This window comes from Melanostigma gelatinosum (genome assembly GCF_949748355.1).
Source record: "Melanostigma gelatinosum genome assembly, chromosome: 19".
Lineage (NCBI taxonomy): Eukaryota > Metazoa > Chordata > Actinopteri > Perciformes > Zoarcidae > Melanostigma > Melanostigma gelatinosum.
In genome coordinates this window covers 7115420-7403777 of record NC_136652.1, presented here as the reverse complement: position 1 = coordinate 7403777, position 288358 = coordinate 7115420, and the positions used below count along the sequence as shown (strand labels likewise).

The following is a 288358-nucleotide window of genomic DNA, read 5'->3' as shown; positions in this document are numbered from 1 at the left end:
AGGCCTCTTCCACTGAACTGCTCTCTCCTCACAGACTGCCCACGGTTTGTGCAGCATGTTGGGAGAATTTGGAGTGTTTACATCAGCTTTCTTGGCTTCAGCAGGCGAGCCATCTGGTCCTGCAGCGTGTCCGTCGCTGAGAAAAGTATTGGCCTTTTTGATCTCTCATCTTTCAAATGAAGAGCCCACTAATCCCAACGTTTGAGAAGCATGGAAACCATAAATCTTTGTGAAAAATGACTATGTGGTTCTCAGAATAGTTTCTTATTGAAAGAAGAATTTGTGGGAAATTGTAGCTGCCATTTTTGCAACACGTTCTAGTTTTTGTAACGAGCACCATCTCTTAAAATGACTAATGCGTGAAGGTAGTGTGAAGCTGAAATAACAGGAGGATTTTTACTTAATCGGATAAGAGACGGTAAAAGCGAAGCTGCTTTCTCCTGCAGCGCTCCAGATCTTTCTCATCAGAATCAGAAATGTGAGTGAGTTATGGTTATCAGCTGTCTGACCACCAGTGGATGTTGGTTTCTTCCAACAGGTGCCCTCAGGACGGGGATGTTAATAGTTTGGATGTGAGCAAAGTTAAGTACTTTTTGTGTGCGATTGCTGAGAACACAACGGATAATGTGAGAGTTGTTACTTCGCTTGCACGTAAACACACAAGATAGCCCATAACTCACTGAAACTAAAATCTGATAAACAGGATGCTCCAAGTTCATGCTGAAAGTGCTACTGTTGACCCCATTATGGGTACGGATGCTTCCCGTGGTTGCTGTGACCTTTCCTTCATCCTTGCTGTACGCCCTTAGACCCTAACCCCTTAAGTTAACGATATCACTATCTGGTCTCGCACCTTTATAACTGATGTTAGTGGCTTCATGAAACTGATAATGTTAGAAGTAGGTCTACGATTACTTTCATTGTCGATTCATCCGCCGATTATTTTCTAGATTAATCGTTTTGTCTTTATTGTCAGAAAAGTACACGTTGATGTCTTTAAATTTCTTGTTTTGTCCGTCTAAAAACCCAAAGATATTCAGTTTAATATGATATAAAGAGCAATATTAAAAAAAACAGTTCTGTGATTGACTGATTAGCCGACTAATCGTTGCAGCTCTATTAATAAGTGTAACGCATGCAACTGCTGAAAGTTGGTTAATTCATTTATAGACGGATAATACATTATTATTTTTTACAATTGATGAATAACTTATTATAAATGACTTATTCTAAAATGTGTAGATGTTTTTGTTGAATTAGAAATTTAATGTGTGTCCAAGAAAAGTCCAAAACACGCTATTTGAAGACGACGCAGGACCGCTCTTGGCTATTGGGACCGTTTTTCACATTTTTCTTGGCATTTTGGAGACTAATCGATTTTAAAATGTATCTAACAAACCAATTAATCTAATCCAACTTCATTCTCTTCCAATCCAACTGCAGTCTGCTCCGATGAACATGATCTAAATAAAGAGTAATCGTTGGGTATGTTTGGGAGAATATACCCAACGATTACCCCTTAAAGGTGAGCAAATTGAAATCAGGAAAACGGTAGCGGTGGATCGATTCTCTTATTCTACTGTTTCCTCTCTCTTAAAGGAATATTTAAGAGCGATGGGGGGGCATGTTTAACAACAGCAAAACACTCATGCTTGCGTAAACTTGCTACTTGATTGTTCAAGTCTGCACGAGGTTGAAATGTTTAAAATAGTACGATTTTATGGGTTCACAGCCGGATAAGTGAGATGTGGATTACGCTGTTTAATGCAAAGCCCCGTTCACTTCCATTCATCAAGTTTTTCAATCGTTTCAAGAATACACGGTAACACGCAATGAGTCATTGATATAGAAATGGTCGTTTTTGTGGGTGAAGTATTCCTTTAATAACCTAAATATCTGATTTCAGATCACAAAGAGAGCAGACGACTTCATAATGGTTCGCTGAAATAACAAAAGCCCTCAGTTCACACAGCTCTACCATTAGCTGGGGATTTGTAATAACTGCATAAGGTCATCTGGGTTTTTAATCCTCTGTTAATCTGCCAACTTTGTAATATCTAAAGTACAAAAAAAATCCAATGCAAATTGCCTTCCATATGCCAGAGATCATGTCTGGTACTACTAGTCCTGCGTGAACAGACGTCCTCATAGTCGTATTGTTTTAATCCCTATGGGTGTCTTTACTTTTACCTGGAAGTCTGATGGAGGCTGCAATGGAAATGCCTCATGACAAACGCAGTAATGTAAAGCGTACGTGCAGGGCCATGTGGCAGCCACAGGCTGACCGGATCATTAGCCTTCTCTGACATGTAATCTGTCAAATCAGCAAAATGTAATCTTCTTTAGTCAACAACCCTGACAGCATTATTTACATGGCTTAGTAAGAGTCGGTGTGTGTGTGTGTGTACAGTAGCCATACTTTGATAGTAGGCTCTTTTGTATATTGTCATTGTGAAACACCAATTCCAAGCTATTTAACATCACTGTCATTCTTTCACTCCAGTTACAGAACAATTAAATGATTGTTTAAGTGACACGTATTTGCTCATTTAAACTTCTGTTTCCTGCTTTCCTTTTCTTTTCTTAAACATGTTCAGTTTAAAATGATGAGGCATTTGAAAATGTTGAGCTTTCTGAACTTGCAATGAGCATTTTTCTTTTTTTACATTTCACAGATTAAATGATTAATAAATAAATAAATAAATGGGGAGTAAATGCTCCTCTGTAGAGTTGGACCCGAATATTTGACTATTTGACTATTCGCATATTTGTTTGTTTTATTATTATGTGTGTGTGTGTGTGTATATATGTATACATATGTATATATATTTTCTTTTTTTTTTTAAATATTTCCTAGTTATTTGTTTGCTAGATGTAGGCCATCAACATTTCCTCGTTCTATAATTAAACATTTTAATTACACAGTCACAGCAGTGAACGCCACGCTTCAGTTCACCTCGGCCGTTGAAGTGAAAACAAAGTGCCGAAGACCTCAGCTGTGTGCGAACACTTTAAACTGAGCGATGGAAACACAGGGGCCGTGTGCAAACCTTTGGGGAAATGTTTAATATTCAGTGTCAAAAAACAATACAAACAACACTGTAGAATAACACAATCCTTTAATTGAAACAAAAGATGTCTTTGCAACCCATTGTGGTTGTTCCTGTTTATTTTGAAAGCACCTCCACCGTGTGGGAAGAAGCGATAATTGTCATGTTGTAATTATAATTTTAGGACTCTTATTTAACTTTAGTAATAACAGTTGTATCTGGCCTAGTTTTGAGGGTCTGTTTGTATTCTAAACTGAGATCGGTAGCACATCTTGTAAATGTACTCCTCCAGGCAGAAAGGCACCAATAGTCTTCTGTCCTGACGTTGTGTACACTAGCTGCTCCCTCGGTAAACAGCAGTGCTGGGACGTTGAGACAAAGTGTTGAAGGGCCAACTGAGCTGAATCTTGCAACATGGCCGATTAAGCTGCGATGCTTTATCTTTTAATCCCTCGGCAACATTTACTAACATTTCATCATCTTCAAATGATTTCTGACTTCCTCTCTCGGTCTCTTTTTCCTAATAACAGAGGTGAGCCATGGCTGAACCGAACCCCTCCCGCCCCCAAAGGAAGATGTCCACCGCTGGGGAGAGTGTGTACAAGGTGCTAGGGCTGGAGAAAGGAGCGACGGCTGAGGACATCAAGAAAGCCTACAGGTAAGCCGTCTGAACGTGTAATAATCTGAATTGTTGCCGAGTTAAGATGTCTCGTCTGAAAGGCTTAGTTTCTCCAGAGTAGGCAGGCTAACCACGTTGTAATTATTCCTCAAGGCGTTTCCTCAACCCGTTGCCTAAATGAGTGTAATCCTGTCCCTGATTGTTTTGGCAAATGCTGCCTCATAGACATTCCTCCATCAGTTATTGCTGAAGAGCAATGATCTGTATTGTGACTTTGATGTGGGCGGAGGAGCCGCGTTACACGTGGCATCATTTGTTTTTTCACACAAAAAATGTCTTTTTTTGAATAGCCATTGAAATTACTTTGATAAACAATTAGTTAATAGCTCGTCATTGACAAACTGATGAAAATGTCCTAAAATAAATCTGAACCTGATCCCTCCTCCACTTAAACACATTTCCTCTGACTTCCTGTGTTCCCCGCTTCTCTCCCAACAGGAAACTAGCGTTGAAGTACCACCCGGATAAGAACCCGGAAAACCCGGAGGCAGCGGAGAAGTTTAAGGAGATCAACAACGCCAACTCTATTCTAAACGATGAGACCAAGAGGAAGATCTACAACGAGTATGGCTCCATGGGCCTTTACGTGTCCGAACAGTTCGGAGAGGAGAGCGTCAAATATTACTTCCTCATGTCCAAGTGGTGGTTTAAGGTTCGTTTACCAACTTTATGCATGAAGGGGACGGTGTTGTGCTGCATTTGACTATTTTAACTTGCTACAGTGAAGGGCTTTTTATATGCAACCAGTGTAGTATTGATCAATTCCACTTAGGGCTGCACGATTATGACCAGAAATGTTTAATTGTCTTCATGGTTGTTGTTCCTTACAGATAAATGTTGTTTTGTATGAAGCGTTTGTTTTGTACGTGGGGTACAGAACGCCGTTCAACAGTTGAACCAGACTGACGACAGAAAGAGACAAAGATCCCTCTGAGCAACAGTTGAATAACAATAGAATAAATCACGAGTCGCTAGGAAAAGAAACTGGAAGCTTAGCGTCAAAACATATGCAGATTTGAATATCAACGGGCTCCTGTTTCAGTGTCGAGTGCACAATGATGCAGCCGAGAACAAGCTGGAAGCTCTTCAAGCTTCACAATAGTAGGTTCGTATCGAAGGAACTAAGAAAAACATCAATGTAGAACAGCTGATTCCATATCTTTGAACGGTAATGGTTCCAATCGATGTTACCTTAGTATGAAGCCAGAGCTTCTAGTGTTACATATTTCATTATGGGATAGCTCTGTTCTTTCCCTCTAGTTCTGGTAAATTATGAAGTGAAACATTTCTTGTGTCAGAATCCGAACACAAACTTTCAAACTAGGATTGATCTTTTCTCTTCTCCTGGGTAACACACTTTTATGACTGTTAAGATTATAAAGTACCTTCTGCTTATTTCACTATAGCTCCCACACATGAGTCCTAAGTGTGCAGAAGTCAGTCCTGTCAGGTCCTCCCGTGTGCCTCCTCATTGATGGGTGTTTATATGTGGTTCTGTTTGTTGGTTCCTGCAGGGTCTGGTACTGTGCTGCACAATGTTCACCTGCTGCTGCTGTTGCTGCTGCTGCTGTTTCTGCTGCGGGAAGTGCAAACCACCCGACGACGATGACAACTACCAGTACGTGGACCCGGAAGACCTGGAGGCCCAAATCAAAGCAGAGCAGGATGGAGGTGAGAGGGCGCTACACATAGTTAGGGTTCAACGCTGATCTTGGAAATACTTTCTTTCTGGTATTTAAAAAGATTGATGCACGCCGTTGTGTGTCCTTTGGCTTTGTGATTAACTACCGTACATCTCGGAGACGGGACACGCTCCAACAAGGGTGTGAGGACCTTTAACCGATCAATTAAAAGATTACTTCACCCACAAAATGAGCATTTGTATATCAGTTGCTCAGGCCGTGCTACCTTGAATTGTTATTGTTTTTCTTTCATGCCTCCATGGCAAACAAATGAAAAAAACTGAGAAAGGTCTTGATGAATTGAAGTAAATGGGGGGCCGCGTTTAATAAACAGCAAACCTATACACACAAAGATCTGTTTATGAATTCTCACACAACCTGTTTAGTTGGGTCGTCTCATGTAGCCACTTGTTAGCAACTGTCTTTGATGTTGGAGAACAAAACACAGACCTCGTTTCAGCCATCGAACCAAAAACCCCGTTGACTTTGAGACGAGGGAACTGGAAGGGCAAAAATGCTGACTCATTGCTGAGTTTTAGGACTCGTTCCTGCAACGCTCCATCAGGGTTTAATGCACAGAACGTTAAACATGTCAGTCATGGAAATGTTTCCAAAGCTCAAGTCAAGAAAGGACAAAAGTTGTATTTTTGACTAAGAATTAAAACTACTATAATCGTGGTCTTTAATACCTTTTTGTTGAGTCTAGAGTGAAGTGTTGCATCGCTTTAGATTCCTGCGTTGTTGTTGGTCTTGTTTACCGGAGACGTTGGTGTTTCTAGCTGGAAAGTGCCGATGCTTTTCTCTGGATTAAAATGAGGTCACAGTTTGGTCGACGATGTTAAGTTCTGTCATCGTGCACATCTGTCGCAGAGAGATACTGAGGCAGCTTTTGCAGGAGGCGTTTATAGAGAAAGATATAAAAACCTTTTCATACAGTACACCGTGATGAGGACGATGTTCATCTCCTGTAACAAGACGCACAATGACAAACTGTTAAGGTGGAGCGAGCAGCATGAGAATCAGGGATCCTTCGGTTCCTGTGTCAACAGCTCCACATGCTTAACGGGGAGGCTGCTGTCCATCGTCTCAGATATTGTTAAGAAGATTATTTCCTCTTTTAAAACTCACATGATCGTGCTTTAAATCCAGTAACGTCACAGCAGCTCGACTCAGGCTGCATCCACACTCCTACTTTTTCGTTTTAAAAAGGAAGAATTAAGAAACGTCAGGGAAGCAGACGTCTGATGAGACCCAATCAGAAGGCAACGTGGGTGTCTACTAAAACCCAGACTCCTAAAATACGCAACCTCTGCGTTTTCAAACTAAAACAAGGTCACCGGCGTTTTCATGCACGTCCCCGAAAATGCCGGAGTTGTGGATCCAAGACGTAAACGCAGAAAAAGTTCTGCGTTTCTAAAACAGAATGGTGTTAGTATGGCTGTTGCCTAACCTCATGTCTGTCAGTGTTGAAACAGCGTCTGTAAGAATGATCTGTGTTGAAGGTAACCTCACCAGTGAATATAACATGCTCTCACGCTGCAGGATCCGTGTGTGTTCATGCTCCGATCAAACAGGTTACACAGTAATCATAGGCCAGCCCAAATCTAATCTGGGTCCAGAAAGCCCAGAAGGCCAGAGTCAGCCCATCCCCATGCCGCTGCCCATGCCTCCCCCCGAGCCCCAGTCGCCGGTCCCGGCCAGTCCAGCGGGGGAGGAAAACCCGGGAGAGACCCTGCCAGAGTCGAAATGACTCGTAAGAGCCGCCTCGTCTCATTTAACCGTCGCATATGTCGTCCTTGGTGTCGCTTGTACGTGGGTCATCGCTGCTGCTTCACTCATAACACAAGCGCTCGGGCTGTCCCATTACCACCGCACTGCTGCATTCGCCACGTCGTCTTGTACCTGCATGCTTCCATACGCTTGTTGTCACTGTTGCACTAAGTCACTGTACCGTTTGCTTGAATTGCTGCCTGAAGATAAGCGTAGATTGATTGCTGTAGTTTTTTCAGTGTACATATTAAGGCATCATCTTGTACATACTTCCTGTTTTTCACACTCGGATGGTAATCTTGCATCATCTAGCGATAGAACATGAAGATGCCCGTTATGTCCTTTTTTATATTAGTCAGATATCTAGTGCAAAAATGTAGATTCTTTGCACTGCATGTCCACTTCTAGTTTATTACAGACCAGTGTGTTGTCTGTCATCCATAACCACGTAACACAACAGGCTTTGTGTGCTTTAATAATGGAATTAATTCACTGTTTGCTACTTTTTTCTGCCAAATTACAGTTCATAACTTTAGCTGTGTTTATCATTTGTAGTCGGGTTATTAAACATGTATGATATAGACGGTAACATGGGTGTTTTCCTTTCCTATTGCAGGAAAGTGACAGTGCGGATGAGCCTCAACTAGCAGGTAGGTTTAATGCAGGGTGAAGCATCACACAGGTAGAAGAAGCTCTGGAGAGAACAGCTCTCGTTATATCTGTGTGTGGACGACGAGGGACACCGTTGTAAAGCTGTACGTCAGGAATCAGTGTCAGCCCGTTTGACTCCCCACTTGTCTCCCTCTTTCAGCCTTTCGAGCCCCTACTATGATCCAGCCACATTCGACTGCTGCCAGAGATCAACCAGCCCAAAGCCACCAGCCGGCCCAGGCCCACACCTCAACCCCGACCCCCTCATGCCCCCTGATCCACCCACTGGACCACACCTGTCAGGTGGGCGCCTAAAGCCTCTCGGCCCCCTAACCATTGAACTCAAGTTATGGCAGAGCATTCGTGCAATTTTAAACTACTTGCTGGGCTCTGAAAGTGCTAAGAGCCTCACTGTAAATGTTAGTCCCCTTGTTCCCTCCAGCTTGCTACATACCTTTAGCCGAGCCTGGGCTACATGTGATCTTGCCAACAGTTTCAGTCATCCAGGACGAGGCTTTGCTCGGACTTTTCACTAATCTCTTCTAGTCATCCCATAACTACCAGTGAGGACTGGGCTGCAAGAGGGCAAAACCAGTGATACAGATACAGGGGGCAACCATTACCATGGAAAGGAGGTCCTCATTATTAATCTGCTAACCAGACTAGGACTGGAACTGTCTCCCTCCCAACCTCCCTTGCGTCTCCCTACATTTTTGGACTTTCTCCGTGTCCAACAGGACCGCGTTTGTTTTTAACATTCCTCTCTTTTGCAACTTGTTTTGGAGTTGTCCTCCAAGTCAAAAAGAAGGATTTTCGGATGCCACTTGTGACTGCTGCACAGCAATGTGGGTGTGGAGGACCTTTTTCTTTTGTTTACTCGTCCTTCAGTCTCAGTTAAATATGTCATTAACACGTTCCAACGCTCGTCCTTTCAAACAAGCTCCCGATGCCGAGTGCGGTAGTTTCGGAATATTCTTCTTTCGTTCGGGACGAACGCAGCTACGTTTTTTTTTAAATTATTTTATTCGGGACCCTGCTACATTTGACATGAGCGCATGAACGTGAGGAAGAGGAACAGAAGAGATGTGACTCAGCAGAAGTGACTGACAGATGATGTCTCTGATGTTAAATGTCTGAGCCAAAACCCGGAACTCAAGATGTAGAGCCTGGATCAGGAGCAGGGTCGAGGCTTTCCTCCCCAATGTGCATGCATTGCTTTTCTTTTTCTATATTTCATTTTTTTAATGCATGCACCCCCCGTACCAGCCCGTATGTCATCGTGTGCAACCCGGGGCTAACAAAAAAAAATCCAACCCCCAGCTTAATCTATTGACTAAAGTGGACAATGACAGATGTCAAACCATGGAGGAGAAACACATTTCTACTGTTTGATTATGTTTAGTCGGGTCGTTGCGGTCCAAACTATTTGGTCGACCAAAGCCAACAGCTCCATGTAGCCCGCCAGCCCGATAACTCCGTAAAGCCACAGTTCACGTTGTCAAAGGTGTTTTTATGATATGCATTCGGGTCTATGCACCGCTACCATTTCAAACTGTTTTAACCTCGGCCCAGGGTTTTATTTTACCTCTTTGTTTCATAAACCGTCAACTCTTAAAGTCACTCGATAAACGGCAACCTCAGGTCCAGATTCACTAAGACCGCACTGCAAAGGGCAATCCTCTGATTTCAGTGCATTGTCATCCATTCCTTGAGTTCACACAACGGTCTGTAGATTAATGTGCGGCCCTTGAACACATCTTCTTATTGTCGTGGGACTCATTTATTCTGTGGTACATCTTTGCTCCAAACATTTCCTTCCCACAGTTCTTCCCGACTCAATGACAGCCATGTGCCTTGAACAACAACTGCAGCGGTGACTGAACGGACGACTGTTGATGCAACATTTTGATGACTGTTGGTGTCTTGTTTTAGCAGGAAATCGCGTGTAAATATAGCGAGTATACACACACAGGTACATGACCGTGAGAAGGAGCTTTAATCTTCAGGCATGGCGGTCTCATCTGCTTATTCATCCTGTCTGTGCAAACCTTTAGTGAATCTGGATCTGTGGTTCAGCTGCACGGTGACAATAGCCACCACAGTCTTCTACACGAACACTCTTTTGTTTACACTTGACACGTTGTGTTTTATCTCACTTTAATTTGACATGTTCCTCTTGGATTTAGGTCTAGTTAGAAAGGAGCGTCGGCCATCAGTCACGGGGACTTTTTCAGAGCGGTTTCATCTGCATGGTCACCGTTGGTGCTGCAGCTAAACGTGGGACGGTGTGGAGATTTAATGTCTAGATTATCCTTATCTAGAAAAATTCTGAGTCACAATATTATCCCGATAATCATCAAGATATGTTTAAAACTCTTAAACACGACACTAAAAACATACTGGAATCACTTTACCTTGGATCTTGTCAAGAAGCAAATATTTTTAGTGAAAGAAAAAAACCAACCTCAGATACGGTAATCATAAGGTACCGCTGCATGAATAACTGATAAATAAAAGATACAAATAATAGCAACATTGTGTGTCTGTTCTTTTCTTACCTAATAATAATTATATATATATATATTCATGAATGAATGAATGAATGATCAGGCTCATGTTTTCACTTCTACACTTGTGTTTTTTATTTTATTATTTTATTCCGATCTGCGATATAAATCTATATCCCATCCCTAGCTGCAGCCAACAATCATTTTTCATGATTCATCACTTTATGTGAACGTCGGAAAATTGGCCACCAAGGTTTCCCTGAGCCCCGAGGTGACGTCTTCATATCTTTACTTGACAAATGATTAATCTGACTGAAGTTGTTGCAGCCCGGTACTTGTATTGTTACTGATCTGTACATGGGGCTACTGAGAGAGGTGTTAAGAGTCTTAACAACCCAAAACCTGTTTATATTATTGAGTCTAATCAGTTCATCATGGCTGTGTTCCTCCGTACTGTTCATGTCTAACAGTCAATGTCACGTGAATGGTGTTGCGTAACGTTTACTCTCGTTAATACATGCATTAAGTGCAACTTTGAGCTCAAAGTTTCATATTTATTTACTCGCCACACGGGTGCTTTGATAAATTCAACGTACTTTACTTCTGGAACATGGGGAATATTATTTTTGATTCCTCATCGATGTCTTGCCGTCTGCAACCTTTCTAACTTTGTTTCATTGTCTGGAGCGCACCACGAGTCACACAGTCTCATGTAAACATCTAAAGTTAAAAATCTTCCTGTTTTAGGGTATTTTGAAAGGCGTTTGAGATTTTTGTCTTGATTAATAACATTCAGAAGTTTTGAGAGTGTTAACTTTGGTCGATAAGTTGATGTGCTGTTGAGAATTGTCTCGTGCGGAGTACTGTTTGCTTGTCGGTACATCTTTAAACTAAATGTTCTCTCTTTCCGGTGGCAGGGTGAAATTATGAGTATTTAGATTTTCTCCCACAATAAATCAAGGCCAGAGTGTGTCTGTGTGTCAAACTCAGCTGCTGAAACTCCTCAATATTAATATTGCCTGCTGAACTGCAATACAATAACGTAGACCTACATGTGGAACCAGCAACCGAGAACATTTTCATTTTGGTGACAAAATGTTCATAAACCAGCTCGGACTAATGCTGTACCTCCATCGCTTCCTTTTGGCTCCGTCTTGTGTCGCATGAAACTATCAAACCTGCAGCGCCAAGTGTTCAAGTTCTTCACATCTTCTCAAATCAATGAGGCCACGGAGCGCTGAAAGAAGGAGTTATTTATTATTTTTGTAATTGTTGTAAATAACTCGTAAAAACCGTAAACTTGCTGACAAAATTATTATTATCCTTATTGTGAATGAAGACCTTTAATGAATTAATGTCTGTTTTAACAGTGTACATGTTTAAGTTTTTATTTTTTATTTGTCACATAGTAATACCATAACTTAAATGTCATATTACTAAATGGGGTGGTGGTCGGGGCGGGGGGGGTCAACTCTAAAATGAATTGGTGTCTACTTTCAGTCCTGGGTTCAGTGCTTTGTGCTAACCTGATAGCGTACACTCTGTTTGGTGATGCAAGTGAATGCTACAAACAGTTAGCATGGAGCTAACGTCTTGTGTATATATAGTTTGGATCTGTGTCGTCATTACTCTACTGACAAGTGGGACAATCTACCAAAATTACTGTGTTTCTCTTAAGACTGACGAGAAAATATTAAATTGAACGCGAAGACATTTTATCAGTGACTGGTTGGGGTTTGTTTTGGGGGGGGGGGGCACTGACTGTTGTTCCGTTTGGACCATCTGTAAATGACTTAACATGAAATTCAACTCAATAAAAAAAGAGGGATTTTATAACTTGTCGCATAGTTTGTCATTTATTTTCATTTGCGTGTAAAATCTTGTCAAACTTTATTTATTTTTTTTAAAGCTCAGTCATTTCTTATCACAGCGGGTCAATGCAGTAAGGTGTATATGTTTGGGACTATTTATAGCGGCAAATTAATCCACAGTTTGTGTGTGTGTGTTCCTGGTAATGAAGGAACGTGTCACATAGTACAACAGTGGCTCATTGATGTGTTTTTAATAGTTTTTGGACAACAATGGAGCTCTATGACAAAGAGGGAGAAATACTTGTTAGAAGATTCATTGATGCTTTTGGTCTCTGTGGGATTTGTCGATAATTAGAAAAATATTGAACATAAAGTATTTGCACACTGATGCACAGGGATTACCTAAAACTGTGAAAATCATTTGAAAGAAGCTGGTCGTAGAGATGCATGAATAGCTGTGTGTTTGTATGTCTCGTTTACTCTGCAGCAGCCCTCCACCCCCGGGCCTATAAATAGTCTAGTAATCCCATTAATAGCTTAGTCTGTTTAGCAGACTCCATTCGGTGGATTGGGAAATACCTTGTGGATTTGGCTGCTGTGGAACTGACCTCGCTGCTATCTACTCACTCCTCAGGGAGCTGTCAGAGGGCAGAGACGGGAGGTGAAAGGGTCTCTGGGTCATATTGTGGAGGACGTTTTACTTCAATAATCTGGATGGGATGGATGTAATTCAAATGAATTACAAAATGATTGTGTTATTGACCTATTCGTCGAGGTTTAACTCCCACTTTTTGTTTTAATAATTTTTTAAATAATTTTTAATAATAATTCAATTTCATGACTTCTATTTTATTACTCCCTAAAAAAATGCATTATTTCATGAATCCATTCCTTCATTAAGCCATTCATTAGGTCTGTCATCGAGTATGTTTATTTTACTCTACACTTGAATGAAAAAAATTCAAATGGCAAATATATCCCTCGATTGTCTATAAGTATTTGAATAAGGACCCAGAACTGTTCTATTATTATTCAGCCTTAGAGTACTTTGTAGGTCATTTATTAATGTTATTTATTTCAATTTTAAATTCAAATCTAAAATATTTTTTATATTTTGTAAAGTTATCAACTGAACACTGTTTCCATGAGCTGTGTTTGTTCCCAGACCTCCAGCCTGGCATGCGTTTCCATTCAGCTTTAGATTGGGATCTCGTTACCAACAAGCTCACTTTCTCCGTTTTATTTTCACACTGCTGCTTCTGGCTTGATGACTCAATCAAACGCACGCCATGTTTTAAATATAGCGCGTCCCGCTGGGTCCTAAAGATTAAGGAAAGAGACGAATAGATTGCAATAATCAAGCCCCAATCTTTGATAAGTTGTTTATTTTGCTGGACTATTGTATTGTATTGTTTTGCTGGGATTACCAACATTAGAAATATTAAGTGGTGTAAGAAGTATTTACTTAGCTTACTTACTTTACTTGAGGAAATATTAAGTTACAAGTCGTTTTACTTCAGTAAGTATGTTTTACTCAAAGTAAAAAAATCAAAGCATCAAAAATTCTTAAAGTACAAAAGTACTGATTCATAGTGACCCATTTCAGAATAATATATAATAATAATAATATATATATACTCAGCTCTGTTAGCACTGCTGCCGTTGTTTGCGCTGTTCATGCCGTTCGCACCGTTAGCTGCTATCCGCCGGCTCAGCCGTCGCCATGTTGAGAGCCATGTGGAGGCAATTCCTCAATCACAATCACAACCATTTTGCATCTGAATGGCCTGTAGAGTGCTGCAGAGATGACCTTTTGCTCGTCCAGCCCCCTAAGTTAGCATGCCAATGGTCCCCTTTACAAAAAGCCAATGGGATTTTTTTTACACATTTTGTTCAGCTAACCTTGCATATGTTCAGTGTCCTATGTTCTTGATATAAACTAACATTGATAAGTAAGAACTATCTTTGCAGTTCAAATTGCAAATGAATGCAGGGACGTGGACTCTTCAAATGCAGTTTAAATAGTAAAAATCCATTCAGCCACAGTGGAGATGAACAGAAGTCTCAGTTGAGAAATGGAGCTAGCTGTTTATGCCAAAGTGCTAATGAGCATGGAAGCCGGAGGTTGCATGATGTCACAGGGATCCCCTCTTAAGTATCAGACTTCACACAGACACCATTTGAATCATGGTGGTTCCAACCACTGTCCTGATCTTCTGCCGCGCCCGGAATTTCCAAAGGTCGGGCTGGAACGCAGAACCCAAGCCAGAACAAACCGAGGATCTAACAATAGCTCCCAGTCCAGCTGCTGTGGGACGGAGACAGGGGGGCGTGGGAGGGTCTTTACGTGGGGGTTAGACAGGCTGGCAGGGGGGGGTAAAGGGAGAGACAACGGGGGAAAGAGCCGTTGTAAGAGCTAGAAAAGAAGACGGGGACAATATGACTAAAAACACCAACATCTAGGATATCCCCCTCACCTGTTGTTCCTCTGCTTGTTGCCTTCTTCTGTCTTTTTGTTACGTTTTACTCACCGCTCCGTGGAGGGGATGAACTTTGCTCTCAGGCCTCCATCAGCAGGCAGTTCTGGGTCCGGCGCCGGCAGAGGAGCCACCATGGAGAACCTGGAGAAGCAGCTGATCTGCCCGGTCTGCCTAGAGATCTTCTCCAAACCCGTGGTCATCCTGCCCTGCCAGCACAACCTCTGCCGCAAGTGTGCCAACGACATCTTCCAGGTGAGTGTGTCCTGAAAGGGTTGTTCCTTTTTTCATCCCAACAGAGTTCTTATTTCAAGCAACCATCGTTAAAAAAAAATACTACCACAACAAACAAACGACATGTCTGCTATATTTCTTTTGTGTATTCGCATGTTTCTCTTGTAAGACATTAACCTGCAGGAGAATCCCCTCATGGGACGATAAAGACGATATTGATATTGATATTGGTGTAGAATAATAATACATGCGTTCTGTTTTCTAGACATTGTTACTTCTACTCTTTCCCTTCTCTTGGTGCAGTCGGCTAACCCTCTGTGGCAGTCCCGCGGCTCCTCCAGCATGGCTTCCAGCGGCGCTCGCTTTCGCTGTCCATCGTGCCGCCACGAGGTGGTGCTGGACCGCCACGGGGTCCACGGTCTGCAGAGGAACCTGCTGGTGGAGAACATCCTCGACATCTACAGACAGCGGGAGTCCTCCAGGTGAGCGTGTGTGAGTTTTTAACATTCATAAGCACTATAGACATTTAATAAATGGGTTATAACACACTGTAATGTCGTTGCAAGCAGATCTAAGGACGCTTTATGAAGTTAAAGTATTTATCAACAATTAGCCGAACCATTTGAATCATTATTTACAATCTTTATCACTTTAAAATACCCTTAAATCAGCTGTTTTCTTCTGTCACATCTTCCAGACAGGTTTCACAGAGAAAAGTCTTTTTATAGAATCTGAAGTGAGACGGCATGTTATTGTAATCATGAGTGACCACCAACAGAGAGCAGTATTGTACTCTGTTGCTGCCAGGCCTCCCCTCTCTGACTGTTGCCTTTGTTTGCCGGCAGTGCAGAGTTGATCCATCCACACTGATGGACATTCGTGGTTTTCATTCCAGACTAAAGTTTGAGACTTTGAGATGGATAACAACAAACTGGTTCTTGCTTAAAGGATATATGCAGTCATTTTTAAGTGAGGAAACAACCTGCATTGATCATTTCTGAGACTTTGAATTCATGGTTGTTTGCTTTTAAATGTAAAACACTTGGGGGTTATTGTTATTCATAAAAAGTATAATAATGATAATACATGGTTACAAAGTGCTTCATGTGGTTGAAGAAGGATTTAAACAGTTCAGGACTGCAATGAGGAAAATAAAACCAGACTGTTGAAATAATACAAAAACATCATATAATAAATGACCCAACAATAATATAAGATGTGATAGAGCCAGATGTCAAAGCAGGCTTCAGTCACACAACACCGCAAATATTTTTTGCCAGTTTTGAAACATATGCACCCTCTTGATTACCCCTCAGGTGATGAATAGCATTTTTATTTTTTATGTGTTGTTGACGACAAGTTCAACATGTGATGTGTGTGTGTGTGCACGGGAAACATACTAGGATGGAAAAGACTGTCAAAGAAACTCAAGAAGAAGAAAGAAATGCATAAAATATGGAACAAATTAGTTTATATACACATCATTTGAAACGGTGACTATTCAAACTTTCCCTGTTCAGAGGCAGAGACACTCTTTGGAGTTGGAGATTTCAAAGTGCAGGGTAAAAACCAAAATAGACAACGACATGACAACTTCATGTAACATAATTGATCTCAGAACTTCTAAATGACGATGCTTACCGAACATATTTCACTGTCTGAAGTCTATTGCTACTTTACAACTTGGTGTTAAAAGTCAAACGTCCTCCTCTTCCGCCCATCGGCCCTTGTTTTGTCAGCGTGCACACTGACTACAACTCCACGCTGATATTTAAGTCGCCCTCGCTCCAAAATAGAAGCTGCAGCGTGAGTCACTCATTAGAGGCAGGAGGACAGGAGTCCCCTCGTTATCTGCGTGGGCTAAAATAGATGTTTTGTAACTTGTAGTTTCTCACGTGTGGACAGATTTATCACCTATTTAACACCTACGTCAGAGTACAAAGAACCCTTTATGGCGGGTTTTTTTTGTTGCTTTATGTAAGTATCGGCTTTGCTTTTTAGGATGCTCCAAAGTGCCGATGCTTCCCAACTGCCCACCTGCACCCCTGTGACCTCCATGAGAGGGCTTCAGAGGACAACTTGTGTGTTGTGCTGGTTGTTTGTTTTTGCTTGTGTGATAGTTAAATGTCTGGCATTGAGGGAATAATATAGATTGCACACTGGCAGCACTGACAAATCTTAGAGACAGACAATGACGTTAAAAACAACAACACACAGAACATAGAAGTTATTACATCCTTTGGATGTTTACTAGAGGAACACCATCTTGGTTCCCAGGTGGCAATCCTCCACTGATGTCTAAATACATCAGCAATAAAAGTGCTAAAAATCAAAGTGCTTCAAGGTTTATGTCTGGTCCTCATTGAAATCCAAAATAACAGTTTGAATTAAAAAGCATGTAATCTGATGTTTGTCCAGTGATGATGTGGCCCTGAAAATGCTCAGTCAGCTTCTTCCTATGAATGATGTGAGCCTACATTGGACACACAAAACCAGAACAGGTTTTGATTATTTCCACACGAGTTGAGAATATCAATAATAAATAAATAAAGCAGTGCGTGAAGGTTTGAGGATCCGTTTCTACTCTGTGTGTCCCCCTCCAGGCTTGTGAGCATAAAGCCGGAGCAGCAGCAGCAGCAGCTGCTGTGTGAAGAACACGAAGAGGAGAAGATCAACATCTACTGCCTGTCCTGTGAGACGCCGACCTGCTCCATGTGCAAAGTGTTCGGAAAACACAGAGACTGCGACGTGGCACCGCTCGGCAGCGTTTACATGCGGCAGAAGGTGAAGAATCAACTTTACATTCGTTGCAACGAGGTGCCATTTTCACTTTGCTACTACGACACTTCCCCTCCTCCTTCATTCAGACGGAGACATTGCTCTCCTGTGTTGGAAATGAGCAGCTTCTTAAGGTCTTTATTTCCAACTGAAGCCGAAGCTCGTTTAAAAGGTCAACGCACCAATAAAGAGGGTTTACAAAAGTGCCAACTCTTGGTGGCCTTTATCTTACACACTTCTTTCCGTTTCTATTTTTAAATCTTTCCAATACGGCAAACTAAGTTGCACACTGACCTGCCACCCAGTGCAAGTACACACTGTATGAAGCCACTGAAACCAGGACACGCCTGGTTATCTTCCCGACATCTAAAGGGCAGTTCCAGTGACACCAGATATTGTTTTACATCAAATATATCACACGGAAAAAGACTTCATTTGCTCATTTGTGGACACGCGAAGACGGAGTGCAGCAGTCCGGGCGCGTTAATGAGCAGTTGGCTTTGTTGACATTTCCGTGCCGGCCTCTCCATCTCTCCCTCTGTCGCTGATTCACTCATCTGAAATTCAGATGAGGTTTTGAGGAAAAAGCTGTTGATGCTCCGTCTTCACGCAAAAGGTCAATCGGACAAACAGAAAGTCTGTGATTTATCGTCGGCCTGCGTAGGGGAAACTGTACAAATGTGCACGATGTCACGTGATGCTCGAAACAGATGCAGGCTGGTGACTCATGTTGTTGTGCTTTGGTTGGTTGGCGACAGGCTTGTAGAGCGTTCTGCATTCCTCCGCCAACACTGCACACGATCCGATAAATGTGTGTTTTTTGACAACAGAAAATGTTCACGGATTTTAAAAGAGCGTCCTGATCTGCATAGAAGAACATATACTGACGTAGAGATGCTGATTGGTTGAAGGAGGTGTTCATTGGTGGATAAAAACAAAATCTTTTCTGTTGTTGTTGTTCGAGGAATGCTGCAAAGTTATTCAGACGTGTGATTGGAATAATTCCGATTGTATTTGTCACTTACTGTATACAGACAAGTACGTATTGTGAAATGATGTTTCGTCAAAATCCCAGGCAGTGCACAACGCAGATACAAGAAGTTATTACAGCTGAACCAGATTTAAATATAGCAAAATATACAAAACAGTAAACGTGTACAAGATAACACACATGGTTAAAAAGCGAGAGTAAAATATGACGTGAACATTATTGTTGTTGATGTGAATCCTTTAAATTTAACGTCAGTTCTGTTCCGGATGTTTGCAGACGGAGCTGAGCGACGGCATCGCGATCCTGGTCGCCGGTAACGACCACGTCCAGGCAGTCATCACTCAGATGGAAGAAATCTGCCGCACTGTAGAGGTTAGACACACACACACACACACACACACACACACACACACACACACAAGAAAACTCTTTTTTACCTTCTTCTTGAGTTGTTATGTTCCTATTGGCACTTTGTTACGTAATGGCCTGTTGTTCATGTGTCAGCCAATAACGAGTGCTGAGTAATATATTTCTCTCCATATTTGTATGATCCATACTGTAAACCTGATTTAGACATTGTACAGGCCGATATCGTATATTTTTATTTGTGTATTCGTATATTTGTATTGTTGTTGTTATCTTTTCACTCTTCCCACATTGTATTGAAGCTGCTGCACAGTAGTTTCCCTCTAGATAAATACAACTTCATCATATAATAGAAACATACAGTGCTGACTTAAAGTGGGCCTACGTTCAAACTAGTAAGTAAGCAGACAGAGCAGACAACAAAGTGTATTTATACTGTATTATAATTGTATCATAATCTTCTTTCTCTCCTCAGGAGAACAGTCAGCGACGGAGAGAACAGCTGGCCGACCGCCTGGACGGCCTGGTGGCCGTCTTGGACGAGCGGAAGCAGGAGCTGGTGGGGCTCATCACCAGAGAACAGGACGATAAACTGAAACACGTTCGATGTCTCATCGGCCGGCACAGCGATCAGCTGGAGGCCGCGGTGACGCTGGTGGAGTCGGCCATTCGGTCGATCGGAGAGCCGCACATGCCTTTGTTCATACAGGTTGGTGAGGCTTCGGATCAGCTGCAGGGTTGAGTTCGATGATCGGTCAGTCAGTGTCATTTGTTTTCCTTCTTTTTCCTGAGAATTATGGGGGGGGGGGGGGGGGGGGGTTAGTGACCCACTGATCCGGATCATCCAAGTGGGAGATATTTTAAAGGTTAATGTCAATGTTTTTTAAGACTCTTTATCCTTACATTATTTTTAGGCCAAGAACAATACACCAAAAAATAATTGAGTTTTATTACAATGCAGAAAGCTCGTATGAAAGAGCATTTTGACCATTAAGTGAAATCAGCTGAATTAATACATTTTACTGATGTACGGTGGGACATGTTGGATTCTAACCAATCAGGATTCAGGACATGACAGGAGGGAATAGAAAAAAAGTTATGAAAGCCAATATTTTTTTAACCAAATCATATTCATGAGAAGTGCTTGTCTTGAACATCACTAGATGAACTTGATGCATTCGATTGCAGTTTGCATATTCAGCTTTCAGGAAAAGATCACACATTGATTATGTCAAGTTCAAACTTTCCAAACTTTTGAATGAACTTTTTAGAAGCCTGAAGACATGAAATTATTCTTTAATTTATAAGATTAAAAGCAGAAAATAAACCCGATACATCTGTTTTCTTATGCATGTAACCAACCAGATTATTAATTGGGGTTCCCGTGTTATTGTCCGATGGACCAAATGCTGTTTCAAAAGCTGTTCTACGCTGATGAGAGGAGGCTTATCCAAAATCACCTCACTACAAGCTTTTGGTGTAATTTGAGGGTTGGGTGAAACAAAAGTTCAAAAGTGAGTTCATCTCGACAGCGGACTCACTCGTCTCTGAAGCAGATTGTTACTTTGCATCCTTATTTCTGATGCAACGTGACTGCTGTGTGAGAGAAGGTATGAGCCTCGGGTGTCACTGTTTTATGCCACATCCTCTGCCGGAGCAGCTGTTGAAGGAGACAGAGTTAGTGGCAGCAGGGCAGTAAAACACCATGAGGCCATTCTGGCAGCTGGCAGGATTTCTTAAAATCATGTTTTTTTTTATTTGAACACGGTGACGTGTCTGACAGATCTCTCTGACTGATGTCGTTGGCACAGACAACTGAAGCACAATGTGATTCATTCAGTCTCCGTCTCTTTGTTGTCTGTCTTCTTAACCCTCACAGAGCGCCAACGTCATACTGGAGAAGTAAGTCGAATATTGTTTGCGGTGAATCTGTGGTTCTGCATTTAGTGAATGCGGTCAGATTTGAATGTTGATACATTATACAAGGTCCTGAAGGTGACTGAGTGTAGTACGATTCTGTCCATTATTGCTACTTAGTAGTTCTACTCCAGCACATTTCAAAGGTAAATAGTGTAAGTTTGACAGTTGGAGGTACAATATATATAGAAAATGTCAAAATCTATAACAGTTTAAAATACAACGCATCATATAGTTCAGAATTTCTTCAGTAACATGTCTAAAAAATCACAATATATTATGTTCAAAATACTCTATTCTATAATAGTCTAGTCTTTCTCACCATTCACAATACCTCTATCAATAAAACATAACAATCATCATCAGTGAAGTTATTAAAAAGTTATATTATAGTAGGTCGAAAACAGTCAAAAAAAGGTCATGATACAGTATGTCGAAAGAAGTCATAAAACAGTCATGATTAATTCATAGTATTGCTAAATATAAAATAAAGACATACTGTTATTATTTGACTTTTTATAACATTAGAATGACAATACTATGAGTTATCACACCATTTATGACATACTATATGATGACATTTTTATGACATTTTATTTTTATGATATATTATGGATTTTTATGAAACTTTAAGGACGTGACGTTTTAATGAAATTGTTAATGGCAAACTATACTTGAAATTGTAATGACATTTTGATGGCGTAATATACTATGACTTATCTATGAAATATAGTAAAATGTTATGACTTTTAATGGCATTTTATTGGCAGACTATATCCTTAGAGTTATCCATGACATATTTGATGACATACTATAGTCTGACTTTTTAGTGAAACAATTTACTACAACGTTTTTATAACATTTCAGTCGCATACTGAACTATATGTTTTTATGAAATGTTATGACATAGTATGACTTTTTATATCACACTACTGTGACATTTTCATGACCTCATACTGTGACTTTTTATGACGTACGGTGCTGTGACTTAGTATTTTAATGGCATACTGTACACACATTTCACATTTCACATATCAAGCACACTTTATAACAGCGTTATTTTATTGAATACTATTTCATGACTTTTTAATGAAGGTTTTTAGGAATACTAAACTATGACTTTTCTGTGACATTTAATGACAAACTATACTCTGATTATTTTATGACATTATTCATGACAAACTATGCAATAACATTTTATGATAGTTTATGGCACAATATATTATGACATTGACAGGCAACCAACACCAAAACAATCTAGAATGGATAAATAGCAATACAGATAAGAGAAAGTAAATATTTCAGATTTTGAAGTGAACTTTCCCTTTTAGTTGATCACTTCAATGGATCGAAATCTGAACCCTACAATATCTGACCATGTATGAGTCTGACTTCATTCAAAATGTTCCAACATTACAGAGAATAAATGTGTTTTACCCAGGCATGTTCACAATACAGATGAACTCATGTTACAGCCACATCAATGTGATGTCTGAATGGGAGTTTTTTGTTATGAATAATAATTTGCATTATTGAAGTTGAATGTTTTCATTTGTACTTGAATTTGCACCTTTTTTGTTTTTATAAGCTTCAGTAAAATTCAAACTCCAGCTTCGATTCCAGTAAAAGGTGCACATAGTTTATTTATATAATATAATAATATGTTGCCACAAACTGGCAGCTGCCTGCAAGTGTTACTTAACATCAAGGTTTATGGTGAACATCATTTTCTAATTACATAGAACAGTCATGTTAACACATGAATCAATAAACCCAAATTACAATTTCCCAAATTCGAATACTGTGTAAATCACAGCATTCAACAGTACCTTAACTTAAAGCAGTAACGTAATGTTGTACTTTGAACAGCTTTGTGTGTTTGTGCTGGCAGGATGGCGGTGACAGCCAGGGCCTCTACCATGGAGCGTCCAGAGCTCGGTTATGAGGATATGAGCCACTTCGTCATCGATACCGACGAGCTCGCTGACATGCTGAGGAACATCGACTTCTCATCCGGCGCACACCGTGGTACAACATGCGTCACTGACATAAACATACTCGACACAGAAAAACTTTCCCCTGGGACTGTTATACGATTAAATATCATATTAGAGCATTCATCCACATGCGTCAATGTAAAAGCAGAATGTTACTGTCGAAGAGGTGGAGCTAGTTTTAAACTGTTTTATATGGAGTTGCAATGATGGTTATTTTCATTCTGGATTCATCGACTGATTGTTTTTCTGGATTAATAGATTGATTGTTGAAATTCTGCAGTCACAATTATGGAAAAGTCCAAAGTGACATATTCACAATGCTTTATTTGTCCAACAGTTCAAATTCCTCGATTAAGAATTAATTATTTAAAAAGAAGAAAATCCTCGCAGGAACCATGAAATGTTTTTTGCATTAAAAATGACTTCACGCTTCTAAAAGTACTTTCCAAATCATTTTTTTGTCAATTGATTAATCGTTTCAGTTTAGTAGTTTATACTTTCATAAGTTCTTCATATGTTTTGTAGAAATCTTAATTTATGAAGTAACTAAAGCCGTTTTTTGGTGAAGGATTAAATATAAGTCTATGACTTGACCTTGTAAGTGAGAAAACGTGTGTGTGTGTGTGTGTGTGTGTGTGTGTGTGTGTGTGTGTGTGTGTGTGTGTGTGTGTGTGTGTGTGTGTGTGTGTGTGTGTGTGTGTGTGTGTGTGTGTGTGTGTGTGTGTGTGTGTGTGTGTGTGTGTGTGTGTCTTTAGGTGTGGGAGATGATGGAGAGGCAGATCCTGAAGAAGGTGACGAGGAGTCCGAACTTGACTTCTGCCTCAGATTTTGAGACCAAAACAGAAGTATTTGTTGTTTTCGACAAGTCAAGGCCAGAGTTGAATTTTTCTAAAGGTCAGAAATCAGAGTAAGAATGATTCAATATTGTCTGAGAGACTAACAGAACTTACAGGGTGTTTGAATCTCCCTGTCAACCCTGGATTGATGGTTTGATCAGGGTTTGCTTTGTGGTGTGTCTGACTCCTCACATTAGTAATTCAGCTTCCTGCCATCAGCTGGACAGGATGCACCTGAAGCCCCTCTCGTCAAACGTTTGTATGTTTTATACACGTAAGCAACACACATTAGACAACACCGCCAAATTGATAACATGTAGTTTGACACACTTTTTATTATTTTATTTATATATTTAGTCCTAAATAGTAACTAATAATACTTTCCTGGAGATTTTGAATTCATCCCATGTTCTGCATCATCAGAGTGCTCATTTGTGATGGAGGCCTTTCACATTGCGCACCAAAGATCATAGACAGAGGTTTCACAACAAAATAAAATCTAACTTTTCATCATTTCTACTGTAGACGATGCTCCAGGAAACATGGAAATTCATTTCAAGGACCCCTTTATGTCATATAGTAATATATGTATATATATATATATATATATATATATATGAAATACAATACATAAAACAGATAAATGACAGCAGTCACTATAAATACAGAACACTCCTTTATTAGCGTTGATATAATCACAGAACAATACTTGTTCGTTTTTAACTTTGTTGCACTTTTGCCTCAAATAGTTATCCATAAGTGGACGTGTCATAAGATGCTACATACTATATATATATATATATACAATATAAATTCGTAGTACATGATAGCTTTACTTGTAGCGGCTCGTACGTCATACAATGCTACGTATTTAAAGTGTTTCAGTGAACGTGGTGCCGACAAAACACGTTTCTAAAACTGCAAAAGAAAGCGCTGCACTGACTCCCAAACTGAAATAGTGCCAGCGTGTCAGAGCCTGTTTATAGATGTTCTTGTTGCTCTGCTGATGAATTGTAATATTTGTAGCAGCAGCAGCTCACTGTGCGTCGTACAGAGGGGACGTGTGAAGTCCTCTCTAACAAGACCACTTACGTAAAAAGAGAGCTGCAGAGAGTGAAGGATTCCCCTCATCCACTCGGGAAGGCGACCGCATCATCCGTGCTTACTCAGTCAGAGGCGGCGACAACAGCATCATCCTCCTCCGTGCTTTGTGTGACACTAGGCCGTGCAGCTGGAGAGTCACTGGTGATTGTTTCGACGTGGGATGATGATGATGACACTGATGATATTCCTCTTTTGTTCTCCACTCGAGGTCCTCGCTGCAGTCCTGAGGAAACGTGAAACAGAGACGTGAAGTGGAGGTTTACCAATAATCCTCAACAGTGAATTTAGCCACAGGAAACGACAAAGAGAACATGGGAAAAAAAACAGCGAAGTGACGGATGAAAATACCTTTCTATACATTACCCATCTGTATTTCTTTCTGCAGCAGCCTAGATGCAAGAGCACCGACCAGATTTTATCCTCCCACATTGTTGCCTTTTGTTCAGTCAAGAAATCCAGTGTATTGTGTGTAAATATAGCTCATGTATAAGCTCAAAGGAATGTATACGGTGGATTTAGCACTGCATCCTGTGTTGTGGGAGGGAAAGTAAAAAGATTTTCCTTCAGGATTTAAAGCCCTTACATAGCTTTTTCCGTCACAATGTGACCGATAAGTAATCTCAGCCACAAGGGGCTGCGGTACCTGATTTTGCGGTCAGGTGACGTCTTCTGAAGTCAAAAGTTCTGAGTTCTGCAGAATAACAAAGTTAAAGTTATGATGACACAAGCGTTAGTCATTGCTTTGCATCTACAGAATGATATGTGATGGCATTTGCAAAGTGTAACGAGGGAGATGAACCAACACATGGTCACACACACACACACACAAACAGAGATTAGGCCAAATAATCACCAACACTCCCACGGTTTGGACTGAGTCAGAGAAACAAAGAACTCAGAGGCCATTTCAACTTCTGTGTTCAACTTGGACATTAACTTCCATCGTGTCATGGGCTCCTCAACATTAATGGATCTACAAAAATGCTTGGTAAAGTCCATTAACCCGATCACAAGCTGGGCGAAAATCTGTATATTTCCGATATTTCAATTTTCAGTGTCAGTTGTCTTTGGGAAAGCTCTTTTTACAAATCGATCCATAAGAACCATACAGCACTCACATAAAGTTGTATTTTTATTACCGATTAATACACATTTATAATCAGAACAATAACAGAATCAAACGATTTTTACTTTAAACTTTTTTATTAGAAATATAAATGGCAAAAAAAGCTTTTTCTTATTTTGCGAAAACAATATGATCAGTGTCGGACAGTTGTTTTTAGGAAAACAAGGCATTTTTTCTTCTTTTTTGTTGAAGATTAGCATGCTACAGGTGATACAGTACCAGTGATAGTGCTCCCACTCAACAGACAAGAGGATGTTGTCGATGGAAAACAAATCAACATAAAGCGTGTTTTGTCTTTCCTTCCAATCATGCCATTACATTAAGTTTGATCAATCAGAGTAGATTTAAAACAACAAAGAGACGGAGAAGGGTTCGATATCCTTTTCTTATCCTTTCCATTTAATATTGTATCGGACGCTAAAGAAAATAAATAAATAAGAATAGTTCAGCATCTTTGTTGTCTATATCATCCTCAAGAAGGTTCATAAGAAAAAGAGAAACCTTGTATTTTGGTGATTGTTCATCATAAACTGGAGATCAGTGATTACCCTCTTTTTTATTCACCACTATATGTTGTTGGAAAATGTGGAGAAAAGTCTCTCTGAACCACAATCATTACTGGATAGTGTATGAAGATGTTTCTAATATCTGAAATAAAAAGGTTCTACACATCAGCCATTCAGATATCTGGTGGTTAAAAGCCAAACACCAATCATACACTCTACAACAGACGTATTTAGCAGCAGAGGCAAATCATTCACAGCATCGCCTCCATTAACAGCGAGGTCACCCAATTTGCTGACGAGAAAGATCTTGAGAATGAATTAAATCAAACTGTCATTTGTAAATGTTTCGGTCAGCCCTGCAGTTCTGTCATTTTCATTTCAAGCATCAAAACATTTGATCACAAACACCAATGACAAAGACAAACGCTGCTCATTTCCCGATCAAATGTCCAATTGTGTCCAAATGTTGAATTGAGAAACGATACCCGACAGGTTCTCTTTCCAACGGTTGTTGTGTTGCGTGTGAGGGGTGGGGGTGAAGCCAGGGGGCGGTGGAGGGGTGAGAAGTTCATTTCCATATTTTCCAACAAAGTCTTAAAATAACACTTAACAATTTACATGTTTTACTCGCGGATGCGGCGATGCGTAAATTGGCACCATCTGTGCGTAAAATGATGTGGAGAGGAAAGCAGGCGCACAAAAAAAAAAAAACGAATGTCAGAGGTCTTGAATACTTAAACAGCGGTTTGGCTGTTTTAATTAGGCATTTAAAATAAAAGGAAATAGAGCTTTACTTCCCGACCTCGTCGAGGACTTTGCGGTTGAGCAGAGCCCGCTCCCTCTGGCTCTCCGTCTTGGCAATCTGGATCATATTCCTCAGCAGGTGGAAGGTGAGGTCGATGGACAGCGGCGGGTCTTCGCTCCTTTTCAACAGCTGCACCGCGGTCCTCACCGCCTCGTCCTCTTCTCGGGGGAGCAGGTGCAGAGGGTCCGGGTGTCTCTCGCGGAGAAACCGCAGGATGCTGTCGCCCAGCAGGTCGGAGGAGGCGCGGCCGCTGCCATCCAGCCAGCCGGGGAGGATGCGCGGTCTGCCGGCGGCGGGGCGGAGGTGCGAGGCGAGGAGGACCGAGGAGATGAGTAGGAGCAGTGGGACTGGCTTCATGTCCTGCAACCAGAGGTATTCATTAAGATGGCATGCGGGCAGTTCATCACACAGACTCACCAGGTAAAGGTAGCGGCCAATCTCACCACTATACGTTTGTCGCACACTTTTGCGGTTTTCCCGACTGATGTATCTTTGCGCAATTTTTTTCTATCATGCAAGAATGAATGGCTTTAAGCGAAGAATCGGATGCCTGTAAAAATAATCTGGTAAATTGAATAAAGGCCCTGGATTATGATGACCTGGCTATTTTTTTAAACTATATGATGTTATCGTTCCTGCAAGAAGATCAAATAAGCAAAGTGTTTGAACTTTTTAAAAGATTAAACTTGACCAAAAAAAGCTGAAAATGACAAAAAATGATTTTGTTGTATTCGCTTAATAGTTTAATAAGATGCACTTAAGCACGAGATAATACAAAAATAGCATCTCTAAAGATGCTCTGCCTGTACCGTTTGTCTTCTTTATTAACCTGCCAATTCAACAAAACTTAACTTAAAAAGAAAAGAGTAAATGAGAACCGCTCTACTCACTTTATTCTCTCCAGATGCTGCAGCTTAACTTCGTGATCGGCCGGTGCGATCTCAGGTCAGAGCCGAGTCTGATAAGTCCCTGTGAGCGAGGACTGGAGAGGACGGAGGGCTTTATACATCCAGCCCGCTCCTTTGACGTCAATGCAAGCACAGACACCGGTTTGGAAACTGGACAACTATCGAGACAAGGCAATATAATCCCGAGGGACAGCTGGATGCTGTGATGACAGGATATAAAGGGTGATTTTTAATACAGGTTTATTTCCTATCTATGACGGACCTCCCAGGGTACAAGGGGAGGGGGGGGGGGGTCTCTGATGTTGGGGATTCAGCTCGAGGGGATCATCAATAAATTATTGCTACTTGTCTAAATGCTCCTTTTTTTGTGTTGGATGTGCCAAACAAAACCTGAGATTTCAACTCTTTTCTAGCATTCACATATTTTATATCTGTTGTTTTCTTGATGAAAGTGCACGACTTGTTTGTGTCATTTGCAAATGTGCATCAAATTGCCCCAAATCAAACAGAGTCGAATCTCAACTTGGACGTGATGAAACTGGAGTCTGTGACACAAGTTTATCTAAAGACAACTTTTAGCAGTCAACTTCAGGCATGCTTTAGGTACAATCAAAGCACATTGAGGATTAGTGTCCTACTTCCTTTCAACCCGAAGTGATAAGATGAAAAGCACGACAAATCTGTGTCAATCAAATAACTATTTTAAACACTGAACAAAAAGATGAAAAATCCTTTTAAACTCAGTGTGAACTCATCTGAATGAGCTGTCCATGGTGCTGGTGATCAGTCACGTGCTTCCCTGCAACTGTGTTTAAATTTGGCGATCTTTTTTGGGGTAATTTCCTCCATTAAGCCACACTCTCTAATGCTGAAAAGTCGTAATCCATATCAGCAAAGTATTTTTCCAAATTTAAATCGTTTCATATTTAGTCATGGACGTTTAATGTTATAGAGAAATCCTGTATTTGAAACCAAGTTTCCAATGTTTTTAAATGTTTTGTTGTCGCCCTTAATGACCAGATACAGTTAGTGAACATTATTCTGTTCATTTCTTTTCAAATCAACCCAAAAAAAACACACCAGTGAAGGCCTCAATGCAGTTTTGTTGACCTTCTCATCCTGAAAATGTATAACTTTGTTTATGCTGATGCATATTTGGATGTACAAACAAAAAACAACTGTCTCAGATCAGAACAAATAACTGGTTAAAGGTAGTTTCCTCACCAAAAATATTGGCGTCCTCACCGGTGTAGATTCAGTCTTCAGCTGTAACGACTTTAACCTGAACATCAGCTCCATCATGCCTCATGTACATGTTAGACAACTGTATCTTCATTTAATTACCACAGTTTAAAATCTCAAAAATGGATTCCAGCTTTCTCTGGAGGGGGGCTCGTATCCCTCGGGGGGGCCGGGGGGGTATTTGGCAGACGTGCTTTCCCCTGATAGCCCAAGTGTGTTTGTGTGGAGAGAAAATAAATAAATGTGTGCAGTCAATTTGGTTGACAGCCCAGCTCAGCAGCCTCCAAACTGACTCCGGCCAGCCAACGCTGAGCCATGAAAGTTAGCGAGGTCTCTCTCTCACTCACACTCTCTCTCTCTCACACACACACACACACACACACACACACACACACACACACACACACACACACACACACACACACACACACACACACACACACACACACACACACAATTGACATGTAAAATAACAACCTTTATTAGCTTAGATGCCACAGACGGACTTGCTTATCGAAAATGTGCACATTATCGCAAAAAGACTACGATGAAGAATCTGAACTTCAACAGTGCTTGTCGATGAACCGATGGATTCACGAGTCTGTTTTGCAGTTCAATGCAGTTTAACACAAAATAATTCAATGACAATGACAAAAAATAGTTTGACATTTTGGAAAATGTTCTTGATTTCTTGCTGTCGTGTTCGACGACGGGGTCAATGAAACTCAAGTCCGTACGGTAAAAACAAAGCTAGACCCCGCAGCCGATTAGCTTAGCACGAAGACAGGAAACGGCTAGCCTGGCTTTGCAGAGGGCGAACAAAATCCAGCCAAACAGCAACTTGTTGTTCTACAATTTGGTTTTTATACAGAGCAAACACATAAGATATAATTAGTGGGTGCTGGTAGAGGGATTTTGTTATCCTTGGACGGAGCCTGGCTAGCGGTTCCGCCCTAGGTTCTAGTCATTGTGCTAAGCTAAGCGGCTTCCAGCCGTAGCTTCATATTTATCGTATACAGCGGTATCGTCTTACTCTGAGCAAGTGTATTTCCAAAAGAAGGTGTAAATGTGAAGTTAGTTGAAAGAGAATGGCAGTAGAGAAACATATCACTTTCTTAGTGCGTTTTGTTCTCAGTTCAATGCTCAATAAAAAAAATGGAAAGGATTTCCCTTAATGTTTTTGTAATTCAACAAGCACTTTGTTGTCTTCTAGCAGTATACTGAAAGCAGCAGAAAGGCAGAACTGAGTACACTTTAATGTCTGTTTATTTATTGCAAGAAATATTGTTATTGCATTATTAACAAAGTAATTGCAGATCACACACATATCCATGATGTTTTTCACCCTCAGAAGTCTCAAACAGGCCAGAATGCATTGCTACTTTTGCACAAACAACGTGTGCAGAGCAATCACTCACTTTGTGTACATTCTTCACAGAAACCTAAGAACAGCTTGCTTTATTGGGAAATGTAGGAACAACAGTTACTTAAGTACACAGATGAGGCAGGTGAAGACAAAAGGAGTAAACAAAGTATGTAAATAATAATAGATTAGTACAAATCATGGAACATCACTGATGAAAGAGACAAATGAGATGAAAATCAACAGAAGAAGAGAATCTGAGGTAAAAACGTGCTTCATTAGAATATATATATAGATATATATCTAATGTGTGGCTACACCACGGCAAATCCTATTTCCATAAATATCAAACTTTCACACACATTTATGCAAAATGCAAGTGTGACTTTGTCATTCAGAGTAGACGAGCACTTTCTCCCGACCTTTATAAGTGAGTCAGTCACAGTTTTACACATTGGACATACCAGAAGAAGTAAGTTACACCAGAACGGCCCGTATCTCACTGACAAACACACACACACACTATAAAATGAGTGTAAAATCATCATCATCAACAAGACAGGGCGGACTTGTGATGATTGCTCACATCTTATTGGCCTTCCAGGTCAGGTAGGAGTTCCAAGTAACAGCAACACTCTGGACGACAGCCAATCTGCAAGCAGGAGGAGGTTTCACGCGTTTGATTTGGAAGTAACTCAGCTGATCACTTCATCGAGAGGGATTTCGGGCTTTTACAGACAATTCAAAGTTATGATTTTAGCAATTAAAACACAAAAACAAACTGCAGTGTTTAACTACTGTCAGACAAATATGCAACATTTTAAGTAATCCTAAACTGCATACAAATGTAGATTCTCATTCTTCGCACAGACTTCACATGCGACTGTCTGTATGATAATGAAGCCGTATCTCACCGGTAGTGGAGTGGAATGAAGTAGAAATTGGCAATCTGGACTGCAGGCCAAAGCTGAAACATAAACAGACAATAAGATGCACAATATGAGGTCATGTGAAATGTTGATGAATATTTACTTCATATGCATGTCTATATATCTGTCTAAATAAAATGGTGACGCATACGGGGAAAAACAACAACTTACGTAGTAATTTGAGATCAGGGCATCTGGGTAGTCCTGTGAACGTTTTAAAAATAAGATCATAAAATAAGTTAATAAATCAGTATCATAGCGAGTCACTTTTAAATCAGTGACTCACTCATTGAAGAAGTAAAACACCTTTTGGAAGACATTGTTGCTCAGGAGTTGCTGGTACTTGTTTGTCTTGATGTTAAACATCTGTAAAGAAACTGTAAAAGCTGCAGTAGACTCATTCTCCATCACTGAACAGTTGAAACCGGCGGTGTGGGGCGAAGTGACAAATGGTGATGTGTTGGAACTCCGGTTGGTGAGGAGTTTCATTCCAAAACAAATGCTGCACGCAGCCAGAAATATCAGCAGATGGCCACGGTATTGTTGAGTAATTGGTAATGATCGAAATCTCTATTAACCCCTTGTGGACACAGTATATTCTAGTCAACTTGTGGTTTGGGAAATCTTTATTTTCCTTTAATGTTCACAAGTCGTGCAGAGGACACGTTACTGCATTTAAAAGAATGGAATCAGAAACAAAAGGCTTCTGGGCAGTGCCTGTTAGATAATGGAAGCAAGCTTATTTATTTCATTTCTCAACAAAGCTAGAAAGCATTAGCTAAACAAATAAAATACGTTTAATTCAAATAAGAAATCACTCCTGATTTACGAGAGTATACTGTCTGCCATTTTATTTCAGTGTGCAAATTCTGTAAAAAAATCGGATATATTGGGTCCTTTAAACTTATTGATTTGGCTTACTTTACTGTTAATATCGCTGTAGAATGAACTATAGAGTGTCTAATAAAGGGAAAAGTGAAAGAGTGAACTCGGGAGAGATTTCAGATACAGCTTCCGTCTCTGTCCATGGTCCTGAAATATTAAAACCATTAAAACCTGCAGTATTTACTTACAGACAAACACCTGTAGCTCTCCTCTCAGCTGGAGATCAAACACATGATCTTAACTTTATTACTTCTGCAAACCAATAAGCAGGTTTCTTACAGGATTTTAAATCCTGAATAGAAAAGACTCCGAACAAAAAAAAAAAAAGCATAAATGTGACTCAACCAGTGGCAGAAGAGGTACCGGTACTCACATCTTGTAAAAGTGTAAATAAGTAAAAGTAGAAATGTATAAGCATCAAAATGTACTTCAAGCACAGAAATTGAAAGTATGCAGAATAGCCCACACATAACAACACAAGTATTATAAGTATATAATAGTGTATAAGTATTTAGTAGCAGAAAATGGAAATACTCAAGTAAAGTACAAGTACCTCAAAATTGTACTGCTCAGCACTGGTACTCAGTAAGTTTCCACCAATGGGCCCAACAATTTTGGACTCCACAGTAAATACGAAAGGTGTGTGTGACACACACACACACACACACACACACACACACACACACACACACACACACACACACACACACACACACACACACACACACACACACACACACACACACACACACACACACACACACTAACCCATCTACCTAAAGGTCACCTCAACATGTCTCGACACATAAAAACAACGAGCCAATGTTCCAGTTCACGACCTTTTTTTTTCCGGTTGATTTTATTTTTCTTGCCGGCCAAACGGGCTACTTTGAGCCACCTGAGGTGAAACTGCCTCCGCTGATCGCCGCGTCAGGAGACACGTCAAAGTCTTTCCTCCCACTCTCTGGAGAAGACGGGAGTCTTCCTCAGCTCCTCCAGGGGTTGAAAACTGTTTTCAGTTACTTTACAGGAAATGAATGCACTTCAGTGTCTCAAATTAACAGAACGATACAAGACGTGTGACAGCATGTCAATCAAACTGTGCTTATGGAAGACTGCTGCCAATTAAAGGGAGGAAACAGCTTTTAATTCTTTAAAGGCAAAGTCTTGATTGGACGTTAACCATCAGAGCGGCTGCTTTAGTGAGCGGCTCCATTCATTTCTCCTCTCACATTTCCTCTTTGTCATGAGCACATTTGTCATTTATTTTCTGTCCTTTCTGACATTTACCAGGTTGGCCTTTCAGGTCCAACGCGCCTCCTTTTGTAAATAATTGATGGTGACCAGCAGCACGCTGGGTAAGCAAGAGGCGGCGACGGACGTTTGAGCAGCTGGCATCAGAAGGACAGTTAGCTCTGACCTGGCATACAAATACAAACACACACAAACATATATATATATATTTATATATATATGAAGGTATGAGTCACTCTCCAGCTATTTCCACATTCCCCTCATCGCTTCCTCCATCACAGGAAATAGTTTCTAATAATAATAATAATAATGAGAGGTGAGCGTTGGAGGTCGGATGCTGTGTACTCTCATTTACCTGGGCTCTGTTCACACAGAAGGGAGACTGATCTCCAGCCAGTTGGTGTCGAGTCTCAGGGAGGAATTGCGGAACACAAATCAAGTCAAATCAGAATGAAGACCAAGAGTCCAGTACCAACGTAAAGCTACCACAAGGAGTGTTAACCGGTTATGAAACAGTGCCTATTTAATACTGACTGCGCTTCCTCCTAGACTGGAGCCAATATGTCGATGATATTTATGAAATACATTGTGAGACTTGGTGTTAATTAGGGGTGGACGGTATAGAAGGTACGGAAAGTACACCGGTATGAATTTGCCGTATGAATGATATCAGTTTTAGGCCATACCAGCCCTGGATTCAAGATATGAATCAGCACCGCACAGCCATTACGAGCATGATGACCAACATGCACCAGGTTATCTACAGCAGGCTGTCTACAGCTGAGAGGCTAGACCACTAAACCTATTCATGACCAAGTCTCAACTCACCAAACTTATTTCCCACATCCCAACTACTCAACATTGGAATACTCGTGTCAGGATACGAATTTAAATTTTTTTTTTTTTAAAAAGCAGTTGGACTATTTTTGTATTCTGCACATTTGAGGCAAACACATGCTGCATCTAAGAGTTCAGGTCTGAGAGTTACTAAGAGTGATCAGTCCTTAGAGCCAGTTTCACTTGATGGCTGATGTTGAAAGTGGAAAACTTTAAATACCGTGGTCCAATTCCGGACTCCCAGGTGAGCTTTGTGACTTTATCTTCTCGGGAACGTAGCGGTCTTGTTGTCAGTTAGCAGATACAGGAGAGTGTTTCTACTTTTTAAACTTCCTGTCTTGGCAGACAACAAAAAACCCCTCGACTCAACTTTTGACAGAGAGGACGGAAAGCAAAGAGTACGCTGGCAGATGGCTCCCAATCTTCTCCCTCTGGCAACTCAAAATGTATTTAAGGAGTCCTTCGTCCCAAGAGCCAGCAATGTTCTCACCTCCGTCAACAAAGTGACCCGACCTTGTCTGTGTTTGTTTTACTAACCGCTTGTCTGCCTTTTATGTTGTCATGTCTTATTCCCCCCCGATGGCCAATAAAGATATATTCTATTTTATCTGCTGCAATAAACTCTCTCATACACACACACACACACACACTGTGGCTGTGAGGACCGGAAGCTGCGAGGCGGAGGGAGTTACGCTTCTGTGAAATGAAGGTACACTCACCCTCTTGAGCTTGGTGACGTTCTCCTCCACCGTCAGTCCGTTCAGAGCACCAGAGATTCCGAGGAAGGCTCCCAGGAAACACGGAGCGAAGCACAACTAGGACACAGGAAACGAGAAGAAGAGGAAGTCAACTTCAGGAAAGAAAGTGAAAAAAAACAATAAAACACATCACCTCGGTGATGGTTAAATAGGTGTTTGGACGCTTCTCTGCTCCTGAATTTCACACTGGTGTTTTTCCTACATTACAAAAATAGTTCATGGTGTTCTGGAAAGTAGTCGCTGAATCCGTCTTCATTTCAGAGAAAAATAATGTGGGGCAGATTTGTTTCACTCCCTCATAAACTGAGAGACTTGAAAGTGCTGAAACCACTTCTGTTCATTCGCCATGCTCCTGACCGGCACTCCCACACCTTAAACATCGAAGTCAAGGACCCAGCACGGCTCAGTTTAGACGCGGATCAAGGCTAATTACTGTTACCACAATGACAAGTTCTATCATTGGAACTAGCAGGCTTCACAGAAGCTCACAGACATTTAAAAAAAGGACAGAGAGAGAGAGAGGATCGATTGTGTGAGCATCAAAAGAACTCAATTAAATAAATAAGTTCAAGCACTTTCTCTATTTTATCTTAAGGCCTTCAAACTCAAACTTCAAGGACCCATGGGAACCATGAACAGCAAGTTAGTAGCAGTAGAAGAAGAGAGGGATGCTGTTCTCACCTGGTCAACCAGCATTTTCTTCATGGCGGCACTTTTCGTTCCTCCAACCACCAGCCGGTCCAGAACTTTGTACCAACTGCCGATTACTGGACCCTTAGTTGTAAAAAACAAAAAGAAATGATGAACTTATTCTCTCGCTCTAAACCTTCACACTAAAGAAACCTCAGGGGCTTTCTGTCCATCGCATCACTCCCTGAACTGCAGTGCCTGCATGCAGACTGCACATTGATTGGATTGAGCCACTAAATGTATATTATTCATGTGAGGAAGTCTGATCCATGACGTATGAGTTATGAGACAGTCGTTACCTTCCAGATGAAAGAGTGTTAATGCAACACAAGTCCTGTGCGTGATTGAAGAGCCGTCTATAGCAACAAACGTCTGTACGTCTCTTCTCCATAATTCATAAGGACGAGGCAGCCGATTGGCCGAACATAAGACGATCACGGACATAAAAATAAACTTGAATTCACAAACATACAAAAGGCACGAAGAAACACTGGGCAACATGGATGAGCACGTTAGTGCGTCACACGTCATCTATAAAATCAAATCCTCACAAAACCTGCCACACCAACACTTTTCTTATTGATTTATGTGTTTATACAAACGACGAGAGTCCAGGGGACGCTTACCACGAAGAAGAAACCAACGCTCATCATCTTGGCCGTGCGCCGCACGTTGTGATGAGCCAATCCTCTTCTCTCAATCAGCTGTTGGGCGATGACATCACCGACACCCACCAGCGATCCTGGAGGACAAACAGGGAGACAGATGCTGTGTCTGAGCACGGCGGCGACACAAATGTACAAATGGAGACGGTGTTTTATATATTTTTCACATATTTTCTCTGCAGCTACAAGAGAATCTGTTCATCTGTATTCAAGTCTTATTTAGACCATAAATACAAGCAGTCAGGTGACAAAAACTGTTATATATAAATATAAATTCACTTTAGGCACATTTATCCTTGCTAAAATAATTGCGATTCACACTGTTGTATTGACAGTCAGTTTTTTCTTTTATAATTCCTGTAAAAAAAGTACCTCAAAAATTGTACATGTACTTTGTTACATTCCACTACTACTAATAGTAGGTCTTACAGTTTTGACATATTTCATTTAAACTCTATCGCCTCTGGTTGATGACGTGCTTCAGACAGATGGGGAGCGCTGCCTCCATCTAGTGGTGATTAAACAGCACTGCGATGAAATACTAAAATCTATTTTCTTCAAACATGAACATTTAAACATCTGCTCAGATATTTGGAACACAGGAAGTGTTACATTTTGCAGCGATGTCATGTTCGACTGTGGTCAGATTAATAGATACACGACAGGTCTGACGTGCTTTTCTGCAATTTAACATGTGGCCCCTCGTGTCGCTGACTTTTAGAGGAAAGCCACTTTTGGAATTTCTGGGAATGTTTGGATAAAAAGGTCAAGAGATTTCTGAGAGTGTTCCCCTCAAGCTGTTTGGGAAACTGCTCACATCCTAAAAAGCTGTTGTTGCAGCTTCTACCGAAAAGCAGTTATTTTCATCATTAATGAATCTTTTTATTATTTGTGTGAAAACTTAAGTTATATGATTATCGTTATTCTGATTGCATACGTTTTGTTGTTAGGAAACACATCTTGTGTACAGTGACTCCATTGACAAAAGCTCACAAGTTAAGAGAGCCAAAATAGGCATTTTATAATTGCTTAACTTGTCTGATGAAGCTCTAAATACAGTTACGTTACAAGGAGAACACACACACAAAAAAAAAAAATGGTGGTCACTCAGTTCGAAGGCCTCTCTTTGTTGATTCTGAAACTGGAGCAAAGGTCCAGCAGTTAAAATGTTAAGCCCCATGTTTCACTCACCACACACACTTTACTGTACTTACAGTGAGCTCACGTGTGAGAGAGAACACGTCGGCACTTTGATTAGGAGTACTTAGTGTGGAATATATAACACATTCAATATATTTGTATACATTTATACAACAGTTAGGCTACTCAAGTACTGTCCTTAAGTACTATTTTGAGGTACTTGTAGCCTACTTGAGTGTTTTCTGTTTTACTTCTACTCCACTACAATTCAGAGGCAAATATAACTTTGCAGATTTAGATGATTAATACTAAATATAACGACAACAATGACTGTATCCATAATTATAATCCAGCATTATAATATCTAATAGTCTGAAATGAGCCATTGTGCATATTGAGTGCTTTACTTTTGGTACTTTACGTTATGCAGTAACGTTATATGTAGATGGAGTTGTTCCTACCAGCGGTCACTAACTGCACTGTCCAGGGGTATTTGGTCATCAACACTTGGTAGGATCTCCACAGGCCCGCCATTCTCCCTGCTAGGAAGAACAAGAAGAAAATCATGAAAAGGGATGCTGCAAAAACGTGATGTTGTCCAGTAACCCGCCCACCGTCAGGGAGGCAATGTGACTCAAAACAAAGCCACCCCACTGATAAGCTCCGTGATATGGTCAATTACGGCTGGTCGATTAGTTCAAGTAGTAAAAACTGCTACCTAACACCCTCCACTGGATGAAACGGAGACATTGTAATATCAAGTTAGTTTGTAATTAAGCGATGTAAACACCGAATTGAAGCGTGGCTTCAAATAATAAAGTTAAAACAGGTTGTGATAGATGGAAACAACAAAGACAACTTTAATGTCACTTATTTAAACTCGGTTCGTCGTAACGTCCGGTCTCGTTCTGGCTAGAGGTAAGGTTACGAGTACATATTAGCAGCATTTAGCAGTGTTGCGTCTTAATTAACGTTGACTGCGTTTATTCAGGTTGTTGCTAACTAGCTTAAAGTCTGTAACAGCGAGTGAATCAAAATAACTTCTAACGGTATTCATTTCTTTAAATGTGCAAGAGCTGCTACTGCTCATAAACACAACTATCACCGCACGAAACACAACTTCAACGTGTATTAGTACTCACTACATTACAGTCAATGTAAGTCAAATGTGCACGTGAGCACCGGCTCCACCGGGTGAGCTGCGGGTGATGCCTTCACGTGTCTGCATCGGGTCCGAATTGTGAGTTATAGGTTACACAAGTACTGCAGACAGGCACATTCACTTCGTTGTAAATTATATCAGGAATTACTTCAGTAAAGAGCTAAATTAGGAGGCTCTTAACTGATTTGTGTTGAAGCTAAATATAAATCCCTTTCTGCTAAGATACTTTAAAATCAATTAAAAACTGTTGCACAAATATGTTACTGCTTGGTCAGGTAATGTCAATATTTCAGTATTTGATTCAGTTGAAAGTGTAATCCTTGGCAAGTGCATACTAAGCAGATAATCTAGAATTGTCTTTTGGACGTTGAATTAACAGAAGATGGAGTAAGAACATAACGGTAGTTCTATTGCCACTTCGTCAGGCTTCAATGCAAAAAAATGTAGACCTTTTAACTCTGCTCTTGCTCCCAAAATATATTATTTCCTACAATCACAGAAGGCAGCATTAAGGCTGCAGTGTGTGTCACTTCCGCTGTAAACAAGAAATATTGAAATCTGCTGCCCTCCTTTGGTAAACCCCGGTACAGGGCCAAAACAACACGTGACCAATGGCTGATCGTTAAGATACTGTAGTGAGCTTAATGGCGATTGTCTGTCCTCCTGAAAAGTGTGCAATAACTCTTGTAGAAGACCTTGGATGGTTTGAAGAACAGAGTATTCTTTTTTTGCATGTGATTGAAGATGCATCATTAATGTGGTGGAAATGTTCTCCACATAGCTTACAACAACAAAAAATCTATTATTAGCCTGTTTTATTATGTTCAAGCTGGGATCACTGGTATCATCTCCATCCCCTCTTTCTGAAGAGAGGGGCTGCAAGAAATCTGACCCCAAACAAACAACAAAAAAATGGTTGCTGATGGAGGGTGAGGATGTAGTTGTCTCTCTTGATCAGCAGCAGCCTCAGTTACGCTTGCTGTAAGAGATGAGAATATAAAAAGGTTGTTAAAACGTACACGTTCATTGAGTAGCATGTGACACCCTTTTCCCTCAAAAGGTCACCCTTGGGTGCTATAAAAATGGTGTGTAAGTAAAGATAAGCTACAACACTAACTATTTAATTTCATTATAACTTTGACGAATAAAGTGGTCAACTTTGGAACCAGCGAGTTTTATAACTATCAACGTTTCCAGTGATCTACTATCACTGGTAGAACTGGGATCTTATGTACGTATGTCATGGAGGACTATATGAAGTAGAACTAGGATCTTATGTACATATGTCATGGAGGACTATATGATGTAGAACTAGGATCTTATGTACATTATGTCATGGAGGACTGTATGATGTAGAACCAGGCTTCAGACACTTTAAGGAAAGGTTTCTGTTCTTCAGTCTGTGTGCGTACCTGACGAGTTGAATCCTGATGGCCCGTTTTACAGCTGCGGCCGGCCTGGTGAGGACGGGAGGCAGGTCCGACAGCTCGACAGGGAGCGGATTCTGAGAGGGAACAGACGGTGAGGTAAGCCACTAAATATGAATATGTCTTCATATGTCAACGTCACAGGACACATTTGGAAGATAGTTTTAACATACCAGGTCAATTTTGACGCTCTTGCTTGTTGTCTCGGGCTCAGGAGCGCGGGGTCTCTTGGTGCTCGGCCGGCTGACACTTTGAGACGGACTCACACTGAGTGAGACACCTGAGGACTCAGAGCAGGGGCCTTTGGGTGTTGCAGCCGGTTGGATGGACATGGACGCTTGGGTGGCGGAGCAGTGAGCCACAGATGCCGATTCCTGTAGAGAACGAGGAAAATGTTTCTTTGTTTTGTCTTAACATGGGCCTGGTTGTTGCAATTCTTTTTGAATTACATTTTACCACAACTACTAGGCATGCCAAATAAATAGTCCAGCACATAAACAACTTGTCATTTTTACAAATGTAGTTTTTGTACAGATTTAGCAAATGAGATATAATGAGATAAGATAAGATCACCATATAGTTTGACATTTACCACACACATTCTTGTCATCTAACTCTTGGCAAGAATGCAAGAAAAACACATTTAAAAAAAAAATCCTTTAAAACTATAGACATGTTCACATCTGAAACTAGTCAATAAAGCCTGGGATAGTTTGTCGTACCGTGTCAGCTTTGAACTTCTTGGCTGACACCTCCGGTTGCCAGCAGCCTTTTCTCTTAGCGGCTGGTTGGCCTGCCGCTGTGGGACCAGCTGGTGGTGGCAGGGATTTGACGGCTCACTGTGGGCTTTGGTTTTGGAACAAAAACCCTTTTGTACTGTCCGCCGGGCATCTGCCACCAGAGGTTGTCCTTGGCCAGGTATGTGGCTGATACGGTCATCCCCTCTTTGTAAAGCTTGCAGCTCTCCGCCAGACTGTAGACTGCAACAGCAAATGATACAAATGTGATTTAGAATAACACAAAACGTTGCTTTATTTCTACTGAATTAAGATCAATTAAAAAAACCACACTGTGTCAGTGAAGCACATGAGGGGGATGGTCAGGTCTTTTTTTAGGTTTTCATACTCCTCCGTGTTAACGGCCAGTTCAATCAGCCACTTTGTGCTCTTTCCCTCTCTGAAACAGATAGAAATACAGTGAACACATCAAACGAACTGTTCTAATACTGCAAACTGAGAGCAAATATATAGCACGAAAACACAAAACAGTTATGAGTTAATACAAATTAGAAAGTAACATTATTCTCTTAAGGGCTACTACTCAAGAGAACTTCCCGCCATAATTAAAATACAACCTAAAGTCACTCGCCCTTACTTGGCATTGAGCTTGCTGGGTCCAGAGAAGGACTGGAGGTTAATGTGAGCCAGGTTGACATGGATGCTTCTTTCCAGATTTCCTACCAGGAGTCGGATGTTAGACTCAACCAGGCCAACCCTGACAAGAGTGAACAAAACATCATTTTCAGAAAGCACTGCAGCAGGTGGAAATAGAATATTAAAACCGTTGAGATTGCAGACAAAAATCCCAACGTCGCTCAAAGTTCTCCTTGAACTTGGCTTCTCATTTTCTTTGCTCCGCGTACTCACCATTCGAGATGCTGCTTCTCTGTGGCTGAAGAAGCATGCAACAGGACCAAATGCCTAGAAACAAAAGAGACGGAACGATAGCAACAGACGTCACAGCATTGAGCCTTTTTACACATCTTAATACATTCATCTTATTTCCTGTTTTACCAATAGTGGAATCTGTGATCAATGTTTAAAGCAGATCAAGCTGCAGCACAATGTCTAGATAAAGATCTTCATCATATTAAAAGATAAAACCTCTCCAGACTCTCTTAAAGGTACGTGGCTCCTGTACTGAATCTGCTTCGTGCATTTCATGTAGAAATTTAAACAACACAACTTCTTACTCATGGTTTCTACATCATCAGCCAAATTATGGACTGTATGAAGTAGAATTATGGTCTGTTCTGACCTTCCTACCGCTGAAGAATCGTGGAATACAAAGGATTATAAAGAGTTGAAAGTAAAAATGAAAAGAGAGATCAGAACACACAGCTGATTTATTAAAACAGGAGGATACAATAATGCAATACAAATAACAGAAACTCCTGCAACAACAAATTGAAGTCAGACAGAAGAGAGTAACAGCTTCTTAAATCCACTGAACAAGTTTCAGTCCATATTCTGAATTAATAACAGCAAACAGCCAAACCTGGTCTGTGCATCGGGAAAACAATCAGCATTCAACTCTTAAGTTTAAGTCCAGTACGGCTTACTGAGGGTTTAAAGGTCAAATTAAAATCCATAAATCCACACAGAGACAAACGTCTACTGGAACAAAACTCTGTCAACATTTTCAGTTTATAACAGAACACAACTAAAGTCCGCCGGCACCCTCATTAAGAAACTGGCATTCGACAACTAATACCAAGTAAGAAGAAGTAAGAACAGCGACAACAATAAAAGCAAATTGCAAACATCCGTTTTGTACATTCATTACACAACAGGCATTTAAAAGTTAAGTTACAACAACAAAAGCATATCAGTTACATTGTGTGATGTACAAAAAGTAATTTAAATACCAATTCCCGCATTATATACAAGAACTAATGGATTCAGGTCAGTAAGACATGGGGTACAGAACATAAATACTGCAATGTGTGAACTCAATCATTTGGTTTTTGAGGATACAAAACAGGGTGCGGGAGTGCAGGAGAATTTTCACAGGGTTATCTTTTTTTTACATACATATCTTCATTTAGAAAATAAACATAAAAACATCAGATATACAGCTCTTTAAGACATTGAGGTGGCTCAAAATATATGCATATATGTTAAAAAATATCAATTACAAACGTATTTTATAAAGCGCCACATATCTGAGTGTATTCTGTGTAGGACAATCCACATTTTCATCTTTGGGCAGCTTAATACATACTGGTACTTCTGTAAAAAGTCTAGCGTTTCAAACAGTTTGGACCAGTCAGCTTTCTTCTTCTGTACATCCTCAGTGATGGCGTAGCCTGTGAATGACGAAGGGAAACTTGGTAAAGTCGGAGTCAAACTAAATCACATCTTTTTGTGCACAGAATTGTCATAGTCTTTAAGTTCAATCGGTATTATAAGCATGAGAGCAAAGAGGAGAGGTCTGAGATGTTGTCGGTGCACTGAGAGGATTTGATGGATGTCGTCTGAGCGATCACATACCGCGTTGGATCTCCTCCATCATGACGGCAAAGGTGGAGCGAGACACGTTGAAGGCCGTGTTCTGCTGCGGGTACACTGGGGTGATGATGGGCATCAAGTGGCTGCGGTCACTTGGCTTAATCTGGAAATGCAGAAGAACACTTTTCTTACTCATGTGCTTTTGAGCAAATTCAATAACGTTTTGACTGACATGGTTCTATAATTACAGCATAAATCCTGCCGGGGCCTTACCCTTATCCCAAACAGGAAGGTTGAAGCAGCAGTTCTCCGGACTCTTCAACTCCATCGGGACTGGCCACACCCTGAAACAAAAAGACAAAAAGACAAGACATTTTCAGACTGGAGGGAAGTAAAAACATCTAAATATTTGCTCTAACGTGCATTTTAAGTTGTTCCAGTTAATATTAAACTGACTGCACATCCAAGGGTGTGCTCACAAACTGCATATAGTTTGACAAATAGGCAGTCTGCATTCACTAGATCCATTCATGGTCTCGTAAGGTGACCCTACAGTGGATCTCAGTGCCAAGTGACTTTTAGTCAACCCAATTCAATGTTTTGTTTTCATATTTAGAAACTGGAGAACTCACCACATGTTGTAAACTTTAAAAAATTTGATGACCAGGGTGGACGCTGTAGCGTTTGGGTAAACTTGGCAGATTCTGGCTACCAGTATGGCCCATGACACACCCTCAAGAAGCCCAGCGCATTGGAGTAAATGTTTCGACCTGAAGAGAAATAAAAGTTAAGACTCCCAGTGCACAATATTGCCTAATGTTAACAGCCTGCTCGAATTCGCACACCAATTGGGCTGTATTAACAGTCGCTCGAGCAGTGGCGGCTGGTCAATAGAGGGCCATGGGGCATGGCCCCACCATGAGCCACACAAAAAAGGAAAAAAATAATTATAATAATCATAAATTAGACAAATTGTCAATATTTGTGTTTTTGAACTATGGAATGTACCCAGTAATGTGTGTAAAGTATGATATCTGCGCAAAATATATGCTTTTCCTGCTCGTCCTCTCCGCCTGTGTGCTCTCTGCTCGTGCTCTCTGTCTGTGTGCACGACACTCTGAGAACGCGCAGCTTGGGGGGCCTGATCGTTTTGGCCCAAAAGAGGCCGGTCTATGAAGCAGTTTAGCCAATTGCTGATTCAAGATATAAATGAGTGACATACAATTTAGCCAATCAGCGCCCACAAATAGATTCAGCTTGGGGCCAGAACGATCAGGCCCCCCTCGCTGCGCGTTCTCGTCAGGAGAAGTCTCTACGCGCGAGCGCCAGCGCGAGCACTCCTCCTCCAAGACCCGTTTGAGAGGAGAACTTTGGCGGAGATTCTGCAGCCAAAGAGCTGATATCAGATCAGCCTGACCTCACAATCAGACAGCAGACTCGTGGGAAAGGGAAGCAGTACATGCGAAGCTTCTGTACTAGCTGTACACCAGACAGGTTTGGCTAGCTGGATGACGTCATGCTAATCATTTATTTAGCTTTTTAAAACAACGTTTCAACATTCCAACTATTGTTCTTCGAATCTTTGTTCAACTTCTTCTATTTCTTCCGTCCCACCTCTTCTTCTCCTTCATATTTTAAGCTACAGAAACCGTTCAACTATTAAAATGTTCAGCTCTTTCACCAGAGGTCTGCTATGACTTTTCATATTTCTAACCTTTAAACTTTTTGAATTATTAAGCTTTTTATTTTCAATGGGATCTCTATGGAGAATATTTTCAAATGGCTTCAGGCACACAGGTGTTCGCGATTGAGCCTCTCTGTGTGTCTCTCTCTCATACAGTCATTCAGGTCTTAGGGATCTTTAGAGGTCTTTCCACCCTCCTACACACACACACGCCATTTCAAAATAAAAGCCCCACAGAATGAATTCTAACTGAAATGCTTGTGATGAGCCTGTCATTTAATAACCGGTTTGTGTTTATCTAACATTATGATTCTGTCTCCTCTCCCCTTCTCCCCCACACCCCACACCCCATTTCAAAATAAAAGCCCCAGAGAGTGAATTCTAACTGAACTGCTTGTGATGAAGCCTGCCATTTAATAACCTCTGTTTATGTGTGTCAAAACATTATGATTATGTCTCCTCTCCCCCTCCCTCCCCCACCCAGCCCCACCCTTTCAAAATAAAAGCCCCATGGATTAACTGTATGTAAACATTAAGCTCAAAATTAGGCTTTTTTTTTTAAATAATTAATGCTCTTACTAATACTGCGACAACTACTACTGCTGCTGCTAATATAGTATTACTACTACTGCTACTACTACTTCTACTATAACTTTTGCTGTTGCTACTATTACTACTGCTGCTACTACTGCTACCATCAATATTATTACTACCACTACTGCTATTACTACCACTACTACTATTACTTATACGACAACTGCTACTACTGCTATTCATGCTCCTAAAAGTAGTAATACTACAGCTATTAGTACGACTGCTACTAGTACTACTACTACTGCTACATCTTCTACTGCCATTACTATTACTACTACTACTACTACTACTGTGATATTAAATACTATGACCAATACTACAGCTGTTACTATGACTATGACTGATACTACGTCTTCTACTACTTCTAATTACTAATACTTCCACGACTAATAATACTTCTACGACAACTACAACTTCTACTACTACTACAAATATCACTACTACTACTACTAGTACTTATTCTAATGCTACTAATACTTCTACTTATAATACTTCTACTACAACTTATACTACTACAAATATCACCACTGATGAATTTTTTTAAGCCACAGAAACTGTTCAAATATCAAAATGTTCAGCTCTTTCAGGAGAGGTGTGATATGACTTTTCATATTTGTAATCTTTAAACTATTTGAATTATAAAGGTTTTTGCAATTTGTTTTTGAATTGGATATCTATTTTCAGCAATGTTTTTGCCATTAATTTCAGTTTTCAGCATTCCAATGCATTTTCAGCAGGAAATGCGTTTTCTAGTTTTTATTGCTGTGACAATCCCCATTTATATTCAAAACCATTGTAAGATACAAAACACAAAATCACATTGATTTGAGAGAAAATAATGTCTTAAAGTCTGTTTCTTTACTAAAGTCTCTTTACCAAAGACAGACGGAAGCAATGCTTGGGAATATGGTGTAGATTTGGCCTTTCAGGGTTTTCGTCCACACTCTCAATCTTTGTCACAGATACAGTCAATGATTCGATATGTGAAAAAGTCCTGACTTCAGGATCAGGAAAAATAGGCTGCAGTCTCGAAAATGTGCATTGCACATCTTTAGTTGAGTTTAATTTCATCATTGCTCATTTTATGATTTTTTATTTGTACTATTTTTATTTGTGGTACATTTGTTTCTATAAGATTGATATATTTTGCATTGCAGGGCCACCAGTTCAAATGCCGTCACAATAATAATATTTGTCAAATGTTAAATGTGTGTCTGAATGTTACTATGGCTCTTGTACATTCATGGGAGCCTAGCCACTTGTATTTCCCCCGGGGCCTCGGAGCAGTTCCTTTTTTCCAGCCGTGCGTAATTTCATGCGCTTTTAAAATACATTTTGCGCACATACACCGTGCGTTACGGGTTCGCTCCACACCCGGAAGTGCTGCACACTCTCGCACTCGCCTCTCTACCGCCATCTTCTGGCGCACAGGAGTTGAACTTCTGTTTTTCATATGGGTAACTTATTGGCGTTAACCGTTCATCGGTAATCGATTCGCGTTTTCAGAAGACGGCTTCGGTTTCATTTCGTTTTTCGCGGTACCGCAAGCGACGGCTGAGCAGCGCGTGTACATAGCCGCAGTCAGCTAGTGACACGTTGGACACGTTAGTGGTGTTGTGGTGCTGTGGTCGTGCTGTGCACAAGTTGATGTGTGTGCGGTATCGTTCGGCTCCCGGAGCGCTTCTCCTGCGGTTCCCCCAACGTCTGCTACCATGAGCGAATACTTCAGCCTGTCGGACAGTGACGTTATCGGCTTCGACCTGGACCACACGCTCTGCCGCTACCATCTGAAGGAGACCTCCAGGGTGAGTGTGTGTGTATGTGTGTAGCGCGTGCAGCTAGCGCCGATACATAATCATACGGTGGCCGTGACGCTTCGGTCCGCAACACATCTGTATTAAAAATAGCACGCAGCCGTCAATACGCTCAACAGTCACTTGCCAATTCGGTTTCCCCCTGCACGAATGCATTGTGTTGAAAAAAAGAAGCCCTTTCGGTGTGGTTTTATTTGTGGTTTAATGGAGACGGATGAGGTGATTCAACGCTCCTGATGCTGCAGTCGCTCTGCGTGACTCACAGGTTGAACGTCGGCGGTGGTGATCATCATACATGTTTTTAAATCCTCATCGGTGCACGTTGGCAACAGCATCTTCATCACATTGCATGCACGCTGCTGTTAGAAGCTGCAGTCAAATCACCGCAAGACTCGCAGCTGGATTCCGAGTGACAACAAAACCTAAACGACTGTTGAGTTCCTAGCCCATCGTTATGGCCTGGTCCATCAGGCCTGCAGTTCATTTATGCTCTCGCTCTCTCTTGTCCCATGCATGTCACATGTATGTCACCCCCCTGTTAGTGCAGTGGCCCAGGATAACATAGCTAAAGGGGTTGCCCAATAAAGAAGTCCTCAATTGACTACCACTGATAGGATTTATATCTTTTCTAAATGGCTGATTTCATTTAAAAAACCTGTCCCGAAACAGACACAGCCATGCAAAATATTTCTCTTTAAATCCAGTGTGTATTATAGACCAATGCATATTGCATCATGAATATTACTACGCCAACTTTCCAGTAATTAATTACCTATGAACAACTTAAATAACTTGATTAAACTGCAATAATTCTGCCATACATTTTATTATCATTCATTTTGTTATTGGATTAAATTACTTATTGATGTCAAAGGTGCCCCTTGATAAGCACACAGCTAATTAACAGCCTACTGAGTAGTTACTCTCGGCCCTGTGGAGCTTTTTAGCTCATCGTTAGGGTTTCCAGGTTGTGCGTTTACATCTTGTACAACAAAAAAAAAATTTATAAACAAAAACTACTGAGTGTCAAGACATTATTAGTGAGCTGAAAGGAAAGTTTTCACCGACCGTCACGTCTTAAACCAGATAAATCACTCCGTGTTGTGTTTAATTGGAGGAAAACCCCGTTTATTCTTGACAATCAGTGGCAGATAGTTACATTCCATTGTTGTCATTCGCAATGTGAATGTGCTGCTCGTTCTTACCAGTGATGGTGTGATTTCCTCTTTGTTTTTTGCAGCTGATCTATGAGAGCTTTGCCAGGTATCTGGTGGAGCATAAAGGCTATGACAAGGACCTGCTGAACCTAACCCCTGCTACCTGGGATTTCTGGTGAGTCGGCAACAGTAGCAGTTCATCCTTCTTTACATGTAGCATAGTGACCTGCCTGTTCATGTTTTAGGAGTGATAAGACTGCATTCAGCTAATACGTATGGCCTCTCGTAGTTTCTACTCTACCCAAATCCAAGTAAAGCAGATTAGGTATTGTAAGCACACATAAAACAAAGCATACAGCATTTTAAAGCTACTACGAGGAACTTGGATTTTGTGTTGATTTTGGGCGGTCCCTGTGGACAAAGGTGTTGGTTAGTCCCTTTAGAAAATGTCTGATTGTATTGCAGCAGGGTCTGACAGTCTGCCCCCGCACAGACTGTGTTCTGGTTCCCCCGTGGTGTCGGCTCCCAGCGGAGCTCTGACTTCAGGTCTAAGGCGGCAGCAAAGCCGGATCTGGGGCAGTCCGTTGTGGGCTGGTTGCTGCCGGAGGCCTCGTAGAGTCTGACCAGTCTGAACAGTTGTTTGGTGACCCTGCGTGATTTCGTCTTTTTTTATTTTCCAACCCGATGGTACCAATGACAATCATTAAGAATGACGTCATAAAGAGGCATCAGTATTGTATTGAGACTGTTTTATAACCAGTTAAAAGTTCCTCACAGTAACTTAAAGACTCAATCTGACAAATACTGGATTTGTGAGGCCAGTACTGATCTAGATATTCGGGAGTTGATAATGATATATTAGCAGATTGTGCATTTTTGTTAACATAAGCACATAACATAAACAAACTATTTTACATATGACTCTTGTCATATGTAATAGAGTCACTGTTCCTAAAACAGACTTTGGCAGTTCTTTACCGCAATTTCTTGTTACTTATTGGGCAACATATACATCAATATTGATATATATGCAATGAGCTAATATTGGCCCATATATCAGCCTGACTGATTTATCGGCATAGCGCTCGTGATTATTATCATAAATCAATGATTATGTGTATATTAACAATTACATTAATTGGCATCTATTCAAGTCACACACGCCTTGTCTTGTCTGTGTATTTCTAGTAATATTCTGCTTGTCGTTAAGTGTCGATGTTCCGGTGTGCTTACTTCAGTCATACTCTTGTGCTAAGCTAGGCTGAACACATTCAGGACCTACTTTATGGTCCATCGGTTCCCAACCTTTTTGGCTCGTGACCCTTTGCAATGAAGCAATGCCATCTCGTGACCCTTCTCGGACCACAGGTTATGGTCTTTGTGAGGGAAAGGAGTTGTGAGAAGTTCAAACAAAGCAGGATTTTAAAGGCAAAGAGCTGTAGCTAGTATTTACAAAAAAAATAATCAAAATTGGATAATTCAGGGTCGCTAGAATTGTTGCAAGTACTTTGAGTCAAAATGTGTCAGTGATGATCTAGATTGCTGTCTTTATATACTGTATTTCTAACACGCATCGTTTTGTGTCCAGTTTTAAAGGACTGGTGGTGGATCTGGAGGATGGAAACCTCGTGAAGCTGGCTGAGGATGGAACTGTCTTGCGGTACGCTCTTTGGTGCATGAAGCGTATCAGATCTGCCTCCTTTGTCCTCGTCGTCGTTGCTTTTACTGATCTTTAAAGTGGGATAATAGAAACATTTTATCTCTTGGTTGATTAGAGCTACACATGGATCCAATGACCTCAGCACAGAAGACATCATCAAACATTATGGTCCAAAGAGGGAGTGGAAGCACTTCAACAGCCTCAATACCTCCTTCACAAGATCTGGTATGGTGTTTGTGTCGGTCTTTATTACCTAACAGCTGTATGCTGTCAGCTCTTAAGTAGGCTGAAGTGTCTGTCTGTTTGGGATTTCTTCACATCAGCTGTTGCTAGATTTCATTGACTTTTGTTTTGGTCTTTGCAGCAAAATACTATTTCTATGACAACTACTTTGATCTACCTGGGGCTCTCCTCTGTGGAAGAGTTGTGGACATGTTACGCAAGGTAATATTTTATGTGGTTTGTTTTCAAATTAATAGTGGAATTGGACAAATGTATTCAATTGTAACTTTTGTGTTTTTGCAAAACAGCGAGGAAATGAGGTGAATTCCGACTTTTGGAAAGACATGGTTGCTGCCATCGATCACAATTACAACACATCTGCATTCAAAGGTACACCTTTTACTTCAAAGCAGCACAGTGTATTGCTTATTTCTATGTCTTCTTGTCAAGGATCCATACTGTGAATAAGAACAACACACAACACACGGGATATTTTTCTTTTTCAAACTAGAAGTTTTATTCTGTGTTTTGGTCAGTAAGTGGTACATAACTTAACACATCCAATGGGACATAGCTGTTTTGAAAAAAAAAATGCAGTTTTAATTTCTCAATCTGTGTTTTGCTGATCACAGTGCTTGTGAGAATGTACTGATCTCAAATAACATATAATGCATGAGTATTAGAGATAACAGTTTAGTGTGTTTTGTGTTTGTATATTACAGAACAATTCTTAAACAACATACATTAATAAAATCAAACACAAATAAAAGACGTGCTGTAAATGTTACAGGCAGTTTTAAAGCACCACTTAAGATTTCTTCCAATATTGTTTCATGTTTCTAAGAACTACAAAGACACACGGTGAAGTGGGGAATTTGGACCATATATTTAAAAATGTTTACTTATTATTGTAAAGATTTGAATGGCAGTTAAACTTGTTAAACTTACAACCATATATTGTTTCAATCTACAATATAAATTTTGAATTTAGTAGTAGTTCAATGTTTCGTATGGTTTTGAGGTTTATTTGAATTTGTGAAATCACGTTGAGGCAATCAAGAACCCAGAGAATGCGCAGTGAACATTATCTGCTGCAAATATGCCATTACTCTCCTCATCGGGGACCTGGACATAGACTCTGTCACCGCCATCCAACATAAGAACAGTACTGCCTGACATCTGATCCAGGAAGCCTTTGTTGTACTCATCATAGGTGAACATAACTGGCTCCTCGTTTTTGTAGAGGGCCACCAGTGCATTGGCACCATTGACGTGCACGTGATAGCTGAAATAGTAGAGGCCTGGGATTTGGCAGGTAAACACACCACTGTGATCATCATAATGGTGCTCCCCATTGTACAGAACATGGTTGAACTGAATAGGGGTTGCAGCTGGTGGGTAGGCTCTGGTCAGCACAGCACTGAAGGCAGACATGGGGGCCTTCACCATCTCATGAGACATCATAACATCGTGGGACTTGATTGGCATGCTCTTCTCATCGTGGTAGACCATCTCTCCTGGTTGGCCAGGAGGACCAGGAGGACCGGCAGGCCCTGGGTGACCATCTTGACCTCTGGCACCAGGAGTTCCAGGTGGACCCTCAGGACCAGAAATTCCCTTAGCTGTCATGCCAGCTGGGCCAGGTGAGCCTGGAAGACCTGGATGGCCCTTAAGTCCAGAGGGGCCTGAAGGCCCGGGGGGCCCAACTGGTCCCAGAGATCCTGGCCTTCCGTTCTCACCACTTTTTCCTGGTCCTCCTGAGTGGCCTGTGTGTCCTTTGAGTCCTGGGGCACCATTTGCACCTGGGATTCCTGAGGGACCAGCATGGCCTTGTACACCCTTTTGACCTTGAGGACCATTATGCCCTGGAGCTCCTGGAGCACTCACTGCTCCTGGGGAACCTGGTTTTCCAGTGAAACCTTGAGCTCCCTGTTCACCCTTGGTTCCCCTTGGGCCTGGACCACCTACCATACCAGTGTCGCCTTTGGGTCCTTGTGGGCCTCCCTCACCCTGGAATCCTCTTGCACCCTGTGGACCAGCTGGGCCATTAGGACCAGGAGCACCTGTCTGACCAGTATAACCAGATGGGCCTGGCTCGCCTTTCTGACCAGTGGTTCCTGGAGTACCGGGGCCTCCTCTACTACCAGGTATTCCAGTTTCGCCTGATTTGCCAACACCTGGCATGCCAGGGGAGCCTGGCTGACCAGCTGGACCATGTGGACCTTTAGAACCCATAGGTCCAGGCATACCTGGGCTACCATTCTGGCCTGGTTTCCCTGATGCTCCTATACCTGGAGCCCCAGTGTGACCCTTTGGTCCTGTCATACCCATTGACCCAGGAGCGCCATCTCTTCCTGACACACCACCCTTGCCAGGTTCTCCGGGATAGCCAGTGGCACCAGGCATACCAACTCCAGATTTGCCAGGCATTCCAGATGGGCCCATTGGTCCAACTGCGCCTTGATGTCCTTGAACCCCAGCAACTCCAATGCCTCTTTCTCCTTTGGTCCCAGGAAGACCAGGAATACCAGGATGTCCCTTCAAACCAGACTCACCTCTTTGTCCCACTGACCCAGGGAAGCCAGATGGTCCAGGTTTTCCACCTGAAGAAATTCCAGCAGGTCCAGGTGATCCATACGGACCAGGTGCACCTCTGGCACCCATTGGTCCAGTTGCGCCAGGTTCGCCTTTATGACCAGGGATGCCAGAGTTACCTGGTTTTCCATGGCCACCTGGGGAACCGGGTTTACCAGCTTGAGAGTAGCCAGGGGGTCCGGGAGGACCTGCAGGGCCTTGTTGTCCAGTATGTCCCATACCACTCTTTCCAGGAGGTCCAGATGGCCCCATTGGTCCTTCCTCACCTGGAGGACCTGGGTGGCCTGTAACGGCTAGGGAATACATAAATACAGACACGTGATGTAATTACTCCGATTTTATATACAACACAAGTCGTAGCGTCTCATGTATTTCTCTTTGATCAATTTGGTTAAGTTTGATGTTTATAAATGGATTTAGTGAACTGTTACTTAAAATGGTACGATCCAGTATTCCCCATGTTGTAGGTGAAAATATAAAATAAAATACACATACAAGCACACAACAATTTCCCAAGGAAAATAAAAACTGAAATGGGGTGTATGTTATGATCAAGAAATGGCTATCTTGGGCCTTTTCAATGCATTACGTAAGATTCTTCTCCATATGACCGCAACCTGGTATAAAACACTACTCCCTATGATTGTAGGGCGGGTTGTGGGGACAGCCCTCCTTTTTCCCAGGATAGTCTTCACAGCACCACTGGTCTGAGGTGATGTTCTCACAAAGCTTACTTACGTCTGTTGGCATGAGAGCCAACACACCAGCTCCTGTGATTTTTTGTTTAATTTACCCACAATATACTCCACCCCTTAATTTTCTGCACTGCTCATGGCCTTGAATGTATAGTTAGTGGTCTGCAAGTTGTCAACATCACCTCGATGCATTTCCTGCCACATAGTGTAGAGTTTATGGGCAAGGCCAAATTGGTGTATAACGAGAGTTTGTTATTTTACTGGATTTTTCTCCCTAATCTATATTTATCACAAAAGTCAACAAAAGAATAACCCCACCCTATAAAACCAACATGTGGCTGTAGAGACATTGTTTTTTTCCTTCTGTTTATTTTTTTATTGTTTTATTTTGATGTTTGACGGTGGAGAGAAATGACACGCAATGAGGGGACAGAGAGATCAGGAATAGCTTGCAACAAAGTTGCCCGGCCAGCCTCCAGGAAACTCCTGGTGCCTTAGCCCATTTGGTTTCTCTCTTAAGTTTTATTTATTTTATTTATTTATTTTATTTATTTATTTTTGAAGGAAATCTCAAAAAGGAATCTCTGAGAATAATTTCTATCACACTGCATTCATTTTATAATAATTCTGGATGTGCTATTGCTAAAATGTACGACATGTCAAAGAATCAAAGCCAATAGTGTTGATCTCTCTTTTGAAATGTTTCGAGTACAAAATGCCGCGACAAGGCTGTAATTTTCAAGCCACATAAGGAGGTGCCTGAAACTCCACAGAGGACATTTGTGCCAGAAGTGGACTTTTTTGGCAGCCAGAAACACCACAAACAGGAGGTGATGATACTGGCCACAGTAGCTTAACACAGCAAAGCACTACTATGCTCAAACTATATCCATTCTTAATTGCGCTGCCTTCAATAAACATCCCCCTTTAGTAGGAGGCTCTGCTGTAAACTTGCTGTGGTTTGTTTGTTGGATTCACTGTTTGAACTGCGTTTCTCTGCAGTCTGTCGTGTTTTTTTTTTTCTTTCTAATTACGCGGTGCGAATTTAATACCACAAAGCAGTTTGTTAGGGCGTGCCCGCAACGTGGTAACAACATCTGCGTTGAAGATTTGTCTGATTTGATGCTCTTATTGTCGACTTTCTGTTCTATTTCAATGCTGAGCCATGCAGTCAAACCACATCAGAACCTCTTCAGAAACCAAACTGGAGAAATAAATCCTCAAGTGTCAAAAGCAGAATTTGAAGACAGTGTTATGCATCATCCTGGCAGCTACACCATGACCACTGCTTTGTTTTATTTTTTTTATGACACGTGCAGAACTGCTTCCTTCTTTAACCTTTTATTTATCCAGAGCACAAGTGCTCTTTTACAGCTACACTCCACATCACAGTTGTATGCAGTTATAGACGTTCACAGCAGTTCAGCCAGTTCAACCACAACCTCCTGCTGTAAGCCAATGAGACGCCGCACTGGACCTGCTGGGTGTGCACCCTGATGACAGTTAATGAAGGAGGGCGGCGATTGGGCCGCCTCATTTACTGATGTGTATGAGCCCACAGTTTGCATGAGAGACGATCTTACAGAAAGGTCAGGAGTAGTGCTGATGAGAGTGCTGACTAGGACAATCTTTTGAATCTGCAATTAAGAAATTCCCCTGCCATATTTTCAGGGTTCACACAGGTTATCGTGATTTTTCGATCAGTGGTATAAGTTATAACCATAACTGGATTTGACAGTGGGTTACAGTGACCTGTGACTTTATTGTATTTATTTATTTTTTCAAAAAGTGAACTGCAGTTATATGTGCAAGCGTAGGCTGGAACTCTATATTTCGTTTGTGGGTTTCTTTTAAACATGGTGGACGCCTGCTCCCTTGCTTTTCAGCATCACAAGTTTCAATTAGAAGTCTGTAAGTGCAGCTTGAAGTGTCACCTGGTGCTATTTTACAGGGTCATTTGTCTCGATTTGTTTTAATTGTTGATCAAAGACGGGTGGCTAATGGAGCGGATACAGCCTGTGAGCAGTTTAACTGTGCAGCCTGCAGTGATTTGAAATGAACAATGGTCTCGGGTGGAATTTAATTGTCATACTAAACACAAGTACATGCTACTCCTGCTTATATCCCCCAGTTTAATTTGAGCCTTCTGTATTTGTGCAGGTTTCAGCATATTGCCTTAACACTTGATTGCCATAAGTATTCTTACAGTAAAAAAACAAAACATTTTCACACGGACGGCCCTGGTGAGAAATGACATGCGTGACTCACCTTGACTCTTCACCGGGCCTTGACTCTTCACCGGGCCTTGACTCTTCACCGGGCCTTTACCCTTCACCGGGTAGGCAGACTTGCTCGCTTTTGCCACACGGTAGTACCTGTCAGGGGTCGCCTCAGCCAAAGCTAGGAGGACGAGGAGAAGGCTTGTTACCCTCAGGTCCATCTTGGGAAGCTAAACCTGCGAAGACAGAATCCATTTATTAGAAGAAGCATCACTGCGCAATTGCACTCGTTGACAATTTGCAACTACCGGTAAATAACCACGCGAGATAACCTCAGAGTGGCACGGCACCTGTGTTGCTGCACCAGTTAATCAACAAAATTGGTTGTTGCAAGTAAATATCAGAATGTTTCATTTCTAAATCGACCAGAGCATGCTTTTTTTCATCAGTTTTGCTCTCTTGAAGTGAGAAGCTGCTTTGAAAGGTACCCGCTTTAAACACTAATCAGAACAAAAGTTCATCACAGGCACCTATGGTCTCTCCCAGTGTAAACACAGCCACAGCACATGGCTCATTACACTTATAACGCCATCAGCGCTCTTACAGCGACCCTCCACTCAGTAAAAGCCAGGCTTGCAGTTGGGAATCCACCATGCACTAACCTGGAATCAGAAAATAAAACCAACAGCCACCTTACCAGTAAGGTCTACGCTCCAGAGAAACAGCGGGGGGGTGGGTCGGAAGGCTGCTGTTCCGGCACTGCGCTGATATATCCTTAGTAGTGGAGTCTGTCTGTCTGAGAGGCAGCTGCTTCTTCCCAGGGACACCGGGCTCCAGGTATTTATACCGAGCCGGTCTCCGGCATCCTGGAGGATCTACCTCGCGTGGAAGGCCCTCCCTGCGCTGATGTCATCTTTAATGACGGGTGCCATGTCCCGAGAGGTGGGACCGTCACTCTGAAGCGACAGGCCTGCCTCCCTCTCTCCCCCCGCCACCCCCGTCTCCCCTCTCTTCGTCTGGTTCTCTCTGTCTGTGCCGAGCAGTGGCGAGGGGGATTCCTGTGAAATTGGCTTTGGGTGACATTTTAACACAAGTTAGTTTTGTGATTTATCTCGGTTGACGTTAGATTTGTGGTACGTGGTTGTGCAGATCTTGAAGTTAACATCCTTTATTCAGTCACACATTATTCACTGTGTTTGCGCTTTTTGACAGATGAGTCAGCCTGGATTTGCATTTTAAACTGCACAAACACCGGTGTTCATGGCTAAAAACATCATGTTATTTACAAAGTGGCTCGTAACAGGGTGTTTTTCTGGAAAAGTAAATTATGACAAAATTTTCCTCCAGTCTGAAGACTCTATATTGGTGAGGCTGTGGTAGACAACACGTACCAGACAGCTGTTTTCTGTCAGTTTTGGTTCAAGCTGAAACTTTTTTTTTTTTGTTTATTGAAATTTTCATGGCATACATGGATCAGTAGTTCAGTTCTTAGGTTTCATTGCCCATTTCCAGACAGGCAAATATACAAAAATAAATACCTCTTTACATGGAGACATGTAGAAATATTAATAGTGATAATAAAACTGAAGTAAAAAACTTGACTCCCAGCTTTTAATGGATGGTGGAAAGTTGTGAAATTTATTTGTCATATGAAATTTCTAGGTTTGACAGAAAGCAGACGGTGTTTAAATTGATGTACAGCGAACTCGCCAACGACTTAATTTGTGTTCAATTTTAAATTTCACATTGTAAAGCCTTTCATGATGCTGGCAGGTTTATGTCTGTATATCCTCTCTGTGATTTTTGCAAACTGGTATGTGGTTTGCTGCAGGGATCCACAATGCAGCTTTACGACACCAGGAGGCAGAAGTGAGGTTTTTGTTCCAAGTTGGTTCCTGCTTCATCCTCTCAGTTGAATGTGTGCATACTTGTCACCCTCATGCGTGTTCTTTATTAGACACTGAGCTGTAATGTAAAATGTCATACAGTATGTGTTTACTGTGACATAGACATTGCTCTGTGGCTTTTAGAGATCAATATCAGAATGTACTGTCTATCAGTAGAATCATATCATAATCATACTGTTTCCAAACTATCTCAGAAGCATCTTTGGTAGGTATGTACTGCAAATGTATTGGGTACATGGCTGTAGCCAGCAGCTGGTTAGCTTAGCATAGCACAGAGGTTTTTACAGGAAAATCAGAGTGCCCTGCCTGTCTTCAGCTCCCCTACAGTGCCAACAGTGTGCAACACTAGCTGACAGTTAGCCTAGAAATGGAGTATGCTAACGTCATGACACGAACGGCAAGCTAGCAAATTTCAACCTACCAAATTTCAAGCTAGCAAATTTCAACCTACCAAATTTCAAGCAAGCAAATTTCAACCTACCAAATTCCAAGCTAGCCAAAATCAGCCCTAATAGTCTGGATGAATTGGCTGACGTTATCCACTCAAGACAGTATTTTTCTACATTAACTAGCTAGCAATTCATTCACGTTAGCAAGCAAGCTAACATTAGCTTACATTAGCCTGCCAAAACCTCAATATCACAATATATTTCACATGTGGACTCTTGTGTTGGATGCTGATCGTTCGTGGAGCCAATGGCCCAAATAAGATATCGGGAACATTCCAGATAGTAGCGTAATCTAAATTTGATAATTTATTTTTAAATTTATCAACAGGATGTCACGTCACTATTTTGGTCCATGCTCGCTCGCGCCTACGGAACGACATGCTGACTGCAGTCCACTTAATGACCACTGGTGTCATTAATAACAAGGATTTTCTGAAAGTTACACATACAACCTTTAAATGTTTTTATTTTACGATGAAAAAGATCTACAGCTAGAATTAGAATAGTGTAAATTTCCAATACAGATCGGCTTGTTTCAAAATAAAAGGAATTCACAAGAAAGAGATAAAGCAACAGTTGAAATGTTGTTTTTTTTGGGGTCGCAAAAATAAATTAACATGATGATCCTCATCAACCTTACAATATATTTATAATTGGTCCAGCCACTGTGTAATATATCTTTGGGTTTGGAAAAGCCTCTTTCTTTTGCCCGTATCATTTGAACTGTCAACGTCTCAGCGGCGCTCGGTGAGCCGTGGGCATCTTTGGTAAACACTTAGAATTAAATGACAGAGTGGTTTGGGGGGTGGAGTCAGCCTTTAACAACTTTCTAAACTGCAGAAATGCCACTGTAGCTCATCATGAAAGTGGCTGTGACCGCAGTGAGGCACGGCTGCCTTTTTATTTCATTTCGACCTTTTTTTTTCCATTTTGGTGTGTCAGAATTAATGCCTCCATATCTAAATCTGGCCATTGTGAGGTTTAATGTAAACGGCTACTTAGATTTCTTAGGTTTATGGGTAAGCTTGTGCTGCATAAACATGGAATTTGGATGGGAAATGTACTGTATGGAAAGCAGTGCAGACAGAGCATGATATGGAGTTCTCCTCCCGTGATTTCAGACACCTCCTGACAGCAGCGTGGGTGGTATTTCTGGGGAGGGTCTGCTCTAACCATTGTTTTGCCCCTCCAAACATCTTAACATGCTGCTGCTGCAGCACTCCAGACGTGACTTAATGCCCCTTCAGTGGCTTTAATTAACTCTGCTGATGACAGGGGTTGTCCCCTCACATGCACAGCCTCTGTTTTCCACATTATCCAGAAAACAATGCATACACCTAAGTCATATTTATGTCTAAATTCTGATTTAAAAAAACAAACATTTTTTGCACCATGGTCGTCCATGGAGAGAGGATCAAACGTGACCTTTCATTTTCTGGTTTACACTTCTTTTTTTCTGAACTTAAATGCATTCAAAAATATATGTTAAAGTTGTTGTTAGGAAGTAACATTGGTTATTTTGTTCTTCTTTGACTGGGACTGGTAGTTTGATCATTTGCTGAGTGGTTATTTGGTGCCTGAGTTTTGGTACCAAAACAATACTTTTTTCATACCTCCCCTCATCACCATGTAGCCTACCATATAGTAGCAAATGATTATTTGCTTCGTAAAGACATAGTGGAGTAATGTTTACCTGAGCAGAGAATGAAGTTGCGCTCGTCTGTGTGTCTTTTGACTGGAAACAGCTGCCTGCTGAGTCTGGAAACGAGATTGATGAGAATGCAGGGACGGAAGCAAAAACAAGTAGCTGAAAGATGCTAAAAAAAGCTCCATAGAGCTGAGGGGAACTAAAGAGTTTAACTTTAAATTTGGTCCTCATTATTGAAATTTGACCAAGGCTGAGCAGGACATAATACAGTTAGGACGATATGCTTAACTCTTGATTCAATACTATCGGGATACCTAGATGCTTATTCGATATGTATTGTGATTTTTAAGTATTGCCATTCGATCTCTAAATTGATACCGTAAACCAACTAATTTCAAAATCGCCGATTTGTTTCTGGCAGGGATATACAATATACATCTCCTTCTGTGTAGTCTATTTTTTTTATGCCTCGCTTTGTATTTTTTCAGTTGTTCGTGTCAGTGTTGTCTCCATTTGATCCCAGGGATTTGAGAAGGGAGGGAGAAAGTAATTGCAGGTTGATGTGCCCATGCCAGCAGGGAAGAGTGGAAAGAAGGAGCTAAAGATAGAGTGTTTTAGCGGGGAAGTGACGGTGGTTCAGATTTAACGTTTTAATATCCAAATGCCACTAAGAGGCACTTAGAGCTTTGTGAATGGAAGGACTGAAGCTGGACCTCCTGGCTGAGTGTTGGCTGCAATTACAGAGACCCAAAGACGAAAATCATGGTTGGAAGTTTGACCAACCTGAGGCTAGCTGTAAGTCAGAATAGCAAACCGAAAGCCCTCACTGCATCCTTCGTCTTTCCCATGTTGGCAAAATCTTGCCCGAGTCATTATGAAATTATGGAAAGGTCGGTCTCATGAGAAAGAGGAATTAAAGCCGGAGACACTGAATTTCTTGGTTACCAAATCAGATTTTGCTCTCATTTTAGGATTTATTTTTGGTGCAGGTAATGGCTTTCGTTCGAGCCAGTTATCTAAATCAAAGCTGAGTAAGTGCTATAATGACCAGTACTTTTCATTTTTACTGTACACCCGCAGCAGCTCATAGTCGGCAGTTTTTTTTACAGGGCTTGTGTTGCAATCTCTAAAAAGATCTCTCATGCTCTAACACAATCACACATCTCGGTCTTTGATACGTTGTGATATGTTGCACATAATGTGTATTTAATCTAGTCTGGGATGGATAGTGTGGAGGCCCAAAGGCAGTCAAATGACCAGATTAGTCAAAAATAGAATTAGTTAAATAATTCAAATGTTAATACAACTTTTTTCTTCCTCTAATCAGTTGGATCAAAAAAGAGTAAAGCTTCACACTAATTCAAATTTTGACTGAGTTAATGAAATTCTTTTAACAGTAGTGAAAGATAACACCAACTAGCTAACCAACACAAGTTCAAAGTTTTGAGTTGAATTCACCATAGAGTGCACAACATTTACTGTACGCCATTTTATTTGAGTATTTGTGTCAATGTATCTACTTTGTAGTGCCCTAAAAAAATCCCATGATGGAATACATGTACACTACAAAAGCACATTACAGCAGTATGCAATACATTATGTGGATAATTAACATCACTTGTTCATGTGTTTTTATTAATGCTGAATGAATTAACTATGAACTAGAAGGACATTGGAAGAGTGCAGACCAAGGCCGTTTCCATCTGTGAAAAAATGCTGCAACCCAAAGTGTACCGCTACGGTTCGAGTCCATCTTCTTTCGTCCTATGCCCATAGATACATTGATCCTGTGTTGACTGCAGCTGCTGCTGTGCTGCTTTCATTACACGGCTGCTATATAAATTAAAGTAATGAAAGTAATATTAGGAATATAGTCATAATTGAGGGTTTAGACCAGGGGTCTCTAACTGGCGGACCGCGGTCCGGATCCGGACCCAGGACCTAAAATCTGTATTTCGGAATCATATATATTAGGCAGCGAGGTTGTAATTTAACCGGCGCATCTTATTCAGCCGTTACGGTACTTGTTCAGCGGTGCAGGACACACTGACCAATGCGTTGTAAATCACATCACGTGCTAAAGCTCAGCCAATCAAATATGAGTATTCTGACTCGAGCGAGGTTTTCACACACCGTGACACACGGGGGAGAGACGAGGAAATAGAAAGAACAGCAGGAAAATAGCGCTAATCAGAGAAGTTATCTCACATGATGTTCTCCAAAAAGAGAAACGTGTTCAGAGAGAATATCTTTTATAAGCAAGAATGAACAGAATCTTATATGTTAATTCTTACCACAGGCAGTTAAATCCAGCATGTCTCATATGTCCAGAAACCGTAACTATTGATAAAAGCGGTAAATGAAGCGCACTACCAGACAAAGCACAACTCTTTTGAACAAACTTACCCACTCACATCTAAATGAAGACACAGTATGATCAGAGTCCTGACACATGAATTCACTGACCAACAATGATGTTAACAGAGAGAATAGAGCTGAAACAAGTGGTTTAATAGCCACAGATAAAGTCCATGCTCACTGATTTTTCTTTTTAGAAGACAAAATATAATATTGTGACTTTTTGATTGACATCACTTCACACCTGAATGAACTGAATTTAAAGCTGCAGGACAATTCAGTGAAATTAGTTTTTCTAAAATGAATTACTTTATTTTAAGATTTTTAACTATTTAGTGCCATATATATATATCTATATGGCACTAAATAGCACGGGTTAGACATTATCGTAATGTTCCGGACCTTTGCCCGAGGAGATTTTCTCAATCTGGACCTTTTGGAATTTTAGTTGAAGACCCCTAGTTTAGAGGTTACGGGTGTCATCTGTAGTCTGTGTTTTTGATAAATACAATTGACATAACATATATTTTTGCCAGCAATGAATCTTAAAAAAACAAAACAATAGACTGAATCTCCTCATAGCCCTAAATAGCCTCACCCGAACCCTCACCTGTTGGATGTTTAATTAATGTCCTACCAATGAACTCAGACCCTGGCGTTTAAGAATGTGTTTTAAGAGGTCTTGGGATGTGAACCTAGTGCTTATCAGCCCCGGTGGCCTGCGTCCTAAATATACTGGAATCTGTGTGGATTTTCCTCTGCCGGACTGCTTTCTCAGCTCAGGTCAATTGTTGTTTTTGTTGGTTACGATTTTATTTTAGGTGTTGGGCTGGGAACCATCACTGAGAACTGAGCACCATTCTTAGTACGGTGGGAAGAATGCGAAAGGAGGTTCAGGAGCCCTTGGCCCTCCAATCTAAAGAAACCATGCATCCCTCACTGGAAATGAATAAGGAGCAAGTCACGAATAGCATTTATCTCAGGGGCAGTATAAATATCTCTGGTTTGATTTTTACCACAGCTGATGAATAGATAGTACAAATGGACAATAATTTGGATGTAGTGCAAGTTTTTATACCCATTAGAGTGGCTTAAATAGATTTAATATGTACTCCCAGAGAAAATATACATCGTGCAGAATAGTGCACCAGAATGTTTATACCTGCACAAAATCATTTTTACTCTTCTTTTTTTTACTGGATCATTTGCTGTGCTTTCCCGCCATGGCTGTGGCCGGATCTGACCGAAATATTTTTTTAAATATGAGGAAATCGTCAATGTGTTTTAATTTTCCCCAAAACTGTGCTGTGAAATAACTTCAATTTTTACGTGGTCATAGTCAGGGTCATCCTGAACAGGATGGAAGGAAAACATTTATTGCTTTAATTTATGAAAATGAGAACATATGGCACACAGATTAACAAAAAAAATCGACAATTCATATCAGACAGCTTGCCGACCCCTAGACCAATCCATTAGACAAGAGTTGCCGTTGAAACTTTTTTTCAGTTTGTTGTGGAGGTCATTCAAGTGGCACCTATGAAAAATAGCTGGTCAATCCCATATCGTACAGGGGGCTGTCAGCAGAACTGTAATGACCACTGGTTAGGTGCCTTCAACCACCCCTCCTCTGCACTGTAATTACTGGGAGGACATTAAAGCCACATTCTCTTTTGAGAAAGCAAATCAAAACAATTCTTTGGTCCATTGGCTTTGCATATGCAGGCCAACACACATTTGATGCGATGCAGGCTTGTTGCTGCTGCTGGGAATGACAGGGAGTCTTTTATACTGGACATTTATTTTAAACCACTGGATTTGGTTTTTCTTGCAGCAAAAATGAAAAGCATAAAAGCGTTATTATTTGCTCATAAAATGCTTTTATCCATCCATCCATTTTCCTCCGCTTATCCGGGGTCGGGGTCGGGTCCGCGGTGCTTTTATACTTTTCATTTATTTATTTTTTCGCTATATGCACATGTGGGATTCAGCTGTTTGTTTGACGTCAGTGAATATCTCAGCATCGGTGGAGCAAGTGAAGAAAAGTCTAGCCTAATGTTCTCAGTAAACTAGAGGACACGTACATTGGCTTTTATGGTAATTCGTTAAATCCAAAATAAAACAGCTTTAAAGTCAGCAGTTTAATTTTAAAACATGGCATTAAACTGCAAAAATACCGAAATACTCTCATCAAATCCACCACGTCTCCGACCGCTCATTCACCTCAATGTCCACTGCTAAATTGACTGGTGAATTTGTTTAGCTCCACGTGGAGTAATTGTTGTGAGCTTCCTGTCTGATAGCACGGCTGCTGTCTGGATACAGTGAAGTCTCCTTTAACTACAGAGCTGTGGTTTGTTGTTTGATTCTCCTCCTGCACAGTGAAATCCCTTTGCAATTTTGCAACGTTCTCCCAAAAAAAAAACCCGTCTTGTAGGCAAACTGCTTCTACCAACCAGCAGTGTGCATAACCTTACAGTCCATTATTTTCAACTTCATATGATAACTCTTATGATAACTTCCGGGTTGGCCTAGAAAAATCTTTTGGGCCAACCCGGAAGTTATCGACAGATTCTCCCTCTCAACTTCACAGAACTTATTTCAGGTATCTAACCGAAACTGCATTCAAAAAACCCGTTGACTTCGAGAAGAGGGAACCGAAAGTGCAAAAATGCTTTCCAGGTTTTGGGACTCATTCCTGCAACATTTTTATTTTGACGGGAGCATTTCCATGGTGATTCTGGTGTTGTCACAGTCCATGTTTATCTCAAAATGAAGCACACGGTTGTCTTAAATTAACTTGTCAAGACGGGAGCATGCACATGTGCCACTTGTATGTTGACATAGCAACTGTATCCATGTTTTTACGGCTTCATAAAGATTTTAGTTAGACGGTGAAGTCATCCATGCCACAAGCCTTAGACCTAAAGTGGTCTGGAAAGTGGCAAGTTGAGTTAATTTGATGTCTTTGTTTGCATTTCTAATGCGCTCACGTCGATGGCTTTGAAATCAGAGGAACATTTCTCTTAATGAGGAACATGTATAGAACCGATCTCCGTATGTTAAGTATTTGGCCAACTTCCAGATCATTTTTCACATTCTCTTTCATTGCCATAGTTGTTATTTCAGTTGTTCTGACAGTGACTGAGTAAAAATGATCCAACCTCTTTTCATCAAATCTGTTTACCAGAGAAATTCACTGAAATGCTACCTTTTTCGTTTGTATTTGTCCATCTTTTGAAATGTCTGTCTCAGAAATTTGTGCCTCTACCCCAATGCAATGAAGGTGCCTGAATTTCATCTGGCAAATTAGTTGACGAAATAATCTAATTTTAAGGTCCGCCCAGGAACTCTTGTGGCGATTCCGATCACGTCACGCGATCCCGCGGTCAGCTGATTAGATAATCCACAGACCTCACTGTGAACAGTTCATAGGGACTATTTCTCCAGAAGACAGTAGTTACATGGTCCCATCTAGAGTAAAATAGCAGATAAAGCAGAGTATGATTTAGGGCGATTGACAGGTCGCTACCACGGCGTTGTCTGGTCTTTGTCTTCCAACTTCAACACTTTTCACACTGTGTTTTCAGTTCATGAAAGGTTATTGGAACATTTTAGATGCCTGCTAATGTCTCAGCTTTCAAGTTGCTTCCAACCGCTTGTCACTTTTTGTTGCAAAAAGATAAAATGGCGAAGCCAGAAACCAAGATGGCGACGGCCAAAATACCAAACTCTAGGCTTCAAAACCGTAGTACAACAACTAATGAGTGACGTTACGGTGAATACGTCCACTTCCCATTTACAGACTATAGTCTCGTTCAAGGACAAGTCTCCTTCTGAAATCTTGCATCACATCCACTTTGTCGCAACCAGCTAAATATTCAGCCATGACATTGGAAATCATTTAATAACACTAAGCTGCGGTTTCTGTACTCCGACACAACAAACTCAACGCCGGGACTCTTCTCTAAGACTCTCACTCAGGTTACCACTATTGTCTCCCGGTAACAAGACACCTCTGGCGAGATTTCAGAAAGAGACTTGGTTACACACAATAACAAACCGCTAAAGGTTATTTCTTTGTAGGGTCTTTTCCATAATGTTGTCAGACACTTCTAATAGAGTTCTGGAAAAAACAAGCACTTTTAGTGGACATACATCGACGTTGAGGATTTGCTCCGATGGATTACATTGCCGCCTGTTTCGTGGCTGCCGTTGCAGCGTTCTTGTTGAATACTGAATCAATTGCAAAAATGATTGTCCCCATTAGTCACTTAGACACAAAAATGTGGGTTGAAAATGACCAAAGATTATCTTTAACACCTAGAGTCCTAGACAAATTAGACTAAAGCTGTCTGCTTGACTAAATACTAGCAGGGGTAAGTGAGAAAATACATTTTTGTGTTTTTGCTTCGCACACCATCCATCTGTACGATGAATGGTGAGACATGATTGTGTTTATCCAGTTTATAATACGTGTGTTCAGGAAAGGCAACATTTACCTTCACCCCTCCCGTCTCTGCCTTCTGTCTCCGAGGACAGGGCTACACGTAAACACCACCAATCCACAAGTGAGATTTAAATGCCGGTTGTCCCCTTGTTAGGATCACAGTCAATCTATTTCCATGTATCAAATGATCTGTTTGCTATTCAAGTCCCCTTTTGCTGTTCCCTTACAGCTTTGCTTCAGATGTATTTGTTCCACAGCAAGACGTCGCACACCAGGGTGGGGATGTACACTGTTATGTCTGACTCGCTAAATTACTTCGTGGCAGCGCTTGCGCTTTGATCTGGCCTGGGTTTTCTCTCAGATAAGATACATTTCTGTTTTGCATGCAACAATAACAGTTCCAGCACTTTATTTTTTTATAGTAGCACATAAACAAACACACTCCACACTGATGAACTACATCGACTTTGCCCTGTGGAATATGGATGTTAGTGGTGCATCACACACAAGGATAGACTGATATGCAACCTAAATAATCATATGATTGGATGTTATGTATCCGTAGAGTTCAGTCTTCAGGACTAAAGTTCATTATACTCACTGCACTTGGAGGAAATGTAATTTGCCTTTTTTTTTGTGGTAACACAGGTATGTTGTAAGAAGAGCGAGACGTTGATCTGATGGGAGGACTGACTAAAACCTTAACTTTTCTTCAGATAACAACATAATCTCTCTGCCTGTTGAGTATTGTCATCATCATGTCGAAGACTGAAGTGTGCAATAACACTTGGGGCATGATGAAAGCACCAAAGACCGTATTTAATGTGCTTCAATCCTGAGACAACAATAGTTGCCGTCAGTTTAATAAGCCAGCAACAGTTTTGTTTGGTTGTGAAAAACACAATGAATTTGTGAGGTTGTTGCCACGTTGAACCAGATCCTGGCAACATGGGGGGAAAAAACTAACATTGCACTGTTAGGATGCACATGGATTCAGGCTTCAAGTTGAGGGCAAGTGAATCATCTCAAAGCACAAGGCGGTATTCTCCAAATCAATAAATCTTTGGGTCCAAGAGCCTGTTTAAAATTGATATCAAAAAAGTATTTGTTTCTCTCTGCTTTGACACGCTGTTGGTGTTTAGCCAGATGGTATCGTAGAGTTTGGTAAGACACTGAGTTTCTTTTTTTTTTTTTTTCATTTCGGCTCTGCTCTCCTGCAATCCTGCCTAACCGCACAAGTTATGGAGTTCAACCGGGGTGATTAAATCTGAGTCTTCTCCGGTAAAAACATCACGTCAATTAATTTTTGCGACCCCAAAAAAAAACAACATTTCAACCGTTGCTTTATCTCTTTCTTGTGAATTCCTTTTATTTTGAGCCGATCTGTATTGGAAATTTACACTATTCTAATTCTAGCTGTAGATCTTTTTCATCATAAAATAAAAACATTTAAAGGTTGTATGTGTAACTTTCAGAAAATCCGTGTTATTAATGACACCAGTGGCCATTAAGTGGACTGCAGTCAGCATGTCGTTCCGTAGGCGCGAGCGAGCATGGACCAAAATAGTGACGGAACATCCTGTTGATGAATTCAGTCTGTGATGGGTAATCAATTTGGTACAGGAAGAAAAAGACTGTTATAAGAAAGCTGTGACGATGCCTTTTGTATCGATACAGAGTTGTTTGATTATCAAATGTACAGTTTGAACTCAGCTGGAGTTTCTTGAAGTAAACTCCACGTGCAGCATGCGAGAGCACTCCCTCCACTTCATCACAAGTCCTGCCCAGTCTGCAGCGGTATGCTACGTCACACGAAGAGACGCACACGGCCGCTGTGACCACGAGACGACTATATATAAACTGCACATCTGCACTGGAAATGGATGTGTTTGTTGGGGTATTTCGTGCAGGAATTCAGAAAGCCATTTCTGCAAAAATTATGTTGGGACTCACACAGCTAAAAATTAGAAACTGAGAAATAGTAAAAAATAAATAAGGAAGGAAGGAAGATGTGGGGGAGATAACTGACATAACCTGAGTAAAAAGAACCAACCAGGACTGTCGAGATGCAGAAACGTTGTCTGCCAAGAGAGAGTGACTCCCAACATGCTGCTTTTGGCCCGGAGCTATTGCTTGTGGAGATTGCACCTTGAGATGGGAGGATCATTCATCACTAAAGTGCCACAAACCCCCTATGATTAAAAGGAACCTGGTCGGACTTGTTCAGGATGTTCCACATTTTGCTTTCTATGCTTTTTTAAATTGTTCTTCTGTGAGTCAGCACCATTCAGCCAATATAGACTTACTTAAATATACGTTAACGGGTAATTGAACTCCTTTAATTAACTTTAATTGGGACATTTTGGAATCATTTATTTCGATGTGTTTCAGATGCTTCGGCACATTTTCTAAGCTGCATAAGTGAATGCATAGTGTTTTGCGAGGGTTCATAATTCCTTGAGGGAGGAATCTTCACAGTTTTCTTTAGATAGCTCCGGCTAAACCTAGCTCTGGTTTGGTGTAATGACAGATTGCAGTGTCCGTCACATTTGCTCCGAGGGGAGAGTGACTGTGCGACTGGATTAATGTCCCCCACAGTGATCTGCACACGTATGTCCAGAAACCACCGTCCCTTTGTTTCTCAGCTGGCTTTTTCCTTTATTGTTGCCTCTCTGCTGTGCTTCGGCAGCATTTCTTTACGTGGAGGGAAATCTTTGGAATTAGAAATAAGTTTCACAAAAAAAAAACCACGACAAAGATGTTTTTGCTCTTCTCCCGACTGGCCTCTGCAACAGTTTGATTGACAGATGGTCCATCCAATGCCCTGCCAAGTACCAACAATTCAAAATGTTATCCTTTTACTTTGTTATTGTTTTCTATAGTGGTTATTGGCATAAAAATACAAAATTAAAATGATTCACACATGATTTATTTTATTGAAATATTTGCTTTGATTAAAAAATAAATCATCAGCAGGTTGAATGATGTATTATAGGCTGCTTAGAGCTGGTGTTAGGAAGTTAAACAGGTCAGAATTACATCTCTAATATCTATTTTATATTGCTGTGAAAACGTTATTCACGCTTCTCACCAAAAACTAAATTCTACAAGGTTACATTTGAACACATGATGGCATTATAATTTACATTCGCCCGATACTCGTTTTTTTCTGAGTAGAGCTAAAACGTATTCTATAATCAAATCATTGCAACCTCCGTTAACGTTGTTGAGGCAAAAGGACGAGAAGAGACGTGGAGTTGGAGTTGCAACCCAGCGGGAAGTGTTTTAATGAGCACAAGGCAACATACAACCGAAGTGTTAGTTCTTACATTCTGACTCTTATAGTCTAAATTCAGCTCCCTTATGTCACTTTCCACCAATCAAACCAGTCGGTTGAACCACAAACAAAGCACATCCTGCTTTCTCATTTTGGTATGTTCTCTTGTCGGCAGAACAAATGATACTTAAACGGGAAATGTTTACAACAATGAAATAAAATACACTCAGTGTCTGATCAAGTTAGTTGTTCCAAATGTTCTAATGTTCCTCCACAGCTTATTTATGACTTGCGGTTGAGAATAGCTCTATATCTTCTTTACTGACCGACCCATGTGGTGTGTGTTGCTGTAACGTTACTATCTGTGCGCCGACGTAAAGCAATGGCATGTGTGTAAATGTGAAATTAAGTAGCGATCCAAACACAGCTCCCAAACAGAAAACCTACCTTTACCATGATGTCAACATTTGTATGAATTTAGCTCTAAACATTTGATGTTGTACTTTAATATCACATTCTACCAATGTACTGTTACAGTGTACTGCATATTACACATCAACTTCATACTTTGTATATGAACGTTCCCTTTGTCCAGGCTTTTTGTTTTATTGTAATGCATTTTTGTTGTCATTTTAAGATTCTCCTTCTCTGTCACAGACCAAAGACATAAAAGAAAAAAACCTGTGCGCACCGAGAGGCACATAATGCAGCAATTTGCGGTCATTCTGCTAAAAACGGAAAGTCCACAGACGAAATGGCCCGGCCACTGTTTTCAACGTGGTTCCAACAGGTGCTGGAAAACACAGTTTGTGTGGATGCTTCAGGGAAAACACTTGAGATTATAGCTTCCCTTCAGAAATCATCCCCATTTGCTATATACACATATATAGATATATGTATATATAGATATACACAGAGCTTGACGCTCCTTACGTATAATGAGGAAATGGATGAATGTATCCATTTTTCCTATTTGTTTTGACAGCCTTCATCTCCCTTGCTCATTAAGTTGATAAAGAAAACTAACGTGCCTTTTAGATTCTGTCCCCTCAGCACGTTTTTGGTGTGGCTGTTTGTGATACGCTCCCGTGCTCGACCCTAATTTGCACTGGCAACTGTTGATTTGTGCATCCTGTCAAGGCCCCTTTGATGTGTGAGAGAGATTGAGCCACTGTCGGCTGCGGCTCTCCCTCTGACGTTGGGCAGCTCTCCAGGCGTCCGGGCCCGGTGTCCAACCGCAGGCCCTGCGGGCCCTTCAGGGGCACTTCAGTCCATTCACAGCCGGAGCCTGCAGACACACATTTTACTCAGGCAGCGCCCGCATGCTGCGTGTAGTGAGCTGGCACTGGTGATAGCCCAAGTAGTGTTTGAAATACACTCTTCTCTGCGGGACTTGTAGATTGATCACATGTCTTTGCTCGGTCCCAGAATGCACCACGGTATTAGCCTGGCCTCTCTGCTGTCGACCTAATGCCAGACAGACGTCGGACGTCATCTATGCAAACAGGAAGTTGTCGTTGTGAGGTTACACTGAGGCTGTGTCAGGGGTGGAGGCACCCCAACCAAACAAACTGAAGCAGTTTTACCAAGTTTAAGTTGGATTTCAACAGAAGTCAGACGTAGTTAACGTGTTCGTGAGACTCACTATCCATACACGTTTGGCATTAATGCAGGAAGTAATCGATCATAAAAGAGGCAGAGGTGCCGGCCTCTCGGGTCAACAGATCAGGGTTTAATCACATGCATCCACATAAGCAGTCGATGGATCCAGAAAATCACTTCCTGTCCTGCTGCTGTTCATTAGACTCTGCAGATCTCTCATTGAGAGTTTCATACATGGATCTTTGTTAGAAAGTGACGCTTATTCCTGGCGTTTGCTCTCTATATTCTAAAAAGAAGTATCCCCAATACTACGACAGTACTGCTAGAGCCATTTGAGCCAGCAGTACATTGCTTTGCTTATGCACACCTGCATCAAACATCACAGCATTGCAATTCGCAGTGTATGGTTTTACTTTTAAGATGGAAGCTTTATCTGTCCTTTGTTCCTTGGTTGGGTATTTTGGCAATTATACACAAAATCCACAGCCTAGTTTGATACGGTACAACATGGGCGGACCCTTTTTCCAGGGACCTCGTTTCAGCTGTGTACTTGGGTGGTCCATTTTAAGGTCCCCGTGGGCTAGAACAGCTTCTGCTCTGTATCTCTGCAGCGTGGCATCTGATCAAATGTAACACAAAAGAGGGTGGCGAGGTCAATTGTTTATTCTGTCACACACGTCAGTGCGACATGGGATTTTGCTGGCAGGGGGAGCTCTCTTAACCTCCATCAGCTGACCTCCCTGGCTGTGGGTAATGAGGCAGGACAGGCTTTCTACTGCCGGGTCCAAGAGGATGAAACGGCCCCACTGAGGGCCTAATGTTGATGTGGCAGCCTGCTTTTTCTCTTGAACTGAAGGTGTATTTGTGGATACAATGAAAAAGAAGAAAGAAAAACATTGCTGATGATTAGAACCAAATGTTTACGGACACAACTTTTTTAAAGGTGTGAATTTTGGGCTCCTGATTGGGATCTTAGATGTTGCTTGTTTGTGTTTGTCGTCATCTTCTGGTTAGACACCTCCACTGCCCTCTCAAAGCCTTAAAGAGCATTTTCCCTCCCTCAAGCAGATCCTGTGTTCCACCACAGGAGAGCAGCATGTCCAAGCTTTTCAAACGCTCACTGCAGGATGAGCTGCTGAAACCCATCATCCACATTTTAGGCTCACGCTCAAGAACCGAGTAGTTTTGTTATTTAGCAGTTTCTGATGTCAAAATATTTGGGATGATTGTACTCAACTCCAGGAAGGAGGAAACATACATGAACAGCCTCTATTCAGTTTCTCTGTGCAGGGTTACTTCACGATCAAGAGGTGACTACAAAGACCGAAAGCTTAGTAAGCAGAGGTGCCATAATATACAACCCCTCTAATGGACAATGCGGACAGAACTGTATTTGAAAAGGCTCAACCTCCCCCCTCCCCACAAGACCCAGTGTCTCGGTTCAAGTTCAGGTTTCCCCACATGAAGTCAGTGGTTAATCTCCTTTCTTCAAAGCAAACTTTTATCCTCTAAAGGCCCCATTAGGAATCTATAGGTGTTCAGAACCCACATCCTGTTCCAGTGCTTCCTAAACATTGTCACATCGAGGACTCCGAAACTGAGACGAATTAAACCAAGGACACCCATTTTATTTTGGTGACCCAATGACCTTTTTTGCCTTGCGACACCTTTAGAAAACTGTTTTTTTTACAATAGACTCTCAGAACACTGTAGTAATACTATCGGTGTGTTGTTCGGGTAAAAACATCAAAGCTTCATATCTGTACACTTGATTTGCCACAAAAATGTGACTCCATGGAGCTTTTCGATGTTCACACTGATAAGAAAACATCAGAGCTGTGTCATGTGTCAGGCAAAAAAAAACACAACTAGGGCAGTCCATCTGACTCCGAGAGGCCGGCGCTCTCTGCCAGGGTAAACACCTAAGCTCATGAATACACACCACTCATCCACAACCTGCCCCGTGTTCCTAAGCCCTCTTTTCTCCTGCTTGTGAAAGAAGCAACGCCGCTTCTCACTCATTGGTCGCCCTCTTCAGCTCGAGAGCAAATAGCATGTACATTTCGCCCCGTTTCTCTGTTTCGATAAGGTTGGATTGCCATTTCATGCCATTTAAAGGTAATCGCATAGCAGAGGAAAGGGTGGTGTTTTTCTATGCAACTCATCAGGATCACAAAAAACTGTCTCATTTCCTGTAATTACAAACTGGGATTGTGTAACACAGATCAGAGCGCTGCCATATTTAGCTCTGTACAGTATGCTGACAGGATGTACTGAAGGGCAGCTGGGGGGCTTCAAAGTGGGGAAGGCCCATTGACGACCCCAAGCTACCCCAAGCTGCCCTCTATCTCCGTGAAAATGAATGTGGAAAATTCAGCAGAATTCACCCTCGGCTTGATCTGTAAACATTTAGTTTGTATTTGTAAGAAATGGAAGCGTGTGTCCTTTGATGTCTGTCTCCTAAAAAGTTGTATTGGATTCTGTGAAGAGGCTAATCCATTCTGATTTATTTCACCCATTTGAAAACTCATCTTAAGGTCCTAAATGTGCACGTCTCTCTCTCTCTCTCTCTCTCTCTCTCTCTCTCTCTATATATATATATATATATATATATATATATATATATATATATATATATATATATATATGTGTATGTATGTATCTTAATGCTTTACAAAGCTTTGTGTAGCTTCATTATCTTATCTATCTGACTGTGTCTGTGTACAGAGGACGCAGGGACCTACTTCCCCAGTGTGAAGAGGGACCCGGGCCGGTACCTGCAGCCCTGCTCTGACTCTGTCAAGGCCTGGCTGCGCAGCATGAAGACCGCCGGGAAGGTCCTCCTCCTCATCACCAGCTCCCACAGTGACTACTGCAGGCTTATCTGCGAACACATCCTGGGGTAAGACTTCCCACACCTGGGAGCCACAGACTGGCCCCCTCTGTACCATAACTGCCCCCGCAGGATTTATAACCTGGAAAAGTCAACGCCGGCTCACCTGTCTTTACTTACCATCATCATCGCACACGTATGCAACACTCGCATATCTCCCAGCAGCCTTCAGCAGCCCCCTCTGAACATTGAGCTGTTCCTGTGCTTCTTACCTTCTGCTCTTTTTACTTTCCAGATGTGAAAAATGTGTCTGCATTCCTCATCTACAAGAATTGTTTATCACTCAATTGTTAATTCTTAAGAGGAAAAAGTCAGTCTGTTTGTTGCTCCGTTTACATTGAACTGAAAATCAAAAAAATGAGCACGCACTTATTATTTGCACTTACTCTGCCAAATTATTATTATTTCATTTTTTCAAGCTAGCATGCTTGAAAGCCCGGGAAGTAAGTAAATACCTGTAAAAGCTTAATACATATTTAAACGGCTTTTTCATTGGGTTTTTGATCATTGCAAAAGAATATGCTCTGTGGCAAACAAACGATTCTGATACTTGCAGGTTTGGCAAGAAGATCTTCAGAAATGAACAAAACTTTTATGATTTGAAGCATAAATACAAGTTTAAATACAAAGTAAAAAGCTAAAGTTAGGCAATAAACAAACTAAACCACCACTAAGCTAAAGGCTGATGATGTTCAGTAGTCTCATTTAACCACTTTGTTTAAGACGCGTAAAAGCTTCAAAATTGACAAGAGAGCATTTTACTGCAAATATAGTCGTACAAAAAGTGCTAATCTCTTCATAAGCTAAGTCAACTTTTAAGTTTGTACGCTTTAAAGTTCTATAAAAAGCTACTAAATGACTTGAAATTTAAAGGGTACAACCAACAACAATTGGTACTCCCAATTTGATAGTCAAAAAAACCTAATTTCCTTATTTAGCGAGGCTTATGATCACTGGACTCCGTATGCTCACAGTTAGCTATTTCTTACACTTAACACTTTATAATTATAGGTGTTCAGCACAAGGGATTCTTGTTCCAGCTGTTTGTAGTTTAACACTGGCTTGGTGCTTCACTGGCCTCCCTCTGTGTGCAGTGCACACTGTGCGGTTTTAGGCATATTTTTGTAGCCTAAGCCCTGTTATACACTCGATCTAGCATCAAGAGGGCCTTGAAACAAACACAATGTCCATGTTATTGCTGTGCTTTAAACAAACACAACCCCCCCCCCCCCCCTTGTTCTTTGTACGGTGTTATCTTACACTCGCCTGCTCGGCCGAGGCACAAAGCAGGTTTGAGGTGAAGCCGTTTTGCTTTTGCTCTGGATGTTTGTCTCCCCTCCTCCTCTTCCTCCTCCTCCTCCTCACACTCTTCCACCCCCCTCTCCCCATTTCCTATGAGGCAGCAAGCAAGCAGCCCGGTCATCCCGTTGTTCCTCACCCCTTTCCCTTGCTCCCTCGCTGTGTCTTTGACCTCCATGTGTCCATGTGTCGCCCTCCCAAGGAGAGCACCAGCTGTGAATGAGCGTGTGCTCGAAATCATGTTCAGGTCATCGCTTTATAGGGTCAGGGGGATGCAGATTTATGGTGCGATTTCACCGGAGGAGGAAGTCGGGCCGCCCCTCCATCTTGCCAGAGGTTGTTGGTGGTGGAGAAGTGTGCTTTGTTCGCGCGTTCGCTCGGCCTGCACAGCTTGTGTTTGTCGCCCCTAAATCAGAGGAACTCTGAAAATTCAGGGCAAGCAAACCACCAAAAACGTTTCTCCCTCTCTTGGATTCTCGTTCACTTTACCGTGTTGAGAGAGTGTCAGCGTCACTACACAGTACCTTCTTTTTCTAGAGACAAACCGCTACTGGCCTCCAGCCTCCAGCCGCTTCAGTGTAGTGAGCCGGCTGGATGCCAGTGACAGTGGGCTGTCAGAAGCAGCACAGCAAGGCCAGAGCTGTCTGACAGGAGGTCGGTACCCATCGAGCTGGCCAGAGATGCTGCTGCTTGGCATTTATTGCCGGAGTGCTGCACACTTTATTGATTTGTCAGCTGCTGTTTAAGTTGTCTGAAGTGTTGACCTTGTTTTCTGTCTTTAGTGAAATGACAACAGTCCAGAGAGAGCCACGTGTCTTCTTCTCCCACTGGGTGAAATTAGCGTCAACATGAACGCATTTACAATCTGATAAAGTACGAATGAAGACTCGCACACATTAGGGATGGGATTCTGTACTATCACCATACTTGGGTGCAGATTGGGGTGTGTATGAATATCGATCCACTTTAAGAAGTTATTGTTCTTCAATATTAAATACATTATTTAAATTTGACCATAAAGTGTGCTACATTCAATAAATACATCACGCTTGATACCATGTAGCTTCTCTTTTTAAAGAAGAATTAGAAAATATAATTGACATGAAACCAATAATCGTTGTTGTTTCACTGGTTAAAATACGTGTTACTCTATTGTATAATGATGTCACAGATATTGTAAGTTGTTTATACATACATATAGATCCAATCTCCTTTCAAGAGGAGCACAAAACTAACTCAAATTCAGCTGCTCAATACATAACTCTATTCACAACATTTGACAATTGTAATAATTATTGCTCTTTGTTTAAATACAAGCCACGGTCAAAGACAAGAAGAAAGTAACATATATATATATGTATATGTGATTAAAACCACTCCCCACACAGTATGCACATACATACTGTCATGCATCAAACTGATTGGTTTACATGTTTTCAAGTTCCCGAAGTACTTCCTGTTACATAAGGCTTTCTCTATAGGGATTCTCTTTACATGTACATGTCCTGAACATACACATACAGTACTGTATGTCTTCTTGGACAGACCGTCCAGCTCCCAACATGCACACTATCACTTCATGACTGTGTTTACTTTATCGAGTATTCCTCCCAGCAGCACTGTGAGTGTCCGCTGTTTATTCTTCCACGTTTTCCATCATCTGTACAGACTGTTTAGCTTCACCCGAGCTATTTGCGCTCGTGTAACTCAAGTGCATTTGGATGCCGTCCAGGCATTGTCTTTCACGCGGCGGCCAGGTGCCTTTTCACGGAGGTTAATGTTGTTTCTCTGGCTGTTGCAGGAAGGATTACGAAGAGCTATTTGACGTCATCATCACGAATGCCTTGAAGCCCGGTTTCTTCTCCTTGGTGCCCCAGCAGAGGCCCTTCAGGACCCTTGGTGAGTGCTGGCCTGCTGCTCTCATGCCCCGCTGCGCTTTATCAGCTTTTGGTCAATCATTTAGTCTCTGGATTCTTTTAACAAATAGTGTAGAAACAAAACAACCCATCACAAGTTCTCAGAGGCCATATATCTTCAACTCACTGTCCAACCGGCAGTCCAAAACCCAAAGATATTCAGTTTACAATGATATTGGAAAGAGAGAAACAGCAGATCTTGGTGCATTTGCTCTATAAATGGCTTAAACCATTCATCCATTATCCAAATCCAGCCAGTTAGTGTCAGCATAGTCTGACTCACTGGATGTAGACTGTGGGTGTAAGTCGGACAATGGCCGTGTATTTCTTGCCGCCCGCTGAATCTGTACACAAACAAAGGTTTGAAAATTACATTTTGTGGTTTTAGGGCGAGTTACGTGCCGCTTCACCCTCTGTGAGGTTGCCACGTTTGGTATGATTGAGCCTGTATCGAGACCAAAACTTGTTCTCCTCTACTGTATCTGGAGAACCACACAGTAGCCAAATACGCTACAAAGAAGTACTGGGCGGATGAATCTGTCAAGAGATAGTTTTAACACATCATCCCCACTAAAACTAAATGTATTGTTTGTGTACAGATTTAAAAAGGCGAGGTACGTGTTAATTCGTGAGCTTCAGAGGTGTCTTCATGCTAAGCTAAGCTAACCACATCCTGACTCCAGTTCTGTACTTCTGTACACTCACAGACATGAGATTAATATGGGTCTCCTTCTCAAAAAGTAAGAGAATAAGGATATTTTCCCAAATTTCTGTTCCTTTAAGCCAAAACATTTTAAGTTGGAGGTCGGTCGCTGTTTTTAAAGGCCTTTCAAACAAACAAAAGTCCATTCACCTCCATTTGTATTCAGATATCTTAAATATTGGGCACATGAAATCAAATCAGCTGGACACCACTTCAGGTAGGTAATGCAATACGTTTGTTTTTTTATAAGTTGGGTGAACCGACACTTAAATAAAAGCAGTGCTTTTTAGACACTTGCAATATCCTACATCCCTTGTGTTACATTAGTGCATCGGAGGGGGATCAGTCCAGCTGAGAAGATTTCAAACAGCTGTCAGTTGTGTTTGTGAGATGGATATCCGTTGCCAACATTTCATTGGCTCGGATCCTCGGATCGTCAGCGCTCCACATGACTCCTTCCTTCCTGGGCTGTCTTCCCTCTCTCATTAGCGCAGTCATCTGATCCTGGATGCTCATGTTGAAGGTGTGCACTGGCAGCCCTTTGGAATGCTACCCTCATCTGGATTGTGTCCCTGCCAGCAATAACACTGGGGACGCATTATGCGTGAAGGCAGGATGATCCACTCAGTGAAATATTCTCTTCTGTTTCTCTCTCTCTCGCTCTCTCCCTCTGAGTTTTGCCACGTTGGCAGAAAAAACCCATCAGCATCTGCTCTTCTTCTGGCCTCCACAAAAACCTGCTCCTCCTTTTTTTTGGGGGGGGGGGGGGGACGGGGGGGGGGGGGACATCCCTTGTTATTATGCAATCTTAAAATGTTCCTTTTTATTTATAGCTAATGAAGTCTGTTTGGAAGACTTTGACACAGAAATGTATTATTTTAAGACTCAACATTTTCCAAGTATTTGTAGCAATGACTCAACCTACATGCGGTTAATCATCGGCTGAAAAGTGATTTATTCCACTTCCACTTAGGCGGTATGCATCTGTGAGGAAGTGTCCTCAAACCAATGGGTCACTGACTATCTGGGGAAAAGTCATGAATGACAAGTTGAAAATGGCACCTTTCCTCATTAGAATGACTTTTAACATCACACGTGTGACACGGAAGGGAAGTGGCTTTCATTGCCAGACCTGCTTTAGGCTCCAGAAGCCCACCGTGTCACGGGAGTTCACAGGTAGGACCCAAACGCAAGACCACAGGAGACAGAAGTTAATGGAAACAGGTTTTTTTTAGAATGTGTGAAGGTGTGGAGCCCGTGGTCCGACACCAGAGTGGCAGATCGACGGTGTGAGGCCCGTGGCTCGACACCGGAGGGCTGGTAGCTTGACGGCGTGTGTAGTCCGTTTAACACAAGGAGGGCAGAGCGGCGGAGTGTAATCCGTAGAACACAAGGAGGGCAGAGGATGCCACGGGGTTGAAGCGGGTGAAAGACGGTACGACCTAACAACCCCAGACTGCAGGACCAGAGTTTATACAGAGACAGGAGACTCATTAGTGGGACCTGAGTCTGGTGTGTCAGGCTGCAGGAGGTGATCGGCTGGAGTGTCCTCAGCTGTGCACAATCACGGGTGTGGCCATGGGACGTGTCTGGAGGCAGAGGACAAACAGAGCACATGGCACACAATAACAAACAGGGGAATGACAGAACACATGAGGAGAGGAGATCAGGGGAAACACACACCGGGTCAGACAGGGATCCTGGATCCTGACACACCGTGAATGGTGAAAACAAGGCTTTTCACGATATATTGAACACAGGACTTGGTGTTAACGCTGGTTATTTTACAATTTTATTTTGCCATGCCCCGCACCCACAAGATGTCTGTTCCCACACAGCAGTTTACAGTGAGTTTGAGCCGGCTTAAAGTACTGCTGCGGCTATCAGCTGTAAGCTAGTATTTTTAAACACTATTTTGGATGGCATCTGGTTGAATTCTTGTTCAAACTAGACAAACTTTCACATAATCATAATAATCATAATAATAATCATAATAAGAATATGAACGAACTTGACAGTTAATGCCACAGTATGTCTTAAAAGCTGCTGCTCAGCTCCAGACCACATATCTCTCATTCCTCTTTCTCTTAAAGTCCAGAGTATTCACAGCTGTTACACGTGTGTGTGTGTGTGTGCACTCCCACATGTGCAGGTGCTCATCCCTGTTCTTTCACTCTCCTCTGTCACAATATTTATCGCATATTTAACCTCATTTTGAACCCGTGGTGGCCCGTACTCCCAAGAGCGCCATGGTTTTGTCAGTGAGGGTGAGGATCTGCCTTCAAACCGGCTGCTGTTGCTCTTAAACAGCAGTCGGAGCAGACCCAGAGGAGCAATTATCCCCTTCAAACAAAGATGCTCTATTGATCCCGAGGAAATTAAAGATGTTTCACAGCACTTGCTGCCATTACAAATACATCATAAATGGTTGTGTTTATGTAGGTACATTTTTTAAAATTTTGCCTTCACTTCACCGGGTTTGTCCCGTTGAGATTCCCAAGATATTGACAGTCATCATCTCATTAGTCTGACTCGCTGGATTTAGACGCGTTTCCATCAACTGGTGTGGAGCTTATGAACTCAGCAACAGCGTAGTTTAGTCAGAGCTTACAAAGAAGTAGGGGTTGCTAACCGGAGACAAATCAAGTCAGCTTGGTCGCCTAATGTACGATAAAAAAAAAAAAGGGGGAAAGGTCTTCAGGAATTTATTTCAATTGGGCAAGTTTATTTGTTCTTTCACATCAGCTCGTATTGACCAGGTGTCATGCTGTCCTGAGACGAAGACATGCATTCACTTGTTGTGGTTGATTCATATATTACCATTTATTTTCAATCCCGAGAGTTTACAGCTCAACTCTCTCTTTTCAGCAGTTGGAGGCCATATAGAGGAGCGGTTGTGTGAATACAGTCTGCACTGTATAACTCTGGATTAGAGCTGCGTTAATTCATTTTGAGTGCGATGCCAAGTCTGCTCACTGGAAGGGAAGACTGAACCATTGAACATCGCTCACATTTCTTCTTTTTGTTTTGTTTGTAAGGGCAAGTCAGCCTGCAGCGAAAAGCAGTGTCTGTAGTATGCAGTGTGAACTGTTTTTGCATTGGGTAATAATGAGTAAGAGTGTATGTAAGTGTTGAAAATAGGATTATTAATATTATTGTTATTGATGTTAATTTAATTTGGAGCGAAAACCGGGACAATTTAATATTTTACAGATATTTGTCGGGGCTCTGGACACCCAGCTTGAAATTCGGGACAATTGTGGACAAACCGGGACATCTGGTCACCGTACATCAGCCTCAGCTGTACGTTGTGTTTATCGCTTTGATTTGATTTGATTTCTTGGACACATCCAAAAATAAATGAATGTATAGACACGTAGACAAACACGTATGCATTATCGTTTACGTTTTCCCAGTAAGCATGCTGATATTAGCATGTAGCATAAAGCACTGCTGTGCCTCAATACAGCCTCACAGAACCGCTAGCATGCCTGTAGTCAACTTGAATAAGTCCATTTGGAAACAAGCTGCAACATGATAAAACATGAGTTTTATTATACTATGTCACTGTTGTGTAACCATACAATACAACAGTGCAGCTATTTAACTGCACAACAGTAACACGAGAAGGAACTGCACTTGTATCCTCAGCTGGACCTTTCTGGACTCTTCACTAAACCACGTTTTTCTTCTAAGCAAGCACAGAACCTGTGGCCATCGACTGGAAAACCCTCAGTCACTACTAGTGAGCTCAGAATGACGGGGCTTAACGCGCGGCTCCGACACTTTCAGAGGGTAATTATGAGGTTTTTTGGAAGTGTTTCCCGGCTGACACGTGGTGTGAAGTCGGGGCTGGACTGATGCGGACCAGTCTCCACTGCTCTGCCGAGCTGTGGTGATGGCTGCTGGAACACAGTACGCATCAACAACAGCTCGGATATCTTTGTGTGAAGTCTTCTGTTGAGAGTGTCCTTGCTATAAATGAGGACCTGCATGGTTTCAGGGTTTGTACAGCTCTTTTTTTGTCGGTGGAAGTTCGGATAAAAATCATATCAATCATCAAACCTGAAATCTGTTGCTTTTTTTCCTTGCTGTAACGTTAGCTAATATCACTGGCAGAGATACTGAAATGCAAGATGCTACTTAATTAGTGCAAAGGGTGCATACAATTTATATCACAGCCGCTTTCGGGCAGATTTATTGAAGTCGTTTTCATAGGCCTGAATGGGTTAAATTATCCTGTAATTCACAAGGAAAAGCAGAGTACAGAAAAAAACGATTATTGTCCTGCACCCCTATCCTGTTCATCATCACAACCCCTGAGATGTACCTTGTAGAGAGCAGACCGACACTTCACTGGGAGTATTGGGAGCATAATTCACACTCTGTCTCTGCTATTTCGTCTCCTTGTGGGCCGGCTGGTGAGTGCGGCGAGGTTTAGCTGTCGAGGTTTGGCGCTGGCGGACTCGAGGCCGTGCGGTCATGTAGCTGCCGGCTGTTCGGTCAAAAACTGTGGTGTGTCTGACTCCCTGTCCTCTCCCCGCAGTGAACGACATGGAGGAGAGCGAGGGGCTGCCGTCGCTGGACAAACCCGGCTGGTACTCCCAGGGCAACTGGCCGCACCTCCACGAGCTGGTCAAGACCATGACGGGCAAGCCGGAGCCCAAGGTAGGCCAGCCGCCTTGTTCCGTACAATAACAGGAGCGGAGCGGTCCGACCTTTGGTCCAGCAACGTCTCTGGCTCGCTTTGCGGTTGACTCCAACTTTGGTTTTTGGCAGAGGCTGAATAAGATGAGGGCCTCGCGATATATCAGGCAGATTCACACTAGTGTGAGGGAGAGGAGGAACGTGGCCCTTGGCATGACTGTCGACGGGGCTGCTGCGTGCCAGCACGCTGGGAGCCCACCGATGAAACACGCCACATAGTGCAGCCAACTCCCCTCATACCTCTTATGTACAATGCGGTTCATTCTTAGGGACGGTTTCCACACAGATCAAAGAGCTCTTTTTCTTTACCTCTCAGGTAAGGTAGAGAACATAGCTTAATGAAAGTCCTGTGTAACAGTCCTTATGTTTACATGACTGCAATATTCTGATACAGTACTGAAAACAACCCAGGTAAGCTTGAACTTATACAGGAACTGTGAGAAATGCATGATTGCATTAAAAAAAGTTTTACACGGATTCTATGCATTGTGGTGTGTTCTTTACACTACGACAGTATTCCTAACATTAAATTTAAAAAATCAAAAAAATATGTGGCAATATATTAAGTCATAACCCCTGTAATCACGATCACGATCGCCACTCCCTAAAAGCAACGCATCAGAGTTTGATGAAATTCCCTAAAAGTGGATGCCAGTTTATGCTGGGATGCCTTTGGGACGGGCCAAGGGAGCTGCAAGATTTGTTCAGCTCTACCTTCTGGCTCTTCTTCACATATAATAAAAAACTAAATGCGTTTTTTAATTTCACCTTTTGAGACACGCCAAAAACAGAAGGTCAAAGAAATACAAAACCAAAATCGTTAAAATGTGCCACAGCAGCTTTGTGAGATAATAGTTCCCATGTGCTTGTTGCTCATTGGTTGGTTGGTAATTGAAAGATTTCTAAGATAAACCCCCACACAAATATCTCCTACGACTGTGTTGTGCTTGTAGACACATTTAATAAACTACTCAGTCGAAGTCAGGGCACACAACACCACAGAGCACAAACAATGCAGTAGTGATTACACTTGGGGGAAAAAAAATGCTGAATCATCCGAGCCCTTTGGCAGTCTGAATATGAGCCGGCCGCAAGAGCTCACATTGGACAGTGTAGTGAAAGCTCCTTGGCCGATGGCTGTATGCAGGGAGGGGCAGCTCGCTGTCCCAGCACTGGAATGCCTCATCTGTAGGGAAAATCTATCAAAGGTCCAGAGTGAGCTGAAGAGGAGCACTGTACTGTATGCGTATGTGTGTGAAAAGAAAAAATTCACGATGAAGCGCTGTCACAGTTTCCAAAAGTTTAGGAGCCACTGATCCAAGCTACTCACTATGAAATGAAAATGAACATGCGTGTCTGTTGGATGGCACACATATTAGTGTCATGTGACAGCCGTAAAAAGAATACCCACAAAACTGAAGCATGGTAACCGCTAACTATCGGAAACCAGCAGAAGGTTTAGTTTAAAAACGGTGTACTTTGCTTTATCCTGCTGTCTGTTGGTTAACTGAAATATTATTATAAAAATCTATTCACTCCATTAATGTAATCGCAATTTACCTGAAAGCTTTTAGGCCTTCGGCTCAGACAGTGCAGCAGTGTCAGCATTAGTGTGGCTGCACATGTCATGGGAGAATGCACCGCGCATGCAGAGGGCTGTACTTTTACTGCTATTTGATACTGGCAGATGATCGGTACATGTGATGGACGAGGGTAATTCATCAGTCGCTTAATATACTTGACAGTAATTCCACCTTTTTGTCCCAAATTTCTCTGCTTTTCTCCCTCGAAGTACAAAATAATGGATGCTACAGAGTAAGAATTGAATGATAGCTTAATTTCTTTGTTCTTATCTTCCCGATAGCACTTTAGGGGCACTTTAACAAGCCATAGTCCGCTTGGCTCCGAATCAGAGTGAAATTGAAAATTTGTTTCTTTTGTATTTAGTCTGGTTTGAAATGAAATAAATTAGCCGAGGGGCGTGCAGAAGTAGTGAATGTATCTTTTTTGGCTCGAGAGCTGCCACGTCTTTGTGGGGAATGGAGGACTTATTAAATGCGTCTGTTGAAGTGTTTTTACTTTGACTCAGCGCTGACCTGCTGTTTTTATCTCAAATGACTTTATAAAGGACTGGGGTTTTTTTGCATATTCTGTATGTTCTATTCGGCCCAGATGTCACGCAAACACTGGACTTCTGCGGAAGTTCAACTCGGTCCTCTCGCACTCACGTTAGTACGATTAGAGTTTGATTAAAACAAACTAAAATGTTGTCTTGTGAAAGCGCCCTAAGTCAGAGCATATGGCTAAAATGGGTTTGAGTTTCTCCGATGTCCCACCAACATTTAGTAGTTCCTGAATATTTATTTTTCTGATGAAATAATGCATCTGATTTTTCCATGTGTATTCTCTCACATTCATTTCCCACCACTCTTCATCTGAAAGTCTCATTCAGTTCCATGCCAGGGGTTTGATGCGGGTAACATTCCTGGTCATGATGACATTTGAAAACAGTATGAAGCTTGTGGTAGTATGGCTCCCGCTGGACTAAATAATAAAAGAAGGAAAGCTGGGACAGATCAGGCGAAGGCAGAGCTGCTTCAGCCCAGCCCAGGTTCAGTCAGCGGTACTCGTCATCGTCCACATCCCGGGCTCCTCCCCCCCCCCCGGCCCTCTGCTCAATGCCCCCTCTGTTCCCCGGCCACGTGGAGAAAGCTCCTGTGGAATTCAGTGTCAACCTGCACTTATGGCTGCTTTAAACACTCCTCCGGGGTTGACCTGAGGCGCTCTGTGTTTTCGGTTCTCTCCGCTTTCACCTGACAGGACTTATTGCAGGTGGGCTGAAGAGAGCCTTTCAATCGTCTCTCGGCACGCCGCTCAAAGCCGGTGGGGTCGTGGTGGAGATTCAGGCCCGATATCATTCCGAGGTGTCTCTGCTGTTTTAGTAGTGACAGGGGAGTTCGGATTCAGTGCTGTCGCAGTTGAGGACCGAATGTGGAAAAAGTGGTTGATGCTCTGTTTGACGGGTTGATGATGTTTTTTGGATAATTAATTGCAGGATATTGCACTGTCCCAGTGAGTCATGGCTGTTTTGCTGTTGAAAAGGGGTTTGACAGTCAAGATAAATTAGTTATCCTCACATTGTAAAGTGGCACTTGATCTGTCAAGCCAAGAAAATGCCCTATCTCGTGTCTATTGGTCCTACTTGGTATACCGAGTCAAAGGATCTTAAAGTTATGACAAAATGTAAACTTTTTGGCCATTTTCTCAAAACTTGGCAGGTAGATCGGCCTTCTTCTGCCTGGTCTGAAATGCATTGAAAACATGTGTAATGATCTCATTCTGTTGGCAGAATGTTCCGCAGCTAAAGAGGAATACGACCTTTACGAATACGAAAATTAGGCTAAGTGACAAAATGGGGTTTTGCCCTGCTGTCTCGTTGCCCCCCCCCCCCCCCCCCCCTCTCCCTGTGCTCCAGGCCCCACACAGTGTGCAGCACAATGGGCTCATTAAGGCCCCTCTGCATGCCTGCAGCTCTGTTTACCTGGGCCTGGCTCTGGCTTTAACTGCTCCTCTGAGTGATGAGCTGATAAGGGCCCACACTGCATGCCATCTTAAAGCTGCAGTAGGCCGTTTCTGATAGCAGGAGGACGGAAAAATAGACTCAAAAACTCAGTCTGGGCAATGAGCCTTGATGAACTACACCACCACCGAGATGTCATCTGGAGGCCTTATCTGTGACCTGCTTCCTGGATAATAAACCAGATGTTGGTCTGTCCTCACCAGCCACTCGTTTACATCAGCTCGTCTTAAGCATCATGTTCGGACCGGCATTAGCACTGCGTAGCAAAATGCAAGTCCCTAATTTATTCCACAAGACCACCGCGTGGTCATCCGGCAACGCGCTAGGTTGGCAAAGCAAATATGTAAAGCGCGCATTTCTGCCAGATTAGTGCTGTTTACTTGGTGATTATTATGGGATTTTTGTCACAAAGCTAGTTTCCGACCTACGCAGTTGTCATTTTAGCGGCCAGTACCTAAGTTGCATCAGTAATAAATGCCATGCCTCTTAAAATGAGGTGTTTTCAGGCACATGGTTGGCGCATTGCTATCTTGAGGCCAAGGACCACATACCTGCCCCTCCCCTCCCTTCACAATATGCCACGGCAACATTAATTCAGCACCCTCTGTCAATGGACAGCGGCAACTGGTAAACGCCCTCCAATCCATTGGAGGCGGTGGCAGTAGTAGCGGTATAGGGCGGCTGCGGGAGGAGCGGATCGTCCTTTGACCACAAGATTAGGCCCACTGCATCCTGTTGCTTAGGATGATGTTTAACTTTTAAGTTTTTAATTGAGAGTGTGAAACTCATCAATATCAGACAATTCTAGGGCTGTGCCGAATAGTCGGGAGCCTCATTCATAACGTTGGCATTCAAACTCGAAAATATTTCAATGCTGCGTAGCTTCTTCTTTTTTGCATTTTTTGCATATTCATTGTGTTTAAACCCAGTATTTCTGTGCGGTTGCTGATAAAAGTTTAGGCTGCACTAATAATATTAGTGTTATAGAATTGAATAGAACTGCTTATTGCTTCCGACTTGTGTGATACAAACATTTCCAATAACTCCAGAGTAAAGTCCAAAAGTCAAAATTTGCTGGAAAATGAGGATAATTTCAAAAATGCAAGTGCAGCCACACCTTGTTTTCAGAACATTGCTTGCAGATTAATCCGTTCTCAGATATTTACCTGTGTTACCATAACCTGGCCTGCCTCTAATATAAACCTGCTTCAAATAAAAGCCTGTCATCTTCTGCAGTTCAGTTAAATAAAGTCCCCGGTGTTTATCTGAGGAAAAACGGTATATTGGAGTTGATTTGAATCCATCCAGTAAATGTCAACACCTTAGGAGCATGGGACTTTTAGGCTGCTCAGGGAAGTTTGAGAACAATGAAACTAGGGCCGTAGTTACAACTTTCCTCATCCGATCACGCCAGGATGCATTAACTGTCAAGTCCGTGAACTCCATGATCATTGGGATCCGATCAGCCGGACCACATGCCGAGGTGGCCTGGCTCGCATGGAGTTCAGATCCCAGTGAGGTGTGGACATCATGTGGTCACAATCAGGACAATTTATCAAACGTAGGTCTCCATCATCTTCCCTTCACACAGAGAAAAGGCTAAGAGAGGAAGACAACCGGAGCTGGAGCACAGCTGGGACCCGCTTTCTGATTCCTGTTGAGTTACTGCTGAGGAAAACCCAACATTTCCTGATTTTGCTGCTTAAAATACAAACTTTAAGTAAAGTATTTTGAAGATTGTATAGAAAAATGTGTTTATCACCGAATTAGCAGAGCTTTGTTAGCAGCTAAAACAGAGTCGTTCCTTTGACCACGGAATATATCCGATCACTATCCCATCAGGCAGGTTACATTGAAATGTAAACACACATATGCTGAGTTCAGACCTGGCGCATCGGATCAGCGTTAAGGATTAAAGACAACATCTCAAGGCTGCATATACAACCAACGAACAGAGTCATCTTGTGCGTAAGTGTTTGCAAGAGAAGCGTCTGACCGTCCTGCAGTCTGACTCACTGTAACTGTACCCATACACAATGAATCTCTTCTGTCACGCGTTGCCTCCGTGCTGGAATCCTTGGCCTCTGTAAATATTTATCGTAGTGATCCCATGACTCTGGCAAGCAGCACTGCTGAGCGACGAGACGTGCAGGGATTTTTTTTTTGGGGTGGCGGGGGGGATACGAAGACCAGCTGTGTGCCAGTTCTGTGATAGTCTGGTGGAAATGTGATTCTCCTGCGGCCCCCACCCCATCCCCACGGGCCCCCGGCCCGCAGCAGACCCGATTAGCCCGTCTGTTTGTTTACATGTGGAAGGGCCGGCCTCAGACGCAGCACAGCTCCGTGAGGGGGAGGGATGGGACGCAGCTGCTGGAATGCCTTACGTGCATCCTCTCCACAGGCATGTGTGTACTCCCTATTTGTGATGGCTGGTGATTCTGCGTTATCAAGTTCCTCCCAGAGATTTCAGGTGATGATGAAGAACATAATTTTCATTTGGATGTAATCCCACACCGCTAGGTTTTGCACGCATTAGGGAGCCTCAATGCAAGGTTCAGGTCTTCAGATTTCATTACGTATTCAGTACGATATTGGCTTTGTTTGGGGGGGGGAGATGGAACTATTACAACTTTTAGCCTCGAGCTACAACCGGAATATAACATTCAGGCATAAAGGCCTCATTTTAGAATGCGGTGTACTTTTGAACATGCACTATTTAATGTATTTGAACTGGAATTAATATTTGGTTGGTTTCCTAGCCCAGAAATCAATATATCACTGTGGTTGCATCACTATGAGCAGCAACTCTCAGCTTACACAGAGTCATTTGATCCGTTGTTAATACAAATATATTGATTCGTGCAGCTTTAAGGAGGTACAATTTGAGAAAACCACAGAATGATACTTTAATAGAACTTACAAATGGTTGTTGAAATGAGATTTTAAGCTTCGAGCGTTGTGTGTGCGCGCCTGCTCTTCAGTTTCCTAATTTGTCTCAGTAAAGCCTGCAGCTTGAGTACAGCTTGCCTTTCTTTCCAGATGCGCAAGACAAAAGAGATGTGATGGTCAAAGAGGTTGTGATGAGTTTTGCAGACTCATCGTGTCTGGTCTAGTTCATCCCGTGGGGGGGATAAGACATATGGCAGCTGACTTTGACTCCTGCTAGAAGAAGACCTCTTTACCGCAGCACTTAAAGCTGTTGTAAGTAAACAAGCTGTCCTCTTTGTCTTTTTTTACCCTGCAGGTAGTGTATTTTGGAGATAGCATGAGGTCGGACATGTTCCCTGCCAGCAGCTTTGGGAAGTGGGAGACGGTGATGATCGTGGAGGAAATGGAGGGGGAGGGTGTCCCGAAGAGTGACGCGGCAATGTCCAACGAGGCCCAAGTGGAGCCGCTGGAGAAGAAGGGAAAGTTTGAGGTGAGTTCACCGAAGCAGCTGTTTCCGTTTAGCAGTAGGTCTGCAGCTCGCTCCTCCTCTCTGCTGGAGGCTACATTAGCCGCTAACGCACCCCAGACGCCAGTTGAACTGTCCGCGCTCAAGTTGCATTGTGGGGTAACGTAGGTGCCACGCTTTGACCGGGAAGAGGAACGTGTGAAATAATAAAATAAAAAGAAGATAACTCTGTCTCTAGCACATAGACTTTTAACCTTTTTTTTTTAATGAAGATACAACATCAGTCAGCGCTGCCCTCTGTCTCACAGAGCAGATAAGGACTTTAACCAGCAGGATGTTGTCAAGAAGTGAGGAGTCAGCGCATCTTCAGTAGCGGACTGTCTTTTTTTGCTAAAATACAGAAAGCTGCTGAAATGTACCAAAACGACACCGGCACCAGATGAAATCTTGATGGTTGATGAGATATCAATGAAACAGATTTCCTCTTCCTGTCTTCGCCTCCTCATTCATCAGCACGATCTCTGATGGAGCGTGGCGATACCACCGGTGCTCCAATTCCTGTTATTTATTGCATGCACTTACCCGTAATGCTGCAGTGGAGCGCTTGAAGGAGGCGGTCACGTAAAGCAGTGCATTTTGTGACGAGCTTGATCCCCCTCATCTGGGTTGGATTACATGTAGGTCAGAGGTTTCTGCTTCAGCATGCTGAGAGAAATTCCCCATCCTCAGAAATGTCTTTGTTCTGCTTTCTGGTTCCTCCTCAAATGTCACATTCAGAAATATATATATATATATATATATATATATATATATATATATTTCTTACAAATCTCCCAACGATTCTCTTGAATATTAAGCAACAGTTCCTGATGACATTCGCTGACACGGATGTATAATTTTGGTTTGCGTGGTTTGCGTCTTAGCACATCCTATCTTTTAACACCATCAACTCTTTTTCTGTGTGTGAGACGGATTGATGTTGTATGAGTGATTGCGGGTAAGAGAGTGTGGGGGGGGCGGGATTTCTCAGAAATAATGATGCATGCAGTAGTCAGAATAACCCTCGAAGCTGCCGGGGTTAAAGTAGGTTTTGAAGTCTTAACGGTGGAATTCTCACCTCCTTTTTATCATGTCCGCACATGTCTGCAAATGTATCTCGGCACGGTTTACATAGTTTAGTCTGTGTGTGTGTGGACTGTCTCGACAGGAGCAGGGCATGAAGTCGCCCTCCGATGTGTCCAAGCAGTGGGGCTCCTACTTCGTCGACGTACATAGAAGCGGAGGAGCAGACGAGGAGAGCCAGAAACTGACCTGGTGCTGCCACAGCATTCACAAATACAGCACCATGGCCATCCCTAGTGTCGAGCACATAGCAGGTATGGTGGCAGCAGGAGACGACAAACGCCGGAGGAAATTACAGACAGTGTTGCAGATCTGAAGTGGTTTGATAGAGATGTGAAAAGCAAAAAAAATAAGCTCCAAATAATAATAACGGTTATAATTCGTTCTCGCATTCCTCGAAACACATGTTAGAAAGAGCTTTAGAATAAATAAAAAATAGAAAAAAAGACTAGAGTACATAATTAAAACAGGCCAGTGTAATGTTAAATAATTAAAAAAAGATATCAATTAAAATATAAGACAGTAGAATCAACTTAAATCAAGGTAAACTATATAACAGAAGTGGACACTGACTTAGCTGAGTATATCTTCTCAGGTAGGTCGTTCCTGAGTTTCAGGGGCCTGAGAGAAAAGGTTCGGGCCTCCTGGTCCTCAGCTTGACTCCTGGGTGGCAAAGAGGCCACTGCTTCAGGATCTAGAAATTGTGCGAAGGCTCAGATGGACTCAACAGTTCAGCAGTGTAGCCGTGTCCAGTGTAGCTGTGTCCGCTCATGAAATGCCTCGAAAGTGAAGAAAAGTCGCGATCTAATGTTTTAATGTTGCCAAATAACAACCCTGGAGGAGGTGGTACCTGTTCAGAAACGGGCCCAGGGTCAATAATCAGATGATCTGTCTTGTCTGAGTTTAAATGGCGAAAAATGATTTGCCTGATCATAAAAACATAAAGGTGTCTTATTATTATAAAATGGGGCAAATCTGGAATAAATATGTTGCTCTCACATAAGCCTGTGGTCTTTAATGCGGTTCAGTGAATAAAGGAGAATTTACTGCACACTGATGTTCCTCAGCCCCTAAACATCTGGACAGAAATCAAAACTCATGTTTTATTTTCTTCAACCAAGCAATGTGAATTTGTTTGCCAGTGTATTCCTGTAAATGGACCCACATGGGGCACAGAAACATGACTGAGAACTAAACTTGTGGTGTGGAAATCAGGGGGAAAAAACCAATCCGCTGTTAAGACAGCAGTTAAAAATCTCTATTCCCACATCAAACATTCTCCCCATCATTTCAACACAGACACACTCACAAGAATCAAAACGAGCACTTAACATGTGGAGCCAAAGTTAGAATTAACCACCTCGTCTGCAGAGCGGTTCTGGGAAAATGGCACCAGTCTCCCATTTAACGATGACCTTTGGGCTGTTTTCACACTGGGGTCATTTGTTTGAGTCTGAACTTGGAAAATAAAATAAAAAAACAACCCTGTTGGTCTGCTGTGGTTCACCTTTTTGTGCTGTTGTTGCAATCGTCTTGCAAAATGCAGGTGTTTACAGCGGTTGCCGGGAAACCCCCATTTTGATATCTTGAATTTTTTTGGTGGCAGTGACAAGAAGCCTGATCTTCTTCTGAATGGTGACACTCAGAAAAGGGCCGACAAGCCTGCCAATATGAAAATGATGGTTGGATTTAAAAAAAAAAGGTCAACAGAAATGTAACATATGCACAATTTTTTGTTAAGTACTATCAAGTCAATATGCCCATATCAGGTACTCTTAAACCCAAACCGCAATCTTTACCCGAACCTAACCAAGAGCTTTTTTGCCTCAACTTCAAACATACTTATTTGAACTCAAACCACAATCTTTTGTAGGATATGATGTAAACCGTGGTACGAGGATGCGTTGACTAGTTTGGACATAAGAAAAGTGAAAGAAGTGGAGGTGTGGATAAAAATGTGAGGTTTTCTAAAGGGATACATGGTGCTCTGAAACTCTACCGCTTTTGTCCACAGGTACCGCCAAAATCAACACAAAATAAAAGTTTGTTGTAGTAATTTACCGACATATTTTTCATTTTTAATCTCGGAGTGACCAGACTGCTTTATTTACATGTTCAAATTAGAAATATTACCCCTACAGATGTTCTGTTTTTACTGTGACGTTATCATCTCCCGAGTTTGCAGGTCTGGTATTTATGATTGTTTTATGCCAGAGTTGTCTCTTTTCGGAGAGAAAAGATCAAACACGAATGAGTCCAACATTCCCTGGCCTGGGTGATTACTCCCTGCTGTTTAGAACAAAGTGTGCTTTTCCATCGTTTGCTGATGCTTCTCAGCAGCAGATGTACATTAAACGTTCAGGCGGTCTGCATTTTGACTTTCCCTTATTTGATTTGACTCTTTCTAGATCTCCCTCTGGATTACAAGTTCCCCAGGTTTTCTCCCGACAAGCCCTGCACCACCGGCTACTACCCCAGGCCCCCGGATTCTTTGCTGAAGAGGTGTGAGAGTCTGTCGTAAAAAAGGGAGAAAAAATAAAGAGAAAAAAAAGGGAAAAAGTCAAAAAAGAAAAGAAAAAGTCCCCCCTTTGCCTCAGGAGAGGAATGTGCCTCCATTTTTTGCCTGTAGTTTCCCACCTGACCCCGCCGCCATCTGTGGAGCACAGGAAGCATACACTCCTCACCCATTCAGAGAAACCATGTGAATGTAAGCCACAGTATCTCTCTGTAATAACGCCTACATTTCAACGTTGTTTCGTGGTTTAGTGTACCGTACACGTGGAAATATGACAAAATAAGTGTGTGCGTGTATGTGTGTGTGCATACAGTAATAACAGGAAATGTAGTGTTTTTTTTATTGTTTCATGCGTGAGGCCCTTATTATTTTCTATGGTAGATTGTTTTAAAAATCTGAATTCTTTGAATTTTTCCAAAATAAAGTGAACATTTTACTGTCTGTTTATCCCTGAAGGGATTACCTCAAGAGCGTTCTCTACTGGAAGCAAGGCCCAGATGGTCACAGTGTGTTTGTCCCTGAAAATCCTTTGGAGTCATTGTCAGTATTTCTGTATATCACAGTTATTGTGAGGTCCTCCTTTTTTTTGTTTTGTTTAAATATTGTTTTGCTGTAATGCATTTTAGTAACCTTAACATTAGGTTTAAGGTGTACTGTTTCCCCTGTGTCAGTTTCGTAGAAGGTGTTAATCTTAATCAGGTCATTGTTGCCAAAGAACTGGCACAGTGCTGTCCTTTGTGTTGGCTGTCTCAAAAAACACAACTTTGGGAAACACTTACTAATAATTACAATAACAGTGGATGATGAAGACTATGCTAGCTGTTCTCTGTATTATTCTTGGGTGCAACGGTGACATGTGCTCTTTGAGTGATTGTGTAAAAAAACGTGGACTACTTTGTGCTTCATTCATATGCAGTACGAGACTGAGATATGCTTTACTGATTTCTGAATGGTTATTTTGTCGGTGTGCGTAGACAAGTTGTGCCATAATATTTAAGAAACACTCTGTGGAAGTTTGCTCGTTTCTCTCTCGTGTCACCCAAGATTGATTTTATTTTTTATCTCTGTGCACCCGGGAAGTGTTTAGCCTAGCTTAGCATTAAGACTGGACCGCTTTTAGCCTCAGTCTAATGTGGGAAAATACAACGTGCAACAACTCCAAAACTCGTTGTGTGCAGTCGCATCATTGGGTCTATTCTGATCAAGTATGAACGTACGCCGGTCACGTCTGGTCTCTTATTGTGAAAATTAATTCCTACACATCAAGTTTGGGCAGGTTTGCTATGGTTCTGTTCTGTATTGGGCCCCAAAACGATCCATTGTGATTCTGGTTTAAACCTGGCAACAGGACATTTGAGGTGCTACATGCTAGCGCTGTCACTTTTTCTAAAAGTCAAAATTCCAACGAATGATGACTAACAAGTAATTATTTTTGAATAATCTGAACAAATCAGCAAACTGCTTTAACTTGTTGTCATCTGTTTAGCACACAGCTAGTTTACTCAATTCTGCGTTAGCAAAGGAAACACCAATAGCCTAGTTTGCTAACGGGGCAGGCAATAGAACAGAGTGACCATGCATTCTACAAACACCCGCCACTGGAGGGAAAGTTAGGCCTGTTGCGCTTCAGCGCTGTGAATTTTCCAGTTGCTGGCTTTTATTCCTTCCCCTTTTTTAAATAAAAAGCCTCAGCCCTACTGCCTACAATCACTGCACCTAGATGTTGTTGGTCTCGAATGAGCTCATTTTAAATGAATAAAAAAGGCATCAAAGACGGCGCTTGGGCAGTGGCCCTTTGTGTCTTGACACCGGCGCACAAGGCGCTCTTTAGAGTGTATTAGACGCACCAGACTTTGATCTGACAAACTCATTCGCGTCATTAATAGATGCTCAGAGCAACTGACGTAATATTAAGAGCCAGAAAGTTTGGTGAAAAACACACTGGACTTTTACTCAGAGGTCTCGTATTTGTAAAATCGAAAGATGTTATTTTTTGACGCCAAGCCACTGGGTCACCTCACACCTGTAGCTTAGGTTACATAAGAAGTGAAGTTATTTTAAGCCAAACCATGATGTTTTTTTTTTACTTTAACCAAGTAGTTTCATTGCCTAAACCTAACTGCCACCGTGTCACGATGTTAACCACGCGCTAACCCCCTGCATCAAAATGCGACGCAAAAAGGCCTGCCCAGGTGGCAAAATATGACGAGTAGGGATGAGATCGCATTGCAGCTACATAAACAAGACAAGGTATCTATGTAACTGGTGTTCTTTTAGAAGTACTTTTGATGGAGCCTGACTAGCTTCTTGGCTTGTCTTTTAGCCTTTGTGCTAAGCTGGGCTAAACATCCCGGACCAATCTCTATGTTAACCACATGGAGACGACACTGGTTTCAATCTTCTCGTCTCATCAAACAAGAGGATTTCAAAAATGTCCTTTTTCGATGACCATCATCTCACGGAGGCGGAGAGAATATTTTGACAATAAGCAGCATATAGCTGTCATGTCGGTCATCCAAAGTGAGTTTTTACTTGTGCCGTGTGTGTTTTATGCATACAGCTGTGGTGATTGTACTCTTCTTTTCTCATCTGACTTGGAAAATGTGACGTGCACATTTGCCGTATGTTGGATTCATTTGTGGTCTTAAGTTCTTGAAAACACAGGGAAAGTTCAGTTCTGTGTTGAAGTGTACTGTCAAAGAAATAAAATGTTCTACAATTTTCTTTCGCAGGGTTTTCTCTTTTCGAGTTTGGTTTGCGACCAAAGACCTTGTTCTGTACGTGCATACAGTTGCACAGGTTTAAATGGGAACAGAACACGTGGAGACATGACCCAGTTAACAACAACAACAGCTAATTTGTTTAAATGAGACGCAAAGTAACAATGTATTTCAGTATTTTTTTTTCAAGCAGCTCTGCAACATAGGACATTAAACTCCTCTGCAGTACTTCTTCAAGGAAAAGCAACAACCTGTCTCCCTTCTGTCCCCTACCGGGTTCAGCTGTAGTTACCAGCTGTTGTGATAACATAGCAAAACATATTCACCCTCTGAATATGAATATGCATGCATGTTTTCCCATTGGCATTTCTACAATTCTCTCCTGGTTTACGGGCGCTAGGATCTAAGAGCGCTGACTCCTGTGGGTTCTTCAGGGTGCTAAGTGTCGGCGTTGTAAAAGAGTGAAAGGTGTTGTGTTTGTAATCATTCTGCTCACTTTGGTTAAAAAGAAAGGAACCTCAGATGTGGGACTCAATGAATCAGGCTTGAAATCTAAGGCCGTGTTCAGAGCTGCCATTGACATGTGTCCTGGGTGATCCGATCACAAGTGGACATATTTCAAAAACTACAGATTTCCCCCTTTAGGATTATTTCATCATAAAATTGGAGTGAAGTTCCATTTACGAGGTTTGTTTGCTTGTTTTTTAAGGATTCAGCGCTCAGATAAGCACATTGGAATTGGCCATCCTGATTTATTTTTACTCCCTTCTTTATGATTATGGCTCTACTTGAGATTCCCAATGATGTGCTACAAGGTGGACAGCACACTAGAGCTATCATGTCATGTGTCTCAGAGGCTCTTTCAAGAAGGATTTCCTGAAGTACATCCCATCGCAATTTAATTAGCTGCACAAAGCTAAAAAACAATACAGCCTAATACAAACTACAGAATGACCATAAGGTCGAATCGACACCAATCTGAAACAGTTTCAGCGGGAAACAAACATCATCTTCATGATTGGAGGATTTACTGCAAGACTGTTGTATAAGACTGCATTAACTTTAGCTAGGTGTAGCTAATAAACTGGCAACTGCATTTATATCCAAAAGGAGCCCTAACAGAATGAGGATCTAATTTAATCTTCATTTCGCATTTCGTTAGTTGTTTTTCTTGTGGTACAAGATGTGCAAGGACATGTGGTTTGCGACTCAAAAACAGAAGTGAAGTGCTTGTTTTAGAAAATGTCATTTCTATTTATTTCTGAGGAAAACAGCGGCTTATAACACTCACTAAACTTGAAATGTGAAATATAATGAGATTCAAACTGGAGATAGCAAAGAGCTAATATTCAAGCTAGCTGTACATCTAAATGTCCAATATTAACACCGGGGGATTTATGACGCAGTCTCAAAGTCTATCAAACACAAGTCAGGAGGTCTTGTAAAAAGCAGTACTTTTTAAACTAAATTAGATTAAATGAAACTATCTCCAGTCAGCGTTGGCAGCTTTGTGTTCACTACCTGTTAGCCCAGCTAAGTGGTTTCATTAGGTCCCCTTTAAGTCTCCCTCTTCCCTGCCGCCCCTCCTCACTCACTCGCGAGCATAACGCTCCCTCCTCACTCACTCGCACACTCGTTCCCTCCCCTCCCCTCCCCAACTTCGTTTCGTCCCTAAAAACTACCTTTTTAACCGTATTAATAACTTGTCCTCAAATCCCCGCTGTGACGAAGAAGAAATGACTGTTGAGACGAGGGGGAAACGGACTAGCGAGCACCGCTTCTGACAGGTAACGCAAACGGCTTCTCTTTTTCTTTTTCTTTCTACTTCACCGCTACCAAAGTCCTGTCATGGTCGATGTGAACAAGGCTACTTTTGTGCGTCGGGTTTTTGGATTATCGATAAATGATATCGGTGCTACTGTAGGCTTGCACATCACTTCACGGTTTGATGGAGGGAGCGCTTCTAGACGTAGAGTAGTACAGGATAACTCACGCGCAGTCACATGATACACTTTCTTTTTTGAATAAAATGGAAAGACTTAATGAAGGAGAAGTTAGGTTAAAGATTGACAGAGTAAATGTGAGGTCTGTGAAGGGAGGAATGATATGTATGGGTATGACAGTGAGACCTGTGCTTTACGTTACCTTCTACAAACTGTGGAACAATGGTGGGCGACAGATATGAATCAGTCATAACTGCACACTGCATTTGAATAGCACTTCATTTCTTGAAGTTAAGACAGCCTGAAGTACTCTGAAGGCCTGAGGCGCGGTGCAAATCTTCATTTTAAGTTTACAGTGACAACACAATTGCATTACGTTGTCTTTTTGCTACTTACCTAATCATAAGAAATGACTCAAGTGCAATCTAACTGAGCAGCGGAAACGTACCCTCGGGTCATGTACTGTATTTTTTTTTTTGGGGCGAGTTATTGAGAGTTTATTTGTTACAATTAAAAACATATGAGGCATGTATTTTCCTGGCTCATTCTGGTTGGGTGTAACTGTTATATGTACATGTATATGTACTTACATATTGATTACTTTCAGGCAAAGAAAAGATAGATTAATTATGAACTTTGGGATAATATCGATCCTCATCCTCCCTTTTGATACTTGACACGTTTGGATACTCAGACACATGGCAGTCGGTGCTCAGCAAATAGTGAGGTTTGGTCCTCAGCCCTGTGGAGGCCTTACTGCACTTCTCCATTACAGTTTTATTCCTGGCATTGTGCAGACGGCTTTGAAACACGTTCACCTACGTTTTGACAAATGTAATTTTATTTTATGAAATAAATATTTTCATTATTCACTGATATATACATTTTTTCCAATTAATTAACTTATCACTCTATAAAATGTAAGAAAATATGGAGAAAAAAAACACACCACCACAAGAGCCATTCTCAGAGCCCAGAGGCATGTCTTTAAATGTCTCGTTTTAGTGGATAAACACAAATATATTCAATTTGCAATGATATAAAACAGCAGATCTTGACATCTGAGAAGCTGGAACGTGCACGTAAAATGACTTTTGTTACAGAAATTCTAATTAGAATTTATTTTGAGTGAATAAATGAAAAATTTTCATACGGGCTCAGTGTCTCAGTGTAGCTTTGCTACTGTAGATAATAATGTCTTAAAGTGCCACGAGCTCTCTTCAAAATCGATATTGAGTAGCAAAGACCTACTTATGATAAACTTTGTTGGTATAGCACTTATCTTAATAACAACGTACCCACCAAAATATTTTCCATTGAGTTTAGTAAAGTAGCCCAAAGCAGTCTGACATCAGTCTGATTCAGGCTTACAGGCATCCTCAGTCCGGACTTGTCTTCATGTCTTCGTCTCGGCTGCAAGTCCACCGTCCTCATTGTTCACCACGGAGGAATGTGAAGGTCTAATGTCAAAATGAATGTACAAAATTGAGCTTTGTTTATTAAAAAGGCAAACCACAAAACGCATACAAGCCCCGGACAGCTCGCTGCATTAGAATGGACCCCAGTCTAGACATTTGTCGAAATCACTACCAAAGGGTTTTCCAGCAGGCCTTTGCCAAGAGCTCCACTCGGGTCATGTAATTTACTCTCATGTTCAGAGCAGAGAGACCACAGCAGCTCAGCTCAGAGCTTGTAGAGTGATGCTGCTGCAGTAATGGGCCGCTTATGACCTCCAGGCCTGCTCGTCTCACCATCTGGGTGTGTGTGGCTAGACCTGTCTGACCAACTCAGAAATGCATCTTGGGAAGTGAATATGAGGTTAACAAAGTGTGCAGAGGTGTAACACAATATCCGGATTTCGCTGTTTTTATAGCAGACGGGTATCATTTTATTTTTTGGGAACTATAGAGGATTAAGAATTTGGAAACTATTTGTCTAATCTTTGACGCCAATGACTCCCACGTGATCGGACAGTAGTGTTCTTAGTTCCAGTCTACATTACTATGGAAAGCCTGCATCATCAGGAATACAGCTGCTTCTAATTATTCAAGGAATGCTAGGGCTTTTGTAAGAAAAAGGCTGCGCAGAATATGGGCTGGCTTTCTCTAATCCTTCTCTTCCCCCCACTGTTCCCTCTCAGCTGAGCTCCTTCGGCGATGCCACAGTCCCCCCGCCTGATGAGACGATGAGAAGCCACACCCGCGGGGCCCCCACAGTCTTCTTCCTAAGTCTGCTGTGGCCCCTGCTCGCCCCGGTGGCGGCGGAAGTGGACCCCAGCGGAGGAATCCCCTTCATGGGGGGCAACTACAACGGTCACCCCATGCTGTACTTCAACCGGGGGGACGTGGAGGAGCTGCAGTACGCGGCCGCGGGGACTCACCGGGACATGTCGAGGAGGATCCGCGACGCGGGCGAAACCATGCTGGAGCACCCGGAGATGTACCTGCCCCCCTGGAGCCCCGCAGAGTTCAGCGCCCGCTGGAACGAGGTGTACGGAAACAACTTGGGCGTGCTGTCCATGTTCTGCGTGCTGTACCCGCACAGGGCGGGGGCCCTCGACCTGGCCAAGGACTACATGGAGAGGATGGCGGCTCAGCCTAGTTGGTAGATTTTTCTGTCTTTTTATTATTTTATTTACTATTGTTACGACTTAGTGTGTTTATTGCTGAGTATTCCGCATGAGGAAATTTGAACCACCCTCTTAGCATCAGCCGCTTTTTCTTGGAGACAAATAGGTGTCTGTTCAGAGCTTACGGATGGTACCTGATATCTGTTTCCACCCTCATGTGTGTGTGTATCGGCCGGGGTATTAATGCTGAGTCAGCTCAGAGGGTTTCTGGTCAGCCCCGATCTCAGGAGTGTTTCTCGGTTTCCTCTGCGGGCCAGAGTTCTGGTAAAGATAAGTCTGTGCTCCAGGAAATGTGTTCAGCAGCTGTTTACCGAATATGAAAGGAAATGAAACGTTCAGATGTGAGCTGAACAGCCCGACTGCAGGGACCTGGGCTGAGATTGAAGCTCAGGGTACAGGTGACGTGGTATAATCACCCCTGGGTATAATAAGCAGTGTAACTAGTGAGAGAGCCGATCAAGGGCAGGTGGCTGGTGTGGATGGGTAAAACAAACAAAAACAAACACAGGACTTTCACCCAGGAGACCAGTGTTGTGTGAAACCAAATGTAAACATTGACATTGAGCTTGATACGCGACATTGTTACGCTCGTTACTTAACGTTACGTAAGACAGTCTGCTAAGGGCGGTCCTAATTTATTCACGGTAGTTCCAGTTGTTACCTTATTCTTTTAACACAAACCATCATCTTTTTTGTTTAGAAACGTCAACATTCAACGTGTCCTGTGGTTTGCAGAAACATACATTGCCAAAAAAAACAATTCTCGCTATGTTGTTGAGCTGAAATCATAAAGTATTTTCAAAGAAAGAAGCAACGAGTAAAGCAAAGAAAGTTTGCTTTTGAACTTTGAGCTTTGTTCACCTTTGAACGACTGATTTTAAGGTAACCGGTAAACCAGTGGTGATCATTTCACCACCAACCAATTGCCAGACAATGAACTCTGGGCTTTCAGCTCATTGTCAAAGGACAGATCTCCGAAATCCTGTTGGAACAGATTGCCGAGTTAACAGGAAAGAACATCGTGTGTCTAGATTTACATACAAAAACTTAAGTTTCTGTATTAACCAGTTGACAAAAGGAAGCGTCCTTGCCATACTCCACACCGTGAGAAGTACAACCAACAAGTCAGCTGAATCCATCCATTCAGCCACGTTCGAACAATCCTCGGGCTTTTCAGAGACAGCCACGGCTGAGCGGCGCGCAGTCATCGGCCGACCACGGTGCTTCCTTATTTCCCTAACAATTTGATTAGGTTCAATGAACATTAGTTCTGCCTTGCAAGTGCAAAGTGGCCCGAGAAGTGGATTACAGCCATTCACCGCTCCGCAGCTCTCCACGGCTTTTATTTCAAAGACAAAAGGAAACGAAGGACTCGGAAAAGTGACATTTGGAGAGAAGGTGGTTGCATCCATGGCAACCGTCTGCTGTTCATTCACATCATCTCACTGAATTCGTGCTAACTAGCTAGCTACGCTGACTTGTTAACATAAACCATCTTTGATCAAATGCGTGCAGAAATCCTGTCTAGTTATTTACAAACCAAAATCATCCGTTCACAAAAATAGTGTTATGCTGTAGATATGTTTACACAGAAATACGTTGAATGATTCGACCACACATTCAACATTATTTTCTTAATTTAGCGACACAACAACAGTAGTTGGACAAAAAAATGAAAACGGCAAAGAGCCTCGCTCAAGTCCTCGGCCGTCGCAGCTGATAGACGCAAAGTGCATTCTGGGAAAACTTAACCACCTCGAGTCCACACAAGTCAGCTCCCAAAGTATCCTGGACCTGAACACTTCCAGTCATTTGGACTGTACTTTGCTAGCGCTGCGCTACCATTCTGCTACATTTGAGTTATAGTACATTGTAGTCATCATAAATCAGTCGTTACAGATCATACTGTAAGCTGGTGTGGTATTATTGTAATTTGCGTGACATTTTTCACAATATCAGCGCGTGTGCCACAGTGCAGAAAGGAGAAGCCACCGAGCATGTGTTTTCACAACTTAAGAACACACTGTGAGTTTTCTCCTTGGCCACACTTTCACTCTGGTCACTGAACCTCTGAGGGCCTGTGCAGAGCGGCTCCAGGAACCAGTCGGCTGTGGTATTCACGGCTTTCAATTATGTCTCCGACGACTCCGTGAACCGTGTTAGGACGGGGAGCTTCTACTTTGTGGCATACTGGTGCCTGCTTCTTCTTCTTTTTTCTTCTTTCTACACAGTCTGTGCAAACATACAGAAGTGTGATTTTGTGTGCTTTGGCATGAATCAATATACAGTCCACCTGTGACTTGGCATCCATCGTTTTTTTTTTCTTTGCCGTACGGGCAAATTGCAGCGTAAAGAAGCGACCCATTTGGTGTTCATTTACATGAGCAGACGGGAAGTGGTTTTCAAATAAACCTCAGCTGCCACTTAACATGTGGAAGCAATGCATTGCCAACATCAAATGGATGAACCAGTCTCTACTTTCTTTGCCATGTCGTGCTTTGTTTCCTTCCAACACACGTTTAGAAGTACATCATCTATGCGGTTTAAAAACTTCAACAAGAACAATTATAATTCATGCACTCCAATTATTACACTCTCACCCAAAACACAAGCTCTCACGTTAGTAGGCCAATGGTGGCATTAGGTGCGTGAGTGAGTTCGTACGCAGAGGACGTCGGTTGAGTCGCCGATTTGTGGACACATTCACGTACACACTGCTTAAAGAATGTGGCCATGTGCGGAGCAGATTACGTCAGATTGTGGTCTGAGTGAGCGGCTCTTAATGCGTCCTCGATGTGTCTTTGGGCGCATTCACAGCTGTACTTGAAATATGTCCACTTGTGATCGGATCACCCAGGACACATGTCAATGGCAGCTCTGAACACGGCCTCAGATTTCGAGCCTGATTCATTGAGTCCCACATCTGAGGTTCCTTTCTTTTTAACCAAAGTGAGCAGAATGATTACAAACACAACACCTTTCACTCTTTTACAACGCCGACACTTAGCACCCTGAAGAACCCACAGGAGTCAGCGTTCTTAGATCCTGGCGCCCGTAAACCAGGAGAGAATTTGCGCACACTACACTTTTAATGTCTGTTTATTGGGAAGCAATGGTGCAGCAGTTGTGGCGCAAACTGCTACTTAGCATCTTTTTTATTTTTGCTTTCAAAGTGAATTGATGCTTTACAGCTGTGGTAAAGATCATTAAAAAGGCTTTGCAAAGAAAGAAAGGGCTTCTTGTTCATGACGAACATTTCCCTAGGGGCTTCATTTTAAAGAGTGAAAATTTTCCACCTGATTACCGTAGAATGTTTATTTTCCATGTGCTCCACATTATGTTTGATGCCTTGCCTTGAGCCTTGTCTTCGTTGTTTTTCTATCGCAGGTTGGTTAAAGACGCCCCCTGGGATGAAGTTCCTCTGGCGCACTCTTTGGTCGGGTTCGCCACCGCTTACGACTTCCTGTACGAGTACTTGAACAAGGGCCAACAGGAGCGGTTCCTCCAGGTGATCGGCAACGCGTCGCGCCTGATGTACGAGAAGTCCTACGTCCGGGGCTGGGGGTTCCAGTACCTGCACAACCACCAGCCCACCAACTGCGTGGCGCTGCTCACAGGAAGCCTGGTTTACATGACCCAAGGTTAGTGGATAGGGAGTCATGCCTTTTGAAACGTCTACTGTATATGTTTTATTGTATAGAAGTCTATGAGAAAACGACCTTACTCTTACTTGATTTATAACCTCGGTAAATATTGTAAACATGAGTTTATGGTCTCAATCTCTAGTTTCAAGTCTTCTTTAATACAGCATGATGTTCATTTAGTAAATTATGGTCCATTTAGTGTCAAATAGACGATTAAGCAGTATATATTTCGGGCCTTGGCGACCTTATGATTGACAGTTGTCTTATTCAGCGTCAGGTTGTACTTAGCTCCACCCTCTCGTGCCACTTCTGTTTGCAAAAAAATAAGATTGCGACTGCCAAAACACAGTCCATTTGATGATGTCAAAGCTATACAAGTACAGTTCATATTCCCTTAAGGAGGATTCCCAGCGTTTACTGATATTTTACTTCCCTTTATATATTTGATTATTTAACGTGTAGCTCCTTCACTCGGCAAGGGAGCTCATTCCAGCTCTGTGTGGGAGCTTTAAGGGGCAGAAACCTGCCTTGCTCAGCATTAAGAAGCTTCAGCTCAACTAAAGGAATTCCATTGGTCTGTTTTTTACGGTGGAGGTTTAGTCTCATGGTCTTAAGGCTGATTCAGAGGATTTACACCCTACTAAGGATGCAGTTGTGGAGGGATTACAGTAAAGAAATGTAATTTTAATGCCTCAGCGACAGCCATTGCCAGAGTCGTTACGTTTTCGAGTCATCCGTCGAACAGACAAACACATGGACGGATGTCTCAGAAGCACCTAAATATTGGTTTTGATTGTTAGCTCACAGAAATATATATATAGCTTCGTATTAGAAATACTCATTCACATCTTCTGTACCTCCAAGATACTTTCTCTGCAGATTTTACAAATCCTTCAGCGGACTCCTTCAGCAACTTTTTTCGGACCGCTTTAGCTCGTCTCCCGTGAAGAGAGTTGCCAATACTTCTCAGCTCACTGTGGCTTGTTCATAGAGTCAGTTAAGGTTAGTAGGGCTGCAGGGGGTTTTGCTTCCGTTTTGCAGATGTGTCAATAGATAACCCCTTAACTTAAAGTGCACGTACCGCACCAGGTTTTTCTAAAGCTCATCAGCAGATAGAGCTCAGTTTTCTTATGTAACGGCTTTCATAAGGGCTGTAAGAGGGGAAGGAATTCCCCCTTTTCTCTGGGCAATCAAAGTAATGTTAACAACTAAATTAGAGGCGATGCACGGGCAGTTCAGTGAGATCCTCGCAGTTGTGGTCTTGAAATAAAATCCAGAGTCTTCTTTGTCTGAGACGTAGAAAGGTACTACAGCCCTGCTTGTAGCCTACACGTAGGATGTGGTTCTTGGTCTTTGTGGTATTTGTCCCGCCCCTCCTCAAGTGTTCTTGGACAGCTGGGTAAAAAGAAAAAGTGACGAGTGCAAGCATTTTCACTCATTTTTTTCCATATCAAACGTGAAACGCTCTGTGCCTCGTCACGCTGCTTTTGTAGGATTGTAGTGTGAATAGTACGCTCTTTCAATGCTTCCATACTCACCACCTGGTCTTCAGACTGTACATATACGTTTGCGTGGTATATAGGTCATGTCTTGTCATCTTCATGGTGAGACTTGCAAACCTCCGTCTGCTTCGGAGAGAAACTCTGACTGGAATTTCAGTGCAGTCAGCCTGAGGTTTAGCTGCCGGAGCTGCACTTAATCCTTTGTAATTGTTCTCCAGGTGAGGTTCTCCACATGACTCTGCAGCACTTCCTTTGTGGGAGCTGACACCATTATTCACCGCTGAATGTTTCTCATTGCCTCAATATCCTCGCGCTAAATATTTTTGAGCAGCAGGTTAAAGGCCCGCAGTGCTTTGCCTCCAGGGATTTTGATTTCTGCCACAAAAGATCCGGCCCTGACGTGAACTAAATGGCAGCTGGCTTACAGAGAACCGCTGTGGTCACGGTGGTTTTATTTGAGGCTTTCAAAAGAAATGTTGTAGAGGGCAACAACAGGTGCAAAGCTCAGTGAACACGGACCTCTGTTTGCTGCGTTACATTTTGCGTCGAGCCGAGGAAAAAGTGAGTTTCCAGCCTGTCTTTGTCACCCGGGGAAGGGCCTTGTGCTCTGTTTATGTTCATGACTCATGGTTTTATTTTGCTTGGAGTGTGCTTTACAGCAGACCTCATGTGGAGATGAGATTGTCACACCTCAGCAGTGGTGAGAACATAGCTTCTTAAAAGTTTACTGGCACATGATGTATTCGCAGTGATTTCTCTTTTTAGCTGCGTCATATAACTCTCGCCTCATGCATTCCGGTGATCGCGTAGGTATCATTTGTATCAAGGGATGACATTAACGTCCAAATATTATTCTGACTAAAATGCCTGATAACAAATGGAAAGTTTCCAATAAGCACGACCAGAAGAGAAGAACAAACTCTTTGTCCTCTTCATTGGTTCTCCGACACAAACGTTAAGGACAATTGCTGACTTCTTGGACCAGTTATTACTTTGTCATTATAATAAGACATTTGAAAAGTCAAGCAAAGATGCTGCAATGTTCCACATTCAAATCAAACTGACACCCAAACGATCCCTTTATCGCCGTCCAATGAGGAGCAGCGTTCATCCTCGATAGCAACACTCTCAACTTTGCTCCCCCCCCCCCAAAAAACCTCTCTTTCTCCTTCCCTTTCCTCTATTACTGCTTTTAATAGACACACGAATGCACCGCTCGCTCCCCCGCAATTGAGCTGTCGGACTGTGGAAAACATTGTACTTCATCGCTGGCTGTCCTGCCCCCTAATATATAAAATAGATCAGAATAACACATTAATAACACGCTCCCTGGGTCAGTTGTATACAAGATTCCTGTAATTGCATCACCGGCCGTGTGTGATGAGGAGCAGAGAGTAAAGTCAGAGAGTGTTGTTGGAAATAAGAAATCCCTTGACCTTTCACATTCCTCTGGACATGATGTGTGCTGAGGGAGGGATCCGGGTGTCCAGACCCAGCGCCCTGGCTAACAGCATGGGAGACAGTCGGGCCAAAGTCCTTTCCTTTTAACGTGGGTTAACATGATGACTCTCTTTTTCTTATTTATCCTTTTCGTTGACGTCTTTGGTATTCCAGTAATCGCTGTGTTGTAATTCTATGTTCAGCACGGTGTCCTCGCTTTCCTTGGATTTAGTTTTGATGACGCAGGAGTTTCAGTACACTGTTCACGAACATGCTGCGTATGCAAGCAGCTGGAAATCTAAATTGCGTAATTGTCTGTGTGGTAGCGGCTTTTAATCCCAGGAAATGTCTACTTTGCACACACGAGTGTTGTCGTTCCCATCAGCGCTGTGTAGCATTTTAAAGGTAACGAAAACACGGCGATTCTCACGCTACCGTTTCAAGGTAGCTAACAACACTGCTGTGTTGTCATGTTAGCCAAAAACAGAAGCCGGAAGGCAAAGATCTTGTGTTTCCAAATTGTTCCTGTGGCTTCAAGAGGGCCAAAAAAAATCAATCAATGCAGCTAAATATATGATTTAGTTTACTTGAACCAGATTGTTTCGCGCAGACACTGACAAATTGTGTTTAGTATTCCTGGAAAGCTGTCATAAGGATTTATTTTAATATCATGTTTTTACTTTTGAGGAAAGAAAGTAGCGAAGGGTCTCAAAGCCCGAGCTGCTCTGGAGGCTGGCCCTGGACTGTGTGAGCGCCGGTGAAGCTCTGTTTGTGTAAATATGGTTTTTGCCAAGAGTTCCTGTTTGATGGTAAATACCTGCTCTGTGTAGGCCGGCGGTCCCCAAACCAAACACTGTTGGGGACGGCGGACGTCGTGGATTCCTCAATGAACTGAGGCCGGAGTGTTTATGCGGCCGCCTGTTCTCATAGTAAAGTCTGTGTGCGTGTGAGAGAGTATACACGCTGTTTCCATAGCCACAGGTAAATGTTGTGTGTGTGTGGAAGGTTTCTTTAGGTAAGAAGCTGAAGCTAACACACACACACACACCCTAATCATGATGCAGGATCTCTCATATTTAGTCCTGGTGCGTAGTCCAAGTATGTCGTGTCATACTTTTCTGCAGCTTCTCAAATTGTAGACCAGGGCAATTTTGATTTGGTTTCTTAATCAGGTTTTTATTTATTTCATTTTATTATAAAATATTTTCGATGTAAAAACAGCTCTCTTTATCAGATGAAATAAATCCACATGGAAACACTGTAGTTCCCTTTGTGCCAAAAAATGTAATTCTTTTCTACAGCTGGGACATTTTTAAATAATAAATGTACGAACAGACAAAAATGTGTTCTGTCGAAAGCTTAATTTAAAATGTTCATTGTGCAATTGCAAAAACCATACTTTCGCAAAACCGTATAAAATAAGTGTGGATGTGGATCTGCCACCAGAGGACGCTGAAGATATTCCTATGGTTAGTTAATTGATTTGAGGATATGAATCTGTTCGCTAAAGATTACCAGACAGGTAGAAAAACACAGTCACACAACCAGAAACTGTTTGTCAGCCGTGCGATATATTCCTTATTACAGTATTTGGGCAAAATCTGACCAAAAGCATTCATAATCCAGGGTGTTCTGGCGCTGTATTTAACCTGTGAAACCATCTCCACTTCCTGTGCTCCAGGTTACCTCCAGGAGGCTTACCTGTGGACCAAGCAGGTCCTGTCCATCATGGAGAAGTCCATGGTCCTCCTGCAGGACGTGACGGACGGCTCCCTGTATGAAGGCGTGGCCTACGGGACGTACACCACCCGCTCTCTCTTCCAGTACATGTTCCTGGTGCAGCGCCACTTCGCCATCAGCCACTTCGACCACCCCTGGCTCCTCAAACACTTCGCCTTCCTCTACAGGACCATCCTGCCGGGTAACTGTCACTTTTTTCAGCAGGCCAATTAATCCGCGAGTAAGAGTTAATTCCAGTTAGTCCGTACAAGAATGCTTTATCCCAAAAGTTGGGCGTATAAGGTTGGACGTGAACATAACCTCAGGCAGGCTGCCACATTGGAGAGCGGCTCCTCCTCCTGAGCCAATACCGGGGTATGCATGCGTGTACTTATTACCTTCCTGGATGCGAAGCGGACCTGAGGCCTGCAGGGATATGTGGTGTTCTGGAAGTTCAGTCTGTCGGAAGGTCAGGGGGAGTGCAGCAGTGGGAGAGGGGCCCCTAGGTCAGGCTAGCCCCCCTGCCAACAGTTTCTGTATTGTGGCTGAGCATCACCTCTAATTACATCAGCCCAGGAGAGCCTTGGATCCGGAGCCACAATAGCAGCATGAATGTGCTGAGAGGGGCTCAAGACTCAAGTCTAAGGATTACTGAGAGGGGTTAGAATACCCATCAGAGGGAGAGCCTCGATGGCTGAATGGTTAGAGCCGATGCCCTCTCTCCTCCCGTGTCAGTTGAAGTGCATTGCCTGAATGAAGTTGAAGTGCTGCTTACGGTTGTGAAGTGAACACAAGAGTCAGATGAGGTTTAAGTTCCAAAAAGAACCGAAACGGCAGGTGTAAGGGATAAAAGGAGTGATAAGTGCAAGTGCCGAAATACAACGCTGTCAGGTAAAGTGTCAGTTGAATTGAAGTGGAGTGCAATGTCTTGACTTTAAGCACTAAAAGGAGCTGAAGTGTCAGTTGCTCCGCCTGCGCTGCCGTGCTGTGTCAGTGATACGAGGAGTTGGAAGTTTCTGTGGAAGCGCTCGAAGAAGTCGGTGGACGTGAAAGCAGTGGAAAGTGTCGCTTGAAGTCTAAGAACTAAAATATGTCGCAATACCAGTGAAACTGCTCACAACAAGGCCTGCGACCACAAGCAGAGAGTGCCATGTAGTTCCGTTATGTCGGAGAGAAGGCAGACGTCTCTACGGCCGATGCCTCCCAACACTCGGCAACCCACGCCGAAACAATCGACGAAAAACACGTTTGTTTTTGTTTTTGGGGTGAACAGTCCTTTTAAAGCAGTTACAATGTGAGTTGATGTGTCAGCACTTATAGGAGTTGAAGTGTCATATCTGCTGTCATCTCACTGCAGGTGTCTGTACAAAGAGAATGTGCTTGACAAGAGTGTTTCTGATGCGCTTTTTGTTCACGGTTGCGTTTGGTTGACAAATGATCGACTGTGAGTGCATGCTGTGGTTACTGGTTAAGAAGAAGCCTCTCACCCCCAGAGTGAAAGGTCTAACCGATATAATTACAGGCAACAGAACTGTGTGAACAATTTGCACTTGGTTTGGGACTGAGCTGGGTCACAGCAGAGGGGACTGAGGTTCATGCTGTGTGTGTGTGTGTGGGGGGGGGGGGGCACTTTTGTTACATATCCGTGACTTTAGGCCAAACATTTTGCACTGAGCTCTGCGTGGCAGCGCGTTGGAATTTACAAAGAATCTGCACACGAGTGATATTTCCATGCATCGTTGGCGCCGCAAACTTAAACATCAGTCAAAGCGTCAGCATTTTATTGCTCACGTTTGCCCATTATTTACGATGTCAAATATTTCTGCGGGACACCTCCGTGAAAGGCCGCCCCTGACGTTTTTTACTGTCTCCACAGGCTTTCAGAGGACCGTGGCCATCGCAGACTCCAACTACAACTGGTTCTACGGGCCGGAGAGCCAGCTGGTCTTCTTGGATCGCTACGTGTTGCGTAACGGCAGTGGAAACTGGCTGGCAGATCTGATTCATCAAAACAGGGTGACGGAGGGGCCGGGGCAGGCTGGAAAAGGCCAGCGATGGTGTACTCTTCACACTGAGTTCATCTGGTGAGCTCCTGAATTTGGTTTCATAATAGGAAACACATGACTGCAGTTTTCTTTTGCTGTTTAGAGCTATTATTAAACTACTCTATTGGTAAAGTAGCTCGCTTTTTCGGCCTTCATTTCTTATTTCCAACGACTTGCCATGGTCGAGATATTGGGATTCATTTATGATTATTAATTGACTGATCCGTTATTTTTTCAATTTGTCATTTAATCTAGAAAGTAATGACAAGTACAGATAATAATTTCCCACAGCCCACATTCAACAACCATATGGTGCTCAATTTACGATTTAAAACAGAGAAAAAGCAGCAAATCCCCCGGGACCAGCCAAGCCAAAGCTTCATCCTCTGAAGAATGGAAGCAAAAGGAGGCAGCTAGCCGGGCTCTGTTCAATGTTAAACAAATCCAAAGTTCTCCATTTCTCCAACACGTTATATCTTGTTTGTTTACTTTGGACAACAAAGGAAATGTAAAAAACAAGACATGGCCAAAAAAACAATTCCAACAGTTTGTAGTTTTTAGGTGTTGGTTTTATACAGACAAGCTTATTCTTATTCTCTGTGTTATTCTTTAGCAGACAGACATATTAGTGCTTTTGATCTTCATATGTACTATTGATCTCACAGCTTTTCTCTTAGGGTTGCCAGAAGGCATTGTGGGAAAACGTAGGGAATCGTATAATCACAGTACATGTAAAAGAGGCAGTTTGATAAATAAGTTAGTTCACCAAAAATGTTAATTGCAGCACGTCATCACTAAATCAGCTCTGGAAAAGCCTTAAACTGAAAAGACTTTCCACCAGTGGTTGCTTGTGATTGATGTCCGTGTTGGTAATCTATCATCCTGATACCCGTCCTCTCATGCTGCCCTACAGGTATGACCCGGGACTGATCGCCAAGCCTCCGTCAGACTTTGGAACGTCCCAGCTCCACCACTTTGAGGACTGGGGCGTGGTGACGTACGGCAGCGCTCTACCCGCTGACACCAACCGCAGCTTTCTCTCCTTCAAGTCCGGGAAGCTGGGGGGGCGCGCCATCTTCGACATCGTTCACAGGAGCAAGTACAAAGAGTGGATCAAAGGGTGGAGGAACTTCAACGCCGGCCACGAGCACCCGGATCAGAACACGTTCACGTTTGCGCCCAACGGCGTCCCGTTCATCACCGAGGCGCTGTACGGACCCAAGTACACTTTGTTGAACAACGCGGTGTTGTTCAGCTCCGCGGTCTCGGGGAGCTGCTTTAAGCCGTGGGCTGGACAGGTTACGGAAGCCTGCGATTCCAAGTGGCTGAAGTACAAGGTGGGGCTGGCGGCCGACGCCCAGGGCAAAGTGGAAGCCGCGATGGAGAGACAGGGAATGGTCTTCATCCGTGGCGAGGGACATTCCGCTTATAACCCGGAGCTGAAGATCAGGAACTTCCAGAGAAACCTGCTCCTTCTTCACCCGCAGCTCCTGCTCCTCGTGGACCACATCCACCTGCATCCAGACAGCCCGACCCGGGCCATGAGCGCCTTCTTTCACAACACAGAGCTCCCGTTCCACGGTACAAAAATAGACGGCGTTCACGGAGCGTTTGTGTCACACGGCGAGGATAAGTACAAGATGTTTTGGCTGGACGACACAGGCTACAGTAACAGAGGAGTGGTAGGTTATTGGAATTACCCCCGAGGGTACCCGTACAATGGCTCCAACTATGTGAACGTCACAATGCCGTTGAGGTACCCTCACACCAGGGTGGCCTACATTTTCTTCGGGCCAGGCGTGGACGTACAGAGCTTCAGCCTGCGCGGCGACGACCAGAGGGTGGACATTTACCTGGCCACCAAGGACCACACGTACACCATCTACCTGCTGACCGGGGAGCTCCCCAGCAAGCCCCTGTTCGCCATGGTGCTGCTGGACCACAAGAAGGTTGTGTTCGAGAAGGCGGCGGCGGGCACGGAGGACAGCTCGCCCGACGAGGTGGAGGAATACGTCAACGTGATGGAGGACAACCTCCAGCACGTCAAGCCCGTCTTCCAGCAGATGGAGAGACACATCCTAGGACAGGTCCTCAACACCGCCAGCTTCCACAAGACCGCGGAGCGCCTCCTCCAGTTCTCCGACAAGAAGAAGACGGAGGAGGTGATAGAGAAGATGTTCGCCATGTCGAAGAAGCAGGGCAAGGGCAAAGGGGGGAAGAAAGTGAACCTCGGGGAGAAGCTTTCAGAGAGTCTGCCCGACATTTTTGCACAGATTGAGGTGAATGAGAAAAAGGTGCGCCAGAGGACTTCAAAGCGCACGTACGAGGACAGTCCAGAGGAGGGAGAGGGGGCCTTCATGGATTATGCGGATGGCCGCAAAAACAGAAAGGGGGCCTTTGTCAAGGGCCGTAAGTTCAAGGAGGTTCACATGGTGGCCACGGCCGGGAGCGAGGGTCTCTCCAGCACCGCCTCTTACATACGACTCTTCCTCCTCCTGAACACCGCCACCTTCTTTCTGCTGCTGGCCGTGTTACTGACCCGCTTCCAGAGGGGTCGGAGTTTGCACACGCAGAGGTGTTTCTACACCATCCTTCTGATCGACTGCTTCATCTTACTGTACCTCTACTCGTCCTGCTCTCACACACAGTGTTGACGTCACCGCGGTGCTGGGGGGGGGGGGGGGGGGCGTTCCGTCCAGACTGCAGAACGAACGACGCGTTGTTCACGGGTTTGAAGTAAACGATGCACACCAGAACCTCGGTCCGAGCCGGATCTTATTGACACAAAGTTAGGGCCAGTTTTAGAAAACAAAGGAAAAAAATCTGAGATTTCAAGAAAAAATGTTTTTAATATTTTGAGAATAAAAGGTCATGTTGTAAGAATAAAGAAAAGAACAAGTCACAATATTCCACCAGTAAAGCCTTAATGGTATGAGATTCTCATTTGCTCTTGCTCAGCTTTAACTAAGTTAGGGCTGCGACTGGGCTGAAAATCTAGGTTTCATCTATAAACACAAAATAGATTTTTCGGACATTTTATTGTAAATTGACATTTCCTAAAAATTACGATTTTCTTTCATAATATTATGCATTTTATTCTAAGAATATTGTGTCTTTTTTTCTCATAATATCTTTTATTTCAATACATTTTTTTTCCTGCACAATTACGACTTTATAGTACTATTATGATTTTTTTATTGCTTTTTTTTTTTGCTCTCATAATCTTCTAGAATTTACGACTCCTACTATCGCTTTTTCTATTATTTTTATATAACCCAAAATCACAAATTTGCCTCAGGATAGTAATCTATAAAATGACAACTTCATTCTCACAATATGACTTTTTCTAGAAATCACAACTGTATTCTCACAACATTCTGACTCCTCCCCCCAGAATAAGTGTGTTCTTGAAAATCTTTTTTTTTTTTTTTTTACTGTGCCCCAAATACTCGTGAGATCTACTTAATGGGTAACAGGAAAAACAAGTGATTCCAAATAGGAATTGATGAATTGCCGAGATGAAACCAGACCTCTGATGTAACGAGCTTCTGTGGAGCTATAGAACCGAGTCTGAGTGAAGTTTGTTCCTGTGTTGTGTTCAGAGGCCTCGTGGCAAACTCAGCCACTACGATACAGTCAACACATCTCTGCTCGACATTTGTCTACATCGTTCATGGAAATACATTTAAATGTATATATGTGAAAGCGAGATATATTTTTATGGTGTTTTTTACTTGCTATTTGTAAATAAAATTACTACATGCATAGGTTTCATTGGTGTGTTGTGTCTAGTCGTAAATGGTAGCCAAGACAGCTCCACGCACTGCAACTTAAACGAACACAGAAAGAAAAGATCTTCACGCATTTGACACATTACATTTAGAAAAAAACACATTGAAAGTCTAACTATGAATCCAGAAAACACAAGATAAATACAGAACAACTGCAAGTCCACCAGGACACGACGACAAACTTCCCCCAAGACGTATGTCTTTAAAAGCAGTTTGCAAATACACCGTTTCATTGTTTTAAGAATCGGTCAACTTCAAAGACAGCTGGTCGCGTTCATCGTCCTTCTCAAACAGGAGGAGATTTGTTGGGGACTATTTTCGGTGGTGGATTGATACACATTCCCAAAGACCCACAGGTGGGTCGCAGAAGATTTTCATCCGCAGTCTTTTATTTAACATTATTATCTGCAGTACGTCTTTGAGCCACATGAGAGATGTCGGAATGTTTGTGTTCTGATAATCGAAGCCTAATTATAACATTGAATCTATTATGAAAGGCTCGTGTACATGCTGTTTGCTTTACAGATGAGAGGAAATGAAAAGTCTGTTAACTCCACCTGCAGGTGTTTATTTGGTCTTATTTCTAAAGTACATACCTTGTTTTTTTAAGTTGTAGCATGTTGAGGTGTCATGGCCACCATAGTATCATTTTAAAAGGTATAAGAGAATGTGGTTATCAAGCACAGCTCATCAGCCATTCAATATAGCCAAAACATAAAAAAAAAATGTATTGTCCAAATGTTCAGAACCTGTTTTCAGACAAACACAGTGGAAGCTTTTATTTGTTTCATGTTGATGCTGATAGACATCTGTTTTAACTCTACAAGTCAACAGTCTAGACACTCGACTCCTCCTTCCCTTCAAGCCTCACATGAATCAACGTGTCTCGGAGCCGTGTTTTTTTTGTTTAGTTTCAAATCCACCGGCTAAACGCAGCAAATAACATCAGGGATCAGTACTGAGTTTTATTATCAATAGAATAAATTCATTTTCACTGCACTTTTTTTTGATTACAATGAAAAATCATGTCTGTGTACCACTGAATTTGTCTTATTGGTCAGTGTGTGTGTGTGTGTGTGTGTGTGTGTGTGTGTGTGTGTGTGTGTGTGTGTGTGTGTGTGTGTGTGTGTGTGTGTGTGTGTGTGTGTGTGTGTGTGTGTGTGTGTGTGTGTGTGTGTGTGTTGGTGCACAGCTCTGGTGGAACCGAGTAGCCTCATTGGCTGAGAGCCTCTGGCCTTTTGGTTTGTGACTTTCATCAGCTCCTTACTCAGGAGTCATACACCAGTTAGTGAGTGAAAGTGAAAAGAATTCCTTTCCATTCCTCTTCTCACAAAAAAAAGAAATACCGTGGGTTGTTTTGCTATGATTGAGCAGATAACCACTTCCAGATGTGCTCCATATGGCCTCCCTCATATATAAAGTGACCTGTGCTGTCTGGCCTGGCCAGAGCACTCGGGGGATGGGAGTGATAACTGATTTATTTACTTTGTCTCACTAACAAATTAATCCTCATTGTGACAAAAAGGCTTCGGTTTGTATTTCAAACCGGCACTGATCCACCATGAACCTCAGAACAAGGACAAACTTATTTTTTACGAGGCTATTTTGAATGTGTTAGAATATGAAATACTGCCATCTGCTGGTCGTGTAACTGCTCATCTTGTTTTAAAGAGTAGACTGAAGAAATGTGTACTTTACACGCGAAAAAAGGATCATAGTATTACATAAATAGACTTTTGACTTTAATTTCCAACAATATATTTTTTTGATATTGAAAATCATGATATTTATACATCTACAATTATAAATCAAATATCGGTTTTAAATAAGGTTTCCGATTTCAAAATTCTAATTTGGTAAATAGTTTTGACCAAGGCCTCCTATCTCAAAACGATGTCTTTCGCATATGTGACCTCATAATTCTAATTCATGAGTATTATTTTCCAATCATTATGAACATTTCTTCTTGTTTTTTTTTCTTCTTCACCTGTCTGAAATGTGTTTCCAAAATAGATTAAAAAAGACAAGCAGAACCATTTTTTGTAATGGTTTAGAAAATAAGGAATTGAGAAATAATACACTCTTCCAACCAACAGGTGTCGCTGCTAATTTCTGTGTTCGCCTTTCCACTCTAAGATGAACGTTCTCGCTCGCCGTCGACAGTTTGAATAAACTTTATTGACAGCGGGGTAAATCCGGTAATATGTCAAACATGGGGGCACGGGTAGCGCGTATGTTCCGGAATTTCAACCTAGAAAACCGCGTACACCGAGAAATCTCCAAGGAAAAGCCGCGAGCAGCACCCCGATACGAGGCCAACCTCCCGCCCTCCGCCGGCAGCTCTGAGGGTGAGTGTTTGAAACCTCCGCTAGCTTGTGTGACTGTCTCCTCCAGTGTACACACTGGTACATGATGTTGATTCACCAGCCTCAGACGTAACGTTACCAAGTAGGCTTTGCAGTGACTGTTGACGAGCAGCATGCTGTGTGTTTGTTTCAGCGGTGGAGACGACGGACTCAATCAGCCAGAAGAACGACCCTCTGCTGACCCTCCTGAAGTCCGTGTACGTTGAGTCGAAAGATCCGGCAGCGGCAGAGGTCAGACCGGGACACTGATTGTGTCACATTTGTAAATGTCTCTAATGATGGAGGGGTACTTTAGCCAATTGATTTGATTCATTCGAGATAAATTACAGAAGGCTCTCGTGTTATTAGGCTATGGACCATTTCACAGTTGTGAAGTGGAAAAAGACTCCTGTGTCCCCTGGTCAAAAATGGCTACACTATTGACAGTTAACTTGTAGGCTAAATGCTATATGATGCAATGGTTTTGTGCTTTTGGTGGATTATAGCCCTTGTAGCAAGAAAAACATCAATGACCTCACGTTTGGTAATAGCAGCTGCACTAACCGTTTTGGCCACTTGAGGGCAGTGCTCCACGATTAGTTTAAAATCGCTCTCGGCTCGACATATTACAGCCTCGTAAAGCTGATACAACTAGCCTAGCGCGTTAGCAAAAGCTCCCAACATGGCGGCGTAAATTTACAGTCATTGTTTATACAAAAGAAAAAGAGCCAAATACCAACTAAAAGCAGGACAAAAGTTAGCAAAATCCAGTCTTTGACACTGTAACCTCTTCACATACAGTTTTTTTTTAACGTTTAAACGCATTGCATCATTACGTTTTCTTTTTTTTCTCAAAGCTTGACACACTTTGTATTTAAACCTGGCCTTATGGTGTTAGTAGGCGAAGAACACAAGTCACTACGGACCATGTCCGTAGTGAATTTATTTGATTTCCAGCCAATAGACTCGTTTCCTTCTGCTTAATCTGTGCACAGGACTCAAAGGACGTGACGGCGGGTGACGAGGCGGAGCGGCGGCCGCTGAGATTCAGTTTACCGGGGGAACCGTACGGCCTGGTGGCGCTCGAAGATGTTCCCAAAGGCAAGCTGACCATCGTCGAGGCCCTGAAGGCCCTGGGCAGCCACCAGCGTCAGCCTCAGACATGGACGCCGGGAAAGATCGCTCAGGAATATTCTCTGGACTTGAAGGACACAAAAGCTCTTCTGGAGTTCTTCGTCCCCTTCCAGGTTCACATCATACCACCCAAGACTGACAGTGCCAAGCAGATAAAGGCTTCGTAGGACCGGGTCGTAGGTGAATGGCAGACATATTAGACAAAATATGACCAGACTTATTTATGTGCGTCAATACATTGCATTGTGAGAGCGACATGACTGTAACTGATTGAGTGTCTCAAGCCTCAAGTTTGTACCCAATGTAGGGTTTATGTAGATGGATTCATGGGATGCTGTATGTCTAAGGTTGAGTTATTGATCTATAGAAAACAAAGAAATGAATAAATAAGTACCAGTATTTTATTTAAAACATTTCGTCTTCATAGTGCCTTTGATGATTCCTCTATGATAAAATACAATGATGTTCATACTCAAGATCCCACATTTTGAAAGAGCCAGAGGTCCAAAACCTGGTTTGAAGGAATAGTTCCACATTTTGGGAGGAGATTGAGAAGGAAATCTCATGTCTGTTGTTGGTACGGCACTGGAGCCAGGATGGGGTTAGCCTAGCTTAGCATAAAACTAGAAGAAGAAAAATGGTTGCATCTCGTAACTTCCTCTAAAATGGCAAATTATCGTTTTTACATTTTTGTTTTTGTCCAGAGGAAACGGATAAGATATCATGTTAAAAAAATTACCTTTAGAAGTGTTGGTAGGTGTATTTTTTTTAAACTATCTGATTCCCCCTACTTCCAGTGGCCATGCTAAGCTAAGCTACCAATGTCCTAACTCCAGCTCTGTACTGTTGCCCTCTTCACTCAGAAAGAAACGTTTTAAACGATTGCTCCATGGTGGAGAAGACCCCAGACTATATAGCAGCATATCTGCCAAGCCCAAAATCTGCGCATATCATACAGCCATTTATTTTAACATAAGTAGAAGATACTTTGAAGCTGTTAGCATCAGCATGCTTGTTTATCAGTTATTAATTCAACTATGCAGTCTTGTATTTATTAGGTTTGTCTAATTGCTGATCCAATCCATGTGTGACAACCCCAGAGTTTTGGCTGAAGTGCCTTTTGTGTTTGTGTCATTTCCCACACAGCCGCCCGACAGTGACGTCACTTACAGGCTAACACAGACAGCATTGTTACTCCACTGTGGCTTCCAATGGTAGATTTATATTAGATATCCTGGACTGGGTTTTGGATAAAGAAAGAAAATAATGTCGATAGCTAACAAAAGACTGATTGCTTTTCCACCACGCATTCAATTAAGTGGTAGGCAAACAGTGGCCTGTGGGCCAAATCCGGCCTGTTGGCAAACATACTGGCCTCTTTGACACAAGCTGAAATTTAGATCATCGGTTATGGAAATCCAAGATAACAACAAGCCATTAAAGATTTACATATAATCAAGTACAATGCTTCCTACTGTCACATGTCAAGATATATATCTTCATAGCGTGTCCCACAGAGACATTTATTTATGTTATTTCAGGTGTTGCATCCCTTGTTTAAAGTGGCTGTAATGGGTTCTGTCAATTATTAATACCTTTTACTCAAGTCATTTGGAGTCAACCAAGTCCCAATTCTGCACTGTAACCAGCAGCCATCAATGTCGTGCTTGAATCATATTAAAATAATGTTCGTAGCCCACAGACAGTAGATGGCATTCTGATAACGCTGAGTTTACTTTAGCCATAACAGGCTCAGTTTGTCATCTATGCCACCCACCACGCGCACTCGCACGTGCCCAAAAACAGCACTTCCTCCAGTCGGGCCACGCCCATTTGGATACAATTTGTCGTTTCTATTGGACGATGCTCAAAACGGGGCGTGTGCCACGAACAGTCCGCTCCTGCCCATGCAACTGGCTTCTGTGGGTGTCAGTTATCGCTGAATACAAAGCTGCGTCAAGCTAACTACAGAGAGCGCGGATGCTGCCCGAAGCGCTGATGTTTTCCTTCAAAATAAGAGTCGCTTTTTAGCAAGATTAGCTCGTCCAGAAAAAGGAGCTGCAGCTAGGCTATAGATATTAAACAAAACATGGTGGAATGTGTGTCTCCAGAAAATAATGTTTGAAAATAATAGCTGTCAGTAACTAATTTAATCCTTTTTTTGATGTACATATTTTAGTGCATTTAAATCTAAATCTTATTACGCTTTCGCTCGAACATAAATTGCAAAGCATTCTAGTCTGCACCTGCGCAATAGTCAGATGTATGCCCTTTCATGCTGACTATATGCAACTGTCACTGCGAGGAGATATTTGTGTACTTTCACTTAAGTAGCTGTAACTTTAGTTGCCTAGTATGTGCAGCCATGTGTTGAGGTCATGGGTATTATTCATCCCCTCAGCACTATAGCTCACTTACCCACTAAAGACATTTTCAACCAGCCATCAACCAATCTCTATAGATTCATTTTGTATACCTTCTGAGAAATATGTCCCTACATGTTTAAAGTGGTCTGGCATTTATTCGTGTGAAGAATATTAAACATTAAATTCAATTCATTTATTTTTTTTACAAAAATGTCCATACTACCCAAAGCAGTTGAAGAAATGTCTCTTTTTCTGAAAGCGCAGTCTTAACATGCCGTTCTTTGGATTAGAGTCCACTCTGCGTCTACCCCTCCTTATTTTGAAAAGTCCAGACAGGAAGGTGCGCGTGTGTACGCTCGGTGCCTTGCCGCGGATCACGGAAAGCCCGAAAGTGAGCGTAGTTTGTAACAGTGTGGTGATAATTTGGACCGCATACATACAGTACATAGCCTGATGCTTTCCTTGCTTGAGGAGGGGCCGCTCACATCTGACATCTGGTGAAAAAATAACCTCAATATTTACCCACTCTTAAAAAAAAAACCCGTGGATAATCAGCGCGGTTTCTCTCGTGCTACTCTGGAAACAAAAGCGAGACTAACCAAATGCGAATTTTACTTTTATCTCCAGTTGTGTGCGTGTAGTGGCAGCCCCGGCGGTTATTAAAATAACACAGCTACAGGGCCTAAACGTTGCATTTCGGGGGGAGAAAGCCATCACCGGCCCACTTGTTCGGTAGAAGAACCGCTTACAACGAGGGAGGAGGAACACATTTTGGGCGGCGAGATGCACCATTTGGAGGACTGAGCCGCAGCACTTCAGCCGCTCCGGAGCTTCAACATGGGGGAATGAAGCAGGTAAATATCGAACACAACCGTCTGCATGTCAACAACACCGTGTTATTGCTCTTATATGTCGGGGCCAAATCTCGAAAACGAAGACTTAAACACCCACTGCCCTCGCCTCGTCCACGGAGATGTCGCTAACTCTCCGCGGACTCTCCGTGAATCACTGGTTTTTGTCGTCTCAACCATTTTTGCTGCTGGCGTGACAACGGCAACAGTCGAAGCTATTCGGATATCGGAATCAAAATAAGCTCGTGCGGCGTCCAAAATACACGCGCTGACACACGGAGAGAGCCGCTGAGGTTGGCCTGTAATGGCTCTTACTGGTGGTCGATGAAGTGAAAGCCTGGTCTGAATGAGCTGTAATTGTATTTGGTGTGGGTTTTATTTTTTCTCCAATATTTGAGTTCATTTTCAGACTCTCCTCACAGATTTAGCAGTCAGGTGTTGCAATGCTCGGATGTGATTTGACCATGTGATTATAATTCAGTCTCTAGGGACACCACCACCATCCAACAAATGCCCACTTTGCAACTTGCAATTAGCATTTCATTAGAGTCAGAATACAGCCCTGATTTATATGTGCCGTGTATAACAACACCTGCCAAACTTCATGCACTAAAGTGAACAAAAACTAGGCCTGGTGCATGAAAACAAAACATTTCCTTCATAGGATGAAATGACTATTAATCAGAGACATCTTTTAATTTTAAATGTATTTGGTGATTTCTGAATCTCAAAAGTTACGTTACGTAAAGAAATCAAGTGGTACTGCTTTTTTTTTTTTTTGAAATGGTGACTGCAATAATTAAAATATTTCAACGCTTTCAATTCAGTCGTTGATAAACTTGACATTATTATTATTAGAATATTACTTATTTTAATTTTATTATTTATTATTTATTCTTTGTCTCGATCCGTGCTTGTAATTGTGTAATGGCAGATTTAATCTTCAGTGTATTCAATTTGGCAAATTAATTTCTCTCCACAGACTTTATTATATAATCTGCTGTAACTATTCATCTCCATTTAAATATGCAGAAATCGCATGTCATTAAGTGAGACCGACGCATCATTATTGCTTAACCACGCCACCTGGAATAAACCAGGTACGCTCTCTGCCAGGCTGCTATTGCCGTAAACCAGGATGTCTCCCCACCGTGGACTAACTGTGCCGGTTTACAGCACACATTTCGTCTCCTCATTATACTTCCTAGAGATAAAAGGCTACAAGATGTGGCTGAAAACCACTCGGCATATTCTCCCTGCAAATCTCCATCGCATAATTGCGTTGCCACGTTCAGTATTTGAACAATTCACAGTGTTTTTTGTTTTTTTTCTTGTTTTTTTTCCAACGTCAAGTACCCGAACATCCATTTTTTTTCACTGCAGGTTTACTTGATTGCTCGGAGGCTGAAGTGGCTATTTTTGAACATGTAAAGGTCACCCTACCCTGAAAGGAAAGAGACGTGGCGTTACCTTCAGCGAAGGTAACGCCACGAGGACGGTCCTTTTAGAAAATGTGCCGTGTACGGATGCGAGGTGAATGCAGCAGGAAGTAGGCCAACGTTAAACCAGTTGCCCTCATTCACCAGGGCTTCATTGTGACGAAGCAGCTGCGGATAACACGCTTGTCATCATCATATGATCTGAATAAAGCAAAGTCTTCACCAGCCCGTTTGTCTCCTCACTAACGCCTGTTTGTCTCCTCACTGCAGCCTGTTTGTCTCCTCACTACAGCCCGTTTGTCTCCTCACTACAGCCCGTTTGTCTCCTCACTACAGCCCGTTTGTCTCCTCACTGCAGCCTGTTTGTCTCCTCACTACAGCCTGTTTGTCTCCTCACTACAGCCTGTTTGTCTCCTCACTACAGCCTGTTTGTCTCCTCACTACAGCCCGTTTGTCTCCTCACTACAGCCCGTTTGTCTCCTCACTACAGCCCGTTTGTCTCCTCACTGCAGCCCGTTTGTCTCCTCACTGCAGCCCGTTTGTCTCCTCACTACAGCCCGTTTGTCTCCTCACTGCAGCCCGTTTGTCTCCTCACTACAGCCCGTTTGTCTCCTCACTACAGCCCGTTTGTCTCCTCACTACAGCCCGTTTGTCTCCTCACTGCAGCCCGTTTGTCTCCTCACTACAGCCCGTTTGTCTCCTCACTACAGCCCGTTTGTCTCCTCACTGCAGCCTGTTTGTCTCCTCACTACAGCCTGTTTGTCTCCTCACTACAGCCCGTTTGTCTCCTCACTACAGCCCGTTTGTCTCCTCACTACAGCCCGTTTGTCTCCTCACTACAGCCAGTTTGTCTCCTCACTACAGCCCGTTTGTCTCCTCACTACAGCCCGTTTGTCTCCTCACTGCAGCCCGTTTGTCTCCTCACTGCAGCCCGTTTGTCTCCTCACTGCAGCCCGTTTGTCTCCTCACTGCAGCCCGTTTGTCTCCTCACTGCAGCCCGTTTGTCTCCTCACTGCAGCCCGTTTGTCTCCTCACTGCAGCCCGTTTGTCTCCTCACTGCAGCCCGTTTGTCTCCTCACTGCAGCCCGTTTGTCTCCTCACTGCAGCCCGTTTGTCTCCTCACTGCAGCCCGTTTGTCTCCTCACTGCAGCCCGTTTGTCTCCTCACTGCAGCCCGTTTGTCTCCTCACTGCAGCCCGTTTGTCTCCTCACTGCAGCCCGTTTGTCTCCTCACTGCAGCCCGTTTGTCTCCTCACTGCAGCCCGTTTGTCTCCTCACTGCAGCCCGTTTGTCTCCTCACTGCAGCCCGTTTGTCTCCTCACTGCAGCCCGTTTGTCTCCTCACTGCAGCCCGTTTGTCTCCTCACTGCAGCCCGTTTGTCTCTTCACTACAGCCCGTTTGTCTCCTGACTACAGCCCGTTTGTCTCTTCACTACAGCCCGTTTGTCTCCTGACTGCAGCCCGTTTGTCTCCTGACTGCAGCCAGTTTGTCTCCTCACTGCAGCCTGTTTGTCTCCTCACTGCAGCCCGTTTGTCTCCTGACTGCAGCCAGTTTGTCTCCTGACTGCAGCCTGTTTGTCTCTTCACTACAGCCCGTTTGTCTCCTGACTGCAGCCCGTTTGTCTCCTGACTGCAGCCCGTTTGTCTCCTGTGCAAATGAATCATTTGGTACTTCCAACAGGACTGTTTTCTACACAGCACATTTATAATTTGGCATTTTGCTGCTTATTGTAAATGAAGCCAGGCGGTCTGAAATAACAGCGTCCAATGTTTATACAAGTGATAAGGGTGTTTTATTGCAGCATTTGACTTGTCCCCAGTTGAACATTGGCTGTTTGTTGCTGGCAGCAGTTAAGAAAAGCACTTTAAAAGGGTTTCTTATCACATCTTCAGGCAAACATGGGGAGATGTTTTCATTCTTTCTCGGCCAATGCTTACGAGTTGCATTGTTGTGAAATGCACTATTCTTTCTCTTTCTGAGACGACCTGAGAGGACATGCCTGTGTGTTAAGTGCTGTTGTCAGGACAGGGTTAGCCTAGCTGAGCATACACAATGGCTAGCATGGCTCTGTCCAAAGTGTAGAAAGTATGCCTACCAACGCTTCTAAAGATCACTAATCAACATGTATCTCGTTTGTTTCATTCACACACAAAGACGTTAGATGTTCTCTGAAAACGTCAATTTGTGGTTCTCACCTTGTATCTTCGTGTATAGGTTAAACAAATGAGCTTTAAATTCTTGAAGAAGACTTTTTCTCGCGTGCCGGGGAAGAAGTGAGCACACGACCGGATTTTGCGGTCTTCCATCCCCGCGGATGCATGCGAGAAAAACAACGTTTTTCTCAAGACTTCGAGGTAACACAGGGTTGAGTGATTGAAATGGTAATTTTAGGTCAAATTATTCAGCCGGCACACATTTTCTGATGTACCGAGTCCCAGAGAATTCTCTAAAAAAACAAAGGGAAGACTTAAGTGTGCGAGTTCCACGGTTCATTTCATCTTTAATCATGACATTGTAATTGAATCCCTCGTGCTTTGATACCTACAAAATTGGAAGCTGAACAAATTGTGATTATCTTCTGTTAAAGGAAGGGAAGCAGTCTGCGTAAAGAAATCAATTGAAATGGCTGCAAACCCTTTGAGCACTACGTTTAGCATCCAAACACTGCTTTAAGTGTCTAGTCATCACAACTTCAATGGGTGTTTCCATTGTAATCTGCTGTAATCTGATCTCAGACTTTTTTTTATTTTATTTTATTTTTTATTTTTATTTTTATACTTACTTGGCACTCACTACGTTGTTGTGTACATTTTTAGGGTCTTGCAGCCATGGAGACGCTGCCATGTTGCGTGAGGCCGGGAATATCCGCACCTACGGCGTCACGTTTAACGTGAGCTCACCAGCGACGATGCCGGTCCGCCCTGGGGAAGAATGGTTCACTCCACTACTGTTCCGGAAGCGGGGGACGTCAACGCCAGTCTCTGCTGCCTCGTCACGGGGCTGCTGAACCTCTCCGCCAGGCCGTCGATGGATAACGTCTCCGCGGGCTCCTGGTCGTCCCCGGAGCCGGCCACGGTGCCGGCGAGCCAGACGGGTGTTGGCCTGCCCCTGCAGGTCTTCTTCTGTGTCGCCATGGTCGCCGTCCTGCTCCTGGCTCTGCTGGGGAACATGGTGGTGTGCCTGATGGTGTACCAGAGATCCGCCATGCGCTCGGCCATCAACATCCTGTTGGCGAGCCTGGCGTTCGCGGACATGATGCTGGCCGTCCTGAACATGCCCTTCGCCCTGGTCACCGTCGTGACCACCCGGTGGATTTTCGGGGATGTTTTCTGCCGCGTTTCGGCCATGCTCTTTTGGTTCTTCGTGATGGAGGGCGTGGCCATACTGCTTATAATAAGCATAGACCGTTTCCTCATTATTGTCCAGAAGCAAGATAAGCTGAGCCCACAGAGAGCTAAAGTGCTCATAGTGGTCACTTGGGGACTCTCTTTCGTTTTCTCTTTCCCCCTGGCTGTCGGTTCCCCTCCCTTACAGATCCCCCCCAGGGCCCCTCAGTGTGTATTCGGATACAGCGTTGAGCCCGGTTACCACACCTATGTGTTGGTAATAATGCTAGCCTTCTTCTTCTTCCCCTTCATGGTCATGCTGTACACGTTCATGGGGATCCTGAACACCATCCGCCACAACGCCATCCGCATCCACAGCCACCCGGACAGCATCTGTCTGAGCCAGGCCAGCAAACTGGGCCTGCTGAGCCTCCAGAGGCCCTTCCAAATGAACATAGACATGAGCTTCAAGACCCGTGCCTTCACCACCATCCTCGTCCTCTTCTCCGTGTTTACAGTGTGCTGGGCCCCCTTCACCGCCTACAGTTTGGTAGCCACCTTCAGCGACGGCTTCTACCACAGAGACAGCTTTTTTCAAATCAGCACGTGGGTCCTGTGGTTGTGCTACCTCAAGTCGGCCCTCAACCCTCTCATTTACTACTGGCGGATCAAGAAGTTCCGCGACGCCTGCCTCGACCTGATGCCCAAGTACTTCAAGTTTCTTCCTCAGCTGCCGGGCAACACGAAGAGGCGCATACAGCCGAGCGCGGTGTACGTGTGCGGAGAGCATCGCTCGGTGGTCTAAAGGAAAGAAATCCACCCTTAAGCACTGTTAAAAAACATAATGTACCTTGCAGTTCTGGACCTGTTGTGTTGTTTGGTGGTAAACGTGTCCAGAGTGAAATCAGCACTGCATTAAGAAAAAGACAAGGGCCTGGGGGGGGCCTGTTGCTACGGGTACCAGTGAGAAAATGAACCACAATCCAGGAAGTTTTACTTTGTGTCAAACATCGGTGGTACCGAAACATTTATTCACCGTGGTTTTTATCATAATATCTTTATTATTATTGTTTTGAACTGTAATAGGTCCAAATAGTACATTCTTGAAGACTATAAACATGATTTTCTAAAGAACCCTTTTTTCACTTGACAAAATAAGCCAAATGTGTTCAACACAAACCGCTGAACAAGAACTTTGCTGAAATGAAGATACAGCATAAAATTGGCAAAATGTAAATCGGATACTGCGACAAAATATGAACTTAAACTTTTTTTTAGGGGAGGGCCTTCTGACAACAACTTAACAAATCTGAACACAGTGCACACAATATAGTCTGTGCTAGAAGGCATTGAGTTCAACCCCCCGCTCGACTTGAAAGTTTACTCGTCGCCATTTTCTCCCCTACATTGACGACTGCGAGGTAAATGGCGGAGTTGAACTGTTCTCACTACAGATGAATCCACTAGTGCACGCTTTGATCAGATGACATTGCGAGAGTTGAGTCAGGGTCAATTTTATTTTTTTTGTCCGGACGACCTCGCATTTCCTCTCTCCGGCCCTGTGCATTGAAAAGCCCTGCAGTGTTTTAATGCAGTGCTGATGTCGGTCTGACTCACCGTTGTCATCGTAGGTTCAGCAACAATGTATGACGGTTCTCAGTAGGTCATGGGACATCAGATTGGCCGAGGCAACTGGACTTACTGTGTGGAAGGCCTTTTTTTTTTTGCATTCAATCAAAGAGGCTTCATCACTGGTGAAACCTACAGTTGTCATACCTCTCGTTGTGGCCGGGTTCCTTCGCCATTTGCTTCCCATTTTGAAAAAAACGTGTTGGCTGCTGGTGCAGGCACAGTACCATGCTTCATTTTTACAGTTACAGTTTACAGCAGGTGATTTAGAATTGAAGTTTTTAGATTTGAATCCTGATGCAAAATCTGCGCTGGTCTTGTACCACTGGGAGTCCAGTTGCCTTTTGAGTGTGTGTGTGTGTGTGTGTGTGTGTGTGGGGAGACCTTTTCATTCATTTCATTGTGCGGGCTGTTTTGTCTCAAACAGCAGACCAAGCAACGGGTACAATTGCCTTTGATTTAGTAAGTGTAGATAAAGGACCATGTATCTCTTTTATACAGGCGGCGGAGACGCGCACCTCCACCACCGGCCTCTTCAGTAGAAAGGCTCGATGATGGTACCAGAAGGTTGTTTTTTCCAATGCCAACATTCTCTCGTGTCAAAACACAAGCTTTTTGCCGAAAGTCAAAAGTTGGCAAAGTGTTTTTTGAAATCGGGAACTAGAAGTCAAGAATACAAAATTGTCCAAATATTTGACGCCAGCTTTTGATAATTGTCAGTTTTCATTGCTTGGTTCTACCGACACGTTGCTTTCGGAAAACAAAAGGTATTTAAAATTTGAGCTCTATATATTCGGTAGACCAAGATGCAGCGCTGAGACATTTCCAGCTGAGAAATACTCCCTTGGGTGAACTTGCTGTGTTGCTCTCGTAATGCGACGGCCACGGCTCTTTCTCCGCCGACTCGACACAAAGTACAAACGACTTCTCTGAGGATGGTGGGGGAGGTCATTCTGGGAAATAAAAGGACCGGTTGAACTGAAGTATAGTCTTCTGAAGGAACCTGTAAAAAAGTCAATGAAAACACTTTTATAACTCCTAGAATGCACTGAACGGCACATACTGTGTGAGAGTATAAAACGGGTGATTTTGTGTTTGTTCGATATTGTACTAAGAAGACAGGCGCTGCTGGGGTCGACTTGACTTTTCTTGCCACTGGAATAACGAGTTTTGGGGGGGGGGGGGGGCGACTGTGTTTTAGCTGCGTAGAACTTGTTTTATGGGGCATGTAAATTGAATAGCTTCAATGGAATTTTGAATATGGTCAGAAAGTGGCCGCGACACATTTGGACGTGTGTATTTCTATTTAAATGTTTTGGGTGTGCCTATTGATTAGTCCATTTGCCAGTCAGAATGCTGCTATATCTGGTGAAAATGTGCAATTTTAGTGTACTGTACTGTTGAATGTAATAAAGAAATGGACATTTCTTACCTTGGTAAACTATCTTAAGTGTTTTTTATGTGTGCACCAATCAGTTCAGGTTAAGGTCATTGTTGGGTTGGGTGTAGACGAGGAGACAAAAGGACTCCCTATGAGCTGGCGGTACAAACTTTGAGGCTTTCTCGAATTGTTAAATTCAGATAAATTATTTTCTACAACAGCACTTGCTATTGGAATTTGAAAATGTAATTTCAACAAAAACAAACAATTCAATTATTAGCATGCAGATATCCAAAACTTCACATTTTTATTTTACATAATACATCATGCTATGTCTGTTTTCCAGTGGTGTATAGTAACGAAGTAGAAATACTTTGTTACTGTACTTAAGTCGTTTTTTTGGATATCTGTACTTTACTTTACTATTTATATTTTTGTTTACTTTTACTTTTACTTCACTACATTTTGCAAAGAAAACTGATACTTTTACTCCGATACATTTCCCCTGAAACCTTCGTTACTCGCTACAAAATCAAATCTATCTTTAGAAACAAAATGAATCATGAGAGCAGCGTCGGGGACTGTGGTGGAACACAGACTGCAAGCCAGCAGGTTTGGTGAATCAGTGGTCCTAGCAGCAAGTTAAATCATTGGTTCATCACGTTAATGCGCAATTGCAAACAAGTGCTCTCAAAGCCGCGGTGTTTTGATTCCCAGTGATGCCCAGGATGCTACATGCTATAAGCTAGCGGGCGACTACATGAGGAGCATTCCACTCAGGACGGGTGGGATGAGGAGAGGTGGATGGTCAAACTAACACTGTTTCCTCCAGGAGGCCGCAGTTTGTGCCGTGTGTGAAACGAGAAGCCAATGTTGATTTATTTGTGACGTCACTTCCGTACTTAAGCAACGCCACTTCCGTAGATATCTTAACGCAAACCACGATCTTTTCCTAAACCGAACTAAGTAGTTTCATCGCCTAAACCTGAGTTGTTTCCTGTGAAGGTGGAAGTTTATTTTGAAAAGACAGTATGCATGTAACAAGCCAAAACAGACTCATGTTGCTGGACCTGTGCAGGAAAAACGCACGAAAAATGAGGAGTAACGTTTCGTAAGATATCAATAAAACGGGGATGAATTTATATCATTGTATAAAGAGAGTGACATGAGAAGATCAATTTCATGTATGTAAGTTAAATCAGCTGTAATTACTCTTTTAAAGAGATTAGTGACTCGTCTAAAACATTTAAAAAAGGAATGACTTCTATGGAATCATTCTATACACTGTAGCTTCTTTACATTCTAATTGAATGTAAAGAAGTTACATTCTAATACAATGTAGCTTCTTTACATTCTAATGGAATGTAAAGAAGCTACATTCTAATACAATGTAGCTTCTTTACATTCCATTAGAATGTAAAGAATACATTCTAATACAATGTAGCTTATTTACATTCTAATTGAATGTAACTTCTTTACATTCTAATAGAATGTAAAGAAGTTACATTCTATTAGAATATATTCTTTACATTCTAATAGAATGTAAAGAAGTTACATTCTAATACTACAGGCTGAGCTTCAGGTAACGTAAAAAACCCCGCAAAAGGCTCTCCTGTGATCCACATTTGTGTTTCAACTTTGACCTGAGGTTTCTAATACGTGTTTACTTATTCACGTGCCCTTTAAATCTTTTACTCATGAGTTCCCCAAAGTCACCTTTAGAGAGTTCATGTTAATGTATCCATCTGAGGTATAATGAGCACGTGCAATGTTCTGTGCATGTGAACGCATCATTTGATATAAGAGGCGCCGCTTCCGGGCGTCGAGTGTGTTTATGCGACGCCTCCGTGCAACCTCTGTGCTAATTATCTTCCTTCCAGTGCGTCAGCTGCGTCTGTTCCTTCCACTCAGGGACTCTACTTCCTGTCACAGTCTCAGCTGAGTGCTTTGTCCCGCTGTGCGTTCATGCGTTGCTCCTCCGTACATGCGGCTTTGAACGGGGCCTGCCAGTCATACCGGCGGTGTGTTGTGCAATGCGGCTGCTCATCGTTGCCCCGAGTCTTGTTTGTAGTCTCACGGTTCTGTTTGTTGTCGGAAGACACAATAGTTCTGGTTTCTGTTTGCACCACAGTTTAAACCACACATTTAAAAAAAGGACAAACTTAAAAAAATAAGATCAAATAACCTGAATAATACAAAACAGGACTCACACATATACATACAAATGTATATACATGTAAATGTTTACATATTTAACACGCATATTAAAATGGTATTGGCCCAGTATGTAGGTGGACTGTGTAATATTTCAGTGTATGAAAATGTAAATATGTTCATATGTTAGTTTAGTTTCTGGAGGACTATTTAATTTTGATAACTCTGATCAAGTTAGATCTCACACACACACACACACACACACACACACACCTTTTATTTAAAAAGTGACATCATCCAAATTGTAATTGTGAGGTCACAATGGATTTGATAAACAGTTCTTAAAGATCAAATTCGTAAGATTTAAAGGGTAAGTTCACTGTAATTGTGTAAAACAAATGAAAACCGCAGACTCATTCACCACTCGTGTGCTCTGTCCAGGTCGGGATGAATGTGTCTGAAACAACAGCAGCAGCAACAACACGGCGCCTGGGACTCTGCGGATCAGACCCCAAAGGGTTTGCGTGTGAGCTCTGCACTCGGCATTGGTGACTGTTCGGCACACCGAGAGTCTGGAACACAAACACTCTTGTTAACCTCGTACAGCTTCTGAGTAGCTATAGTAATTATTGAAGGAGCGAAATAACATTTTAAAGCTTGATCTATTTAAGATGCATATGTACATGCACCACAGTCTAACCCACCTCCCCCTGTTATGCTGCATTTCAAGTCAACATTTAATGTGAAATAGCAGCCCCCCCCCCCCCCCCTTTTTTAATATCAGCCCAAAAGACACATCAAAGAGAAGCTAATCCGTGTGGACTGTGAGACATGAAAGCAGAGCAAATGAGGTCGCCGGCATTACGTGGAACAAAAAATCACGCCGCCCGTCCAGAAAGAAAGGTCAGCAGGTTGTTTCCCCCCCAAGAAGATTTATCAGACTTCCTCAAGTGACCGATGTGACCTTTACAGATATACGAGTTGAGTTTGATTCGCTCCAGACGTGTGTTGATTATAAAGGATGCCGTTGTCAATCAGCTTCCTCGCCGGGATTCATTATGCAGCCAGCAGTGAGTAATGAGCGTGCCCAGAGCTTTGAAGCTCACTCTAATCAGAGCGCTCAAGACCATTACTAAGCAACGGGGAACTTGCACACGTCTCGATAGGATGCGTGGTGACGGCGGACCGGCTGATCTTCACCCGAGGAGGTGGGATGAAGTCAAAAGAGGCACTTGTGGTTATCCAACTGTGGGTACCACTGCTGCTCATTCGGGTATCTCTTCAGGATCGTTGTCCATTGGCTCAAACACGATTACTTTGAGAACATAACATGCTCCCAATATTACTGGTGTTATACAATTATATTTTAACTCCATCCAGAACAGGAAAATATGTACAAATGATGTGTGTGTTTTTGTTTTTCTGGCAGAAGTGACAGTGAGGCATCCATGTTTCTTTCCTCCTCCTCCTCCCTGTTAACGCGAGGTGTAACTGCATGTCTGAGGCTGTGATGTTTCACAAAGAAGCAGCTGGTTGTTGCTTGTCACACCTGTTGTGTTGTGAAGGATTCGATCAACCCTGATGGGGAACAAGCACCTCGGTTACCTTGAGTTTATCTTCTGGGGATCGTAAATCCTCTTCATGTCATTGCTCCGTGAAACGTAGAGTCCTTGGAATATATTTGCGCTTTTAGAGAGTCCTCGTCTCGTTGCCCGCAGTGACGGATGATTTCGCGAGCGCTTGTATACATAATGTGGTTGTTTCGCTATGCACTGCCAATGGAACCAGAGTCCCTGTAATTATTCGCACACGGAGTGCAGAGGTGAATTTAGAAGGCTTTTTATGGATAAACATCAATTATTTTGACTGGATGAAACATGGATTATGTTTACTGTATGAGCCACTTACATGGTCCTGTATGAGGGGACCCACTGTTATGGTTAATGGCTGATTCCCAACGGGGACCAATGTGACTGATGTGAACCCGTATTCCAACATGTTATCACTAAAACGACTAAATCCACCGTCTCCGTACAGATGAATGTAGTTATAACTGTGTATTTCCATTCTGGTAGACATGTTGGTGTTATTCTATGTTTTTCTTTTTGTCATCACGTCTTATGACGAGGCCAAACGCAGCAATGTGCTAGTCTCTCAATACTCTCTGACTGACATTCAGTCAATTAACTGATTGTATGACGATGTTCAAATGTATGGAAATCTGCATTTCATGAGGACTTCTATATGCCCTGAAAATGTATCTAAAAATAGAACTCCCACTGAGGAACTCTGTCTCACACATCCATGCGCTCCCCCTCTCAGCCCACTGAGCGTTTTCTCAAAGCGATGAGGTGGGTGAGGTGGCGACTCGGACCTGGAGGTGAAGTTATACTCTCATCATTGTTTGCTGAACATCATTGAATCAGTTAATAGAGGAAATAATAGACAGATAAATCAATACTTACAACACAATATCCAGAGTAATGAGGACACTTTTCAACACTGTGTGCGCTGCAAACAAAAACAGCTCATTTTCTTTTGCATTGTTTCGCTCAAGAACACCAAGACATGCGGCCGGTAGGGGCCGAGGATTAAACCAATATTCATAAAAAGTCATAGGGTAGTGTGTCACAAAACAATCATAAAAATAGTCATTGTATAGTATGACATTAAAATGTAAAAGATGGTAATATAGGTTGGATTATAGAACTTTATCCACCACTGCATTGAACTATCTGAGTCACATTGTCTGTAGTCTAAAGGGGCCGGTGTGGTTTCACTTTTGAATCAGTGTTTTTTTTATTGGTATGAATCATACTGAGAGTAGGTGGCTCTGTTTTTGAATGTCTCCTTTTAGAAAGAAATTCCTCATTTGACACTTTCTCACTTGCCAAACCCGGCGGCCTCGGTGGAAAACAGAGACGAAGAAAGAAGAAGAATCCGGACTCTGCGAGGAGATGCTTGTTTCCATGGCGATGGGGGGGGGGGGAAGAGTGTGCTCGCGTGTGCGATGACCTCACGCGTGCCAGGATGCAGACGTTTCTGCCTCTACGTGGCACGTGGTGCAATCACATGCAAGGGTGTTATTTACTTTTTCGCCTCCCCCCCTCCCGTGCTGTCATTCAAACAGCTAGCTCAGCAGAAATGCTGCGTCAGCAAAGTGCAAAGCCACCCCAAACTACAGAAGACATAACGCATTATATACAAAAAAAAATGAAAAGAGTGTCAGTGATGTTTTCAGTACAGTCAGTCCACCCCCGGTCCTCTTCACTCAACACATTCTTTCATTTGTTGAATTTCTTTCCTGCATAATCTCGTGTTCCAGCCTCCAGTCCAGTTCGTTCAGTGATCCATACAACATGCTGTGGAAAAAGGGACTCGAGGAATTAGGGGCAAAGAGTACAACTGGACAAGTGGGTGTCTGATTTCCTGGTTTCAAGGAAAATAGAAGTTAAAGTGGAATCCTACCCTGTGCAAATATTCAATAATATACAAAGCAAAAATATTCTCTCAATACTTTGATTATTGTTCCAGATTTTTTTTATTAAGGTTTATTATTTGGCGTTTTGAGTGATAGCTCCCGTCATTTCTAAGAGTATGAATCTTAAATGCAGAAATGAGAGAAGCGATATCTCAAATGAACCTCAATCATGCATCTTACCACTGGTAATATTGGCATATGTATATTGCAACGTCTTCGGGCAGGAGCAATTTTCTAGTTTCGACATACGACTATGACAGACTTTTTTAAAAACTTTTTTCGACATGCTATACTATGACTTTTTTGACATAAAAGTCATAGTACATTCTTTTTTGACTTTTTTTTGACATACTATGCTTCTTTTGATTTACTATTTTTATAGTAAATTACTTTTTTTGACAGGCTATGACTTTTTTATGACTTTTTTCGACATTCTATACTATGACTTTATGGACATGCCATACGATGACTTTTTGGACATGCTATACTATGACTTTTTGGACATGCTATACTATGACTTTCTTACGACTTTTTGGACATGCTATACTTTGACTTTTTGACTTTTTGGACATGCTATACTATGACTTTCTTACGACTTTTTGGACATGCTATACTTTGACTTTTTTATGACTTTTTCGACATGCTATACTTTGACTTTTTTATGACTTTTTGGACATGCCATACGATGACTTTTTGACTTTTTGGACATGCTATACTATGACTTTTTGACTTTTTGGACATGCTATACTATGACTTTTTGACTTTTTGGACATGCTATACTATGACTTTCTTACGACTTTTTCGACATGCTATACTTTGACTTTTTTATGACTTTTTGGACATGCTATACTATGACTATAACTTTTTGGACATGCTATACTATGACTATAACTTTTTCGACATGCTATACTTTGACTTTTTGGACATGCTATACTATGACTTTCTTACGACTTTTTCGACATGCTATACTTTGACTTTTTTATGACTTTTTCGACATGCTATACTATGACTATAACTTTTTGGACATGCTATACTATGACTATAACTTTTTCGACATGCTATACTATGACTTTCTTACGACTTTTTCGACATGCTATACTTTGACTTTTTTATGACTTTTTGGACATGCCATACGATGACTTTTTGACTTTTTGGACATGCTATACTATGACTTTCTTACGACTTTTTCGACATGCTATACTTTGACTTTTTTATGACTTTTTGGACATGCTATACTATGACTATAACTTTTTCGACATGCTATACTTTGACTTTTTGGACATGCTATACTATGACTTTCTTACGACATGCTATACTTTGACTTTTTGGACATGCTATACTATGACTTTCTTACGACATGCTATACTTTGACTTTTTCGACATGCTATACTTTGACTTTTTTATGACTTTTTCGACATGCTATACTATGACTATAACTTTTTGGACATGCTATACTATGACTATAACTTTTTGGACATGCTATACTTTGACTTTTTGGACATGCTATACTATGACTTTCTTACGACTTTTTCGACATGCTATACTTTGACTTTTTTATGACTTTTTCGACATGCTATACTATGACTATAACTTTTTGGACATGCTATACTATGACTATAACTTTTTCGACATGCTATACTATGACTTTCTTACGACTTTTTGGACATGCTATACTATGACTTTTTGACTTTTTGGACATGCTATACTATGACTTTTTGACTTTTTGGACATGCTATACTATGACTTTCTTACGACTTTTTCGACATGCTATACTTTGACTTTTTTATGACTTTTTCGACATGCTATACTATGACTATAACTTTTTGGACATGCTATACTATGACTATAACTTTTTCGACATGCTATACTATGACTTTCTTACGACTTTTTGGACATGCTATACTATGACTTTTTGACTTTTTGGACATGCTATACTATGACTTTTTGACTTTTTCGACATGCTATACTTTGACTTTTTTATGACTTTTTCGACATGCTATACTATGACTATAACTTTTTGGACATGCTATACTATGACTATAACTTTTTCGACATGCTATACTATGACTTTCTTACGACTTTTTGGACATGCTATACTATGACTTTTTGACTTTTTGGACATGCTATACTATGACTTTTTGACTTTTTGGACATGCTATACTATGACTTTTTTATGACTTTTTGGACATGCTATACTATGACTATAACTTTTTGGACATGCTATACTATGACTATAACTTTTTCGACATGCTATACTTTGACTTTTTGGACATGCTATACTATGACTTTCTTACGACATGCTATACTTTGACTTTTTTATGACTTTTTCGACATGCTATACTATGACTATAACTTTTTGGACATGCTATACTATGACTATAACTTTTTGGACATGCTATACTATGACTATAACTTTTTGGACATGCTATACTTTGACTTTTTGGACATGCTATACTATGACTTTCTTACGACTTTTTCGACATGCTATACTTTGACTTTTTTATGACTTTTTCGACATGCTATACTATGACTATAACTTTTTCGACATGCTATACTATGACTATAACTTTTTCGACATGCTATACTATGACTTTCTTACGACTTTTTGGACATGCTATACTTTGACTTTTTTGACTTTTTGGACATGCTATACTTTGACTCTATGGACATGCTATACTATGAGTTTTTTGACTTTTTGGACATGCTATACTTTGACTTTATGGACATGCTACACTATGAGTTTTTTGACTTTTTCGACATGCTATACAATGACTTTATGACTTTTTCGACATGCTATACAATGACTATGACTTTTTCGACATGCTATACAATGACTTTTTCGACATGCTATACAATGACTTTATGACTTTTTCGACATGCTATACTATGACTTTTTCGACATGCTATACAATGACTTTTTCGACATGCTATACAATGACTTTTTGGACATGCTATACTATGACTTTTTCGACATGCTATACTATGACTTTTTACTCTGTCCAATATCCTGTTTGGTAACTAGACTTCAATTCCCATGATTTACAGATAAGGGTTATGGAATTGTCAGTGCAAGATGTTTGCCATGAAAAGCCTTGTAAACCGTTTATTGTCAGGATTCTTCAGGTCATGGTTGAACAGATGGATGCAATGAAGAAACAACCTCTTAAATATGACCAATGTTTTACATGTCGGTCCACGATACAAAACACAGAGTTGATAATAAACATTTCAATGCACTTTTTATCATCGCCTACTCCTAAGGGACACACGGTTAGTAGAAGTCAAACAGTATGGATGGAAGATCAGCAGATATGAGTCTTTAAACCACAAAAGTGGGTTACACTGGGGCCTTCATCAGAACAGAGATGGGGCCGTGCCTCTGATCCATCACCCCGACAGGTGGGACGTGAGATATAATACCGTTCTCTCCAAGGCACATTTCTGAGTTCCTTTGAATGTCCTTCATGACCACACCGACATGCTACTATTAGGTCGTGAAGTTAGAGGGGTTCTGTTAAAACACAATCCAACACCGGTCCTGTGTCAGCTCTGCACATCTGTTGCCTTTTGTTTCATATTGAAGACGAACGAATCAATGACCTTTTTAACACTGACGACAACATCCACACACACATGATTTCAGGTCTACAGTACAAGGGGGACAGAGGTATTGACCGACTCTTCACTGGAGGTGTTTCACAAGAAAGGGAATCACATTTTTGTTTCATTTCAGACGTGCAAGTTAAAGCAATCCTCGTTACATTACAAAATAAACTGATGATTCCCCCGATAACAAAGAGAAACCAGCAAAGGTTGCTGTCAAACTCGACTCAATTCTACAGTAAAGATAAGAAAATAAAGGCACATGTACAGCGGCAAATCCGTCTTTTTTTCTTTAGAGTCCTTTTTGTTGAGTTGTGGCTGAGCAGCTGGCAGCAGAGTGGCATTGTGCAGTTGGTTGCTGCCCACTTCTCCCTTTCCTGTTGAAAGATGGCGTCTACTGGTCGGCTGCGGTGACGAGTTCAAACCACTGTCTGAGCGCGTCGCTCAGGGTCTCCGGCAAGGCGTTGACGTCTCGCAGGATGACGTAGAAGGGGAAGGGGAACTCGTCCATGTAGGAGCGGATGTCTGGCAGCTCTCCCGGCCCTTTGAATATGGGCACCTTGATGTCCAGGATGGAGTCCTGCAGCACAGCACCATGATTAAGTCACACTTTGTGTCTGGACATTAAGAACATTTAACAAAAAAAAAAAAAGAGTCAAATCCTTCCTTCACTTACCCGAGAGTTGGGGTTGTCGAGCACCACGAATATGATGAACACGTTTGCGCTGCGTGCGGCCCGCACGGCCGCCGACACACGCTCCTTCCCTTCCAGGAATAAGCCCCTGCCGTCGGATACGATGACCAGCAGCTGGGCCGTCTCTGTGGAGCGAGGCGAGAGAGGAACAGCGGACGGCGATGTGACACAATGTGGCTGGTCATGCAGTTACAAAAGGTTTGTTTGTGTGAGCCAACTATTTCCCCAACATTGGTAGGGAAGAACACTTTACATGAGCGGACCCCACACCTCAAATAGGTCTGGTGGTGTTCTTAATGCGTGCCGCTTCCCTGGTTGAACGCAATTAACCAATCAAAGCTTTGTAGGCAGAATTAAGAATGGGGATGGAATCCTTCTACTGAGCTAGCTACAACCAAGGAAGTTTGCGACAAGAATGGCAACAACGTTAGGAGGAAATCACAGTGAGTTGTTAGACGTCAACTGAAAAAGAAAAAACAACACTGAACACATTTCTTCAATCGTCGTGAATAACCCCCCGCCAAATGGCTGATATTTCTCTGTGGCGTCCTCACTATATGCAAACCCTTTCACATGAAACAATCATTTGATCCACACAAATATTGATGAGAGCAGCTTTAAAGCTGAACAACACACAGTTGTTTGGAATCCCTCAGAAACGCCTACATTTCTTTAAAAGGTCGAAGTTAGATCTCTATATATAATCAAAGGTTCCATCTAAACTCGACTTCCCGTCTTCATTGGTGCAGAAAGTTGATATAAGCATGTGTGTACTGCGTCTGGAGCTGCTGATCCAGAAATAACTATCAGCTATCTGTCACAGCACCCTCAGGAGCAGCTCTGCATGGCAGAGACAGTGCTGTAGATAACAGGCTCATGCTGCGTTTACACACCTTGTGCTGGCTGAGCTGCTCCACTGCGGTACTAACACCTTCATCAGTCCACCAGATATTTGCAAACTGAACTTGTTCTCTTTGTAATTCAGCCGGGTTGTTGCTCGTCAATACTTTGATGAACACTGAATGCTTTTGAAGGTTGAACTAAACCATCAGCCTGACGCACGATGTGTCATTAAATATGCAGGTTGAGTCCTTACCGGAGTTTAGAGATCCAGGAATCTGCTCTCGTGCTGCCAGAAACATTTTTGTCGAGGTGTCCAAAAACTACAGAGGAGAGGCATGAAGAGGAGAGGCATGAAGAGGAGAGGCATGACGAGGTGACAGGAGGAGAGGCATGAAGAGGAGAGGCATGACGAGGTGACAGGAGGAGAGGCATGAAGAGGAGAGGCATGACGAGGTGACAGGAGGAGAGGCATGACGAGGTGACAGGAGGCGAGGCATGAAGAGGAGAGGCATGACGAGGAGAGGCATGACGAGGTGACAGGAGGAGAGGCATGAAGAGGAGACAGGAGGAGAGGCATGACGAGGTGACAGGAGGAGAGGCATGAAGAGGAGAGGCATGAAGAGGAGAGGCATGAAGAGGAGAGGCATGACGAGGAGAGGCATGACGAGGAGAGGCATGACGAGGTGACAGGAGGAGAGGCATGAAGAGAGGCATGACGAGGAGAGGCATGACGAGGTGACAGGAGGAGAGGCATGAAGAGGAGAGGCATGAAGAGGAGAGGCATGACGAGGTGACAGGAGGAGAGGCATGAAGAGGAGAGGCATGACGAGGTGACAGGAGGAGAGGCATGAAGAGGAGAGGCATGAAGAGGAGAGGCATGACGAGGAGAGGCATGACGAGGTGACAGGAGGAGAGGCATGACGAGGTGACAGGAGGAGAGGCATGAAGAGGAGAGGCATGACGAGGTGACAGGAGGCGAGGCATGAAGAGGAGAGGCATGACGAGGAGAGGCATGACGAGGTGACAGGAGGAGAGGCATGACGAGGTGACAGGAGGAGAGGCATGAAGAGGAGAGGCATGACGAGGTGACAGGAGGCGAGGCATGAAGAGAGGCATGACGAGGAGAGGCATGACGAGGTGACAGGAGGAGAGGCATGAAGAGGAGAGGCATGACGAGGTGACAGGAGGAGAGGCATGAAGAGGAGAGGCATGACGAGGTGACAGGAGGCGAGGCATGAAGAGAGGCATGACGAGGAGAGGCATGACGAGGTGACAGGAGGAGAGGCATGAAGAGGAGAGGCATGACGAGGTGACAGGAGGCGAGGCATGAAGAGGAGAGGCATGACGAGGAGAGGCATGACGAGGTGACAGGAGGAGAGGCATGACGAGGTGACAGGAGGAGAGGCATGACGAGGTGACAGGAGGAGAGGCATGAAGAGGAGAGGCATGAAGAGGAGAGGCATGAAGAGGAGAGGCATGAAGAGGAGAGGCATGACGAGGAGACAGGAGGAGAGGCATGAAGAGGAGAGGCATGAAGAGGAGAGGCATGAAGAGGCGACAGGAGGAGAGGCATGAAGAGGAGAGGCATGAAGAGGAGACAGGAGGAGAGGCATGAAGAGGAGAGGCATGAAGAGGAGACAGGAGGAGAGGCATGAAGAGGAGAGGCATGAAGAGGCGACAGGAGGAGAGGCATGAAGAGGAGAGGCATGACGAGGAGACAGGAGGAGAGGCATGAAGAGGAGAGGCATGAAGAGGAGAGGCATGAAGAGGAGAGGCATGAAGAGGAGAGGCATGAAGAGGAGAGGCATGACGAGGAGACAGGAGGAGAGGCATGAAGAGGAGAGGCATGAAGAGGAGAGGCATGACGAGGAGACAGGAGGAGAGGCATGAAGAGGAGAGGCATGAAGAGGAGAGGCATGAAGAGGAGAGGCATGAAGAGGAGAGGCATGACGAGGAGACAGGAGGAGAGGCATGAAGAGGAGAGGCATGAAGAGGCGACAGGAGGAGAGGCATGAAGAGGAGAGGCATGAAGAGGAGACAGGAGGAGAGGCATGAAGAGGAGAGGCATGAAGAGGAGACAGGAGGAGAGGCATGAAGAGGAGAGGCATGAAGAGGCGACAGGAGGAGAGGCATGAAGAGGAGAGGCATGACGAGGAGACAGGAGGAGAGGCATGAAGAGGAGAGGCATGAAGAGGAGAGGCATGAAGAGGAGACAGGAGGAGAGGCACATGAGTCAGTCGCATCATACGTTTAATGGCGAATAGAGCATCAGAGCATCACATTCAAATCAAGAGAGAAACAACTAAACGTTGAATGAGAATATTTAATTAATGCGACAAACTTCTAAAAAAAACCAGCATGTATTTATTTGCAATAAACAATTCATCCCGACTATACGGAAGCACTAAGAGGCAAGTGTGAAAAAAAAAAATGCTTTTCCCAAAAAACTTGTTTGTTGTTGAAATACTCATTTTGTAGTATGACTATCCCATGTCCTATAAGACTAAAGGTATTCATGTTTCCTTGCAGGCGGGTTTGTGTGTTAGCACGTTATGGAGCATAACTGTCATGTCTTTCTTTTGGATAGAAATGTATTTCAATTAGCGCTAACCTGCCTTTAGGGAAAACCTGAACGCTTTAAGTCCTACTTACAACATGGGGTAGAGGAGCACTTCACCCTCTTGTGGCAACAAACACAAAAACATAATTCAACCTGCAAAACCTTGTTTTCCCTTAAACTGTTCCACAGATGAAAAAAATTACAGGAACTTAGAAAGATTATTCTGGCAAATGTTTTTTTTAACCACAACATAAACACAGATCAGACTTGGAAAATTAATCAACAGAATAGTTTTTCTGACTTGCCTCTCAGTGCTTCCTTCCTATTTTAATTACTGTAAAACATCAAACACTATATATTTAACAATTCACACACACACACACACACACAGCAGTACCAGTGAAGGACAGTTGATGGAGGAGCAGTACAAAGGAAACGCCCACCTGTGCTATCCGGGTCTTCTTCTGCTGGAACTGACAGAGTCGGAGGATCCGAGCGCCTGAGTCGTCGTTGAACTGCTGCTGGAAGGGGTGCAGCAGCAGCACCTGCTCGCCAAAGCTGGACGCACGAGCAGCCGTTACAAAGGTTAGCTTCACATTAAGCACATGATTAAACTCACTGTTATCTCACCATACATGCAGAACCGTACCTGCACACAGACACCTGTCCCACCTCCAGCAGAGTGAGAGCGTTGACGATCACCGAGAGGGACTCAAACGCCAGCTGCACCACACACACACACACATTGTACTTATTATAATAATAATAATCATTACGGCCCAGGCAAAGCGATTACCACTGTAAAAAAGAGAAAGTCATCGCTCCCTCTTATATGACTGATGATTATTGTGTTTAATTCAGCCACTTTCTGACTGTGGACATGTTGTTATCAGGAGGTTCTACACCGGCAGCGTGAGCGACTGAACAACAGGGCCGTCTCTCACCTGTTTAGAGTGGTTGTCCACCATGCTGGAGGAGTCGTCCACAGCCAGACAGATCTGGTACTCCCTCTTGCTGGGCTTGGTCCTCCTCAGCCAGATCTTGTCCTTGCGGAACTGACTGGCGATGTAAGGGATGACCTTCCTCATGTTCAGACGCTTCCCCGTGCGGTAGTCGCCTCTGTGGGGCAGTGGGACAATGAATGTGTGATGGCGTGCGTGTATACCAGGGTGAAAACCAGTAACTTGCAAATTGGCGACCACCAGGTTCATGGGAACAACAAGCGTTTGACCGCATGGTTGGAAACGCCCGCTGTAAGACACAAGGCGGTGAGTGTGCTGCTCCTCACTTGAGTTTGGCGGCCTGTGTGGGCTCCAGGATGAGGCGGAGCTGCTCACACAGCTGCTGGGACAGAGCTGAGGTCAGGGTCTGGTACTGGTGCCACATGGAGGCTGCTGCGCTCTCCTGGGAACACAGACGGGAACAGATTAGGGACCAGTTACAACCTCATACAATCACAACGATATAGTTCGTGGATATGGCTCATTATGAAGACACTTATTTGATATGGTGTAGAGCGTTGATCTTTTGTCAAAATGTCCTTGACTTGAAGGTGATGTAAAGATCAGTTTCAGAAAAGTATTCATCGAAAAAAACAGAAAAGTTATTTTTAAGACGCATACTCAAAGTGTAACGTAGGTATTTTTCAACCTGGACCCTGTTTCCCTCATGTTTTTGTGTTCACGTGACTAATGGGGAAAGCAATTTCTCAGATTGTTTGAGGTGTTTGACGTTAGTCGAGTTCTGAAATCTTGCAAGGCGACGTGTCGCCGAAAGACAACAGTGGAAACACGAGCGCCAGCAGGTCAGAGTCTGTTGTCTTATAAAATACGGAGGAGGAGAAGAAGAAACAAAACGGTCGTCAGAGAAGTAGTTCACGGGGCAAGTTTGAATTGTTCTTTCCTGTCAGTTTACAGCGGCCATGCTTCATGCATTCGCACGGTATAGAACTATCCGAGAGGACGCCGACAGCAGAAGCAGCTGATCGATCACTGCGAGTTCACTGTTCGCTACGTCGGAATTTATTCGGCAAAGGCGTTTCCAAAATCCATTTAGCACATGAACTCTTTTTCAACCAAGGCAAAAACCACCTCAAGCGAGCGTAATAATTATGTTTTCACATCTGAGGAAGTTTCATCAAATTGCTGTTTTCATTCAGTCTTTCTAATGTGATGCTTCAAAATATATGTGAACGGAAACACAGCTTATGAAAGCGGTGACATTCCCCTGGATAAATGTTTGATGTGACGTTAACCACTTTTTGTACCGATTGTTACTTTGCAGGCACAGTTGAACTTGTACGTGTGTTTAATAACAAGAGTCAGTTGTTCGGCCTCACCTCCTCCTGAGTTCCCCGAGCCTGTTTGTGCCAGGCCTCCAGCTGCAGCTCCATCTGCCTCCTGACCTCGTCCGGGTCGCTCTCTGCTTTCTGCAAACACAAACACAACTCAATGCAATGTCAGCATTATTTGATTAGTTTACTGTTACAACACAGCCCTGACGCCCACGGTCAAAGGTCTGTGTGAAACAGAGACGTAAAGAGAAGAAGAGAGAGAGTAGTTCTCTACCTGCGTGGTGTCCAGCAGCAGCTCAGGAACTGTGTGGATTGTGGATTCGCCACGTCTGGCTGCTCGCTCTTCTTCTCTGGTATTTTGTCGGTCCTTCCACCTCTCCTCTTCCTCTGCCTGCCTCTGGACCTCCATCTCCCCACTGTCTATACCTGCACGGGAAGAAGAAGAAGAGGAGGTAGTGGATGATGTCAGGGGATGAGCACGTTTCACCAATAAACATACCAAAAACAAGTTCCTAAAACACGAAAGAATCAAAGTCCAAATGTGTCACCTTTCTGGGAGGCCTTGGTGGAGTCCAGCTGCTCAGGCTTTAGCTCCTGGACCTCAGCGGCCTGGAGGTCCTCTTCCTGCTTCTCCGTCTCCATGGCGACATCCTCATCATTCTGATCGTCCTGGTCCTGGTGAGGTCCCGCTGCTTTCTGCTGGTCCGCGCTGGCAACGTCTGGAAACGGCAAGGAATGAGCGGCAAACAATGACGTCCATTCATCCACTTAAAAACGTGATCTGATGGCCACTAGAAATGTGAAATGTTGACCACCGACCGTATGTCTGGGCGTCGTAGGCCGTCTCTCCCTGTTTGATGTGTTCGTACAGGTCTGACTCCTGCTGGGCGTCGCTCTGCTTGCCGTCCTCGGGGCGATCCGTGCTTCGCTCCACTGTACGCAGGCGCTTGTTAACGCGCTCATTGTAGTCGCCCGTCGACCGCTCGTTGTCTGCTTGGCCAGGTTTTCTCTTGAAGCTCTGGAACGGCACAGTCAATGAACCGTAAACGGACGGACTGAAGAACAAAGGGCAGTAGAAGTGGAGGTTCCTCTCTTGTACCTGAGTCTTGCTCTGCGTCTGCGTCTGAGACGCCATCCTCGCCGTCAGCTTCGACTGGTGGCCCTCCGATTGGCTGGCATCGGCGGATCCGCTCCCATGCTCCTAAGAAACCAGAAGAAAACGGAAATGCCAGATGGACTTCACAGTGAGTGCTGCTTGTTTTTCATAACGTCACATAATATAAGACAGAATCTTTGTTCGAATCCAGCAGGATCAGACAACGAGCCAGCAGCGTACAGAACGCCAGAAAGCCACACGGGGACATTTTCAAGGAGTAGACAATGGGTCACATCTTAAAAAAGCCAAATAGAGTATAAGGTTACTGTTCATAAGGTAAAGGTGAGATACTTAATACAGCGCATTCAACTGACAATTGTAATCATGACTGAGGAGGCCTGCAGTCAAGTCTCCTTTCGTTGGTCGCAGCCAAAATATTTTAGAGAGAAATTCTTCCATAGCCATACATTTCAACTTAAGTGTCACAAATTGTCATAACATTTTCTTCACATCAAGACCAGAGGGCTCAAACACGCCCCCCCCCCCCCCTGTGTGAGGTGAGCCTGAGGCCCCGCCCCGAGGTGGAGCGTACCTCTTTGGCTTGGTCTCTCTCCGACGCCTCTCCTGCCAGCTCCACAGCTGTGTCGCTCTGAACGCTCTGCTCTCCGGTCTGACCGTCTGTGTTGTGCTCCTTCCTCTCGGCTGCCTCGGGCTGCTCCTCATCCTCGCCTGCTCCCTCCTCCTCCTCCTGTAAGCATTAGAAAGTACCAACAAGTGACACACAGAATGAAACCATGTGTGTGGACAGCGTCTGTGTTCATCAAAAGGGTACAGCAGTTCTTTGACACACACCTTTGGTTTGGGTCCTTTGTCATTTGGAATAGTCAGATTTTCATCTCTTCCTGCCTCCCGACCTTTCTCCTCCTCTTCGTCTTTCTCAGCACACTCCTCGTCTCCCTCTGCTTTCTCTCCCCCTCCCTCCTCCTCCTCCTTGTCCTTCTCTCCCTCTTCAGTCTTGGGCTCCTGGTCGTTCTCCTCTCCTGGCTGGTCCGCCTGGTCCTCCTCCATCTTCTCTCCTCCCTCCTCCGCCTCCTCGCCTCCGTCTTTCTGTCCGTCCTCCTTCTCGTCCTGGCCCATGGCTTTCTCGTCAATGTCGAATGGATTCTCCTCTGAAGAGGGGCGAAAAAGCCAGACTGTAACATTCACTGATCGGATTCAAATGCCCAAAACAAACGCTGTGTCATGGCCTCCGTGTTTCACAGTTCGTGTTAAAGGGACTCCACGTATTAACTGTGATACCTGAGTTCATGTAACTACCACAAACAAATGAGACCATGGAAAAAGTACGAATATCACAATATAAAACTGTAAAAGACAGAACTGTGGTCATATGCACGTTATACATTGCAGAGCGGTGTTGCTGTATCACCCGGCCTTGTGTGCAGCGCTCACCCTCTCCCTCCCCCTCGCCCTCGCCCTCGCCCTCTTCTCCAGCCTCCTCCTGGTCCAGGTTGAGATCCTCGGGCAGATCCATGGCCTCGGGCTCCGGCCTCTTGTCCTGCTGACCGTGGTAGGGGTCCACTTCGTCCTCATCAAACTCCCGCTGGGAAATAAAGAGATGTGTGTGGGAAATATCAGTTAGTAATTCTGGATGAAGTTCAGCGATTGGGTGCAAAGGGGGAGGGGGGCATCTGTGAATGTGTTCACTTCTGAATATAAACATCACCTCATCGCCTTGTTCATTGATTTTCTCCTTCTCCTCCACGTCCATCTGTTCGTCTTTGTCCTGGTGTTTCTTGTCTTTGCTGGGGTCTGCGGCGTCTAAGTTGTCGTCATTCGCAACCAGCTCTGATTCACCCTAACGATCCGGTGTTGACAGGGAAATGAGGGCACATTGACAAAATATCTGGCTTAAATAAAGATTCACTTAAAATCAGCAACTAGAAATATTTGACGGGCACCTTTTAAACTGCTGCTCTATAAATTCAAATGTTTCAAATAGTGCGTTGTGTACCTCGTCCATGCCCTGGCCGGACTCTTCCTCCTTGTCACTTCCTTCCTCCCTGTCGTCGTCCTCATCATCATCATCCCCCCACATTCTCTCATCCAGCGTGTCCGTCTGTCCTTCACCCAAGTCACCCATCTTTTTATCCAGCTCCTCCTCCTCCTCTTTCGCCGAGTCATCATCTTCCCCTGCGCACCATTCAAAAAAAGTAAAATACTCTCAGCGGCGATTCTGGGAGACGTTTCCACGTTCATTTACAAATCATTTTAGGTTTTCACAGTCTTGTTTGTGGAACAAACCCCAAAAACGAGTGGGCCCCATAAGGTCAGTGGACAAGTTACCTGCTTCATTTTCATCCCCATCTTGCATTTTGCCATCAAAGTCCTCTGACATCTCGATGGCGTTGTCCTCCGCCTTGATCTTCCCTTTATCCTCCTCTTCTTCCTTTTCCTGACCCTCCTGTAAAGTGTCCTCCACCTGGAAGAAGAAGAACGCGTGGACAGCTTTATGAGAAATGTTGTCCACCCCAGACATTTGATAGCCTTCTCATACATTCAGCATTTTCTCAGCTAATTACTCGCTTTTCCCAGTGCTTTAATTAAACCACATCTCACAGCCTTCAGCAGCTTCGTTCATTACACACTCAGCTAATGAAGCTCATAAAAAAAAAGAAAAAGCCAGTAAGCAGACCTTGAGTGAATCAGTTTTGAGAAGTAAAATTACCTGATCTTCATTCTCAATCTTGTCACTGACGTCTTTGTCGCCCTCGCCCTCTCCTATTCCTCCGCCCTCATAGTCGTGGAACTGTGTGGCACCTTCTCCGTCTCCACCGGCCATCAGGTCCTGAGGCAGGCAGAATCCCTGTGGAGGGGAGGGGGGCCACAACAAACAATTAGTCACTGCTTTCTGTTGAACTTCATCACCCATATATAACAATGCCGGTACGGAAGCCCTGAGAGGCAATCGAGGGGGAAAAAAGGGAATTGGAGATGCATTTAAATTGTTTTTCAATTGAGTTTTGAGGATAATATTTCTTACTTCCTGTAAAAAAAAAAAAAATAGCATTTATTTTTTATTACTACTTGTTTACACCAAAGACATATATATACGGTAATAACCACATAATCTAAAACCCATAACATATATTGAGACACCTCTATGAGCTAAGATGGTGCATTTAAACCAGGTCTGGAGCAGGGGTATCATCTTTCTAAGAGATTTCTGCCTTTAACAGACACCACCTTCCAGCTACTGCAGCAGACGTTTTTAGCTTCCAAATTGTATAAATTCCATTTTCTACAATTGTGACTGTTGTCTCACTGCAACAGCAGAAACGTCCCCATGCTGCTTTTAAACCAGACACTAAAAGGTGCCGTGTGTCATTTCTTTTACAACATTTCAAAAGCCCATCATCACATCCCTTGGGGGGGGGGGGGAAGACTGGCAGGAAGAGCTGGGTACTGAAGTTAAACATCAAGGGTGGGAAACCGGAAAAAAGAAAGGGGAAGTATTTCAGAGAGAGAGCGAGAGCGAGAGCTCTATATATATATATATATATATATCCCCTTTCTTTTTCCCGGGATGAGAATGAGTGACGTTTGTCGTGTCCGTACCTTCTGGGCGAGCTCAGTGAAGATGCTGGCCAGCACAGACAGCAGTTTTCCTGTGCTCCTGTGGGCTCCCAGTGACACGGCCACGTAGTAACGCACCACGTCAGTGTAGATCCCCAGCAGAGGCTCCAGATGCACCAGCATCCTGCACGCTCGGTTCACCTCCTAGACACACACATGGAGAGACGTTGATGGCACAACATTTCAAAATAAGGGCGCACTGTTATTCAAGTCTTTGAAGATTACCAAATCAATTCTGTAAGTGTGTCTGGAGACGCAAGTTAGAACTAACTGGATCACTTTACCTGGCTCACCATCATATGAGCTTTAATTAGCGGAATCCCTTTAAAGGCACCACAGCCGTGTGGATTACTGATTCAAACCACAGTCAAGGCAAGTCCACTTTAAATGCAGCTGGACAGTAAAGTATTCTAGATGTCTCGCGAGCAGCTGTTCTTGGTACCTGGAGCTGTGGTGGCTGACAGGAGTCTCTGTGTGTCCTCAGGCGGCTCAGCAGCCTCTCCAGCCCGCCGCTAACATCTCCCACACACAGAGCCTCCACCTCGGCTGCCAGCTCCTCCTCCAGGAGTCGAGTCAGGTGGCCGGGCTTCAGCAGGTCCTCCACGGGCTGTTCCTCCTTCTCCTTCTCCTCCTCAGCACCCCCTGAAACATCTAAAACATGACAATCTAATATACATATTAAGAACACTTGGTCTTTTTTCACCTTTTCCATTTACAATGAGTCGTCAACAATGCTGGGTAAGCTAGTTGGAAAGTGCAGTGAGCTAAGCTACCAGTCACTCGACATTAAATGAAGCTTTACATTGAACCAACCATATAAACTTGTATATAAATGTATACAAGCCAAATATAAATCATATCACAATTGAGTGATAATATTATTCATAATATAGAGATGTCGTAGGCATCAGTCCAAGGATTGGTACGTGACCTCACCATTGCACAGAAATGCTTCTGTCTCACCTCTCTCCCCACGCTGCGCTCTCTGTCTTTGCTGCTCGTTCTCCCTCCTCTTCACAAGCGTCTGGACAGCACACAGCACCGTGTTGATGTTCGCCTCCAGCTCAGCAGAGAACTCGGAACAGAAGGCAGGCTGCTGATCTGTTAGGAGAGGTAGATAAGCAGAGGAACTGTGGAATCATGGTGCTAAATGGAGTTTCTTCTTACTGGACAGTGCAATTAGTCATGTCTGTGAGCAAGATGCCGGGTTATTAATCACCAAAGGAATGATGGCATATGGCTCGTTGCATTCACCTGAGTGCTGGTGTCCCAGGGAGAGCAGCTGGGTCTTCCAGGTGGTGAACTCCATGATGCTCGCCTCCACCTGTCCTCTGACATACTGCAGGCTCTGGGTGATGCCCGGCTGACTGTCTGCGCCGCCGACGCACACGGTCGGGGTGAAGAGCTGCTCCATGCCGGGCATCTGAGCCGCTGCGGCTGCCAGCTGGTCGAAGGCCGAACAGCATGTGACAAAATGGTTCCTGTGGAAACAGACAGTGTCATTGAGGCCGCTTTTTTTCTTATCGCTGCGCCAGATTTCAGATCAACACTTGGTGGTTTACCATGTGTGGAGAGCTCTCTCGGAGCTCTCTTGCGCCACATTGTCCAGCTCCGCCTTCAGGCTCTGAGTCTGCTTCAACATTGCATCCGTGCGCTGGTTTAGCTGGCACCAGGCGGCGTCTCCCCTCCGCATCAGGCAGCCGGGGGGTTGGCGCTGCGCCGCCAGCGGGGACGGACACCTCAGGGTGTGCTGCCTGCAGCTGCTGGTCTCCTCCTTCTGCTGGAGGTCCTCCGGGCAGCACTGCAGCAGCCAGGCCAGCTGCTGCAGGAGGGTGGAGCACTGGGCAGCCAGCGCCTGGCCTCTGCTGACCCAAGCCTGGAGAGAGGCCTGGGGCGGGAGGACGCAGCCTGCGTCCTCACTGGGGCTCTGGAGGTTGGCCTTGATGCCCTTGACGCTGTCTGTTAGCCTCCTAAGAGCGGTACGACGACAGGTAAAAATCTAAAAATACATCTGGAACATTTATATTATTATTGTATACTAAAGATGCAATTTCCTCCAGGGATGAGGGCACATGTCCCCCCAGGTTTATTATTAATTAAACATCAACCTCCAACTTCCAAAATCCAGATGTTTTCATTTGCCTGTTTAACATCAAGGATAAGCCCGTAAAGGACATAGCTCCTTGTAGTAAAATATTGTCACACAATCGTAATACAACCACTTGTGAAACCAAACCTACACCCTTGCTCCATACGGTGTCTTGTAAACATATTCGTGTGGCGGCAGACTGACCTGAGATGGACCCACTGCTCAGTGAGCTTGGCCAGTCGTTGCCTCTGTTTGAGGAGCAGCCTGAACAGGTGAGAGGAGAATCCTCTGCAGCGCTCTATGTTCCCCAGACCCAGCTCCTACAACCAAGCAGTAACACACACACACACACACACACATAATTCAAACTGAGATGACATATACGCGGATGCACAAACACAGACTGAGGAACTGCAGCAGAAGTTTATCGACGGAAACCCCGAGAGACGAGTGAGAAAAAAGAAATCTGTTGATTCATTTTTGACGTTTGATCCAAACAGCTTTCTCTCCTGTGTTTATGACTTAAAGGGTGCTTTGTATGAGATTGGGAAAATGTCGATTGCCACTCAACGGCTCTCAACATGGTGACGGATGAGCAGGCGGCTCGCAGTGTTAACAGCGTGCACAGTGCAGACTCTGGCAAAAGTGTTGAGAGCGCTAACAGGGTTTACCTGAAGGGGAACCGAAGGGTGTGTACCATGCCTCTTGTGGCCGAAATTAGTTATACGACAACAAACACTTCGAAAAATGACCCTCTCAAAAAAGAAACAATTCTCCTGTTCTGAAGTCATGAACACAGGAGAGAAACAGTTAAGAGCAGACTGAGAAAAGCAGATTTTGTTTTTCCTCTCACTTCAACGTCACAACTTTCAGACAGAGAGCTGTAAGAGTGATGAATGCAACTAGAGTTGTTATGTTGTGGACCACCAGACAATCAGTGTCTGACCTTGGCAGCCTGCTGAAGAGATGTCTGCAGGACGTTTCTCCTGGCCCATGAACGGTAGAAGTACTTCTGACATCCGTCCCACGCCGTCAGCAACTCTGTAAACAACCTGCAACACCGAGGATGCAGAGAAAATGTCTTTCAGAGAGCACAGAATACACAATCTAGAGTTGTGCACTACTTAGCTAAGCCTGGTTTCTCAGTAACATTAAGGATTAAATAAATTCAATAAAGTCTCCTATAGACTCACAGGTTTTTCTCTTTAGCTTACATTAACAACCATAATGGCCATACTTTACCAAGGCAAGGATATAAAGGCATCAAGCTAAGTCAGTAGTGTCAGCTTAAGTTTGCTAACTTTAGCTTAAACCAAAACAACCAGCTGTCAGTGCATCTATGAGCAAGCTGTATTTACATGCTCTCGGCCGGCTCCTGGTTCCTGACCGCAGAAAGAGCGGTGCTCATCTCCAGCGGCTGCATACAGAGGGTTTGCTCTGGGTCGACTGTCCTGTTCCACGTCAGGCCTTTACGGTACGACAGGCCTAAATGGGACCATGATACAAATAGATGTTTTTACTTTCAGAGGCTTGAATTACTATGCAACACATTTGAATCAGTGGGGGGGGGGAACTCACCTATTTCTGTGAGCATCTTGAACAGATCTGACAGAGCTCTCTGCTTCTGCTGCAGGATGTGCTTCACCTCAGACTTCTGCTTATCTTTCTCTGCCGACGCGTCAACGGTGAGGTTCTGCAGGTCCTGCAGGTTGCTGATGACCTCGCCTGGAAAGAAGGAGAAAAGAGCACTGCGTTTTGAGCGGCTTTGTGATGTAATGAAAAATGCCTGAAAACACGCACAAATAAACAACAAACAAATATCTTCCTTGCATTATCTTAAAAGGTATAACAGAGAGAAAAGTAAGTATCGACTCAAAAAAGATTCCCTCTCAATCATCAGTTATGACCCACTAGAGGTGTGTGGCTGTGTCTGTGCCAACCAGGTTGCAAAAGGAAGTATAGTAATGCTTGTATAGAAGTCTATGAGAAAATTACTCTACTTCTCACTTGATATATTACCTTAATAAACATTGTAAACATGAGTTTAGAGTCTCAATCTCCAGTTTCAAGTCTTCTTCAATACAGCAGGATGTTCATTTAGTAAACTATGGTCCCATTTAGAGTCAAATAGATGATAAAGTCCGTATAGATATTTATTGTTTACAAAGTGGGATACTTACCAGTGAAGCAGTCCAGGTCTTCGGCCAGCTCGGGCACTGGGTTTTTCTTCAGCAGCTGGACGCACAGTTTCTTCATCTTCCTGGAGAGAACGGGCAGACGCCCCTGTAGAGATGAAGCATCGACTCCTTCTTCTGGGCCCTCCAGCTGAAATGACCAGTTCCGCTGAGGTTATTCACTCATTATCCATCACCATAAACAACAAGACAACAGCGTGATCAAACGGATAACAACGAAACCACTTGTACCTGCAGATCCCGGCCCTTCCCAGGCAGGCTGCTCTTCAGCGCCTTATGAACCCGATGGATGGGCGTCTCCTCCGGGTCGGCGTCCACGCTGTCCAAGCTGGCGCTGCTTCCCTGTTCCACCAGAGAGGGAACACTCGCACCATTCAGAGCCTCCTGCAACTTCCTGACAAACTTGAAGAGAGTCCTGAGAGAAAAGGAGTGCAGGCAGAACAACGTCGGTGGGCAGGGCGGCTATCTGTCCTGTCAAAGCAAGTCCGAACAAACAAACAAACAAACAAACAAACAAGCGGCATCGCACAGACCGATCGTGGTGAGAATAATTTACCGATGCGTCCTATCCACCGACTGTTTGATGGACCAGAAACTGACGTCGTTCCACTTGGAGATCTTGACGAAGTCCTGAAGACAACAATTGATATCACGGATGAAACTGTGCTGCTCTAACATGCATGGACACAAGGTTTCAGAGGTCAAAGGACGCCGATACGAACCTTGAGCTCCTTCTCGATGGGCTGTCGGAGCTTCCCGATCTTGGTCTGGATGCAGTCGGAGAACTGGCTGTAGTATTTGTGCAGGTTCCACAACAGGCTGGACAATGACTCTGTATGGCAAGGAAAGAGTTAACAGGTCGTCCCCATAGTGCAGCCTCTCTCACAACCAAAACAAGCAACAGATACGAGACCATGTTTTCACCTTTATCTATCGGGTTCATTTGGCTTTTTTGAAATGACTAAAGCTGGTAATTTCCATCGCGCTGTTGAGTTTAGTCGGACTCCAATCAGCGAGGTGTGGTTTGACAAATTGCTGCTCTTTTATACAAGCAAATGTCCGACACTGCGGAGGCCTGTTCGTATAAGATGTTTGCATCGTGAGGCGCTTCACCACTGACCCTCACCCATTGCATCCTTTCGCCGGTTGCTTGTCATGTCGGCGAAGCACAGGTAGAAAGCTGCCTATTATTACTTCACGGCCAGTATGGAGAACAGTGAAGGAGAACTCTTTCAGAGTATGTGAGCATTGAATCAAGATGGACTTGTATAGAGTGGGGGAGGCTGACCTTGTCCCGGCTGGTTGGGGATCAGCAGCAGGTGGCAGTGGAAGCCCATCAGCATGCCTAGGCGGGTGTGGAACTCCCCCAGGCTGGAGCCCTCCATGAAGGCCTGGAGGGTGGAGGACACAGAGGACAGGGAGAGGCGCTCCACCTCCTCACCTGGAGAGGACAGTAGCGGGGAGACAAAACATTTCAATGATGTCATCATTTTTTGGAGTTATACACTCGTTTGACTGTGCAAGGAGGTTTATAATTGTCCCTGTTTTTGCTCATTTTGCGTCTGTAGAAACATGCTGTTTGTTATAGCAGTGAGCTATTTATATTCTATTAGTTTCCACTTTCAGAGGTATAGAGATTGTCCAGCAGGTAAAAAGCACAGCTTCTTTTTCGCTTCAAATAAATAAACATCAACACCCACCCAGAGCCATTGTGCACGTACCTGTATTAGCATCCGTCCTATGTTCTTCCAGATATCTCTCTACTAGCTGGTAGATGGAGAACCAGTGTTTGGTTGATTTCTCAGTGTTCCGCTTCATTACGTTGTCCAGACTGCTCGACCAGCAACTACCACACAAGAGAGACATGGAGAGGGCACATTCACATACTTGTATCGAGGACTCCAGTTCCAGTTTTACTCGCTCTCTCATCTAGTATCTAAAGGCAAACGTAACAGAGGATGCTGGCTGCATTCAAGCCCTTTGTGTCTTACTTGAGCTCCAGTTTGCGCCACTGGATAATGAGCTGGGTGACGGGTTCCAGCTCCTTCCGCAGAGAGACCGAGCGGCTGGCGTTATTCTCCCAGTCCTGACAGGAACAGCAGAGAACGGACAAGCAACAAATGGTCACCGATTTATTTTCTTGTTAATTAAACGTGTCAACACTGGGGAGGGAGCGGCACACGAGGAATCCTGCTAACTGAGCTCACCTGCGCTTTATTGAGCAGGATCTCCAGCCCATTGAGGAACTTGGCCAGCGGGCTGGCCAGACTGAAAGCCATGATCCTCTCCACGACCGCAGTCAGCTGGAAAACAACACACAGAGACAGACAGCACATTATAGCACGACAGATAGTCCACTTCTACAGCAGGACATCACCTACGTTGACTACAGGCCACAGGACCAGACCGGTCACATGGGATGTTGTGCACTGATTTTCTAGTCTGTGTAGAGATCATGTAGTTTTGCGATTCCAGATGGACATTGTGGGTTATGGTTACTGATTTGAGCTTCTCATCAGTAACCTCTAAACACAACAAAGTAAACTCATTTAGTCATTAAAGATGCAAGATACCACAGTTGTTTTTAATCAATATCCAAGAACCATCTGTCCTGCTTTATGTGGATATCTAAAATAAAAAAGAAAAGGTTGTTTTATTACTACCTCTCCTGTTTAAATACACACCATCAGGCCCAAGTCTCCTAACCCATTCTAAAAACTTGGTGTGGTATTTGATTCTGCCTTTAAGTTTGACAGGAGGAAAATGTCACAGGTTTGATCCTGGGAACAACCAAAGCACGTCCATCATTGCTTGCGTTAAGACATTGAATCCCTTCGTGCTAACGTACCGCGAGCCTTGATGTAAAAAAAAAAAAGGTTCCCGACCTGTACGAGAGCTGGGTGCTCTGGCCAGTCGTCTAGTCTCTGCTTCACGCCCACACTCAGCTGCTCCAGGACAGGAAGACAGAGGCGGGCCTCGCTCATGTTGGGCTGCTGGTAGAAGTCATAAGGTCCTTCTGAGGCGACAGACAGACCATCGGGGCCCCCCGAGCCCTGCACGGTGTTCTGGAGGAGGGCGGAGACCAGCAGTTCACTGCCTGTGAGCTGCTGGTCCAGTTCAGCATCTGAGGGGGAAACGCACGTGTCATGATCCAGTTATACTCCGCTCACAAGAGCACATTTCTGCTTTGCCGCTGGAAAATGACAGAAACTTGTTCCTGCTGAATAAGGACAAGACAGCAAACACTGACCAATGAGATGATAGAAGCGCGACATCACAGGGGAAGCAATCTGATAGGAGGAGACCAGGGCTTTGATGTGTTCTCTGCTGTGATTGGCTGGTATTGTGCTCTGGTACCACAGCGATTGGGCGTATCCCACGCAGAGGCGCTGATGAACCTGGACCACTGTGTTCATGGCAACCGGAGACAGGAAGCTGCCCTCGTTGGACTCCTCCTGGAATTTGTCCTCCTCCTCCTCCTTAAGACCCAAGTCGGCTGGGCCCTCTAGACTTGGCTCATTCACGATGTCTGCGAAGTCCTAATGACGTATGAACAGACTCCTCAATGACTGCACATTGTCGTGATGTCACACTTTGGTCTAATGTAAGACATCTTGCTCCGTGCCAAATCTCATGACCGTTGATCATAATTGCTATAATAGCAGTGTTTTCACATACGCAGTTCTGACTATAGTCTATAAATATCAGCCTAAATTGTAAAAAAACAAAGACAGTATGCTGCGGATTTCTACAATTGGGGAAATAAAAAGCAAACAGGCTAAGACCGTGTCTGTCTATTTCCTCCTCACTGTGTCAGCACTACAGACAGCGCCGCACCTACTCCTACATTTCCCTTTCCTAAAAATAATTTCGTGTTTTTCAATAAAACACAGTTCAGGAAAACAAGAGGTCACAATAACTCTCACCATCTAATGATAAAACCTGACAGACATTTTTCATTCATCCTCAAAATCAATGTTTCTGAGCATTAAACATTTCGGTTAAATGTTAAGATTGATTTTCGCACTGCAACTCCGTCTGTTGAAGCTTCAGCAGGGTCTGAGCAGAGAGTCTATGCGAATACCTGGTTGAACTGAGGGAACTGGCGTCTGAAGTCCCTCTCCTCCTGCTCGTCCTCAGTCAGTCCTGAGCCGTGCTGTCGACTGCGGTTGCGGTACAGACTGGCCTCCATCTGCTCTCGCTCTCTCTTTCGTCTCTCCTGCTCGTCCCACTCGTTCACCAGAGCCTGAGGAGTCAGCAACAACAAGCATTTCATTTGGAAAGTCGGACAAAAATTGTAATCCCTCAAACATAAACCCCAGGGATCAATCTCTATCGGGTGTGAACTGAAGCTCTGACCTGACAGATGTGTCGGAAGAGGCTGCGTGACTCGGGGCTGAACTCTCCGGCGGACAGGGTGTGACACTGCACGTACAGCAGAGAGTTCAGGAGCAGTGTGGACGACTGGGGGACCACGTGCTCGGGGTCCTGCTGCTGGGGCAGGAGCTTCGCCAGGCAGCGCAGAATGTCCATGCAAGGTCTGGAGCAGAGGAAGTCTGCTCGGGCCAGGTAGGACGGCAGGCTGGGGGTCAGGGAGGGGAAGGCCAGCAGGCAGGACACCAGCTTGGGCAGACCGGGAACAGGCGTGAGCGAGGTGGCCAACTGGGAGGCCACGAGGCGCATCCCGTGCCGGAGCTGGAGGATGCCGGTCCGCACCGGCCCAACCACGTCGGGGTACAGGGGGTAGTCCTCCAGCAGCCTCTGGCAGAAGCGCTGCTGGGAGTTCTGCCACACAGCCTCCTCCTTCAGCAGGCTCTGGACGGCTGACCTAGACTTGGAGGAGGAGGAGCCCTGCAGGGCCTTCAGCAGGTGGGACAACAGGTCTTCCACAACCGACGCCTGGCCGATGCTGCACAGGTAGTGCTGCAGCTCCTGGAAGAGGCGGCCGTACTGGGGTTCATGAGGGCGGCAGGCCTGCTTCCTGGAGAGCTCAGCTATCTGATCCTTCACCTGCTGCATACGGATCCACAGGTACCTGCAACAACAAGTTGGAAAACATGTGGTTGAAGGATTTTTCACAAGTCTCTCTTCGTACATCACTTCCATGCCAAATGCGGGTCACATAATCATTCCTCCTCTCCATACCGGCTGTAAGGCAATGCCGTCCTTTTACTCTGAACTGTGGATTTTGTTGCGCATGTTTCACATCAGAGTAACGCTAAGAAGAGATCTCAGCTAACTCTTGTCAGAAAACTGCGCAAGTAATATAAATTATCAATACTTTACTGAAGCAAATAAACTCTACAACAGCCAATTGATTTTGTCAGCAAGCGTATAATGCTTACAGAGTTAGCTATGACGAAAGCTAGCTAATGAGAGCTAGCTGCTGCTAGGTAGCTCGCTAAAAAGGCTGGTGTTTAGAGTGGTTAGCTACCAGTGTTTTCAGCTAAACTAGCTGGTCACACTGGGACTTGGATTATGGTAATGTTTCAGTCGTATTCTGCAAAAAGTCCTCCGTTATAATATCACACGGTAAGAAGTTGGTGCTGGTTCTGACCTGATTCGAGGATGCTGGAAGCCGTCAGTGGTGCTGCTCTCCTCCAGCTCTGCCCCGGTCACCAGCTGAGACGACAGGCTGCGTCCTCTCCACTCCTCCTGCAGCAGAGCCAGCTGTAATACAGACAGAGGGACAATACAGGTGCATCTCAATGAATATCATCGAAAAGTTAATTTATTTCAGTAATTCAATTCAAAAAGTGAAACTCATATAATATATAGATTCATTACACACAGGGTGATATATTTCAAGCGATTATTTCTTTTCATTTTGATGATTATGGCTTACAGCTAATGAAAACCCAGAATTCAGTATCTCAGAAGATGCACTTGTATGTGACAAAATGAGGAGAAAACTTACCTCCTGCTGTAAGTAGTTGAGTTTGTAGGCCCTCTTCACAGCTGGGTCAAAGATCGTCTGTGGCGTCCACACTTTGATCTGCAGCAGGCCCATGTTGACCCAGAACACTCCGGACCGGGCCAGTGGGTTGGAGCCCTGGACTTTGCTTTGGACGTACTGCTGCAGGCAGGTGACGCAGGCCTCAACCAGGCCGTTAGGGAGCAGATTGGGCGGCATGAAGTCTCTGAAGATGGTCTGGATCTCCTGGGAAGCTATAAGAGGGTCAGGGTCCTCCACCAGGCTCTCACAGCTCTCCATGTAGCCCTCCTGCAGACTGGGAGGCAGCAGGTCAGCCATGCTCTGAAGCTGGCGACGCAGGACCGCGCCCTGGAGCCTAAAGTCTGTGCCCCTGGGGAGGTATGGCGGTGATTAGTAAACCCCAAAAAAAATGATGCTTGTGAGGAACATTTTATTTCTTCAAGTTTTAATTTACCTGAACTCAGCCAGCGCAGGGAGCGCCATATTATCCCACAACACAGCAGACACATCCTGCAGCTGCTGGATCCTCTCCTTCCACTCCCCCAGGGTGACATGGGAGAGGGAGAGGAGGGCCACCCCTGACGGTTCCCATCGACCTCCGGTCTCACTGCTGCAGAGCACTCCCAGCATGCAACACGACCACACTGCTTTACTCAGCAAGGCCGGCCCCTAAAAACAACATGGACACGTATTAAACAGGCAGGTAATCCCTTCGATGAAAACAGTGACATCAAACAACAGGCGTTAAACGGTCGGTACCACGTTGTCGGCTCCGTGGTGCAGCTTCGGAGACGGCTGGGTCTTGGCACTCAGCGGGTCCCATTTCAGCCACAGGTTGGGATCTGAGGTCACACTGCTGGTCCACAGGGCGGCCAGAGCCTCCGATAGCAGCTCACACCACACAAACTGCAGCTCCTCAGCCGGCTAAAGAAAAAGAGTCACGGGGAATCGTGAGCGACATTCTTCACGTTTGAAGCATTTGATCCGATAGTACACAGTGGAGAGCTAAGAGGAAACAAACACGATTACATAGTTAGTTAACTGAAACCTTCACGACTGACCCTTTCACTGCTGAGCAGGAACCACAGCGGCTGCAGCTGACTGACGTTCATCGGTGTGGACTGGAGGCAGTAGCGCAGGTGTCTGGAGAGTTCTCGACGCATGCTGTCCTCGGCCTCCTGGTCGCTGCAAGTCAACGGGAAGAATTCACTACGCAGCCCGTCGCATGTTTCAATGTCAGTCCGCATGAATATTTGTGCTTTTGTAGAGGAAGACGTGGGAGTTTTACCCCGGAGAGAGAGCCAGGTGCAGCAGGTCAGTGCTGAGTCGCAGCTGGTTGAGCACGGCCAGTTCCTCCATCAGGGGCCAGAGCTGAGCCCTGCGGCTGAGCTGCTGCAGCTCCTCTCTGGCCAGGTGGACTCCTTCCCCCGGCTCCTCGCCCTCGGGCAGGGAGCACATCACCAGCAGCCCTCTGGAGGTCATCTGACGCTGCTGCTGCTCCACGCTCGACACCAGCCTCTCCAACACTCCTGTAGAACATTCACACGGAGGACCCTTTAATGCCACACTGGAGTTTTCTCTTAGAGATGGAATGGGACAAAACGTTCAATGCCCCATTAGTGACCCATGCAATGTTTATGACACCCCCACAATATGAACGTGCTGGACGAGACAAATTACACAATGATGATTTAGGTATTTTTAGAACTTAAACAGCAGATTTAAAGATATGTAAGAGGGTTTATCCTGACGGGAGCATGAAAGGTCAATTTCATTCAGCTATCACATAAAAGCAGTGGGAATGGGCCTCATGCAGGAACCACTTGTGATTGGTTTTAAAGGGCCAGTGTGCCGGATTTAGTGGCATCTCCGCTCACCCGTCCCTTTCCATGTGTCTCACTTGTCCACAAGAAATCTAACAATTCCTGTAAGTCCACAGTGTGTGGCGAAATACCAGCAACCGTTGAGGATATCTTGTGCTGGGACTCGAGAATTAGACAGACCTGCCAACCAACATCACCATTCAAACACAGCAACAGCTCACCAGACTTATGTGGATCCAGCTGGTTGTTTGCCAGCAGAACGAGGCCCCAGGCCTCCAGGAGGCTCTCTTTGATGTCCAGCCCGAGCCCGGCGCCCTGAAGTCGGACCAGCTCCTGCCTCCACGGACCCGTGGTGCCGTCCAGCCTTAGGTCGCTGACATCCAGGGCTTTGCTCAAGAGCCGCAGCCGAGACGCACACTCGGCCACCGACTCCAACTGGAGAAGAAGATGGAAATGGTTTTGTTTGTAAAAAAGTAATTCAGATGCAGCGATTACACTAAACTGGCTGTTAAATACTTAAAAAGCACAGGAAAAACAATAAACGTTAAAACTGGTGATGAGTAAATATCTGCAAATCAGTTAAGTAGTAACTGTAGTAAAAGTCGAGTTGATGAAAGGTCTCCTGACCTTGAACGGCAGAGCTTTCCCGAGGGTTTTCTGCATGCCCTTCAGGGCTGTGGCCACAGACACCGGGGTGGACAGAACAGTCTGGATGGCTGCTGAGACCGCCTGCAGCTCCTGGTGACCTCTGGAGCACAGCACAGTCACAAGTGTTAGGCAGTCAAATACAGTAACTGTAGACATCATATGTGAGATAGAAAGTCTTATTGCAATCTTATAGTCACACTCTCTCTGGAATGTTAGAGCAAATGTAACTAAATAAAGCAAAGTACTCATTGACCGACTTCGGTTTCAAGTTATAAAAGGCAGTGTAGAGAAGACGCGCTTACTCGGATGTGGTGTCGCTGTCTCCCAGCAGCAGCTGGGGCAGGCGGAGGATGAGGTGTTTCTGCACCCACTGCCAGTGCAGAGACAGCACAGAGATGCCCTGCGAGTCAGCCGGCAGCGTGCTGCACACATCCCAGAATCGATCGAGCCACTGCAGCAGCTGCAGGATCTAAATACACACACACACACGACAGGCAAGAGTGAGGTCGGCCGAGGGCGTTCAAATTTCGTGAGAATTGAAAGACTTCCTTCGTGATTTAATTTATGCTTTTGCCCAGGAGGCAGAGTTTTGTATTATCTTACCTTCCATTTCATTCTGATCCGCCTGTTCTATTTATTTATTCATTACCTAGCAAACAATAGGAGCTGTCGAAATGCTTTTAAATACTGTTGGAGTAGAAGTAAAGGAGGTAGTATGGAACAGGTAGGAACTGAAGAAGCAGTGGTGTAGATACTATTCATTTTGCTGTTTTAGTAGTAGTGCAAGTAGTAGCAGTAATGATATTATGGAAAGCCTTTGAATAAACAAGCAAACAGCGTTCCGTAAAGTGGCGGAGTTTCAGGAATCTGAGGAATTGAGCATGTCGTCCACAGCAGGGCTTTACAGGCCGCGGCTCATTGACTGCAATTCATTTTTCATAAGTTGTAGTAAATAGTAGCAGTTGTAGTAGCAGCAGAAGTTGTTGTACACACAACCCAGGAAAAGAAGTTACTAGAAGAACTGCAAGTGAAGATGGACATTTTCCGACAAAGATGGACTCCAGTTATGTTGTACAGCACTAAATGTACTGAAGTCTAAATAAGAGGATGTGGACGAGTGTAAAAATGAAAGAAAATTGTGTGTGTAAAGTGACACGGTGATAAATCTCGTGGGTGCTGACCTCAAACATGATGTGGTCGGAGATGTAGGGCTGTCCGCTCTGCACGGCCTGCAGGGTGAACGAGTCCCACAGGTCGAAGAAGGTCCGCAGGTGCATCAGCACTGGGTGGGGCAGGTGACCAATATCCACAGTCCCTGTGCGGGGAGGAAAACACATGTTGCACAAACTGAGTTACATTCTATGCTGCATGCGGTGTAGTTAGACATTTTGAAACTGTAACTCAGTTGTATTGAGAATGTTGCTTCCATCAGTCCATATAAACCAAAGGGTGCTGAAGGCCGTGTGTACCTTTGCTGAAGGCCGTGGCTATTCTCAGGGCACAGTTCTGAGCAGACAGGTTGATGGCACAGGTGCAGATGACAGACCTCTCCTCTCTGTCCATCATCAGAACGATCCTAACACACACACACAAAGAAAAGTCAACATCGTTTTATACATTCCGAGACATTTTAGAACAAAACTCAGCATCGCACTTCTAATTCTTAGCACCGTCTTTTGTGTGTCGCACTCGATTCGTTATCCTTCCACTTGCAAATGTATATATGCTGACTTTTCTACTGTAGCAATCTTCCAAGATGTGTTTTTTTCATTAGTAGAGTGTGAGCAATGTGCCTCAGCCAAATGTTGAGAGGAAAACCTCTCAACGTACCTGTTTGCAACTGCGTTCAGGGCCTCCAGAAACTCCATGTATCGTTCCTCGTCCTCAAAGTTGCACTTGTTAGCCAAAATATCCAGGTACTGTTTGTTCCATCGCATGTCCACCAGAATCCTGTATTCATCTGGCAAAGTAACAGAGAGTGGTTAATACTCCATGAGGATGGCAGCAGTATGTGGTACAGTACATGGATGGATTACTGATGGATTAAGTGTCAGGGCCCCCCCTGGCCTTCACCTACAAAATGTAACATACCAACGAAGAAGAGACTCAAAATAACTACAAAGAAACATAGAGACCAAAACAACAGCAAAGAGATCAAAAGAGAGACCAAAAAGACTCGCATTGACTGTGAAAAGCGGAAAAAACAATCACAGAGACAAAAATGGCAACAAAGAGACACAAAGCAACGAGTTAATGGCAGCTGACAGAGAGCCCACCCACTCATCCAGTCTTCCGTTTCAATTCAATAGGCCTTATTGGCATGACATTTCACTTGATTTGCCAATGCACAATCACCATGATGAAAGAGAATTTATGAAATCTATTTAAATGAATAAATAAATAGATAAGTAGATACATGAATAAAACATTTTTAAAAAAAGAGGCTGAGCAACTACAAAGTCTGTGTTGCTCCTACGTCTTAAACTGCATTCAATTTATTTCATGTTCCATCACGGTGAATCCATTAACTCCATATTGTGAACTAAATCATATCAACAGAACAGTCACAGCTAATTCACTAAATACTTGCAATGAAGAACAAGACAACCAAAGAGTTTACCGATGCTGTGAGGCTGGAGCAACTCTGCCAGGGACTTGCCCTTGGCAGCAAGTTTGCCACCAAACACGGCCTTCAGAGCCCTGTTTCCTGCCTCCACCTGGACCAGAGCCGGATCTGGAAGAGTCAAGAACCACACTGTTTCAGGACTACCTTATTTTGGAAGAGCATGAAATCGCTGCACTTCCAAGTGTAAAGTGTCGGGGTGGTGTGTGTGTGCCGAGTCACAAACCAGGGGCATATTTGTAGCTCTTCCCCAGATGTGAGAGCCAGCTGCTGCGGAGGATCCAGTCTCCGTGAGAGGCTCTCTCAGTGAGCAGCCGGACCGCCGTGGGGATCAGCCTCAGAGTGTCTCCTTCCGCCAGATCCACCACTCCGCCGGAGAACATCAGCCCTTCATGGGCGCCGCTGCTCTGCAGCGCCCTCTGCAGGTCACTCAGACTCAGCGGACGATTGCTGTGGACGACACCATCAGAGTCATTTTCTTCCTTAAGCGTCAAACTTTACAGCTGGCAAGTCAACTGTTTCCTTTCCTTCACTTGAACTGCTTTCAACGCTTACACAAACTGACACTGAACTACTACTTTTATATTTTCAATTTAAAGTGCATGTGCTTTGAGTAATTGCACTTAAACTGACACATCAGCATATTTTTAATGTTCACAGTTAAACTGACAATGCAAAGCTCAAGTCTCATCTCCTGTTTTCATGCACTTACACTTCAGCTGACAAGGGAAGTTATCCCACACGCTTCAACTCCTTTCAGTGTTTGCATTTGAACTCCTTTGCGTGCTTTGACTGAATATTCAGCTTTTTCACGTGAACTGATAATTCATCAACGTCCCGTCGCACTTTTTTAACAGCAATTTGGTTTCAACTGCCACTTTAGGTGCTTTCACTCAATCAAATGCAGGCACATCTTCATGTGAATACCTTTTTCTACAATGTGTCGGCCCCTCCAGGGTACATTCACATAGGTAGGCCTGTGTTGCACTTTCCCGTTACAGACACATGCGATTGTGTTGTCACTGTTCTTACCGTTTGCCCTGCAGGCTGAGGGTGTTCAGGCAAAAAGAGAGGACCTGTCCGTCTCTGAGGACCGCGGAGAAGCAGGAGTCCTCCGTGGAGAGGAGGGCAGACGGGAAGCCGTCAGGCCAAACTCCAGCACACAGCAGCCCGCTGCCCCAGTCCTCGGAGTCCAGGATGGCCAAGTGCTGCTCGATCACCTGTTGTGCTTGCTGGAGGGGAAACAGGACACTGATGTTTATTCATCCCCTGGGGAGCATGATTGTGCTCACTGGATATCTTTGCGATGGAGGAAAGCTGAAAAGCATTTGGATTTATGATTTGACAGACAGGGTGTGAGCTATTCAGTCAGGCTTCATGAGCACTGTTCCTGTCAGGAAGCTCGTATTGCGAAGCAGGATAAAGAGACACATTCTGAATTTCTAAAGTGAATAAAAGATACGTTTGGGGGTTCTCCCTCAAGTTTCTGACATAAAATGATGCAATTTTACATCATTTTGGACCATTATTATTGTAGATAACTGCCAAAGAGCTGAAACACAAAAATTGCTACATTTAAATGATTGTTTTATCCTTTACACACATCACAGCATCGTTTGCGCTGTAAAATCTGAAGGAGATTCAGAAAACTTTTAGATAATGTTTGATTCACAAATTAAAAAAGGCACGACGAGCAGTTTCGACTAATTATTTAGCAAAAAAGGACACAAGCTCTGCACCCATAAATCACAGCACCCTCACCCCCACGATCACGGTACGCCAAAGACCGAACCCTCGTTGAGCCGGGAGGGGAGGGGCCAACTTTGAATGTTGTGTTTACAATCCGGAATTGACAAATCCTACTCATAGTGGTGAGACAGTGGAAGTATTACAGTCGGGGAAGCGTCGATACGGGCGTGTCGATACCTTCTGGCTGGCGGCGGTGCGTTGGCAGAGCGAGTAGGCCTCTCCACAGGCATGCTGCAGGGCGCTGGGTAAGTCGACACCTCGCTGCAGCTGGCAGGACAGCAGGGTGGCGGCATGGAGCAGGGAGGCCACTGACGAGGCCGGGGAATCTGAAAGATAGAGGCCAGTCGTTTTGTTTGTTTTTTCAAAAATTCTGCAGATTGACTAGTTAGCGCGTGTGTTTGCTATCGTCAGTCAGCTGCTTACCCCAAATGGCAGATTTGATGCTCTTATGTATTTCAATCAGCAGATCACACACACAGTCCCCGGTCACCCCGGCAGTGTGAAGCAGGGTCTTCAGGTCCAGTGTGTCCCAGCAGGACCCCTCATGTTCCCCCGGGATGTACACCTCCACCCCTCTGTTCCTCATGGCTCGGGAGAGCTCCCCGTGCGCCGGGTCCATGGTCAGGAACAACCTGCACAGCCACACAGCTGAGCACACACTTCTTCAAAAGGCTTCAACAAGAAGTGAACAGGCTCTAATACTGCGTACTACCTGAAGTTGGGATGCGGGGTGATTTTGGGGGTCTTCCCGTCTATGACGCCGCGTTCGTTGATGGTGAGTGACCCACCAGGCTCCAGCAGAGCGTTGAGGCGATCCAGGACAGAGGCGCTACGAAAACAATACTTCATCAGTGACATTTGTATCAATATTTTTGACCTCCAAAAGTGTGACGATTAAGAACTCCCTTCATCTACAGCTCTCATCACTTCTCTTTTCAAAATGCAGTTTCAAAACTATGATTTCTTAACTTTTCAGACATGCACTGTAGATATCTGTGTAACCAAGCTGAAATTCCTAAAAGTGGTCTTTTCTCCAAGATATTTCACATTTCATTTCTGAATCGTTTCAATACATCTCTGCATAGCGTTCTGGCCCTGAGTTCTTATGATGCGTGTGATCTTTGATGCCTTTCAAAACAAGGATTAAAACCCAGCCATGATTTCTAAATCCCATGATTTCTCACCTGCAGAAGTTGACATTGTCCATGAGCAGCCAGTCACCGGCCTGCAGGGCCTGGACCAGCATCCCGTCCAGCCACTCGAAGCCTCCGTTCGTCCAGCCGTCCTCCAGCTGAGCCAGACGCTCCTTCAGCAGCGTGAAGTCCATCTGCAGTTTGGACATGTCTGGAGGACACGAACACAAGCGAGTTACAGCACCGGAAACACATTCTTATACTGACAAGACAACCAAACTACTTTTCAGACGCCACTTGGCCGTTACCAGTGAACACTTTGAGCTTGGTGTTGAGTTTCTGCAGGAGGAGGATGATTATCTCCAGCTTGTTCAGCGCCTCCGAGTTGATGGTCCCCCCGGTTCTCTGCAGTCCTTCCTCCTTCAGCCAGTGGCAGAACAGACCCCACGTCTGCAGCAGGAACTCCGTGTCCTGGATGCCGACATCCAGCGACATCAGGCCACGCCTTATTACCATGGCGACTATGTAGTCCACGCTCTCCAGCACTTGTTGCCACGGCCGCATGATATCGACCTGGAAAGAGGAGAAGAGCGCAGAGTGAAGCAGTCGGACGCTTAGAGACGATGAAAGAGGCCACGCGAGCGAGACACGCGAGGTCCTGGTTACCTGTTCGAAGCCTCCCAGCAGCTCGGTGGTGTCCATGGCGCTGTTCATGGCCATGACCCTGAGGCGGTGTCCCGTCAGCAGAGAGAGCAGTCTCGCCAGGCTGGTCTTTGCGCTGGCCGTGGGGCCGACCAGTATGGTCATCCAGCCCATCTCCACGCACTTCATCAGGGACTCCAGGGGCCGCAGCGCCTGGTGTGTGATGGACAGCGGGGGGTCGAGGGCCACGGGGGCTCCGCCACTGCGCTGCAGGACGGAGAACCCCACCTACAGCGAGCAATCCACGAGAGAAGAAATACTTTTTGTCTGTACAATTCAAAACATTCGCTTCAAAACAAACAGGAAGAGGTTTTGTTGTTTTGACAAACCTGCAGGTTGAGTGGAGTGATGTGGAACTGTCTGGAGCCACTGTAAGGCTCAAAGTCCTCGCCGAACACCTTCCTGAACACGGACAGAACCTGTGTGGAAGAAGAGGAGCGTCACAGACTGAACAGTGGAAAAACAGACTTTCCATACGGGTCAGTAACAACACAAAGAAAACTGAGGGTGGTCACTGGAGGCAGAAAAGAAAAGGGAAGTTATTGTGCTCAAATACAGGCTGTTAATGGTATGAAGACCACAAAAAGGCTGCGAATCCACCAATGACAGTTTGCCTAACATGACACTGTATTTATTATTTCATAAATGTACAGCGAACATCCAAACGACAGACGTCAGCCCTTTGAATAGGATTTCTTGAAAACCCACCTAAACCAGTGATCTACTGATTAAGTTTCCTGTGGCCTCTCGAGCACCATCAAAGAACATTGTACCTGAGCCTTGTCGGCCTCCGCTCTCATCCTGTCGGCGTACACCAAGGCTACGTGCTGGCCTGGGTTGAAAAATCCCGGGGACTGGTCAGCCTGCATCAGCTGACACCAGCGGAACATGTCCCGCAGGTTGAACTCCCAGGGACTTCCTTTCTGACCCCACTGCCGCTCCACACACACCTCCTGCACAAGCTGTTGGAGGCAGGGCGCGGAAAAGAGAAGCTCTTAAGTGTTTTAAACATGCGAGACTAGCAGGTTGTATCTCAGCTGGCACAGCGGAGTCAAGTCTCTAATTCAGCGGTCGTCCAAGAAACGCTTACCTTCTTATTGAACTCCACCATTTTAGCAATGATTTCCTTGTCAATGCTGGTGAAAATGGCGTCTCCTATGAACTCCATGTCTTTGCTCGTGAGTTGGTCCACGAACACCTGAGAACACAGGGGTAAGTCAGATTTATTTCTGCTTTTTAAGTTCTCTTTTCAAGGAGGTCCAGGAGGTCGACAGCAGCCATGGTACATGTGAAACGATATTCTGAAATACTAACGAATTCTGATGTTAAAGAACATTTTGTTCCTAAAACTACAGATCTTTTTACACATTCACAAATTGAGATTTCTCAAAACATGACATCATCATTTGAATTTCAATATTCAAAAGCTGCGTAGTATGTCGATTCATTGTAATGAATAAGCACAAAATAAAACTTTGAAAATGGCGAAGTACATAAAAAAAAGTCTGTGCAATCCTCTCGACTGTTTCTTGCCTGAGTGAATCTGTTGAGGAAGGATTTGGGAAGTCCTTTACGACCACCGCCTTGAGTGAAGGGGTTCTGGCAGCCAAAGATCTTGGTCTTCTCCTGCTGGACCTGGAAGCTCATCCCCAGCTCAGGGATGTAGATCTCTGCCCGGTGATCAAAGCAGGCGTTCAGACCCTCCAACACCGACTGAGAGGCCAGGTTCAGCTGTCAAGCGTGAGGAACGAGCCGAGTCAGTTTAATATCGCAGGTTTTATCAACATCGTCTGATTACAATTAGTCTTCGCCGGGCTCCAAGCCGTCAAAACTGGTGTGCAGAACCGGAAAAAAAAACGAAAAGACCTGAACAGCGGTCCTTACCTCGTCCAGGACAACCCAGTGGCCTGCCTTCAGAGCAGCCAGAAGAGGGCCATCGCGCCATGCAAACTCTCCTCCCTTTCCTCCCTCCACAGGGAGATCAGTTCCAAACAAATCGGTGACATCCTGCCAGAGAGCACACGTCATCAGCATCAGTTCATTCAGGAGCACAATCGGGGACCTTTTGAGCATCCTTCATATAAAAAGCTGTACCGTTTGCTCCGACAGGTTGATTCTGACCAGATGGTTCCCAGAAGCCTTTGCCAGCGCTGTCACCAGACTGGTTTTTCCCACGCCGGGGGAGCCCTCCAGCAGCACGGGTCTCTGCAGCTTCAGCGCCCGCAGGAGCCTCTGGGCGTTCACGGCGGTCGTGCCCGCGGCGATGGCGTAGTCCGACAGGTCACGGCTCTCAGTCCGAGGCCCTGGGTGGAGATTTAGGGAACAGTTTGTAAACATCACTAAAGAAGTATTTAATAACCAAGGCTTTACCAAATTTGACGTAATTTCGAGAAGTTACAGCTGCAATACTTTCAATAAATATTTCAAAATGTGTGACAATATTTGAACAATGTAATCCTGAGATAACAGGAAAAAAAAAAAAGAGTTGGAAATTTGGCATGCTTGATCTGGATCCCATCAAGGGTTGGTGAACCATATTTGGTGAAATTTGGGGAATTAATACCATAAAAAAGTACAAAAGTTCAACAATAGAAATCTGGAACTGATTTTCGACAACCAGGTCCAGAATGTTTTGACAACAATCTCGTCTCTCGGAGACCAAAAAAACTAAAAAGGGTGTGAACACTGATTAGTATTTGTCGTAAAATCACGTCAACAACTTATGAGCGGAGGTAGGCGGGGCATACACCAGTCGATGCAGCGTATTCTTAGTACCTAAAGCAATGTAGAAGGGGTCAATGCCGAAGAAGTCTTCGCCCCACTGGGGTTCCCGCGGCAGGCTGCTGTCGTAGACTCTCAGGGCGTCCAGCATCTCCTGATCCAGCTTCGTCATCTTGCTCAGCCGCTGCTGCAGGTAGCCGAGGCACAGCCGGCGCGCCAGGAGGGCGCCGTCTGCACAGGACGCTGTGGTGCCTGCAAGAAAAGGGAGCCTCAGATCACACTTCTTAAAACGCTTTCTCTGGGAGACAGATTCCCAGTGGAGCTAAAAAACTAAAAACAAGCCGTCCGCTCACCGGAGCCAATGCCGTCGACGTAGACCAGGCACGCGGCGTGGATGAAGGCGGTGACGGTGTCCAGCCTGAGATCCCACTCCGCCTCCTCGTCGTCCTCCAGGGCCCCCATGGTCATGAAGCCGTCCTCGTCCCGTTCGCACACGACGTTGAGGAAGTAGACCCACGACAGGATGTCTCGGACGCTCAGGATGCAGCGGCGGCCGAAGTCCTGCTGGGTCAGCCACTCGATGAAGTCCAGCATCAGCTCCGCGATGTCACCGCCTGCGTTTGAGACCGAAAGGAAACGCATCAGTAACACCTTCTTCATCGGGTAATTGTTGTGGATGTTTTGCTTCAGAGCAACAACCCTGAGCTCTGCAGTTTCACGATGTAGTTAACAAGACTAAAGCCCTCCAGTCTAAATCATCCATCACGGCCCATACATTTAAGGAGACGGCAATGACTTTGAACTTTACGGCAGTGCTGCCTCGCTTATTGCTCAGATTTGATGCCTCGCTGTTGTGCTCGAAATTCAATCAATATCAACTTTGACCTTGTTGGGTTGCTTAATGTGAAATCAATGAGTCGGTATACTATCACCGTACGAAGTCGTTATGGTGGAGGTGTCAGCAAAGAGTCTATTAACACATCGAGCAGACAAAGAAACATTGGAATCCACTTGATGAATCAATATTTACTCTCATTTTTAACTCGGGTTCCCAACTCTTGGGAGAAATATCCTCCACTTTAGCTCCTAAATGCTCCTCTGTGATCATCATCTGCTAATCTCTGCCGGCTGTTGGTTACGGAGCAGGATTCTATTTTTGTTTTTACGGTTATTGTGTTGTGTTTTAACCTTTATTGGATCATTAAGCCTTCCTGGTAGTTATGTAAACCTCGGCGGAGCCATGCCGCTAGCTTTAATTAAAAAACGAACAGATCAACGGGTCTTTTTATCTTCACTAAACAAGCAATGAAGGCCAACTAGGTGTCCCTGCATTAGTGCAAGAGGTGTGACTGTTGCCTCTGACTGGTTAACAACGTAACTTGCAGACATATTCAACTGACAACTAACCGATTTAATTGTTGTTCAGTCTCATGTCGCTTACCCACCATTATCTTTGCATGAACTAATTCAGACTCTCCAAAAGCAGTAATATTAATGTAACGATGATGTCATAACGGTTGTGTTTGTGGACTGTTTAAGTTGTAATCAGGACATGCAAGTGAATGGCGGGATCTATTTCTCTCGTTCACCATCGAGTGAGAGGCCTGCGCGCAGGTTGTGCTGGATGATCTGAACCAGGTCGCTGCGGCTGTTGCTCTGCGGACACCAGATCTCTGTGAAACGGTTCCTGAGGGCAGGAGAGAGCTGGGGGGGGAAACAGACAAGCAAAGAAAAGTCAGACTTCATACGCTTCTGGTTGGTTACTCTTAAAGCACACACATCTTAAAAAAGCATGTTAAACCATAAGGACAAGCATTCTACCTTCAGCAGTCCTGCAGCTATTGTTTTTTTAAAACTATTTTGTATCTACCTCCTTCTTGCCGAAGTCTCCTCCGGGATTCATGGTGGCAACCAGACGGAAACTTGCGGCCGCTCCGATCAGCTCCACGTCGTCGTTGTCCCCGCTGCCCTTCTCTGCCAGCACGAGGGACTTCTCCGTCTCCAGAACACTGAGAGGAAACACGACACACTGTTATTCACCTGCATGTGGGGCCGTCAACGGGCCGCCGTGTCACCGTCCTGTTGGATTTTGAGGCTCTCAAAATGCAATACGAGCACAAAATGCAAAATATGCCATGTGAAATGTCACACCAGGTGTAACAAAAGTACTATATGTGGCACGAAAAAGTGCACTCTGTTGCAGATACGTCTTAATAGCTATCATCAAGGGGTTTACTCAAAGCTTGAAAGGGGTCAGAAAAGGGTAGAGTCTGGCAAGTGATACGAAGGACCAGCTACAGAGCAGCTTCTTTACTCAGGCTGTAAGACTGCACCTCCCTTTTATTGACTAAGCGGGTACCACAAGGCGTATAATACAACAGCGCCATTACTCCAATACAGACAGAAATCCACCTCTATGCAGATGATGCGATGGAAATCTATGAGCTGGTGAACGGATGTGATGACAGGAGACGACTAAGATGCTCAGATGTCTTAAGCAGAAATATTTATTGATGCTTGGCCAAGTAAGCCAAACCGAGAAATATTGGGTGTAATGTAATGAGGAGTATTTACCAATTACAGAACTATATATATATATATATATATATACTGTTACTGGTGTTGTTTGTTGCTTGTGAGTGACTAGCTGTGTGTATTGTGTGTGTGTGTGTGTGTGTGTCTACCTGTTGAGTCTCTCAAGCACCGAGTCGTCTGCCAGGGAGATCTCATCCATGAGAAAGACTCCTCCCTCCTTCATGGCCAGCACCAAGGGGCCGTCATGCCACTGAAAAAGCCTGCAGTCCTCACCATCCGTCTACACAAACACGCAGAGAGAGAAAAGTCAACTTTATAGAGCATCCGATGAGACAAAAATGCATTATGGAATGAAACTGGAATGAAAATTTGGTTCACACTTATTCCATATGATATCAATGATATTGTGTTTCTGCTAACATGAAAATAGGTTTCAGGAATAATAACATCATGCATCTTGCTCACTCACAGCCTTTCACATTTCTATTTCTACCGTCTGCCGACTCGTCCGTACCTGATGCGTGTGCCTGACGGGTCGCAGGCCTCCCAGGAAGTCAGACGTCTCCATGTGTAGGTGACAGTTCACTGCGAAAAACTTCTGTCCAGCCAGAGCAGCAAACAGCTGGCAGATTGTAGTCTTTCCACATCTGATGAAGGAACAGAGGGGAAAAAAGACGTTAGCATGATTAAAAAAAAGTTGTCAGGTAACAGGCGGCGCTCGAGGAAGGTCCATTTTACTCTAATCCTCTCAAAGACCAAACGCGTTGGGCCTGGCAGATTTGAATCTCACCCGGTGTCTCCGACAAGCAGGACAGACTCGCCGAATCGAAGCGCCCGTCCCACCAGCACAGCGAGTCGTCTCATGCCGTACGTCCACACCACATGGCGAAACTCCTCTGGGACTCCGGCGATGCTGTCGATGAAGGGACCTGCCAATCAGAGCGACGAGGCAACATGATACCGAGTTCATCGGACAAGCTAGATCGCGTCATTCTCTCATCAGATTTCCCAGTTGAATAGTTTACTGTAAGTCTATGGCTTCCACTTCCTCTTTTTCCTTTAATTTGAAAGAGTTTAAAAGCAACTTTAAGAAATATGGAGTTTGTGATAAAAGCACTAGCAACAGCACGAGTAGCAAAGAGTCACACAATCAGTGAACTGACTCAGTGATGTCCGTTACACAAAGCCCAGGTATTGTTATTAGTCAGATCAGTGCATCCCTAGTGAAGGGTTTTAATGCTCCACTCACTGAACTGGCTGGTGACCTGTTTCTGAGAGAACAGGTTCTCAGGGTTCACCGTCCTCTTGAAGTGCTTCTCCAGGATGGACAGGATGATGGCCTCTTCTTCCGGCTTCCTCACGCGCCCCGCCAGCAGCATGTACCCTGACGAAGACAACGACGACAACAACTTTATCTCAGGTTTCCGACGGAACACTGGTGATCGGTCGGCATTTTTAGACGCACGTCTGTCAAGCCTCACCGTCATCAGCCAAATGCTGCAGCCAGTCCCGACAGGCGTCCGTCTGCTCCTCTAGCCTGTAGCGATCTGCCCAGCGGAACAGGTCTCTGAGGGTGATGAAGCCATGTTTCCCCGCAAACACAGAAGATCCCCTGCGTAAGGACTGATGGGGAGGAAGACACATTTCATAAGTGAAGTTAGGATCACCAGGTACAGAAACAGGTACGTAATACGAATCGATACAACAACGGAATTGATACAACATACAAGAGTGCAGTTACCTGAAGGTCTTGCATGACCTTGACCAGCTTGGTGCAGTAGGATGGAGGCAGGCTGCACCTCTGGTGGAGGATGGTCTCCAGCTCTTCACTGGGCAGCTCATCAAAGTGAAGCTCCACGAAGCGGTTCCTGAAAGCCCTGGAGAGCACCTGGAGATCAGACGGTAAAAGATTACCCAATAGAAGTGGATTGAGTTTATCAGATAGGATGCAATCCCTCTCAGGCTGAATATACCTTTCTGCCACCGTAGAGACCAGGTGGATTCTGGGTAGAAAACAGCAGGAATCTGGGGTGAGCCTTGATGACTTCCTGTGTCTCGGCCACAAAGAGCTCCCTGTTGTCGTCGAGTAGCCTGTTGAGAGCCTCCAGCACGTCAGTGGGGGCGAGGTTCAGCTCATCCAGGATGATCCAGTAGCCTTTCCTCATGGCGTCGATCAGAACTCCTGGAGCAGACAGGCAAGCAATTGACATAAGTCTGTGGGGAACGCCATGGAAGACCAATGGTCGACAGATTCTCTATGTTATGGTAAAAAATGTGATTAGTGCGCTTAAAAATATATAAGTTTTAAAATCACATCTCTCCAAGACATAGAAGTCTCAGATACTGTAAAATGTCCTAACACAGGTGAACCTTGCTCTTTTCCAAGAAAGGTCAGTACGAGTATTCGTACCCTCTTTGAACACCAGCTTGCCCTTGTCGTCGGATGAGTAGCAGCCGATGTACTCCTGGATGTCGGTGTGCTCGTGGTTGTTGATTCTCACGCACTGGTTCCCCGTGGCTGCAGCCAGCCAGCGGATCAGGCTGGTCTTCCCCACTGAGGTCTCTCCCTGGATCAGCACCGGGTGAGTCCTGCGAGTCCCAAACATGAAGAGAGAGAGCGAGAGAGAGCAAGAGAGAGCGAGAGAGAGAGAGCGAGGCTCGTCAATAGGCACAATGTAGAGGGATGTTGTGGAGCAAAAAGTACATCTTATCTCAACATATATTTGTGTACATTTGGTCTCAGATTGTTTTGCAAAGCTTAAAGCTGCACCATGGAATGGCTGTAATGGTTCTCCCAGTTTGCCCTCACCTCAGCCCCATCCCCTCACCTCTGGGATGAACTGGAACCTTGACTGTGAGCTCAACGTCAACCCTCACTAATGCTTCATCTGAAAACTCTCAGTCCGACCACAGGTTTGTCCTGATGCATCTTTTACTAACGGGCCAGAATTAGCTCTGACAAAAGGAACATCTGGATATTTATAGATGAACCAATTGGTTTGGGGGAAATCGTGGGCAAAAGGTCAAGCTGGCCAACAGTCTTCCTACCCTGCAGACACCACTCTGGCGAGGTCGCGGAGGTTGAGTTTGACTGAGGTGGTGAGGATGTAACTGGGGTCCAAGGCCGGCTCCATCTCCCCCTGGGACACCCAGTAGCCCTCCACATCTACGCAGGGCCGGCCTGAGGGCGCCGGGATGGGCTGCAGGAAACAAAACAAAACGGGTTTCCATAAAGGGTGACATTTAAAAACAACTATTTAGTGGTACTAACGCTGCTGCTAAACCCCCTATTGGACAAACCCTAAATAGTAACATGTGTACCAAACCTTTTAGTAAAGTACATTGTTTTTATATAAAATCACAAAATTGTCAAAACATCCCATCTTATCGTCATTGTCTAACCCTCGATTTGGAAAAGGAAAAAGTCCACGAAAAATGCTATTACCAAATTAAGCATGTATACATAAATATACATACATTTAAAGACCACAATAGAAAACTGTTCATCTCCATCTCTAGCAAAGCCACCTTGAGTTACGCAGCACTCACCCTCCAGTGTCGCTGAAATGTCGACCAATTAACTTCTATTTCCTTTCAAATAGAAGGTTGATATTTTCAAAGCTCAACTACAACATCTACCATGAAACAATGTCAGAAGTCCTTACATGTTTGAGACACTTGGTGTTCCCCATCAGGATGTGCTGACACACCAGCTTCTGGACCACCGGGTGGGAACTTCTGTCCAGCTGAGTCAGGAAGCTCAGGCAGAAACCCTGCCAACATGAATCAGGGAGACGGTCAACTTGGAATACATGCAGGGGACGGAAACAACTGGCTCCATCACATTGAAATCACCCTGACTTCCTTTTGCAGCCACATATACAGACACCTTAAAAAAAAAACTACCGGCATGTCTCAATATCACTCGCAGTAAATGAGAAAATGTCTTCCTGGCCTCCTACCTCATAGAGCGAGCGCTGCACACTGTTGCAGGGGTTCGCTGCCACAAACTTGAGCGCCCTGCACAGAGTACGCAGGCTGTAGTGGGGCCTGTGGCCCGTCCCGTCCACCAGATGAGAGTTGGCCTCCTTTCGTACCGACAGGTAGAAACTGCACACAAACACAAATGTGGAGTTAATCAGTTTGAGCCTACTTACAAAGTAGGCACAAGAGTAAGGAAGGAGTGAGGTTTGACCTCGAGTTTGTTACGATGAGGCCTGGCATGTGCTTTTCTGACTAAGTGTCCTCAAAAAACCTGCACCCTCAGCTCTGGATGGAACAACAACAAAGAAAACAGAGAAGCTGTGCAGAAATAAATTGCTAATAATGTTAAGTTACCTTAAAAGAAGCCTGATATCTTATGACATAATGTATTTCCATCATTATTACAAAGAGCCTCGTGCTTTACTTCTGTGTACCGGTACATGATTTTCAACTCAATTCCGTTAAAATAAATAAAAATGCATACAGCCATAACAAGCTGTACTAAATAGGGTTTTTAGAACAAAAAGTCTGCTAAATGAAATGTTCTCCCAACACGCTGTCTTATAAACACTTTTGGAGCCCCGGTTGCCTTCAGCAGTGTCTCAAACAGCGGCTCCTTGATTGACGCGGGGTCAGTACGTTAAGGCCAACCTTATGATGCCACTGGTGACACTCCTGCGTGGATTCAAGCCCTTGAGGTAGTCGGAGACCAGAATCCGCAGGTCTCCCTCGTTCTCCAGCTCCTCCACATACAGCTCAGTAAACCTGGGAGTAAACACACACACACACACACACGTGAAACATATATACGAGTCATATCACCGTTAGATAGCCTGTGACAGCAACAACTATGGCAATCCCTGCTCTAATGATCCCTGATAAGTACATTTTATTGTTTGTACAGCGAGTGTCAGGTTTGGGGACCTCAAGAATTGCTTCTCTGCTCTTTTTGCAGATGATGTGGTTCTGTTGGCGCCTTCCGATCGTGAACTACAGCACGCACCGGGCCGGTTTTACGCAGAGTCTGAATCGGTCGGGATGAGAGTCGGCACCTTCAAGTCTGAGGCCACGGTTCTCAGCCAGAAAACGGTGGAGCGCACCCTCCGGGTTGGGACTGAGTCGCTGCCCCAAGCGAGGGAGTTCAAGTATATCGGGTCTTGTTCACGAGTAAAATGGAGCATGAGACAGACAGAACTAAAATTAAATGATACTTCAGTCTAGCGTGGAGCTAATGAGACAAAGACATTCCCTTTGCAGTCACCTCTTCACACGCTCACCTGTTCCTGAGGCCCAGAGGCAGGTTTCTCTTCCCCACATCAGTCGCTGGGTTCATGCAGGCAAAGAGCCGGAAGTCTGGGTGGCGGACCAGGGGCTCTGCGATGAAACAAAAAAAATGATATCAGCAACAATCCCAGGAATATGAGAAAAATAGTGTGATCAGTGTGATCTTTTGAATGTCACATGTGGGAACGTCAAGTGTCAAGTCAAAAACGTTAGCCACGTTAGAGGTTTATCAGACCGAGTGGATGATTGGTGATTAATGAATAATGTAGTGCTTTGGTGCTGGTACAAATGCCGTGTGGCCTAAAAGGCTGTTATGTGTTTTCATGCACTGATCAATTTCGAGATATTTGGCTGTTTTGCTTCCATAACGTGTCTTCGTTCAGACTAGAGGAGAGAAAACATCAAAAATATACATCGAGTTGTGTATTTTACTACTTTGTCTATTTGCAGCGGTATATTTCACTTAAATTCACCAAAAGTCGGTATGGGATAATACCTCATTTGCATATTTTAAACCTTGTAATACAAAAAATAATTGTAGTAATCAACTGGGTATGATACTGGCTACACTCTGCAATAACAACCCTCCTGGTGTCCTCTCTTCCATGTATGTTTGGGAAATGCAGTGTCCATAATTGCTCATGTAATTAGCATGTTGGCACGAGCTAGCAGCTCTTCATTTTACAGCTGCCGCTGACTGTTGCTTTCGCTGGGTGACCAACTAACATTGGAAGCTGAATATAAATGAATTCAATCAGGGATTTGGATTCGATGAACATATTTGAAACTGGATTCAGATATGACAGCAGTCCTCACCAGTGTCTCCACGGTCCAGCAGCACCAGAGACCCGGCGCTGCCCTCCAGCAGTCCGCTCAAACACTCCAGGGTCTCGGCTGCTGCCAGGTTGATCTCATCCAGCAGGATCCAGTTGCCCTTCTTTACCGCCTGAGCTAACGTTCCCTACGGAGGAACACAAAGAGGTCAGAGCTGCTCCACCAAGGCTCTACGCCCCTGTACATTAACCTTTTTAGGGCTTTCTGTCTGCATGTAATTGACAGTACAGAGAGAGGGGTATAGCATGCACCTTAATCAGAAGTGCAGCAGGGATCCATACATGGCGGTCAGAATGCCGCCAGTTTGGAGAAACAGACAGGAGTACCAGCACGGAAAAAAAGCAATGTACTGCTGTAGTCGGGGAGCAGCAGCAAAATACATTTTAAATTCTATATTTAGAATGTTTTTGCCGGTTTACCTTATGTCTCCGACCATCATCTATACTCTCGCAAAAGCCACCAGTTACTGCTGTCTGTTTCTCTAAGCTGGGGGCGTGTCGACCGTCATCTACTGTCGCTAATACGCCGACTGTGGATAAGCACCTCATACAAACCCAAAAAATATCTTTTAACAAATATCAGAACTACCCCTTTAAGGTCTTTACCTCCACAAAGGCGAAGACCATGGCCACCTCGCAGGCTCGGATCTGCTGCTGGGTCTGGTTCAGCTTGGCAGCCAATGCCTCCCACTGCACCTGCAGCAAGGCAGCTGCACCAACACACAGGGAACATCAGTCTCTCGTTGCGCTACGGAAGCCAATATGCTCGCTGTAATCATTGTGTGTTCTTCCTAGCACGCTACCGTTTGATTTATCCTGCAGCTCCTTGGTGAGAGCCGACTTGCAGACGTGGTCCATGAGTTTGAGCAGGTCCTGCCAGCGCTTCCCCCTGAAGCAGGTCTGCACGTGACCCAGGAAGGTCAGGTTCTGCTTCCTCGAGTAGGTCTGGGAGAACAGGTCCTCGAAGGCCTCCCGCAGAGGGAGCAGAATCTGCTTGTGGTCTACTGGCTTGTACCTGCACCGGACAGAAAATAACACAATAACATCAGTTGCCGCCTGGAGTTTCGCTCCAAAACAAAACTTCTGCCAGCTAGAGAGTTCATTTTCATCTGTAGTCCCTGAGCAGATTATTACAAATGAGTGTATTAATATTATCAATACAGTTACCTCCATGCACCATAATATGGAAATGAACTGTCCTTTAAAGCTACTACAAGGAACGTTTGGCGGTCCCCACAACCAGAGACCCTGTGACCAGCGGGCTGCTTGTTTAACTTGGCAGCTGCTTTCATTAAACTCTCTTGACTTGCTTTTTAAGTCAGTGAATTTTAGCTTGAATCGGATGCCTGTTGGTTCGATTTTGCCCTTTTGTAAGAAGGTAAGAACTGTTGTCATCCATCAAAATGGCACTCTTCATTTTTATCTCAGCAATACATGAAATCTCTGTGATGGAATATGTGATATTAAAGTAACATCTGTGTGCCACTCACCCTCCGAGCAGGTCGGCAGTGTCGCTCTGCTGGTTCATGTTCACAACCCGCAGCCGGTGTCCTGCATTGAACACACAACGGGGAATATTTGAATCGGGGGTGTTGTCGGACCACGTGAAGTCATTTACGGGCTCACAGATGTCTACACATAGAGACCTGTGACTCTGGCCAGGTGCTGTACAGTCGAGGTCTTGCCAGTTCCCGTCTCTCCCACCAGGAGAACGGGCTCCGCTTTGGCGACACACACTGCCAGCTGCTCCAGCAGCACAGCAGAGGGACGTGTGGCAGCAAATGTCTGGTAGTCCCTGTTCATGGCAATAAAGAACACACTTATTGATGACACAGTCAGTGGTGTGCTTCTGTATCTAGATACTGGTGTCACAGTCAAGCCCCCTCACCCATAAAATACAGACTACTTGAACAGGCTTGAAGGGAAAAATACCTTTTTAAAAATCCTAAAACGTGACATCTCCAGTGTCAATGGTTGCGTTTACTACTGTGAAATGGTCTGTAAGTCACACACTGTTTGTTTTCAGTCGGAGCCCATTCACATTAGCTTCAATGCGAATATCTGGGCACGATCTGACGGCCGAGCTATTAGATGGATGTGTTTACGATAATCAATTCAATGGTTATTCAATTTGCCAGCAGGGGGTCTGTTTGGTTCTATAAGTAGGTGAAGTCCGGCACAGTGACCAGCTGATTCACTGTAAACAAGGGTCAAAGGGGGCTCCGGGCAGGATGTCCCACTTACACGTTCAGCTGCACCGCTTCGGTCTGCTTTCGAACCAGGGTCACCCGGCCCACCGAGGCCTCCAGCTCGGTCACGGAGATGCCGGGCTGGTACATGTGGCAGAAGTGCTGCGCCTGGAATTACAATGTAGATAGTAAAACAAAGAAGGGACACAGCAAGGTGCTGGATGTTTTTCCTTCAGGTGTGGGAAATGCCTCTCCTCCCCCCAAATTAGTTTTCTGGCAAAGTAGGCTGGGTCACCTTCTCTTTGGAGATGTTGAGCTTGCTTCCGATGATCTCGGCCATTCGCAGTCGACTTTCGGGACGAGACAGCATGGCTGTGAAGCAGTCAAGAGCCTGGCAAAGAGGGGCACCGACCAAAAAGGCATCCGTCAGTGATGACAATACATCCTGAATCACCACCACTGAATTAAACACAACTAAAATGCTGTTCTCTGGCAGCTGTGCGGGAAAGTTATGCATCTCTTTATCTGCTTACATTGTCAAGAGATGGAACCCACTAACCTCTTGGAAGACGTGTTGTGCCGTGGCCGATGAGGTGCCGTCAAAGTTAACGCTGATCCGCTCGCACCATTTCAGCAGGTCCCTGTGGAATCACCACGAAGGGCGCGTCAAGAAAAGAAACAAAGGGCCATGAGAATCACCGGCTATGAGAATACCCAATGAGAATGCCCCGTTTGACCTGTGGAATCTGGGGTTCCAGCTCGTCGTACGGAGGACGGTCTGATCGATCATCCATCGAGCACAGCAGCAGCTCGTGGAAAGCGAATTAAAGACTGCTGCGGCAGACCGCCTGGTAGTTTTGATGATGTAAGGCCTTTGCTGGCGGTCGGGATAAAGCGCTGCCGTTTGGGTGTTATGGTGCAGCGAGGCCAGACACTTGCACAGGGACGTGGTCCTTTATGTCCTGTGTCTGTGTCTGTGTGTGTGTATATATATATATACATATATATATATATATATATATACACACACATATATATACATATATATATACATACATACACATATACATATATATAAAAAGATGATGTCATTATCTGGGATATTTGTCTTGGGTTAGGCTCAAGATTATAGGACGGCCTAAAGAAAGCCACTGTCTTATGAGAAATGAAGGATCCGGTGTACTTAGGACCTAAATTAGATTTTTACCATGCTTTTTAATATCTGTGTCTGACAAGAGCAAAAGTGCAATGATGAATGGCTTGAGTACAACTTTAAAGGGGAGGCACTCGTCCCACATAGCTGTACAGGTTGTTGTGTGGCGCTTTATACATTTGCATATTTCTGGCAGGATGGATATGTCACTCGCTGCCGATTGCTTAGTGCGAGATAAACAAATGACTCTCCTCTCCAAAACAAGGCTGATTGAATAAAGTCAAATGAAATGTCCGATCACTAGGTTTCTGTTTATCATTACAAAGTTATTTGGGGAGGCGTCTCAGAATAACATATGATTCAGCAAAGACTAGCCGAGGGTGGTGTGTTCGGTCTATTCCTGAAATCCTATCTCAGGATAAGACGTCATGTTATTTCATCAAAACAGCCGACGAAGGAAAGCAAAGGGAGAGCAGAGCGAGTGGTGAGCGGGGGGGGGGGGGGGGGCCTCACCTCAGCGACAGGGCTCTCCCCTCCAGCGCCGTGCTTTTGTCCTGTTGCTGCTGGCCGTCGTCAGGGGTTTGGAGGCTGCTCGCGTCCGGGTCAGAGTGTCTCTCCCCGGTCAGCTGGCAGTAGATATCCAGGAGCCGGTCCGCCACCACCGTCAGCCTCGCATACCTGCTGATGAGCACCTACACACCCACACACACACACACACACAGAGAGACAGAGAGAGAAAAGCATCTTCAAAATCAACAGGAACTACAATTCAAGTGTAAACCTTTTTTAAGCAGCAACAAATCCAAACTTAAAACAGGAATTAAAGTTCAGGTATATCATTTATTCAGTAAATAAACAGAGAATTGGATACACGATCCAGCTATTTGAGTCCGTATCGGTCCGATATCCAATACTGGTGCATCCCTAATACTTTACGGATGTCTTTTCGGCCCCCGCGACGGATAAAAGAAGTGTGACGCACAGCCCGGAATGGTCTCAACACCATGCCTGGACTCGCCAAATAAAACTGTTCCTTCTGTTTTCGCAACTGTGCCCGAGACAGACTTCCCCCTCGGGGACAATACGGTTCATCCAACGCTCACCTTCTTCAGCTCTTCTCGCGTCATGTTGCCCATTTGCAGCTTGGTCCAGTACTTGTCCAGCAGCGCCGCATGAGAGTTCTGTGGTTTGTGCCAACCGCCACCGCTGAGGTACATCCTGCAACACGCGAGCATACTCGCGTCACATCACGCCCGCTTGATGCGGCAATTGGCCACATGATTGGTTTTAAAGGAAATTGACGTGTTCAAAAAGTGAAAGATAATCAGGTTACCAGCAAACATCAATCAATGCAAGCTGCTGTTCCATAAGCACGTTTGAAATGTAGTGACAGTCTTACCTCCTTGTTGCAAAGAACTGAAATCCAGGAGCAACATCGATGCAATCCTCCCGTCCTGGAATCATCAGCTTTTTATTCTCCATCAAAGGCAGGAGCACCGATATCTCAAAAAATAATAATAAAAGATTTCAGTCCAGGTGCGGGTTGTTGCAATGATGTATCCACAACATGTTAGTCTCACATTAAGCTGTTTATTAAGGATCTACTCAGAGGATGTGTTGGTGCAAGGCCATTCTCAACGAGTTAACTCACCACATCCAGAGGTGCGTGGTCAATGTCTTCCAAGAGGATCCACTGGCCTTTGGATACAGCCTGTGTCAATGTTCCTGGCTGCCACACAAACTTCCCTGGTATATCGGTACAACGGTACATCCCGAGCAGCATCTGTGAATCCAACAAAACACGTTCACAAAAGCTCAGCCCTCCATCAAACCACCAATGAATGTTAACAGGGTCACTCAAGGTAATTTAGTATTTGAACATCCATAAAGTTGGAAGACAGACAACAGGCATATTTGGAAAAAGAATGGTTAAAATCAAAGCAGCAGAGGCCGAGATACCCTGACTGTTGGTCCCTTGTATGGGCCACGCTTTCAAGAACACTGGCTCCTACAATTCCCATAATGCAACTCCATACTAGGGCTGGATATTGTTTAAAACATGACGATACCAGTATCAACGGCAGCACCCTTAAAGTGACACTGGCACTGTTAGCTGCTAGCCGCCGGGCTCAGACATCTCCGTGTACAGAGACGGCTGTACGGGTTGTAGCTGCTGCGGTAGTGGACCAATCACACGTCGCATTAAATCGAAGCCATACTAATTTCTTTATTGTTTTTTTCTAGCTCAGGGTACAAAAAGGATTGATTGCAGGTATCGTTTGACTGGCGAGGTTTCAATAAGTAGTATTATACTACTTAGTACTGGGCTATCTTGGCCCTTCAAAACGCTACATTTCCAGGTTGTAGTGCAGGCTCTCTCTTACAATTGTTCAGCCTAAGTAAATCAGTCAGACTCATTCCATTCACTCTCACCTTGCTGTCAGTTTGATCTCCAAGCTGGACCTTCAGGATGTCTGTAGCTTTAGTATGTCCCGTGACAGCAGCCATAAACTCAACCAGGGCGGTTTTGCCGCATCCAATAGGACCCTCAAGCAGCACTGGCTTCTGGGAAGCCACAGCCAATGCCAGTCTTCTCAGGTTACGGCAGGTCGAGTCCACCAGCACCAGATCTTTTGGGTTCCTCTGCAAAAAATGAAATCAACATGAGGACCAAAAAAAGAGCGACAGCAGACTATTTGATGGGACAAATCAAAGGGCGCGTACCTGTTCAGTCTGTCTAGGAACTATCCTGGGTAGCACTACACCACAGACTGCCACAACGTTCTGGGACAGGTCCTCTGATACCACCTGGCCCCTGGTGAACTTATTAGCCTTCTCCTGGCGCCACATCACAGAGCCCTGATTGGCTAACACCAGGGCTTTTTCTACCTCCAGCTGCTGAGTTTCTTCCAAAGCTCTAATGAAGGATAAAAAAATAAAAGAAGTTATCACACTTGTATTCTTTTATTCAAGTAAGATTTTGAGTTCAGTACTTTTACTTGTAATTGAGTATTCTTCGATTTTCGATGAGTACTTTTACTTAAGTTAAGGAATCAGATCACTTCTATCACAAGCTGATTGAAACTTTTCCATATTCTACCCGACGAGATAAAAACAAGGGAAAACAAAAAGGTACATACTTAATTTTCATGTGCAGGATCTCATCGCTCGACAGCACCTTTCTCAGAAAGATGGTTTTCTGATTATCAGTCATGCGAGAGACCATCGCTAAACAATGGGCAGTGTACCTGTTGGAGACAATGAGAAAATACCAGATGTTTAATTTGTGGGGCAAACAAGTGAAATAATGCAAAACTAGTGTGCCTAATACTTGCATTCTCTCTAATGGCCGTTAGGGGACGACTCCTCTGGTCAGTAAAATAAGTCTCATTGTATAGAAGTCTAAATGACTACTTCTCACTTGATTTATTACCTCAGCAAACATTGTAAACATGACTTTATGGTCTAAATATCAAGCTTCAAGTCGTCTTTAATACAGCATGATATTCGTTTAGTAAATGATGGTCCCATTTAGAGTGTATAACAGCTTGTAACAATCAAGTTGTTACATTGCACAGCCCATGAAGCCTCTCTGGGTCTAAAGAGGAAGCAGCTACATACCCTCGAACCATGACATCGCTGGTGAGCAGCTGGGATACGCAGGGACTCCAGTCCCAGAGCATTCGAAACTTCGCACAGTCACTCTGGAGGAAGCGCAGGGTGGCCCCCATGAGGTCCCGCAGCTTCATCCTCCTGGGGCCGTACTGAACGGCTGACGACTCTTCACTGGTGAAGAAGAGCCGCTGAAACACCGGGGGGGCATCGTTGAAGTACCTTGCGGCAAACCTTGCGGAGAGGAAGTATAAGAGTTGGTCAGAGTGGATGCAGCCTGCAGAAATGCTAGCTAAGCTTCACTTATCAGTGTATGTGTGTGTGTGTGTGTGTGTGTGTTTGAGTGCCAGAGGACCCAGCTTCCCACTTACGCCTGCGCATCCGGACTGATGCAGAGGAGTTTGCTGAGGGCCACGCACAGGCGCTCGTGGAGGTCATGGTTGATCCTGCCACCAGCTTTGACCCTCTCTGCGTTGCGCTCCAACAGGTCCAACACCAGCGGCCGCAGGTGTCGCGCAATCAGCGAGGTGTAATCCTTCTCCAACAGCAGCTGGGCCACACACTCCAGAATGCACTGCCTGTCCTGCTGGCTCCATATCTGAGGAGAGATCATATGGGATGGGTTCCAATTTAAATACTGATTGGCTAACATTAAAAAATACATATACACCCAGAAATCAATATTTCTTGGAAAATATTTACATCCTAGGGATTAAAAAGGCAGCAGAATGGATTTCAAGTGTGTCATTAGAGGAGTGACTACTGACATGTGAAGGGAACAGCATGCTGCCCGCAGGACATGTTTTGAGTCAGCGCGAAAAGAAAACACTCTATTAACACATTATTTTATTCCGTACAAGCCAGGAATGAAAATGTCTTACCTGCTTTGACAGATATTGGCTCAGTTCGTTGTGACTTTTGGCAACATGTCTGGATATGGTACCCAGTGATGAAAGGCTCAATTCTAAATTTTCCATCGTATCATTGGTCGCCTCTGGAGCTGGCAATCTAGAGCGAAAACAAGCTCGCGCGTTCAATGAACAGGTATCCCGATTTACTGATTATTAAAACAAACTGCGAGGTTCATCACGCGCTTGTCTGTCTGGGCTTGTATCACAACACACATGCATGTTCCCGTCTCTGGCGTTAAGATCCTGTCCACATGTGAGCGAAGCGCAAATCCTTCCGGGTCAGGGTCGGGGTTGGAGTCCACCTGCGCGTCGCGCTGTGATGACGCGCCGGATAGCGACGCGAGCACAGCGCAACTCCGCGGGCGGAACAACTTTCGCTCGAGCGAGCTGCCAAATCTGCTGCTTTTTTTTAATGCTTTCGTCTGACGTTATGTCAATTGGCTGTAGGGGGCCGTGAACCCCTGGAGAAGACCACGAGACGCCGTACAACTGGTCTCCTTGAGGGTTTCGCTCCCTGTTTTAGGAATATTTTCTGTAACCAAAGAGCTGCGAGAACACACCCACGGCAGTGACATACCGCGGGAAATGTCGCTACTTCCTGTGCAATGAAGTCTTGGCGCGACATTACAGTTGTAAACAATAGGAGGACACGTAACAATACGCAAAACAAGTAAGTCAACCAATTCATAGCTAGCTAACTGTAATATGATTTTGATTAGTGTCTGGCCGGTACATATGTTTCACATCAGCATCCCAAACTTACCCACCGAGTACTTTCTCCGGTTGTACCCTCAGTTCCTAACCCATTGGTAGCACGGGGATTGAATAAAGCAAGCAGTGGTCTAACTGACCCAAGCCTGTTTATTAATAAGGATAACATGAACAGTAACGTAACAAAACGCCCTACATTCTGTCTTATGTGTCGCCCGATTGAGGTGTAAACTTCAGGAGAAGTTAAAGTCGTGTGTCTTTAAAGAGTTAAGAACGGGACCATGGTAACGTTAGCTAAAGTGATGTTAATGTTAGCTTTAGCCTGAGCGCAGCGTATCACATTCAGGCCAGGGCCAGAAAGTTGAAAAAGTGAAGCGATAGTCACACATAAGATGAAACTCAGCAGTATACGTCCTCTTGTTTTCTCTCTGCTTTGCTCTGGTGTTGAGAGGCTTTGTCCTTTGCTGTGGTCTTTGTTAGAGCAGCGTTAGAAGTGAACAAAAGAGCTCGCGCGTTAGCTAACAACACAGTAACAAGCCTTAGTTTGCCCACTACAGAGAGAAGCATGTTTAACTCATGTCGTATATGTTGTGGGTAAATCTATTAGGAAGTTGCTTCGTGATAGAACAACCGAACTGGCATTTACATTTTTGGAAAATCCACCCAATCAAATACAAAATCAAGGTCCTAGTTGATGTAGTATTCAAATAAAATTGCCATAAAGTAGTTCTGCTCATTGTTTTGCAACATTGCCTACATTTACCTAATCCAACTAGAGGTAATAAAGAGATGACTACCAGGGTATAAACACTATGGGAAATTAATTGTACATCCCAATTAGTATATCTTGTCATATTGCCCAACTTTAATTATCTGTATCCAGTGTGTGGTGATTTAGTATTTTACTTTCATTGAGTTGGGTGACAAACAAGAGACTGATTACGATAACTCTAGTTTGTAGCCCGCGCCCTGTGTTTAAAATGTATTGTAGCTTTGATGAGATTACTCAGATGACATCATCCGGGTCACGTTCAAAGCTTCTCCAGAGTCACTGAAGAAATTCCAGGCTGAGTTCAGCAGCTAGTACACTGGCATTAATATGTACAATTGGTGGAGTGCTCCTTTAAGATTGGTATATTCACACATTTAATCAATGGTGGATTGGTTAAATGTGTTCTTGTTTAATTGTGGTCTTGTCTCTGCTTTCTGTTCTATAACTGTTGGTTTTCCTTTGGCATTGCTGTCAGGAACTCCTTAAGAATCTGAGACACTGGGAAGAATGGACGACATCGACACAGACGATACCTCTGGTCGTAAGTAAAAAACATTTACACACACATTGACATTTGTTTTATTTGTGTATTATAAGGAATGTTGTCTTGTAATAAGGCTATTGTAGCATATAATATATAGGCATGGTGCGGATGTCTCTACCAGTTCAGTGTCATAAGATGATTGCATATATAAAATTCAAATTGGAAAATCTTCGACGATACTTCCCCAAAATATACAGTGTACATTTTTCCCACAGAAAATAAATCATTAAAATGTTTCAATATAGGGAGTAGAGATGTAAATGTAGATACTTATGTTGTACCCAAAATAAATACTAATTCCCACAGGTTTTTTGTGTATTAATTCTAATAAAATGAATGCTATATATAGTGCCTTTTAAAACAGGGAATGAAAAATGTAGCATTGGGGAATTAATGTTGGAGTGATTATGGACGGGACACAGCCATCATTTTTGGGTTACGTCTTGTAATTGAGGAAAAAGGGTTGATTGTAGCTGTCCATAACTGACGACATACATTAATAACACGTGTATATTACATTTCACAGTCTTTGTACCTGATGCCAATGAGGATTCTGTGGATATCTATGATGGCATGGAGATCCCTTTTAGCAGCAATGCAGGTAAGAGTCCTTTCTGAACGTTTCGCAGCTGTGGCACAATGTTATCACCACAAATAACATTCTAACGCTGGGCAAATAGTTCAGCACAGATTCCTTTGTCCAACATTGAGGCTTTATTATTGCGATTTGTCTCATTGTGGCGCTTCACAGAGAAGTCACCCCTGAAGGCGTCTCAGCTGAAAGACTCAATGGATCTTTATGAAGAGATTGTCACAGAGGAACAGCACAGCAGAGAGACGTCGTACTCTGAGGTGATTTCTTGCTCCATGCTTACTTTCTCTCCGTTGACCTGATTTTATAAATGGAAACGTGTGTTGCTAAAGTCGCAGCATCGTTTGGTTTAGAAGGAATGTGTGAGGACTTGGGTCTGGAGTGAAAAGCGGCGACAATAGATTCCCCTCTGGCCAACAGCCTGGTGTTAATTTGTCTCGTCGTACACAACAAATGTTAAAGGATGCTCTGATGCTCGGAGGGTGCTGCTGTCAGCTGGCCAGCTGTCTCACAATCCTTTTCTCGTTGTTTTGTGTGCAGTTGAAGTCCAGATACCAAGCCGCTCAGAACCAAATCAATGAGTTGCGCAGGAGAGTGGAGCAGATGCAGTTGCAGGTTTGTTTTATTTTCCTTAACCTTCAAATGGCTGCATAATTGCTGACATGTGATTAAGTTTCAGGCGGAAGTCCGAAAAATGTAAACGCAGATGATTACATATTTTTTGATTTTCATTTCCGACATTGGTTTTAAATGTATTTCGGGAAGAATCATAATCATAATAATACATAATAATGTATAGAGATTTTTGCAGATATCGTGACCAACCACAAGCCTCCAAAACATATCTAATGCTGCAATGGAAGATGAGTAACCAGGTCCTAAAAGAGCATATTTTCCTTAATTTGTAATATATGCCCTGCCATACACCTTAATACAGAGATACCAATGCAAACGCATAACTTTGACTGATTTATTAACAGATTTCTGGAGCTTCACCCCTTCAGTCGTCAGCCCCTTTCACACAAAGACTCGGCAATACTGCCGCAAAGAAGATCCGCCGTTACGCAGGCTTTGCTTTTTCGCACCGAACGAAACAGCATCGGCATCATGCCGCCGCTGTGTGTTATTTCAGATTGCACGCCGACATTATTTCAAGAGATGTTATGTTTAACTCGACAGCATCGTCGTCTCATGTGACATATAACACATTGTTTTGCTCGGAGAGCTCACAGATCTCTTTGTCTCCCCCAACTCACTGCCGTTCTTAGTTACTGTAGGTTAGCTGCCTGCAGGGCAAAGGTCAAATTTTGGTAGTTTGTCATAATTGATAGTGTTCAATTTTAACAGTAAAAATGGTTGTCAAAACCCACCTCCTGAAGATTCTACAGCACTAACATGTTTCTCTCTCTCTCAACAGAATACAGGGTTGAACACTGAGAACTGCAGTCTCAAAAAGAACATCTCTGCACTTTTACAAACGGCACGACAGGAGGTGACACGAAAAGATGCTGAGATTCAGAGGCTGAACCAACAGTGAGTGTTTGTTTTAAATCAACTGGTAGACTCACGAGTCTGCCTCTAACAACGTTTCACTCAGCGAGAGACGTACAGTCTCCCTGATTTAGTTGCTAAAACTGTGTGGAAACAATTATTGAGTAAAAGAAAAGCCTGCACAGAGCTAGGTGACGTCAACCAATAACCGCACGCTATTCCCATGTTAATGTAATGTATGAAATACTCCATCATAAGACAATGTAATTCCATGTAGGAATTGTAAAAGATTATGTTGATTATGTAATGAGGACAAATAGCTTATTATTCTTTATGAGCTATCTGCTGATTGTATTTACGTTAAGTGATTAATCCTTTTTAAAACTTTGTTTTCCTTAGGTCAGACAATCGTCATCCCCGATCTCACATTAATCATCTGTGGGGTAAAAAATCGCCCAGTCAGCGCTCCATGATGAGGCCGCCTCCTCCTCCGCCACCTTCCTCTCATCCGCCACCTTCCTCTCATCCGCCACCTTCCTCTCATCCACCACCTTCCTCTCATCCACCACCTTCCTCTCATCCGCCACCTTCCTCTCATCCGCCACCTTCCTCTCATCCGCCACCTTCCTGTCCTCCGCCACCCTCCTCTCATCCGCCACCTTCCTCTCATCCGCCACCTTCCTCTCATCCGCCACCTTCCTCTCATCTGCCACCTTCCTCTCATCCGCCACCTTCCTCTCATCTGCCACCTTCCTGTCCTCTGCCACCCTCCTCTCATCCGCCACCTTCCTGTCCTCTGCCACCCTCCTCTCATCCGCCACCTTCCTGTCCTCTGCCACCTTCCTCTCATCCGCCACCTTCCTGTCCTCTGCCACCCTCCTCTCATCCGCCACCTTCCTCTCATCCGCCACCTTCCTGTCCTCTGCCACCTTCCTCTCATCCGCCACCTTCCTGTCCTCTGCCACCCTCCTCTCATCCGCCACCTTCCTCTCATCCGCCACCTTCCTGTCCTCTGCCACCCTCCTCTCATCCGCCACCTTCCTCTCATCCGCCACCTTCCTGTCCTCTGCCACCTTCCTCTCATCCGCCACCTTCCTGTCCTCTGCCACCCTCCTCTCATCCGCCACCTTCCTCTCATCCGCCACCTTCCTGTCCTCTGCCACCCTCCTCTCATCCGCCACCTTCCTGTCCTCTGCCACCCTCCTCTCATCCGCCACCTTCCTCTCATCCGCCACCTTCGTGTCCTCCACCACCTTCCTGTCCTCCACCACCCTCTTGTCCTCCGCCACCACTGCCTCCTCCTCCTCCATCCTGTCCACTTCCACCTCTACGAGCTTCACCTCCCAGGGAGGGTCATCCTCCAAGCGATCCCCCTCAACGCCACAGGAAAGAAAGTGATCCGCCCAGCAGGAAATCCAGCAGCAGCTCATCAACCCGACACAGTGAATCAGAGAAGCGCAAGTCCAAGCACAGAGAGGAAAAATGTCAAAAACTATCCGAGTCGACGGACAGGAGACACGGAAGTGGTTCAGATCCCAACAAGGACAGTTCTGCCACCGACAAAAGCAGGTCTCACAAAGCAGACAAAGACTCGGGGCGACATTATGACTCCCGATCATGTAAAAGCAGGAACAGATGGGACCGGTCTAAAAGCCCTGCACCAGAGAGTGCCGTGTCCTCTGACGACAAGAAAGGGAGCAGAAGTCGGGAACGGAGGCGAGATGCAGCCAAAATGTCCCCATCAGACTCCGAATATAGTGCGGCTCACAGCTCTAAAGAGGGCCGCGGCCGAGATCATCGGAAAAGCAAGAGCAGTGACGGACGTGTCAGAAATTCAGACTCAAAGGACCGTAAAAAGTCCTCTTCAAATCCACACGCTGAGCGCGGCAAAGAAAGGGGAGGGGACAGACCGCCAAAGGAGTATGAAAGGAAGGAGGACAGACGACATGAAGATAAAGTCAGCAGAAAGCATAAGAGAAGCACGAGCAGGGAACGCCAGAAAGCGAGATCAAAAGAATGCGACCAGGGCAAAGTGGACGTCGGTAGTAAGGAAAGACGGGGAACGACACACGAGGCCATAAAAAGATCATCCGAAGAACCAGATGTCACCGAGAAGAGCTCTGTGGAGGAAAATAGTCCAAACAGGAAGTTGTGTTTCATGGAAACATTGAACCTCACCCTGTCACCGATTAAGAAGCCACTGTTGCCCTTCGACCTCGCACCAGCGGACAAGCTCGTTGGAGACGGACCAGACGATGAGAGCTCACAGCCCAACATCGAGGACATGTGTGTGATCGATGAAGTGAACAGCAGTGAATTGGAAGCGGCGTTGGGAGATTCGGCAGAAGAATCCTCGCGCACCCCGAAGAGTTCCAAAAAGACGCGCGTGAGAGACGAGGATGCCAAAGCTGTCCAGGAAAAGGACAAAAACCAGAGTGACGCTCCTGCTGCTGACGAGCAACTTGAAGACGATTCAGCCCAAACTACCTCAGCTCACCCAGATGCTGCAGCGAAACGGATGACATCGCGTCTCACACCAACGTCAACAGAGACTAGCTCTCTAAAAGCAGCGGGTGTCTCAAGAAACCGAGGCGAGCTGGCCTCAGACAGCCAGGTAGAGGATTGTGGACCTCTGGAGGCTGCAGATGGTGACAGGGACACATCTGGAAGCATTTATGAACGACACACGGGCGATTCTTCACAAAAAGTAAATGCTGGAAATGTTACGGATCAATCAGTCGCTGTTAAAGACCCCGTCGTGCTTGATGCAAGTGTCGAACTGAAGTGCAGTACTCCTAAACCCGCAGGACAGAAGAGCCTCCCTGTGGATTCAGTGGGAGAAGATTCACCCTTAAGGGAAAATCCTGCAGCTGAAGACGCTCCTGACGGGGAGAATAAGCACGTTTCTCTCACTCTTCTACCTCAGGACTGTCGGCAAGGACCGCGTCCTCCTGCTTCCGTCTCCACTCACAAGAAAGAAGCCGGTCGCGTGCAAGATGGTCCTAAGGATGCAGACGCCGTGTCCAGCACAATAAGCCTCGACTCCCTTCCACGAGAAGGGCTGAGTCTGCCCGAGGCCATTTACGTTTTGACACGAACAAACGAAGACAGCAACGACGGTGGCGGCGTCTCAGCCGAGCCGAGCTCTTCTGCCGGCTGCATCGGCGTGTCCAAAGTGAGCAGTACGACGGGGGAGACGCCGCCGAAGTACGCTGGCCTCGATTTCACGCCGACAAAGAGCGTCGTTCCTAGAAATGGTCGCGAGGATAACGTCGCGCCTTCCAGCTCTGTGCCGCTGCTTCTCGACGAGGACTCCATGATGAGCACACTGAGCAATCTGAAGAGAATCCCCGATGTCATTAGCCCTCTGAGGAGCCCGATACGGATAACCAAGAGAAGTCAGGTCCATCTTCATGGCAAGCCAAGTCATGTCAAGAGCCTCCAGAAAGGTAACGTATCAAAAAATAAGTGCTTGATCCTGATCATGAGATGCTGAATGTCTCCATAAACTGCTTTGCTTCCTCTGTCCTGTGCAGATTTCTCCGGTACTCCTGTTGATGCCAACTCAAAGAAGTTGGACGTAAACAAAGAAAACAAGTATCCGGGTTCTCCTGCGAACCATGACGCCCAAAACCCGGTGGACAAGGTGTCCGACCTGCCTTCAAGTCTCTCCGACGCCGACCTGGAGGAAGGGGAAATTTTAAGCGAAAGCGACGAGGCGGCCGCGGGTTCTCCTGTTACCGCAACCAAGAGGGCGAAGTTGGCACAGCCAGTCGGACACAAGCCAAGTCTCAGGGCTCTGTTGAAGAGGAAATCTGAAGCAAAGTGTGTCGCGATGAAAGAAACGGCCGGAGTATCAACACGAAGCCCGAAGAGCCGCTTTAAAACGGTTTGTCCCGCATCAAGCAAAGCCTCTTTTTCCACCATGGAGGAAGTCATGGAGACATTCAAGGCTGTCCGTGCCGAGATCCGGAAAAAGTACATGAAGCTCCACAAAACCTTTCCCAAGAAGAGCTTCTACGGTGTGATGGACAATTTCCAGGAGTCTTTTTTAGAGTTTGTTGATGGCGCTCATTTCGGTCAAATATGCAGTCAGGCAGAGGAGCTGAAATCCAGCATGAAGAAACTGATCGCGTCCGTGTTCGGCAAAGTATCAAATAACGGTATCGTGAAGCGCATCTTCGAACAGCAGGCGGTCGACCTGAAGCAAAGGTTGTGGGACTTCGTAGACGTCCAAGTCGACTACTTGTTTAAGGACATTCACACGAGCCTGAAGAGCCTTTGCCAACCAGCGAGGGCTCACGCTGAGGACAACCGGCCCAGCGGAAAGGAGAAGGTGTCGAGAGGGCCTCCTGCCAAGAAGCCGCCGTGTCAACAAATGGAGGCACACTCTGCTCCGACCAGCCTGCATCGAATCAGGCCTTGTGCTGTCGCGCCGTACAAAACCGGCCTTGGAAGCAGAGGAAAAGATATCAGAATCACGCACGCGGAAAGAAACGGAAACGCTGACCCACGTCCCACAAATGTACAAACTGTGGCCGTCTTCCACCCATCGAAAAATAATCCTTCAACTCCAGAGAAAAAGAGTAACGTATCGTCTTTGGTCGTCTCTCAAACTGGCTCTGTGCTCGACAAAACCGACTTCGAGCTTCTCACGGAGCAGCAAGCCTCCAGTTTAACGTTCAACCTGGTGAGGGACACTCAAATGGGGGAAATCTTCAAGTGTCTCCTGCAAGGATCCGACCTGCTAGAAGGCGGCGGCGTGGGAGGCGGCGACAGCTCCGCCTGGCCCCTCGGTACGCCGAGGAAGGACGGCGAGAGGCTCATCACCATCACGACGCCGACTAGATTTGACTCTCCGTCCAAACTGCTGTCCCCGATCAAATTCGACACGCCCTCCAAACTCATCGCGACGTGGTCCAGCATCTCCCCTCGCAAGCTGCCGTCCCCGCGGTCCAGAGGTCCGATCCACCTGAATCCGGCTCTGTTCGACGAAAGCTGCATGTTAGAAGTGCCGTCGGCCTCACACAGGACGTATTCCATCCTAGCCGAAGACCTGGCGGTCTCCCTCAGCATCCCGTCGCCGCTCAAGTCCGACAGCCACCTCAGCTTCCTGCAGCCGTCGAGCATGCGCCTCATTTCCACCCCGGACAGCGTCCTCAGCGCTCACATAAGCGAGGACGCTCTGCTGGACGGGGAGGACGCGGCGGAGCAGGACATCCACCTGGCCCTCGACACCGACAACTCCAGCTGCTGCTCCAGAAGCAGCGGCGAGGTGCTCGCCACACCGTTCGTGTTCAAGCCCGACCTGCCCATGCAGGCGCTGGTGATGGAGAAGTCCAACGATCACTTCATCGTGAAGATCCGTCAGGCGGCCACCGGCGGCGATACCACGCTCACCGCTGACGACAGCTTAAGTCGAACACTAACGGAAGGAGACGGGCGACGCGGAGGAGACCACGCGGAAACCAAAGACGGTCAAGCAAGAGAGGTTTGGTGGGACGAATCAGAGAACAGTCCGTCTGCCACCTCTCAAGATGAGGGCTCAACACTAACAAAAGATCCATCAACGCAACAAAAAACCTCAGAAGTTTGTTTTTCTGGGGAATCAGAGAAGCTGCAAAATCCGCTCAAAACTACTTCAGACAACAATTTACACAGCAGAGTCCAAATCACGGTGGCTGCCGATGAGAACGCGAGTCACGGAGAAGAAGCGTCAACTCAACAAAGTCCCTCGAAAGCTCTTTTGTGTCGGGAGAGGATCGGCCGCTCCAAACCTGCGTCGGATAACAGTCCGCGTCGACCAGCTGAGAGCTTTGAAACAAATCAAGAGGTCCAGGCGTCGGCATCGCATGCCTCAGACTCCGAGAGAGACGAAGCGGCGATGAGGGAGAGAGGTGTCGCCGTTGCACGGGACGCGAGCAGCACACCGGAGAAAGACCGCGGGCATCGCGACAAAGGTAGAAAGCGGAGGAAGCGCCAAGAGAACCCAAAAGCCAAGCGGTTCAGGAAGGAGGAAGAGGAGAGCGCCGAGGAGGTCGCGTCCGACTGCAAGAGGGACGACACCGGATCCAGATCCTCCCCGGCACCGCTGTCCCCCAACAGTCTCTCTGCCAAGAACGTCGTCAGGAAGAAGGGCGAGGTGGTGATGGCGTGGACCAGGTCAGTAGCTGGTTGGAATTTGTGAATAAGAGATTCAAAGACGCATCCTTTGCACTGGCTTTGACCAATCCTCACAATATTTCAGAAAAGAAATTGTCAAATTGTCAAATTGTTTGGAAAAGTTACGAAAGTACATGGATTGAAGTACTGTGTTGTGCAATTGTATCCCCCCCCCCCCCCCCCAGAGATGAAGACCGAGCCATTCTCATCGAGGTGAAGAGAAAAGGTGCCTCGCGTGACACTTTCTCTGGCTTGTCAGAGAAACTCAATAAGCCATCGGAGCAGGTGAGTTTGTCTCTTTATTTATGTTGTCGTAGTTGTGCGACGCATGTGACCGCTCAGCCTGTGATGACGGAGCATGCAAGAACAGTTTGTTTTCTTTTCTTTCACCAGATCGCTCACAGATTCAACCAGCTCATGAAGCTTTTTAAGAAACAGGAGAAGATGGACCCTTGATCCCTTTTGACCTGCGTTATCGCAAACAGTCCTCGTATCGCAGCGTTCCCATGCAGGCACGTTGGCTGCTGTTCATGTGGCGTGGCGCTGGAAGAGGTGAACGCAGCGGGTGGGTCGTCACAGGATCGATCCCCACGTAGGCCAGATCTGGAGCCCTGCATCGTCCCACCAGTACAAACACGAGCAGACGATTTAGCCCGGCTTCTAGTCACTCTGGCCCAAAAAAAGGATTCAACAATACGGACTGTTACTCAGCACAACTGACGAGATAGATCGATGTGAACGGTCATCAGTATTATTGTTTTTGATGCACTTTGGGGGTTTTAGGAATCTACACTGCCGTCACTACAAAAGTATCAGGTCCGGATATGATATCACTTTGTCCTCAGTCGGCATCTTAAAGACGCCGACCGTGCAGATACGATGCGTCGCAACAACGGGAGTCTCAACAAGTCCTCCACTCGTGTTCTTCTCAGTACAGTTGGGAAAAACTGCCTTCGGACTACGGTACTTCCAGGTTCAAGTATGCTCAAATGTTCCTCAAATCAAGTGACATTTTTTTTTTTTAGTTCCTAAAAGTAGTGGACGCTCACCAGAAACCACTCGAAGCGTCACCCATTAGAGCTCGAGCTGTGACTGATATAGAATGATTGACAGAGTTCTGCTTTGGATCTTATTTTACTGGATGTATTTGTATACGGGGGGGGGGCTGCTTGAAATATTTGGTGTTTACATGTCCACGTCATGTACAGGACAGTACCGTTATCTGTTAATACAATTGAAATGTTTTATCTGTGGGCCCGAGTGGCTCTTTGTTTGAATCGCCTTATTGCTTGTGAACAGGATGGAATGCAATATTGTGAATATTGTGTTTTGTTGACTGGAAATAAAGTTTTATTTATTCATGCCGCTGTCCGTTTGTTTTTTATTCATTTGAATTGAATTCACAACACTTTGTGTGAAGTCATCGTGGCTGTATTGATGTCTCCGTTGGTGCTCTTTTCAGTGTACTGTTAAAAGTGTTCAGGGTGAAACTACCCTCGGGCCGTTAACGGGGCCATGTGCCGGATCGATGGCTTCAAACTGGAGTCCTAGATCGTAACGGGATTGAAATAGTGTCAGCTACATTTGCACAGTGGGGTCTCTCCCACTGAGCCCGTGATGTCTCCACAGATGAGTCCGCGGCTGGAAGTAAAAACACGTTTATTGAATTATTTTTGGCCTTTCCGTTTGATGAAAAGCCTACAAAACTGTTTCTTTATCCACTGACAGACAATAAGAACAATTATGTGACAGAAGATGGGGGATTGGAACTTATTAGGGAGTATTTTAGAAGAGGTCCACATCCACTACCATCGTGGGAAAGATCTGGCTCACCATCCTCTTCATTTTCCGCATGCTCGTGCTCGGCGTGGCGGCCGAGGGCGTGTGGGACGACGAGCAGAGCGAGTTCGTCTGCAACACGGAGCAGCCCGGCTGCAAGAACGTCTGCTACGACCAGGCTTTCCCCATCTCCCTCATCCGCTACTGGCTGCTGCAGGTCATCTTCGTGTCCTCCCCGTCCCTGGTCTACATGGGGCACGCGTTGTACTGGCTGAGGACCCTCGAGAAGGAGAGGCACAGGAAGAAAGCCGAGCTGGAGGGGACCGACCCCGTCCAGGAGGACCACAAGAGGATCGAGCGGGAGCTCAGGAAGCTGGACGAGCAGAAGAAAGTGAGGAAAGCCCCCCTCAGGGGCTCCTTGCTGCGCACGTACGTGTTCCATATCTTAACCAGGTCTGTGGTGGAGGTGGGTTTCATCATAGGCCAGTGCGCCCTGTACGGCATCGGACTGTCTCCTTTGTACAAATGCGAGAGGCTGCCCTGCCCCAACAGCGTGGATTGTTTTGTGTCGCGGCCGACCGAGAAGAACATCTTCATGGTTTTCATGCTGGTCATTGTCGGAGTCTCTTTGTTCCTCAACCTCCTGGAGATCTTCCACCCGGGGGTGAAGAAGGTCAAGCAGAGCTTGTACGGATACGGAGACGACGACAGCGTGTACAGGTCAAAGAACTCCATGGCGCAGCAGGTCAGCGTGCTCACCAACTCCTCGCCGCAGAGGTTGATGCAGCTCACGCAGATGACCTGCCCCTTCGCGTCGGATGCTCACAGGGAGCTTTTGGATCTGGCCCTCGCGGCCCCCTGCTGACCCCGCTGCCTTCGTCAGGCGTGAGGAGGATGTCCATGGTGAGAGCCAAAAATGGTCATCCTGTCATGTTATGTGTGGTGGCCCTAAAGCAGGGATGCTCAACCTGTTTTTAAGGGGGCCAATTTGCGTATTGATGGTAGGCCAGGGGCCAGTTAATATATGTATAATATTTATCAGAAAAAATGTATAAACATTAAAAGGCTCATAACTCGTCTTTCTTAAAAGTTATTATTATAATTTTTTAAATTAGTGACTTATTATTACTAACCCTCCCCTGGCACTTTTTTTTCTTAAACTTGTATGAGCGCTATAAGTCTGTTTTATATCCAAAATTCCCTCTGTAAAAACCTTTGACTCTAATATGTCGGCAAAATGAAACAAGAATTTTGAACCTGGCTTTGCTCATATTAGGATCTCACTTCTTGAAATGTGTGCAAATTAGCACGTTTAATAAAACAATGCCTCATTTGCTAATTGAACTCATCATTTCAGAAAACTTATAATGCAAGAAATAATTGTCCTAATGTTAGTAATCAACTTTGGAATTGTGACATCTATTAGTTCGGTATCTATAAGTGTGAAAACAATTCCATTGTGAATCCATTTATTTTCACTGTGGAATTAGGAAATGTTCAGTTCAGTTCTTACTGCCCTAGAGAGCAACAGCTGTCTGATAGTAGTACACTGATGATATTCACCAAGTAGTACAGTCGCTAGTAAAGTAACTTAACACCAGCAAATGCAATGTCTCACTTGTGGAAGGTTCAAAAGGCCTAAATAACAACAAATCAAACAAAGAACATGCAATAACATGGTATGTGTGTCTGCCATCAGCTCATAAGAAGGACACTCAGCAGTGTCAGTGGATGCTTTTCATGATATGGGCGTCTCCATTTCAAAAAGAGAAAAATCTCCCTGGTAAAAGCTAAGTACGGTGCTTTGCATTTAGTGGTGGCAGGTCTTCGTTTCCCTCTGCTGGACGCCACTGATGACTGCGTTCAGTAGTTAAAGACGGAGGCCCTTGTAACAATTTAATTATAACACAGTAAAGTCATACATAAAAAGCAAATATACTTTATTGTACTTTAGTTTCTTTGATGTATCTTTATTTCGATGTATAAAAACTCCTAAAAATCTACCCCGTGAAAACTCCAAAACTGCTGTACTTTCCAATCAGGGAGGAGCTCTGGAATCAGTGCCCCTTTAACCAGGTGCCATCATTTGCAACCAATTGGTAGTCAAATGCACTTAAATAGTAAACGAGTGTATCCTCTCAAGTCAGTGTAGTAGAGACACGAGTAAACATTCCCTTCTTTGGAGCCGACACACATTACAAAGAATGACCCACAAAGACGTTTTAAAGGGAATTAAGGTCTCCCTACAGAAAACCCGTGTGAGCAGAAAGACAAGTGAACAAGCATTTCTCAAACATCACAAGTTATGCACATATAAAAAGAAGGCGGAGCAAAAACAGCCACAAAACACAGACGGTGATATGCATGTTTCTTTATTTCATAAAGAGAAATGGTGTCTAGACAAAAGAGTCATTTATATAACACTAGCAATTGAAATGAATGAAAATGGGGTTTGCACAATACCGTATTTACAATGGTTGTTAAGTAATTTTAATTAATTAGGGTCATGTAGCATTTAAAAATGATAAAGGTAAGAACTCTTAGTAGAGAATAAGCAAATAACAGCTATTTCAAATTGACAATATTAACACAAAACAGTCATCTAGAAAAATGAAAGAAAAAACAACCCGACAACTTGAACTACGAGCTTTTAAGAGCTATTACATTAAAAATTGATGCACCAAAATCTACTAATACAATAATCCATATAATCTGTGTAAAAAGCATGTAGAAAAAACACCTGATGCAGTTTGCTGATACAGTCATTGACCAGTTATGAGAGGTATGAAGGATTTCACAGGTAGATAAGTGTGAGAAAGTCTGCACTGGTGACTCAGGGATGGGGGCCCGGGCCCCTGCATACACTCACTTCACTTGAATGTGAACTATGGCCTCTGCAAGTTCTAAGGCAAATATCGGAGGTGCACTTGTATCCATGTGATGCTGACCCATCCCAAGAGCTTGTCTGTCTCTTTACACAAAAAACTGAGAACCAGTCCAATTAAACCGAGCGATTTTTACATGGCAAAAAAAAACGTATCAAACATGACATGACACCTATTTGTAAACAGTTTCCTTTTTTTTTTTTTTTTTTTTTTTAGTAGTTTAATGATCTCAGGCTGCGCATTCGACCAGGACACCAGATTTTTTTTTCTTTTCTTTTTTCAATACAGTTGAGCAATCTGTGAGAAAGGCATGTTTTTGTTCATGTTCTTTTATAGAACCTTTGGAGTTGAAAAGCCAGTGTTTGTTTCAGAGAAGCAGCAGCAACAAAAAAAAGAAAATAGTTTAACGAAACAACACAAATACACCGCAAATAAAAGAAAAGAAGGTACGAGCATTCAATTACATCAGCTGCAATCTGCTGTAATGGCCATAACCCCCCCAAAAAAGGAACCTTGAGGATCAAATTTGAGGTGCTCATGCTTATTATGACTGGTACATCATTTTCAAGCTGCACTAATCATTATCTGTATATGAATGGATGAGTAATGTGGAAAGGGTTGCCCGTAGCTACCAACCAGCAGAACTTTTTAGCCTCTTTTAGCTCCATTTTTCTTCCAACCGGCATCGACATTTTTCTCAGGAGTTGGTGGAGACCAAAACAGAGCTGAAAGAAGAGCGAATACTGGACTTCCATTCATTAGGTGGACACCAACACAACATCAAATGAATGACAATGTTGCTCTGTGTCTGCTCCATGTGTACAGCTTGTTCTGCTGCCCCCAAGTGGCCAAACAAAGCAAGTCCAAAATAAATCTGCACAAGAGACACCCAAAATGATAAAAAAAAAAAAAAAAAATCATATTTTCTCCCTTAACTCATAGTTGTATCGAGCCATGCATATGGGTTTGGGTTTTATTCACCAAAGTTTTGAGTTTGCCTGACGAAAACAAAATACTGTTCGCAGCAGTGTGATTATCCAGAGGAACAGGCTGCACCAAATGAAAACCATACTCCCTGCATGACTAGATGCCACAAGACGTAAGTGAGAATTGTATTTGAACTGATTCATTTTTTTTTACCGTGAACAACAGCGGACGTCTCGTTGAGGGACGCCTGTTTCTGCACTTTGACCAAACAGTCGGTGTTGGAGCTCAGAGGTCTGGACGAAAAGCTTTTCTGACTGCAGAGAGCGCTTCGAGAGCCTCTGTTTATCCAATCATCATAGCTCTACGGGGATCGAAGGGGTTTGTTCAGGTGAATTATCAACATTCCACAGGTATCAAATAAAATTCTGCTGTATGCAAAAACAAGAAGGTGGTCTTGGTGGTGTTGTTAGGACATCTGAGGAGACACCCAGAGGCAATAGTTTTTGCGACAACACACATTCATTTTCCCCAGACAGAAAGAGGGCTTCCTCAATTTCAAGATCAAGCAAATGAAAAAGAAAATTAGTTGCATAACGTTTGCAGAAAAGAAGCTTCTGTGATGGAGATGGTTCCACGAAAAAAACACACACCGGTCGATGAAGAACTACTGCTGCTCGCGCTGTGTACTGTGTGTGTGTGTGTGTGTTGTATGAATACCTGCGCATGTCTGTGTGTGTGTGTGTCTGTGCATATATGGGTCACTGTACCAGTCGTTTAAGCATTTAAAGACAGGTTTATAAAATACACTTACTCTGTTCGGCTGCATAACAGAAACAGTCTCACACGAGACATCAAATTTTTAAACTTTTTAAATTTACATCAGTTAAAGTCAGGGGGAAAACATTTCCAAACATTTCATCCACACTTTAAAGCCCCAATCCCAGATTTATTTGGCCGATTTAAAATAGATTTTTGTTTTAGGAATTAGCTTAAGAATAATCTGTAAGAGTAATACACACCGGGGGGCATTTGTTTTTCTTCTTCGTACGGTTAATTTGCACCTCAATATATTTCCTGGCGGCGTAAGTTTTTTCCCCCATCTTTCTTAGCATTCGCACCGCGAATGAAGGCTTCAACCAATCAGGTTGCGCGGAACGGATATACTCTAAACGTCCATTCCGGTGTACAACGACATGGCGGCTCCGTAGTCCGAATCAAGACGGCAACCTTTGTCACTCCTTTCAATCTTGACAAAGGCAACGGCAGACCAGATCCACTCCTTCTGTTCTTACCTTTCACAATAAAAGCCCTAGACATATAATCAAATTAGCATTTTGCTAAAAGAAAACGTAACAAAACAGCGTACAGAAGCTTCGGCTAATCATCAATTTAGTTTAGACGCTCCATTCGAACCTTTTATTAAAATAGTATGAAAAGTTTTGATGCGTAACTTTCGCAGGCGAGTATCTTCCGTGCCGTATATTCGTCACGCCCCCGGTGTGTATGGTAAAGTAAAGCATAGCGAGGATACTAAACTTCGGGATCTCTCTATTTCCAGAAAGAGAGCAGAGAAAGAAAGAGATGTACAGAAGCTCGGGGAACAGCGGCTAGCCAACAGGTTAGCCACATTAGCTTCAGTTCTCAATTGAGCGAACGGGGCGGTCGGCATTTTGGATTGGGGCTTTAAAAAAAAAAAAAAAAGAGAGCGATGAATAAAGCTTCACATTCCAACAAAATAAAATATCATTTTTAAAAGCTCCGGAGGGAACTTAGGAACATAAGCTAGACAAACTAACTAGGCCTACGGCTGTAGGCGGCATGCATGCACGTCACAAAGGAGGATGCCCAAACGAATGCACAGTTTAGGGCAAAAACGTGTTACTATCTTAATATGATTGTTACTCAATCACTCGGACGACACGTACACTGCTTTCACGTCAAAATGAAATCCGAGTTAGCTTATTCAATTCCTTATCCTGAAACATTAGCTTCTTTTGACGTTCAGGGTTTCAGACGCGGTTTCTTCATAGAGATACTTTTTGAATTGTGTGATTATTTCATCACATCAACGAGATGTTTTCACCTTGAAGTGCCAATCTAAGTGCTCCAGTCTGAGACTTTTTAAAGGGGTCCGACACAAAGACGAAGTTGAAGTGCTAAATGGCTCTGAGCGCTCGGGGCCGGAAACAAAGTGCCTGATTGAAGTCAATATTTTGTGTTCGTTTTTTTCCATCCGGGATAAAATTCTACCCGTCACTTTGTGTTGGCTGCGCTTTTTTGCATTTCATATTTGTAACACCGCAGCATGTCTGTCGAGAGTGTAAACATGAATAGCGTCTTCAAATACTGACAAGAAATGAGATTTCCTCCGAACGACACAGGGCAGAACTCTGTTTTTTTTGAAGGTCTAACTTTTAAACATGCATGGGGGGGGGGCTCCAGAATTTCACACGTGTGTCTGTGTGTGCTGCACGTGTGTGTCTGCATGTGTGTCGAGCCGATTTCCTGAGTATAAGAACGCTCACCTTGAAGGGTGGGGGTGGGGCGGTCGTTAGGCAGGACAGGAAACAGCAAAAACGCAAAGATTTTCCCTCAGCAAAAAAAGAAAATAGACAGAAAGAAAAGAAAAAGGTGCTTGATATAACCCCGTGTGACAAAAAAGAAAACAAAAAAGAAACATCTAAGCCTCTACCTGTACAAAACCACTGTTACAGTCATCATGCTCCATATTATGTACATTTCTGCCAAACAAGCACTTGAAAGTCACCGGAACAACATCCAAATACAATGGTATTGCTGATGAGTGGGAAATAAAAAATAGCCATTTAACCGCCTGCAAAAAAAAACAACCTTTTTCCTTTCAATTCAGTGCTGAGGAAGGCAAAGGAGGAATGTTTTCAGGTTACAGCCTGTACAAAGTTCTCCCGCACGGAAATACAAACGCCAGACGCGTGGAGACATTTTCTTTTTTTTTCTTCTTTTTTTGCATATGAACATTTGACCGTCTGGCTGCGTCCTGACTCCCACCGTGTGTGCAGAAGCTGTGTTCTCATTTTTCATGAATTAGGTTGAACATTCAGAGGATTTCTTTCATTTTTTTTGTTTTTGTTGTTGTTGTTTTTCCTGAGTTTGAATTGCTGTGACGAAAAGGGCCACTGAGATATCGCGATGGTAGAACCGAGAGAGAAAAGAGAGACAGAGAGAGGTAGAGAAGATCGATAGAGAGAGAGAGAGAGAGAGAGAGAGAGAGTGGGTGAACAAAAAAAAAGAGCTGAAAGAGAAAAGGCAGGAACAGAGATACTGTCGGTACACCAGAGAAAGACAAAGAGAGCTGCTGTTTAGGTCCGATGAGGTTTAACTTTGAGTTGTGACTCGAGGAGAACACAGTCTCCTCCGCAGAGGTTGCTGTCGGGGCGAGTATAGCACCATTGTACGCGTTTTGGTGAGAAGTTCCCACTCTGTCATGGTAAGAGGAGAATACCTGGAGAACAGTATTGCTGCTGTTAAGACAACTTTAGTGTCGACCGTTCAAAAAAAAAAGACAGCATAAAAAGACATAAATACAAACAAAGCTTGTTTTTCAGTGAACACTGGCAGAGGCTGACCGTCTCAGCGACCCCCGAGAGAGAGGGGGGTTTGTCAGAAGAGTAAAATTCAATAAAAAACACGACACAGAGAACCGCCCGCTACTTAGTCCGTCCTTGGCTGCTCGTCAGTCGTACATTTGTCAGTCATTTCCTGGCAAAAATCCACCGTCACCGCCTGGTTGGACTTCTCCACGGACAGCTGTGTGTACAAGCCGGCGTCCTGGCCGTCCATGTCCCCGTCCTCCGGCCCGTTCCTGACGGCCGAGTCGGGCTCGCTCTCCGAGGGGCCGCCGGGCGACCCGTGGAGGCTGGGTTCCGGCGTGGCCGAGGCCGAGCGGCCGGTGAGGTCGATGCTGGCGGTGTCGGTGTTGTTGGTGGCGGGCTTGGGCTCGTGGCCGTCGTTGGCGGGCCGCAGCACCGGGCAGTAGTGGTGCAGGGACTGGACCTGCTCGGGGCTCAGCTGGACGTCCCGGCACACCTCCTGCGACAGGCAGGAGAAGTTCTCCCACAGCTCGCCCATGCACGCCTTCAGCTGGTTCCTCTCCGTCAGCAGCTTCTCCTTCTCGCACACCTGCACACACACACACACACACACACACACACACACAGAGAAGATGGCTTACTAGGCAGTCCAGGTGAAGCGGACGTTAGAGCGCCTTTAGCGGTTTCAAATGATTTACAAAAGAAAAAGTCATCCAATCAAATGAGAGTTTGGGAGACTAGCTCGCCACACCGGACACATCACAGTAGTTAACAGTGAAGAGAGAAACAGGAAGTGGTGTGTTTGGACATAAATCGGCAAAAACTTAGTTTAGCCATTAGCTTAAGTTTTTAGGTCTTCTCTACCTTTCTCTTCATCTCAATTTACTTTTATTAACTTTGTGACATAACTTTCACGATATCCTGTCCACGAGACGGATGATCTGTGAACTAATCGGGTCCCTCTGCCTCCTTTTAGTGCTCCTAAAGGCCTCCGCGCCCAAAGACGAACAACCAATCACAGCCGAGGAGGAGAACGCAAAAACTGTTCTGCTTCAGGGGGTAAAGGGCGTTGTTCTTGGGGCCAAAAAATGCAAATGAAAGCAATATTATGATTGTTTTGTCACTGGTCTGTGAGGCTGCTGGAAATAAACGGGACTGGAGGACAGATGGGATGTTGTTGCAGTTCCTACTTAATGCCAGCAGAGGTAGACAAAGCCCATGTTCTTATGGGCATCCATGTTTGCGCAGAACAAAGATTTGAACAAAGTGTTTTATCCCCCATCACTTACATTGGGATTATTTAAAGGGCAACATCGGTATTTTTCAACCATATTTTCCCATATTTTTTTGTCTAAGTGACTAATGGAAGATAACATTTTTTGAAATTGGTCAAAAGTATTGAGGGAGAACGCCGCAGACGGCAGCCGCTTAACGGACTGCGACGTAACCGCTCTGGGTAATTCCTCGGCGTCAATGTGCGTCCGCTAAAACTTGTTTTGTGCCACTGACATGCTCAGATTGTTATTAAGTGTCTGACATTGTGTAAAGGACATAGAAAAAAGGGTTTATTTCTCTATAGGGTCCTTTCCATGATGTTGTCAGACACTTATAGTAGCAATCTGAGCATGTCCGTGGCAAAAACAAGCACTTTCATTGGGCGCACATTGAGGGTGGGGAATTGCACCGGACATATATATCGCAGCTTCAGCACTCTCCCGCACTTTGATGGCGTGGAACGTGCTGATAGAATGGAGGGGCTCGAATCAACGTGAGAACAAGTATTTCACTGCTGTGTTTCCTTTGCTTTGCTCAAGGTGGCAGTTGAGGTAAATGCCGTTTCCCGGCATGTTTGGTGAATGAGAGGAGAGGCCCCGGCGTACAGGTGACAGGTGGGCGACTCGGACAGAAGCGGTCGACTCACCAGCTTCCTGATCTCGCACTCCAGGTTCATGATGCAGTCGAGCTTCCTCTTGCGGCAGCGCTGCGCCGCGATGCGGTTCTTGCTCCGCCGCCTCACGTCGTGGATGAACTCGAGCTGCTCCGAGGTCAGTTTGTGCATTTTCACCAACATTTGGAAGTCGTTCCGTGGAAGATTCGTGATTTGATCGACGGGGAAAGGCAGCTTCACCTGTGAATGAAGAGGGAGAAAATAAATTGTAATTTATTTTGTTATTGAGCAATATTTAAGGTGGAAGTGGTAATGTACAAAATACTGAGTTCATCTTTCTTTTTGTATGGAGGCTAGAGTGTCCCACTCAAATAATGACAGTCTTGATTCATAAACGCAATTATTAATTGATGAATTAAATTAGGCCTGCACGACATATCGCTTCAGCATCGACATTGTGATGTGCGCATGTGCAATGGACACGTGACAGGATGCAGGATGTCTATCTAGTAAGGCATCATGCTGCAACTTACTCGCTGCTTGCTGCCCAATATTAGATTGGCTGATTAGATCTCTGCTCAGGTCGAAATAAGAACTATAGGATGGCGAGGGGTGTAAGTTGCTGCTCCGAAACGGGTGCAACAAAGCCAACGGGACGTCTGTCTGTCCACAAAGGTCCAATCAGCTGAATAGAAGTGGAATCTGTGTGGGTTTACATTTGATCTGTTCTTTTATTTGTTACTTATAAAAGTCACAGTTTGAGGAGCAACTTAACACCCCATCTGCCCTTCACGTCACCCAGGTTGTTTACTTGGTTGCGTTTTTTGTGACTGTTTCAGGCTTAATGCACAGACAGTGCACGGAGGACTGTGATATTTTCTGAGACACAGTATTTTTTAATTTGCCTAAAATACAGAACATTTCGTATTCTTCCAGGGTTATGTAACTGGAAGTGTGGAGAGGATTTTATGAACTGCATCTTTTGGCACCGGGGTTTTTCTCTTTTTGCCTGTTGTGATGTGCACACTATACAGATTTGGATCTAAGTCATTTTATAGTGTAAAAAAGTGACTGTGCATATGATTAACAAAGCCAAAAGAGTGGATTTAGTCTCAAGATGCTCTTTAATTCATCTGTTAAGACTTTTTTATTCAATTTATCAATTTGTTTTTTATTTTATTACATACTTTTGGAGCCGCAGTCACTTTTACAGGAATCGCAACTCAAAACAAACAAACAACAAATATGTAACTAAAGAGGAGACACCCAAGGTGCAAAGCTAAAATGCATCACCACCGTGCCCGCTGACTGCGAGGGCAGCCCCTACGCCCGACCACAAGGTGGCAAGAGAGCGCCGCTTCGCACGCCTCCCTGAGCAGGACTCGGTGAGTCTCGGCTCCCTCCGCCTTACATTTCACATGTTGCGCATTCCCAAGCAGAGGGGAAAAGGTGATCCAAGAAAAGAGTCACCTTCCATCTGTCCCTAAGCAGCTGGAAGGGTGCCAGTGTGACAGATTAAGAGGGGGGGGGGGGGCGGTGACTCGTCAACCTGATTCAAATCGGTGTCAGGTGATTTCTGGGGGCATGGATATCTACACCGGCAACCAGCGGCATCCTTCTGCGGAACAAAAGAATTGGCGGGAATGAACGCAGCAGAGATTTGGAGACCCAAAAAAAAAGGGAAAACCGCGTGGTTCCCTTTCACTGATATGACACCACATCAAGTGTTTATTACACAGTTTTGGAGAGCGACAATGAGCCGGGCCTCCCTCCACCAGGTGATGGCAAACCTTGTGATAAGCACATCACAGGCGTGCACCAGGGACCCTGCAGCTTTAGACGGCGAGTGAAAGCGGTGGAGGCACAACAAAGGGCCAGAGGAAGACAGCCGGCGAGAGCTTGGCAGAGATGAGAGGAGCCCCCTCCACCCCTTCCCCGTGGCTGCCTCTGAGGAGCGCAGGGAGTCAAACAAAGGAGAAAGGTGCCTACTCATGACAGAATGCAAATGACTCCTCAGTGAGGAGCAAATCTAGATGTCAATCTCTCCCCCGAGCGGAGAAAACGGCTCGAGTTTCCTCATTAGAAGTGCAGCCCCGCGAGCCGCCAGGAGCCTCATCTCAGCCCGACATCTGCATGCAGACGCATGAATAAATAACGACCCGCGCTCTCAGGGCCACGCTCGGCTCCCCGCCGCTCTGCCAGGGCATGACAGCTCCATCCTCAGACAGAGGAGCGGGGGGGGGGGGGGGGGGGGGATGACTCTGTTTGTGATCAGGTAGCCTACATGGGTCTGATGGGATCTGTAGCCAAACCCCCGGGGCTGGGAACAGAAACAAGGGGGAAGGGGACGCTGCGACCTTGGTGATGGTTCCTCTCTCCCCCCCCCCCCCCCCCCCCACCTTCATCTTCTCATCATCCACCAGCCGCCGGTACACAGGGGACGGCTATATTTAACCGCTTCACCGAGACCCAGTTCAGCAGCGAGGCTGGGGGATGACAGAGTGCACTTCAACGGCGGTCGCGAATTCGCGGCCAACTGTCCCGGATTTGCATTTCTTTCTCGGCTCTCCTCGTTTCAGCCTCCCCCCCCCCCTCCTCCTCCTCGCCGGTCGCTCTCTTCTTCTGGGTCATCATGGAAATGTAAAGGGCTCACCCGACATCAGGACCAGCGCTGTGCTGAAACCTCAGCCCCCGACACTGTGCGCTGTTAGAAAATCCAGGGTCGAAAACACGATATCTGTGGGTCAAGTGGAAGTTCCAGTGGAAGGGGTGAGGTGATGTTGACTCTACTTGTATACACGTTCTGGTTTATTACAACGTTAATATCAGAGGAGTAAAAAGCCGGATGTTTTGAACGTGTTTTTTTGTGTGTGCATCCAGTACAGAGCTCCGCTACCAGAGCCGTGCGTCTCTACTTCACAAATACTTCACAAAATATCGTAACTTCTGCTCATTGGTTGCGGAAAAAACAACATGGCGACGGCGCAATTGCCGAACTCGAGGCTTCAAAACGGCAGAGATCTTATCGTGCGCCACGGGGTTTAGAGTGGACTCACTGTTTGATTGCCAATTTATTTCTCCGAGTGCAAATAAAAGAAAGCACCACAACCAGCACTGGCCGCCAAGCTGCAACAACGTGGCCAAAAGCGACACAAGACTCTTGCAGATTACCACTGTAAAGTATAGCTGGAAGCTAATTGGACTTCTCAGTTATTCCAGGAATACCAGCTGGAGTTGTCTCTCTGCCCCAGCCGGCCCTGAGGGCCCACGTACCGTACAGTACGCTGCAACTCAGCATCCCGGGAATCCTCCACTCCATCCCGATCGCACACTACACACACACACACACACACACACCATCCTCTCCTCCGCACACGAGACAAATAAGAAGCATGAAAAAACATTCCTCCGTTTGGTGCCTATATTTGTCCCGCTCCGCCGAGCGCTCCAGAGCGACGCGGCGGACGCTCCGGGGCCGATTTGGGGGGTAATGAAGAGGCACTGTGTCTCATTCCTTTGAAACTAGTTTCTTTTTTCCCCGTAAATGCATCAAGCTAGATAAATATAGATTTCAAAGTAAAACGCTTGGGTAAACAGCACTCCTCTCGCTCAATAAGAACAAGCCTCCCTCTGCGTAAGCTGCAGGCTAAAAAGTAAGGCGCCCTGTACTACAAGAGGTACATTTTTAATATGCAACGCCCGTGTGGATGAAATGGATGAATCTATCAAATAACCGTAGTGCGAAAGGCACCAGTTATCTAATGCATATCATTACTACTATTGCAGCTCCACAGCTAACGTTATGATTTGACCACAGCCACATCATATCTAGAGTACAGCAAAGGTCATTGTTTTTGCCTGATATGAAAAAAAAAAAAAAAAAGAAAAGACAATGTGCTGATGTATCAGGACTACTTCCTCATTCCTTCCTCCCACTCGCTCTGAGATCAATATTTTCACCGCTGTGGTCAGACGATACACTAGAATGAGCTCTGAGAGACACAGAGAGAGAGAGAGAGAGGGAGAGAGAGAGAGCGAGGGAGGGACAGAGAGAGAGAGAGAGAGAGAGAGAGAGGGGGAGAGAGAGAGAGAGAAAGCGAGCGAGAGAGAGAGAGAGAGAGAGAGGGAGAGAGAGAGAGAGCGAGGGAGGGACAGAGAGAGAGAGAGAGCGAGAGAGAGAGAGGGAGAGAGAGGGAGAGAGAGCGAGAGAGCGAGGGAGGGACAGAGAGAGAGAGAGAGAGGGTGAGAGTGAGGGAGGGACAGAGAGAGAGAGAGAGAGGGAGAGAGAGAGAGGGAGAGAGAGAGCGAGGGAGGGACAGAGAGAGAGAGAGACACAGAGAGCGAGAGAGGGAGAGAGAGAGGGAGAGGGAGAGAGAGAGAGTGAGGGAGGGACAGAGAGAGAGAGAGAGAGAGGGAGAGAGAGAGAGAGGGAGAGAGCGAGGGAGGGACAGAGAGAGAGAGAGAGAGAGAGAGAGAGGGAGAGAGAGAGCGAGGGAGGGACAGAGAGAGAGAGAGAGAGAGAGAGAGGGAGAGAGAGAGCGAGTGAGGGACAGAGAGAGAGAGAGACACAGAGAGAGAGAGAGGGAGAGAGAGAGGGAGAGGGAGAGAGAGAGAGCGAGGGAGGGACAGAGAGAGAGAGGGAGCGAGAGAGAGAGAGAGAGACAGAGAGAGACAGAGAGAGAGAGGGAGAGAGAGAGAGAGACAGAGAGAGAGAGAGACAGAGAGAGACAGAGAGAGAGCGAGAGAGAGAGGGAGAGAGCGAGGGAGGGACAGAGAGAGAGAGAGACACAGAGAGAGACAGAGAGAGAGAGGGAGACAGACTGAAGTGCAGAGTGAGCTGTGTAGAGATGCAGAACACTGGTTGCAGTGGCCACTTTCTGATGTGTGCGCTAAGAACTTGCAAAGTATGAAAGTGACATAGTAACGAAGAGTAACTGAGTCAGTGAACTGACTCAGTGATGTCAGTGACACAACAATATTTACCCTGTTTGCTAGGATTCCCCACCTGGTAGGAGCTTGAATATTTCCAAAACATTTCCGTGTCTCCGTCACACTATGCATGACTTTCTTTGAATATAATAACAGTAAATTCCATCATTGCTGTTGCAGCAGTATACATTACCGCTGTCAGAACAAGTAAGACCATATCCAGTCACATCTAAACCACAAGAGGGACGATGCATCCACCGAACCCCTCGAGGAGCCACGCTTGGGTCAAACCTTTCATTGGTAACAGAGGAACGTGGTAATCCTCTTTCAAAAGCGGCTCGACTCTTTTTTGTAAGGAGACTCTGTGCTGCAGTCTGCTGCGTGAAGCTGCTGATAGTTCTCAGATGCGGCTCATATAGATGCAACTGCCCTGTAAACCACAGAGCAGGAGCTGCCCAGAGGCCTCAAGTGACTCCGGCTACCTTGAATGACGAGGCTTCGGTCAGACCGCCCTGCACTTTTTAACAACTTCCTTCCTCATCGGGATCCACTGTGTCCAGTCCACAGTCCGGGGCTGCAGCTATTTTTACCCAAGCTGCTGCCATTTGCCCTGTAAACACGGCGAGGCCCCAGCCTCCCCCGACCGTGTTTTGTTTGTACGGCCAAATTACAGAGAGGGGCGGTAGGAAAACAGCTGGCCCGGGAAGCATGAGGTAGCACTTCTTCACCGCATAAAGGCCAATGGAGAGCAACCTAACACCGAGCTCCACTTTGTCAGTACCTCTCCGTTGCCTCCGCGTTAAAAGCCGGTGCAACAAGCCGTAGTGCAGGCGGATCTGGGGAACGCTCATTCATGAAGGAGCTTATCAACGGCCCGCGATAGCGAGTGGAAAGCTGGCAGACAACCCTGCGTGAGTCAATAGAGATTTGACAAGAGGATATTGTGTGGAGTAATGGAGCGCCGTCAATGGCTGACACGTACATAAACACAGTCATACCCCACACAAAGAAATGACAAAGGGGACTGAAATGTCTCCCAGTCATTTTTTTTTGGGGGCTGCTCTCCCGGGTTGATCAGCGCCGTGAATCAATCCAATATAATTTACAGTAGCACACTCAGCAGGCCCTTGGAAAGCCCATAAATCGAATGGCAGGAGGGTGTTGTGCGCCACGCTACGAGGGTAATAATTACACATCACTGCTGAGCCTCTTTATCTCGCAGCTCTGTTTGAGCAGTGGAACTGAATTCTTTCCAACGGGAAAGCAAAACCCTGTCATGTAGCTCCAACCCTTACAACACACCGACTTGCACTTTGAATCTGATCACCATGGCAACGCACCACTTTCTCTCTCTCTCTCGCCCTCCATTTCTGCTCCCCCCCTGAACACTTAGAGCAGTCCTCTCCGCCAAGCTCATCGAACATTATCCTGCGTGCACCTCGAGCACACGTCGCTCTATGTGAGAGTCGAGATGGCCTCGCCGGTAACTCGGAGCCAAAAGGTCGGAAGTTCAAGCTCGACATGCGCCGTCACAGCCTAGAGAGACACATGACAATGCTAGTGTCATGTGAAAAGCTGAGTGCAGTGATGTATAATTTGTTGTAAAAGCATTTCAAATTCCAAACAGGGAAACTCAAAAATAAAAGCTCCTAATAGCCTTTGAGAGACATTTTGGAGATACAAGGTTTTCACCCGTCACTAACGGCACGTGTCAGTGAAAGGCCTGAGCCGCGGATGGAAAGTTTAATCATTAACGCGGGTAAACAGCAGCGCGATGAGGAAGCAAAGCAATTCAGTGTAAATTGAATCTAATGCCTTTCACCGTCCCTCAGGTGGGAGATCTGCTCATTTTGATATTATTACACCGGCGCTCGTGCTCCTTCTGCGAATTGGAAGGTCCCTCACTGATCTTTACCCGGTAAACAACAACAACAACAGTCGTCTAGTCTGCAGCTTGGATGACGTCTGCCCAGGTGGATTAGGGGGAGGCTGATTAGAGGATTGGCTATTCATCCTTGTCAGCACTGTCGAGCTACGCTACAGCCCCGCCGCGAGGCCGAGCTGAACCTCTCGCCCACCAACTGCAGCCGCCGGCCATTAAAACGTAATGGCCGTAGTACATCGCTGCTGTAATGTATCGGTTCTAATCGCTTTGCGACGCACCGCACACACCTTCACTGCGGCTGGGTGTCACCGCTAATTGCCGATATAGATCAGAAGTGTCAGAAGTCGCCTAGGCTTGATTGAGACGTAGCATTATGCATATTTATAGGGGCGGGTTATAGATGTCGGTGCTTCTGCTGGGATACGATGAGCTAGTTAGGGTAGTTGGCACTGGCAGGAAGACAGATAGAGCCAGAGGGAATCACTTCAGAGGGCAGTCCTACTCCGGGAGGCCTTCAATGGCCTGCAGCGCTCTTCAGACACGCGCACGCTGCTCTCAGCTGTACGATGAACCAATCGCAGTCTTAAAAGACAGCGCCACAGCCTCCTGCATTTAGGCTGTCCTGGTGCATTTGGGCTCACATATTCAAACTCATTACACAGATCTCCAGCAGTGCATAAAGCAGATTAATAATATCAAAGCACATCTGTGCCCTTTGGTGATGCTGTAAATCTTGTACTGAACATTCCCGCTTCAATTACATGATGATTTAATGACTGCGAATGCAGACCTGGAGAGCAGGGCACTGCGATATAATTAGCCTTGGTGGAATTAAAGTGGAATGGCTACATTGTGCGCTACATGGGAGAGACAGTGTTTTACACTCACCTCTGGCCCTCGATCCTGTACGTGGCAGGACTCGCTGTCTCCCTCTGAGAAGGAGCCCGACTCGTCGCTGGAGTTGGTGCCGTAGGACTGCTCACATTTGATCTTGGGCCGCACCTGGTTAAAAAGGGCATCCCCGCCCACACTTTGCTCCTGCTGGTCCACATTGAGGCAGCGTGCCACGTTGGAGCATGGCGAGGAGGAGAACTCGAACTGGGGCAGGCTGCAGGGGGAGCCTCCGCTGCCGTCCTCGGCGTAGGAGTACGAAGAGCAGGAGCTGGATGTCCTGGTGCGGTTCTCACAAGGCGGCGAGCGCGGGCACACTTTGATTGGCACTGGGCAGCTGGTGTTGGGTCGTGGGCGGCACAGGAGCGGGGGCTCGGTGGAGGTGGCGTTGGGAGAATAGGTCTGGGAGGTGGGGAGGGACTGGCTGGCTCCCGCCCACAGGCTCTTTGGCATGTGCTCAGAGAGCTCCATCTCCAAAGAGTTCCCACCAGGGTAGGAATGTGCTGGGGTTCCCAGACGGTTGCAGGCCCCTGAGGAAAATATGACACTACGGCGATCTAGCTCAGCTTCCTGTTTGCAGACCCCGTCGCAGGAGGCGGACTTGAGGGACAACCCTGCAGGGAAACCGTCCACATCCTTTGGGGATGTAACAGACAGACACAGCTCCCCAGTGAAAGGCATGAAGTCTTTTTTATGATCTCCCTGAGAGTTTCCTTTGTCCTGGGGGCAGGCAAGTCTGTTGGCGAATAGCTGCTGTGATGTGTCGGGCAGACTGGGGAGGTCCACCCCTTTCTTGAAGAAGGCTCGGAGGCAGGGAGGGGACTTGGTTCTCGTGGTTCTTTCCACAGATATGGGGGTGTCCATCTCCATAGCTGTCTCACTGTCCTTATCCCTGACTTCCTGCTCGTCCCCTGACAGGCACAATGAGACGGCCTCTTCCTCTGCCTGCGGTTCAACTTTGATCTGTGCCAAAGGCAGCTTACCCTGACCCGGAACTGCCCCGCTAACACTGCTCTCCTTTAATGTGCTTGGAAAACCTGAGGTACTGGTGTATGAGGAGGTGTCATTATTGTGCTTGTTGCAAGCCCACTGGTATTTCCTGTACTTTGGGCATCGTGGCAGGTCTGACGCTCCGTGCCGATCAAAGTCCAGCCGGCCATCTGTGAAGTTACTGGGAATGGCAATTGCTAGCCGATCATCGTCAGGGTGTCCAAAGGAGGCGAGGGCGTCGGCACACCGTCGCACCTTGGGCGAGGCGGGCTTTGCCGCCTCCGACTGCATGCTCTCATCCTCCAAGTTGTTAACCTCCGCCGCCACCTTGTGGCAGAGCAGCAAGCCATCCTCCTCGCTGCGCAGCTGAGCTTCCAGGAAGCGAAAGCAGGAGTCCTCGAGGTTGTGCATGCGCAAGAATTCGGCACAGCGGATGACCTCCTGGATGTTTTCTCTGCTGAGTAACAGCTTAGCAGTGTAGGCAAACTGCAACAATGGAGCGAATCCCCTGGCAGTGACCTGCGAAAAAACAGGGAAATTGCCAGCATTACCATCAGCACAGCCATTGTTCAGAGCACTTGGAGTGTGGTGAGACAACCCGACAGCTCCAGCGACCATAAACAAACACTATAAAGTATCTTTTCATCAGGTCAGCACTGAACTCTCTATCTAGCAGTAAATAAGATCTGGTGTTCTGCGAGTGTTGGCAGGTTGTGTGTCCAGCCTCATGGTCATAACAACAACTTGTGGGACATTCCAGTCGTCTACCACTGTCTGCTCCGTGGTCATATCATTGGTTTCGCCTACACCCACTCCCCGCCACTGCTTTGCATTTACAAAACCCTCACTTACTTGAGGTAAGATGTCTCGGCACAAGTGCTGCTTTATATTCATACACTTGCATGTATTCACTGTAGAGGAATCTATGTGTACAATGTGGTCTTAACTGAAGGGCCAAGTGATGGTTATTCTTCTCAAAGAATCGGCGAAGATCTTTGTTACTTGTTCAGTGAAGTTCTAGCTTGAGGTTGTATGTCAGTTCCAAGACACCCATACAAAGCTAAGACTTTTTCAATAATTGATTTATTAATGCTGACTTGATATGAGAAACTTTTAAATTTAACAAAGGAAGCCAAAGTTCTTTTTTTTAAATAAACTGATTGAATTCAAGGACTATTTAATCAAAATGATGAACCTGACCACACATTCGAAGTCAGCTTTTGGAACTTGAGAGTAAACTGCTGGAGGTATAAATAACATATTGAGGTTTGATACCCAGCCACTATTACACGTGGCACCTTTAGTTAAAACCGCTTGGCTTAACCTTTGGAGATCTGCCACTGATTTGAGTGTGACCAGCAGTGCACTGTACTGTAAGTGCCCCGATGAGGGCACGGCCCCACAGCCTCACTTTCTGTGTGAGTGCCCTGCGTCGTCAGGTCAAGTGCCTGTAAAGCCTAATGGTTTGTAAGAATACGGCTTAGCCCCGTCGCGGCCATGTGGCGTGGGATGACAGAGGGAAGCCTTCCATTTAGACTTAATGCCACATAATTAGGTAAACTCCTGAGCCTGCAGAAGTCCAAGCCGCCCTCTGCTGCTGTTGTCACTGAGCACACAGACCGGAGAAAGGAGCCAGAGCAGCTGGCTTTAATACGAGGTGTGTCTGCAGTTTGGAGATCAGCGTGAGGTCTGCACTAGGTTGCATTCACCACTTTACTCGGGCTCTAGCAACCAATCCCCGCAGCTTTATCCCGGCTCACTCGCTGGTGACAAACACATTAGTGTTAGGCGCTCGGGGGAATGCAATCATCCCGCATGCAGGGAAAAAGGTGCGCTCGCAAACTACAATTGCAGCGAGTTGGCTTTGAATCTGAGACGGGCATTGTTTGCTTTACACGGCACCTTTTCAGAGGCTGAGTGATGTGAAGTTTTTCTTACAAGACTTAACGGGGGCCTCGCAGATGTAAGGGATGCGCAGCACAATGTGGTTTTAATGAGCCCACTGTTTACTGATTGTTTTGTTGTCCTTTGGGGGGGGGGGGGGCAAGAAGACAAATTACCCTAGGTGGAATGGTATACACTGCTCCAGCGGCCTCCGCCAGACGCACTAGAAAAACAGGATTTTCCCTCTTTAGTTAAAGAGCTTCTAAAACCACAGAATCTGTGCTGTGGCTTTTTCCGCCTGGAAAAACAACTTAGCAGTATGCATGAGGAAACACAAATATGTCAGTAAAAAATAGCTTGAGGTCATCGGAGTGGGTCTAAGAATGTGTTTAATCACCTGGCTTGGTGGATTTTCAGGAAGATGAATACGAATGTGCAATAGGTTTGCTGCTTCTGTTTTTCTTTGAAATGTTTCAACCATATTTCATCGACTGCTTTACTTGTTCACTTCCAGACGTTCTGTGTGAAATCAGAGATAATACATGCTGGAGGCTCAGAACTTAACAACCAAATGGAGGATCTGCCTGTGACAATTTGAATGGAACATGACCCCGAAAATACAGACGGGGATTATGTGATTAAAGCGCAGAAATGAGAATCAGAGATTTAAATTGTAAAACACCCAACTCGACTTTCAGCTGAACTCCATGATCTGCAAGGTAATGTGTCAGAATAACTGTGGCCGTACGATACTGTCTACGACTGTACTGAGCACATGCTGACAGTCATGCTGCTCTTATTGATAATGGACTTCATGCAGTGAACACGTTGTCAGAAGTCAGCATTTAAGAAACACTTGTGTTGACCCCACCATTACACATCCCTCTTTTCCACGAACCACTGTTGCTTATCAGAAGACTGCCTCTTGAAAAGCTATAAATAGATATGTTTCTTATTGCAGTCTACTGGGAAGTGAGGTGCTTCTTCTTGACGGCAGCAGCTGTCAAATCTTTCAGTGTGTCTTTCTACTGGCCCGCGACAGCTTGGACTATTTCCCAGATGGCTTTAGAAGTCGCTGCTTGAGGCCTTATCATCTACATCGCCAATGTAGCGGTGACCACATTTAATCATGCTACAAAGAGAAAGGTAAATTCCCACTCGAATAATTCGATGTGCTCACTCATTTGGTGCTTAAATCTTAATTCTCATGTTCATTTTGAGTTTCGCATCCGCTGAATTGCTTTGTTGCCGTGACGTGGCAACAGACAGCCAAATGGTTACTAAATCGTAAAACATCACACCAGCACCGGCCTGAACAGATGTGTGATACGCTAAATACACATCTGTTTGCATACAGTGTGTAATGTGTGACGGGGACCACTGTGAACGCTTAAGATAAGATATTTCTGCATTTTTGGTTCTGCATCCTTCTTGTGTTAACCCAGTGCCGCCTCCCAGCATGCCCCTGGTCTAAAGCAACGGTGCCGTGAGCTCCGGCTAACAGACAGTCCAACAGCACCAGCCGCATCAGTCATTGTTGAGAGGAAGCTGCTGACTCCATATCTGTGAGGGGGATTGGTGTGTCTGTGCGTATGCTAGGGTCAGTGGGTGGGTGGGAGTGTGTGTGTCTGACTGTGAGGGATTGGTGGAGGGAAGAGGCTTTGAGTGGACTATCCGCTTTGCTGATGAGCGCAGCACATCCACTACACTATCACTGCAGCACTACTCAGGAATACACACACACACACACACGTAGACTCACATTTCTGAATCCATTGAATCTGAATAGCGTGCTCTTTTTCACTGGAAATGATATGATTATAAACTGTATGTGCCTTTTACTGTTACACATTCTTTTCTCACACTTGACAAAGCTCCTTCAGAGCCACAGAAGACATTCCTGTGATACAAAGTGAGTCTTAGCTGTGCATCACTGTCACTTTGTATCGACTTTACTCCGGGCATTCCTCTCTGAACGTTCTAAAAAAAAAAGACAAATGTGGAAGCCAAAATATGCAAATTTGCTCCAGGTGGTGCACCTCAGAATGCGGTCTGAGCAATCGGATCTCAATGCATCCTCGTGGCATCTCATGTGCATTCACACATGTACTTAGGAGCTGTCCACTTGTGATGGGATCACCCAAGACTTACGTCAATGCCGGGTGTAAACAGGGGCCATAGGCACGCTTGATGAGCAGACTGCACAAACAGTCCAGCAGCAAGTTGGAGCAAATTAACAGGAGGTGAAAATTTGCTTCACGGCATGTCTGAACATGGACTCTTAATTGAGTGAAAACCTATTGCCTTGCTTCATTGCTGTAGGAGCCATAAAAGAAACAGAGACATCTTTGTAATATTTACCAATGAATACTAAGTCTACATTTCCAGTGCAAAATATTCTTTACGCAACAACCGTTTCAGAGCAACAGGTGTTTCAGTTTAACGAGCGACCGCCTTAACTGTGGCCTTCTGTGTGACTTTCAGCCAAATGCATCCGTGGCGTGGAAAATAAACACTGATGAGTGTGTGTTCAAAATGGATTGACACCTACGTATTCTGTTGGTGCTTTTTAACAGCCGCCGTCACTATACGAGCAACCTCGACCACGTCCGGCCCAGAGTCACCGGTTAACAGGGTCGCTCTTTAAACCCAAACACCTCGATTGCTGCAAGATATTAAAACGTATTGACTGGCACTGGGCTGGCCCATAATTGCAGCGTCCATTTTTAAATGTCCTGGTATTTGATGTTCTGTGTACATCACCAAAGATGATGTTTTTATGTTACGTGATTTGTGCATTGGGGATTGACATACAAATTAAGATCTCTTCTATTCACATATACAGCACACACACAAAAATAACTACACACAATCCTTCTGGCAGCCTGTCGAAGTGCCCGCTCTTCTCTGTACACACACTCACAGTTAGTTGCTTTAGATCTGGCCCCGCCAACTGTAACGGCGAGGCAGTGGCGGCTTAAATGAGGCTGGCCGGCTGCATCCATCCAGGGCTGCTGATAAACAGCAAAGCTGCAGGAGGAAAAGTGCTGAGCGTACCAGGGATCTATTTTCAGCCAGTATCAGCAGCTGCTGCCTGCGGGAGCGCTTCTTTATGTGTGCCCTGCACCATATGTGATTACTCCACTGTTACAACCGGCACAGCGGCCTAATGAAGGAAAGCGTAAAGTGAGCGACACAGGATGGGTAAAATGTGAGGGAGGATAGACGGAGCAGGGAGCGAAATGAGAGGGGTTAGGGGAGACAAAATCACGGCAGAAGAAGCTGTCGAAGGAAGAAGAGGGTGATACACACGGCGGCTTCCTGGTCGTTAGCCATGGCCGCCATGACGTTTGAAGCATTTCAGCTGTTAGCAGCACTTAGCGTATGAGTTAAGACAAAGAGACAAATTCATCGTTCAGCCGTTTTAGGCCCCTGCTCTGCGTCTGGATTGGACAGACGATACCATTACAGGGCAGGAAATTATAGGCAGCGGCCAATCATAGACCCCGGACTTTTCTCAGGAAGCCTGCCAAATACCCTTTCATAAACAGGCTGAGCAATACTACACCACCCTCCCTTGTCCTCCCCAAGTCACTCTCCCGCTTCCCCTCACCCAGCCGGTGTTCCTCTCTCTCTCTTACATCGGCCTTTCGCCTCCGCGGAGGCTAATTTATGCAAATGTGCTCCAGCGAATTCCTGCATGTCATGCATGCTAATGAGGACATGGCATGGCATGACAATGGAGCGCGGGGGAAAAAACACTCCATCTTCATTGGAGGGAGCGGCCGGCGCTTTCGACATCAGATCTGCTGAGTAACCTGACATCAACCTCTGTGTTTGCTGACAAAACAGTAAGGGGCCCCCGTCACGGCCCTGGTGGAGACGAAACAGGCGCTGTACTGTACGCTGTCATGACGCCATTGTGGGTTAAGCTGTCGTGCTGCAGGAGATGACAGGAAATGTGTGGGGACAAAGGGCCTGCTGCAGAACAGAAAAGCACCCGGGCCGGAGGAAAGTCTTTTGTAAAGACAGCTGGCAGCAGACATACAGTAACCTTTCTAACCTATCAGACAGCTTCATTAGAAATTATACTGAGAAATGCGTGACATACTGTTAAAAACAAAAAAACAGTCAGGTGTAATCTGATGTGACGAGCTGCCTGCAGTACATTGGAAATGTACTGTAAGTAAGAATCGTGTCTTTTTACAGAAAAAAAAAGTTGGCAATTAACGTTTCCAAAAGATGCTTTGAATGTCGTCGTTTGTGAATTATAAATACGCGTAGTAAATACGTTTCATATCAGCCTCGTATCATGCTTGTAGAAACGCACAATGCCACATGGGATTGGTTAGGTTTCGGCAACAAAACGTCATGGTTCAATAAAATAAATAAATAAAAAACAATATAAGATGAACATATTTTTGACACAAACAGTGCGTAAAATGTCTTGCCCCTCAGATTTGGTTAAGTACAGCTGAATTATTCAATGCACTGGATACAAATGAATTTGAAACAGTCTCAACTCCAATTGTAACTTCTCAACCTGATACTAATATACTGAATAGAAAAAGTCAAAACACATGACATGCAGCCTATAAACACAGTGTAATTATACACTTGCATATCTGTCAACATTAACACATCGATATGCAGTTCATTTTGATATTGGCCTGCTGTTAAATGAGTGCGGCATCATGCGTTGCCAGTGAAAAGAGGTCCTCAGCACGGTGAATACATTATCGCGGTGATGTGGAGAGACTTGGAAACGTAAGGAAAGTGTCATCCTCAGTGACAAGCAGAAGCTCAGACGCTCCTGGTGTTGAGCCCCTCCCCTGACAGTGGATTAAATCAGATCGTGTACGCCCTAATCCTCTCCCAGTGCAGTTTACTGTACCGGCCAGACACTGGGTAGGACATGGCCCCACCTCTACCCTGTGTAAGACACCAGTGTTTGGGCTGTTTGTGCCAGGCTACTCTCAGCTCCGGGTGTCCAGCATTTGCTTTGTCCACCATGCCTTGTGTGTGACAGGTTTTTTTTCCAGCACAGACTGATGACAGTCTGTTTATTCCTTTCATTAAGAGCGATGTTAGCTGCTCTCTGTATTTAACCTCCAAACGCCGGGTTTGGAAGTTAAATACAAAGAGCATAAACACGGCTCAAGGTGCTCCTGTACCCAGCGCCCCCTCACACTCAAACAAAGACCCGGCATTTTCTTTGTCAGCTTACGACATCTTACAGAGAAAGAGAGACCCCCCGCTGGACCGAGGGGGTTGGGTATTAGTGCTTCCGACGCAGCGCATCGCTCCTCTCGCCACCGCCTCCTCTTCATCTTCATCTTCCACCGCCCAACCCCCCCCCCCCCCCCCCCCCCCGTTTTAAAGGAAGGCAGAGCTCTCTGCCTGGTTCCCGGCTCTCACCATCTGTCTAATAGGCTGTATTTCTGAGATAGTGTTCCTGGCCAGGCATCCTGTGTAGGGGCCAGTCTGTGTGAGGCCCCCTCAGATAAGCCGGCATTGTGCAGGTCGAGCCTCAATCAACTGCTTGACCTGGGATGGTGGATGGAGGTCACTCATCAACCCGACTAAACCGCCACAAGAGCATTGCATTTGCCTGTCTCTGGTCTATATCACACAACAAAATAGGTCTTTGGGCAGTGGCTACTAAGACGAGTGTATTCTGACCTACCATATGGCTCAGGTCTGGTTATATGTAGGTGGCTAGATCTACTGGGTTCAGGTTATGACAAGATCATGGCCACTGTTAAAAGAAACCAATGCAACCAGCGCTGTAAACTTCCCTGATGGAGACTTGTCTGTTGTCTCCAACACTTTGGCCCAAACCAATGTATCTCAACAACTACTGGCTAGATTGCCTTTGATCCACAATGAGATATTACCAGATCTACAGGTAGATTAGCATGGCATTTTTGGAGCAAGCTCATGGTCTCCAGTGGATGTTTTTTGATGGGAAAACTCCCACACTTTTTCCTCGAGTGACGTCACCACTGTCACGTTTCCAAACGAGATATGTTGCAATCCAGGCGGCAACCTCCGGGTTCTGAAGTGCCTTAAACTTGCATTCTTTCTAATGGCCAGCAGGGGGCGACTCCTCTGGTTGCAAAAAGAAGTCCCATTGTACAGAAGTCTATGAGAATATGAACCCCTTTTCTCTCTTGATTCCTTATCCCAATCACTAGTTTCAAGTCTTCTTCAATACAGCATGATGTTCATTTAGTGAATGATAGTTTAGATTAAAATAGAAGATAAAGCAGGGTATGCTTTAGGGCGTGGCTACCTTGATTTACAGGTCGCTACAACAGCGTTGTCCATGTTTTCATGGAAGTTAATTGTAACATTTTGGTCACCTAATAAAAGTATTATTCAGCATTCGGTTGTACTTGGCACCACCCTCTCGTGTCACTTCTGGATCCAAAAAAAGAAGATGGCGACGGCCACGGTGACGACGTCCACTTCTTATAAACACTCTATGGTCAAAATCTAATTGTCACACTGCAGAGTACATTCATGCAGTCCAAGGGATAATTGAATATCCTACCCCAAACCTTACCCGCATCTCTGTTGACCTAACCCAGGGGTCAGCAACCTTTACTGTCCAAAGAGCCATTTTGCTCTATTTTCCACCAAATAAAATGTGTCTGGAGCCGCAAAAGCTATTCGATATCACAGCTTATATACGTTTTATATATAGTTATATTATATATACAAAAACTATAGTTTGTTCTATTTATGAAATAATAGAACAAGAATAAAGACAATTATTGACATTTTATTGCTATTTTAACTTTCATGAAGAGGAGAAAAAAAATACACTGGCATGTGTAGGCCTACATTGAGGTCACAGAACTAAACACAGAACTATGCAGGCCTTGAGTCCTCCCCATAGTTGTGGGAAATAACTTAGAAATAAATATAACATATAGCTGCAGAAGTGAATCAAACACGGAACAATTCAAGTCTGTTTGGGTCCTCATGTTTGTGGAAAATAAATAAAATAACTTAGAAATAAATATAACATATAGCTGCAGAAGTGAATCAAACACAGAACAAGTCAAGTCTATTTGGGTCCTCTCCCCATGTTTGTGGAAAAAATATTAAATAAAAAGTAGCTTACTTTGAAATAAATATAACATATAGCTGCAGCCTAATATCTTAAAATGAGTGAAGATAAAAAAATAGGCAGTTTGTATTTAAGTAGGACTGAAGTCCATTTCAGTGCGATGTCATCCTCTTCTTTCCTCAGACACGTACAGCCATCAACCGTCGCGCCTGAACATAAAAACACAACTACATCAGTTCAGGATCTAAAATAAATATTTTTCCCCAAGATAATAGCCTATTAAATGATCGTGTTCTCACCTGTTTAATGTGACTTTTGTTTCTGAACATCGCTGCAGAGTTTCTCCATGTCAGGGCTGTAAGATGTGACTTTGAGCTTCAAACAGGACTGCAGGCTGTCATCTGTGAGGCGGGAGCGATATTTAGCGCATCTCCAGCTTGATCTTTTTCAGCAAATGCTGTGTGTTTGGTCTGAAAGTGACTTTCAACATTCGATTTTTTGTTGTTTGAAAATTTCTCGCCACATATTAAGCATACAGGTAGGCCAGCGTTGTTGGCAGTGAACGCAAATAAATACGTCCACGCAGAATTAAATTCTCTATTTTCTATTTTCTTCTAGGAGTTTTCTTTTTTTGGATTTATCCATTGATAACCTTACCGAGTCTGCAATCACGACGAGCCACCTGCAGGGGAAGCTTGACGGCGACGAAAGTTTTTTATTTTCCGTGACACAGTATCACCTCAAACTCCAAGATATGAGGTGTTCCCTTTGAAACATTGTCCACTGACAAAAAACATTAAAATAAATAATTTGTATTTTTATTTTTATTTTTTTAAATTTTTGCACAAAGACTCAGGGAGCCGCAACAGAGGGGCTAAAGAGCTGCATGCGGCTCGCGAGCCGCGGGTTGCCGACCCCTGACCTAACCTATCTATGTCTGGGACATCTGCCCTGGTCTTTAATCTGCTCAGACCCAAACCGTCTCAGCTTGGATGCATAACCCCAGCTGTGCATCCCACTGTCTTCTGTATTCTGCTTCTCTCATCTTTCTCTTCCACTGACCCTTACTGGTTTGGGGGTCCTTCCTTGCTGAATGGGGTCCACATGCCGTATGGAGTCTTGAGTGTCATATTTTTGGGCTTCTGATTCCAAAGTGCCTCATCGATGGACTAAAGTGTGGAGAGCCATCGGAGATCTCTCACCCCTACACCTAACCCTGGCCCTAACCACCATCATCATTGCTGCTAAGGCTACTTTTCAGCAATCCATTAAATAAACAATCTCTTCAGTGTTCCAGCCAACATTTCCAAATTGCGTGGTGTAAAGAACACAAGCAGCACTTTAGACTTTTACTCTTTTCAAAATAAATCACAGCAAATCCTTTGCGACACACTGCAGGTGGATACACTGAACTCAGATCTGTGTGTGTGTTTTCTTTTGAGATGAAAAATGTGCAGTGTTCCCTGGCTCATGACTAAGGAAAGAACTGACAAGCAGGAGGTGGTTTGAGGTCTGTGGACCAGCGCTCTGCTGAATCACAGTGCTGCTTTCTCCTGATTTTTATTTTTCCAGAATAAAACTCAAAGAGATCAGAAATGGTAGCACTGATGATCCGCCACCTTCTGGAGCCCTCCACCTCTCCCACAGTGGTCAGGATTTAATCGTTCCAGCCAGTCAGAACACAACCAAACTGGATGTCAGACGAGCAAAAAAGTGGCAGCAGACAGTCATTGCAATGAAAACAATTATCTGCTTTCGTAATTACGACAATAAATGAGGTTTCTACTATTTAGGAGAGCATCATCAGATTCTCAACATCAGCCTCTTCTACAGGCGAACTAAGGCAACATGCCGTGCTAATAACTAGCTGACAGGCAGCAGTCTGCTGTGATCCTGGCAGTGAGGCTTGAGTCACAGCTTTGATTGCAGTTCAACTATAAGGAGGTCATTTGTGTTTGTCACAGTGATGACTGCTCCTCTCCAGTGGAGGGCTCTCTTTAGAAAAAATCTTCTCCCTGGCTTGCATTTGCGGCACGCTGATTGTTATGAATCCCCCTTTGTTCTTACGCTCACTAGAAACATGATGTCGAGAAACACTTTGTGTGTGTGAAGCCTCCGTCGCCCAACATGGACGCAGTGCTCCTCTGTTCCTTCCCCCCCTGCCGGCCGGGTGGCCCGGACAACAGCAGCGCTTAGATAAAGCAGGATTGTTTTGTTCCCATGATGTGATGGCCAACAAAACCCCTTGATGAAACGGGCTGCCGCAATCACATTAGATAGAGATGATGTCACTCACCAGCGCTCGGCCCCGACTATTCCGGAGGGCGGCGGGGACCAAGAGAGAGGGGTGATGACGGTTGTGGGGGAGGAGGTCTTTGTTTCACGTTTCATCTGCACCAACCTCCCCCTTTCTCCCCCAGTGGGGAGCCGAGGCCTTTTATTTTATTTATTTTTTACACATAGGTGGCGGCCGTCAGTATAGCTGCTTGAAGGAATACCCTCCGTGACCCGAGCCACAGCTCAAGGCTGCTTCTCTGACCCGACCCCAGCCCCCCCCCCCCCATCATCGGAGGGAAGACAGGAGGCAGGGATGCGTCATCCTGCTTCAGTCACTGTCCGTAAAAGCAGAGGGTGACAGGCACCGTAAAAACAAAACATGACAGGCCTCGTCAACGAAATGACATTTCCTCCGTGATGCGACGGAGTCCAGACAGTCAGAGATGTACCATCTGCTGAGCTGGGCAGAATAATGCTACTTGATGGGAAATTCCACCTTAAATAGATGAATACAGTGAAAAATAAAAATAATAAAAAAGAGACATTGGCAAATTTTGTTTCGAAGCCATTTTGTTGTTTTTGTACTTGAGTATTCCCATGTGTTACTTCATACTTCTACATCCCGACATATACTACATTTATTTCACAGCTGTACTGTACTTGTTAGTCACTTTACATACAAAATATAAAGATATTTAGAACATTAACAGAATTTAAAATGAGTTGCACTTCCACCAGCTACAACATTAAAATGCTTCTTACATATGAACGCATCAGTAATAATCAACACATATACCTTAACATACACTGTTACATTTGACATTTTGCATTATGAGTACTTTTCGTTATTTTTCTGATAATACTTGTGCTTATATTTATATTTTTTAATTGTGCTATTACTACTTTACTTAGACCCTTAAACATTTAAAATGAACAATTAACAACCAATTAATCATTTTCAGGAGATCACCTTTGGGAGTGTGAAATTGCCTTATTCACAATTTCCTGACGCGGGCCAATCACTAACCAAATTAAATCGATGTAACGATTGCGTTGATTGGCTACGAGCAAAACCATACAAATCGTATTTTTTTTCCGAGATCTGGCCACAAAAAGGATCAAATGCAGGTATCGTTAACCCGGAGAACTTTCGATACTAGCTACTTGGGTAGTTTCGGTCGATACCTTATTGAGACACACTAGTGATAGTGTATGGTACCATTAGCTGTGTATTGCTGATTATGATGTAGTTATTAAGTGTCCATTGTGACAGAATAAAGCCGATATATTCATTATTTTTTGCCCCTTTAGATAAAAAGATAAAAACAATGTTCATGTGAAAGGTTGTCAAAAGGAACAGGGATGGACAAAGGGAAGACGGCTTAGTTAAAACCTCAAATGGAGTATCTCTCTCTCTCTCTCTCCGGCAAATTAAAGAGACAGTCATTGAAAGATGTTACATTCCACACTCCATCTCACACCTGAAACACGCAGCAGCTCATGCATTATTCATGCCTGCAGAGAGTGAATGAAAAGAAATGCGGCTTTGAGCATCCAGGAGCCGTTTCCCTGCAGTCCCTTCTTTGAGTTAAGGAGGGAAAAAAAAAAAAAGATCAGAAAAAAAAAAAAGCCCCAGATGCTCATCTCACATAAGACGACAATCTGACGCCGACTTCTTTTTTCAATGAGCGCAGCGACAAAGTCGTTTGACAGGCGTTACTTTATTAATGTGCGCCGGCCCCAGCGAAGGAGCCACAACTCCACAGCACATGCGGGACGTGCCCCAGTTTTCGCGGCATTCACATGTATGTGCACGCCCATGTGAGTGTGTGTGCGAGTGCGGCGGTGTGACATCAATACGTCAGCGGGGCGCTTTCATCATGTGTTCAGTGGAGGAGCTCTGGGGGGGGGGGGGGGGGGGGGGATCGACGGTGTGAGAGCTGAGGTGCGCAAGAGCGAGGAGTGTTGCTAAACCTGACGAGCCGGAGGTGGCGTTAATCTCGCCACGAAAACGCTGCCTCCTGCCACCGACAACGCCGGCGGAGGCAGCTGACAGGTGCTAATTGGTAATCACAGCCGTATATGCTCAATAATGCACTTTCTCACACCTTCCACCGAGTCTTCATCCCCCCTGCGAACGGTGCGTCAAATTAAAACACTGTTTTACTGCCATCCTCTCTCATAGCAGACAAAAGGCAGTGACACCAAAAGACACCAAAAATAACTCAACAAAGAAGATGGGAGGTGATAATAATACATCAAAAAATGAAGCCGATGGAGTTAAAGGTGCTCCATACGAAAGAACAGTTCTCAACATGGAGACGGCTGAAGCTAACAGTGCTAACAGTGCTAAAGTTCCAAACAATGGTAACAGTGTTAACCTTTCTCGAAGTGCCTTTTGTTGTGCCTTGTTTTGTCTTGTTTGTGTATTGTGGAAAAGCTAATAAGAAACATTTGTCAAAAAATAAAATAAAAAATACAATATAATATTTAACCCAAGCAAAATCAAAAAAAACAAACGAAAAAAAAACCAGTGTTAACCTGAGGGGGAACTGGATCTATACTTCAAATAGAAAATAGCTGTTTCCTGCTATTTGAATGCTCTGAATGTTGAATTAAGCAACTTTAAGGCGAGACATTTGGATAATGGGGTCGTCCGGCAACCGCAAGGTCGGCGGTTCGATCATCAGCTGCTGTGAGTCCTGTGCCGAAGTGTCCCTGAGCAAGATACTCAACCCCTAACCGCTCCCTCTGCAGCCCACTGCTCCCAATATGCTAGGGATGTCTAAAATGCAGAGGTCAAAAAGCTAAGTGTGGGAATTTTGGTCAGTTAGAAAGAGAAAAGGAGTGAAAACAGGTGTGTTGTGCTTGTGTCCTGTACTGTGTTCTCACAGCAAGGAAACAATCAAAACATGGCAACCCCCACCTATCACGACACAACATTCAGTTTGACGCTATAATTGCTGTAATAACAGTCCCGATTAATAATGCTGACTATCAGTCATTTCTGTGACAGAGAGGATAACTATTCTCATAAGATGCAACACAACTTACTGTCAGTCAATTTGATTTCCCTGTGGGTTTAGCGCTGATGATGCAGGATGAAACCAAAACTGTCTCGTGAATGAGTTACCTGTCGGCCCATATGACCTCATGTCATCTTGGTTCTTTTGTAAAAAGCCAGGGTTGAATATGAATCGGACCAGACCAAAAAGGAAGCAATGTATTTGAAATTGTCCCTTGTTCCGGACCCAACAGGTGTGAATGCACCCCAAGAGCCCGGAGAGCCCGGTTTAGTCTTGCTTTTGTTTCAGGGTTGCATTGTCTCAAAGTCAACAGCACTTCCAAGCCCCTGCAAGAGAGAAACCTGTCAGGGGAACGACGCGTTTGATGGACGTACCTCTTCCGGAAGGCTAACGACCAAGCCATTCTCCGCCTGGCCCACCAGCGCCTGGAGGAAGTACTCGCTACAGGCGGCCAGCACGGACCGGTGCCCGCGGAACTCCTTGCCCTCCACCAGGACAGTCACATCGCACAGGATATCCTGCTTCCGCTGGTCGTTGAGGCAGAGGAGGATATTGGTACAATGAACTGTCGACTCATACACATACATGGGGGCTTCAGGCTTCTCATCCACGGACATTCCGCTCACGCCCTGGAAATAGAAGCACAACAGAGGGGAAGGGGGGGGGGGGGGTCAGTTTACATCCGAGGCCAGCGAGCGCATACCGCAAGGGCTGACATCAGCCCCCGGCGGTCTGCTGCGAGTCAGCCTCATGATTCAAACACATGCAAGCCTGACTAACGGACGCTCTCTGCTTCTCACGCTCACTGCCTCTTTCACGTTTAAAGTAGTCCACACGCTTCCCGCTGCACATTCAAATCGCATGCACAAAGAGGGTAATCACGTCGACGAATGAGATCACACAGAACACATGTTGTTAAAAAAAAAAAGCAATTACATTTAAAGTTAACGGGGTCCAGTTTAAAAGTACTGCCTCGCTGCTTTTGGCTCTGGAGATCCACATGTGTTTGTAATCTAAGGAGGACTCACTGTGAAGGTATGCTGAGCAGCTTGGACACACTCAGCAAGATAACATCAGCTGGAGAGGAATGGGAATAATACGAACAGGGAGCAGCTTCATCACAGGATGACAACCCCCATGACAGCGCAGAGGTTGTTTTGTGGGAACAATTCAAGAAACACTGTATAATACAAGCATCCTTATCATCGGCTTTTGATAACTTTATCATGCCAACCTGACAGTAAAAACTTAAACCAGCTATAAAATTAGAGGAACACTTCAACAATTTGGTCTTCATATATACATACAGCCAAAATGTATTAATAAAACACACGGCCTGACTGACCCTCTCGGCCCACATTTAGCCTGAAACCCAGAAGTTACTAAAATAAAACGATTTCTGAGCATTTATTCCACATGGACCGTAGTTACCATATTATACAATATTACCATATAAGGTTGTTGTTAAATCTCATGTTTGATGCGTTTCAGAGCCGACGCACAGTCCGGAACACAGCCTCTGATCGGTCGACAGACTCAACCCCAAGGTATCAGAAATTGCCAGTGGACGGCTAACAGCAACAAAGTATCTGAGAGGGACACAATCGTAGCCCTCATTGAAACGGCACAATGGTTAGCTTCTCACGTTGCATGCAGCGCCTCAGAGGTATTAAGTATGTTGTAGACCACATACTATGACCCGAAGACCTACAATATAGTAGGCTAGGAGTTATATATTAGTGTAGTTGTATTGTAAATCAAGACGTGCAGCGGCAGTAAATCAATCAATGCGCTTATGATAAAACACAAACATTGTAAATTGGCACGAATAATATTCGTAATGTTCAGTTTTTCCCCCATCATTTCAGATTACTTCACAAACGTATTGATGCGCTTGTGAACAAAAACAATGGAGTCACGTGTGACATGTGAGGCAGACCGACGCAGCGGCTGTAGTCGGCGTAGCTCCACAGTACGAAACGCCGTAAAAGCTCCGCTCTCCAGGAACACAGCAGCACGTCCCCCCCCATACTTTCCACCCCGCTCGCCCTGTGATGACAGGCGCAGAGCTGTCTTCCCCTCAGAGATCCCAACCAGAAACACACACACACACACACACACACACACACATAACTTCATCCAAGGGGCCTTTACATGAGGGTGCTGCTCGGCGCCAAGATGATGCTCTCTGCTACATGCGGGGCTTGTGGTCACAAGTTTGACATGAACTCCAACACTCTCACAACACCGCACCGACTGAAGCTGCTCACACTCAAGGACCCTCAATGGCCCTTTTTTTTTTTTTGCTAAAATGAATGCCTTGCCACGGGGTGACTTTGTCTTTTTGTACTAGTTTCACGCAGCGCTCCAAATTTGATTTCCTCAGAAAATGTTCTTTTTTTTTTTTGTTGATCTGCAAGCCTTGTCCTCAAAAATGTCCTCAATCATGGAATTGTTACAATTAAATGTCTCCTTGCTGTGATTTGAAGTGCTTGATGTTTTCATGTCGTATTACTTGCTCCATTTGATTGATAGCTTTTGGGTCATACGGGCTTCTTATGAAGAGAAATGGAATTTTTGCTCACTTTGTGTTTTTTTTAACACTTTTCCTTTTATAAATAAAGGGAAAATACATAAAATGTATACTTCCCTTGGGTTGGCAATGACTAAATAACCAAACTAAAGCTCTCACTGACTCACACTGTGATGTTTGAAAAATGCTGAGCAAGAGTCCCTGAAAAAGAGGAAGCACAGCTACATCCCCTCATAAGAAGACGCAAACATTCAACTGGTCAGCTCAGATCACTGGCAGTGTCGGTTTTTCCTTCTAAAGGCAATTCATTCAGTGGAAAATTCTTATTTTTGGAAAAACGATTTCTGAGAGAAGATGACAGAAAGGTCTGAAATATGTGTTTGAAGGATATGTCAAAGATTGTCAAACTGATTCAGCAGCAGCTTTATTCACTGTTACGATCATATAGAAGCAAAAGCAGCATGTGCGTACATTCAGTATAGCGTAGCAAAGAAGTGCAAATGCTAGTTTATGATGCGCTAACATACCCTGCTAATGTTAGCTCCACAGGTTGTTAACATAGAGAATGTAACGTTTTAGAAACGCACATCTCTTTCCAACCTCTCCGGGATAACGAGTAACACTATTACACAACGTTTAACCACGACTAGCCCTAAATCCACAGAACCAGCCTCAAAATGAAGGACACCTGAATTTAATGAGAGTCTATGGTGCACAGCTGAGAAGTGGTAGAAGCATTCACTTGACAACTTTTTGATCAATATAATTGATTGTGAAAGGTTTACATGTGGAACCAACTACAGTGGGAAGTGTTTAAGTTGATGATGTAACTTGTCACCTTTTAAAACTCTCAAATGTCATAACCATATATATATATATATATATATATATATATATATATATATATATATATATATATATATAGGCCAGGCATTGCAGGTGCAATCTGCAAATGACCCAGGGACTGTGTGACCTAATTTCTGACCTCAGATTTATGATGAAACTGATTTTGGGCGACAGTTGAGAGCATTTTTGAGAATGATAAGCATCTTTGGAAAGACAGCGGTGCTTGTCGAATCAGGTGCAAGAAGGGGTGATGTTTGACATCTCATCTACATCGGAGAGCACCTTTCAGTCATCTACTATCTGCTGTGCAGCATACTAGAAATGACGTCTGACACAAGCAAATGCGTACTGAGCCTAGTCCACAAAGGGGGAAGTGAAAATTGTGGGCTGGCTTTTGCGAGGCTACACTGCCACCACTGATTTCATCACAACCAGGCCATTTGTAGAATCAGATGTTTACCTGGGACAGGGTTGTTGCAATAATTTGACTGGAGCGGTCCACTGCTATAGCAGACTGAGTCTGGTGTAGGGGCTGTTGTGGAACAACTATGTCAGTCCAGACTTTCCTGTGGTTCTGGCTGGTCCAAACTGTTGTATAGTTTGCTTATTTCCACCAAACATTTCTCCGTTGGCTTTCTATGATAATGACCCGTCTTCCAAGAATAATGTTTCCAGATGCGGTTGTTCGGCGCAATCCAAACATGCTATTTCTACCCTGGAATGCACATTGGCTTTGGACACTTGGACTTTAGACGGGTTTGTTGCAGTGGGAGGAAAATGCAAGGATGACACAAACACAAGGCACACGCACGCATACATACAGTGCAAGCATAGCCGTCATACAGACAGACACATACCCAGACAAACGCACCACAAAATAGCCGGTTGTGGCAGAATTCTGATTAGAAGTGCGAATGGCTGCAAAATATTTTTTTTCTTTTTTGTTTTTGGACTTCCTGGGACAGTTGTTGACAGCAGCTCTTTCTGCCACACTAATACCGCCGCCGACAACCTTCTCGGCGAGTTGCTCGCATTCCTGTGCCGATTAAAAGCACAGCGTGGTGGTGATGAGGAAGCTCCAGCAGCGGCCAGAGCCGACTTCAGGGTTTACCGCCTGCTGATCTGAGGGAGGCTGATGAAGACTAGTGTGGCTAGAGACCCGTTAGCTCTACAGCAATTATGTTTGTGGAGGTATGGTGCACCGCGTGTGTGCAAATAGTCCCACACACTGTATATACAGTACCTCTGTGCATAAGAGGGAGCTGAAGGTAGCCTCCTGTACTTAACAATGCTTTCATTATGGCCTTGGTTAAACTCGTCTGTTCAACGCGATTTTGACTGCTAGGTCTGTACGCTCCAAGATCGGATCTTACTCACATTGGCATCCGATCAGCCAGACAAAATGCCGAGGTGGCTTGGCTCGAGTTCAGTTCGGATCTCAGTGAGGCGTAGACATCATTTAGGGCACAATCAGGTGCAGTTTTGACATAGTCTTGCTGTTAAACGTGGCCCCCTTTTACCTCAATTCAAGGTAAATTCTGAAAAGAAAATATTTTCAACACATTAGAGGAGCTGAATTAAGACTACAATGGAAAACACGTTTACACAGCCGATCGGTGAGCTGAACAGGACAACCAGCAGGATGCCTGAGTCAGCTTTGGTCTGACTGTCTCATCTCACGCGATCTTAGTTTGGGGACTTAAAGTGGGAGGGGTGGGTGGTTATGTCTGACAGTGTGTCATGATGTGCTCTGTGATGGGTGTCCTCTCTATCGCTCTCTCTCTCTGGGCCTCAGAAGAATAGTTTGCCGGGTGTGAGGAAGGAAGAGGTCATGACGGAACGGAATATACAAAGGAGCGAGGGCGGACACTGACAAGACTTCGGGGGCTGAACTGAGCCCCCGACGGCAGAATCATGATTGCTCCTATCATGAAGAAAAAGAAAAAGCATTGTTTACCATTTAGGAAGCTTTGAGACACTTCTGCAAAATCAGCATTGCAAGATCCTTTCAGGTTGTTTTCTTTACTAAAATAAGAACAATGTTGTAATACCAGCGGCTATCCTTTAATATGAAGTAGAAGCTGCTCCATTTCTGAGAATTCTGAAATCAGATTGCGTTTCTCAGAAGCTTTGCTGGCAAGTGGACACATATTCTTTTCGCCTGATATAATAACATATTGGGAGTGTTTTCTATATTTTCCTGACAGATGAAGTGCCTCAGACAGGGGGACAATGAATCAGCACGGAGCAGAATGAGGCCCACAGGCACATTCGTAAACACCAGCTGCAAGTGATGAGTTGTTGCAAAAGGAGGTCTAATACACAGCTTACTGTGGGACAAATAAGTTTAACAGCTCTTGAGTTATTGGGATGATTTTGTCAAGTGGAACATCTACTTGGCCTGGTCGTGACAAAACACAAACGCTCCCTGCGGCTGCTTGTAATAAACAACGTTGGTCTCAACCGCTGCTGCTGCAGTCTAATAACGTTATCCAATGAGCCAGTACAGTCGGAGGCAGACCAACATGAACACTGTGTCACTGTGCACAATTAAGGGGGAAGGACCCCCACCAGGTGACTGTAATTACACTGAGGATGAACATGGTTTTAATTGGAATTATCAAATTAGGCCACGGCAACGATTGCCCTTGGAGCAGTGCAAGGTGATGATGGGCAGCTAAATGGAAGCCTTAATCCGGACTTTATTACCATGTTAAGTTCAAATGAAAACCACTTACAGGTCTGCCTTACGACGGTGTTTGCAAGCAAAACAAAATGTAAGCAGAAGCCTTTTCCGCCACAAAAGTCATAATGCAATGCAATGTAATGTCTTTGAATGTAACATGCAGGTAATATTTTTGGAGGGGTTTCATTTCCTGAAATGAAACTATCTGCTTCCCCATATGGAAACATACCCTCAGATTGGTTTTTGAGGCTGCGTTGGTCAGAGTGATAGATAGTACAGGTTTTAATGCTTTGGTCCAAGATATTCTAATCCGGAATTTATGGTAAGCGCAAAAGATAGCATGACACAAGAGAAAAGGCCTTGCACCAGCCTGGCAAGCTAATAGCCACCAGTGGATGAAATAAAGCAAATAGGCAGTTAGCTAGCTATTCTAATGTAGTAAGCAAACTGACATTGACGTAGCTGAAATGGTTACATTCAATCTTTGCATTTTTCCCCCCTGTTGTGCTCACGTTAACGTTAATTGCTAATGACATTGACATGGCGAGCTAACGTTAGCTAAAGTTACCTAACTCATGAGGTTAGTACAAGTTATTTGCTGGTTAACGTTACGTTACCTAACTTCATAAGTTACAGTTATATCGAAATGTTACGGTAGTATTGTTTACCTCGGTGTTATTGTTGGAGGCTGTGTGACGTGGACTGTAGAGAATGTAATAAATATATGCTCAGTAGGCTACTTTATGTATGAACCATATGCTCGAAAAACAATACACTGCGCAATATAATACAGTGGCCTGTAAACACTATTTATCGATAAGGAAGCAGTATAAACATTTTCCACCATGGGTCCCAGCACCTGAGGTGGGCTCAGTATAGGTTGAGCTCCAAAAACACTACATTTCTCATAATGCGTCCATCTTTTCTTTAACCCAGCCTGTCTGGTAAATGCAAATGTCTTTCACATTCCAAAGCAACCAGTTTGTTTCGCAGGCGGTCTGTTATAAATGTGTAGTCACCGGGCTAACGTAGCACATTGACTTGCCGTGAAATGACTTATTAACACTACATTTGAAATTCATGAGATTTTTAGTTTACAAGGTTGGAACAACATTTCAGATCATGTTTATGCATGTCCAGGCATACAGTACATCATACATTTAATGCACCATAGGTGGCCTCCTCTAATATTTATCAAGAGCCTAGGTGGTGCTGCTAATCATACCCAGAATAGTGCTTCGCTGCAAGATGAACTGCAGAGATCATCAAAAAGAAACGTGTTGATGGGTCATTACAACATCAATAGGAATACCAGGCACGGGGATTGATTAAACTGGGATTGGTCTATCTGGGCCATAATAAAGAATGTTAATGAGGACGGAGCACCTCACTTTCATCAAACGTTCTGCTATTACACCCCCTTCTCTGGTTCTTTCATTCTATTACTTTACACTCATTGTGGAAGATTCTGGTCAAATGGTAATATAATTCAAATGAATTTAATAATCGAAGATTGGTTGTGTAAAAACATTGTAACTTAAAACCTGCTACAAGGGTTTATCACTGTTATGTTGTAACTTCAGTAGGATTACGTGCTTGTCCTCAAGTCGACGCAACTCTCTGACCTCTGTGGCTTATGACACCGTTGCAAAACCCATTGAGTACCAATAAATGTGCACTGTGATCAAGGCTGTTGTTAGTTCCTGAAAAATGATATTTTCTCATTACTCAATGTGGTTTTTCATCTGCAACTGTTGGCAGACAAAAAGCATGCTGTTCATCGCAATTCTTCTAAGGTCATTCTCGGTGCGAGGAAGGAAGCCTGATGTCTCTGGATCGCAACAAGCAAACTATGATTTGGGAAGTAAGTAATGAATTCAACATCTGCCAGGCTGTCAACAATCTGCCAATCTGCCAATCTGGTGTTTTGCAATCAAACAAGCAAAAAAACATCATCCCTGAAGTAATCTCCTTTGTTTAAGATTGTGAGACAAGATTGAAGGCGAGCAGTTTTTTGGGGCTTTCCACTCTGGCCACAGAAGGTTCACGAACATTCATGGCAGAGGCTCCTCATTCTCCTCTCTGCTGATCAGGCAAACATCCCTTCAGAAGGTCACTGGGTTGCTGATATTGATCCTGAGATAACATATGCAAGACAAACACGTCTGAGACACTGCTGATGCTCGGCGGATTACATACTGAGGAATGTCGAAGCGTAATGAGAGAGTTTTTCAATTATTTTACATATGCAGTTAAACCGTCTACAACACAAATTACGTTCCCATACAACTAAACTGCATTCTCAATTATGTTTCATGCGATGATAGCAGTTATGTGGTTAACGTTATAAATTGAAACAAAACAAAAATGCAACAAATTTGTTTGGTTAGATTTAGTAAAATATCATGCCTTGCCTTAAAATAAGATCTTCACCCTACACAGATTCCGCAGACTAGATTAGAAACATACGTAATCTAAATTGAATTTAACACAACTTAAACAGAGAGAAAATACGTTTCATATATGATAATGCAGTTTTGTGGAATGGGAATGTGATTTTCAGGAGACCACGGTCTCTTGTGAAAAACAGATCCTTAGAAATCTACTGCGGAACAGCAAAAGATCCCTCACACTTGATGTCTTCAAGATGTGACAGGTACCGTTTTTTACAATAGGCAGTGTTCAAGAAAGTTCAAGGTAAAACCTTACATTGAGGGCACAGTAATCTCAGGCTACGGCTGGATCTATACATGGATCAGGTGCTTCTCGCTCCGGATAGAAATCAATACTGTCTCCCTGTGCTTCGATCCGGGGACTGAGCAAAGACACTACAGTATCAATTCCTGAACAAACAAAGCTCCGCCCAGACGAGGTATTAATGCAGAAGATTCAACTGGACTAGAAATGTTGTCCTTGATCGAATTCCTAGGCCCTTCATGGCCCGTCTTTAGCATAACCCAGTTCTAGTCTAGTCAGGTGACTGGGGTTACCCAGGTTAGGCTGAGCGCCCCCCCTGGGTGCCGCCGAGTTGCGGACCAATCGTGCTGTGCTCCTGCTGCTGACACTGATGAATAGGGCCGGCTGTGAGAGCGAGCGAGAGTCCGCCTGCACAAGCCTGCATCTATCTGCAATCGGCCCAATTAACACCAGAGCTACTTCATCTCCCAGCGATAGAAAGGTCCAGGCAGTGACCTCGACCACGTGAAATCAATACTCAAACCACCGCAGAGATTTACCTTTTAAAAGAAACAATTAGCGAGGAGCACAAGCCGGACGGAAACCATCGAAGACAGCTGGATTACGTACTAAGAAACTCATTATCAGAGATGACCAACATCTGCCTTTAAAAATGCGTTGAGGCTTATGTCTTAGACATCAGAGAAAGAAAGAAAAGCAAGACTGCGAGGTGAAAGCTTGAGTGGAGCATCTTAAACCGTTTTAATCCCTGTGATCAACAGAAAGACAACCAAAGTGCAGGATGTGGAAACAGGTTTCAGGACAACTTCATAAACTTGCCGTCATCGTGGTGTCTGCAGCTATCACAACAGCACTCAAGAAGCTATTCATAGATGTGCTCTGCTGACTAAGACTAACAGCAAAGAGCCCAATCAATTTTCCTTAAACAGATGTCATTGAGGTATTATTTGCATGGTTGAAATGCTATGAAATCAGTTTCACTAAAACCAGACTTGACTTAGGAGATCTCAAGGATCATCTTTACCATCAATTCAAAGTCACAGAAAGAGACAAACAATTGAACTGTCAGCTGCTAGCGTACGTTTGGCATTACCTCAAAAAGGCATCAGCACAGATCCAGTCATCTTGTTATTCCAGTCTTTGCTCTGACAACTTTCTAATGTCTCTCGCCGTGTGGTACCGACAGCATCTGAGCCTGTCGGTGTCTGTGGGTGGTGAGTATGACTGAGCAAGTGAGGTATGTGCGAGTGTGTGTTTGCGATAGTTGTGTATGTGTTTGTGCGATGGCATGCCAGAGTATTTTTGGGCCCTGCCTGCTCAAATGCAGCTTGCATGAATCATGACTTCCCACATAGTAGGTCAGTGAGCGGGGTGAGTCATATTGCTGTCTTATATGGTAACACGCTGCACATGTGATAGAAACACTGGGGTTATCTATAGACTGGGCTCGCTGTCTCAAACGTCTCCAGCTCCGTCTTGGTCCTCAGATAATCTTCAAGCTCACTTCTCTTTGTTTAATCTCCCCTTTGATATGTCTGACAACAAATGTCTTTGATATTTTGTGATTCAGTTCTGAACAGTCTGCCCAACATTTTGGTTTGACTCAACTAAGAACCAACTTTGGTTTCCATTTGACCCAACGCCAGCCATACATTACTGCACGACAGTTAAGATGCCTAAAAATGCAGTAAAATGCTTCTCGCAATCTCGCAAAGGTACTACATACAACATTGGGAGCAGTAATGTAGCATCAAATAACTATTTGCAATGTGAAGATAGAGTGAAATAATGTCTACCCGTGCAGAAAATGCTCCTGAACCCCCCTCCCTAGGTTAACACTGCCAATCCTGTCGGCACTGCTAACGTTGTAGCTACATTACCTCCTTGGCGGAGATAAATATAGACTAAGTCTTTGACAGAATCTAGAAAGAATAGCAGATGCTTTATGCATTTCCTGCCCCGTGCTTGATATTCGCACTGACAATGACAAGGTACACCTGCACATACAACAATGCGATCGTCTAAACCTCTTCCTGTGCGATTGGCTGAATCAACAAGGAAACAAGCGGGGTGTCTGCAGGCAACTCAGTCAGCAAGTACGGAAAATCACCTCACGAAGGAAGCGGAAAAACGGCCAGAAAGCATCACTGCCGGGAGGGAAAGTGGCCTTTGAGGGATTCGGATTAGGATATGTGGTCTGTTTTTCCAGCAGCATCCAGGGAAGGAGCAGATCTTGTGATAAATAGGCCAGTGATTGGCAGGCCAAGAGGCTGCAAGCATGAGTGTGCCCGAGACTGGATTATGTGCTGCATTATTAATGTAGCCCGGGTGGAAAAAAGCGGATGGAGCGCCGAGTGGGGGGCAGGGTTTGAGGTGGAAGCCTTTTATTCCAAACAATAAATTCAGCGCGCACAAGGAAGTTGAAAATCAGCCGTCAACTGTGACAAAAAAGCTCACGCTCAGAGGACTCATGGAAAAAGGCAAGTGGAAAGTCTCCCCACAGGAAAGAGTTGACACAGAGGCATCGCCCACGTCAAAAGAAACCTTCAAAAGCCACGTCTGTACGCATGTGTGTGTGTGGGTGTGTGTTTGTGTGCAAAGCCAAGCGTGTGTACGTGTGCGCACGCGTGTGATCATGTGTGTACAAGTGAGTGGGCTGCAGGCTACAACGGTGTTGACAAGGCAAAGAAAAAGCACGTTGTTTTTTCTCACATTGCTCTTGCAAGTTTTTTTTGAGACTACATGCAAGAGCTCTTGTTGTAGAAACATGCAGAAATGTGCAACACCGGCGCAATGGTATTAAAATATCCCGCTGAGATCAGAAATAGCCGCAAAGCCGCGCGGCGAGGAAGATGAAAGACAACATCCACCGATGTGACTGATTGTAACGCACCGTGGACAAGCACAAAGAGACACGTCTGAGAATACAGGGCTTCGAGCCGGACGCCATGCTGGCACCTTTTCACATCTAATTCTTCCTTGTTTATTTCGCCGTTGCCTTGTTCTGTTCTTCTTCTAGGTGCCGTCAAAGACCACACACACACACACACACACACAAAAGACCGGAAGGCCACGTGAGTGGTTCCTTTCTTTTCAGTCATTCACAAACAAGCTTGTTTAACAGTTCTTGTTTTCCTCCTTCCCAAAGTCAAAAAAAGGCGACTATGCTTAAAGCTGTCATTCATACTGTCACGCCAGCAGCATTTCTTCTTCTGACTAAATTTCGAACATTTGGAAATTTGAGGAACGCGTGGCGCGCCGTGGATGAGGCCAGCTCGTTCTCATTCCCAAGTCGCCACATACTGACGCTTGGTGGCCAGGACCCTTGGGTAGCCATGCCCACAGTCACAGTGGGTTAAATGTACTGTTTGTAAAGTGAAAGTGAAACTTTGCGAACACAAAGACAAAGATCACGTAGCTGGTTTAACGTGGGACACGGACAGCTGTCTCCTGGGTGAAAGTCCTGTGTTTGTTTCCATCCATCCACTCCCACCAGCCCTGCATGGGTTTCATCTGTCTTTATATTAAAGCATCATCACCACACTTCAGGAGCACGTGCTCCGAGCGTCTAATGATTATGCAGCTGATGAGGCACACAGTGCACCGGAGCTGATAAACTAAAAATTGCACTCAACCCGAAACAGTGGTAAAACTTCATCCGAGACCCAATTTGACTGAAACACCGACGCTGGCAGCAGCTTCATGTGCCACCATATAAAAAGCAGCTGTGGTGACACAAAAGGAGACTAAAAGACAATATACATTCTTCTCTACACAGAGACCTGAGGCAGTGCAACAGGACTCTGCCAGAACCCAATTAGGCCGACTCCTGTCCCTGGTCAGGTCAGGTCAGGACATGTACCTGACAGTCCCTCTTCTTATTGCTTCAGGAACAGTATAGTGTGAAGTATTTGCCGTTCCGTATTTGTTGCACAAATTTGGCGCATGTCTACGGATCTGGCGGGCAGCCGTCGCTGTCAGTGTGGGGGGGGGGGGGGGGGGGGGGGGGGCTGCAACACATTCACATGTTCCAACGCTTGAAGCCGAGCTTCGTGCTCACTCACATTACCCGGCCAATGAATGGCCATACTGGGTTAGATGACCCACTGGCAGCAGCAGCCACCCTGAGGGAGCTAATTTAGGAAGTGATGTGAGGGTGAAAATATATGCGCACACACACACACACACACACACACACACACACACACACACACACACACACACACACACACACACACACACACACACACACACACACACACACAGGGATGGGGACTGAACTGTGTGACCAGTTGGTGTACTACAGAGACAAGCGTACCTACACATACACATTGCAACATCGTGTCTTGAATTAACAAGAGCTCTGACGTGCAGCCTCTCTGCTGTGTGAACACGTTGCTCAAACATGAAAATAATCACGTGACGACAGTTGTCATGCAATCGTCATTCGATTTTAAGGCTAGCGGCACAAGTTTGGGTTCAAGTTAGAGAAACGACCATGCATCCCTTTCTCCTACAAATGTCATATACAACACATCTTCAAACTCAGTGACAGTATCATTCAGTAGCCGTGTTTCAATTCAATTGTCCAGTATATTTTAAGTCAACTTTTTTTTTGTTACAAAAAAAGAAATTTGAGTTAGACGTGTTACCATCAACTGGTCTGGAGCGTATGAACTCGGCGGTCACCTCGGCTGTCTAACGATTCATGAGAGAAAATGAGGAAGTTTTAGCACGTGTTTTTCACTATTTATTATTTATTACGAGCCTAAACTATGCAGCAACATCCACTCTCACCTCCCCCTCACAGAGTCTCTGCTGCATAGGAATGTCACACGTTTTGGATTGGAAAAAACATCACCAGGGAAAGTAATCCACGTTTTCTCATATTTACAAGGAGATACTGTTAAACCACCAAGTATCAAGGGGTTGGCACCGAATGCTTGGGCAGATTATCGCTCTCCGGTTTCCTTTAATCTTTGATCAAATATTTCCTCACGGTTCAGTCTCAACACAATGGCCTGAAAGGTTGTTTTTTAATGGAATAAAAATAAGTTACGAAACACATGTTTACATTCTTCACAGTAAGATAATGAAAAGAGAATCACTTTGGTATCGTATCGGTGCCAAAACCCAGGTATCAAATAGCCACTTGTATCAGGAAATTTAAAGAATAACTTGTTATTCTAATGATGGAATCACAACGTAGGCGAATACTTTGCAAGTTTGAGAAAAAAATATATCCCCAAAACTGCAAGATTCTTTTTTTCAAAAAATAAACTCATTACATTAAGAGTCTTCGTCCCAACTGAGATGAACTAAAGTGACAATAGACAAGTTTTTTTTTGCTTTAACCTATCATTATCATTTAAGATGTTGAATGCACAACGTAATGGCTGTAGAATAATGACACCATCAACGTTTGGATTGGTTCGAGATCGGTAAATCTGGCGAGAAAAGCCGCCAAGGCGGCAATCAAAGCCACTCGATTTTTTTTGATCGCCGTCAGGATGTGACGAGAATTTCCATAAATACAACAAGAAAATGTTTCTAACATAAATCACCGACCCTGTCTTTAATGTGTAGCGTATGCTCTACAGTGGTGGCACCAGGCTCATCTGCCAGCGAGCAGAAGGGTTTGAGAGCTGACTACCTGCAGCATCGCACGGGAAAACACGTTGCGATGTCTTTGCCAGCGTATCGACAGGTCAATGATGTACTGCAGCATCAGATACCCCAGCGTACACGACCTCAGGAGCTGCTTCTACTCGTCTCTGTGTATTCTGTAATCTCAGTGGTTTCTGTAACCGCTGTGCTCATTTCACAGCATCTGGTGTGAAGCACGGCCACCTGAATCATGTGCAAGAGTCTGCAAGTTTCATACGAAGCAATCGTTACTCAGCTGATTTCACTGATTCGAGAGATGGGCCCCGCTGTTGATCTGGCGTGACCGAAAAATCGAAAAAAATAACCCGACAAAACTGAGTCACAAATCCAACAGTGTGTAATTTTAAACACGTGCTCAAAGATACGTGCGCTCTCCTGACAGACATCAATTCATAATATACACCATGTGACATTCATCCACTGTACAGCATCAGGGTGCATCATGGGTCAGCCGGGGGCTGCGAAACACAACGCCGACACAAGTCCTCGTGGCTGCATCGGATCGGAAGTGCGAGGGCACAGAATGAAAAGGTCATAGTTTCGAGTGTGCGCAGATTGGTGACACAGAGTGCGGTTTCGCGGCTTCGGTATTTGATGACTCAACCCGAGAAGAGAAAGCGGCACTCGTGTATCGGACGCCCCCCCCTTCGCACGCCCAGGCAATCACAAGTCACAGTGGAAATATATTCGCAAGGGAGGAGGAACTGACATCACTAGCACTGGTTTTGATCACTGGGTTCCAACTGTAAAAGAAAGAAAAAAGGGGTGATAAATACATTAAAAGGTGAAACAATTCCTTCAAATTCCCTGAAAACTCGGAGGCAGCTTGTGTCAGCCCGCGGCGATGCTGTCCATCTGGTCGCATTAAAGTAATTACACAACCTGTGACATCAACATTTCATTTTTTTTCGAGAGCCACTCAGTCGTTAAGCCCTCCTGATCCCAACGCCCGGATCCGGCCTGTGATTTATGTACACTGTGTCATGCAGCCATTAGAGCAATCTGTTAAACAGTGTTGCGATGTGACTTTCGCCGTTATGACAGCAGTTCTGGGTGAAGAGAGGGCGCCGGCTGCTGCAGCCGCACGCGTTTCAACGCAGACGCGCGAAAGCGGAAAAGGCCGCCGCTCCGATAACTCAGTCGCAGTCTTTTTCACAGCCAGTCGATGCTTGGAGATCAATATTTATCGATGGGGTTATTGATTTCTCTTCTTGATTAGAACACTGAATTGTAACAGGTTCAAGGAGAAAGAGCTCAGACGGTATATGTATGGGTGGATGAATGGCATTTCTCTGAGCGATTGATTTTTCCATCATGGCTGGAAACGACTCATCCAATAATCAGTTGAAAGCACCACGTCTATAGCCAACAGTCTGTTTTCACACATCGATCCTCTTCTGATGGGATTTTCTGTGTTTTTTTTTCTCATACTTCGAAACGGAGCGAACCGAAACGCTCAAAACAAAGTCTTTGTTCGGTATCTGATTTATCACCCAGAGAGCCTGTGTTCTGCCATTTCTCTGTTGTGCCATCATAGTCGCGTTCCTGGGTAATTCTATGAACCGGGACTACTTTTTAAGGAACTAAAAGGTTTCCTTTCATCAGCTCATTGTTGTCTGCGTTGCCATTGAGGTCGACAGACCAACGCAGGTTAGGGAAATTTGTCTGCCGACGTATAAAAAATAAATCTTGAGAGCATCAAGGCTGACTGACAGAACATGGTAGCAAACTGAACGCCCATATCTCCGTCCGGCTACCTCCTTACAAAGATAACTCCACAAACCGCTTTTAAAATCAGAGAACCTCGGTATGACCGAAAGCATTTCGTCCTCTCCTGCATGTCAAAATACCCTTTCAGAGCAAGCATGAAAAGAGAGACTGAGGGAAATGTTCATGCTCTGTTTCATTCACGAATCAATCAAAGTGGAATTGGTGTTACTCATATGCAAATGTTGTTTTTAGAGTAAGTGGTTCAGATTTCCATCCCAGTCAGAGAGGTGTTCTGTTATTTTCTTCCTGTCTGCACCGAACAATATGTCTCATATTAACGTTGGATCAAATGACTGTGTGGTGACGATCGCACAGAACCTCATTGAGGTCATATCGTTCGGACTGTAACTGTGAGAGAGTGGGAAAAGCTGAGTCAGAGATTTGGAGAATTTCCAACAGCTCAAAAATGGCAAAATCACTGACTAGCTAAAAAAAAGAAACTTCAGAAACATATAGGGTAATAGGTAGTGTTGATTACTTACTTAAAGTTAAAGACAAATGCTTTTTTGTATGACAAGTTTTCTGAAAGTTTATGTTTCAATATGCAAATTAGGCATTATTAAATGTGTGCTGGTGTGCATACATTTCCAGAACAGAAATCTTAACATTGTATAAAGCCAGGTTAAAAAATTGTTGTTTCATTTAGTTCACATTTCAGAGTGAAAGGCTTTTACCGAGGGATTAAATATCTCTTTGTATTACTCCATAAATCGTAAATAAAAAGACTGTCAACACTCAAAACAAATCCATTGTGGCCATGTTTTTAGGAATAAAATGTTCTTTAAATCACACTATGATGGACAGATCAACAAACCCCTGATCTAAAACCCGTAAGAGTTTGATGTGTGCGAGTGCTACTGAAGAAACCTCTGGCAGAAAAAATAAAAGAATAAAATGCAGACGCAAGCTGCTGCTGCTATTTGCAGACGAGAGACAGCGTTGGCAGAAGTGACACGTTGGACGGCGGTCTGTGGGAGGACATTTGGCTCTTTTTCTAGTGGGCACACATTTCTAGGAAGCCATGATGGATGCACATCACCGCTCGAGCGTCCTAAGCGCTTCGGCTGGTCTGTGGCCGCGGCCCGCGAGAGGATGCCACTCTGAAGCTCCCGAACAGGGCTAAATGGGCCCGTCTTCATCCTGCCGCCGCTTCCTGACCGGGGTCAGCCTCTCTGCGCACCACAAATTGCTCCCTGGAACGCTGGCGGCAGCAGCAGACAGGGCCGCGGAGAAATTGCCATTTGTTTGTTTATGGTTGAGACCGTGCACAAGTCCACTATCGTAAGAGGCTATTTTTAGCCGCCTTATCCTTTAATGGATTCATAATGACCCTTAACTTGCCAGATCACAAAAATAAACATAAAAAAGCTTCATGTTAAAGCGTGTACGAGGTTTATGTCTCATCTGTCATTATTTTTGGTCTTTAAATTTCCATTATGAAACAAAAAACAAATCTCTGCATCTAACAGTTGTGGCAACGAAAATGTCTATGTAAATATACATACATACATATATGAGAGCATATCTAGGACCGCAATCAAGATGATGATGTATGATGAGTCTGAGCTACTAGGAGGAGGATTCAAGTGTTAAAAACAACTTCTTCATGGAGAGCGGGTCGATTCATTTCTTTCAGAAGTGCCTCATGCCCGGCTAAGCATTAGCTGTGCAGCTAATCTGCTGAGGTGGGCGGGGACAAACATGACCACACACAGACTGGATGAACTCCCCCCTCAGGCTTTTACTTGGATCAAACTCTCCTAACTGTCTCGAATCTTGGAGACATTAACACAAAGTGGCTGGGAACTCCACAACAAAAATAAATGATGCATGTTGTTTTCAACATATTTACCTGTGGTACAATTCTTTCATTTTTTTTGCCTCTAAATTCGCATTGTTAACATGAGTTTGGGGTCTCAATCACTAGTTTCAAGTCTTTTTTAATACAACAGGATTTTTATTTAGTATTTATTATGGTCATATTTAGATTAAAATAGACCATAAGGCAAGGTGTGCTTTAGGCCGTGACTACCTTGTGATTGACAGGTCGTTACTACTTTCATCGTGTGTTTTTAGTTAATGAAACTCAATAGCCTAAAAATATTAGCATTCGGTTGTAAAACCAAGATGGCAATGACCAAAAACCAAGATGCCTATAAAGCTAAAAACCAAGATGGCGACGGCCAAAAACGACAGCAAACACTTGAGGCTTCAAAAACGTCAAAATCACGTCAAAATCATCCCATTTAGCAATTCATTTCAAAATACAGGTGTGTTCACATCGTCAATGACATATTTCTTTCTTTCTTTCTTGTCCCCTCATTATTTTGAGTGTCCATTGTGTCTGTAAGACATATTGCCAGGCAAACGAGGTGTAAATAACTTCACAGGGAAGCAAATAGCGAAGATCTTCTTGTGCAAAAAGGAATAGTCACGAGATTGCAACAACTCCCGACAATAACGGCTAAGGCCGGGCAGATGAACGAGCGGACGTGGCAGAATAAGAGGCACACAATGGAACCTCTTCACGCTACAATGAGATAAGAGCACGCACTTAGGGATGATGTGATAGCAGGTGATTCAATTTCCGGGAGTTGATGAATGGGTGCTGTTCAACATGTCAGAGGCAGGTACTCAGCCACAACCAGCTGCTCTCTCGCTCTCTCTGCCCTCCGTCCACGGTGGAGTCCTACACATGTCCCACTCCCCCCCGAGTCGCTGCTCAGTATGTTCCAATGTAAAGCCAGCCATCGACACGCAGCCAACACAAGCTCAATGACTCCGTCGACACACACGCCTGCCTTGGCTGCTGTATGTACCCCTGAGTAGACAGCGTCATTTTTCTATCCATCACCAACGCAGGAGCCTCGATCAGGATCACTGATCCATCGGGATCTGGCCTCAAAGTATAAGGAAGAGGTAACATTTCACTTTACCCGAATTCAGACTTTGAAACAGCTTCTAACACCAAAAATACGAGTAGTGCTGCTTACTGAGGCAATCGGGAAAACTCATCAATCATGTGACGCAGTGACTGTCTTGCAGACTAAAAACCAATGACGCTAACGCAGAGCTGCAGAGGTGAGGTGAGACTCAGACTCGAGAGGTGTGAAAATGAGCAACTTAAAGGGCCAGTGTGTAGCATTTTGGGGGATCTATTAGCAGGTGTGGGATAATATAATATTCCAAACTATGTTTTCAGTGGTAACTTCAGAAAATGACATCGCTTTACGGTAATGCAGTCTCTAAAACCAAGAAAAGACAAAACTTTAAATTCAAATCACGATATCCGAAATCTGATCCTCTATCACGATATCGATATAATATCGATATATTGCAGAGCCCTACCTGACTTCAGTTCTCCGAAACCTTGTTACCGTGAGAATGCCGAAGTTCTGTTTCGCCCAAAAAAACAGTGAGTTTCAGGAAAAAAAACTCATGGTTGGGCGTAAAATGAATAAGTAAACTAAGTAAAAGGTAAACAATGTAACAGACCATATTCCCCTGTGTGCGTTGCACATTGCAGTCAGAATGGACCACATGACGTAAAAATGACAAAACGCAAGAACGGAGTTGTTATTGCACGCTTATGCTTGTCGTGTCACTCATACGCCCTTTGGTGAGAACGGGCTGATATTTCATAGTCTCTAGTGTCTCGTGCACCCTTGACAAATTTCTCAGCAAAAAGCAGTGTGAAAGTATCTTAAAGTGAAATCCTCTACATGCAAAGGCTTTCGCCCTGCAATACGCTTCAGCCTGTATGTGTTCATTTTACTACTGATCATGAAGTAGTAGCGCAACTCTACATTCCTCGAGCGTGCTTTGTCACAGTATCTCAGGGATCTCCGTCCCTCCCCACAAGCTCCAACACAGTTTACTAGCGTGGCTCAGCAGTGCCTCTGGTCCTCGCCCGCCTCTTTTGGTGAACTTTTCTCACCTCTGAAGCTCTCAGAACTTGTAAAAAAAAGAAGAAAAAAAACAGCCCCAGCCCAGACTTCACCTGTCAGGGCAACAGCTCAGAGTGAGTCACAGTCCGTTCATCAGCCCTCCACTGACTCAAGGTTATTTGAGGGATGATCTTACGTCAACTAAACCGACTGCTGCTGTTTGGCCTCAAGAGGTTGTAGTTTCTTAAAGAGACATACATCGTGAATGGTCTACTCCTTTTGCTTGTGATCAAGGAACTGACATTCATTCTGGCTAATGTAAACATGGCCGACCAGATATCATTTGATGGTACATGCGACGAGCTGACTTATTCTGAACTTTTTCACATCCTGTGCGACCGCCGTAAACCGTGTTTCTAAAAGTTGCTCGGGCTCATCACTACAAACTCTCCACGCCGAGCAGGCGGGGGCGGAGTGGTGGTGGGAGGGAGGGAGGAGGTGCTAGGCTGTAGAGGAGACTCGTAAACAGCTCACAAAGCACCGGGGTTGCCGCAGGACATGCATCCCCTCCCATTCTTCCACACAAACACACACACGCACACACACGCACACACACACACATACACACACACACACACACCTAAACTGGAAGTGGAGGCGGTGGGGGCATTTGGACTCTACTTCACTTCCCCATTCCCACAGATATAGAGCAACACAGGGCCACACACATTCATGCGCCCATGTGAAATGCCCATACGGAGTTAAGAGGGGGATTACTCAGTATGAGCAAACAGGTCTGTTCAGGGTTAAAGAGGCCCTGTCAGACCTGTTTGCGCTGTTTATTTTCAAAACAATCACAGCAAAAGTCTCATATCTTATTCAGTGAAGTATTCGGCTTAATGAGTCCTAAAATGTGGATAATACTATAGATGGTGTTTGCTGATTCGGTGCAATATTTCCTTCCCACGTAATACTTCTGCTATTTATTTCCATTATTTTGACTTCCTGATTTATTCTTTGTGATATGTATGCATCATCGCAGCTTGGAAGCACAACAGTGAACTGCCTTTTCAGGCCAAGATCCTAGCGATGTCCTACCCAGTCGAAAACCAAAAAAGTTAGTCTGATGAATATGCTTTATATCCGCCTCGTATCACACATTTGCAGAAGCGCACAATGCCAAGTCGGTAACGTTGTGAAATGATTGGTTTATTTTAGAAATGCATCAACGTAACGTAACAATGTAACATAGCAACGTAACGCATCAACGTAGCTTATCAACGTAGCTTATCAACATAGCGTATCAACGTAGCGTATCAACATAGCTTATCAACTAGGGGTGGGGAGAAAAATCGATACAGCATAGTATCGCGATATTTTGCGTGGCGATATTATATCAATACACGGACGCCAGTAATGGGATCACCTACTTTTAGAAATGCATCTCGGGGGCAACTCGAGCTCCTTGTAATCTTATTACATCGTGTTATGAATGCGGTACGGGCGTCTTGCGTAAGCCCTCCGTCTCTCACGCACACACACACACACACACACACACACACACACGGATACACACAGAAGAATTCTCTGAAGTCTGAAACATTTTTTCACCCCATGCCTCTGAGTCACAATATGAAGGAGGAAGCCAGGAATGAGTCAGAAAATGTTCCACAAGCCTAATAGCAGATCCCAGTGCTGCGTGAATGACCCCCAGGGACCGTTTGTCTCTAAGACACAATAAATAAGTCCAGTGATGAGACTGAACTTGCTGTCTGCTGCCTCCAATAAAAATAAAAAAAGATTGTGGATAAACACTGATCTCGCAGTAGAAGTAGTAGGTTCCCCGAGGTGAACTTGCTCCCCTGCCTGTGTGACCGCCTCGGATTCGTTCCTGCGAAACCACTTTCAATACCAAGCACACATGCATCGTGCACCGCAACACCGTCCTCCGCTGAGGAATCAGGAAAAAAGAAACATATCTACTGCCCCTCTCTGCAGCCGCTCTTTGAAATTCTACTCCACATCCACAAATGAATTGGCTTTGCAGATGAAAGAGAACTGGCATTGTTAAGAAGTGCTAAGTGCTGAATCGAGAGGCTTAGTGGAGCAGCGTCACATCAAAGCTCGGCCAATTATGTCGGGCATCCCCCGATCCATTGAGTGGAGCGATGCTCGCCGTGAGGGGGGGGGGGGTGGAAGGCGAGGGTGAACGCTGCAGACGGCAGCCCGCTGAACGGACTAAAACTTAATCGCTCTGGGCAACACCTTCCTTTTTTTCCACTGACACCTGTCTGACAAAATGATGGAAAGGACGTTTTTCTTTACCTTTTTGCTTGATCACGTTTGTTTTTGTGGCATGTGACTTCCAACCGGAAGACAACGGTGGAAACTATGAGGGTCGGCGAGAGGAGGGCCGACGTTGTCAGAGTTTGTCGTGGCGGAGTGCAGAAAGCGTAGCTTGGTGTTATCTAAAGGATTTTCAATGTCGTGGCTGACTTCTCCTTCAGTGACACTGGGTTAGTCACTATAACAAACAGAGGAGAAAGGTAAAGAAAAAGGTTTTATTTCTCTGTCGGGTTCCTTCCGTGATGTTATCAGACACTTCTCAGGACAAACTGAGCCTGTCAGCGGCAAAAACACAAACACTGTTAGTGGACATACATTGACGGTGAGGAGTTGCAAACCAAATTTTTGCGCTGGAGAATGTGAACGGAATTCCTTTGGATGCTGGGCCGAACTGGGGACTCCAAATAAATCACATTATAACAATGAGGGATTTCGATCTCACAATTAACAAAGCGATATTGCGGTTGCCAGTGCTCGCTCTGGGGCATCAAATGAAGCGCTATCTATACACCGGTGCACTGACTAACCAATCAGAGGCGTTCGTTTGGAGCAGGCTGAGAGGCCGAGTTTTTATTTGGTGACATCTTGACAAGTCCAAGTCGCTTCAAGCGGAGGCTGATTTTAATGCGAATTATTCGGATGAAAGATTTATACATCCACGGAAATCGTTATTTAAATTCGTAAAGTTCAATCTCAAAGTTCAGTCTTGATGGAATGATTTTAATAAAACTGATGATGCTTGAAAAGAAACAAAATTCCCGTGCTTATGATTTCACCCATAAACCTGAATCCCCAATTTAAAGTGACAGGTATTCTGTTTCCTGTCAAAACACCGGGCCAACTAGCAGGTGATGAATTACCACATCAAACAAACAAAGAGCGTCAGATGACAGGACTGAGGAGAATGTCCCCGAGCTGAATATATTGCGGAAAATGTGCACATCAGCAGAAAACTAAAGTTATTACAGAGACAAGAAGAGGCTTCATCAGCAGATCAGAAAATTAAGTGCTTTTGTACTTGAAACGATAGCTCTCTTTCTCCTGCGGTTAAGCAGTTTGAAACAGCAACAAGAGGGCATCAGCTCAAGTGTTCGTCCATTGAGATGACCAGCATTGGACTGGCTCATGCCTGCCGTCTCGTACCTTGTGGAGAGAAGGATGAGGATTCCTATCATTTCAACTTGTTGTATGGAACCACAGGGAAATTGCATGCAGCTATTCATCAAACGACTAGGCAGCTCTTGGAAGAGCCATTGAAGCAGAGCCAACTTGGTCAGGCTATTTACCCATCAGTGTGTGCAGGGAAAGGAAGTAACATGGAAAAGTAAAAGTGGGGCCATGCATCAGCCTGGTATGGAGTCAGGGATTGTATGGCAGCTATTTGAAAAGACAGCAGATGTTCTTGAAGACATTCTAACGTCATACCAAGTGCATGGCATGAATTCTGTTTTTGTGTCCATACACATACTTTATAAACCCTATGACATTGTGATAGGGAGTAGATATTGGACAGATTTGTCAACTCAGTTTCAATCTTCAGTGTGACATTGCCTCCACTCTAACCAATTTCCGCTTGGGCTTGGGGGGAGGGCAACGGCAATCGACACTGATGCATAGCCACCGGTAGCCATAGCCAAACAAAAAATGTAAACCTTGTGGTGGCGCTAGGCATATTGGAATACAAATTGTGTGCTTATCTATGATTTAGATGTTGAGATATTTCACTAAATAATTTGAAAAAATTGACCTGCTGGTGATCAACAAAGTTGTAAGGATTCATCCTCTGGGGGCCACGAATATCTGAACCAAATGTCATGGCAGTCCAGCAGGTATCTGTCAGTTGAAATTAAACCGTTTCAACCTCATTGTGGTGCCTTATGGAAAAGCCAGAGGATCACCAAAGTCAGTAGGATTCATCCACTGGGGACCATGAATGTCTCAAACTCTCCTCGCTACCCATCCAGTATTTTTCAAGATCAAAGTGAGCAAACGGAGAACTACACTGACCGGCCCACTGCCTTGGCCCACTGCCAAGGGCTGAGAAGTATAAATCCATTTAGGGGAAAAATCAATTTTTGAAGACGATTTGTGGTATCCAAATCTGCATCGTTAGCGAATTCGAAGACTCCAAGGGGGTCAATGTGTAACAAGTTATTTATGGTTAGAAAAAGAACAGACTACTCCCCTTATTTCTAGTTCATTAGTTGATTCGCTAGGTAGATATGCAAACGTATCACTTTTGTCTTTAATCAAATTGTGCATGTCTCATTTTGTAACCAGACTCTTGCACACTCTGCTACTGTAAAATCATCGTGCATCAGTGGAAACCTTCCTCGAGGAAGACCACTCAATCACCCACATGAATCGTCTCGACCGAACCTCAGTGATTTATTTCGCGATCCAATCAAAAAGCATTTGGCGCGAGAGGGGATGGAGTGGAGTCGGAAGCGGGGGGAGTGAATCCAATGTCGCAAACCACTAAGATGCCGTCGTATTTTACCAACGATCGATTGGTGCTGGCCAGCAGGTAGTGTGTGTGTGTGTGTGTCTCCCCCCGTGTGATGAGGTTGCTGTGTATGGGAGGCCCAACAATGCACAGAGGCGGAGAGGCCGAAGGGACCCATCAATGAGTTCCTTTCTCCTCGGGGAGCCACTGTTTACTCAGCAGAGGGCGAGACGGAGAGCGGCACAATGGTGTTGCCGGACCTCTGCGCCTAATATTGATGTCATACTACTCATCTCCACATTATCCCCGCTGTTGATTAGTCTGATCTCAGCTGTCCGGGCGAGCAACAACAAACAGAGCTATTATTTTCTTCTTCTCTCTTCTCATCCCACTGACTCCCACACACTTCGAGAGAAACTGAGCCAATGTTTATTTAATTTTTTCCCAGCATCCTCTCTTGAATCCCCCCTGCACCCTCTCCGTTCATGGTTTATCGATCAGAGCCGGGGCGATGCGGCTGCGATTATCAAGTCCTGTAGTGTACAATCACACAAAATGAGATGCAGCCTTTTTTCTTTTTTTCCATCCCTCACGGCTGAATTGGTTTTTGCAGCAAAACGATCATTAAGAAGACGCGCTTTGGTGCTCGCGAAGCAGCTGCTTTTCGCTCCGCGCTGCAATTCATTCGCTGACAGCGATGTGGACCGCTCATAAATATATAAATATGTTAGTTTGTGATGATGAGTCGTTGTGCAGAAACACTTTGAAGATGCTGTCTCACCAATGATCGCTGTCAACAAACTGCTCACAGAGAAACCCTCGGCTGCCAGGAGCTTTGCACTAAGTGGAAAAAGTGAATCACCCACTGTAAAGCTTCAACCCCCAACCCCCCAAATATAAAAACTCTGTGGAAATGTTGGCCGGGCCCAATACCCCTCATTGTTTCCATACAGGAAAATGTACAGCAGTTTAACATTCATGAAATCTGACTGTATCACATCCCTGACTGCAGGATATCTGCCTCCACTGAGGAAGTGGGCAGAACCACTTTGATGAGCAAACGGTATGGCATTTGGTAAAAGCTATTTTTTATACATTACAAGGGTTCGGCAACATGCTCGACACTGCAAATACATTTTTTTTGCAAATCTAATTTTCACTTCTAACTCATTCTTGTTTTCTTGTGTTTTGTACAACTTTTACTCTTTCTATCAGTTTTGGGATCTGCGTGACAGCGTTACAACCAAGTCTGATGGGGGCAAGAATCACAAGAGGTCAGATGATCAGACAGCTTGTAAACAAGCCAACAGCTGATCCAGGTTATTTAAACCATGCTGCCTTGCTCCCAGCTGTTGGTGGGTAGAACGTTATTGTAGAAGGTATGGCCAAAACTACAAAAAACAAGACCTTACTTGTAATAAATCTGATTGTTATCATCATCAAAAGAAGTGAAAAAGTGTTCATGGAAAGTTTAAAAAAAGCAAATCAATTAAGAGTGACACACTGCAACCAACAAATGACATTCCCATAGCCTGCAACTGAAAACACATCCAATTTACTGAGCTTATATGCTGGACTGTTTTATGGCAGTAAACGATTTAAAATAAAATATATGTCACGTCATATGCAATGAGTGTATCAAACTAGTTAATGATCTATTCTACAACTTGTGTCCAGGAAATGTACAATATCCTACATCTATATATGATATCTATATATATATATATATATATATATATAGAATCTGTGCATATATATTTCTATGTATACATGTATTTTTCTATAGATATAGACACATTTATATATATATATATATATATATATATATATATATATATATATACATACACATATACAGTACATCTATATGTATGTATGTAGATAGTTATATATATATATTTATAATATAGAAAATTAAAAAAATATAGAATTGATTCTACTGCAATACATTTTCTATTTACTTTATTAAAAGCAAATGATTGCACATTGAGTAACTTATAATCACATCATAATTGTAAAACAGATAATAAATTTCAACTAGAATCAAAATACACCATGATCCTTGCAATAAAAACGTACCAGTAATAATGAAGTTTTGTGATACTTGACGGTATAAGTTATTATAAAATGCATTATAATGTGTTATAAATCTTGTTTTACAGCCTTATGGATATTTATAAATGCCTATCACTAGAATTACGCAGTGCTATGAGCAGATAATAACACATTATACGTATGTTTATAATGCTTTACAGACATGGGCATCAAAGAAAGATTTTCTTTTGGCTTGTTTGAATAAAATGTGATTTTTGGACTTAATAATAGCCCAAGTGGCTTGTTAACAGAGTCAGTATTTTGAGCAGTGTGAGAGGAAACTCTACTCTGTGTGTTGCTGATGATGACATCACTGATCTGCACACCTTCCCCTGTGTGACACGGGAACACTGTGCCCCTGGCTCTCCTCGGTGCTCTGCTGGCCCTCTGCCTGGACTCTGTCACTCATTCGTGGTTGCCTCTCGGCCCCCTTCGCCTCTGACACCACGGCGCTGCCTATCTATCTAGGGTTTCACGCCAAGCGAGGTGTAACGAGAGGATAACTTGCCCGGGTCACAGTATCTCGCCTAAAAATACAACCCCTCATGTGTCCACCTGCATATGTGCGCCAGAGGGAAGCCTACAGAGGGAAGCCTACAGAGGGAAGCCTACTGAGGGCCGGTGGCGCTTCACAACCGCTTTATTGATGATGCAAAAAAACAACAGATCAGAGCCATCGCCGAGCAGCTTGGAGCTTGAAGTGTGGCAGTGTGGCTGTCACGTTGACGGCTCACTTGGAGAATTCTCTCTTTCAGATCAGGCCTCAACGCGAGAAATGTGAGGATGTTTCAGTGTAAAACGGCAGGATGAGATCGTTCACCATCGAGCAGATGTACTCGGCGCACACACACACGTTGCTGCCTCGTCTCCTTAAATATACACCTGGTTAATTATTCACAGCCCTGAGGGTCTGCAGTCTAGCGGTGTGGCTGCCTGCGCAAGGACCTGTCTTTGCTGACTGTATCTCTCAAGACTTTTTGTTGTTCTGGGCACAGTCACCGGCAAGAGCGTCATCAGATTTTTTTTTCTTCTGGTTTCTAGGAAGGGAGGGGAGGAAAGGGGTCACAGAGCAGTTCAACCGACAAAACCTGGCTGATAACGCGGCTATAGGTGAAGTGGTGGTGGTGGTGGTGGGGGCTGCTGCTGGAAACACATGCCAAACAGGAACTTGTGTGTTTAACGTCTCTCCTCTGCTACAAGCTTCCTCTGCAGGGGAGAGGCAATCTGCCTCGGCCCCGGCAAACTGCTGCCTCATACTTCACCTCGGTCAGCGTGTGACCTACTTTGCTGCTGGGGGATGTGGAGAGTCAAAACAGAAAAGTAGAAAAGAAAAGAAGAAAGAAAAAAGAAGGCGCACCCTCTCACTGGTTGATTTAGAAAAGGAGGCTTTGTGGAATGTCTTTGGGGGGGGGGGGGGGGGGGGTCTGTCTTCTACTCCTCACCCACGGGCCAAAACAACACAGAGCGAGCTCAAATGTCATGCGAGGGAAGCACGGCCTTAAGCAGCCACAAGAAGAAGTGTCATATGGAAAACAACAGGGCAGGCCGCCACGAACGGATAGACGGGAGAGGAGGGCGCATCTGCACAAACAGAACCTGCGCGACAATACGGCTCACACTGTTTGACTGACAGGTCTCTCTCTGTAAAAACACCGCAGCAACAAAACCAAGACCATACAGAGGCACACTGAGTATTTGTCTCACTGGAGGTGCGGACAAATCCTGCGGCATATTCAAGAACAAAGCACACCAATGTGAGAGGGATATTCAGTTCCTCGTAAACACCAATGGCTCAACAAGAAGACTATCAATTCAAAATGTAATTAGTGCTGAGTCAGTCGGTTGACTCGTTTGAGTCATTCATCAAAAAAAACAATTGGTTATGAGCGTTTTCTGAATAAAACCATAGTTTTCATGCTGGAAACCTAACACCTCATAAGTGGATAGAATAACAATAAAAAAAGGCTACATTATCGGCAACATTATGAAAAACCACACCAAAGCCTGTCAGACCAAACCAAATCAAATTCAATCTACAGGTCAATACTCTGCATTAAACCTCTACCAAGGCTGCACGATCCGATAAATGTGTTTCATTGAAGTTACTGCGAGGAACTTCTAACTGGTTGTAAGACCGTCTCAATGTAATACTTGGACATTTCTATGAAGTTATTCTCAATGCTTGTCATCGGGTCTGATTCCTCTAATGCCAGGGGCCAGAGCTCCACCTCGCTGCTCCGTATTGCTGGGCCCGCTTTAAGGGGAAGGGAACCAGACTGTCAGACCTTGCTGCAGTAGGAGAAACACTACCGCTTTTGTCCACAGGGACTGCCAGAATCAACACACACACAAGAAGTCCCTCGTAGTAGCTTTAATAAAAAATAAAATGTTTCTGGATCAGGAATAACACGACACATTATGATGATGTCATACATGTGACGGATATGTCTCAGAAAGTGGCTAATACAATATAAGTAATTTGGTAAAATGTGCAAAAAATGTTTTTTGAAATCCATTGAAATATTGATATATTTTCAAATATCCTGCTAATGGACAAAGACACTCAGCACATGCAAGCGTTCACTAACGTGTCAGCCGGTGACACGGATGTGTCCGGCAGACAGATGGAGGTGATAAAGCGAGCAGGAATGGCACCCTGCTGAACACATCCATGCTGGCTGCAATGTGAGAGCAGAAGGTTCCTGACTGTCTTCTGACTGTTCATTCAATATCCACGGTCCAGACCCCACACACACACACACACACACACACACACACACACACACACAACATCTAACTTTGCTATTCATGTTTCCGTCTTCAAGAAGTATTGTCTGTTTGCACTTTTGTTTGAAAATCGAACGACTCGTTTCGCTGTAATTTTTTTGTGCAGCGCTCCGGTGTCTGCTGTGCTGAATTCAGATGAAGCCCATTGACATTTCCCAGTGCTGGTAATTGACATGCAGGGCGTATCAGTGACAAGACTGCGCTGGATTCCCACTGAGTCATGGATTATTGTTACAGTGAGACTGAGAGTGCTATTAATCATTACACCTCCTCTCATGATGCATGTCTCAGGCCGAGGACCGACTGCCACCAGATCCTGTCTCCGTCAACATGTTCAGACGTGGAATCGTGTATGGCAATAAATGTTGTGTGATGGGGCTTTATTCATACATGACAGGACGATTACGGAAAGAGCCACCTAGCAGGTCACACCCCTGGTCATATTGTGCATATGTTTAACAGTATATGGAAAAGAAAATATCCAATCATCTTTTCTTCCTGTACATCAAAATATGACGTGCGCTTACAGAAGCTATAACCAATAATGATCATCATGACATCCATCTATTAATCAATTTGAGGCTTTTAGCGACAACGGAAGTGTGTGTGAAGCTTCCGTAGCTCCGTATCGCGCTACATTCTAAGCCTGCCCACTTTTTAGTCCAGTCAAATGCGAAAGATCCGATTCCCCTTCTAACTGTACACTCCAATAATTCACTGGGACTTTAGCGAACGTGGGGGACACTGTCCCCTGCTATAACAAGAAGAGCTATGATATAGATTAAGGGATGCACAGAGATTGAAGACTTCTTTTTCCTGTTTACTACAGTCTGATAGTACCAAAGCGTAGTTAAAAACAACTATTAAGTTACATCTATTTCAGAATTCTTGAATATGTAAGGAATGACACTGAAGGCCCTTTGTGCTCCACACACTGCCCGGCTTGACTCAGATTCCCACTGACATTTGTTTTGTTACTCATCATGACCTCAACGCTTCAGCTAGAGTGTGAGCAACAGGGTGACGGGGGTCAGGTGGGGGTTGGATTAGGTCGCTCGGGGCATGGGCGAAGGCGCCGGCCAATGAGAGGCCAAGAAGCGGAGACGTCTGCCAATAAGGGGGATGAAAGGGGAGGGGCCGACTTACACATGGAGCATCAGGATAGGTCCGAGAAGAAAACAAGAGAGGAGAGTGGGAGGGAGAAGTGGGACAGACTGGCCGCGGTGGAAGTGGCTGACTAAGGCAGGGTTCACCGAGTTCAGCTAGTAAATAAGTGACTGACTCCTCCGAGCGCATTCCAAGGCTCCACCTCACCCTCCCGCCCAGCGTCTTCCGGGGGGGATTCCTGGGGTTTCTGGGGCTGCTCTCCGCTCCGCTTGTCAACATTTCCAGACCCCGTTGCCAGCAGGGATGGGAGGGCCGGCCGCTGCGTGGCTCATTCACTTTTAGCGTGTTTGCCGCAGATGAAGAGGGGAAGGTCCACATACCCTTCCCCCTCCCTCCCTCGTCCCCGAACAACAACATCCTGAGGGAGCCAATCAATCGGCTTGCTGTGGTAAATGAGCCAGCTCCACCAGAAACCGACTTTCACACTCCCAGTCAGTCCTGTCACACAATAAAAATAAATATCCTCCACAGACGAACATGGCTGTCAGTTGTACATGCAGATGAATACACCCCTGAGGCAATGCGGAATCTGGCCGTGGCACCATCTGCCTCGGCTTTTCCTAATCACCTAAGCCAGATGGGTGAGCGGATCTTTAGGAGGCTTGTTTTCCTGCTCACATAAAGTGTGCCATATCAGGCCACAGCACAGAAATTGTCACTCAAACTCAATGCCTTTAAGTGATCCGTGGCGATCGGCTGCAAGATTGCTGAGGGTTTCAGGTTTGAGAACTCATACCGCCGACTAAATACCAGAGGGAAATGTCTGTGAAGGGCAAAAAGGTAATATGACTGAAAAAAAAATCAGAGCCGTCTGCTCGGTAGGTATAGGGTTGAGTTAATGACACACACATGCACAGCTTGACAATTCGTCGAGCACTCCGAATCAGCAGCGAAATTTGAGTCTCAGCAAATCTGCTCGATATGAAGTCCTGATCTTATTTGTTTTGTTTTTGCCACGTCAGGAAAACCAACGTGATTCGTTTGCTCTGCAGCACAAATCATTTCATTTCCCCGATCAGAGTCGAAATTGACGCTCTGCACTGCCGCGGCCCGTATGAGTCAGTGAAATTAATCTTTTTTAAATTTGATTTCTTCCATATGAAAAAAAGATGGGGGGAGAACTGGGAGACATTGGAGCTTCACGGGAGGCAGGTTTGCGGGTTTCAGCCTATTTATTGTTTATTGGGGATTTGGAACCTCCGCCGACAACAGCTGGGTTGTTTTGACGTCCCTGCATGGAGACGGGCTGTGAGTCGAGCATTCCTGAGTCGAGGCCTGAAATCCTGAGAACAGCGCATGGAGTAGACTAGCTCCGAGACAATGGCGAGAGGTTGAAGGTGAGGAGAGTGGGGCCTTTGCAGTAACTAATATATTCCGAGGAGATTTCTAAAGTGTTCTGCCGCCAATTGCCCCACATAATGGTTTCCATGGAGATGGGTCCTCGGATCCAGGGCTGCGGTACAGAAATGAACCGGGCAGAACAATGACCCCGACTTCCACCACGTTGCAGAACATTTTTCAGCCCCCCCCCCCCCCCCCGTTCTGTGTCAGAAGGTAAGTAAACGCTGATTTACAGAAAAGAAAATCCGCTTTTGTCCGTGTTCCGTTTCCATCTCCGCAGTTCCCATGGTCCATGGATACAGCCCCAAACTTCCTAAAGCTTTTTTTTTGCCAGAGGCATCCTTTCAGCCTACGGTCTTGACAACACAGTAGGAATTTGCATGCATCAATAGTTTGGAAGAAAACAACATCCTCGACAGAATCCACAAGTCTGGAGGACCACATCCCTTTGGAAGGGTCATTTCCATTGCAGAGCAAGATGATTGGTAAATCTACATTATGGATTTGTAGCAGCCCTCTGTTCTATTGTCTCTTGTGAGCTATTTATGAAGATGTTTTAATCAATAATCCTTTTTGCAATTTTACACTTTTCACAGTTAATCAACAGTAAATTCAACAAGGCACAACGGAGTGCAACAGAAAGACACCAAAGGGAAAACAAATCCATTATTTTGAGTAAAGCTACATAGCTGGAGGCTGCCTCACAAGTGTGCGACGTCATACTGAAAGAAGGATCCATGGGTAAGCTCTGAGCGCCATACGGACCACAGGTGTAGCTTTTGCACCCACACCACCCCGTTATACCTTCCTTGGTTGAAGGCTCTGTGGACCGTGCTCACAACTGGGGGTGCCATCCCACTTATAGACCCCTGGTCACGGGCAACAACAGCTAGATGCCACACAACATCAAATACTGAGAGAACAATAAATCCAGTCAAGGCTCAATAGTTTGGCTCTGGAATGAGACATCAAAAGGCGGCAATGACTCTTAGTAATAGCACAACATATCAATGTGCAGTCACAATGCGGTCGTTGCCTCTATCTTGCGTGGACAGGCCTGTGTTAGAGCTGGTTGATGTCCAACTCAAGTTTACTCGTCACGGTTTAGTACGACTCAGCTGGTGAAAAACAGTTGCGCAATGACTTCCTTGCCTGGAGAGGAGCTTTGTCAAGTCTGACCCCTGATGATGTAAGATATGTCATCAGGGTTATCTCAGCTAGGCTCTAGAGTTGAAATTTATACCAGAGGGTCTGCGGTACAAACTGGGGTCGGAGTCTGAACCTCTACCAGGGCAGGGCTGGTCTAAAGGACTGCATCAATAAGTGACAGAAGTGTATAGGTGGTGCTAGGAGCTTGCTGAGGTAATGACCACTTGCAGAGCTATTTGGGGAACTGCTGTAGCTGGAGAGCTAACTTAAACCACTAATGCTGCATTCACACATACCTAGTAGGGATGCACCGATCCAATTTTGTCAGTCGCGATACCGATACCTGGGCTTTGGGAATCGGCCGGAACCGAGTGTGACCCAACACCAGTGTCTCATTAATAAGGTGTGTTCCCCACTCTGTGGAAGAGTTTTGGATCATCCTTTTATGTGTAATTCAACAAATGAATTTGTTACTGATGGCGAGTTAGAAGCTTGGTAGCTAATCGGACATTAGGGTTTACACATTTGTCCCATAGACTCCTGTCACCTCACCGTGTCTCTTTTATGGAGCCGTTTGCACTGTGGCAGATCAGCGTGAAATAAAAGTGGATGGTGCAACACAGCTAATAGGCTACGATAAATCAGCTGACGCAATGGGCAACTTTACAGTACATACTGGAGCTATAATGTACAGTAATGAGATGCAACCCCCCCCCCCCCCCCAATGAACATACATAGCACCATGGAAGCGTAAAGTTCCCAGACCCAGAAAAGTCACACATGCACAGACGGAGGATATACAGCCTCTTGACAGCTTCAACAGGAGTGGGAAGACATGCTATGATGGCATTTAAATAACACTTGTGCTAGGGCTCATTAAAACTGCCCTGTGCGTTGGTCATTAACTCTCCTCTTCAGCGACCTTCATCGCTCAAGGGGGGGTGAATAGGGGTTGCCACTGCAGTGTACAGCCTTGTTTTCCAACGTACTCACAGGAACCAGACTGTGCTGATTTATGTCCTGTGAGAGTGTTGCCGCTTTTTATAGTCTCTAAAAAGCATTAACCCACTGAACGTCCTCTAAACAGTTTAATTCCACAATGGAAAATATGTAAAAAAGAAAAGAAAAAGCAGCTAGTGCCTGTTCCTGCAAAGGTAATACTGCTATCAAAGAAGAAATTTAATGCAAAAGAAAAATGAGTTTTCTCTTCTCGGAGCGGACTTTACTCCCAAGCTACACTCACTTGGCATCACAGCACATGGCTACCAGCCATTGAGTTAACACTGAACCTGATAGTAGCATTCTGTGCCAGTCCAACTCCAAAATTAGCTCAGATTAAATTATTGATGCTGGATAGGCATGCTTTCTCTCCCCGTCTTTGGTTGCACAACAAGAGTCTACAGTCACGCTAGCGCCTCTTTGAGTAGACACAGTTGTGCTACTATAAATACGAATACTAATGTCAGCGTGCTAACGTGCTCACAATGACAATGCTAACACGCTGATGCTTAGTGTGTAGCGTTCACAGAAACAAGTTTTAGGCAAGAAATGTACTTGGTTAGGTTTATAAAAAGATTGCGCTTTGGGTTACAATAGTTACGAAAGTGGCGTTACTTAAGTCAGTAAGACAGTCCTGTGTTTTTGGACTGAGCCCATTCAACCTCCATACAGACTTTGGCGCTTTTTATACTTCCTGGTTCACGATTATGTGGATTACATATGAATGGATTTTGTGGCATATATACAAATTACAGAGCATTGCTTTTCGTAGGTATAGCTACGAACAGTGTATGAGGACAGCCTGAACCATTAGTTGATTATTCGATGATAAAAAAAAAACAAATTCAACAACTACTTCTGTTTTCCTGAGCAAGAATGAGCTTTCACACCCAATCAATAACTATTTGGTAATCCACTTAATATCATATCACTATCATGTAATTATTATATTTTGAGATTAAATGATACATACAAATTAAAAGATGCATTAATAATTCATAAATCATTAGTTTGCGGCAGGTGTGAAGCTACAGCAGACTATCACCTCTGTGCAGCGTACTGTAACTACCTTAAGGCACCTACTCATACTGCCATATCGCCGCGAGCCTAAATACATGCCAAATCCAGATTTCCCCTGCAGGGCAACTCACTCAAAACATGCATGTGTGAGAGGAGCTAGTCCGGCCGCATGAAGACGGCATAGTAGGTAAAGGTCGACAGCATTCAGGGGATGAAAAAAAAAGAACACCCGGTCTGATCATGCAACTTGCCTCCTTTCTGTGTTTTTCTAAAATTTGCCTGTGGTGGGTTTATCTACTAAAAAGTCCCGTCTGGTCCGAAGTGTGACAGTGGTCTTGGGACGATCTGGCACGCTGTACATCCCTCCCCCCACTGGCAAGAGCGCCAGTGTATTAAAATAAATCTGTGCACACGTCCCACCCCAACAAGCTCTCTAGACATTACCTTATACAAGGCCAGCACCCGCGCGTTCTGCTGTCCCGCTGGCCTGTGAGCAGATTTTAGCTCCCATTGCTGGCCCCGGCCTTAACCCCACCCACCTCATTCACCCCCCCCCTCCGTCTTCGGGCCCCCACCACTCCTGTGTTTCTGTGTACATGATCTCATATGACTCGACAAAACCCCGGGCCCCGGAGCGGGGCTGTCCGGAGCTTTGTTTTTTTCCCCCCCAAGAGGGGAGGAGAAGATTGACTTTGTGGAGGGAGGACCTGGAGTGCTTCCCTCGACTTGGCTCAAATTGCCCCACTTGTCAGGCCTGATGGATTTTGGCTAAAAATAAAAGCAAAAAAAAGGGGCTCTCGACAGGCGGATTAATGAACTCAGCAGCGCTCCTCCCGCTAAACCGGGCTGCCACATTGTGCAGCGTCCCCGGGTCCCGGCGATGCCTGAAAAAACAGGGATGGCGCTCACGACCCCCTCAGGAGAGCGCACAAACAAAACATTTTGTTTTTCCAATGCGCAGGCGAAGGAGTAGAGCAAATGCAAGATGAGCCAATTGAATGAGGAATTCCTGCCCCCCCCCCCCTGTCACCCCGCCCTACGCACATTCCCCCGCCACATTCATAGCAGCAGCAAAAGAAAGAAAAAAAATGATGGCGCAAAACAGAGCAGCAGCAGCAGACTGGATAAAATGGTCACAACCCAACCCAAACAAATACAGCAGCAGACGAGTCATCTGGGCTTTTCCCTCCAGGAGATTAAGTCCTGTCCTGATTACTGACTGGAACTCTAAACTCAACAACTGGTGCTTTCTAAATGCCTGTTTCTATGGAATGTTATTTGACAACTTTTGATGCTCTTTCATCACCCTTCAACCCCTCGAGCCTTCGGCTGCTTTTGCCGGGCTTTGCATCTCTTCGTTCATAGGCTTATAATGCAGTCACTACACGTTACATATTGTTATTTACCCACAAATACCATCAGTGTGTGGGTGGTCCTGCACATGTTCTAAAACACTTCTTGAGGAAGTTGTCTGCCCGTGTGTTCTGACGTGTCATTGTCAGCTCTGTGACCATGAACAACAGAAAAACAATCAATGCTTTACTATACTTGGAACACTCGTCTGAATTTGATGACTGTGAGAAAGTTGTGAGGAGAGCATTTTTCATCGGAACTGAGATACTGGATACTGTTAGCGATGAGTCAGTTCCACTGATTCCAGCAGCATGTATGCAACGTTTCTATGTTGCAATTTGATTGAGCTACACGAAGCCAAAACGAAACAGCGTCTGACGCCCCATTTCCCCACCCTGCTTTCTCAAGCGCTCTCCTTTTTTTTGGGGGGGGGGGGGGGGAGGGGGGGGTAGCCTCCAACCCAAAAGCAACACCATGAATGCCTTCAAGAAGAGACTATCTAGAAGTGTGGGATGTTGACCCGATCCAGCGCATCAGACAAAGTTGCAGAGACTTTTGCCAGCTAATACCGCTAATACTGCAAATGCAGAAATAGTTTACAGCGTGATCCCCCCCCCCCCCCCCCCCCGGGGTTACGAGGCTCCTTTAAATATTCCTTTCCCGTTTGCCATATGGGAAGCTCGTACGCGGTGTGCACGGGTGTTCCAGACTGCCATCTGGATTCGATCCCAGACCGCAAACGCAGATGTAGTGAAAGCGATTGGTGGCAGCGCGGGCCGCCCAGCCTAATGAATGGGGAGAGCACATTCTCAACCCCTTGCAACAGGTCAGGGGCAGGCGTGGGCTTCACCTCCCTTCGCGCACACGCACACACGAAGCGGAGGGGAAGAACAATTGTCAGGGGGGGGGGGGGGAAGAGGTCTGGCCTCACCTCGCCTCCCACGCCACCCGAGAGTGTCTTGAAATATCCCTCCTCGCCGAACAAAGGAAGAAAATTGCGAGAGGCGATACGTGATACAGCAGGGTTAAAAATAGACTCGCCGCTGACGGATAGGGCAGTGTTTGGTGACTTGTGCGTAGCGCTCTTGGTTTACACCCCGAGTAGGGATCTAAGTAGGACTCCTACGATTCTGGATCGGAAAAAAACAAAACAAGGGTAGCCATTTTTTATATTCATGCCACTTAAAGATTCAGATATAGGATGAGAAAGCCTCGCTTCTATAAGGATTTGATGTGGCCTGGAACTAGAGAACAGAGAGCATCAGACATTCTCGTGCACGTCAAAGCAAAGAACGTCCTGTTTGGTGGTGGTGGTGGTGGGGGAGGGATTCAAAGGCCCTCATGGTATGTGAGGCATGAATAATCTGCCCGAGGAGACCACCTTTTTTATATTTATATTGTTTTGATGCCACTGCACATGGCGCAGCGCATAGAGGATCGTGGTAACATTGTGCCATGCAGGAAAAATCCACGAGAAGAGCCGCAAGCTTTTCGGACTGTGGTTCGCTGCGCATCAATCAGAGCCCGGTGAGAGAAGAGGGGGCACCGGGAGGGAGGGGTGTTCCTGAAAGCCACTTGTTTTCTTGCAAAGTGTTAACCGGCCGCTCGATTCAATCAGAGGATCAGACGTCTGAATCGGGCTCCGGAGGTGGTCTTTCGCTCCAGGTCAGAGCTAAAAATGGCAAAAAAAATGCTTGAATGAGGAAGATAATTAGCATAAAACGAGGTGTTGTAATATTGTCTTTATTCCCCCCCCCCCCCCCAAATTCCTTACTATGCAATACTTTCCCTTTCCCTCAAACACAAGCGCGTTTGTGGCCAAAGGACAGAAAAGAGCAGGGTACAGAAATGATTGATTCACAAGACATTCCGGGGGTATAAAAGGGAATCATTTCTCCCACTCCGTGTCAGAAGTGCATGCAACATACCTCGGCGTGACAGGGACAATGGCCTCTTTCACTGCCGTCACCAGGCTGGAGATGGGGAGGTGCATCATGGGAAGGAGACAGGCGGACAGGCTCAGAGAGGCCTCGCACAAACCCCCGGCAACAAGCGGCGGCACTTAAAGCTTCCAGATATGGGCCATGTGAGGGTTGTGCGCTCTGTGAAAAACACACGCCGCCGAATACGCTCAGCCTGGATCAGAGGGCCGGCAGTTCACAGAGCCTCTTTTCAAGATGTTGAACAAACACAACTGGTCACGTATTTCTCAGGTACATAAAGCATTTGAAAAGAATATTTTCCTGGTGATTTAAAAAAAAGGGGACTTGCAGAAATTCAAGTTAATGCTTGAGGAAATATCCTTAAATTAATGAGGATTTATTCTTAAGTGTACTTCGAGACTATGGAATCCATTTGCACAAAAAAAATGAGAGGATTTGTGTCTTGAATGCAGTTTGGAGACGGAAGAACCCCTTTGGATACTTGGGATAATTATCATTTTTTGTGATGTTTGTTTTTTTGGCACGTGTTTCCTCCAGTTTTGCTCCATTTTCTAAATTTTTTGCCAAACATTGTTTGAGTAACAGGAAGCAGGAAGTCATTTAGGATTTTAGCTTCCTTTTTCAGACATTTCTTACACCCCTAGGTAGAAGAGTTAAGAAATATTAAACCGCTTAAAGAGACTGCATTCCAATGTTTATGCAACCTTATGCAAAGATGTTCCAATAGGTGACCTCGGCACTCTGTATGTTATGGAGTGAGCAGTAATGGGGACAAACACAGATATTGAAAAAATCGAATTGCAGTACCGATATCATCAGTCAGCATCAAATGTTCAAGGCAACCAGGCAGCAACCTCCCGGTCTGTTAAGGGAGGCCAATGCGCAAGTGCCTTAAATTTGCATTCTCTCTAATGGCCATCAGGGGGCGACTCCTCCGGTTGCAAAAAGAAGTCTGGTTGTATAGAAGTCTATGAGAAGATGACTCTACCTCTCACTTGATTTATTACATCAGTAAACATCGTAAACATGAGTTTATGGTCTCAATCTGTAGTTTCAAGTCTCCTTCAATACATCATGTCGTTCAATTAGTAAATTATGGTCCCATTTAGAGTAAAGTAGACAATAAAGCAGGGCATGCTTTAGGGCGAGGGTAGCTTGTGATTGACAGGTTGCTACGTTGTGTGGTTCATGTTTTTGTCTTGGAACTTTGATCATTTCACAGTTTGTTTTCCATTCATGAATGTTAACTGTGACAACACGCTTAAAATGTCTGTTTCAGCAGTCGGTTGAACGAAGCCCCACCCTTTTGTGTCACTTCTGGTTCCCAAAAAACAAAATGGCTGCAGCCAAAAGCCAATATAGCGGCGACGTGAAATAAATCCAAGGTGACAATGGCCAAAAGCCAAGATGGCGAAGGCCAAATTGCAAAACTCAAGGCTTCAAAAACGGAGTCCACAAACCAATGGGTGACGTCGCAACGACTACACCCACTTCTTTTATACAGACTATGAAGCCAACTGAAGAACACTAGTATAAGGGGAGCTGTCCTTAAATGACTTCATTTTGGGAATTACAATAAGAAAAGAACAAACACTAAGGAGATGGAATTGAGACATATCTACTTGATTTCTCAGTAAAAGTGAATTATGATTTCAAATACATGCACTTTACAGCTGGAGGTACACGTCTCAAAGGCCTGATCAGCACGCCGCAGCAGCTGCCAGAAAGTAAAAGTCTCCACGTTGAGCTGGTCTCAGGCGCGCCACACAGATGCCAGCACTCCACGCGGTTTGTGCTAAGTACTCTGACAACTTGTACTCTTTACTACAGCAGCTTTAACCCCGCGATATATACGCTAAGCCACAAACTTCGAGGCTATGAGACTAACAGCTCCAGGACAAAGAACGCCTTTGTGTTTCGAGAGAAGACTTGAGAAAAGCCGGGATAAGAGTTCTGACTTCATATACACCCGAGAGCTGCCATAAAGAGATCTGTGGGCAGCGTGTCACCTTAAGAGTTATAGTTTCCCTTTTAACAAGCACATATTGAATGGGATATCTTGCCAGGGATCTATTATTAGAGGGTTAAAAATGTACGTTTCCTTCATCTGTTCTTTACGAGTTTTAACGGTGACGACGAGGCTTGTTTGAAGATTTACACGAGCACGGGAGAGAACGAAAAAGACGCAGTTGGATCAATTATCATTGAATATTAAGTCTACGACAGCTGCTATTCTAGCACCTGCAAAGGAAGTCAGAGAAGGAAGCTTTATTTCCTTTGCAACAGTTAGTTATAAATGGAAACGCACACAGTTTATCAGTTTGGAACATTGTGGTTGTCGCTTGTTGTCTGCGAGCGCACAGCGGCATTATCTGTCTTCAAGAACTTCAGAATCATCCGTTTTATTGGAAAGATTTTGATTCACAAAATCTTCTTCTTGTTTTTTTGAGACTTCGAAACAGAAAGGAAAGCATGGCATTCATTTACAGCGATATAAATCAATACATTTCGTTGCTGTTAATGACATTTTGAATAAATAAAGATCATGAAGCAGTCAGACTGAATTTCTGTTTGTCTGCGTGTGTCACGAATGTTTGCCTCGGCTTCACGCTGTCTAACCGCAACAGGAAAAAATAAAAAGAAACAGATTTCCTGCCAACAGACAACAACGTCTTGACGTACAATGAACAGCAGTTTGAGTGCACACAGCGCTACTTACAGACTTGTCCTTCATCTTCCGATGGCGATTGGTGATCATTTATCCAGGGGGCATGCGTACGTGTATGACACGTCTACATCACCATCAGTCAGACGCAGGTACATGACTGGCAGGTGGGTGGGGGCGGAGGGGGGGGGGGCGTCCCTGCAGCGTGAACACAGACCGTCCTTATCATCCACAATTACCCATGCACTCACCACATGCTTTCAAATGTCAAGATTCCAAACACAGATTTTGCGGCTAGAAGTGAAAAGTTTTGTCAGAGAAGCATTACGCTATAATTCGTTTTTTATTGTCTTAATATATGACGTAAATATTTGTATTTCATTTGTTAAACACCTGTTTTACGGTAAGTTGTATGACGGTGCTTCAAAAACTACAGCTTTCAGTTTGATTGTTTCAGGAATTTTCTAGACTCAAGATTAAAGATTAAAATGCTTGTTAAAAATAAACGGTGTTTGATTTTGCAGCGTTGCTGTTCTGGAAACTTTTAAGTTAATTTGCTTCTAAACAAGGGACATGCTTTTGTTTGTTCTGTTTAATTTAATTTGTTTGCAATTAATACATTTGAATTTCATTCAATTTTTATTTTTTAATGTTTTTGCAGCACAAGCCCCAAAATAGGGGGGCTTGTGCGATCCATTACCAGACTTTTCATATTACACACAAACCTTTCCAAATTCCAAAAACATATTTTCCCCCCTTTTCCAAATCTCCTCAGTAACAAAGAGTTTTAAATGTTAATTCTTTAAACTTTTATTTTTATATAAAAGAACAAAATTAGATTAAACTGAGTTTATTTTCAGATTTCTGATTTAAACTCAGACCTCAAAGACTTTTTTTTCACATGTGGCCCTAATCTTTAATCTCACAATTGCATCTCACAGTCTTCATCAGGGGATAGAGTGAGCACAGTGAAAACTGTATCCACCAACGAAGACCATGAGATGCATTTGAAAGCTCTTAAGTGGACGTAAAGAGAGATTTTTCATGTCAAAGTACCACTTCCAGGTTCAACAATTAACACTCAACTAAAGAACTAATTGAAAAGAAAAAGATAGATTAATCAGTGATTTAAAAAAATAATTACACACTGCAGCCACAAATGTATTTTGAACCCATAAACTTATTTTCTTATCATTTATTTTTGTACATACAAATATAAATGTGAATATATTTTGATTGTATTTATTGAACTGTATTTTTTTATTCAAATTATTTTGTAAAATTATGAGAAAATTAGATTTTAGAAAATAAATACCCAAACTGTGGCTGCACCTAATTATTTAAATCTCTTTTTGATTTAATACGTCAATTGAGCGCTCATTTGTTTTGTTGTTTGACAAGAAAAATGTCAACTTAATGTCCACTTTTCCAGAGCTTTCAACCACATCTCATGGTCTTCACCGGTCAATAAAGCTATCATGATGACTGACTAACACTGTTTTTTAAAAAGGTGACGATAATTCCGTAAAATCGAAAATTGCTGTCTTCCAACCGCTTATCACGACTGCCATGTGTGCCGCTGAGGAAATATATTCTGCTCCCGCTACAAATCAACCCAACACTGAATCCGATTCATTTGGTATTAGCGTAGATGTCTGCCTCATCGTGTCTTATTCAGTAATTCATGAAACAATGACACAAGTGGAATTACTGCCGACTGTCATGATTAAGTTTGAGTCTAGACTGTAGTGAGAGCAAACAGCACTGTGGTTCACTTTCATTCTCTTTATTTCCCCCTGTTCTCTTATTCGGTGTCCACTGAACACGCGTTTGCCACACAGATATCGCGATGTCTGGAGAAAGCGTTGTGCCAGGATGAGCCTGTTTGTGGTTCTTGTCGCTCTCGAAGGAGGATGAGATAGACGACTATGTGAGATGAGAGCTGGCTTCAAGCGCAGCGTAAACGTTCCTCTCGTACACACTGTTCAAACAGCCATCAGAGTCAGACCGAGCAGCACTTGCTCAGCATGATGGGAACCAATTTGCTTCCTCCCCCTCCCCCGTCCAGATACGACCCTCTGAGTGAGATGAAAAGGGAAGCTGCGCTACTGTAATCCATCTAAATGGCCGGCTCCTGCATCCTTTCATGCAGCCATGACTACTGAACCCCGCTCTCACCGACTCTCCCTGCGCCTGCCTTTGTTTCTCCATCTTTCCTCGTCTCTGTCTTTTACAGGAACGCCTCTGTCACTGAACTTTAAACACAAAGCTCCCGCTGATGATTCTGTGTTGTCTTAAAGGGACAGTGTGTAGGATCTATTAATAAGTATGGTTTCTGTTTTGTATAGCCACCTAAAAATCGGAATTGTTGCGTTTTTGTTGGCTAAGAATGAGACGCTTACATCTACATACGGTGTGGGTCCTCTTCATGGAGCCGGCCGCCATGTTGCTACAGTAGCCTAGAGCGGACAAACCAAACACTGGCTACATAGGACCATTCACGTTTTTTAACGTTTTTCGCGTCGCCCATCGTGGTTTTCCTACGTGCTTGGCACACGGGGGAAGTTTCAGTCGGTTGCAATCTGCAACCTCCCCCGCTGGATGTCGCCAAATCCTACACACTGCGCCTTAAAATAGAAAGACTTTATTGGTACCGACCATGATGTGCCCGTAGTACAGAATATCAAACCTTGTTCACAGTGCATCCAGTAGCAAACTGAAGTGAAGCCGAGACATCTGTATAGCTCCCGTGGTGGTTGGCTGTTAATTTAGGCACCGCTTGATTCGTTGTGTTTTCTATGAGCAAAGCCCGCAACTTAAACGTTAATATCGCAGTCGATCATGTCCGTTCAGCTGTGGGAAAAGCGGTTTACACATGTCAAAGCCACAAAATAGAGAGCAAATGCGAACATGTACCCCGTCAAGTGAGTAGAGAGTCAAACAAACACACAAACAGACACACACTCTCACAATGGAAGGTGATAAGTGGGTACCACTGCTTCAAAAGTGCCTGACTGCAAGGGACCAATCTAGACTGAGACAACTTCTCATGTGGAGTCGAACCACTTCGACTCTAATCTAATTTCCTGGAAACAGAGGGCGGAAAAATATTCTTATTTAAACCTTTAAAATCAAACATAGGAGTAACGGGTTTAAAAGTCAGAGGCAGGCTTGTTTTGACACGCTTGGCTGACACAGATCTTGTTACTCAGTATCAATGGCGGACCGTCCGACAACTGCAACTTGTTGACCTTTCACCGTCTGTCCTTCATGACACTGGCCCGGCCGGTGGAGCGCATGTGACCGCTGCAGGTACACAACAACAGTCAGCTGCCTCACTGCGGAGCCGATGTGGGTCAATAGGGTTCACACTGCCCCACTGCAAACTCACCAGGGCTCACACTGACCGCATGGTTGTTGTTTTTTACCTATTGTGAATGTCACACCGTTAAAACCACCTTTTATTACTTGAGACTGTTGGGAGAATCAGTAACTGCTGACTGTCAGACGTCAACATCCGTCTTTTTACGCCCATAAAACGTTGTGGTCCGGGGTCACTTCCTCTCGTTACTCGGGATTACATTCTAACACCTTTTCCCAACGAGCAAGTGAGCGAGCGCACTCTGGCAGGTGGAGCTGGACAATTTGATTTTGATACATAGTGCGAGGGGGTGTGGGTTTTTTTCTAGCACCGTTGTGATTTCTCCCTCCGCAAAATGAGCAAGTCTCTTGAGAAAATTATGATAGAATAAATAACTTCATTGTGTAGACTGGAGGGAAAAAGGAAACGTCAAAGATGTCAAAGATGTCGAGAAATTGTTTGTCTTTTTCTTACTTAATTACTCAGTTCGTCTCTCTAGGAGTATAACATTCTGTGCTAATTCTGTAGCACATAATAATACATGTCAACATTTAGCTTTTTTTGTTGCGAAACCTTTGGTACGAATTATACATTCCGTATTCAGACGGGCCAACATGCAACTACCACGTTGTGAAAGGGAAACTTAATGTTGTGAGGTGAAACAAAACAACTTTAGGTTCAAGCAACGTAACGTCTGAAACACGGCGTTAGTCAAGTGTGCAAATTGCGTAACAAAAATAAGGTAAAATAAGTTGACTTTTTGTTTGACACGGGACACGAACTACGGCCTCCTGGGTGAAAGTCCTACGCGGTTGTCCCCTCCATCGACCCCGGGCCTTTACCGCCCTTTAATCTATATTACGTGACTCAAAGTATGACCGAACTGCCTCAAACACGCCTGGTGTGAGCGTGCCCCGAGAGGACTTGCCATCGTTACGTTTTTACACGCTCATTCACTTGAAATTACAGGATGAAATCGGCATTAACGTGGCTGTCAAGTATCCGCGCACACATCGCTCCCCCACAGGAACGGCTGTGTACGTGGACTCGACCCAAGACATAAGACTTTTATGTTTTCCATTCCACATCTGTGAGCGTGCAACGAATGGAAAACCCATCGGGGTAAACGTCATGCTCTCGGTTTTTAATGCTTTCATTTCACTGCTTATTTTTTTTGTCCTTAGAATTAATGTTCCCCTTTCTTGCCCCTTGTCCTCAGCCATTATTAGAAAGAAAGAAAAAACCCCATCATTAGGAAAAGTACGAGGCACAGTGGGACACTAGAGTGCACAGACAGGATCTCCACCTATGACTGCCTGCTGTGAAATGGCAGGAAGCCACCGCCGGCAAATCCTGCTGATCTCGTTGTAAGCTTACTGTTTTACAGTAGAGCACAGGGGCTCGGTACAGGAAGTGGGCACATTATTGCACGTCCACACCCACAACCTCTCCCCCCCCCCCCGCCTCTCCCCTCCCACCACTACGCCAACCCCCCTCCCAACCACCTGTGCTGGTCTCACAGGATGCCCCCCCCCCCTCCAACCCTCTTCTCCTCCCTCAGACGAGCTCCTCTACAGCTGCACTTTTTCACCAAACCACACACTGCACACGCTTTGTTGTTTTACACTCCATTGCCTTGACAACGCCAGAGAAGGAGATATGATTGGGTTTACTGTAAACCGTCTCAAAACACATTAAGTCGTTAAGAGGGGGGTCCACCCTCCACCCAAAAACAAGACACGAATCTAATAGACCTGAGTCATGATAATATGGATGATTCTTAATTCAAAGCAACTACGATAATGACTATTAAACAATATTATAATGTGCTTTTTCAAGCATTTTTCAACCGCGTCTGTGGTTAGGTATAGGTTACAAAAGTACTTGATTAGATTTAGACAACAAAAGTACTTGGTTAGGTTTAGATAACAAAAGTACATGATCTTATGTTATTGTCAGGTTCGCAATCGTGCAGCGATAATGAACTAATGCATGAACCACGAGCATTCCTCATTGTCATCTCTGACTATTGTCTGTCCGTCTATGTGAGCTCACAAAGCAAACAAGAGATCACATGGAGTACCGTAGTGATCAATAGTCCCCCCCCCCCATTTGTTTACTCCGACCCTTTAGAAAAGCGAGCCTATTATTTTCTATTTATACTGCGTTCATCAGCCACAGAAGTCAGAGCTCCATGTTAACGCGCCTCACAGGCACAATGGGAGCGTCTTGTTTTCCTGTGATGTGCAAAGCAGTGCAAATAAATCCATCTCGGGAGGAATTCTGACGGAAAACAACATCCTGGAGGGTCATCCCAGGGCCCTCCCCTCCTTCACTCAAACAATGACCTCACCAGGAATCCGCTGATTGTTTGAAACACCTTCCACTACTCCGAGGGATTGGGGGGGGGGGTCCGTGACTGTGATGTAACTCAGGAAGACTCATTGGGAAACACAGACAATGGCTTTTGGTCGGGAAGTGAGGAATCTGAGGTCGACGCTGAAGGTCGGATGTGCAAAAAAAAACATGTGCCAGTCTGATACAGGACTCAGAAGCCAATGCTGATACTTGAGAAGATAAGAATCCAAAACGTAACATTTGCATAACGTACGTGTTTTGTAATAAAGATACGTCTAACAACATATATTTTACAGCGGATATGTCATTAAGAAATGTTATAAAGCTTTATAAAAATTCAATTTGAATGATTATTTTCAAAATAAACTGCATCGAACTTGAGGTTGGCTGTTCGTTCTTGACTTTTGGAAACGCAGTTGACACGATCTACACTCAAGGTCCACTTATTCCGGACCTTTTTCGACCGTATCACATGGTCTTCATCAACAGACTTCTATCCCTTTGTTAAAATAAAAAGGGCAGCTTATGGATTTGTAATTCCTGCTTGAGCATTTCGCAAGCATACACACCACAACAGAGTTATGATATTTCATCATAGCAGATATGAGTGGAAACACAAGCCATTAACAGTTTGGTTTCACAGCCCAACATCTTTGGAAACGCAGAGAACAGTGAGGATTGCAACAACAATGGCAACGTTTTCACTGTTGCATTGTGCACTTCAACAGAACCAAATGGAGTCACATAAGGATATGAGCTCAAACTTCAGAGGAAGAAGCACACAACAGCATTCTTCTGCCTGTGCAGGACGGGGGGTGGGGGGGGGGGGGGTCTCGAAACCGACTTTCTTCACTCTAACGTCATCGACACAGATGTCTTATATATTTGGAGAAAAATGATAACTGTATTCTGTCGGTTGTTTTTACAGGTGTGCTCAGCTTGTTAGAGTCTTTTGGCTAAAAGCAGAAGAACCACAACTTGGTGCGTTTTCTAATCGCTAGAGAATGCAACTTTTTCAGTCTGTAGCGAAGGAGTTTATTAAGTAACTCTGAGGTCTAAGTTATCACTTTACCACCGAGTTTTCAAGCTTGTATAGTTTCTATTCTTTAATTCTTACTTGTTGTGTTTTTTATACTGAATTAATTTACTACTTATTTTTTACTTTTCTCTATGTATCTATCCTTCTTCTATTGTTCTGCAACTCCTGATTTTCGATTCAGGGGATCATTATCCTATCTTATCCTACTACATTTACTTTGACTTTACTGAACTCTTACTGTACGTGCTGATTTGTTGATTTGTTCTTGAAATGTTCTAGGTCGGGCCATCCTATCAATTTCAGCAAACATCCCAGTATGATTTAATGCAAAAAAAATGTAAGTATCAAACACGCATTATTACTTGGCAGTTAAATATTTAACATGTATTCCAACACGAAAACAATCAGTAAATAACACTTATATAATATAATATGTTTATTTATTGAGATGCCCCTATGGACCTTGTTATAGGAGGTAAAGATCAGGAGAAGTAAACATGAAGTGTAATTATGAATACTGATGTTAAATGAAGCTATGATGAGTTTTCACTGTTAATTTAACATCTCTATTACATGTTGATGCCTCCATGACCAAGTTAAGCAGATGAGACTGAGGACAGCTATGTAGAAGAAAAGATGTTCACTTTGTCTAATATGTAGCTTGACAGAGTTCTCATGTGTGTCCTGGTGTTCTCATGTTTCCTTACCTCCTCATCCCTCACTCCTGTAACTGTCTGTGCTGGATCTGTCCCCGTTTTTTTAAAAAGCTAAATAAATTATTAACATAACGTCATCCAGCTAGCCAAACCTGTCTTGCGTACAGCTAGTACAGAAGCTTCCCTTTCCCGCGAGTCTGCTGTCTGATTGTGAGGTCAGGCTGATCTGATATCAGCTCTTTGGCTGCAGAATCTCCGCCAAAGTTCTCCTCTCAAACGGGTCTTGGAGGAGAAGTGCTCGCGCTGGCGCCTGTAGAGACTTCTTCTGACGAGAACGCGCAGCGAGGGGGGCCTGATCGTTCTGGCCCATAGCTGAATCTATTTGAGGGCGCTGATTGGCTAAATTGCATGTCACTCATTTCTATCTTGAATCAGCAATTGGCTGAACTGCTTCATAGACCCGCCTCTTTTGGGCCAAAACGATTAGGGCCCCCAAGCTGCGCGTTCTCAGAGTGTCGTGCACACAGACAGAGAGCACGAGCAGAGAGCACACAGACGGAGAGGACGAGCAGGAAAAGCATATATTTTGCGCAGATATCATACTTTACACACATTACTGGGTACATTCCATAGTTCAAAAACACAAATATTGACAATTTATATAATTTATGATTATTATAATTTTTTTTTTTGTGTGGCTCATGGTGGGGCCATGCCCCATGGCCCTCTATTGACCAGCCGCCACTGCGTATTAGTTAGCAGCATATCTCAAAACCAAACTGCCCTTCCCTGAAGTCCACACAAGTAAATAGTGTTAGACTGTATTTCCCCAGTGTAACACCTGATGTTAACTTAAACACGAATAGCAGAATACTTTCGCCAACTAAACCCATGCTCTGCTTTATAACTGCGGTGGTTACGTCGGAGCAAGCGGCTAACACACCTGGAAATCTTTAAGTGTGTTTCACCGATGGTTCTGGACAGCGCACTCGAGTGTGCCTTTCAGGGGCGGATATAGCGATAGTTTTTAAATCAATATAGTAGCAATTTCACAACGGAACTGTCCAACTGACAACAGAAGAAAATCACTGAGTAACTGGGGCCACATGAGTAGCTCTGCCTTCACTTTATTCGAGGAGCTGGATCATTTTGCCCAATCAATCTCAAAAAGACAGCCGATTTTAAAAGTTACGCCTCCTCAAGTGTGTTTGTTTGGTGCATTGAACTATACTTTTACTTTTCACTTAAACTAAATTGAAATCCAAAGAGAGGTTTAAATGGAATCTTTCTTCATTTGAAGCGAGTTTATAAAAGGATTGGTGCAACGTGACATCCAGATAAACAGTGATTGGATCAGGTTTGAAAAGACGAATCCTTGTTTGGTGCAACTGAGCCTTTGTCTCAGAGGCTCGCTTTAGACAGACCACTGCAATGCTCTCCAGTCCCTTGCCAGTAGTAGTAGTAGTAGTAGTAGTGCTGCACTAATCCAATCCAAACAGGTCATTACACTGCGCTAAATGTTTTCTCTGCATTCACCGAACGCCACTTTACACACGCGGCTCATTCTTCTAAACTGCCTCAATGGCTACTAAACCTCCTGCCCTTCCTCTTTCCACCCTTTTCCAATGTTGTATTCTTGCAAAGCTATTAGGACCAGATGTGCATCATCCTATTAGCTCGGTGTGTTTCGCACAGTCGCAAAACTGACGGGCGACCGCGCGACGGGCCGCTAAAGAGGGAATCGACTCAAGAGGTCAGAGGGCGAAGCTCTCCGCTGGAGGGTCATCCAAAAAGGTTTGACGCAGGGTGACTTGCATGTCTTGGGAATTTATTACAGGCAACACACACACACACCCACACACAAAAGAAAAACCCCAAAACAAAACAAGCCTGTGGTGTTTTAGATTTGATAGCTTCTTGGCAAGTGTCTCCGCTGAGCGGTCGATCACACAGACAGGCACCGAACGCCGCAATCGAGGACTGACGGCAGCTGGGTCTGCCGGCATAATGCAAATCTGATTTCACGTTGGTGAGCGGCGGTGCCGGGCGTGAGTCACCGCCGCGAACGGCGGGAAGAAGACGAATGAGCGGCCGAGGAGGAGAAGAAGGGATCACAAAAGGGAGAGAGAGAGAGAGAGAGAGGAGGGGAGGGGGGAAACAATAGCCCTTGGTGTAACGTGCGGCAGGATCTTAGAGTTCTCCCAGCACTGCTGTTCCATCGACGCCTCACACTGGCAGCAGCCCAGTCAAACATGCCTTTGTGCTGACGTGGGAGAGCTATGGGAACATGTTGTTTTTTTTCTGTCCAAGGCACTGACTTTGGATGTTTGAGCTGAGCTGAGCTGGTGGGGGTTACTCAAATATCCTCAGTGATGCAAACGCTCCTTTAATGATGCAGAGAAAAAAGGGAAAAAAGCGAAGACGGGGATTTGAGGCTTTTTTCCCGTTTTCTAAGAGGGTTCGCTTTTGGTTTTTTTTCTACGATTCATAAGAATCCAAAAAGGATGCTGGTTTCAGCACCTTAAGGGGTTGCTGCGGTCCCCACAAAGAGAAATGCAATTTCATGAATCATTAACCCGCAAGTGCTTGGTTACTTTTGAACACAAGCGGCTCCTTTCGTCATCACCATTTCAATTAGCTTGATAGGAACATTTAAAAAAAAAAAAAACGTGATTATTATCAGCGGAAAGCTGGAGGAGCTATATTTATTTATTTTTGTTACAAATTGTGGATGTTTTTGTCAAACATGCCAAATGGGGTTGTAGCTTCAATTTTGGACATTGAAGTCATGTTTGCGGTATTTTTTTCTGGGAATTTAGGGGTTTTGCTTTCAATAATCGCCTTGCCTAGAGCGATGACTGTATTGTATTGTTGTGTAAGAAGTAATGCTGAAATATCATAAAAAGACATATTTCCAGAAGATGAATGAATAAATGGGAGATAAAGAATGACAGGGCATCAACAGATAGGTATTATCTGGATGCAGGTATCAGCTGAGGAATGCCTCCAAAAAAAACCCGCCACTACATGCAAAGTGTTCAAAGATTCGGTCTAAATCAGAGGTTTTCCAGCAAGACAAAACAAGCTACATGCATTCTCTATTTACAAAACGTTAAATGTCTTATTGCAGACTGAAAAACATTGCACAAATGCACCGACATATGAATCACTGACCTACTAAACAGATAATAATATAAAAGAAAAATGTTGCTATGCCACCAAGGTCAAAATGTAATTGCATTCCTGTCTTTATTGACGGACAAAGAAAACTCCGTGAATAAATATCACTGGATATTTCACATGGCAATCTATAAGCAGGACAAACAAAGCGCTGGCAGATACGATGAAGTGGCATTTTAAGCCCGACTGAGTCACTGTGGGGTTTACACACACTTTTGGACCACCACCCCCACCCCCTTACAATAAGCAGTGGATTGCCACGCATGGGGGGAAAAAAGAAAGGCAGCGGGGCTACTGTACAGAACAAAAGGTTCTCCCCTGCGTAAAAACATGCGCATGAGTGCTGTACACGCACGTGTAGTGAAAGCAGAGCGGTGCCACAGAACGACCAAACGTGTAGTCATTTTCTTCTCCTTTTTTTAAAATGCCAATATTACTACGACACCTTCAGCGTGCGCTAAAAAAAAACACATCTGCAGCTCGGACTCGTGCAGCCCGATGATTAGCGGCAGAATTACAGAGAAATAACGGCGGCACAAAACGCAACGCATCACGGTCGAGGAAGGAGGGTGATGCTGCGAACCCCTCAGCTCGGTGCCATCATCATCATCATCATCATCACCATCATCATCGCGTTGCATCAGCACAAACAGACAAAGAGGCTGCGATGCCGTGGATGTCACTAACCCCCCCGCCCCCCCGCAAAATGCTGTATCACCGCATTAAATGGCAGCATCACACTCCACTCCCTTATGATTTTCGGGCGCACCTCATCGCGGAGTGGCACACGTGGCGATCAAACTATAGTATCCCAAAATAAAACACAATTCATTCCGCCTTTTTTTGTGGATCTTTAATTCTAAACAAAGCTAAACTTTGTCAAAAAAAACAACACACACAAGTCGCACTCAATAAGGGTATATGTCATGGCTCACGTGCGTCAAAGTGGGTTGTTAAGGGATTCTCAACGAAAAAAAGGTGTTTCCCTCCACATAACTTTTATTTATTTTATTCATATCGACTTGTGAGACCTCATCATCGCCTCGCACCGCAGCATAATTCACCACCACATCGCTGGCTCCATAACATAAGACTGACATGGACTGACTAAGCCACTGCTGCAGCACACCATGCACATGACAATGCAGGACCGCGCGTAAAGGCGCAGCTGTTTTGATGCACACAGTCACCTTGATTGATTTACAAAAAACTAACAACAAAAGAACGTGTTCTTTTATTTACGGAAAGTTGATGGGAGAAGCGCTCGCTTTTTGTTATGATTTTTACATCAGGGGTTAATGATAATGAAAATATGGGTTCTTTAACGACACCGTCGAGCGGTTGAGACGATTCTATTGGCTGTCGGAGCAAACAAGGCTAATCCTTACACAGCAAATATTTTGATGATTTGTTTTTCATGTGGAATAATGAGCAGGTGATGACATCATTTCAGATTGGCAAAGAGCAGAAAAAGTGCAATGCACAATCATAATAATACAAATAATAAGAATTCTATTCAGCTGCAGATTAATTTGATGAATGTACATATAGTGAGTGAGGTGTTTAATTAATGACGCTGCAAGTGACAGACAGCGACTTCTTTTATGGGATTTTTTTTGTGCTCGTAGAAGCAGCGGCATGCCTGACCCTCCTCCGGGATCACCGACGCATATACTTCATCAAAAACCCAAGAGAGCAAAAAAAACAACAAAAAAAAGGAGCGCATATTGAGTCAAAGCACAACAGGATGTGGTACAGAGTTGCGTTTCACTCCTGAACCCGCGTTCACACCCCGACACATATACACTCTTTCAATATTCGCACCGCCGCCAAAAAAAAAAGCTTTCAAGAGTCATGCGGTTTTCTACTAGAAGTGACTTTTTGTGTGTTTTTGACCTCCATACGTCACAGTGAGGAGGACTCTCCCGGCTCTGTAGCCCACCGCTGCGACACTTATGCAAGTTTGCAACTCGGCTCTACGAGAGCGTCAACAATAGACTGAGATTGACAAACCGTGAATTCACACACACGCACGCACGCACGCACGCACACATAACACGGCGAGATATCGATCAGAGAGGGAGAAAACGTGCACTGCGACTCACCTTTTACTTCCTATTCTTGCTCGTATTCCAGCGCTTTTGTCCGTTTCCCACATAAGTTCTTTCACATGATGACTCGCTTTCGTCGCTTCCTCAAAGCCTCCCGGGCTGCAGATATCGGTGACTTCTTCTGTTAAAAAAACAACGTCTAGTGTGACTCCACGGTCCGTTTGTTGCCGACTGCGCGCGCGCGCGCGTGTGTGTGTGTGTGTGTGTAAAGCGTGCGTGGTGTTCCAGCGCGGCGTGCCGCTCCGTCTCCGCTGTTTGTTACACTCGACTGGAACGCCTACTCTCGGTCGCTACATTGTTGACATTCGGCCGCTGACGTCACTCCATCCCCTCATTCACAACATCGTCAGCGCGGCGCGGCTTTGCCGTTGGTGCCCGCGCGGGGCGCGCGCGTACTCCCTCGAACGTGCGCAGCGGAGCTTGGAGAATCGCACTAGCGGCTACTCGCTCAAGTCCCTCCCCTCGTGCTCGCTGGTTCGGTGGCCGAAAAGCCCCCACCGCACTCCCTCCTCCTCCTCCTACACCCACACACACACACACACACACACACACACACACACACACACACACACACACACACACGCACACACACACACACACACACACGCACACACACACACACACGCACACACGCACACACACACAGCAGGAATATGACGGTGAAAGCTGACACAAGGCATTTTTGACAAGCTGCAGATGCAAATGTGAAGAATATTTACTCCTGTGTTTACTTGTTTACCTGTGTGCGAGTAATTGCAGAATTGCGGCAGTGTATGGTTGATTGCGTGTAGCGTAATGTCTCAGGGAGACATCGATTATTGTTTCAATGTATGTTTTAAATCTCCTTTACTTTTGCCTTTATGCTTTTAATGGTTTCATGTGAAGCACTTTGAATTACCTTGTTGTTGAAATGTGCTATACAAATAAACTTGCCTTGCCTTACTTATGTTTTGAATTTTGAAACCACCATAAAACTAATTTCCATCCAAAAAAGAACAAATTAAACATATATATTTAAATATATACGATCTTAAAATTGATTATCATAAGGTTCCCTTGCAAAAATAAAGGATAAATAAAAACATTGTGTGAGTCGCTTCTTTCTCATATAATCAGGTTCTATTTTACACATCATAAAGAGACAACTTGTTCCTAATCCTATTGTCATATCCCTATTCGAGACAGAGACAGTGTGAACAGCCCCCACATAGGCGCTGGTTCAAAAAAACCTTTTTGGTCTATTGTATTGTTCTGTCATTTTCATTTTGTCCTTTGTAAATCATGTATTTTACAGATTTACAAGGGACGGGGGGGGGGGGGGGGGGGGTTCTGTTTTTTTAACAGAAGAAGTCACCGAT

General features: G+C 44.4%; 13 protein-coding genes across 15 annotated transcripts in view; 8 read left to right on the top strand and 5 right to left on the bottom strand.

Annotated features, from left to right (window-relative positions):
* dnajc5ga (DnaJ (Hsp40) homolog, subfamily C, member 5 gamma a) overlaps positions 1-12068 on the top strand; it is a 15363-nt gene extending 3295 nt beyond the window's left edge. Inside the window, exons 2-7 of the mRNA XM_079291523.1 lie at positions 3581-3708; positions 4168-4381; positions 5244-5400; positions 6986-7164; positions 7798-7831; positions 7993-12068. Coding sequence (XP_079147649.1) covers positions 3590-3708; positions 4168-4381; positions 5244-5400; positions 6986-7161 — 666 coding nt within the window. The 5' untranslated portion in view covers positions 3581-3589 and the 3' untranslated portion in view covers positions 7162-7164; positions 7798-7831; positions 7993-12068. The remainder of the gene's footprint in view (positions 1-3580; positions 3709-4167; positions 4382-5243; positions 5401-6985; positions 7165-7797; positions 7832-7992) is intronic.
* Positions 12069-14696: 2628 nt separating this feature from the next.
* Positions 14697-23742, top strand: trim54 (tripartite motif containing 54; the record flags this gene model as incomplete). The annotated part of the gene is made up of 8 exons (XM_079291137.1): positions 14697-14882; positions 15165-15343; positions 17465-17645; positions 18907-19002; positions 19472-19705; positions 20876-20898; positions 22805-22941; positions 23666-23742. 8 exons carry the CDS (start codon positions 14697-14699, stop codon positions 23740-23742), a joined length of 1113 nt encoding a protein of 370 aa, XP_079147263.1.
* A 3530-nt stretch (positions 23743-27272) lies between these two features.
* On the bottom strand, positions 27273-28232 carry uts1 (urotensin 1; the record flags this gene model as incomplete). The annotated part of the gene is made up of 2 exons (XM_079291551.1): positions 28178-28232; positions 27273-27647 (listed from the first exon to the last, which is right to left on the bottom strand). Exon 2 carries the CDS (start codon positions 27642-27644, stop codon positions 27273-27275), a length of 372 nt encoding a protein of 123 aa, XP_079147677.1. The 5' UTR covers positions 27645-27647; positions 28178-28232.
* Positions 28233-30735: 2503 nt separating this feature from the next.
* mpv17 (mitochondrial inner membrane protein MPV17) lies at positions 30736-39147 on the bottom strand. Of its 2 annotated transcripts, none has more exons than XM_079290508.1 (8): positions 39101-39147; positions 38420-38500; positions 36780-36895; positions 36145-36237; positions 35425-35520; positions 31901-31933; positions 31715-31767; positions 30736-31452 (listed from the first exon to the last, which is right to left on the bottom strand). In XM_079290508.1, exons 2-8 carry the CDS (start codon positions 38490-38492, stop codon positions 31383-31385), a joined length of 534 nt encoding a protein of 177 aa, XP_079146634.1. In that variant the 5' UTR covers positions 38493-38500; positions 39101-39147; the 3' UTR covers positions 30736-31382. The 2 variants fall into 2 exon arrangements, with proteins under 2 accessions (XP_079146634.1, XP_079146635.1); XM_079290509.1 differs by having other exon boundaries at positions 38420-38497; positions 39109-39135.
* Positions 39148-47613: 8466 nt separating this feature from the next.
* Positions 47614-96239, top strand: nt5dc1 (5'-nucleotidase domain containing 1). Its single transcript, XM_079291530.1, has 12 exons — positions 47614-47860; positions 49110-49201; positions 50615-50686; positions 50802-50911; positions 51051-51130; positions 51217-51298; positions 74836-75010; positions 78102-78199; positions 83466-83587; positions 90451-90624; positions 91808-91976; positions 94131-96239. The coding sequence occupies exons 1-12, from the start codon at positions 47768-47770 to the stop codon at positions 94241-94243; spliced, it is 1380 nt and encodes a 459-aa protein (XP_079147656.1). The 5' UTR covers positions 47614-47767; the 3' UTR covers positions 94244-96239.
* Positions 51399-57240, bottom strand: col10a1b (collagen, type X, alpha 1b). 2 transcript variants are annotated; one of them, XM_079290624.1, is made up of 3 exons: positions 57115-57240; positions 56467-56653; positions 51399-53796 (listed from the first exon to the last, which is right to left on the bottom strand). In XM_079290624.1, the coding sequence occupies exons 2-3, from the start codon at positions 56636-56638 to the stop codon at positions 51950-51952; spliced, it is 2019 nt and encodes a 672-aa protein (XP_079146750.1). In that variant the 5' UTR covers positions 56639-56653; positions 57115-57240; the 3' UTR covers positions 51399-51949. The 2 variants fall into 2 exon arrangements, with proteins under 2 accessions (XP_079146750.1, XP_079146751.1); XM_079290625.1 differs by having other exon boundaries at positions 56485-56653.
* Positions 96240-98629: 2390 nt separating the features above from the next.
* On the top strand, positions 98630-116614 carry dse (dermatan sulfate epimerase). Its single transcript, XM_079290465.1, has 6 exons — positions 98630-98744; positions 101041-101504; positions 104917-105170; positions 109797-110036; positions 111711-111918; positions 112793-116614. Exons 2-6 carry the CDS (start codon positions 101086-101088, stop codon positions 114531-114533), a joined length of 2862 nt encoding a protein of 953 aa, XP_079146591.1. The 5' UTR covers positions 98630-98744; positions 101041-101085; the 3' UTR covers positions 114534-116614.
* A 1259-nt stretch (positions 116615-117873) lies between these two features.
* ndufaf4 (NADH:ubiquinone oxidoreductase complex assembly factor 4) lies at positions 117874-119969 on the top strand (the record flags this gene model as incomplete). Its single annotated transcript, XM_079290679.1, has 3 exons — positions 117874-118018; positions 118170-118267; positions 119011-119969. 3 exons carry the CDS (start codon positions 117874-117876, stop codon positions 119314-119316), a joined length of 549 nt encoding a protein of 182 aa, XP_079146805.1. The 3' UTR covers positions 119317-119969.
* Positions 119970-122090: 2121 nt separating this feature from the next.
* Positions 122091-129879, top strand: gpr63 (G protein-coupled receptor 63). Its single transcript, XM_079291533.1, has 2 exons — positions 122091-122369; positions 126621-129879. Exon 2 carries the CDS (start codon positions 126736-126738, stop codon positions 127933-127935), a length of 1200 nt encoding a protein of 399 aa, XP_079147659.1. The 5' UTR covers positions 122091-122369; positions 126621-126735; the 3' UTR covers positions 127936-129879.
* Positions 129880-138863: 8984 nt separating this feature from the next.
* Positions 138864-188685, bottom strand: mdn1 (midasin AAA ATPase 1; the record flags this gene model as incomplete). Its single annotated transcript, XM_079290353.1, has 102 exons — positions 138864-139958; positions 140055-140197; positions 141169-141235; positions 143919-144033; positions 144125-144198; positions 144420-144594; positions 144764-144879; positions 145814-145903; positions 146043-146194; positions 146317-146487; positions 146588-146786; positions 146868-146969; positions 147457-147612; positions 147717-148033; positions 148317-148467; positions 148591-148722; positions 148879-149057; positions 149211-149346; positions 149593-149730; positions 150483-150644; positions 150943-151151; positions 151464-151601; positions 151755-151981; positions 152063-152470; positions 152794-152909; positions 153536-153641; positions 153948-154074; positions 154168-154314; positions 154770-154914; positions 155016-155199; positions 155341-155414; positions 155507-155616; positions 156073-156225; positions 156506-156630; positions 156776-156870; positions 156992-157087; positions 157670-157908; positions 158035-158323; positions 158869-159030; positions 159144-159819; positions 160342-160454; positions 160702-161089; positions 161174-161388; positions 161479-161643; positions 161781-161904; positions 162008-162248; positions 162764-162977; positions 163170-163290; positions 163493-163659; positions 164372-164505; positions 164660-164766; positions 165021-165150; positions 165811-165924; positions 166040-166263; positions 166846-167045; positions 167740-167888; positions 167986-168194; positions 168275-168391; positions 168747-168906; positions 169004-169268; positions 169362-169625; positions 169727-169816; positions 170171-170359; positions 170488-170595; positions 170931-171128; positions 171282-171404; positions 171492-171700; positions 172173-172370; positions 172472-172732; positions 173708-173822; positions 173989-174127; positions 174803-174933; positions 175168-175300; positions 175444-175582; positions 175903-176037; positions 176135-176276; positions 176395-176541; positions 176627-176835; positions 177064-177242; positions 177702-177853; positions 178319-178426; positions 178616-178763; positions 179289-179402; positions 179915-180011; positions 180738-180882; positions 181361-181464; positions 181558-181769; positions 182245-182305; positions 182401-182549; positions 182999-183111; positions 183239-183334; positions 183503-183584; positions 184610-184788; positions 185200-185314; positions 185496-185599; positions 185748-185879; positions 186530-186739; positions 186821-187013; positions 187237-187344; positions 187718-187942; positions 188080-188306; positions 188590-188685. The coding sequence occupies 102 exons, from the start codon at positions 188683-188685 to the stop codon at positions 139773-139775; spliced, it is 16623 nt and encodes a 5540-aa protein (XP_079146479.1). The 3' UTR covers positions 138864-139772.
* A 386-nt stretch (positions 188686-189071) lies between these two features.
* casp8ap2 (caspase 8 associated protein 2) lies at positions 189072-200253 on the top strand. Its single transcript, XM_079291136.1, has 10 exons — positions 189072-189289; positions 190578-190643; positions 191173-191247; positions 191398-191498; positions 191779-191853; positions 192656-192771; positions 193129-196178; positions 196266-198891; positions 199077-199176; positions 199285-200253. Exons 2-10 carry the CDS (start codon positions 190610-190612, stop codon positions 199345-199347), a joined length of 6240 nt encoding a protein of 2079 aa, XP_079147262.1. The 5' UTR covers positions 189072-189289; positions 190578-190609; the 3' UTR covers positions 199348-200253.
* Positions 200254-200646: 393 nt separating this feature from the next.
* Positions 200647-201535, top strand: gja10b (gap junction protein alpha 10 b; the record flags this gene model as incomplete). The annotated part of the gene is given in 2 exon segments (XM_079291135.1): positions 200647-200696; positions 200698-201535. Coding segments are annotated over 2 exon segments (888 nt in total).
* A 1506-nt stretch (positions 201536-203041) lies between these two features.
* bach2b (BTB and CNC homology 1, basic leucine zipper transcription factor 2b) lies at positions 203042-242833 on the bottom strand. Its single transcript, XM_079291503.1, has 5 exons — positions 242755-242833; positions 233274-233528; positions 217642-219153; positions 209973-210179; positions 203042-208640 (listed from the first exon to the last, which is right to left on the bottom strand). The coding sequence occupies exons 2-5, from the start codon at positions 233514-233516 to the stop codon at positions 208173-208175; spliced, it is 2430 nt and encodes an 809-aa protein (XP_079147629.1). The 5' UTR covers positions 233517-233528; positions 242755-242833; the 3' UTR covers positions 203042-208172.
* Between the last annotated feature and the right edge of the window lie 45525 nt (positions 242834-288358).

Excerpts from the sequence above, each read along its gene's own strand:
- dse (XM_079290465.1), top strand. The coding sequence starts at position 101,086 with ATGAGAAGCCACACCCGCGGGGCCCCCACAGTCTTCTTCCTAAGTCTG. Across the intron at positions 105,171-109,796 it reads CCTGGTTTACATGACCCAAG|GTTACCTCCAGGAGGCTTAC; the intron begins GTTAGTGGATAG and ends CCTGTGCTCCAG. Across the intron at positions 110,037-111,710 it reads CTACAGGACCATCCTGCCGG|GCTTTCAGAGGACCGTGGCC; the intron begins GTAACTGTCACT and ends CTGTCTCCACAG.
- nt5dc1 (XM_079291530.1), top strand. The coding sequence starts at position 47,768 with ATGAGCGAATACTTCAGCCTGTCGGACAGTGACGTTATCGGCTTCGAC. Across the intron at positions 51,131-51,216 it reads TTGTGGACATGTTACGCAAG|CGAGGAAATGAGGTGAATTC; the intron begins GTAATATTTTAT and ends TTTGCAAAACAG. Across the intron at positions 78,200-83,465 it reads GAGGCCCTTCAGGACCCTTG|TGAACGACATGGAGGAGAGC; the intron begins GTGAGTGCTGGC and ends CTCTCCCCGCAG.
- gpr63 (XM_079291533.1), top strand. The coding sequence starts at position 126,736 with ATGGTTCACTCCACTACTGTTCCGGAAGCGGGGGACGTCAACGCCAGT.
- col10a1b (XM_079290624.1), bottom strand. The coding sequence starts at position 56,638 with ATGGACCTGAGGGTAACAAGCCTTCTCCTCGTCCTCCTAGCTTTGGCT. Across the intron at positions 53,797-56,466 it reads AGGCCCGGTGAAGAGTCAAG|CCGTTACAGGCCACCCAGGT; the intron begins GTGAGTCACGCA and ends TGTATTCCCTAG.
- mpv17 (XM_079290508.1), bottom strand. The coding sequence starts at position 38,492 with ATGGCGGGCCTGTGGAGATCCTACCAAGTGTTGATGACCAAATACCCC. Across the intron at positions 31,768-31,900 it reads CCCTGATCTCAAATTACTAC|CTTTGGCCTGCAGTCCAGAT; the intron begins GTAAGTTGTTGT and ends TTTATGTTTCAG. Across the intron at positions 31,453-31,714 it reads TTCATTCCACTCCACTACCG|ATTGGCTGTCGTCCAGAGTG; the intron begins GTGAGATACGGC and ends TCCTGCTTGCAG.
- bach2b (XM_079291503.1), bottom strand. The coding sequence starts at position 233,516 with ATGTCCGTGGATGAGAAGCCTGAAGCCCCCATGTATGTGTATGAGTCG. Across the intron at positions 210,180-217,641 it reads TACAGGATCGAGGGCCAGAG|GTGAAGCTGCCTTTCCCCGT; the intron begins GTGAGTGTAAAA and ends CTTCATTCACAG. Across the intron at positions 208,641-209,972 it reads AGTGCGAGATCAGGAAGCTG|GTGTGCGAGAAGGAGAAGCT; the intron begins GTGAGTCGACCG and ends GTGTGTGTGCAG.
- casp8ap2 (XM_079291136.1), top strand. The coding sequence starts at position 190,610 with ATGGACGACATCGACACAGACGATACCTCTGGTC. Across the intron at positions 192,772-193,128 it reads ATTCAGAGGCTGAACCAACA|GTCAGACAATCGTCATCCCC; the intron begins GTGAGTGTTTGT and ends TGTTTTCCTTAG. Across the intron at positions 198,892-199,076 it reads GTGGTGATGGCGTGGACCAG|AGATGAAGACCGAGCCATTC; the intron begins GTCAGTAGCTGG and ends CCCCCCCCCCAG.